We start from the raw sequence: 270,887 nt of genomic DNA, 5'->3' as shown, positions 1-270,887 counted from the left end.
GACGGATCGAAGCGATGGTCATTGACTCTGGCATTCCAGTCCACGGCAGCAACCAGGACCAGATGCTTCTGAGGAAGGTGTGAAATCCTCTTAATGGGCAATTATGGAATAATCTCCCTTCAAGGAAGCTTTTTTCCAGCACACAGAGGTGAAGTGTCTGGTTTATGCCCAAATAATGAATTTACAGGTTCTGAACAAAGTTTATCCCGCCTAATAAGAATAAGGACATCCTCCATTTTGTAAGTATTTAACCCTATTTTAAAGGCTATTACGAGCTAGTACACTCCGCATGTGCTATTAAAGTGTGGCTCTGACATGGCTGCTAAATTGCTTTAAAATTTGCTGCCTTTAATTTCACCAGCAGCTCCTTTGTTCTAGTAGCATGAGAAGGGTAGGTAGGGGTGGGAAAAAAAACCCACAAGAGCCAAGTGATGTTCTTGTAAAGTGGTGCCTGGATGAAAAGGACAATTCTGCAAAGGGTTTCTGAGCATCACTGCGATGAGACATCTCGTACCCCTCCCCGATGGGACGGAGACAAGGGACTCCCCTGGCTACAGGGGAGGGGACAGTTACGGGCTGGGAATGGGGGACAACAATACAGATCATGCTTACTGTGTAAGACGACTTGCTGGTGATCTCCAGAAGCTTCTGCTTTGCTCTCCGCTCAGACTCGCGAGCCTCCTGCAGGTCTTGCTTTAGCTGATCAGCCTCCTTCGCCCTGCGAAGAAAAAACAGCGAACGGCAAATGTCAGATCGGAACCGAGAGGAATGAGAAGATGGAGAAGCGGGATTACAGTGTCGGTGCAGAATAGGCTGAGATTTGTCCCACAACAAGACCTAAACCAGGAAATTTTGTGAGCAAGGGCAATGCCAGAGCCTCTTGTCATGTGGGATGTTTTAATTAGCACAAAAAGCCAAGCCACAGAGGACAGCTCTGACACAGGCTCTGTGAAAATCAATGAGAGAGGCTGAGGGCTGGGGAAGCGTGCTGAGATGCCAGGACAGGGAGAACAACTTCAAGAGTTAAGCTCAGACGTACAGCAGGAGGGGCAGTTTTCTGACAAGTAAGTCTCTAATAAAGATTATTTCCTGCATTCAAAGAGGAAAAAGCACCCAAGATCACACAGCTTTGCCTGCTCGCAGGGCCCCACAATTCCAGAACTAGTATTTACCCCTGAAGCCCAAGGACCTCCCACCACAAGGAGAAAGCCAAAGGTGGGAAGAAAGCTGGACTGAAATTTGAGTGGAGACTTCACAAGATAGAGACCAAGGTAAGAAGAGAAGGACAAGAGCAGCGTCTGTCCAAGCAGAAGGGCTGACACTGAGCAAGCTCTTACATGGAAAGGAGTAATCACTTGGAAGGAAACATGAATGATCTTTTACTTGCTCGCTACCAAATGCAGCTTGGGACCTGGGCTCGGGGATCAATAGGCTGGAAACACCAGTTTTAATGAGAAATAAGGGCTCCAGGAGCTAGGGAGACCTCCAGGCTAACCTGAAACAGAGACCTCACAACTGGTGAGGAGAACTGAACAACTGAGAGGTAAATAGAGGAATAAAGAGAGAACAGGGAGTGTTGATCTACCATCCAGAATAAAGGGGAAAAAAAAAAGGGTTATTAATGTTGTCAAATACTTTGGGGAATTCAGAGGGTGTTTGCAGAAATCACCCGAAACCAGAACTGGCTTTTGCTGCTGCTGTCAGGGCACAAGAGGGGTGGAGGGCAGAGCCACAAGGACCATGATACGTTCTCCCCTGCTCACTGACAGCCCGTCCCTGCCGCTCTCACCAGCCTCTCTCCCTAAAAAGGCTTTGGAGAAGGGTCTCCAGCTCCGTTCCAGGGAAAGCTCAGGGCCACCATTGCTCTACCAGCACCATTTCTCAGCTGGAGACAACCCAGCTGTGACAAACAGTGAGATGGAGAGAGAAACCAGCTGAGCCACGGGGTCGTTTGCCACTGAACACGCACGGGAGGCCGAGGGCTCAGTGCGAACCGCTGGACGGACCACGCGAGGCACGAGCTGCTCTCGGCCGAGTCAGAAAGGGGCTGGAAAGCAAAGCAGAGGCAGCTGCAAGGTTGTACCCTCTGACCTCCTCTCCGACTCCTCCGCCATTTTCAGTGCCAACATCTCTGCCTCTAGCACCTTCTGTTCCATCAGCCGCTTCTCCTCCTCCGTCCGGATGGCCGTGGCTTTGATTCGCTGCATCTCCTGTTCGGCCTCGGCCGCTTTCTGAGCCAGGAGCTTGGCCTCCTCCTCCGTGATCTGAGCCTTCTCAGCCAGCAAGTCTGCTGTCTCTTCAGACCTCATCTGAGAAATAAGGCACATTAAGCCATCGAGCGCACCGAATGCCTCCCCAAATGTGCTCCCAACCCCCGGAGCATGGCCCAGCGTCCCTCCCTTCCAGCCTTCCGCAGCCAAGACATGGATGTGCCCAGGCTCTGGCCCAAATCCTCCTCTTGTGCTGCTCCCACAGCAGGATGAAATCAAATCCATCCGGCCTCTTGATCACCATCCACAGCAGCAGTTTGAGAACAGCCATAGGACACTTAGTGTCTCCCTAAAATGCTTCAGCAGTGGAAAGACAGAGGAACAACCTCCTGGAGACTCACCAGAGCCTCGTTGGCCATCGTTGCCTCTTCCTTTAACTGCATCAACCTCCTCTCCAGCTCATCCCTCGTCCTCTCAGCCTCTTCTCTCATTTGCTTCTCTCGGGCCAGGCGCTGCCGTTCCATCTGGGAAAAAGGGACAGGGGAAAGCAAGGAGAAACAACACACATTAAGGAGGCTTTCCACAGGGTGGAAAAGGGTCAGTACGTGGGGTTAGAGCAGAGGATTGCACAGCTGCCTCCTCTCTGCTGATTAACGTGGGGAACTTCACTAAACAGGGGTGACCTGATGTGTCCAGCTCCTGCAATGACAAGAATCATTCCTGAGACAGCCCCCTGTCCTCTGATCAGGCTGTTACCCACAGCACTGCCCCACAAGCTGCCCTGCAGGTGATCATGTCCCCAGACAGTCCCTCCTATGCTGATCCAGACAAGGAGGGTCCCAAGAGCTCCAGCTGTGCCTGGAGTTATCGCAAGTTGAACAGACAGCAAGACTGGGCTTAAGGGCAGTCAGAGGGCATCTTCGAAATATCAAATAGAGTAATTTTGGTTGGAAGAGACACTCAAGATCAAGTCCAACCACAATCCACCCCTGGCACTGCCCCATGTCCCTGAGAACCTCATCTCCGTCTGTCCAACCCCTCCAGGGATGGTGACTCCACCACTGCCCTGGGCAGCCTGTTCCAATGCCCCACAGCCCTTTGGGGAAGAAATTGTTCCCCACATCCAACCTCAACCTCCCCTGGCGCAACTTGAGGCCGTTTCCTCTGGTCCTGGCGCTTGTTCCTGGGGAGCAGAGCCCGACCCCCCCTGGCTCCAAGCTCCTTTCAGGCAGGTCAGAGATCAGAAGGTCTCCCCTCAGCTCCTGTTCTCCAGCTGAACCCCCAGCTCCCTCAGCCGCTCCCATCACACTTGTGCTCCAGCCCCTCACCAGCTCCGTTCCCTTCTCTCAACTCGCTCCAGCACCCCAAGGCCTTTCTTGGCATGAGGGGCCCAAAACTGACTCTAGGATTCGAGGTTTGGCCTCCCCAGTGCCCAGCACAGGGACAGTCACTAAATAAATGCAATTCTTAGGGACATGGATTAGTGCTAGAGTTAGGTTATGGTTGGACTCGATGATCTTAAGGGTCTCTTCCAACCAAAATGATTCTATGAGTCTATGATTCTATAATATCGACACACTGCACGTCAGGAGAGTGAAGGACATGGATGGCTGTTACATCTCCCCCAGCATGCGGGAGACTTCACTTCCACTCATTTATGGGAATGGTCACAAAGAGCACGACCACCCTTATATCAGTTCCTAGACAAGCCAAACTCTCCTGCTCCAGTTCAGTGTGCAGGGAACAGCAACACTTCTCCTGGAGGAGAACAGCCCAGCAGACCCTGCCGCCCCTTCCCAGAGATGCTGAGAGCCTTGTGCAGACTGAATGTGCTCAACGACCGCCTCTCCGCTAGCCAAGTGCCCAAAGGCAGCCGTCGGGCTAATTAATTAACACACCAAGTTCAAGTGCTCCAGCAGCACAGAGATGGGTGCGTGATAAATCTCCACGCTACAGCAAGGACTCAGCACTGCACAGCCCACCCGCGGGTTTAATAAGGGAAGCGAGTGCGACACATTTCTCTGCTCCTCGGACACCAGCTGTGTTCTGCAAGCGGGACGCCCGCTGCTCTAACGGCTCTGCTTCCCTCTATTAAAGGTTCCCCTCGTTAATGATCATTACTATCTGCATCTCGCTCAGGACTTCCATTAACGAGAATTCCCGATATAAAAGGACAATCTGGAATTGGTTAACAACAGTGAATCCTGGAGCGAGCAGGCGAGACAGCATGAGGAGAAGCCTGACCTTTCCCAGAGAGCACAAGGGCTCTGGATTTGAGTGATAAGCTGCTGCTCGGTCTCAATGCCCATGGGTCACCTCCCTCACCTAAGCACAGCATCTCAGTTCTTCCTGCTGTTGTTCAAATGCAGCAAAATCTCAGAAAATTGCAAAACTTGTCCCTGAAGCCACCAGCTCTTGGACATCACGCTGCTCCTTCCAAGAAGAACCTTTTGCTCCACTAACGCCAGCTCCTCACTGAGCAGAGGAACCCCTGGGGGACACAAAAAGCCCTTTGTCCCCAAAGGAGCTGGCCTGGTCACCCTCACAGTGACTCTCATCCTCTCCTGCCACCCCATAAGCTCCGGGAAGGAGAACGGCTTCAGGAGGTGCCTGCAAGACAAACCAAATCACATCTCCAGGCCAGCCGAGCACCTCGACCCCAATGCCAGCACCACACGGACACGCTCGAGTCCATTAACTTCATCCCTGGAGCAGAAGGCCCTCCTGGTGCAAACGACTGCTTGGGTTTCTTCTGCTGCTATCTAGCGGCTTTATTGCAAAAGGGACATTGATATTCTAAGCACCAGTACTCAGATTAGCTGTGCGGGTTTCAGTGAGTAGAAAAGGTCTATGAGCAGAAAACAATGATTCATACAATCCAATTTGCTGATATATGCTCATTGGCTACACCCCGCTGCCTCCAAAGAGCCGTTTGTGCCGCCTGGGCTGACCTGTGGCAGATAAAGGAGGCCAGCACCAAATTAGCATGCAGGCTGCACGCCCCGAAACGTCGGTGTGCATTCCATCACCGCGTAATTAGAAAATGAGGCAAAGAACTACGGCAAAGCACAGCTCCCCCTCACAGCCCCTGCTTTAATTACAAGCAACTACCCCAACACGCTCCATCTTTCCGGAAACTGAGGCGGGGAAGATGCAGACGCGCTGGCGGGACACCCAGATTAGCTCTTCCCTCCTGTCCCCCCAGTTTTGCTCCTGCATGCGGGGGCTGGACTGGGGCTGCCAGGCTGCCATCAACCCCAGAGCCAAGTTAAGACACCTGGCGAGGTGGGAACGGACTACTAAAAAGAGACATTCAGCTGGACCATCCCTCAAAGCTGCTCCGTGTGCTCGGTGTCGTTCTGGAGACTGTTCCTCCCCAAGTTCATCTGCATTTTGGATTTGGGCTTACCGTCTAGCTAGAGGAGATGTCTCTCACCTGCTTCCTGGCTTTCTCTTCCCTGGCCTGCGCCTTCATCTGCTGGACCTCCAAGGAGTCTGCCTTCCTCCTCCTCATGAAGAGGTCGTGGTTTCCGATACACAGCTGAAGAATCTGTTTCAGTCAAGGGTGAAGAGCGGAGAGAAACAGCTGTACACGTGGTGACGATGAGGCAGGTTGGATTCTTGACACACAAAACCCACTAGAACTGCTTTGGTTTGGTGCTTGAAAGCACTTCCGCGCACCGATCGCAAACCCCAGGAGCTCTCAGACCCATCGGAGGGGCACGGAGCCACATCCCAGTCCAGCTCCTTGGCCAGCAGCTCTTTGCAGAGACCAATTTTCTGTTTTCTGTGCATCCAGCACAGCACGGTTCTGGCAAGGTTTCTACCAGCCCTAAAAAGGCATCAGGCTAAATAATCGAACAAAGACTTTTACAGCTCTGGCCAGTTCCCTGGTTCTCAGCGCTCCCTTTCTTTAGGTTTAAGATGAACCTTCTCCCAACTGCACATTGAAAGTATTGAGATTAAAAAGAAGATGGAAACCCACTTTTCATGCTGGATGAGACTCCACACAAACAGAAGTCTTATAAAAAACTTCCCTGGACATCCCCAGATACCTGTGCTGAAGGGTTCTGAGCACCAACGAGGTTTCCCATGGTACTCAAGGAGCAAGACAAGGCAGGTGGCAATACTAGAGGGGCAGCAAAGAGGTGGGCGCACAGAAGCGTGAAAGCTCTTCCCAGCAATAAACGCAGGTTTCTAAACTCGGATTCTTTTCTAAAGGACTGATTCACATGCCCGTCTGCTATTTCACAAGTCACGAATGACTTCTCACGTCCCTGTGGCACGTGAAGTACAGGACAGCAAAGTTCCTCTCCCTTGCTTATAAGGATGGGAAAAATATCCCTCTCTGCCTTCTGCAGGTCCCTTGTGCGACTTAACACGGTGCACAGCTGCTACAGAATTTGGATGAAAGCTCCTCTAGATATCAAATCCAGAACAGCAGTGGGTCTGTAACTCGACACTGAACAGAACAGCCCAATGTAACCCCCTCCATCCTTGTACAAGGAGAGTGTCCTCAGAGGGCATCAGCCTAGGAAAAAACCAGGACCGCGACTCTGATGAGGGTGCAGCCCAAAACAGGGAGATCTACGTCACAGAATCCACAGGAGAAATGGGATCTGGAGTAAAGATGGGAGTGACGAGAAAGTTTTACTTACTAAGAGCTTCCGCCACGCTGGTCAGCTGTATCCCCAGAGCTCGGGAAGGGAGCACAAAAACAGGAGAAGGGGAAGAGGGGCTGTGAAGGAGCTTGACTTGAGCTTCCCCCTTCTCTTCTAGAGGCCATGACCGAGCAGTAACTACTACACCAAACCACATCTAGGGCCCAGTCAGGTCAGCACATTCCCCCCGACTGCTCGAAGGAGAAGCCCCAAAAGAACATCGTCTCGTACCACTGGCACAAACCACTGCTGCAGGCAATAAAAATTATTCTGTCTGTAGACTTACCAGCTTATTCACGCGCAGCTTTGATGAATTGAATTTAAAAACATCAATCTTTTTGTCCAATGGCTTAATCGTAAACTGAAAAGGAAAAAAATACAGAGGTAGAGTTATCAGAGAGTGGTGCATTTAATAAAAACACAGCTATCAAAGTCTTACTGAAAACTTTGGCCCAGAGGTCGGCAGTGTCAGACAAACAGCCCCCATGGCTGCCAGCCAAGCAACAGAACGAATGTCAAAAGCGACCAAGGAGACAACTGTTCCTCCGGTCAGAAAGACGCGAGTGCCACATGGAAGCGATGAGAGTGCTGGCCCCCGACAGACCGCAACGCCTGAGAGCTGCTGACACCTCCACTTATAAGGGCTCCCCAAAAGGATTTTCCATGCATTTTGTCCTCCAGCAGTCAGTCGTGTCACAAGACCGCTCCACAATTCAAAATATAATATTATTCCCTCGTTCTAACTCATATATACATTCCACTTGCCCACCGAACAGCTCTAACCACGGCCTCTCCAAAGAGCTTCCCACAGTGGGTCTCTCAAAACGACACAGGTGGCATCACCAGACTCAAGAGTTTTGGTAAAACAGCCCCAGGATTGACAGAAGGACAGGATACTTGCAGAGATGGAGTGCTCTGCAACACCACATTTTTTAGGAGGCATGCACATATTCCATCACTCCCCACAAAAATAACCAGCTGGCGAGCCGGCGCTCAAGCAGACAGTCTGTGTCCATTAAAGCAGGTCTATTTGTCAATATATCGCGCTGCCTGGAAAGGGCTCGGCCCAGCTCGCCCTGGCAGTGTGTCGTTTTGTCAGTTTAAGAGCCCATCTTTTCAGACTCTCACTCAGGCAGACGTGTGTGAACGTCCCTGGACTCGGGCTCTGGCAGAACCCCCCAAGTCACTGAAAGCAAGAGCAGAAATACACCAGGAGAGGAACTGCAGTTCCTTGTAAAGTCAGGCTTTGTTAGGATGGAGTAAACCCCTCCGTGGTGCAGACGTCACTGTCATACCCAGCTACTGCGCCTGTTTACTGCCACGTCAGGTCTGCTTGTGGTCATCCTGCTGCACGGATGATTGACCTGATGGAAGGTGGCAGTTCTTCCCCCACGAGAGAGCTCTGTCACAGCCTGGTGTCAAGGTCTGGTTACAGAGGTTTCCATCCCGATTTCTGAGGCGACGCCTGCTCAGCAGTTTCCCCTGCGCTCAGAAAAGCCTTCGGCGGCCACTAAGTGCTGAGCTCTTGTGCAGAGTTGTGAAAGCGCCTCATTTTTAAGGAGTGAAACAGGCGCAGAGAATTCCTGCACGGCCTTGCTACTACTGAACTTCAGAAGACATGCGACAAATGCAGCTGATGAGAAACCTTTAGCTTTTACCCTGATCAATATCATGTTTAGACGGGAAAACAAATGTTAATTAAGAAGTTAATTTTCTTCCTTAACATGAAGGCAGCTGGTTTTCTTTGAGCAGCTCTCACAGCCTGAAAATTGAGCAGATCAATCCCCACTTCACAGCCCATTTCACGGTTATTCTCAACTCGGTTTGGTGGCCAATGATTCACAAGATTCATATTTACGCTCTGGATTTAATAAACATCTATCCAATAGTAGGCTTACATTACTCAACTTCCTAAAAAGATTCCAGCTGTTATGCCAAACCCAGCACCTTGAAAACTCAAGATGATGTAATGATACGACAAGACACAAGAGCTTTTCTCTCCAGGAATACATCTCACTATATTTCATAATACAGGATATATACACAGTAATGTATTACACTGTAATATATCCAGTAAAGTGGAGATCTCAACTTCTTAGCTTTGATATTTGGGCTGAGCACATCAGCAGTTAATTTTGGTTTTATGAAAAAATTACATTTTGAACGTACTCTAAAACCAAAGCAGAGAACAGGTCGCAGCTGACCCCGCATACGCCCACTCCTGGAAGGTTTCAGAAAGGCTTGGAATTAAGGTTTCCACTGGAGAAGTTGAGCTGCCCTTAGCTAAGCTGGCGATAGCAAGCATAGCAGACAGAGAAGCCAAGAGAAATAATTTTAAATGGCAGCTGTGTTCTCAGTGCTCTCAGGGAATATGGGAGATGCATCCATACCTCTTTATCGCTGTACGAGATATTCCGGATCTCGTTCCACGGGAAGGAGATTTTAGGGGTCAACCTGTTGTCTGGGTCATAAATGTGAAGACCCAAGGCGTCGACTCCAAGGAGCAGTTCGGTGCCCTTTTTATTCTACGGGAGGAAAGAGCAGAAAACCCCTTTATTCCACTCAGAGGGTCTGACATGAAGTATTGTTACCATCATCAAGCAGCGCTGAGCATTGACCCACCAGCATCGCACATGACAAGAGCTTCTGCCTCCCTGGCAGTGAGTGACGAAGCATGCTGCGGTGGGGACACGGTGACACTCCGCAGCCACCTCCCAGGCTCCACTCACCCCATCTCACAGCAACACAAACCACAAGGGTTAACTGAAGAGCTACGCCGGCAAGAAAACGCGACCCACAACCTGCACTCACCCTAATCGCAAAATAGTTGACTCCGTACATCTCCAAGTCCTGAGCTATCTTCAGATACTCCATCTCTGCTTCATCTCTGTCAGACACAAAAAGGCCAGCATTACGGTGTTTGGCAGCAGCTCAGCGAGGGGGACGGCGGCTCTTTCTGATCCTAAGCACACACGAGGTTTTAAAGCCTGGACTATCTCTGCCGCACAGGTCAAGTCTGTCTTTGCTGCCAGGATCAATAAAGCCCAAGAGCAAATCCCACTCTGCAGCGGCCGCTGCTGCCTGCCCAGCGAGACGCGGCACTTCGAGCCTCGCTTTGTACAGCTCCCGATCCCTTAGGCATATATAGAAAATCCCTGACTGAGAGGATGATGGTTCAGATCTGTCTGACTTTAAGCTTATCCCCCACAACGAGCATTTTACCACCTGAGGCAGCAATATGCCTCATTAGTCTGAATTCCCATTTATTTTCCTGGTCCAAAAAGCACCCTGACCTTCTGGGCACCTCTCAGTGGGTTGTCTCTTACCGAGCATCAGTCCCAAATTCTCTGGAGCACCCTGCCAGTGACCAGGGGACAGCAGGGCACATGCAGAGCGCTCAGAGAAAACCATTTGTGAGCCTGCTCCAAAGGCGTGCGGGATTAACCCCGCTGTCCCCAGAGCTCATCACTCCCCAAACCCCGGGGACTCTTCAGGCGAGGGGACCGAGCCCGACTTGCCGCTCCAGCCACACTGACCTGGCTCTGCCGCGGTGCTCCGCGTACCAGGCGGTGATCCTCTCCTCCCACATCTCCGGAGTCATCTGGTACAGGTTTATTACCTGCGATACGTGGGCAGACAGAGAACAGGTCACACTGAGGCTCTAGTCACAGTCTCCTCAGCCAGCAAACAAGCCAGAAATACCCCCAAGTCCCAAAAAAACCCTCCCCAGCCCCACGTCTGACCTCAGGACAGGCAACTCTCAGCGGGACATGCTCAGCCCTGCGATCACCCAGCTCAACCCTCCCAAAAATCTGGCACAGACCAGCCATCCCCAGGATGAAACCGTGAAAAGAAAGAAAACATTTACTTCTGGTTTTATTCAAATATGTCAGAAAGAAATTAAATTCTCCTCCCTCAATCCATCTGTTTGGATTGTTTGCCTCAGTAAGGAAAGCCAAGGAAGTCAAAGCAGGGTGCACCCCACACGGCCCCTCGCTGCAAAAGGCTCTTTTATTAATAGAATCATAGAATCATTTCAGTTGGAAGAGACCCTCAGGATCATCGAGTCCAACCATAACCTGACTCTAGTACTAAATAAAACACCTCCAGGCTTGGGAACCCGTTCCTCCGCTCAACCGAGCTCCTTACCCGCTTGGGAAGCAGCTCCTCTTGCGCCAAGAAGCCTCGCTTGTGGACGTTGGGATCGTAATCGCCGTACTGGAAAGAAGCGCAGACACCGTTAACAAGACGGGCAAGTAAAACTCTTCACCCTTACACAGCCACTCCTGGGGGAGAGAGCCACCGCAGAGTGCTCACACCCTCCCCATCGCAGCCCGAGCAGAGAACAAACACTGCTCAGTACATTCAATAACCGTATTTTGTCATTTGATTGCTAATGGAAACATCCTCCTCCTACTCACGCATCAGAGGTGGGAGCAGAACAAAACTTCCCCCCATCCGTTGACTTTCTCCATCAGTTGATGGCCCCCATCACCTAACGACCCACATCTGTCCACCAGTTGGACCTGATGATCGTTGTAGGTCCCTTCCAACTGAACAATTCTATTCTCTTCTAATTACCATGCCCAGAAAATGCTTCCTCCAATGCAGGGAAAGACTCTAGAGCTGAAAGGTCCCTGCTGTCCCAACGGTAGCGGGACAGATCAAGACATGAACAAAGACCTGTCCCCAAAAACTGATCGATACCAGTAACTTGACTGAGGCAGACGGCAGTTTCTCCGTTGCCACTCACCACCCTGACAAACAAATATAAAAAAAATTCCAGGAGCTTGACAGATTCCTCTCAGGCAGGTGTCGGCTTTTCTGCTGGAGGGTCTGTTGCTCAACTGTGTCAAGGAATGCAATTCAGATTTGTTAAGTGCCTCCAGTAATTACTGGTATTTGTTTAGATTTACATCTTTTTGAGCAGCACATAAAGTGATTGAGAAGTGAAAGTGCTTATTAACGGATTGAAAAGCCAAGTGTCCCTGCAGTGCACGTGAAAATGTATTTGCCTCCTGTACAGCTTAGGAGGGCAGGAAACAGCCAGAAAACGGCACCTCGAATGACCGAGCGAGTTCGAGAGAGGAGGCCGATGGATGTGAGGCACGGAGACGAAACGCTGCGATCTTCATTCGCCTGGCAAACAGGACTTGTGCGGTGACATTACCCAATGACACAGGACCTGACAACGTTTGCTCAAGTCGCTCATTTTGCAAGGGGGGTGGCCTTTCCCTCCCGCTTTGCTGAGGGACCTGAGCTCTGAAAGTAGAAAACGGTGACGATTCCTAAAGCCAGACCAAGACACACATGGCGGTCACGTAATAAGTCGGGAAACTTTCCATAGCGGACTCCTTTTAATACCAAAACCATCACGCTGTACACTAAAACCAGAACTTAGCATCAAAATCTACACACACGTCCTCTCCACAGCCCAGCGAGCAACGTTTCATAGACGACAAGCGGGGATTAAAGACGCAAATATTGATCTGGAGCCAATGCAGATGCGAAGGAAGCACGGAACGATCAACACTGACTTGGATTTCAATTAATAGAACAAAACTGCCACAGATTTCATGCGGTAAGGTGCTGAGTAGCGGCAAATCTCTGTCTTCCAAGGTCTACGGATGCTGGGAGCTCCTTGGAGAGGAGAAAGGGAACAGCAATAAAAACAGCAAAGGAAACAACTCCAATAACCTTGGAGAGGCACAAAATAAACAATTTTTAGGTGACGAAAATAACAGCAAATAGGATTAATGTGATTATTTTTTGTTGTGATCTACCGTGGAGATCCAAGACTAAGTACGGATTATGGGATTTTCACGTGGTGAAAAATATTGCCCCATCCCAAAGGAATATTTGTACTGAGAGTATGTATGAGAACATTAATCATTCACAAGTCAGAAATCAACAAATGGCGTAAGTATTGCAGTATACGTTGGCTCAAACAATTCGCCAAACATACTTCAAAGACCTTTTCAATTAAATCATTACTTCAAAACTGTCATGGAATTTCAGCTCCTGCTAATTGAACTACACGATTAATATTCATTGTTGCACGTGGAAGTTGCCTTTCTCATTCATGCACCCGCGTGGATAAACACAGGCATGTTCAGCTTCTAACTATTAACACCAAGTGTTGTTTGTTTTGGGAGAAAAAACCAAAAATAAAAGAGCTCTTTGCTAGTGCTAGAAGATCTGAAGAGCTGAGAGTGCAGCGATCTGCATTTAAGGGGCAAGAAATGGAAGAACCTCCTCGACATTACTATTTCATTACTATTTTCTGCCGGGACGTATTTTTCAGTAGATTCCCTGTCTCTCCCGGCTATTTAAAACCTGAACCGCCTCCAACATCTGAAAGCGGTGTGGGTGGTTTGAATGCAGGGCCGGAGGGGAAAACACAGAGTAATTCCCCAAATGAATACAACAATACAGAAATAAATAGGCTTTTATTTTTATGACCCACGGGCTTACTTTGTTATTGCAGGTAGGTGTGCAACAGCGGTACAAACCAACCTGGCTGTCAATCAAATGGCTGCAAACGCCCCGCTACGTCAGGCTATTATGCCCTTAATCATGCAAATCAGCACGTTATTAGTGAAATTACTGCATTCAGTGGCTGCTTTCTTGTCCAGGTCGGACATCATTACCCTATTTAACTGGAAGGAGATGACCTGCAACATCTTTCTTCCCAGCTCCGTACCACAGACGTGCTTTCAGCTTTCTCCTTTGCTGAAAAAAACCCAAAAAAAATCAGAAAGGGAAACCCTGCCCAGAGGGGCAGCGAGAAGTGATGTCTGATGCAGACACGAAAGCGCATTAGCAAAGATCAGAAGAGACGTTCCTCCTCCACCTTCCCACAATCTGTGTGCAGAATCAGGACGTGCAAGGTCAGAACCGCACGTCCGACCTCTTCCCGACGAGCGTCGAGCGCGTGGAGGGCAGGGAAGGGAAAGGGGACGGTGCGACCGTCCTGCGCCAAATCACAGCCTGCTCCCCAGCACAAGCTGTCAGGGCCAAGAGTTACCAGCGCTCGATATTTACCCAATGGTTTATTCATTTTGGCAGCAGGGAAAGTCATCCCCTACGTATCCTCAGCTCAGCAGGGTCAATGGAGAAAAAGCCGAGTATGTGTTTACTCGTGCACTCTTAATAAGGGTGATGAATGTTTCACACCAATAGAAACATTTCTAAAAGCAACTCGTCTTTCCCTGGCTGGTGAGTCTCTCAAATAAAACGCGGTTTCATCAGTATTCTGACTATGAGGAGAAAACATCTTTTCCTATTAATAGTAAATTCAAACACTCATCATCACAGCACACCGCTGCACGTCACCTTGTACTCACCCAAACCGCACAGGGAGTGAAGCTTTAGGAAGAAGATCATGGCCCCAAGCCTGACAATATTCAAGAAGCAATTGGCCAAGGCCCTCAGACACACGGTATAAATTTTGGGGTTGTCATATACAGGGACAGGAGTTGGACTCGATGATCCTTGTGGGTCCCTTCTAACTCAGGACATTCTATGATTCTATGATTATCGGGCAACCCAGAAAAAGTCACTGAAGCTCTGAAGCACTCTGAAGCTCAGAGGACTCTGGATTTCCAGCCGGCCTGGACCAGGACTTCAGGGGACAGAGCCACATCCCATCCTGCACTGTCACCCAGGGCGATCTCACCACCAGCAGCTGCCCCGTTTCTCAGTCGTGCTCCTCAGGGACAGAGCCAGGGCACAGCCACCTGCCCGCGGTCCCCAAATCACATCCAGAGTCAGAAGCGACCACGAGGCTCCGGCACTAACGTAGCTGCGCTGCGATCAGACCCCAGTCCCTCCTCTTCTTTCCCAAACACATTATCTTCGCACACATAAACTAGAGATTAGCAAGGAGACTTGTTAACTGAGCAGCAGCACATGTTATGTGTATACAGGGATAAATCATTTATCTCCCGCAAGAACATGCAAATTTCTGAACCTTGGGCTGCTCCCTCTGCTGCTGCACGTGTCCAAGCCTGTGTGCTCCAGCCTGGAAAGGAGTGTTCTCCGAAACAAGCCCTCAGCAAAACACATCGGCTCTGGCTCTAGAGCAGAATTCAGCCAAGCAACGAGGGGAACTTAATGACCACTGAGTTTTTCATCTGTCTAGTGAGGCCAAACACCCAAGATCAAACCCAAGATAAAGTAGAAGCCAGGAAGAGCCCTTTAATGCCGCAATAATATTTATGTGACAAGCTGCAGCACTCAAAATAGTTATTATGATGGCAAGGATTCTGGGGAAGCAGCAGAGCTGCGAGTCCCACGGCTGGTTTGCCTCTGGCTACAACGGCAAGAGCAGGGAGGAGATCCAAAAAATCCCGGGCTGGAGGAATTCACCTGCTCCAGTAAGCCACACTCGAGCAGGCGCCGCAGCTCGTGAGCCCAGCACTCGCTAAAGAGCCCTGGAAAGAGAAAGCAAAAATCCATCCAATGCCTGAAAGCAGCCAGCAACCGGCAGCGCGGAGAAGGCAATATTGTGAGCACAGTCCCCCAAATTCCAAGTTTTAACAGCTTTCCCTGCATTCCCCTTCCTCAGGAAGTGTGGCGGGTGCACTCGACCCCCCAGCCGAACCAGAGCAGCCTGGTGCAGGCTCCAGAGGAGGGAAAGGCCTGAGCCGCAGCCAGGCCAAGAACTCCTTCCAGGGACCCACGGGGAAGCACAACGGGAACGGAACCCGGTAACGTGCGGGCGCAGGGAGCCTCGTGCAGACCTTGCCCACCGTCTGCAACGTGACTACGAGTCAACCGCTTCCTTCTATAAATACGACAGCCTGGATGAGCCGCTTTGAGCTCCCCCTGCTAAATAAGTGAGCTGAGCGGCGATGGGTTTACTACTCACAGGTCAGAGGATGAGCCCAATTCGAGTTCAATATTAACCATTTAGCTTAAGTAGATGCATACTAAATGTAACGAATTATTCAGAGATATAAGGTTGTATGATTTTCAATATACTCTTTGCTTCATATTACCTGGTAAGCTGGGTTTGCTAAAATTTTAAGCTGTAAAGTTCTGCTCATATTTACCAAAGGAACTACAAACTACACCGGACACTTGCAAGATAAGGTCCAGTTTGCACTTTGCCGGGAAAAACGGAACTGACTGGGAAAACAGCGATCCAGGGCTAATTCAGAGACGTCACAGGCATCTGCAAAACGGGGCCTATTTTGCACTTCGCTGAGAAGAAAGGATTTATTCAGTCAAAACGGTATCTGCAAGGCCATGGACCATAAACAATGTCTACAGCTGAACAAAACAAAGGCCCACGTGGAATCAGAGAAGCAGATCCAATGAGAAGCAAGAAGATCCCAAAGTGAAATATTGTTATTGGACTGAATCATGGTCTGAATGGTCTGCAAAGATAGAAATGTCTGTGGTTTGCTATGCTCAGGTGGGACCTCTGCACAGGTACCAGTTTGAGCCAGCCCTCCTGCTGTTCTACTCCATTGAATTTTTTTTTTTTCCTGAGAATTTTGTCTCCTGAAAGTCTGCTCTGCATACGGGTACAGGCCTCCCCTGAGAGTTTGCCTTCGGAGCTCTAAATACAGACTCCGGAGCGAACGGTTATCAGGGAGAGAAGAATCCTGAAAGTTTGCACCGCGACGGGTACGGCCTCGTCGGAACGTTCGCTTCGTGAACGAACACGGGCTCCTGGAGAGCGGGTCAGCAGCATTCGGCTTGGCACATCTCCCCCATGCAGGAAATAACAGCGTGAACCCGCCAACAAACTCTTTAAGTCGCGCTTCTCTTTAAGAAATCTAAACATTTTTCTGCAGTAAGCGGAACCCTGAATTACTCCCCCGCGACAAGAAGCAGGTATTATACATGGCAAAACACCTCGCTCGGCAGGAGCGACGTTAAGCCAGCGTCTGCAGGCGATCCCCGGGCCTACCTTGGCTTGCACGGCGTAGGAGGCCAGCAGGACAGAGGCTTCCGGAGGACAGTAGATCTTCTCATCCAAAATCTGCTTCTTCACCTGCGCGGAGCAGCGAAGGACACAGAACACACGCGTTTAGTGGAGCGGTGCGAAGCGCGACTGTCGCGGCAGATGGCCGCAGTTTGTTTTCACTCGAGCTGTCAACCACACAGTTACCAATTTTCCTAACGCTAATTACAATTCAGGCCTGGGAAGTCTCTGGTGGCGCGGATGGGCTCAGGCTTTCACAGGCCACCTTTCTCAGACAGGTTTGTGAGAAGAGCTAAATTTATCTGTGGAAAACCACAGAGCCCGTACCCCATTGCTAAAGGCAAAGGGAGAGGAGAGGGGGAAAAGTCGTGCATGTAAATTTAATGAAATATAACAAGGGAAAATGTAGAGTCTTGCATCTGGGCAGGAACAACCCCAGGTTCCAGTGTAAGTTGGGGAATGACCTATTAGAGAGCAGTGTAGGGGAAAGGGAGCTGGGGGTCCTGGGGACAGCAGGGTGACCATGAGCCAGCACTGGGCCCTTGTGGCCAGGAAGGGCAATGGGACCTGGGGGGGATTAGAAGGGGGTGGTCAGTAGGTCAGAGAGGTTCTCCTGCCCCTCTGCTCTGCCCTGGTGAGACCTCATCTGGAATATTGTGTCCAGTTCTGGCCCCTCAGTTCCAGCAGGACAGGGAACTGCTGGAGAGAGTCCAGCGCAGCCACGAAGATGCTGGAGGGAGTGGAGCATCTCCCGTGTGAGGAAAGGCTGAGGAGCTGGGGCTCTGGAGCTGGAGAAGAGGAGACTGAGGGGTGACCTCATCAATGTTTATAAATATATAAAGGGTGGGTGTCACGAGGATGGAGCCAGGATCTTCTGGGTGACGACCAACAGTAAGACAAGGGGTAATGGGTTCAAGCTGGAACACAAGAGGTTCCACTTAAATGTGAGAAGAAACTTCTTCTCAGTGAGGGTGACAGAACACTGGAACAGGCTGCCCAGGGAGGTTGTGGATTCTCCTTCTCTGGAGACATTCAAAACCCGCCTGGACACCTTCCTGTGTAACCTCATCTGGGTGTTCCTGCCCTGGCAGGGGGATTGGACTAGATGATCTTTCGAGGTCCCTTCCAATCCCTGACATTCTGTGATTCTGTGATTCTGTAAACACAGAGATAAAACCTCTTAAGGCACAAGCTATGGGTTGATATGACATCTATACATAGCATCATATTAAAAAAGAAGCTTGCGGTGAGTCTCGGCACAAAAAGCTTTTGCTCTGGGATATTCAGTGTTATGAGTCAGTGCTCACCTGTGCCGGAGGGTAAGTCCCCCCAGTGCCGGCCGGGGCCAGCCCCCTGGCAGCGCTTTCCGCAGCAAAGCCCTGCGGAAACCCCTGGGAGAACCAACACGCAGCTCTCAAAAGCCACAGCTTTACATTTCCTGGCTGCTGTGCATTAAAAAATTAAACCTGTCATGTTCGATACCTTTTTGGTTTTGCACGCTTGATTTTCCTGAATGCAGATGGGGGAAAAAAAAAAAAAAAGCATACTGTTTCCTGGGAGACTTATATGGATTGTCACAGAGATGTAGTAACATCAATTTGAATTTGTAACATGCTTTGAGTTCTCAAAGTTGGTTACGACATAGTCACAGAAGATATTCTCCTGCATTGAGATAAAAACAAGAGAGTTCGCAAGCTTATGCGTGTTCCCGTTTCCCATAAGCATTGCAGGAGCCCGGGCTGCTCTCATCATCAGAAATCTTAGCAGAAAAGTCACAGTCTGCATTTATAAAATGCAGCTTTAACTGCTTTGCCTCCCCAATTTTCCTTTTCAAAGATGCCAACAGCACTTTTCCTCGTCAAGGATAAAGCGCATGGCAAATGGGACATTTAAAAATAGTCCTGAGGAACACAGATCTTGGAAATTAACAGCAACGTTTTGCATTTAGAGCTCCTTCAGCTCTGAAGAACAAGGATGGACTTTGGAAGAGTGAGGAGCACCAAGAAGCTGGTGAGCTGGCTTTGGTATCGATGTGAAAGGGCCGGGCACGCTGAAATCTACAGTGGTACCGCCAAGAGCATCCAAATCCGCGTTGCCCCTACTTTAGTGTAATAAGCATAATTATGAGTGTCTTTTCTAAATTTTTATAATGTATTTGTTTAGAAACTTCAAATTAACAGCCACAGAGCAGCTGAAACACCCCAAAAAGTACCTAGGGGTCTGACTAGGACTATTCTATTACTAGTATTATTATTCTAATGGTCCCTGTAACAGCAGTTGACAGAACAATTATAGGGAATAGTTTCAGAAAACTGCTCTTCCCTGAAGCAGAGCTCCTGCGAGGGCAGCTCTTCGTTACCAGCCACACAGCGCTGCTGTGGCAGCATCAGCTCCGCTGATTTCTCGGGACACCGAGTTTTGAAGCGTACTTTAAATAAAACAGAAAAAAAGCTTGAAGACGCGTTCACCGCAGTTACCAAATGCTCAACATAAGGGCACGAGTCACTGGGGCAGGTGGGACTGTCAGGTTTCCCCTTCTCCTCTGCCTTTGCTCTGCTTCTGGGATTTTCTTCTGCTCCAGTTATCTGAAGGCTGTTTTGCGGAGAGGTGGACCTTGCTGCGCAGCCTGAACATGAACAGGTTGGCTGCATTCTGTCCCGGAGGGTGAAATTCCCCCGCTTCACCTGCCGACAGGATCACGTCCAAAGGCAATCGCCGCCCTCGGCACGACTGACCCCCACACCCCGCAGAGCTGGGCTCTGCCTGTCACTCCAGCCACATCTGACAGATTCCTTGTCCCCAGCTACCACACACTAATATGACAAATCACCTCATCGTTCCCGACAGTCGCTTCACCAGGTCTGTGCGTCTGGGCATCTGTGACTGCCACAGCCAGACAAACCATCTTTGACCTATTTTAAGAAGTTGTTGTTGTTGAGGACGGCTCCCTTCAGAGAGGTGTGAACATTTGGGTGAGGACTCACACTCTGCTGACCAACTTTCTGACCCTGGAGCCTTCTGGCACTTCTGCCCATCCTGGCTCCTTCTCCCTCGGGCTGGAAGCCCGTGTACAGGGCTCCTACCTGCAGGAAGAACAAGTGCTGTGTGATCTCCTGGACCAGCTCCTCCTCTGCGTTCTCAGGATAAAATTTGGCCAGGAAGTGAAAGGTGACGGGCTCCTCTGTTGGAACATCGTGATCCAGAACCTGTGGGATACAAGAGCCATTCAGCTACGCCTTCCAGCTCCTTCGGCACTGCCTCTTGCAGCCAAGAGACCTGTTCAGATCAGCACATCCTTTGTAAAGCAGTTTAGACATCTAGAACAGACAAACCAACCTAAGTAGCTCAGAAACCAGGGTTAAAAAAAGAAAACAAACGAACGTTTCTGACACTCATAAGGATGCAAGAAAACAAACAAGGCAGAAACAAAGAGCATGCGAAATGAGCCAGCGCAGGTTGACCCTGATCTGCTGTGTGCACGTGGCCCCTTCCGAACCTCACGGAGCAATAATCCATCTTGCTATGCCACCATCTGACTTTCTCGTTGTTTCCCTGTGCTGCCGTCTCTTGTATTTCAGTGTCATTCCTTAGAATCACAGAAGGGTTTGTGTTGAAGGGCCCTTCCCAGCTCCCCCAGTGCCCCCCCTGCCATGAGCAGGGACATCTGCACCAGCTCAGGTTGCTCAGAGCCCCGTCCAGCCTGGCCTGGGATGTCTCCAGGGATGGTTCAGCCACCACCTCTCTGGCCAACCTGGGCCAGGCTCTCACCACCCTCAGGGCCAACAATTTGTTCCTCATGTCCGGCCTGAATCTCCCTCCTTTAGTTTAAAGCCATCATCCCTCGTCCTATCACAACAGGCCCTGCTCAAAAGTCTGTCCCCATCTTTCTTATCGGCCCCTTTTAAGTCCGTAAAGGCTGCACTAAGGTCTCCCCAGAGCTTCTCTTCTCCAGCTGAACAGCCCAGCTCTCTCAGCCCGTCCTCCCAGCAGAGCTGCTCCAGCCTTCCTTGCCACCTTCCTATTGTGCTGGCACTATCCAGTTCAGACTTGTCTTAGTTTAAAACCCTGGCGTGACATGCGAGACACCCAGACCTCCCTCAGTCTCAATTACCGTCTGGTTTTAGCGTAACAACCTTTGGACACAAACAGAACCACATTTCCCCCTTCTCTAACCCACCCCTCGGCCACCCGGAGGCTGCAGATTTGGGAAGCGTTTCCTCCCCCATCTCCATCTTCTTTTCATTCCTCTGGTTTTCCTCCCTCTGGCTCTTTGTACATCTCAACAACAAAAGAAGCCAAGGTGCCACTTCACTTTTCCGCTAAAGGTTTTGTCATTGAGGGACACAGAAGAGACTTTTCGGTTTCATTACAGTCACCGGGAAGCCCAACATCCCAGCACGGCTGCCTCCCAAAATCCCTCATGGGGATTCAGTGGGCAACATCTGAGGCTTCACAGCTCAGAAGGACCTGGAGTGGGCGGTGTATCTTACAGATGTCATGGGGATGAGATTTAAATACATTTCACATCAATACCACACATAACACAGCCTCGGGCATTCAAAGAAAGAGGAAAGCACGTCCTCCTTTGTCAGCCCACACGACCTCTCAAGGGAAATTTGGTTCCAACCTTCTTGTCCATTTTAAGCCAAGCCACCGTATCCTTGATCGTGTACTGGAGCCCAAAGAACCAGGTTTCTCGGAGTCCCAGTGTCCTGCACACCAGATCAAACAGGTCCTTCCCTTTCCACTTCACCTGCAGGAAAGCAAACAGAGTTATGAAGATGCATTTCAGAGCTTCATCTCCAACCAAATCTGCTCTTTTTTCACCTCACAAGGTCTTTGAGAGTGTGGAGACGGCATCTGGTAGAGATAAGAAAACATCCTCACAAAACATACTTTATATAATTCCGTCTGATCCCATCTGCAGATCACCAGCTCCTCCCTCAGCCGGAAACAGAGACGTGACGTCCCCGTCCCAAAAACGACACTGTAAACCCCCCTGTTTCTTCCTTGGGCAACCCACCGACATCCGACAGGACCTGAAGGGTCCCTTCAGGTTCCTTTTGAGCTCTGAGCCGCCTGTTTCCAGCAAGAAACAAAAAAAATCACCCTTAACGGCTTTATAGTCTCTACCTATAGCCCCAGGAAGCCCCGTGCAAACTCCAGTGCCAGCAACAGGGTTTCATAGACAACATGCTGCTGAAAATCAGAAGTGAAATGATCTACGTATGAAGTGTGTTTGTCCAGAGCTACCAATCCTGCACGGGTAAAAGAGCTCAGAAAAAAAAAAAAAAAAAAATCACTGAAGTCAGCGGTTCTCTCATGGCACATTTTGATAGAGTCAAACCGCATTTTCTGCTGAAAACGTTGGTGACAAAAGCAGCTCGGGAGCGGAGAAAATTGGTCCTGCTCAAACCACCGTGTCCTTCGAGCAATCTTGCAGCCGCACCGATGTTGTTACTGAAGTTTGCTCATAAAAACAGAAGGCGTCAGGAGGCAGAAAGGTGAAGAGGGACATAAAACAGATTAATCTAATATGCCAGAGCCACTTTGCTCTTCCATCTGCACGGTGGAAACAATTGCTGGACCGAGACATATGGCCATTACTCTGAAGCCCGAGGGCAGAAGGATCTCGGCACATTCTCTTGTCGCTACAACTCAATCTTGGTGCCACCTGGACAGCATCAATATTAATGCTCAGCGCGGCGGGGACGGTGACGACCCGCTCGCTGTCACCCACTGCCGCCTGGTGGGCACAGCCGCCCAGGACAAGCTTATTGCCGTTCCGCCGATTTGGATTAAGTGCGTATATCGCTATTTTCTCCCCCTCCCAGGGCTGGCAGCCCCAGAATAGAATAAAACCGACACTACCCTGCGAAAACCAGCGCCCCAGGACAGCTCGGCCACAATTCACATCAAGCGCCGCCAACGCCTCCAGGTCAAAAGCACCAGGAGGAGCAACTTTTGCAGCATTGTAATTATAAACCCCTAATTTCACACATGTAGCTGGCCTCCAGTCCCCGTGATGAGCTCCAGCTCGGCACAGGATGGCTCAGATCACAGATCTTTTCCGGACCATTATCGCAAGAGGGAGGTTAATTCCAGGGTTCAGACAAAACAGAGTGAGACACGTTCGAAAAGCTATTTTGTACCATTTCCGTCGGCACATAAAAAGCCACGCTGCCATCCAAGGGCTATTTCTTAACTAGGAATAAACTGCTTCGCATAAAGCATTATGGGCTTTTATTTTCTTTCTGGAGAGACCATGTTTCAGCCCATTGCTCTGGAGGAGCGACCAGTGCCTGCACCAAGCCTTCCCGGGACAGGATCCCGCACGATCCCTCCACATCCCATGGGATCGATGTGTTGAAGCTCCAGCCACACTACGGCCTGTGACCCCCCCGAGTTCCCCCAGGTAGGATTTCCCCACCAAACCCCCCTGCAGAGCATCACCCAGGCACCCAAACCTTATTCACCGCATCGCATCGGCTGGTATGACCCAAACATCTCCCCCCTAAAAAACATTTCCAAGACCAGCAGCGAGCATTAAAGCAAGAAATTTGTGTGTTCCCCTCCCCTGCAATTTTAATTTAGTGACAGGAATATTTTAAGTGATTGCTTCTGCTGCTAGATTTTATACCACTGCATATGTTATGGCAGAAATATATATTTAACATTCCTGCCTGCACGGTGCTAAAGTCTCCAACCATAACAGCGCGCAGACGTCCTCCTCGACTGTGTTGAATTGCCTTCATTAAATATATAAATGGAACAGCAGCCACGTTCCTTTCAACATACATGATTTCATTCCGCACCTCGGTACTTAAAATAACGATCTGCATTCAAGTGGCACCTTTTGACAGCTGAACTCCGACTGTTTTACAGACGCTCGGCACCTCAGCCCTCCTCGCCCTGACTCAATAGGCCTCGTGTCATTAACTGCCACATTTCCTGGCCATAAAACATAAAAAAAAGAGCCCCCCGGGCCCGGGGAGACGGAGGGGACGGGCTGGCACGTCCCCATCCCATCACACCGTTCCCTTGCTCCGCGCTCAAGTGACACCTGAAGCACAAAGTGGATTTTACAAGCCACGGCGAGCTCCCGGAAACAAACCAAAGAGGCTTAGAGCAGAAAAACCCATCTCGGCCACACGGCGCTGTAACAAAGCCCCATCTCCCAAGAAAAAGCTCCATCACGATAACCCGAACGCGACGCGCGGGACGGAGCCCGATGCCACCGTGCCGCCGCAGCGTCCTCACGGCTGCGCGTCCTCCCGTTTGCGCAACGGCAACACGGGGAATTGGAAATATTCGGTGTTAGGAATACGCGGCCAAACTGCTTTATTAAGCGCTGCAAGGCCGTTATTCTGCAAAGCCGGAATTTATGTTCTTTACTAAGTACAGAGCGCTTACAATTTATCAGCGGAGCTTTTTAAGTAAACAGCACTAAACACTTTTAAACTCAGCAGCCAGTGGCTAGAATAGAACACTTCCAGTCCGGGTTATTGGCATCATCTTTTTCTCCAGCAGAGCCGTTGCATTTGGTATCTATTAACAGGGTTTGCACTATTTATTAACCTGCATTTCCAACTAGCAGGCAACCGGACAATTTATTTCGGCGCAGAACCCTTCTGTCAAGTTTCACAACTGCTCCTTGGCTAACGAGTCGACAAATCAGCCGCAAAATCGAGCGGAAGGGTTATGAGAGCCCGTTTTCACAGGGTGACAAGGGGGGAGGTCAAACGCTATAAAAATGGGGATACGAGGGTGCGTGGAGAGGGCTGAGCAGGGGGGCTGTGGGGAAAAGTGGTTCCCAAAACCCACCGGCACGGGGTGTTGCTTTTCTTCCGGGGATGGCAAACTGAATTTCCTACAGCTATGCGGAAAGGGGGGGAAAAAAAAGACATTTTTTAACTATTTAAGATAAAGGTTCCTCACGCAAGAAGCTCTCCTGGGACAACAGGGGGGTGCCCGAACTCCAGGGGACACAACCCGGCTCTGTCTGGAGATGGAGATCTCACCTTGTCGCAAACACGAACCACCGGAGCTCCCGCCGTCCCTGGGGAATAAGGGGACAGAGAGGTGACGGGAGGGGACAAAGGCAGCGCTTACAGCCCGGACACACTGCCTCCACAGCAAACCCACCGCGCTGGCTTACAGCGCGACCTTGAAGAAACTCCTAACGCCTATAAAAGATTTTACTGCACCAATTTATCCTTAAATAATGCAGAAGATGCCTTTTCACCTTAGCGGATCATTTTATTAAGCGTTCGTTCTGCGCCAGAGATGAGGAGGGAGCACAGAGCCCCCGCTGTGATGAGATGATGGTCTAAAAAAACCCATGGAAAAGGGGAGCGAGCCCTGGGAAGAAGCGCTGGGATCCCACCAGTGATGTTATTTCCATTGAGAAGAAAGTTTTAACGCATGGATGCGACACTGAAACAGGGAGGGGGGTGGCAGAGGGACAAGCTGGGCAGAGCATCCCCCACCAACACCTGGGATACAGTCAATGGGCAGGAGACGCCCAAAAAAACCACCTGCAACACTTTACAACTCCAGCCGAGATGATTTTGAGACTGCAGACCACATTTATTTCTCCTTCTGGACCTGAGTAACAACAAGAGCGCCACAGACAACCATTTATTCGGATTTAAAGCCCATTTGGAGCAAACGGGGAATCAAATATGCCATATTCTCCCATTTTTTTAAAAATAAAGTGATGTCAAACACTTTTAATTGCCGCTTACGGAGCCACAAGCCAGGGCTGTAAAAGCTATTTTTATTTACTAATGCTACACGACAACTCGATAACGAGCTTTTAATTAAAATCTATTTCTGTTAAGCACCGAGGAGGCCAAAAAACGCACCCAGGCGTAACGACGCAGATGGTGTAGCCGAGCACATTTCATGGTGTCTGCCCGAGACGGAGACGGAACAGGGTACACAGCGGAACAAGCCGCTGCCGCTCCGGCCAAACGGCACCGAAACCAGCGGGACAGGCGTCGGGGACATCAACCGAGCGTGTCCCCAAGCCTCACCTCGCCCCACCAGCTGGGGCTGCACAATTTAAGAGTTACAGGGTCAAGCAGCAGCTCGGCGCAGGGAAAGATGCTCCAAGGGGTGGAGAGAAGGATTTAGTTCCTGCAGGGAGCTCTGGCCTTCCCGTGATGAGGGTTCACAGAGATTTACCGTGATTTACGGAGCCGGCCCCGTGCTGCCGTCGCGTGCACTTTCAATTTCCAAAACCACCCACTTGAAAGCCATTGTCTGTACAAAGGAAAAAAAAGGGGTATTAAATAGCATCCAAACCAGAGTACATACACCAAAAGAGAAAGATGCATCTGTCCCAAACACCTTCCCCGTCGCGCCAACACACGTCCTCTGGCTTAACCATGGAGAACAAGGACCAACAGCGGTTTTGAACCATCTTTGGAGGGAAGTGGATAACATAGGGTTTCATAACTGGCTTAGAAGAGGCTGCAAGGGGACACAGGGATCCAGAGAGCGTTTTGGATGCCAGGTGCAGGGAGAAGCCAGCGAGGATCTGCGCTTGTAAAAAGTCTCCTGTGCCTCGCGCACAGCTTAAGGGAACGCAGAACTGAACCGCGCCAAGCAAGACACCTCTAAAAAATTAATTCCGAAATGGCGCTGTTGCGAATCAGCAGAATTTCTGATTTTTGGCGGCCCTTCAAGACATGAAGGGAGAAAACAGCCCTTACCTGCCGCATCTTGTATTTAAAGATTTATCGGCAGCAACTGAACGGCACAGAGTCCCGAGCGCTCGCGGAGCCGACGCAGGACCGGGGCAGACGGAACCAGAACATCGACGTGACAGCTGGCATCCCAACAATTCACTGAAGATCATTCCGCAGTGGAGGGGGATTATTTCTCTCAGCTTTTTAAAATAGCTGTTACTGCCAACGGATTCATCTTTCCCAGTTAACTTCGTGCCTGCTGCAGAAGCTGAGCAGCATCGAGGGAGGTCGCTGCCCCTACCAGCACCGCTGAGCATCAAACCGGTGACAGAAGGATCTTTATAGAACCCTTTCCAAGTATTTGGCGAAGCAGAGGGAAGCTGGGGCTCCCTGGTTTATCCTCTTGCTTTTTATTTTGGTGCAGCGACTGGACAGGGCTCAAACCTTCAAATCTGCTGCACCAGCTCTTACTCAAAAACTGACTCAGCCCCAGATTTTCACCACCAAATCTCTGCTTGCTGCCGTTTCAGAGGATGAGCTTTTGCAGCTCAGCCACGCAACTCCCGACATGTGTCAGCAAAGAGACCAACGCTCGGCCGGGTGCTGCTGAAATCGGGTCTTGTCTGCTTACAAGTGAAGAGAAAAGCTTTACAGCCAACCTCGTCCAACTGGCCCTGCACCCTGCGGGCACCAGGCTAACGAGATCCCCTCCGAGCAGGGTTATTCTGATTATTCCCTGGACACCGAGGAACAGCTTCAGCATTGAAGCGGTAACAGGATACAGCGAATACATCAGCCCAAACTTGCCTCTTCTTGCTGCTCGAACACTTAAGCTGTTTCTCTAGGCTGGCCGTAAAGCTTTTCTCTTCATTTTTAACTTCAGACCCACAGAAGCTGCTGCTGTCGAAGGATTAAGGTGGGGAAGTGACTGGGCTGACAGGGATCAACATCCTTGTGGGAGCTTCAGGCCCAAGACCACAGCACGACAGAAAGGGCTAAAGAAAAACACGCCCTTCAGCAAAGGCGCTGTGGCTCCAGGGATGGAGAGCGGCCAACTCGACTGACCCACTGAGAGATGGAGAAACAGGCAAAGCCACGCATGGGACCAAAAGAAAGACCGATGGGTTCTCCTATCGACTGGGGAACTTGGTTCTTAAGAGGAAAAAAACCTGCACATCGGAGTGTGTGAGACCAACCTGGCTGTACCACCACCATCCCCCTGGAGAGACGGGGCGAATGATGCCTTGGAAGACAGCGACGCAAAAATACTGCGGGGTTTTAGAATCATCGAATGTCCTGGGTTGGAAGGACCCACACGGATCATGGAGTCCAACTCCTGTCCCTGTACAGGACACCCCACAGGTCACACCGTGTGTCTGAGGACGTTGTCCAGTCTCTTCTTGAACACTGTCAGGTTGGGGCTGTGACACCTCCCTGGGGAGCCTGTTCCAGTGTCCAGCACCTCTGGGTGAAGAACCCAGGACACAGGTCCCTCTTGGCTCCAGGGACACTGTTGGCTCATGTTCAACCAGAACCCCCAGATCCTTCTCCGCAGAGCATAACATTTTAAAATGTTATACCAGAGATAACTGGATAATGGACTACCTCATCCGGAGAGGCACCGCCAAAATCACGTTACCTTTGCCTTTAGTTTGGTGTGGGGCCACCACCAGCAGGTTGCACCACGGCAGAGGAAACCTTCGGGTATAGCGGCGTCCCGGCAGCGCGCCCCGAGCTGACACCGGCTAACACACACCCCGGCAAGCTCCGCTTTACATCGCTGCCACTTAAAAGAGCTCCCCGAGCCCCCACGTACTGCCCACCGCCGTGTTCATTGCGGAACATCAACGTTAAACAGCTTCCAACAAGAGCTCCGAGCACGGAAAGGTGAGGGACTGTTCAAGGGTGTCCTCAGGAAGGTGGGGCAGGTAGGGGCGGGTTTAACATGGGGAATTTAAGAGCTATGCAAATGTCTATCCTTCCTCAAGAGGCTATCAATTAATTAGGTACCAGGCTCAAACAGTCGCGACGGCGGTAACGAAAAGGAAGACACTCGCTTTGTGCCTTCAAGATTTCCTTAAACAAATTATGAGTCTTTAAAGCGAAACCCCAACTGTGCTTATTAAGCTTCATCACCACGTTTGAAAGATTAAGATTTCATCTCTATGAATTATTGTAGATTTAGGCTCAATTTAGGGGCATCATTTGCAGAGTAACCAGATGTGAAGCAGGTTTAATCTGTTAAAATACACAGCTGGGAATTTCTACGGGGCAGGCTGGAAAATTAACACAGAAAAGCGAGGTCTCCCCGGCCACAGTGGTGTCAGAGGGTCAGACAAAGAGGGACCTTCAGTGCAGCGCCAGCCGCTGTGTCAGTGCAGGTTACGGGTTCAGATTTTTCAGCTGCTCCACACGGTCCCCTCGAGGGCCAGGGCAGAGTGTCACCCCCTCATTGTCACCATCACCCCAGGGCTTCTGCCATTTCCAGCCTTGAGGTCTCAGGCGTCCGCTGTCACCGCTTGAGGTGAGGACGTCACCTCTGTCCTGCACAGCGGGGCTGGGCAGTCCAATCTGTGACAACACAGAGCCTCGAGAGCTCTGGAATAAAGTCAAAACACATCAATTATATTAACCCCACAAGGACAAACTGCTACAGCAAAGCGCTGATCGCTCAGACGTGTTTATCAGCAATGTGATCCATGCCCGTCCGGGAAGACACCGGTTACGCCATGCTAAAGACCAGCACAGGTAGCATCCCCAGAACATCCACGCACCCCCTGGACCGCGCACTGCCAGGTATCCAGCTTCTGAAGAAGGAAAAACACCTGGAGCAAGGCTGGGAGCGCAGAGGTAGGGGACAAAGAGGAGCTGTGGCGATTTGCAACAGGGCGGAGGGAGGACGGGGGATTCTGGAAGCAGATGGGACCGAGGGGATGACAAGAGGGCGCAGCGGGATGATAGAAATCAGGTGCTCTGCCCGGACCACAGCCGCTCCTCCCCGGGGACGTGGAGGACACGAGATGGAGCAGGAATTTCCCACCGCCCCATCCTGCTCCGAACACCCACCTCAGCTCAAGCAAACGGCGCTCCCCGGATGGCTGCCAAGCAGGCTGGGCTCCCTGGCGAGGCCATTGAGGTGGGAAACTCGGGGTGAAGCCGAGGGGTCAGCAAAATGTTCTCACAGTCCTTCCTCCACTGCGATTTTCCGTGGGGTTTGAAGCCCGAGCAGGGAGCAGGCTCCAGCACGCACAGGTACAACCATGGGACTTCCAGCCTCGCAGAGGAACTGCTGAATCCCCAGGTTGTTCCTTCGGTGGAGCCAGGAGGTGCTCGTGGTGGGAGAGCAGCGGTGGCAGAAAGGGAGGGGACAGGAGGAACCACCAGGCAGCAGCGGTTCCCCCGGCCCGGCTGGCAGGGAGCTGCATGTCCCCAGGAGCAGGTCACTGACGAGACCTCCTGCAAGTCACCAGCTCCCTGTGCGTGCAAGCAACAGGCCACAAAAACACATCTTGAGGGCCCCTCAAATAGCACGACGGCAAGATTCCCACTGCACCTTCTCCCACGGGTCCTCTAAGGAGCGTTTGTGTCGCAGAGCTCTCACCTCCGCAGCCTCTGCTCGGGTCAGCAGAGCTCCTTCCCACCCAGAGAAACCCAGCGCAGAAACGCACACACCGATACGTGGCAAACATGTCCGATGGGAGCGGCTGAGGGAGCTGGGGGTTCAGCTGGAGAACAGGAGCTGAGGGGAGACCTTCTGATCTCTGACCTGCCTGAAAGGAGCTTGGAGCCAGGGGGGGTCGGGCTCTGCTCCCCAGGAACAAGCGCCAGGACCAGAGGAAACGGCCTCAAGTTGCGCCAGGGGAGGTTGAGGTTGGATGTGGGGAATAATTTCTTCCCCAAAGGGCTGTGGGGCATTGGAACAGGCTGCCCAGGGCAGTGGTGGAGTCACCATCCCTGGAGGGGTTGGACAGACGGACATGAGGTTCTCAGGGACATGCGGCAGTGCCAGGGGTAGGTTATGATTGAACTCAATGATCCTGAGAGTCTTCTCCAACTAAAATCACTCCATGATTCTATAAGCCCTTCCCTGGGCCACCTTCCCATCCCTCACCCCAGCCCCAGCAACTCGAGGCCGTGCGGTGTGTCTGATCCATCCACAACACCAGGTGTTGGGCTTGGTGCGGCTCTGCAGAGCCAGCAAGGCAAGGAGCTCCCCCAGAGCCACACAGTGAGACAAAGACAGGGCCAAAAACCCAGCCAGGGCGCTGGACTGCATGAATAAACCTTGAAGAAAACTCACACCTCGAGCTGGGCTGCCCCGTGCTTGAATAAAACACACCTCATCTGTGCTGAGCGCGGCATGACACAGCCCCATCGCCCACCTGCATCCGAGCATCTCCCACCTGCACCCGAGCATCTCCCTCGCTCCGCGCTGCAGGACAACACCTGAATCCCCCCATGCGCCAGCTCTGAGGAGACCCAGGAGACCCGAGCAGGACCATACACACGGCTCACGAGCTCCTTCTGGCGCTTGCAGAAGGGCTGGAGAAGTTCTACCTGCAGCCACAAGCTTTTTTGGCAGGAACCTTCCCGGAATGCCATCCGAAGATGGACAAATTGCAGGGTCACATCCCACCCGAGAGCGCTGCCTTATCGCTGCACAAACACCCGAGTCCTGACATGAAACAACAAGCAGCTGCACCATTAAAAAAAAAAAAAAAAAAAGATAATTATTTAGTTTTCATCATGTGTTATTACTGGCAGCCCCGGAAAAACATGCGAGAACGGAGCCAGGACACTTCAACTCTCCTGGCAGCGCAACAGTGGGAAGCTCACACGACTACTGTCTAAAATAAATCTGGATTTCATGGGAAAGGCAGAAAGTTCTTCAGAGCTGACACCAGATTCCGAGAGCAAGACAATTCCCAACAAACACCCCTCGGCTTATAGGCACTGGAATTCCATCAAGATTTGGGTCAGATTAAGGAAATACGAAGTATTACGTTAAAAAGTTAAACTGGGTAGAGATGGCTTTCAATGTTTGCGCGTCCCGTCCTTCTAGATCGGTGGAAAACGCAGCAGCAACAAACCAGACCCCGGGGGCCTGACAGCGACCGCCCAGGGGAGAGCATTTAAGAATTACCAAGGGCCCAAAAAAGGAAAGTTTCGGAGCAAAACCAGATGCGAGGGGAGCGGGCAGCAGGACACGGCCCCAGGAACAGCCCCGGCCTCAGGAACTCCCGAAAACTTCGTCGTTTCGTGTTTGTCGAGCGCTTTGGGTCGGACCCTTGTGGATTCGACACCTGGGACGCCGCAAGCCCCGGCCTCCTCGCGACAGCTGCTGCGGCAGCGAAACAAAGTGGAATTATATATGAAATAAAGCGGAGTCATAGAGAAAAAAAAAAAAAGGTGAACTATAAGCAGAATAAAGCAGAATTATAACTACAATAAAGCGAATTACAACCGCAATAATGTGGAAATATAACCAGAAGAAAGGGAATTACAACCAGAAAAAGGTGAAATGGCACGGGCCCGCTGTCCCCCCGTGCAGCCCCCAGGGTCTCTCCGTGGCCGTGTCCCCCCCCCGGGCAGCCCGACCCCCCAGCGCCCGCCCCCGCCGCCCCCGGGCCTCGAACCCCGGTCCCCGGGGCGGCTCGGCCGCGCTGCCGGCCCCGGGGGAGCCCCGTCCCGTCCCGCCGCCGTCACCTCGCAGCTGAACTCCATCTCGGCGTCCATGGTGGCGATGCGCACGGTGAACGTCTTGGGCTGTTTCCGCTTCAGCGAGCTGAAGCTCATGCGGGACGCGATGGCCCCGGCCATGGCGGCGGAGGCGGCTCAGCGCGGCGGCAGCGCCATGGCGGCGGGGACAGCCCCGGGCCCGCCGCGCTGCGCCCGCCCCCGCCGCCACGCCATTGGTCCCGCGCCGCGCTGCTCCCGCCTCCGCCAGGCGGGTTGCGCTGTGCCGCAGCCAACGGGAAGGCCTGTGATGGAGGAGAGGGCGCGGGAGAGGCTGCGATTGGTGAAGAAGAACGCCGCTCAAGGGAAGGGGGCGTGGTGGGGCGGGGCCACGGAGGAAGGCGTGGGGCAGGGCGGTGACGCCCCCTGGCGGCGGGTGGAGCTGACGACACAGGGCGCCGTGACGTGCTCGGGGAGCCAGGCGCATGCGCGGGAGGGGGTGGGCGAGGCGGGGCTGGGCACTAGGACCCAGCAGTGCCAGAACGCTGTGGGAGCCCCCGCGCTGACGAGACGGGGCTGCCCCACGGGGTGTCCGTGACCGTGGGGTGTCCCCGGTGTCGTGGGGTGTCCGTGACCGTGGGGTGGCACCCCTGCCGTGGGCCACCCCGCAGGACGAGCTGTCCCTGGGTGCCGCGGGGACACGGGGTGCTGCCCCCGCCCGGGGTGGGTTCACTCCCGGGGGGCGGGGGTGCCCGGCCAGGGGGACCCCAGCGTTCCCGGGGGGGACCCAGGCGTCCGGGCTCGTCCCGCCCTGGGCGGGCGCTGACCGGTTCGGCGGGTGGGGGCAGAGACTGGGACCAGCGCCCGGGGCGGGGACACGGGGCGGGACCGGCGCGGGGAGAGCGGGACGGGACTGGGACAAGTACCGGGATAACGGGACAGAACTGGGACCAGCACCGGGACAGCGGAACGGGGCTGGGACCGGTACCGGGATAACAGGACCACGAGTGGTACTGGCATAACAGGACAGGACTGGGACCAGTACCGAGATACCGGGACTGTGGGACCAGGCTGCCAGAACCAGCTCTGGGTTAGCATTATGGGTCTGGGATTGAAACTGGAACTGAGATTGGAACTGGGACTAGCGCTGGATAATGGGATGGGACTGGGAGCAGATAATGGGACTGGGAGCAGACAATGGGACTGGGACCAGGGGATGGGGAGCCGCACTGGGATAGTGGGGTGGAGACTGGGACCAGCGCCAGGATAAGAGCAGAACCGGGGCTCAGATCAGCGCGGGGGTAACAGGATGGGACTGCGACCAGCACTGGGATCATGGGACAGGGACTGGGACCAGCATGGGGGTAACAGAATGGGACTGGGACCAGCACAAAGGTAACGGGACAAGGACCAGGACAAGCACAGGAATAATGGGATGGGACTGGGCTAATTGGCTAATGGGACGGAAACTGGGACCAGCTCAGGGATAACGGGATGGGACTGGGATAACGGGACAGGAACTGGGACCAGTACGGGGGAAGGGGACGGACCTGAACCCCGCCAGGACCAGGCGGAGACTGGGGACCAGCAGGAGGCAGGAAGCCCCCTCGAACCCCTCCAGCTGGCAGGTGTGCAGAGCATCCCCCCTCCTCGGGTGGACCCAGGCGTCCGGGGAGCAGCCCCCGCCTCCGCCGACTCCGTCAGCCCGGGCACCCCCGCAGCGGGAAGAACGGGCCCTCTGTCCCCGCGGGGACAATGGGGACATTGACGGGTTCCCCCCGCGCTGCCCCCGCAGGACCCCCATGGCAGACGAAGACCAGCCCCCCCGCGGGGCCCCCACCCCCGCGGGCACCCACGGCCCGGGCACCCAGGTGGGGACAGGGGGGTGGGGAGAAGGGGAGGACATATGGGGGGACCTGGGGAGGAACTGGGGGGGAGGGGCATGGGAAGATATGGGGGCCCGAAGGAGCCCGGGGGGGCGGCATGTGGAGCTATGGGGGCCATAGGGGCTGGGGGGTATGGGGAGCTAGGAAGGGGTGTGGGGGGACCAAGGGTGACCAGCGGAGCTGGAGGGGCCGTGGGGAGCTATGGGGGGCAAAAGAGACCGTGGGGGACCCAAGGGAGCTCAGGAGGGCTGGGGGGCCCACGAGGGGCAAAGGCACATGGGGGGGTTGCAAAGGAGCCCTGGGGAGTCATGGGGGCCATGGGGAGATATGAGGGACAAGGGAGGTGGCGCATGGGAGCCCCGGCAGGGGAGCCCTGGGGGGCTGGGAGGGCAACGTGGGGTGTGCCTGTGAATTGGGGTAGGGGGCTGGCAGGGGCCCCCCCAGCCGAGGGGTCGGAGGGGCCCCCCCTCGGAGCCCCCGCTCTGGGTCAAGCCCCTGCCCAGCCCTGCCGAGCCGTGCGGCGGGTCCACGCCTTCGGGAAGGGGGGGCAGGCGCTGCGCAGGGACCCCCGCGCCCCCCCCGCCATGCGGGGCTGGCTGCACAAGCAGGTGGGGCTGGGGGGGGGCTGAGGGGACTCGCGAGGGGCTGGGGTGGGGGGTCCAGGGGAGTGCATGGGGTTTGGGGGTGTCCTGAGGTAGGGGGTGCTGTTGGGAGGGTTATGGGGTTTGGGGGATCGGGGTGGGGGGTCTGGGGTGGTGGGGGTGCTGGGAGGGTATGGGGTTTGGGGGATCGGGGGTTTCTGGGGTGGTGGGTTGTGCTGGGGGATTGAGGGGTTTGAGGGGATCTGGAGTGGTGGTGGGTGCTGGGAAGTGTGGAGTTTAGGGGGGTCTGGAGTGTGGGGGTGCTGGGAGGGTTATGAGGTGTTGGGGGTCCTGAGGAATTTATGGGTTTGGGGGGATCTGAGGTGGGGAGACTCTTGGGGGAGTCTGGGGTCATGGGGTTATGGGGTTGAGAGGCTCATGGATTTGAGGGATCGGAGTTGGGGGGGTCTGGGGCAGTGCAGGGGCCTGAGGGTTGTTACAGGGTTTGGGGGTGTCTGGGATGGCAAGGGGTGCCAGAAGGGTTATGGAGTTTGGGGGATTTAGGGAAGCAGAGGGGTCTAGGGGGGTGATGGGCAGGGGGGGGTGTCTCAGCCCCCCTTCTGCTCCCCCAGGACAGCTCGGGGCTGCGGCTCTGGAAGCGCCGCTGGTTTGTGCTGGTCGATCTCTGCCTCTACTACTACCGGGGTGAGGGGGCTGGGAGGGGCAGGACACCCTGGGGCATGGGGGCCAGTAGTGGGGGGCTTGGGTCACCTGGGGCAGTTGGGGGTCCCTGGGAGGGGTCGGGGAACCCAGAAGGATGAAGGGTACCTGGGGTATTGGGGGTCCTTGGGGCAGGTCAGGGATCCCTGGGGGGAGATCGGGGGTCCGTGGGGGAGTCAGGGATCCCGGAAGATATGGGGTTCCCAGAGGGCTGGGGGTTCCTGGGGGGGCAGGAACCCCGGGGCAATCAAAGGTCCTGGGATAGTTTGGGGTCTCTAGGGGGCTGAAGGGGTCTTGAGGCAGGAGGGCTAAGGTTTTGGTGTCCCTGGGAGGTCTGGGGGAAGCTGGTGGGACTCAGAGGGGGTCCCCAACAACCCCCCAATGGTGCTGAGGGTCTTGGGGTGCCAATGGGGTCCCTGGGGGCTCTTCCTCCACCGAGACCCCTCTGCCCCCCAGACAGCAGCGAGCAGCAAGTGCGCGGGGGCCTCCCGCTGCCTGGCTACGAGATCCGCATCCTGCCCCCTGCCCCCCGCGCCCCCCGATTCCTCTTCACGGTCAGTCCCAGCCCCCTGGCTCCCCAGATCCGGGGGTGCCCTGAGTGGATGGGTGGGTAGGGGGACAGGGCCCGGACGCCTGGGTCCCCTCCACCATGGGCCCCATCATTCCCAGGCTGAGCACCCCGGGATGCGAACGTACTGCCTGGGGGCCGAGACCCCCGAGGAGCTGAACGCCTGGGTCTGTGCCCTGCGCCGGGGCGCATCTCCCCTGTCCGGGTGAGGGGGACACTGGGGCAACTGGGGCAACTGGGGGGCACAGGGAGCACCTGGGGGCTTGGGTCCCTGGGGGGTATAAGTGGCATGGGTAGTGGGGGGTAGGGGTTAATTTGGGGGATCTCGGCGGCAGGAGGTGGCTGGGAGCTTTGGAGGGGTCAGAGAGGGTTTGTGGGGTCTGGGGGACAGTTAACCCTTCAACCACTGTTTTCTGCCCCCCTCAGCTCCGCCGGCTCCCTCTCCCTGCAGACTCCCCCGCAACCCCACAGTGCGGGTCACCCCTCGCCCCTGTTGCCCACCCACCCCCCCGGCTGGTACTCCCTGTGCCCCCCCGGTGAGGAGCTGGGGGGCCCCCTCATGGCCCCTCCTCGCCGCCCCCTGGTCCCTCCACTGCCCCCCGGCAAGGAGGAGGCCCCGGCCTGGGGGGCGCCCTGCAGGACGGAGGACACCCGGGGGGAGCCCCCCGTGGGAGCCCGTGCCACCGCAGCAGGTGGGTCCCGCTCCCGGTCCCGGCCCGGGGCGCCCCCGCCCGCGGGAATCCCTGACCCCGCCCCATCCTACTCCGCCCCCATAGGGAGGAGCCCGCGGGAGCTCCGCCCCCGTGGAGCACAGACCAACGAGCAGCCCTCCTCGGATGCGGCGGAGCAAGACATCGCGGCCAATCAGACACTGACTTCTGCAACTGGCTTTTCTGATTGGCTGCTGGCATGCGAGGCCTTAGATGGGGCTCCGCCCTCCCCGGGCACCGCCTTCCCGCCGACAGCCAATGAGGCCTCGCCCTGGCGGCGGGCGAGTGGGCGGAGCTTGGAGCGAGAAGGTGTGGCCGGCCGCGGGGCGCGGCGGCCAATCAGAATCACCCTTCTCCAGGCCAGCTTCTGAGGGAAGGGCGGGGCGCCGCGCCCCTGGAGGGCGTGGCCGGACTGAGGGGCGGGGCTTGCTTGGCCCCGCCCCGCTGCGGGGAAGATGGCGGTGGCGCGGAGCGGCGGGAGCGCGGCGCTGCGGCGGCTGCGGGGCGGGACCCCCGGCGGAGCGCGGTGAGCGGGGCCGCTGGCCTCGGACAGCCCCCCGTTTGGCCACCCCCGGCCCGGCCCCCGCCCCTAATTCCCCTCCCCAGGCCCCGCTTCCCCACGCGTCCCTCCTCCCCGGTTCTCTCCAGCGAACCCACGGGCGGGCCCCGGGCCCTGGCGCGGTGCCGGGCGGGCAGCGGCCCCGCTGTTAATGCCTCACCAGCAGGGACAAAGGTCCGCCCGACAGCGGGGCCCCGGGGCGGGGGGGCCCTGTCTCCCCCGAGCCTCCCCGGGGGAGTCCCGCAGCCCCCGGCCCCCACTGGGCCGGCTGGGCCGGTGCTGTGGGGCAGCGGGTCTGCCCCACCGTGGAGAGGGCCACGACCAGCTGGAGCAGCCCCCGGGGTTGGGGGGATCCCTTGGGAGTGGGGGGGCTGGTGTTGGCTAAAAAAACGCTCCCCCCCCCCAGCCTGGGATGGGGGGAGCTGCGACCTTTGCTTTCCCCATGTACCCCTACAAAACGGGGCTAGGGGCTGCTGTGCCCCAGCTCCCCCGAGATGAACTGAATGACACCCCCGAGACGGATGATGCTCCCCAAGAGCCGGACGATGCATGCGGCTGCCTGTGGGAACCGGCAGTGTTTGGTTCCGGTTTGCCCCCCAGCCCCCTGGGCAGAGCTGCCGGTGTTTTCTCCAGCGGGGGAGTGTCGGCGGGTCCCCCCGCGCTGACCCGCTGTCCCGCAGGGGGTACTCGCGGGACGCCGAGGGCAGCTGGTTCCGCTCCCTCTTTGTGCACAAGGTGGATCCTCGCAAGGACGCCCATTCCAACCTCCTCTCCAAGAAGGAGACCAGCAACCTCTACAAGATCCAGTGTGAGTGGCCTGGTGGGGAGGATGGGGCTGGGGAGGCAGCGCAGAGGGGTGCACCCTGCTCCGTGGGGCTCCTGCCCTGGCAGCCCCTCTCTCCTCTCCCTGCAGTTCACAACGTGAAGCCAGAATGCCTGGACGCCTACAACAGCCTGACGTGAGCCCCACTGCGTGTCGTGAGGACTACCCAGTGTCCCGGTGGGGTTTTGGGGTGCTGCTCTGGAGCCAGGGGGTGGGCAGGCTTGAGCAGAGCTCCTTAGGACCCTGTGTGGGTCTGTGCCCCTGCTCCTTGCCTCAGTTTCCCTCCCTGTGAACTGAAACCCCTGCACAGGGCCACCCCAGGTGCAGTTAGGGCAGACCTGTCCATGCCCTGGGCTGGGAAGGCAAATGGGGGTATGGGGAGTGTTTTGGGGTAGCTGCTTCCCCCCCAACTGCCCCCCCATGCCCTGACAGAGAGCAGGTGCTGCCCAAGCTGCACTCGGACGCCGACTACCCCTGCGACCTGGTGGGGAACTGGAACACGTGGTACGGCGAGCAGGACCAGGCAGGTGAGGACGGGCAGGCAAAGACCTCGGCTTGTGCTGGCTCTCACGCAGGGGGAGCTGCTGGGTGAGATTTTGGGTGCTGCCCCCCCTCCCCAGCCCCAAACTCTCCTGGCAGTGCACCTCTGGCGCTTCTCGGGCGGGTACCCGGCCCTCATGGACTGCATGAACAAGCTCAAACAGAACAAGGTACCGCTGAGGTTGGGGTGAGCTGCCTGAGCTCTGCCCCTCGCCTCTGCCTGACCCCCTGACCTGGGTTGCACTCACCCCCACCTCAAAACCCTCATGTGGGGCTGTCCCCAGGAGTACCTGGAGTTCCGCGAAGAGAGGAGCCGGATGCTGCTGTCCCGCAGGAACCAGCTGCTCCTGGAGTTCAGCTTCTGGAATGAGCCTCTGCCCCGCCAGGGACCCAACATCTACGAGCTCAGGACATACAAGCTGAAGGTGAGCGGCTGTGGGGGTCAGCCCGCGCCCCGGGGTGGCCTGTGGGTCGATATACCCCTGAGGTGGGAGTTCTGTGTGTTGTGTTTGGAGGCAGCCCACCAAATTCCTTCCTCCTTGGTGAGGGAACTCCAAGCAGGAGGGAGCAGTTTGGATCTGGCTGCTCACTCTGGTTTTTTTCTCTTCTGTTTCCAGCCAGGGACCATGATCGAATGGGGCAACAACTGGTAAGTGGCTGTTTTCATAGAATCATAGAATCGTTTAGGTTGGAAGAGACCCTCAAGATCATTGAGTCCAACCATAACCCAACTCTAGCACTAGCCCATGTCCCTGAGAACCTCATATAAATGCCTTTTAAACACCTCCAGGGATGATGACTCCACCACTGCCCTGGGCAGCCTGTTCCAATGCCCCACAGCCCTTTGGGGAAGAAATTGTTCCCCAGATCCAATCTCAACCTCCCCTGGCGCAACTTGAGGCCGTTTCCTCTGGTCCTGGCGCTTGTTCCTGGGGAGCAGAGCCCGACCCCCCCTGGCTCCAAGCTCCTTTCAGGCAGGTCAGAGATCAGAAGGTCTCCCCTCAGCTCCTGTTCTCCAGCTGAACCCCCAAGGTCCCTCAGCCGCTCCCATCACACTTGTGCTCCGGCCCCTCACCAGCTTCATCGCCTCCTCTGCGCTCTCTCTGGTACCTCAATGTCCTTCTTATGATGAGAGGCCCAAAACTTTCCCGGCATGGAGGGAGCCAAGGTAGGGAAAGGTCCCCCTGTAGCAGGGGGGGCCCCTCAGGCAGGTCCCCCCACCGCATTTCTCCCACTATGTGCCAGGGCTCGCGCCATTAAGTACCGGCAGGAGAACCAGGAGGCAGTCGGCGGGTTCTTCTCGCAGATCGGGGAGCTGTACGTCGTGCACCACCTCTGGGGTGAGCCCCCCGGCCCGTGTCACCCCCTGGGTACCCCCGCCCTGGGGGCTGGGGGGTTCTGGGTGCCAGCCTTGTCCCCTCCCCGCAGCCTACAGGGACCTGCAGTCCCGGGCAGAGACGAGGAATGCGGCCTGGAGTAAGAGGGGCTGGGACGAGAACGTGTACTACACAAGTGAGTGCGGACCCCTGGCCGCTGTCAGGGACCCCCTGCCCACCCTCAGCCCCCCTGCCCTCACCTCTCTCTCGTTTCCTTTTCCAGTGCCGCTGATTCGGACCATGGAGTCGCGGATAATGATTCCCCTGAAGATCTCCCCCTTGCAGTGAGCGGGGGGCTGCGTGGGATGTCTGCCTGTGCCTGGGGGATTCCCCTCCCGCCTACACCCCTGCTGGGGAAGGGTTGGGGTCTCTGCTCCCACACAGCTCCCAGCCCTCCTTCCCCCCCCACGCTATTTTGAGGTGCCCTGTGGGGGCTGAGAGCGGGGAGGGGAAGGGCGGGAGCCCCCCTTTCTGCAGCGGGTCTCCAAATGTGGCAGAGAATGGTGCTGCCTGGGGGGCTGGGCAGGCTGTAGGGGTGGGGGGGGTGTCTTAATTATTCCTGATGGACCCAGTGGGTGCCTTTCCTGCCAATTAAATATTTAATATGCCAAAGCCTGGCCCTCTTGGGGGGTGTTGGGGGTGCTCAGGCCCCCGGCAGGGGGAGCAGACCCCCCCCCCCAAACTGGTCCTGCCCAAGGGGCCACCTTGCACCAAAAGCCCCCCACTCATGGGTGCCCTGAGCCACCAAGGTACCCCCTGTGTGCCCATAGTACCATTGGGCAGCCTATTTTGTGCCCCCCCCCGCAAGCCAATGGATCCCCCAGTGCCACTGGGGACCCCCAGCTAAGGGACCCCTCGATTCCTGCGGGTGCCCTTTGCACCAGGAGCCCCCACGCCCACGCGTGTCACCGCCGCGGGGGGGAGCCGCCCCCCAACAGGGCTGGTCAATGGGGCCGTGACCACGCTCCCCTGTACTGACCACGCCCCCCCTGCACTGACCACGCCCCCAACAGGGCTGATCAATAGGGGGTTGGCCCCGCCCCCCTGCGCTGGCTCCGCCCCCAGCACGGGTGATCAACTGAGTATTTGGCCCCGCCCCTTTGCGGAAGACACGCCCCCATCCCCGCCCTGTTGCTCGCGGTCCTCCTGTTGGTGTGTCCGCTGGGGGGCGCCTGCAGCAGTTGCTGCTCTGCTCCACTCTCTGTTGCTTCGCTGGCGTCACTTCCGGGCGGCGCCGAGGCGGGCGGTGCGGTGAGAGGCGCGGGGGGAACCGAACCGGGAGAGCCGGGGCCGAGCTGAGGTGGGGGACACGTCCCTGCGCCCCGTGTGCTGGGGATCGGGGCTCCGGGGGGGCACAGGCCCCTGGGCCTGCGAGTCTGAGTTGGCTCCGGAGGCGCCGGTGTGGTGGGGGCTGAGGGGGCTCGGAAGGGATAGAGGCCCCTGGGCCTGTCGTACTGGGGGTCTGTGGTGGGGCTGAGAGCTGGGGGGGAGGGAGGCGCAGGGGCCTGAAGAAAGGAGCCCGGGACAGCCCCCAGCCCGGGCAGCTCTGACCCCCACAGACGATGGCTTTGCATCTTGTCCCCCAGTTCTCGCCTGGCAGCGCCATGTCGTCAGAGTCCAGCAAGAAGAGGAAGCCCAAAGTGATCCGCACGGATGGGGGCCCGCAGGAGGGCAAGCGGGGCAGGGGCGATGGCGACCAGGTAGGGCCGGGGGCTGCGCGTGTGCACAGCGCTGGTGTCCTGCGTCAGAATCATAGAATCCTTTTGTTTGGAAAAGACCCTCAAGCTCATCGAATCCAAGTGTTCCCCCAGCCCTGGCACTGCCCCATGTCCCTGAGAACCTCATCTCCGTCTGCCCAACCCCTCCAGGGATGGTGACTCCACCACTGCCCTGGGCAGCCTGTTCCAGTGCCCCACAGCCCTTTGGGGAAGAAATTGTTCCCCACATCCAACCTCAACCTCCCCTGGCGCAACTTGAGGCCATTTCCTCTGGTCCTGGCGCTTGTTCCTTGGGAGCAGAGCCCGACTCCCCCTGGCTCCAACCTCCTTTCAGGCAGTTGTAGAGAGCGAGATCTCCACTCAGCCTCTTTGCTTTCCCAAGGACGGTTCTCACACCTGCTCCTTGCTGGACTTGTTCTCCCCCTCAGGAAGGTGTGAGACCATTTCCCCAGAGCCCACTCTGAATTTCTGAACCTGCTTCCATCTGCTTCAGGAAACACAGTGCTCAAGAAGCCAGATGCTCCTCTGGAGACACAGAGAGAATGAGCATGAGGCTGAAAGGTGCCCCAGGGGTTTGCAGGTTGCCTTAAAACACTCCTACAAGCAGCAGCGTAACTTGGGTTCAGCCAAAGCAGGGACAGGGATTGAAGCAGTAATTCCACTTCCCATCTTATGCTCTGTAGTCATGTAGATTCACAGATGCAGAGTGGGAACCAGTTTAAATTTATAACAGCTATGTAAAAGACAGCCTGAATTTCTCAGGCGTTTTAACGCCTGGTGGTGTTTGTGTCTGTGATTGTTAAGCGAGTCCTCTCCCGTGTGTAGAGTCTCAGGCATGGGATTAACAGACAAAGCGAGGAATCAAGACCCAGCACTTTGTGTCCCAGTGCCCCTTCCAGAGCAGGTAGAAGGAAGGAGCCTTAGAAGGTGCTTTCTGCCTTCGCAGGACATTCGGTACTACAGTGAAGAGTGCGAGGTGGATCTGCGTGACCCCATCAAAGACTACGAGCTCTATAGAGACACCTGCCAGGAGCTCCAGAGACTGATGGCAGAAATCCAGGAGCTGAAGAGCAGGGGCATCAAGGACAACGTAAGGAAAAGCCTCAGTTCTTGATTTAATGTGTTCTGTTCTTTGACATTTTCCTATTAATCTGACGGAAATGCACGCTGTCTTCTGGGGAGAGTCAGGAAAATGGAACAGCCTCCCTTAAATAAAGTAAAATACGATTTAGCCGAGGCGTTGGTCTGGAATGAACAGACATTGTGCAGACTGAGTTCTTCTAAAGCGTGTCTGGGTTCCTGACAGGTCGGGTGCTCCTGGGGGAGAACTCTCGCTGTTCCACGGAGACCCAGCAGCCGCGGCTGGGGAAGGCTTGTGCTGTCACCGCCCGCACTGTCCTTTGCACAGCAGAGTGTGCGATCAGGCTCAAACACACTAGAAAAGTCACTATAGTGAGCCTGGAAACCCCCACGGGTTATTTCCAGCGGGTGACCTGTGAGTCTGGCAGCAGAAGGCTCCCTTGGAAGCCCCGGTGACATTAATCGTGGCTCCTTAGCAAAGTGTGGAGCCCCCTTTGTGACAGGACTCGCGGGAGGTGCCTGCAGCAAGAGGAGTTTGTGGCAAGAGCCCTCTCTCCCGCTTCAAACCCCTCTCGCCTGCCACTCAGGCATCCGAGATCGACGAGCGGCGGATTCAGAGCTGCGTCCACTTCATGACCCTGAAGAAGCTGAACCGCCTGGCTCATATTCGGCTGAAGAAAGGGAGAGACCAAACCCATGAGGTGCAGAGGGGCTGGGGGGCGAGAGATGCAAGGTGGTATTTAGGCGGGTTGGAGATGGTGCCATTTCTGCCTGGTTTATGTTTGGATGTGTGAGAGGAATTAAACAGCAGCCAGGTTGTGATTTTTGAATTAGAGGTTTATCAGATACTCTACTGCGGGGCAGCAGTAGCTGTAATTATAACGAATAACGACGGAGCGGTATCTGCTTCTGTCTTGAATGTAATGGGTAGTCAGAAAGCTCCGTCTCGAGTCTGGTGTGCAGCAGGCCTGAGAAATCTGTGTAAAATTGGCCCCAAACGTAACAGAGTTCCCGGAGAGCTTTTCCCAGTTTACAAACAACATTATTTCCTTTGTACAGCTGAGGAAACTGAGGCACAGGAAGAGGAGGGGACTCAGTCCATGTGCCTCAGTAGCTCTGCCCCGTTCTGTGCCTTGTCCCCAAAATACGCTGCCTCCAGAGCAAAATCAGTTTGATATGATGAGCATTTGCTCTCCCAGCCCTTGAAAAATTCTTTTTACACCCCAAAAGTTGTTGTGTACCCTAATACCCGCCGTCACTAGCTGATGTGGTGAAGGGGGTGTTGGTGACTGTCTTGCGGGGTGTGTTTGCTGGCAGGAAGGTGACAGAGCTTCATCCCCTGCTCTGGCCATGTCGGTGTTTCAGGCAAAGCAGAAGGTTGATGCATATCACCTGCAGCTCCAGAACCTGCTCTATGAGGTGATGCACCTGCAGAAAGAGATCACCAAGTGCCTGGAGTTCAAGTGAGTTTGGGCGGGGAGAAGAGGGAGCGACGGTGTGTCTGGGATGGGGTGGAGGCCTCCAAAAACGAGAAAATTAGAAGGGCCAAAGACCAACTAGAAGCAATCTGTTTACTGCCATAAAAGACAATAAAAAAAAAGTTTCTGCAACTACACGAGCAGCAAAAAGAGAGCTAAGGAGAATCTCCATCCTTTATTGGATACAGGGAAAACATAGTGACAAAGGATGAGGAAAAGGCTGAGGTACTTAATTCCTTCTTTGCCTCAGTCTTTAATAGTAAGACCAGTTGTGCAGTTGAACTCGATGATCTTAAACATCTTTTCCAGCGTAAACAATTTATGATTCTATGACGCTTTGAAAATTTGGGATCTTTTGCCGCATCACCTGAGCCTGCTGCGGGAGGAGAGCGGCTGCTCCGGATGCCCCTGATCCTTCTGTCCTTGCAGGTCGAAACACGAGGAGATTGAGCTGGTGAGTCTGGAGGAGTTTTACAAAGAGGCCCCCCCCGAAATCAGCCGGCCTGCTGTCACCCTGGCTGAGCCCCACCAGCAGACCCTGGCCCGCCTGGACTGGGAGCTGGAACAGCGCAAGAGGTGGGTCAGCGGCGTTTCGGTTCCGTGTCAGCCTGCTGTGCCCTCCGCGGCCCCCCAGGAGCAAGCTGCACAGCTGCTGGGTGAAGCAAACGTGGCTGAAAAAGTTTTAGCAGCCTCTTGAAATAATCAGCGTGGAATAAGTGACAGATTTATTGTTTCACTGAGTCCTTGGTGTGGAGAATCATTGTGTGCGTAGAGTTGGGCTTGGTGGGATCCTTGTTTCATAGATAGGGGGTTTTAATTTGTGTGCCTGGTGAAAGAGAGTCCTGGTGAGCAGAGCAACCCCCAGACCAGCGCAAGAGAACATTGGTGCTGGCTCTTGGGTATCAAGGGAAGAAAATGAATTTTATAGCTTGATGTTTCCCCGGTGTCTGCTTGGGGGCTCCTGCAGCTAGAAACAGAGGCGCTGCTCGTCACAGGAGTGATCCTACAGGATGGGTGGTTATGGACTTCTATCCCTGCTGCTGTCTTATGAGGTTATGGGCTGTCATCTAATGGGAAGGGGCTGAGGGACCTGGGGGTTCAGCTGGAGAACAGGAGCTGAGGGGAGACCTTCTGATCTCTGACCTGCCTGAAAGGAGCTTGGAGCCAGGGGGGGTCGGGCTCTGCTCCCCAGGAACAAGCACCAGGACCAGAGGAAATGGCCTCAAGTTGCGCCAGGGGAGGTTGAGGTTGGATGTGGGGAACAATTTCTTCCCCCAAGGGCTGTGGGGCATTGGAACAGGCTGCCCAGGGCAGTGGTGGAGTCACTGTCCCTGGAGGGGTTGGGCAGATGCCGAGATGAGGTTCTCAGGGACATGGGGCGGTGCCAGGGGTGGGTCATGTTTGGACTCGATGCTCTTGAGGGGCTTTTCCAACCAAAATGATTCTGTGATCCAGAAGATGGTGTTGCAGATGTGGCACACAGGGCGAAGTGATCCCTGTTTTATCTACCGTGCTGTGGTGTGAGGAGTAAAATCATGCCTGGCTTGGGGGCACAGCCCAGTGCTGCCGTTCTGCCTGTGCTCCTCACACTCACCACGGTGAGGAGCTGCCTGCGCGGTGCTGATCTCACTGGCCTGTGATGGGCGCTGATGTCCTGGTGCTGGCAGCCACCTCAGTGCAGCTCCAGCCCCCACGGTCCCTTGGCTGGCACAGACAGGGCGGGTGGCTCAGCTGCTCCCTCTGCTCTTGCCCCATGCGAAAAGCAAACATGATGCAACATCCCTGTATTTGATAACAGCCAGTGGCTTTTTCAGCCAGGCAGCAGCCAAGATCAGCCTTCTGGAAAGATCTGCCTGCTGGTAGGTGCTGCGTGAGCAGGGCAGCGCAGCAGAGCAGATCAGCGAGAGGTGCTGCCTGGCTCCAATGCCTCTCCCAGACCCATCATGTCACACTCAGCTCCTTCTCTCCCCGTTTGTGCAGCAGCCGAGGCTCCCGGACAGCTCTGCCTGCAGCACACGCTGCAGAGGAGTATCTGACCTGGAGATCTCTTGAGAGTTCTCCTTAAAAATGGTTGTTCATTGCAAATTGCGTAGAGCGTGAAGATGAGCTAAACTGAGCCCGTCCTGCCATTGCATGTTGAATTGCTGAGAAGCATCACAATTCCCACTCCTTGCCCCACGGTATCTGGGGAACACGAAAGTTCACCTCTTGTTGCTGTCATGGTGGGAAATACCCCCTTCAGCTGCCTTGGGAGCAGATGCTGGTAGCACCTTGAGCACTTTTTGATGCTGATGGGGTTGTCAGTTCCTGTCCATAACTGTCACGCTGTGGAGTACTGGCCAGCAGGCCCAGGGCAGTGACCGTCCCTGTGCTGGGCACTGGGGAGGCCAAACCTCGAATCCTGTGTTCAATTTTGGGCTCCTCATGCTAAGAAAGGCCTTGAGGTGCTGGAGCGAGTTGAGAGAAGGGAACAGAGCTGGTGAGGGGCTGGAGCACAAGTGTGATGGGAACAGCTGAGGGAGCTGGGGGTTCAGCCTGGAGAACAGGAGCTGAGGGGAGACCTTCTGATCTCTGAACTGCCTGAAAGGAGCTTGGAGCCAGGGGGGGTCGGGCTCTGCTCCCAAGGAACAAGCGCCAGGACCAGAGGAAACGGCCTCAAGTTGCGCCAGGGGAGGTTGAGGTTGGATGTGGGGAACAATTTCTTCCCCCAAGGGCTGTGGGGCATTGGAACAGGCTGCCCAGGGCAGTGGTGGAGTCACCATCCCTGGAGGTGTTTAAAAGGCGTTTAGACGAGGTTCTCAGGGACATGGGGCAGTACTGGGGGTGGATTAACAGTTGGACTTGATGATCCTGAGGGTCTCTTCCATCTGAAGTGATTTTGTAGTTCTGATTGGCTCCTTTCTGCCTCTGCTTGCCGTTGGTCCTCAAAGCTCTTTGTGTGTCAGCATGTCTGAGCTCCCCTGGGTCCTGCAGTGACTTTTGCTGGGTCAGGAGAGCTGAGCCCGTGACCCCCGCAGGCTTTGTAGCTGTGGTGTGTGGCAGTGACTGAATTCCCACCCCTAGGCTGGCAGAGAAGTACAAGGAATGCCTGACCAGCAAGGAGAAGATCCTGAAGGAGATCGAGGTGAAGAAGGAGTATCTGAGCAGCCTCCAGCCTCGCCTCAACAGCATCATGCAGGTGCCTGAGCTCTGCAGGGAGGGGAGGTGTTTTTGGGGCCGAGTTGAGGTATTGGAGTTTTGAAACACTTGGGCTGATTCTGCTTTGGAGACATTTCACTCCCAGTGAGTGTGGACAAGGGGTAAAATCTGCCTCAGCCTCGTGCCGAGACTCCTCTGAAGTCTCCATGTTTATGCGGCAATTCCTGCAGCGCTGCGGATGGAGGAGTCATTAAACAGGCATTTCTCTGGGGAGAGATACGTACTTCCAGCCTCTTGTGATTGCCTTGGGAGGGAAGAACAGGTGAAGGAACTGGGTTAGCTTCAGATCCAGAAGTTTCCCAGCACAGGAGAGCTGCCAGCCCTTCCCAGGGGGCTTGCCGTGCCCGTGGCGGCGTTTCACCCCACACCACGGGGCTGATTTCCAGTCGCCCACCTGCCAGCTTGGGGTGAAGGAGGAGGTGTGGAGGATGAATTATCCCGTTCCTGGTGACAACCGTTCTCCCTCTTGTCCCCCCAGGCCTCCCTGCCTGTGCAGGAGTATCTCTTCATGCCTTTCGACCAGGCGCACAAGCAATATGAGACAGCCCGGCACCTCCCACCACCGCTCTACGTTCTCTTCGTTCAAGCCAGTGCCTACGGTCAGGCCTGCGGTAAGCGCAGTCCTCTGTGACTCCATGGGAGGCTGTCATTACTCGGTGCTCCTCCCGGGCCAAATTTCACTCCTGCTTGCAGAAAGCCCCGCTTTGGGGACACTTTGGGAGGTCCTTTTTGTCCTCGCTGCTCTGCTGCCGGATTCCGCTGAGTCCAGAGCAGCGGGGTGGCCTCAGGGCCAGCACAGTGAGGCAGCAGCACTTGGAAACCTTGTTTGCTCAGCTCCCTTGCTGGAAAAAAAAACTGCTTGGAAAGCTTGCTTCCCGCCTCTGCCCCCCTTCTCAAGGGTGGCAGGGACATCCCTGCGAGCTGGCTCGGTGCTGACGTGGCCTCCCGAGACCTGTCACCTGTGGGGTGGGTGCTGCGCTGTGCCACCCATGGCAGTGGTGGCTCCAGAGCAGGCAGTACCTCCGCTTGCCCTCACAGAGGCCTTTCCCTGCACCTCACCCAAAAACTTTGCAATTCCAGAGGCTTTTCGAAGCCCCTCCCGAGTCAGGAGGGATTTCCTGGTGGGGCTCAGGATCCCTGGGCTGTTTGCAGCTCCTGCATGGAGAGGCCTGTAGTGCAGGGCGAGAGCTGCAGTGCCACCTGCTCTGAAGTCGCTCTGGGAGCAGGGCAGGTAATGAGAGGGTGGAAGGACCATGCTGTGCCACTTGGCCACACGAAATCCCTGCTAATGACCTGCAGCCCTGATGCCCCAGCTCCTCACTCCCCGTTTGTGCCAGCCAGACCTCAGGTCCTCTTGACTCTTGATAAAGATTTGGCATTTACAGTTTCCAGGGCCAGTCCCTCCAAACCTAGCGTTTTCCCTCCTCTGAGCCCATCCTACACAGAGATCCAGCCCTGCGGTGCCCCCACGGAGCCTTTTGACAACCCCGCCTTCCCGCTGACCCTTCATTTGAGCCTCCTCTGCCGCGGGGCTCTGCCTCATGCGGCTGTGCAGCCGGAGTTTTCTGGGGCAGGGCTGCTTCTGACTCCTCTCCTGTACAGAAGTGGGGTTTGTAGCTTAGTTTTCATGTCTGCTCTGTAGATAAGAAGCTCATGGTGGCCATCGAGGGGAGCGTCGAGGAAGCCAAAGCACTGTACAAGCCTCCTGAGGACTCGCAGGGTGAGCTGGGGGAGCGTTGCCACTGCAGGCAGAGGAGTCAGGGGGAGAAGCGGGTGGGTTCTGGGGTGTAAATGGCACAGTGCCTGGTGTCTGCACTGCTGGTCCCCTCTGTCCCCAAGTCCCCCTTCCTGAGAGGTGTTCACAGCCTGTTGAAGTGACTCCTGGTACTGGAGGCACGTTCCTGTGTGTCTGCATCCTGCTAGGGCCCTGGTTTTGGGGGGATGGTGCTGTCTGGGGGGGCTGTGGCCTTGGGGAAGGGGCTGGTGGTCCTGCTGGGTTTGGGGAAGCTGCAGAGCCCTGGGCAGTCCCCGCTTACACCCCTCTCGTTGTGCAGATGACGAAAGTGATTCAGACGCGGAGGAGGAGCAGACCACGGTAAGGGACAATGTGGTTTTCTCCCAACGCCTTATCATTGGCAAAACGATCTATGCCTGCTAACTGGGGGAGGTGCTGGGGAAACTGGGCCTGAGTGGGTCTGGGCACTGGTCTCTCCACTCTGTGAGCCCATCTGTGGGCACACTGGAATTAAATCCAGATGTTTCTTGGGAGCAGAGAGGTGCCGTTTCCAGTTTCTGTCCCAAATGCAGTAGAACCAGAGTACAAATCTGTCCCGCTCCCATCTCACTGCACTCGCATCCGTCCCAGCTCCCCAGCTGGAGCTGTTCCACTTTGTATAAATAGCCTCGGGCTGGAGGCTGTGTCCGGTGGGGAGGGACGTTTGTCTGTCCCCCTCCCATCTGCCAAAAGCCTCAAGCTGAGCTCTGCACACGGGGCTGCTCAGTGCTCCCTTGGGGCAGCGTTTGGGCCCTACAGGTTGTACCTTTGGGTGCTGAGGAGAGGCCGTGGGTGCCAGGGAGAAGCTGTGGGTACTGGGGAGAGGCGTTAGGCACTGGCTGGCCCCAGCATCAAAGCCTGGAGAAGGTGTGTGCCACCAATCCCCACCACCCCACAGCTGCACCTGCTGTTTCAGGGTGTTGCTGTGAGGAAGGGCAAAGGGAAGGGCCTCAGGTTCTGCCCCTCGCCGTGGAGAAGCTTTTGGGAACAGCAGGTGCTTGGCCTCATCTCACAGGAGTGAGGACACTCCTGGGAGCTGAAGGAACAAAAGGAACTGGAGTGACTTTGTCCTTGCCCCTTCCCAGGGCTGCTCTGTGGTCATGGTGCTGGGGAACTGGACTGGAAGAGCGGTGGGAGGGACTGGGGGGGCTGTGTGTTGCCAAGGAACAGGAGAAGGGTCTCACCCCTCTGTTTTTCCCCCCAGAAGCGGCGCAGACCCACCCTGGGCGTGCAGCTGGATGACAAGCGGAAGGAGATGCTCAAGCGACACCCCTTGTCTGTCACCATCGACCTCAAGTGCAAGGGTAAGCAGGGCCTGGTGGCCTGTGGCAGACGTCGTGTGAGGATGAGTGACAGCAGGTCAGGGAGCAACCTGGCAGTAGCTTGGGGTCCATGGGGACAGCTTGGAGTGCGGAGAGGCTTTCCTGCCCTCAGCCCAACTGCGCTGGCAGGGAGGAGCGTGACTTCCAGGGAAGACTGAACAGCAGCTCTGGCTCCTGGAGCTCCTCTCGCCCCTGTGGGTGGGGTGACCTTGCTCTGAAGCTTCCTCCATCTACTTGGGAGCTTTTCTCTCTTCTGGTGGAATCTTGGGCCTGACAGATCCAGCCTGGCAAATGCTGGTGGGACAGTGTTAGAGGTTATAGTACATCGGTTGCCAGTTCCTCTCTGCCCCATTTGCTGTTGTCGAAACAGAGGGACGTGTATATCCCCCTCTGCAGAGAGCAGACAGCAATGTTGTCCCTCCTCTGTTGGCGCAGATGACAACGTGCTTCACCTGACCTTCTACTACCTGATGAACCTCAACGTCATGACAGTGAAAGCCAAGGTGACCACTGCCGTTGAGATGACAACGGCCATCAGCGCTGGGTGAGTAGAGACCCGTGGGCACCGAGCAGGGAGTTTGCTGGGCATCAACCCCCTGTGTGCCAGGAACACCATCCCCTGGTGTCCCACATCCTCTGCTCAGAGTGACCCGTTGGCAGAGCGATGTAGTGCCAAGGGCAGCACATGGTGGCAATGTCCCCCTGTGCCCAGTGAGCTGGGGCACTCCAGGCCCAGCTGTTGCTCCTGGTGGATGAGGTTTTAACCTCAGTTCCTCGCCGTGCTGCACCTGGGAGGCCTTAGTGCAGAGCTGCAGTGTCACAGCACTGTCCTGGCTTGTCCCTTGGTGGGTAAAGGAGACCCCGGAGAGCACAGCTCCATCTCTGTTTCTGGGAGGGCTTTACCTTGTGCATTCTCGACCCTGCAGATTCCTTCCCCTCAGCCCCAGGGCTGTGCCAGAAGCCCACCCAGGCAGCACCCTACCCCTTAGGATGAGAGGAAACGGCTTCAAGTTGCACCAGGGGAGGTTGAGGTTGGATCTGGGGAACAATTTCTTCCCCAAAGGGCTGTGGGGCATTGGAACAGGCTGCCCAGGGCAGTGGTGGAGTCACCATCCCTGGAGGGGTTGGACAGACGGAGATGAGGTTCTCAGGGACATGGGGCAGTGCCAGGGCTGGGGGAACGGTTGGACTCGATGATCTTGAGGGTCTTTTCCAACCAAAACGATTCTATGATTCCTTCTCCTCTCCCTTTGTTGTGACAAGCCAGGTGCCGGGAGGTTGGGAACCTCTCAGGGGAGTGGTCCTGGACCTGTCAGGAGCTGGGGCAGAACCTCTCCTCTTGTCACCTTCAGTGGCCAAACCGCCTCATCCCGCCCGCAGCCCATGCCTGGCAGCTCTTTTCACCTGCTCGCTCTGCAGGTCACCTTGTCCTGAGTGCTGCGGCTGCCTCTCCGTGAGCTCCCCAGAGGCCGCTGGAGCCTGGTTGATGTGAGGAATCGCTGAACTGGCAGCTGTGGGTGCCTGCCCAGGGAGCTTCCATTAGCTGCCGCCTCTCTGGTTGCAGTTCCTTAGCCACGAGAAGCTGCCTGAGGCAGAGGGAGGTGGGAGAGGCTGTGCCTGGGCTACCTGGAGGCAAGTGCTGCCTCCCAGCCTGGCCCATTTGAGGCCTCCCAGTCCCCTTGGGGTTCCCTTTTCCCCTTAGCTGTCCCAAACCCTCTGTGGGAGCAGCTGGAGTCTCCCCAGCGTTCCTGTGCAGGATGCTCCCTCCCTCCCAGCTCCCTTGGCTGCGTTTCGCCAAACTCATGAAGCTCTGGTTTGAGCCAAACCCCAAATCCTCCAGCCCTACAGCTTGATTTGGCTTGTGAGTACAGTCAGACACGAGGAATTTTATTTCATTAAGCAGAATTCCTCTGCTTAAGCTTGTTGGGTGGCACACAGCCATCAGGCCGTGTGCTGGCGATGTCCTCTCCGTCCACACCAGCAGGTTTTGGAGTTCATGTGCTGGAGTGAGCAGCGTCCTGGGAAACCAGGGAGCTGGGATTTCCATTTCTTCACAGCCAGGAAGGAGGCAGATCTCCTTTTGGAGTGTTTCTGGTCTCAAAACCCAACTCATGGAGCTAATAATCCACTTCTCTGGGCTCAGAGCCTGGTAGTGGCTGCCCCAGAGAGACATGGAGCCCATGCTGCTGATTAATTGATTAATTGATCTCCCCCCTCCTCCTGCCAGCGACCTGCTCTCCCCAGACTCCGTTCTCAACTGCCTCTATCCAGGAGACCACGGGAGGAAAACACCCAACCCAGCCAACCAGTTCCAGTTTGATAAAGTGGGGTGAGTGGGGCTGTCCCCCCACATCTGGGGTGGCTTCGTCCTTGTTGGGGAGGGCTTGGCGGCTGGGGAGCCGCTGTCCTGCCTGTCGGCAGCAGCTGGGCTCACTGGGAATGGCTTGGGGTACAGACAAAGTGCCTGCTCGCTCTGGCTGGCTGGTGGGGTGACAGGGGGACACTCTGGGGTGATGTGACCATTCTTCATTGTCCCCACAGCATCCTGACCTTGAGCGACTATGTGACAGAGCTGGGGCACCCCTACGTGTGGGTGCAGAAGCTGGGCGGCCTCCATTTCCCCAAAGATCACCCTCAGGCATGTCTCACCCCTTCCCTCTCCCCTAGATGTCGAGCTGGGGTTTGGGGAGGTTTTGGGGACAGTTGTGGCCTGTCCCATCCCCCCAGAGCTCCTGGTGGCACCAGCTACCCTCAAACCACAATGCACCCTTGGCTGCAACAGGTTCAGCTGGGATGAACCATGCAGCGGGGCCACTCCAGCTTATTTTCTCTCCCACGTGTGATAGTCTGAGCCCTGTCACGGGCACTGAGCAGCCACCAGAGCTTGTCCCTGTCCGTGTGGCTGGCTGGGGTGGCTCTGGGAGCTTGGGGTACCCAGTGAGAGCCCAGAGGCTGGTGAGATGTTGAGGATCCCTCCTACCCACAGCACGCAGTCGCTGCGGACAACGCGCTGAGTGCCAGCCACATGGAGCTGACGGTGAAGCTGCTGCGCTCGAGGCTGCAGTCCCGCCTGGCTCTGCACAAGCAGTTTACGTCGCTCGGTGAGTGCCTGGGGACGGGGGGTGCAGTGACAGGGTCCTCTGGTGCAGGAGATGACTGGTGTCACCTTTAGCAGTGCTGCAGATCTGCGGTGCCACCCACAGTGTTCCCAGTTGTTCCCTCTGTCCTCAGCAGGTGCGGGGCTGCGAGGGCTGCCCAGTTTTGGGTGGGAGGGGAAGGCTGGGCCCCCCCTGGTTGCTAGCACCCCCTTGGGAATCAATTTGGGCTGTGTTGTGAGATGAACCATACAACCATGCATGTCGTGCGCCTGTCGAGCGGGCCAGGCGTGCACTGCCAAGGCTGCAAGCTCCAATGGAATCGCAGCCGAGGCCACCGCTGCTCCTCTCTGGGCACATGATGAAGGTGTCAGGAGGATAACGATGTCCCCAGGTCCTGCTTTTGGAGCATCCCCACTCACAGGCCAGTGACAAGCTCTGTCCCCAGCTTTCCCCTTGTCCTTGGTTTCAGAGCACGGTGTTGTGCCGGTCTCCAGTGAGTGCCAGCATCTCTTCCCCACCAAGGTTGTCTCGCGCCTGGTGAAGTGGGCTGCCATCACCTATGAGGATTACGCGGTAGGTGTCGAGCGTGAGGCCGTGTCCCTTACAGCTCCCGCACGCTGCTGGCAGCTGCTCACTCCCCCTCTCATCCCTCCTGGCAGGAGCTGCCCTACACTAAAGATGTGATCGAGGCCGGCTTGGCTGAAGACACTCACCTCTACTACATGGCTCTGATTGAAAGGGGAACGGGTAGGTGTGATTCCTTCCCCTGGCAAAGGCTGATTCCCACACTGGACACCCCCAGGGCAGCTTCTGGAGGTCTTCGTGGATCATCCCTTTGTTTGGAGGCCCCATGGGCTGTGGGTGACGTTTCCCTCATGACAAGACAGACCTTGAGGTGCTGGAGCAAGTTGGGAGAAGGGAACGGAGCTGGGGAAGGGGCTGGAGCACAAGTGTGATGGGAGCAGCTGAGGGAGCTGGGGGGTTCAGCCTGGAGAACAGGAGCTGAGGGGAGACCTTCTGATCTCTGAATTGCCTGAAAGGAGCTTGGAGCCAGGGGGGGTCGGGCTCTGCTCCCAAGGAACAAGCGCCAGGACCAGAGGAAATGGCCTCAAGTTGCGCCAGGGGAGGTTGAGGTTGGATGTGGGGAACAATTTCTTCCCCAAAGGGCTGTGGGGCATTGGAACAGGCTGCCCAGGGCAGTGCTGGAGTCGCCATCCCTGGAGGGGTTGGACAGACAGAGATGAGGTTCTCAGGGACATGGGGCAGTGCCAGGGTTGGATTAACGGTTGGACTCAATGATCTTGAGGGTCTTTTCCAACCAAAACGATTCTATGATTCTCCCCGTCCCTGCTCAGCCAAGCTCCAGGCCGCCGTGGTACTCAACCCTGGTTACGCCACGCTGCCGCCCGTCTTCAGCCTGTGCCTCAACTGGAAAGGAGAGCGGAACAGCAGCAATGACGACAACATTCGGGTAACCCAGGGTACTGGGAGAGGAGGCTGGAGAACCACTGGCTTTTGGGGGTGTCCCCAGCAGTTCCGTGTCCATAATAAATGAGCCGTTGGGGTGAGCTGGTGGCCAGGCCACCTGCCAAAGGCAGCAGCGGGTCCTGGGCGGGCAGAGCAGACACCCAAACCTGCCAATTCCTCTGGCAGGCCATGGAGAGCGAGGTCAACGTCAACTACAAGGAGCTGTGGGGGCCCAAGCCAGGGTACCAGCTCCTCACCAACCAGCTGCAGCGCCTGTGCATGGTGCTGGATGTCTACCTGGAGACCGAGCCTCATGACCCCAGTGTGGAGGGGCCCAAGGAGTTTCCCCAGGAGAAGATGTGTCTGCGCCTCGTCAAGTGAGAGCCTGGGGGAACCCAGGGGCGGTGATGTGGGGTGTGAGGGTGCTGTCAGGGACCCTGGTGGCACTGCTGTCCCCTGGAACATGGCATTGCCTGGACTGGTGCCTCTTATTTAGCTGCCTGAGGGGCTCTGCCCCCCACAGCAAGGCTGCACCCCAGGACCAGGCTCTTTGTGTGGGTGCCAGGGGCTTCCTGCCCCCCAGCTCAGCCCCTCATGCCAAGAAAAGCCTTGAGGTGCTGGAGCGAGTTGGGAGAAGGGAACGGAGCTGGGGAAGGGGCTGGAGCACAAGTGTGATGGGAGCAGCTGAGGGAGCTGGGGGGTTCAGCCTGGAGAACAGGAGCTGAGGGGAGACCTTCTGATCTCTGAATTGCCTGAAAGGAGCTTGGAGCCAGGGGGGGTCGGGCTCTGCTCCCCAGGAACAAGCGCCAGGCCCAGAGGAAACGGCCTCAAGTTGCGCCAGGGGAGGTTGAGGTTGGATCTGGGGAACAATTTCTTCCCCAAAGGGCTGTGGGGCATTGGAACAGGCTGCCCAGGGCAGTGGTGGAGTCACCATCCCTGGAGGGGTTGGACAGACGTGGAGATGAGGTTCTCAGGGACACGGGGCAGTGCCAGGGGTGGGGGAATGATTGGACTCTTCATCTTGACGGTCTTTTCCAACCAAAATGAATCTGTCATTCTCCCCTTCCAGGGGCCCCATGCGCCTGAAGCCCTTCAAGTTCAACCACCCCCAGGGCTTCTTCAGCCATCGCTGAGCATCATCCTGTTTGCGTGGAGGAGTCTCCCCATCCCACCATTTCAGTTCTTTTTCTGAGGTTTTGTGTTTCATTTGAAGGTTTTGTAGCCACTTTGGCTTTGGATTAAACATTGAATTGAGGGAAAAGCCTGTGGTGCCCCATCTATGCAGGGGCTGCAATGGCAGGACAGGGCAGGACAAGCGGTGATGGTTTTAAAGTAAAGGAGGGAGATTCAGGCTGGACATGAGGAAGAAATTGTTGGCCCTGAGGGTGGGGAGAGCCTGGCCCAGGTTGGCCAGAGAGGTGGTGGATGAACCATCCCTGGAGACATCCCAGGCCAGGCTGGACGGGGCTCTGAGCAACCTGAGCTGGTGCAGATGTCCCTGCTCATGGCAGGGCTGGCACTGGGGGAGCTAGGAAGGTCCCTGCAACCCAAACCCTTCTGTGATTCTATGCCCCGGGGGGGCTGCAGCAAGCCCTGGTCCCCCTCTCCGGGCTCTGGCAGCATCTTGTTGCTGAAATGACCCCTGTCCCCTTGCCTGGGGTGCTGCTGCCTCCTGTCCACCCCCCACAGGCCCTCAGGCCTGTGGAGCTGAGGTGGCTAAAAACTGAAATAGCTAAAAACTGAAATAGCTAAAAATAGCCCCATTCCAGAGTCCGCACTGCAGCCCCAGCCCGTCCTGCCCGCGCCAGCCACTGACTCAGCACAAACCCCACAGCGAGGGGGGGACTTTGCCGCATCCTGGGCTGGCGGGGGGAGCAGGGCTGTGTCCTGTGCCAGGGTTCGAGGTTTGGCCGGGGGAACCCTGGGGGATGTGTCCCCTCCCCAGGTCCTGTCCCACAACCAGGGTGACAGAGCTGGGGCTCCATCCCCACTCTCAAAATCATCATCCCTTCTGGCTACCACCAGCTGCTTCTCCCCCAGGGGCGATTTTCTCCCTGGGGGGTTGCTGACAGTCCCGCTTGTCGGCCGTGGTGCTGCAGCTCAGGGCTGTGCCGCAGTGCTCGGGTTAATCCAGGCCCTACTGGCCCCTGGGGAGCCACGCTTATAAAGGGAAGGAAGGAAAAAAAAGCCAACCCACTAAAATTTTTTGCATTGTGGTGGAGGGGGCTGGCCCTGTTCCCAGCCCCTGTGCAGGCAGGACATGAGGAATCAGCTCCTTTGTGCCTGCCCAGTGGGCTGGAAAACCTTGTGTCACCCCCCAGCGCTGGTGACACCTCCCGGCGCCCCCTCCCCCCAGCTTTCCTGCCCACCTGCACCATCTCTCACCACCCCAGAGCAGCAGAAGCAGAACCAGGGTATCTCTGTAAGCACTTTATTTGGTTATTGCACAGAAAGCAAGTAACAGTGGGCTGAGGTTCCTGGTGCTCCATGTGCGTGAAGGTCCCCACAGCACCTGGCATCTTCCACCCAGGGTGGCTGCAGCCCAGGTCACCACTCGGGGGGACAATCGTCACCCCCAGGACCTCGCCAGCCCCCATCCCAAGCAGCTAGAGCTCTGCGGCGATCCATCGATTGCACATACGTTAAATAAATGCACTTAGAGGAGAAGGGCGCTGGGTTCCCCTGGGGGCTCTTCTCCTGGGTTAGAATTCAAGTGTTGAGGTGCGGAAATCACGTTCTGCAGGGGGAGCCGGGTTGTGGGGGCTGCGTCTCACAGACATATTGCTAAGGGAAAGCCCGGCCTGGGGGGTTGTCCCCACCCTGGGGGTACCAGACCAGCCCCCGCACCCAGAGGGGCTCCACTCACTTCTTCCCCGGCTCCGGGGCTTTGCTCTCCTTGCTGGGGGGCTCAGCCTTGGGGGACTCTTTACTGGCTTTGGGCTCATCTTTGGGTTTTGCTTTAGCTTTGGGCTCCTCCACCTTCTCCTTCTTGGGCTCCTCCACCTTCTCCTTCTTGGGTTCCTCCACCTTCTCCTTCTTGGCTTCCTCTACCTTCTTGGGCTCCTCCACCTTCTTCTTGGGCTCCTCCACCTTCTCCTCGGCTTTTGGCTTCTCAGCCTCCTTCGCAGCTGCTTTGCCAACCTCCTGCTGAGGTTTTGGTGGAGCCTCCTTCTCAGCCTTTCCTTCTTCCACAGGTTTGGGGCCTGGCTTGGTGGGCTCCTTCACCTGCGAGGCTGGAGGCTCTGGCACAGCAGCCACCTTCTCTTTGGGCTTCTCCTCCACCTTGGCCGGGACGTCCTTCTTGGGAGCTTCCTCTTTCCTGCCCTCTTCTGCCCCGGGCTTGGAGGGAGCCTTCACCTCCTTGGGCTGCTCTTCCTTCACAGGGGCTTTTGGCTCTTTTGGAGGGGAGGGGGTGGGCTCCTTGGCTGGGGCCACTTCCTTCTGCGGGGACTTGGCCTCCTCCTTCAGAGGAGATTTGACTTTCTCAGGGGACTTCACAGTTGGGGTCTTGGCCTCCTCTTTAGAGGGGGTTAGAGGTTTCTCTGGGGACTTCACAGCCGGGGTCTTGGCTTCCTCTTTAGAGGGGGTTGGGGGTTTCTCTGGGGATTTGACAGATGGAGTTTTGGCCTCCTCTTTTGAGGGGGTTGCAGGTTTCTCTGGGGACTTCACTGTTGGGGTTCTGGCCTCCTCCTTTGAGGGAGTTGGGAGCTTTTCTGGGGATTTGACAGATGGAGTCTTTGCCTCTTCTTTTGAGGGAGTTTGGGGTTTCTCTGGAGACTTTGCAGCTGGGCTCTTGGCCTCCTCCTTTGAGGGGGTTGCAGGTTTCTCTGGGGACTTCACGACCGGGGTCTTGGCCTCCTCCTTTGAGGGGGTTGCAGGTTTCTCTGGGGACTTCACAACCGGGGTCTTGGCCTCCTCCTTTGAGGGGGTTGCAGGTTTCTCTGGGGACTTCACGACTGGGGTCTTGGCCTCCTCCTTTGAGGGGGTCGGTGGCTTCTCTGGGGACTTGACAGCTGGGGTCTTGGCCTCCTCCTTTGAGGGGGACTTTGGTTTCTCTGGGGACTTGGCCTCCTCTTTTGCAGGAGACTTGGCCTCCTCTTCTTCACCCTCTGCTTCAGCTTTCTCCTCTTCTTCACCCTCTGCTTCAGCTTTCTCCTCTTCTTCCTCCACTTCAGCTTTCTCCTCTTCTTCCTCCTCTTCAGCTTTCTCCTCTTCAGCTTCTTTCTCAGCCTCATCCTCCTCTGTGACCTCCTCGGTCACCTGGATTTCCTCTGTCTGCTCCTCCACAATCACCGTCTCCTTCTCAGATTTTTCAACCACCTTGATCTTCTCCTCACTCTTCACCTTGATGTTGGTGGTGATGCTGGGAGCCTTGGGGACCACCTCAGGGAAGGAGAGCATCCCAATGCCAGTCTCAATCCGATATTCCTCCCCTTCCAAGAGCTTCCTACCAGGAAGAGACCAGAGCAGGACAGTCAATCGCTGCTTCTCACCCAGCTCTGGCCTCCTCCCATGACCAGGAGCTGCCAGCCATGCCCTGCAGCTCCATCTCCATCAAGGAGCATCCACTGAGACACCAGCACTGGGGCCTGGTTGAGACCCTCCTCCCTTCCCCTTGCTTCCCCCCTACCTATAGGCAGCAATCTCGATGTCCAGGGCCATTTTGACATTGAGCAGATCCTGGTACTCCCGGAGCTGAGCTGCCATCTCCCACTTGGTGTTCCTCAGCTCGCTGTCGAGCTGCTGGATGGTTTCCTGCAGCAAACAGAGCAACTGGCGATGTGGGGGTCCAGTCCCAAGGAGCAGAGGGACACTGAGCCACCCCTAAGTGGTCCCCTGGTCACCAGAGGAGGGACACTGTGGTGTCCTCAGAGAGGGGTCTGCAGACACAGAGGGAAGGGGACACATCCAGGGGCTGTTTCAGTGTGTCCAGTTCAGTGGGAGGACCTGCAGGAGTTCTTCAGATGAGAGCTACCCTCCTGTCAGCTGAGCTCCTTCCAGTAGGGACAAGCTGTGGAGAAGTTCTAGGACTTCAATGACTCTGGTGGCCATCAAACCTCAGCCTGAGGCAGATGAGGCATCACCCTGGGGACAGTGTTTCAGCCCCTGGCCGCCACTTGGTGCAGCAATTCCCAGCTCTGGGACACAAGCCACAGCCTGAACCCTGGGCACAGTTTGGTGGTGCTTGTGACCAACATCACGGGCAGCTCCAAGCCAGGCAGAGAGGTGGGACAGCTCCATCATGGATGTGGGACACAACAGCCCCAATGCAACCTCAGGCTCTAGGTACCTGATCACCAGGAGCAGGGGAAGGCTGAGTCTAGACACAACTCTGAGTATTTGCCACTGGTCGTCACCTCCTCTGAAGCCAAAGCACCAGCTCTGCTCCTCCCAAAGACCTGGATGGTCCCTCCCCACCAGACGATAGCTGGAGTGCTGCCCACTGCTTCATCTTACCTGGTAGGACAGGACATCTGCATGATGGCGCTCCTCCGAGTCCTGCCTCTGCCTCTCCAGTGACTCCTGTGTCCCTTTGAGGGCTTCGAGCTCGGTGGTCTTGGCCTGGAGCTGGCGCCGGTACTCGCAGATCTCCTCCTGGGCCAAGCGGATGGCATCTGTGTTCACCTTGGCAACCTCCGAGAGCTTGTCCAGCCTCACTGCAATGGGAGAGAGGAGAAGTTGCAGGGAGGGGGCAGGCTGCAGCCTCCCCTTCTTGAGGAACCTCCTGTCCTTTAAGACTGCTCATCCTGCGTGTCCTCTGCAGAGCCAGCCCCAGTGGGGGCTCCTTGGCTGCACTACCTTCACCAGCCCTCGCTCTGCCTGTGCCAGGGAGGTGAAGGTGCCCGGGCAGGAGGGGCTGGGTGGGTGTTTTCCCCATCCTGGCGTTTATCCAGTGCAAACGCACGCTGCGAACCTCCCTCTCTCCTTCAGCTCCTGCCACAACCCCCATGACCTCCAGAGCTCCCGCTCCCCCTCACACCCCGCCTTGCCACGCCCAGCTGCGGCCGGACGCACCCTCCCGAGCCGGGGGGGCGGAATTTGCCGCAGCCACCCCGGGGGGCGAGAGGGGACAGGGTGGGGACGGGGGACAAACCCCGCGGCTCTCGGCGCCCCCGGTACAGCGCAGCCGTGGGGGCGGCGCCCGGCGCTGTCCGCGGTGCTGAACCGCCGCTGTCCGCGGTGCTGAACCCCCGTGTGCTGAGCCCCGCGGGGCCGATCTCCCCTCGGTACCCTAGTGCCCCACCCAGCAGCGCAGCACGGACACTCCTGCTCCCCCCTCCCGCGTCATGGCTGCGGCACTCCCCCCTCCGCTGTACTCCCCCCACAGCGCGCCGCAAACCCTCCTGGACTCGCTGCAGTGCGGAGGGACGGGTGGGACAGCCTGAGGCGTTAGGGGGGTCCGGCACCCCGAAAAGTTGAGGGGTTCCGGGGCAGTGACCATGCCACCCTCCCCAAAACGCATTGCGGGGGGGGGGGGGACGACTCGCCAGTGCACCCAGAGACACCGGGGAGCTGGTGGCAGGGGTGTGGTTACTGAAACGTCCTCCCGGAGCACAATATGTATGGGGGGGTCCCTGCTTCCCTGCTCCCCCTGGGGCAGGATACTCTAACGCTCTCACAGAACACAGTACAGAAGGGAGGGGTCCCTGCTTCCCCCCCGGGGTGAAGTTACCCTAACGCTCTCCCAGAGCACAGTATATATGGGGGGTTCTCTGCACTCCCCGGGGCGCGGCCGCTCTAACGCCCTCCCGGAGCGCGGCAGCCCCGGGGAGGGGTGCGGGAATCTGCCGGCAGAGCCCTCTCCGGTGTGCGGGGCGGGGAGGACTCACCGCGGAACCACTCCTCGGCCTGGAGGGTGCTGCGGGCCGCCGTGCCCTCCAGCTGGGCGCGCAGGTCGCGGAGGGCGGCGGTGACACCGGGGCGCAGGGCGGCGGGGGGCTCGGCGGGGGCCTCGGGGCGGGCTCCCCGCAGCAACGCTCCCACCTCGGCCCGGTGCTGCCGCCGCAGCAGCTCCGCCTCCTCCCGCAGGGCTCGGGCTCGCTCCTCCAGCGGCCCCCGCGCCCGTTCCTCCTGCGCGGAGCGCTGGGCCAGCCCGCGGGCCGCCGCCTCCAGCTCGCTTCGCTGCCGGGCTTCCTCCTCCAGCCGCCCCCGGAGCGCGGCCACATCCTCGGCCAGGCGGGACCGCTCCAGCCGCAGCTGCCCCTTCTCGGCGCCCAGCCGCAGGACGGTCCCCCGCATGTCGCGCAGCTCCCGCGCGTACAGCTCGCCCATGGCCGAGCGTCCCGCCTGCTGCTGCCGCAGCGCCGCCGCCTCCGCCGCCAGCGCCCGGTTCTGCTGCTCCAGCGCCCGCACCCGCTCGATGTAGCCGGCGAAACGATCGTTCAGCACCTGCAGCAGCTCCTTCTCGTTCCGCGCCCGCGGTTCGCCGTTTAGCGAGTCCAGGCTCTCGGTGGAGGATGCGGCCGCGCTACCGCCGCCGCCCCCCGCGCCCCGAGCCCGCCCCACCACCGGGCCCGGCCACGAGTGGAAGCCGCTGGAGGCGGCGGAGCGCGGGGGAACGCGGCCCGGCTCCTTGCGGAGCCCCCCCGGGGGCCCCAGCAGCGTCTCCAGCATCAGGCTCATGGTGACCCCCCACCCTCGCTGCGGCACCGCAGCCGCCGCCCGCTTTATAGGGCTCGATGCGGCCGCTCCGCCCCGACACCGGCCACGGGGATGGGCACCGGTGCCGGCACCGCCCTGCGCCGCAGCCTCGGGGTGGGGGGGACCCCACGGCCACGCCCCGGGTGGGGAGCGAGGACCCGTGATGGGGAGCGGGGAACATCCGAGAAGGGAGTGGGGACCCCTCGAGAAGAGAGCGGGACCCCCGGGAATAGAAGAAGGGGACCCCCGGGAAGGGAACGGGATCCCCAGGAATAGAGAACAGGACCCCCGGGAATAGAGAAGTGGACGCCCGTGAAGGGAACGGGACCCCCGGGAAGGGAGCGAGGACCCCGGGAAGAAAGAACAGGACTCCCGGGAAGGGAACGAGAGCCTCGGGAAGAGGACGAGACCCCCGGGGAACAGAGAACGGGACCCCGGGAAGAAAGGACCGGACCCCCAGGAAAAAAGAATGGGACCCCCGGGAAGGGAACGAGACCCCTGAAGAACAGAGAACGGGACCACCCAGGGCAGAGTGGGGCTCTTCCCGGGGGGAAGGAGGGTGGGGGCCCCCCCGGGGGTGCACAGACACCCCTTGCCTGGGCGGGATGCAAGGGCAGGGACCCTGGGGGGGGGCTCAGCCCCCAGACCCCCCACTTGGTGGCCCCCCGGGGGTCGGGCACTGCCGGGGTCCCGCTGGCTGGGGGGCCTGGACACCCCGCAGGGTCCCGGGGGCTCCGGGCGGGGGGGGGGGGTCACCTCGCCCCCCCACCAGCCCTTCGCGGGGGGGGGCTCAGCCCAGCCAATCCGCGCGCACGGACCGCCCGGCCAATCAGAACTCGTAGGCAGCCTGGCCAGTCAGCACAGCTGCAGTCCAGCCAATCAGCACGCAGAGAGCTCAGCCAGTCAGCAGGTACTGAGCTCGGCAGCCAGGTACACGGAGCTCAGCCAATCGGCAGCCAGGTACGCGCGGCTCAGCCAATCAGCATGCTGCTGGCGGGGGGCCCTGCGGGGAGTTGGCCTCGGTCCCCCAGTGCGCCCCGGGGCATGCCGGGATGGAGGGGGACTCGCTGTGCCCCGGCGCCACCGCCCCGGGCCCGCCGTGGCCCCTCCAGCCCCCGCCCGTTCCCGGCCCTCGGTTCTGCCCAGGGGTTCGCAGCCCCGGGGGTTCGGGAGTGTCGGGGGCGCGGGGCCGGCCGCCCCCGAGCAGCCCTGCACCCGGGAACACCCGGCTCGGAAAGGGGGGGACGCGGCTCTGCCGGGTGACAGGGTGTGACACTGTCCCCGTGCCCTGTCCCACCCCCTCTAGTGGCCCCTGCCCCTGTTTCCATGTCTTGTGGTGTCCCCTGGGTCCCCCGTTCCATCCCCTGTCCTGTCCCATCCCCCTGTAGCATCCTCTGTCCCCGGTCCCATCCCGTGTCACCTGTCCCGTCTACCCTCCTGTCCCCATGCCCTGCGCTGTCCCCCGCACCCTCCCCTTTCTCCGTCCCGTGTCCCCACGCTCTGTCCCACCCCTGTCCCCTATCCCATCCTCTGTCCCCATGCCCCGTGGTGTCCCCTGTCCCATCTCCTGTCCTCTGTGTCTCATCCCCTGTCCCCATGCCCTGTGGTGTCCCCTGGGTCCCCTGTGTCCCATCCCCTGTGTCGCATCCCCTGTCCGCACGCCGTGTCCCCGCTCCCGTTTCCCGCCCCTCCCGCCGTAGCCCCGCCCACCCCATGGCTCCGCCCACCCCTCCATGGCTCCGCTCACTCCGCCCTGGCCCCGCCCCGGAAGCGCTCCCCCGCTCGGCACTCACTTCCGCGGGGCCGGTGGCAGCGGGCGGCGGCAGCAGCAGGTACGGGCCGGGCCGGGGGTCCCGCTGCCCCGCGGTTCCCGCTGCTCGGCTCTCCCGGCGCCGGGGGCTGCTGGCGGGCTCCGCTCCGGCCGTGCGCACCCCGGGCCGGACCCCGCGCTGGCGGGCTCGGCTCTGCTCCGGGCCGGGTAACCTCCCGGGCCTGGGCCTTCGCCCTTCCCGACCCCCCCGGCCCAGACGCGGCTCCCACCGGGAGCCCCGGGCTCTCCCCAGCCCCCGGGAATCCCCAGCACAGCCCCCGGGCCAAGGCCGCGTCCTGCCCGGGCCCTCCTGTCATTCCGTGGTTCGGCCCGGGCGGGCACACGGGGTCACCCCGAGTCCGCTCCCCCTGGGGACCGTGTGTCCCCGCCGGGCAGAGCCCCCGGGCAGCGCGGGGCTCCCTGCCTGTGGCACAGGGCACGGGGTGTCCCCTTCGCTGCTTCTTGATGTGCCAGGAGCAGAACAGCCGGAACCCCCGCATCCCAGCTGGCACTGCAGAGTCTGGGGCTCCGGGCAAGGGGGGGAAGGACAGGAGAGCTGAAGGGCACATGGAGAAAAGGGGAACCCACCCCTGCTTCCCTCCTGCTGCTGCGTTTGGGCGGAGGAGGAACCAGTTCCAGGGCTGGGGTGGCTGTGGGGACTGAAAGCTCTTGGTACCTGCGACAGATCCGTGCGAAAGGGTCAGTACCGGGCCTGCCGAGGTATGGAATAAGCTGGGAACTGGGCACAGATCAGACAGAGATGTACCTGCTCTGATATGCTGTGCTTTCTGCCTCCTTCGTGGAGGTTCTAGGGGGGAAAAAAACCCCAGACTTAATTAAAAATAGCCTGTGAAGCAACTTCAGGTTAACGAGGAGGTTAAGTAGGTGCCTGGGCTGGGCAGTTGGTTCATCTGCTTTGCTGTCCCCAGACCTGGCTGTGGATCAGGGGCTGCCGGACCCAGCGGACCTGACACTTTGGGACCCCGAGGGGCTTCCCAGCGGGGTTGGTCTCGCTGGGGTCGAGCCGGGCTGGGAGTTCTGTGGTGGTGGTGTTTGGCTTTCCCAGGAGAAGAACGTCCCCTCTGCTGCGGGAAGCTGCTGGTGGGGCTGCTGCTGCGGGACAAAGCTCGTCTGTGTGTCCTGACACCTCTGGAACAAGGTCCTCAGCCTCTCTGAGGGTGCTCAGCTGGTGTTTTGGGGACACCAGAGGTGTTGTCCCCACTCAAGGTGACGTTTGGGGCTTTGCTGCTTAAAATCCCCCTGTGTCTCCAGCTCACGATGCATGTTGGGATCCCCATGTGCCCTGTGTGCGGTGCAGGGGACACCTCAGGCCTTTCCTTTGCCTGTTTGTGGGTTTTATTCCCCAATTATTGGTTGATGGGCTGGACCATTTGCGACTCGTTTCTGTGTACGGACGCTGTTCTGCCGTCTGGGTTATTAATTAGAGGCCAGATGCCGGCGCTTCGGGGTTTCATATCACTCAAGCGGCAGCTCAGCAGTTGAATTGACCTGCCATGATTTTGAGCCCTTTGTGAAGGCCGCAGTGAGTTCGGTGAGGCTGTACCCCAGGAATTGTGAAGAGGGGGCACCTGAGCTTCTTGGTTGAGGGGACACGTACCCCCCAAGACAGCATGTGAGTGGCTCAGTGATAGGTTTGCCAGGGGATGCGCAGGTGCCGGCCCGCAGGGTTCACTGACCACTGTCTGCACTCGATGCTGCCATTAATCAGTGGCTCCTTTTCTAGAAAACGCAGAATAATTTGTGGCACTCGCCGGCTTTGGGCAGTTCCTTTGCAGGGGGCTCTGTGGGTATATTTACAACTTTAGTGGGAGCCGTGGGGTGTTGCCAGCCCTGCGGTTTGGTGGCACGGGGCAGGGTGACCGTGCTGTGACAGTGTGGGTGGGACGGTCCTGGTCCCTTCAGGGAGATGCGAAGGTTTGAGCCAAGCTGGGAATGCAAGAACCAGCTCACAGCCCCGTGTTGCTGCGAGGCTGTGTGTGAGCTAAGACTGGCTCAAATTAGACCAGTCCTTAGGAAAATATCTTCTTAGGGGGCTGGTGTGAGCCCCTGGGGCTTTGTGCCAGCTGTGTGGGGCAGAGATGGGGTTGGGCACAGAGATGGGAGCAGGATGGATACACCACAGAACCTCGCTGCTGTAAGGAGGAAAAAGAATTGGGTTTGGCACGAGGCTTTTTAGCCGCTGGCTCTCGTATCCTCAGCTGCTTGTTCTCCTCTTCCCTGTTTGGGTTTTTATCATCCTCCACTGGTGTCTGTGCCCGATCTGGGGGTTTATTCGCTGGCCGTGCGGTGCTGCTCAGAGGTGTGGGGGCCGTCATGGCCTCACGCATCTCTGACCTTTTGTGTTGGCCTCAAGTTGCTTCATATCAGCAGAGAACAGTTGTGCGAAGTCCCCACGGCTTCAGTGACCCGTCGCAATGTTTAAGGTTTTTAATCTGCCTTAATTTTTTTTAATTAGGCCAGTTTACCGGTTTTTACTGATCCACCTCAAGTGCTTTATTTGCAGCTGTGAGGGAGAGCGTTTATTGCTCATAGGAGTTTTCCTGCCCTGCTCACCTTCAGCTGACCCCCTGTTTTCTAGGCGAGCTGTTCCCTAGAAACTTGTCCTTAGAGTTCCCGCTCCTCTTCGCCTCTCCCTCCGCTTTTTTGGACTCAGTGATCTTGAGGGTCTCTTCTGCCTGAAATGATTCTATTATTTAGGTGCCAACACACACCCCCCGTGCTCAGGGGACGTGTGTTTGTGCCGGGCTGGAGCTGACGCATCTCCCTGCGTTTCCTTCCTTCCCGCCTGCCTTGTCAGCCCCTCTGAGGCCACGTGTCTGGCTGGGTAGATCCAAACTTACTGTCAGGCAGTAAGTTTCTGTTCTGGGCTGGCACAGGGTCTGTGGGAAGATCAGCAGGGCCATGGTGAACCCTTGTGCTGGAATAATCCGGGACCCGCTCGTCCTGGGCACAGTTTAAATGCTCGTGTGGTGCTTAGACGGCTCGTTCCATGGGAAGAGCGGCAGCGCTTTCCCCTCATCGCTTCCCACGTAACACGTCTGTGTTGCTGGAAGGTGAAAAACTCCCATCAGCAGCATCTCAGCTTTCAGGGAGGGAGGAACTGGCCTGAAACAGGGTGGTAAAAGTAGCTGGGGGTCACTAATGAGTTTTATTTCTGTAAGAGGAACTGAGTGGCACCAGCGATGGCTTATCGGTGTCTGCCTTGATGAGAAACACTGTGCTGCCTTTGCTGTATTGTGGGTTTAGCAGCTTCTTATTCAGGCTTGGTGGGTGATTCGGGAGCCCGCTGGCGTGGCAATGGGGAGGAAGGGGGTGTGAGATCGAGGAGGGGCCGGCACCACGTTGTGCCCACACGGACACATCACCTGCAGCTCTGGGACGTGGGAGCTCAGCCGCAGGAGCGCCGGGTCCTCCTTCAGCCCCAAATCGAAGTGCTTCGTGAGCAGCAGGAAACCAGACACTCCAGACCTTGGGGCTTCTTCCAGTAACAAGCGCCAGGACCAGAGGAAACGGCCTCAAGTTGCGCCAGGGGAGGTTGAGGTTGGATCTGGGGAACAATTTCTTCCCCAAAGGGCTGTGGGGCATTGGAACAGGCTGCCCAGGGCAGTGGTGGAGTCACCATCCCTGGAGGGGTTGGACAGACGGAGAGGAGGTTCTCAGGGACATGGGGCAGTGCCAGGGCTGGGGGAACGGTTGAACTCGATGCTCTTGAGGACTCTTCCAACCAAAATCGTTCTGTGACTCTAAGGGGAAGGTCCCAGCTCTGCTCAGCCCCTCGCTGGGACATCACCGAGTGCCGGGATGTTTTTCCCAGCCTGGAAAGGAGCTCGGTGGGAATTGCTGGAGCCGGAGGAGCAAAACTCTGTGCCTGGCTCTGCGTCGTGCTGTCACCTCCCTGTCTGCAGATGAGCTCCCGCCACCTGTTTTTGCTCACAGGGTGTAGCAAGGGCAGAATATTTGCAACTCACCATAATGACTAAACAATCGGCTCTGTCCAAACGAGATGACCATGGCTTTTGTCTCTGGGTCTGACACCCCCTGCTCCTATGTACCAGAAATCTGTTTTATTTACTGTTGGGCTGCAGCTGCGAAATGGGGACCCTGCCACATGTGCCCCGTGCCCAATTCCAGCTGCACGACAGCGCGTGGGGTAACGCCAAGCTGCTCTGCAGTCCCCAAACTGTTTCCTTCGCCCTCCTTAAAACTGGAGCCAGGCAGCGGCATTGGCTCCAGCCCAGGGACTGAGCTCGGGGAATTCACCTTCAGCAGCGCTGCCTCGTCACCCGGGGGGACAGACCCGGTGCGGGGTGCTGAGCACCCAGCTTTGGGTGTTCGGAGCCTCGCTCGTCCCCTCGTCCAAGCGCTGGGTCGCTTCAAGTCTGGTCCTGGTGCCAGAGGGGTGGAGGGGTTGGTGCGAGGAGCAAGGAGGGCCCTGAATTTTGGAGCTCAGGCTGGAGGAGGAGGCGGTAGTTTGGTTTTTGGGGGCTGCTGGCAGCTCTGCAGGGCTTAAAGGGGTGGGGGAGATGGGTGGTCACCTCCCTCTCAGAAATTCGGGGGGTTTTGGGTGGGGAAAACATGCTGCGGTACCCGGTGGCTCTGGGAAGCCGCAGAAAAGCAGCGGGGTGATTCATGTCTCCAAGCTGGCTGCAGAAATTCCCCGGTAGGGCTTTGAGTTTTGCTTTCCAGGCACTTTCTGCAGAGCCGAGCTGACTGCGCGCCAGGTCGGCGACATCGGAGGGACTGCGGTAAATGCTCCTTCCTCCCTGTCTTGCAGGCTGGGAGCTGCAGTGAGGCGCAGAGAGCTGCTGCGGCACGGCCAGGAGCTCCCGCTGTTTGCTGGAGAGCCAGGACCCCGGGGGGGGAAAAAAGCCTCTGAGTAAATCCCAGGTAACCGAGGCAGGGAGGAGCGCTGTGCTCGCACAGGCTGGTCAGGAAGCGCTTTGCCCCCTCTGTAACAGCGTCGGGACCGGCTGCCAACACCCGAAGCGAGCCCTGAACCCGTGCAAACCCTTTTTCTTTCCCTGCCTGCCAAGCCGGCTCTGGCTGTGTGCTCTGCCCGGCGGGCTCAGCCCCCACATTTTATCCAGATTTTCTTTTTATCCCCGTTGGGGATCCCTCTCCAGCCTGGCCAGGGAACAGAGGACACGGTTTCTCTGTGCTCGCAGGGGATTGCTGCATTTGGCTTTCACTGATGCTCATTTACATTTTAAAACCATTTGCAAGCTCTTTTTGTTTCTTTTTTTTTTTTTTTTTCCACTTGGCTTTGCTTCCCCTGCTCCTGCCCCTCCCAAGCAGCAAGGCCACTGCAGGATCTCAAGGACAAGCCTCTGGTTTCTTTGCTGTTGAAGGAAAAATGGGTGAAACCGCTGTAAAGACAAATCCCCACTGACCTTTAGGGACTATCTGCTGCTTGCACGGGCTTCCTCAGCCTTGCCAAGCTGTAAATCTGCCTCAAACTGCCTGAATTATATAATATTGCCCGGAGTGCTGGGCGGAAACCTTGCGCCTTTTGAATTTAAAGCCGCGCTGCTGGAGCGGGGCTGGTTTCTGGAAGAGGCTCCTTTTGATCTTGCTGGGGTGCTGGCAGTCGTGTCCCCCTCGTCCGCGCTGTCCCCTTGCTCCAGCGTTGGCCTGAGCTTTGGGTTTTGCTCGGTTCCTCTTCTCATCCCCAAGCTGTTCCCTGTGTAGGTGTGAGACAAGGCTGGGGGTGAATTTTCCCTAGAAAAGTGTTTTTTGGACAAGGAGACACAAACCCAGGAGAGTTTACTTGCTGTGGGGATGGGGTGAGCAAAGTGGCTGCTGCTGGCGAGAGAAGCAGGTTGGGGCTGGAGCCTGAGCAGGGGTGGACACTGGCGTGTTCAGCACCTTCCTCCTCCTCCTCTGCACCTTCGTTAGCGAACCAGCTGGTCGCTCCCTCATGGGCAGAGGCGCTCGCCCTCCCCGGGGGAACGGGCACCGAGGGCTTCCCTGGGCGCTTCATCTCCCTGGGACTCTTCCCGTGACATCCCAAGCTCTTTCCCACCCCTGCCCTTTCCTTCCTGAGCATTCCCTAGTGACCTCGGCGAGGGAATTATCCCCCCTCACCCTCTCTGCTCTGCCTCCCCTCCCAGGAACGTGCCGCCAGCTGGAGACCACCATGACGGACTCCAAGTACTTCACCACCACGAAGAAAGGTAAGGGGGACGCAGCTGGAGCCTCCCACTGTTTTTCCTGCTCACACTGTTTCTCCTGCTCTCTCACGGTGTTATAAGCCAGTTGGGGAGCGCTGTCCCTGCCATTGGAAGGTGGCAGAGGTGGCAATTCCCATGGGAGAGCCCTGATCCCATGCGGGATGCCGTGGCTGATGCCCTCGCTCCGACACAGCCGGGGTGGCTCCTGAGCTTGTCACCAGCCCCCTGCGCCCAACCAGGGCCGGTGGCAGCTGGGTGATCGGCTTTAGCGGCTCAGGAGCGGCTGCGGGACACGGCCCCCCACTGAGCTCCCCCATGCTGGGACAGAAGTGCTTGGGGAGTTGGACTTAAGCACTTTCCAGAGCAAGGAATTAGTGTGGAGAAAGGCCATGTGGCATCTTCCTTTTCGGTCTGTCTGCCTGGGAGCGAATAAAGAGCTCGGGGTGGCTTTGTGAGGGCAGGACTGGGGGCTGCTGTGGGCTCTGATAACCACCCCGCAGCCAAAATACCCCCTGAATAACCCCTGTGTCCTGTACTTGGAGGGTGGGGGGCTGGTGGTTGTCACCCCTGCGGTGTCTCTGGTCACTGAAGCCCCTGGGACTCTTGTGGGGCCGCAGGGTCACCCCAGCATGCTCATCTCTGCGGGTGAGAGCTGAGCCCCTCGGGAGCTCTCAGTGAGACATTTGGGAAGTTAAATCCCCTCCCTTCCAGCTCCTGGCACCCCGCAGCACCCAGCATCCCCTAACCCCTGCGCCCCCCTCTTCCCCTTCTTCCAGGGGAGATATTTGAGCTGAAAGCTGAACTGAACAGCGACAAGAAGGAGAAGAAGAAGGAGGCCGTGAAGAAGGTGATAGCGTCCATGACCGTCGGGAAGGACGTCAGGTGCGTGGTGATGCCGTGCCAGGGATCCCTGGGCCAAACCGCACCGGGAGGGTGGCTTGTGGGCTCCCGTTCTCCCCTGTTGCCTCCAAGGGGTTTTTGTGCTTGGCTTTCATCTCGGGAGAGGATGGAGCGAGCTCCTGGCTGCAGCCGTACCCCCTGCTACGGCAGGAACACGTGGGTAAGCGCGGCCGTCTGGCGGGCAGGGGCTCGCGTGGCTTTGGGAGTAATCTGGCTAAAAGAGGATTGGTCTGGCTGCCAGATAAGTTTGTTGGGATTATTGCTGCTTGTTTCAAGTGTTACTAAAACCCAGCAGAAACCCGCTCTGAGCCTTTATGGCAGAGGGCCGGTGTCTCAGCCTCGGTGTTGATCAGCCTTTTGCAGCTGCTACGGTCCAAAAGGTCAGGTGGCTGCTTTTCCCTCTTCTCCGTTATCTGGCTGAGTGAGCAGCACGTGGCCCCTCGATCCCCTCCTCCCTGCCTGGATCCATCCCCGCACACCCTTGGCATTACACACGACGTCAGCGCTTTGCTTTTCGTGGCGTGTTTAAGAGTAGATGGAGGAAAACCCTAGTCTGGGCTCTGTGTTGGGTAAACTGGTGTGTCCCCGGCTCCCAGAGCACTGGCAGCAGCGGGTCACACTCTGTCTCGGGGCCACCATGGAGGAAACGTCACTGGCCATGGCAAGGACGTGCCCGAGGCTGCTCAACCCACAGCAGAAGCTGCATCGCTTGGAAAGGAAATACTGGCTGTGGCAGCCTGTTTTTTGTTGTTTTTTTGTTTTTGTTTTTTTTTTTTTTTTTTTTTTTTAGCGCGTGCATGTTTTAGGCTGCAAGAAAGTGATTTACTGGGTTCAGCCCTCCCTGGGAGGTGCAGGAAGGCCTGGCTTAGCCTGGGGTGAGTGCAGCCGAGGTGCTGCCAGTGATGCGCAGTGCCTGGGTTTGGGGTCCCTGGGTTCAATCCTGTAAGTTATGGCTGGGTTTGTAGTGGCGGAGAAGCTTCCAGAAGCCCAGGGACACCTGTCAGGGTGGGATAACCCTTGCGTTAGCCCTCTGATCTTGATTGCTTCTCCCAAGGTGGTTTAATAATCTAATTGGTCAGTCTGTATCTTTAATTGGTGTGTCTTTATTGGCTGTGGTGGAACAGTGTCTCTGGCGTCCCGCAGCTCCACGGCGTTTAATTCTCGCTGGGAGTGTGTTGGTCTCTGCTCCGCAGGAACAAGCGCCAGGACCAGAGGAAACGCCTCAAGTTGCGCCAGGGGAGGTTGAGGTTGGATCTGGGGAACAATTTCTTCCCAGAAGGGCTGTCGGGCATTGGAACAGGTTGCCCAGGGCAGGGGTGGAGTCGCCATCCCTGGAGGGGTTGGACAGACGGAGATGAGGTTCTCAGGGACATGGGGCAGTGCCAGGGGTGGGTTATGGTTGGACTCGATGGTCTTGAGGGTCTTTTCCAATCAAAATGATTCTGTGACTCTAAGGGGAAGGTTCCAGCTCTTTGCAGGCGGCTCCGCTCTGTCCCAGCAGAGCATCGTCCTGCTGCGGGGCTCACCCTGGGGAGAGGGGATGTTCCTTACCCCCAGCCCTGCGTGTTCACTCCTCTAATGACGTGTTTCTAGCGCAGGACATGGGGCAAGCACTCGGCAGTTTGCAGCAGGACAGGTTTAACATGCGCAAAACCAGAGAGCGGTTTTGGTAGGGCTGCGCAGAAGGTGGCGGGAGAACGGCTTATCTCCCTCATCCTCTTGCAGGTTCCGGAGCCTTTTGCACCATCCCGTGAGGGCTGGGTGATGTTGCACCTTCTGCTGGGGCCGTGGGCATGCACTGGAGCTGGAATAGGGCACAGCCATGTGGGAGAGCTCAGTTTCAGTCCATTAGGGCTGGTTTGAGCTGCTGTCTATATGGATCCGTAAAGAAAAACCCACTGGGGGTGGGTGATTGGGCCACATCTGCTGCAGGGTGGGCTCAGGGCCTGTGCTCTGTGGCCAAGAAGCCAATGGTACCTGGGGTGCGTTAAGAAGACTGTGATCAGCAGGTCGAGGGAGGTTCCTCCCCCTCTGCTCTGCCCTGGTGAGGCCACACCTGGAGTCCGTGTCCAGGTCTGGGCTCCCCAGTTCAAGAAGGACAAGGAATTACTGGAGAGAGTCCAGTGCAGGGACACAAAGATGCTGAGGGGTCTGGAGCATCTTTGTGATGAGGAGAGACTGAGAGAGCTGGGGCTGTTGAGCTGGAGAAGAGAAGCTGAGAGGGATCTGATCAATGGGATCAATATCTCAGGGTGGGTGTCAGAGGATGGAGCAGACTCTGTTCAGTGGTGCCCAACGCCAGGGTGAGGGGCAACGGGCACAGACTGAAACACAGGAGGGACCATCTGAACATGAGGAGAAACTTCCTTGCTGGGAGGTGCCAGAGCCTGGACCAGGCTGCCCAGAGCGGGTGTGGAGTCTCCTTCTCTGAGACATTCAAACCCGCCTGGCCCGACCTGTGTGATCTGCTCTGGAGACCCTGCGTGAGCAGCACTGGGCTGGGGGATCTACAGAGGTCCTGCAACCCAACCAGGCTGGGATTGTGAGATCTCAGGGTCATCTGGCTCCAGGAGCGGGTTGAGCTGTGGCGAGGTGTGTCCTGCAGACTGTGACATCTCTGTCCTGCCGTCACCGAGATGCTTTGTGTTTCAGCGCTCTCTTCCCGGACGTGGTGAACTGCATGCAGACGGACAACCTGGAGCTGAAGAAGCTGGTCTACCTCTACCTGATGAACTATGCCAAGAGCCAGCCTGACATGGCCATCATGGCAGTCAACACCTTTGTGAAGGTGAGAGACGCCTTGGAGCCGCATGCTGCAGCATTCAGCCCCACGTGCATCCCTGTTTCTGTGAGGCCACCATGCGAATCTGCTGTGTACCCTGCTCCGAAGAAGGGAACGTGGGCAGGTTTCCAAATCCTCTCCCCTAGCTCTAAATAACTGAGCAAATTTGTCTGCTAATGCAGAAGAAAAACGTTTTTTCGGCAGCTGCGCTGTGCCACTTGCTCTGTCAGCAGCAGCTTCGGTTGTGGGCAGCTCCTGCGATGGAACCACCGTCATGTGAGCTTGTGCACTGAAGTCTCCGCAGCGAGAAAGCCCTTGTGATCTTCCAGTTGGAGCTGGGAGCTGAAGAGCATGTTTGTTAGGAGCCAAGATATTGTCAAAGCACTTTGTGAAAAGGCTTGGTGGGCATTAGAGAGTTTTTGCTTTTTAGAAGAAAAAAATCCACACAATAAACCTGTTAGATGCATTTCCCAGGTCAGGTGGCTGTTCTGCAGGATGGGAGCTGATTTCAGGTAGTTGGTTTAAGTGGTGAAGACATCAGGTGCCGGGAGGTGTGTTTGGGGTGAGGACTGATGCTATTAAAACTCTGTGGGTGCCAGATTGCAGAACAAGAGCTCAAACCTCTCTCTTGGGTGACTTGTTCTCCAGGGCTGAGCATTAAAACCTTTAGATGTCAGGTACCCAAAGGAGAGTGGTGGTCCCAAAGCCACCACTGACGCCTGTGATTGCAGAAGTGGCCCTGGACATGTCCCCTCCTTCTCTCATCCCCACAGGACTGCGAGGACCCAAACCCGCTGATCCGGGCTCTGGCCGTGCGCACCATGGGCTGCATCCGCGTGGACAAGATCACGGAGTATCTGTGCGAGCCCCTGCGCAAGTGCCTGAAGGACGAGGACCCGTATGTGCGCAAGACGGCAGCCGTCTGCGTGGCCAAGCTCCACGACATCAACGCCCAGCTGGTGGAGGACCAGGGCTTCCTGGACACCCTGAAGGACCTTATCTCCGACTCCAACCCCATGGTGATTATTTTTTGTCTTCTCTATCCTTTCTTCATCTGAATGACAGTAAATTCTCTTCCTTCGTCTTCACATGCTGACTCCTTTCCTCCCGTGCTCCCCTTCACTCTCTTTTTGGTGCTTATCAGACCCCTTTTGGGGACAGCTGTTTCTGAGGGCTGCAGGTTGTGCTCCTTGTCCTGTAACTGTGTCTCCATGCTGGAAAGCATCACCAGTTCCTCGGCTGTGCATTATTGGTGTGTTCCCGGTGGGGAGGAGGCTGCCCTGGCCAGCTGGGAGCAGGGGGTGGTGGCAGAAGGGAGCTGATATTGGCTCCGGTACCACGTAGCTGGTGGTTCTTAGTCTCCCTGCTTTTCTCCAGGTGTGTGTGACTTCCAAACCCACTTTCTCCAGGGTTTCTCTTCCCCCAGCTTTTGCTGCTCTTCAGGTCTTGCCCCAGGTGTCGCAGTGAGCCCGGGAGCTGCTGCAGAAAGCGCCAGGGCTCCTCAGGGCTGCCCGGGCACGGGGCCAAGGCTGACTCTGCTGAACACGTGTGAAGCGTTGGGGATGTGGCGTGGGCGGTGGGACCGCGCTGGCGGCGATTGCTCATCTCCCGAGCATCGGCTGGTGGGGAGGAGAGGCTGGTGCCCAGATGCTGCTGGGGTGGAAGACGCTGATACCGAGGGTGCAGCTCATCCGCTTGCGCCAGCTCTCCCCTGAGCTGTTGAACCACACTGGGTGTCACCTCACGCTCGCTGTCACCTAACACGCACCCTGTCCCCTCTGGCAGGTAGTGGCCAACGCAGTAGCGGCTCTCTCGGAAATAGCAGAGTCTCACCCGAGCAGTAACCTCCTGGATCTCAATCCCCAGTCCATCAACAAGCTGCTCACGGCCCTGAACGAGTGCACAGAGTGGGGCCAGATCTTCATCCTGGACTGTCTGGCCAACTACATGCCCAAGGACGACCGGGAGGCCCAGAGGTGAGGGGGTGTCTGGGTGCTGCTGGGGCAGCGATGCCTTCGGGGCACTGCAGACCAGCTGGAGAGGGGCTGGAAAAGGGGCAGGGACAGGTGGGTATGGACTGCAGGGCCTGACTCTGCCCCTGCTCCTCTGAGAAGCATCCTGGCTTGTGACAGCACTGGTGTGGCCAGCAGGCCCAGGGCAGTGACCCCACTGGGGAGGTCAAGCCTCGAATCCTGGGGTCAGTTCTGGGCCCCTCACGCCAAGAAAGGCCTTGAGGTGCTGGAGTGAGTTGAGAGAAGGGAACGGAGCTGGTGAGGGGCTGGAGCACAAGTGTGATGGGAGCGGCTGAGGGAGCTGGGGGTTCAGCTGGAGAACAGGAGCTGAGGGGAGACCTTCTGATCTCTGACCTGCCTGAAAGGAGCTTGGAGCCAGGGGGGGTCGGGCTCTGCTCCCCCGGAACAAGCGCCAGGACCAGAGGAAACGGCCTCGAGTTGCGCCAGGGGAGGTTGAGGTTGGATGTGGGGAACAATTTCTTCCCCCAAGGGCTGTGGGGCATTGGAACAGGCTGCCCAGGGCAGGGCTGGAGTCACCATCCCTGGAGGGGTTGGACAGACGGAGATGAGGTTCCCAGGGACATGGGGCAGTGCCAGGGCTGGGGGAACGGTTGGACTCGATGAGTTTGAGGGGCTTTTCCAACCAAAATGATTGTGTGATCTGGAGCCTGCCCTGGTCCCATTGCAATCCCTGTCCCCGTGCTGGCACAGGGATGGTACTTCTGGAGCTACTTCACTGTGTGGCCTCCCTGTGTGGCGAGCGAGGACGGGCAATGAGGAGCTCAGAAAGGGGGTCCCTGCTATAAGGTTTTGTGGGGTCTGGGAAATAACCATCATTAGGGCATTTCAGAGCCAGTTCAGCATCTTTTGGGAAGGTCTTACGTGCTGCTCAGCTGTCCTGCTGCAAACTCTGCTGGTGCCTTAGAGTCACAGAAGGGTTTGGGTTGAAGGGCCCTTCCCAGCTCCCCCAGTGCCACCCCTGCCATGAGCAGGGACATCTGCACCAGCTCAGGTTGCTCAGAGCCCCGTCCAGCCTGGCCTGGGATGTCTGCAGGGATGGTTCAGCCACCACCTCTCTGGCCAACCTAGGCCGGGCTCTCACCACTCTCAGGGGCAACAATTTCTTCCTCATGTCCAGCCTGAATCTCCCTCCTTTAGTATAAAACCGTCACCCCTTATCCTATGGCAACAGGCCCTGCTCAGAAGTCTGTCCCCATCTTTCTTATCGGCTCCTTTTAAGTCTGGAAAGGCCGCAATAAGGTCTCTCCAGAGCTTCTCTTCTCCAGGCTGAACACCCCAACTCTCTCTCTCAGCCTGTTCCCATCGCTACCAGCAGCAATATTTTAGCAGGACTATGGGCTGTGACCGTTTTCTTCCCCTTCTCTCACCCCCAACACCTCCAGCATCTGCGAGCGGGTGACGCCCCGGCTGTCCCACGCCAACTCCGCGGTGGTGCTCTCAGCTGTCAAGGTGCTGATGAAGTTCATGGAGATGCTGTCCAAGGACCTGGATTATTACGGCACGCTGCTGAAGAAGCTGGCCCCGCCGCTGGTCACGCTGCTCTCCGCAGAGCCCGAGCTGCAGTATGTGGCTCTCCGCAACATCAACCTCATCGTGCAGAAGAGGTGGGTCCCTCTTCCCTATGGGCGCTGCTGCCTGATGCTTCGAACCCTCCAACTGCAGCACTGTCAGAGTTTTGCCAACAGAACCCATCATATGTTTTTTTTTTTTCTTCTCTATTATTTGAAATCCAAGGGCTGGGTGCTGAGAATCAGGAGAGTTAATGAGCAGGGAACTAAGTTGGGTTCTTCAGGAGGGATTTATTTTAATTTATTGCTTATTTGGAGGTGGAAAAGATGGTAAGGCCAAAAGCTGAGACTTCGTTTGAGTCATTAAATGTCCAGTGAGGAATTTTTGTGATATCAGCTTGTTTCTATGCTGTCATTCTCTTTGAGTAAGTGCTGAGAGTCCTTTTGTCCCTTTGCTGGTGGGCAGGAGGTGGCCGCGGCCCCACACGTGTGCCTGGAGCAGAACTGGCCAGCTGGAGAGTTGGGCTCTGCAGCGACAGCCCCCGGCAGATGATTTATTGTCCTACCCATTATCGCTGTGGTTATCTGTTAAAAATAGCAGCAATTTCTGGGAGAAGTGGAAAGTAATTAATGTCCCTGGGAGCAGGAGTGTGGAAGGCAGGTTGGCTCCTTGGAGTTGGACCTGGCCTAGCTCTTTCCCAGCTTAGAGAGAGGCTGATCTGGTGAGAAAGGTCCAGCCTAGCCCTGGGCTCTGGGTTTCCATCCCTGCTGCCCCGAAGACATCCCTTCCAACCCTGGCAAGACGAACGTCCCCTGTCGCCTCGCACCTGGTCTTTGTTTGCGGCAAGGTTGTGCCCTGTCCCCTGCGCGCCAGCAAAGGGGAGCCAGCGGACAGAGTCTTGGGGGAAAAATCGCGGTATCTTGGATTTCTTGACATTGAAGAGGTCCCCAAAACCTTGTGCTTGTGGCCAAGGGGGCTCATCCTCCTGGCCCAGAGCTGCTCGCTCTCTGGGTTTCCCTGGTTTATGTCCTTGGCGTTCTCCAGCCTTCACTATCCCTTGGCCAGGGAGTGATGATTGTAACGAACAGAGTGGTGAATTTTCATGGCCTTGGGGCAGTAGCTGGTGGCTGCAGGGTCAGGCAAATGAATTTTCATCCACATCCTGAGCCAGCGTGCAACGTTCTGGGGAGGACAACTCCCTTTCTGTGCCGCTTTGCCTGGGTCAGAGGCTAGAGGTGGGAGCAGACCTCAGATCCTCCTTCTGCCACGAGAGAAATCATCTGATACTGATACCGTGTGTCCAGAAAGCTCTAGAGAAAACCACGGGTTCTGGATGATTTTGGATGTCTCTCTTCGTGAAGGAGCACGTGTCTCCCTCAATCACTGCCTCTTGTTATCCCCCAGGCCCGAGATCCTGAAGCACGAGATGAAGGTGTTCTTCGTCAAGTACAACGACCCCATCTACGTCAAACTGGAGAAGCTGGACATCATGATCCGCCTGGCTTCCCAGGCCAACATCGCTCAGGTCTGGCTCTGGGTGGCAGCAAGCGGGGTGTGCAGGGAGCTCCAGCCCTGCGGGGAGAGGATTCGCCCAAAAATTCCTCGCCCCAGCTTGGGAGGGTGCTGATGGGAGCTGCTCTGCCACCTGTCTGCTGCTGCTGGGTCACTGCCCTGCTCTTGCGGTGGCTTTTCTTGCAGCCGGGCTCTTACCGTCTTATCCCCTCCGGCAGGTGCTGGCCGAACTGAAGGAGTACGCCACGGAGGTGGATGTGGACTTTGTGAGGAAGGCGGTTCGAGCCATCGGCCGCTGCGCCATCAAGGTGGAGGTGAGAGCGGGTCACTTGGGGTCCCCGTGGCAGCTGGGACTGGGCTGGAGGTCACCTGCCCCAGGAGCTGGCACTGCCCCGAGGAGCCAGAGCCTCGCTGGGCCTGGGGATGAGCCACAGTTCTTCAGGGGGCATGTACGGGGTGTGAGGAGGATGTTTGATCCCCTGACCTGTTGCTGCTGGAGCTGTTGAGGATCCCTGCCCGCCCTGTGCTCCACTGCAGACCCAGATGTTACAGCTGTGCCTGATGTGTGAATGCAGCGGGTGATACAAGTGGATTATAGAGTCACAGAAGGGTTTGGGTTGCAGGGCCCTTCCCAGCTCCCCCAGTGCCCCCCCTGCCATGAGCAGGGACATCTGCACCAGCTCAGGTTGCTCAGAGCCCCGTCCAGCCTGGCCTGGGATGTCTCCAGGGATGGTTCAGCCACCACCTCTCTGGCCAACCTGGGCCAGGCTCTCCCCACCCCCAGGGGCAACAATTTCTTCCTTATGTCCAGCCTGAATCTCCTTCCTTTAGTTTAAAACCATCACCTCTTGTCCTATTGCAACAGGCCCTGCTCAAAAGTCTGTCTCCATCTTTCTTATCGGCCCCTTTTAAATCCAGAAAGGCCACAATGAGGTCTCTCGGAGCTTCTCTTCTCCAGCCGAACACCCCAACTCTCTCAGCCTGTCCTCCCAGCAGAGCTGTTCCAGCCTCGGATCATTTCTGTGGCTTCTCTGGGTTGTTCGGGTCTGCAGCAGTGGCTGGAGGGAGCTGATCGTTTCCCGAGGGGCCATGAGGCTTTGCTCCCCTGTGGGGCATAATTTGAAAAAGGGGATTATTAAAAACCTTGTCGTGGCTCAGGGACAGGCAGGCTCACGGGCAGGGTCGTGTAGCTTTGAGGCAGCTGATATTGCAGCGGGTTTTCTGTAGAGTGTCCTCAATCCCAGAGACAAACCGCTGGGCAGCAGCAACCAGGCAATGGGGAGGGACAGCAGGAGATGCTGGAACTGGTTTAGGTTTTGCCTCCCACTGGGAACTGAGCTGGGCTTTGCCATAGAGCCATCCCTCCCCTCCGCCAGCCTCTCTTGGAGGGTTTATCACCACGGCATTAGCTCTGGTTTTCCCTCTCTCTTAACACTGAGTGGTGTGACTGTGCGGATCCAAACTCAGGCAAGCTGCTGCTGGCCTGGAACGCGTCCCATGGGAGCAGGGAGTGAGCGACATGGGGGCTCAAGGGTTCAGGGAGCACGCAGGAGGGGTGAGGAGCAGCCAGATCCAGCTGGGAAGGAGAAACCACACATGCGCATCCCTTGTTCTGGTCTGGGTTGGGTTTGGGGAAGGTACGGAGGGGATGAGGCAGTGAGGAGGGGGTGTGGGAAGGGCAGTGGAGGCTTTGGGGTGAGCATCGCTGCCGACTGACTGTGTCCCTCCTCAGCAATCGGCCGAGCGCTGCGTCAGCACCCTGCTCGACCTCATCCAGACCAAAGTCAACTATGTGGTGCAGGAGGCCATCGTTGTCATCAAGGACATCTTCCGCAAGTACCCCAACAAGTGCGTGGCGCTGCCTGTGAGCCCTGGGGCCTCGGGTTGATGCTCCCACACCTAGGCGGGCTCCTTCTTCCCCCCTGTGCTTGGGGGTGCCCCAAAAACCCCCATGAAGCCCCAGATGTGGACACGGGCCAGGCTGCTGCTCCCTCCTGGTGGGCTGGGCAGTGGCGAAGCCCCTGGAGCCTCCATGCAGTGAAGGTGCTTTGGGATTTTTGCTAGTCGGGGTTGTGATCACTGGTGAGTGCAGCCCCAAGAGTTAAGCTGAGGGTAGGAAAGCTGTCCCCAGCCCAGGGAACATCCCCAGCAATCCCAGATCCAGACACCCAAAGGGACAGGAGTTGATAGAAACTTTGAGGTCCCTCACATCAGCATAAACCATCTCTGGCTCTTGCTTCGGCGAGCGAGGGCAGTGGGAGGAGGGGAGCGTTCCAGCTGAGCCGGGATGAATAGGCAGCTCCGTGATCAGGAAGTCGTGTACTAATAGTGGTAATAAATGCTAATGAACTGAATTAGTAACGAGCGGGAGCTCTGCAGCTCAGGGCTGCGGCAGAGAGGACAGAGCCCGGAGGAGCGGGGCGGAGAAGTTGATTCAGCAGTGGGGCTGGTGAGCAGGGAAGCACGCTTTGGGGGCAGTGAGGGGTCAGCGTGGGCGGCATCTGGCTGTACCACAGCCCAGGGGACAGGGGACAGCCCCAGGCAGGTGGCAGGGGCTCTTGCTGGTGCCCTCGGTGATGTCCTGGTACTGCTGAGGCTGATGGGACGCAGTTTGGAATGAGAGTGGAACTGGGACTCGGTTTCTTGCTGTCGCTGAACACGTGTCCCCTCTCGGGAAGGTACGAGAGCGTGATTGCCACCCTTTGCGAGAACCTTGACTCCCTGGATGAGCCCGAGGCCCGCGCTGCCATGATCTGGATCGTGGGCGAGTACGCCGAGCGGATCGACAACGCTGACGAGCTGCTAGAGAGCTTCCTGGAGGGCTTCCATGATGAGAGCACACAGGTGCACTGGGACGTGGGGACAGCACCCCAGGCCATGGGGTGGTTTGGCCACCAGCAGGACCGGCTGGTTGAGGGGGGACACTGTGACAAAGCTGGTGCTAATCGGGGTGTAACGAAGCAAATTGCTCTAGCAGGGTGGTGAGGGTGTTTTCCTTGCAGGAGCTCAGGGCAGTGGTGTCCTACAGTGGCTTTGGGGGAATGTGGCCCATGAAATGCCACCACAGTGGTGTCCCAGGCACCTTCCCTCCTTAATAGTGGGGAGGGACCAGGTTGTCGCCTGGTCTGTCCTCTGTGCCAGGGCAGGATCAGCTCTTTGGAGCTGGAAAACCGAGTCAGACGCTGAAACGAGCAGAGGGATGTGTCCACCCTATCTGCCAGGGCAGCTGAGGCTGGTGGTTTCGCCTGTGGAAATTCTGGGGGGTTTCCATCTGTGGAAACTTCCTACCCTGTGCAAACACCATGAAACTAAGTCACGGTGAACAAGGGCAAGTCTATAAATGCAAAATAGCAAAGCCAGTGATCCTGGCCACCCTGTCTCTGGTCTGAAAGGACCATCAGAGGTGAATCGTTGCTGCTTGTCCTTGTAAAAGTCGGAGGATGCTCTGGCCTTCACCTTCGTGGGACCGTGTAACCCGGTCCCAGCTCTTGCCCAGTAACCTCTTTGTCACCCTGTGGGGCTGAGGGTGCGGGGAGCAGCTTGAAATTGGGTGCAGACCCAGTGGGAGCCATGCAGGGTGTGCTGACATGTCACCGCCACTTCCACGGTCACCGTGTGTTTGGTCCCTTGAAAGGCAGGTTGGGGTTACATCCCAGCAGCACGTAAGGGAAAAATTCATGTGTTTTTGCACAAAAAAATGGTGAGCTGTCTGTGAGTCTCTCCCTAAGGCTGTTTGCCTACAGGTGCAGCTGCAGCTGCTGACAGCCATTGTGAAGCTGTTCCTGAAGAAGCCCACGGAGACGCAGGAGCTGGTGCAGCAGGTGCTGAGTTTGGCCACGCAGGTGGGTACCAGCTTCTCTGGCCTTCACCATCCACCCCCGGCAGCGGGAACGGCTTGGGAATGCTGCACCTGTGACAGGAGGCAGATAATTAGAGGTTAATTCTGGAAAAGCTGGCAGTTAAAGTCCTGGAGAGCGAGGACGCTGTCTCCTGTAGCACAGGAGGCATCTGATGCTGTTTCCCTGCTATGGCTGGTGTAGCAGAGCAGTGTAGCCTCTGCACACCAGAGGTGTGACGCAAATAGCTTTAACTTCTATCCCGTGGCCCCTCTTGAGCAGCAATACTTAGAATCACAGAATCATAAAGGGGTTTGGGTTGAAGGACCCTTCCCAGCTCCCCCAGTGCCCCCCCTGCCATGAGCAGGGACATCTGCACCAGCTCAGGTTGCTCAGAGCCCCGTCCAGCCTGGCCTGGGATGTCTCCAGGGGTGGTTCATCCACCACCTCTCTGGCCAACCTGGGCCAGGCTCTCACCACCCTCACTGTAAAAAAAATTTCTTCCTCATGTCATTAGATGGGGCCAAGGTGCTCTGAGCTGCTGTGTAGTAGCTGCAGCTTCCCCTGCCCTGTGGTTTGGGCACTAACCCCTGTGTTTCCCAAAGGATTCCGACAACCCCGACCTGCGGGACCGTGGCTACATCTACTGGCGCCTGCTCTCCACCGACCCCGTGGCCGCCAAGGAGGTGGTGCTAGCGGAGAAACCGCTCATCTCCGAGGAGACAGATCTGATCGAGCCGACGCTCCTGGATGAGCTGATCTGCTACATTGGGACGTTGGCCTCTGTCTATCACAAACCTCCCAGCGCCTTCGTGGAGGGGAGCAGAGGGGTTGTGCACAAGAGTTTACCCCCACGAACGGGCTCGTGAGTATCTCAGTGTCCCTGGGGTGACTCCCCGACCTGTGCTGGGACTTCCAGGGCTGCATCCATGTGCTGGGCAGGTCAGATGCTGAGCTGAGTGGCTGCTGGGCTGCTGCGGCCACACACAGCCCCGTGCAGAGCTGCTGTGTCCCCTGCACTCGGAGCTGAGCCCCCTTTCCCAAGGGGGGTTCCATGTAGGAGCCAGGCTGTATGGGGAGGGTGCACCTCAAATCCTAGGGTCAGTTTTGAGCCCCTCACACCAAGAAAGCCCTTGAGGTGCTGGAGCGGATTGAGAGAAGGGAACGGAGCTGGTGAGGGGCTGGAGCACAAGTGTGATGAGAGCGGCTGAGGGAGCTGGGGGTTCAGCTGGAGAACAGGAGCTGAGGGGAGACCTTCTGATCTCTGACCTGCCTGAAAGGAGCTTGGAGCCAGGGGGGGTCGGGCTCTGCTCCCCAGGAACAAGCGCCAGGAGCAGAGGAAACGGCCTCAAGTTGCGCCAGGGGAGGTTGAGGTTGGATGTGGGGAACAATTTCTTCCCCAAAGGGCTGTGGGGCATTGGAACAGGCTGCCCAGGGCAGTGGTGGAGTCACCATCCCTGGAGGGGTTGGACAGACGGAGATGAGGTTCTCAGGACATGGGGCAGTGCCAGGAGTGGGTTATGGTTGGACTCGATGGTCTTGAGGGTCTTTTCCAACCAAAATGATTCTATGGATTCCATACTGTCCTTACAAGGCTACAGGAGTGACCTCAGGCCTAAATGGAAGGTGATCTCGATGAGGTGTTGAAGTGTTGGGGGCCACGTTGGGACTTCTCTTTGAACGCTTGCTGGGTGAACTGGTGTCTGCAGTGGGACCTGTGGGCTCAGCTGGAGCTGCTGAGGGTCCCGCATCTCTCCCTCACCCTTCCTTTAGGAGTGAAAGCGCTGAGAGCCCTGACGCAGCCCCATCGGGGGTGCAGGCGGCGGAGCAGCCGGCCGTCATCCCCACCCAGGGTGACCTGCTGGGCGACCTGTTGAACCTGGATCTGGGCCCACCGGTGAGCGGGCCACCCATGGCCACCTCTGCCGTGCAGATGGGCGCCGTGGACCTCCTGGGAGGCGGCTTGGATAGCCTGGTACGTCACAGCCCTGGCAGCGTTGTGCTGGGTTTGATGGTGGCTCCTGTCTGAGCTCCTGGGGATGGGATGGGCTTGTCTGCCCAGGGACATCTGGGCTGGTCCTGCCCTGTTGCAGCTGGGGAAGACAGAGGGGCACTGCACCCAAATTTCATAGAATCATAGAGGCGTTTGGGTTGAAGGACCCTCCCCAGCTCCCCCAGTGCCCCCCCTGCCATGAGCAGGGACATCTGCACCAGCTCAGGTTGCTCAGAGCCCCGTCCAGCCTGGCCTGGGATGTCTCCAGGGATGGTTCAGCCACCACCTCTCTGGCCAACCTGGGCCAGGCTCTCACCACCCTCAGGGCCAACAATTTCTTCCTCATGTTCGGCCTGAATCTCCCCTCTTTTAATTTTAATTTAATTTATCTTGTCCTCATCAGATGGCTGAGGGGTTAGTGCTCCCATGTGCCTTTTCTCTCGATACTTGTAGATGCTCCCACTGTCCATGCTGTGCTGCGGGGGTGACTCCTCTTCCCGAGTCCCTCTCTGAACCCCAGTTAATCCCCAGAGACACCCATTAAACCACCCTGTAGGGTTGAGATGTGCCTGGTCCCAGCCCATGGGGTGCTTTAATGGGTGTCTCCTGTCCTGGGAGCTCTGGAGGTGACAACTTGTCCTCCTGGGATCACAAACCGTGCAGCAATGATCCAGGCTCCCCGAAGGAAAAGGGTCTGGAGTTTTCTCCGCTGCTTGTGGAAGCGGCAGAGATCCCAAGAGGAAGCAGCGATGCTGTCTCGTCGCCTGGTCCCTCATCCCCCAAGTCCACCCTGGCTCTCTGGGGGCTTCAGGGTTTGGTAACAGGCCAGTACCGAGCATGGGGACAAGAGACCCCGGTTGTGCTCTGCCCCCGGGCTCCAGGGCAGCCGCAGACAGACAGGTTAGGGCACAGCAGGACTAACCTCTCTTCCCTCCTCTCCTCCTCTTCTCTCTGTGTTTTTCTCTTCTCTCCTGGCTTGTCTCTGCATGTGGCTGGCTCTTCTCTCCGCCTCGCCCGCTTCTGCTTGGAGATGGGGGACGAGTCGGAAGGGGTATGGACCAGCCCTGTTCTTGGCCCTCTAGACCACGCGCAGCGCCCATGCCCCCCTCGCCATGCCTGCTCCCCCCGCGCAGCCACAGCCCCCGTGTTGGGTTCCCCTGTGACACCTCCCTCCCCTCTGGGGACAGCCAGGTCCCCAAACAGCTCCCTCCCGACCCTGGGCCCTCGCCAGCCCACACCGATGCTGTTAGAGCCCCCTTGATGGGGCGTTTTGTGGGACCCCCGGCCCTGTGGCGCGCTGCCTCCCAGCCCTGCTGACACCCCTTTCTTGTCTCTTGCAGCTGCGAAGTGATGTGGGAGGCAGCCCTGGCGTGAGTGTCCCCTCGTGCCCCAGCACCTCTCACCCTCTGCATCCTCCTCTTCCTCCTCCTCCTCCTCGTCTTCTCCCCGCCCTGCGGTGCCCACTGTAACCCACTCCCTTTTCCCCGCAGATGGGTGGCGGCAGCGGCAGCTTCGCACCAGCACCCAACACTGCGATGCCCCCGAACCTGGGGGCACCCCTGGGCAGTGGCCTGGGAGACCTCTTTGATCTCACAGGTGGGGTGGGGACCCTGTCGGGATCCTACGTGGCACCCAAAACGGTGAGTGGGGCTGTTCGGGGGGCAGAGACACCCCTGTACCTTGCTCCTTGCTGCGGGGTGTCCCGGGAGGGTGGAAGACGAACCTTCTTTTCATGACATGGAGCAAGGCAAGCAATGGGAGTTGGTCTGCAGATGGAGAGGATGTTCAGCGCTTGCCCAGGTTTTGGGTTGCACAGCACAGGGGGTCTTCGTGTTCCCTGGGGGATGCAGAGCCCTGACCAGAGAGGACAGCTGGGATCTGTCGGGTCACAGCTCTGATTTTTGGGGCTTTGCTGTTTCATGTATGTGTGGTGAGGTTTAGAATCATAGAATCACAGAAGGGTTTGGGTTGCAGGGCCCTTCCCAGCTCCCCCAGTGCCCCCCTGCCATGAGCAGGGACATCTGCACCAGCTCAGGTTGCTCAGAGCCCCGTCCAGCCTCGCCTGGGATGTCTGCAGGGATGGTTCAGCCACCACCTCTCTGGCCAACCTGGGCCAGGCTCTCCCCACCTTCAGGGGCAACAATTTTTTCCTCGCGTCCAGCCTGAATCTCTCTCCTTTAATTTAAAACCATCATCCCTCGTCCTATCACAACAGGCCCTGCTCAAAACTCCCCATCTTTCTTATCAGCTCTTAAGTCCGGAAAGGTTGCAATAAGGTCTCCCCGGAGCTTCTCTTCTCCAGGCTGAACACCCCAACTCTCGCAGCTCTCCCTTCTCTCCAGAGGGGACACCTGGGATCTGTCAGGTCATGGCTCTGATTTTAGGGCCATCTGGGTGTCAGTAGCTGTGAAATGTCCCTGGTTTACAGACAAACACCCTGTGCGACTGTGCCGGGTTGGAGAGCACCAAAGGGTTCACTTTGGGTAAAACCCCAAGGGTTTCTTGTCTCCTTCCCCCAGGTCTGGCTCCCTGCCATGAAAGCCAAGGGGCTGGAGATCTCCGGTACCTTCAGCCGGCAGGTGGGCTCCATCGCCATGGATCTGGTGCTCACGAACAAGGCTCTGCAGGTCATGTCTGACTTCGCCATCCAGTTTAACCGTAACAGGTGAGATCAGGTCCTTCCTGGGCTGTGTGACACTGCCAAGCTCACCCCTGGAGTGGAGAAGGGTGGGAGGAAGGAGTTGCGAGCGCTGGGAACAGCCTCACGTGATGACCTTCTCTCTCTGATGGCTGTGGTGGTGATGAGCATCAACCCAAAGCCTCTAAGAAGTTGACTGAAGAGGCTGTTCCCCGGGCTCTGACCACATCCCATTACTTGTCCTCATGCTGAACCAATGTTTCCTTTTCCCTCAAAGGGACAGAACAAGGGATGGGCCTCAGGGAATGGTGCAGGAAGGTTAAAAATGGGTGGGGGTCTGTGTAGGAGGAAGGGGTAAGATTTTTGGGGCTCCATATTATTGGCCCAGCCTGGTGCTGGTCTGTGCAGCGGCAGCACGATGAGCTGGGGTGTCCTGGGGTCTGGGTGGAGGAAAGCAGGGAACCCCAGGGTTGTCCCTTCTGCCATTGCCCGCTGTCCCCCACCCTGAGCCCCTGCCCTGCTCGGGTGTCCCCACAGCTTCGGCCTGGCCCCGGCAGCTCCTCTCCAGGTCCACGCGCCTCTCGCCCCCAACCAGTCCGTGGAGATCTCTCTGCCGCTCAACACCGTCGGCTCCGTCATGAAAATGGACCCGCTGAACAACCTCCAGGTGGGGAACCTCAGGGGTGTCCCCTCCCGGGGGCTGGGGATGGGGCAGGGCTGTCCCGGGGTGAGCGTGCTCCCTTGGAGGAGGTGAGAAAGCAGGAATTGGGTGAGAAGAAACTCTCGCCTCATCATCTCTGCTGTCAGAGCTCAGTCTGGCTCTGATTTGACATCCAGCTCAGGCTGCGTCCTGCGCGGGGGAAGATTCTGGCTGACAGTGGCAGAGCTGAGACTGGGCTGAGCATCTGCTTGGTGTCCCAGTGTGGGGGGCGTGTGGAGCTGTGGTTCCCATGGCAGAGTGGGCAAAGGGGGCACAGCCCTGGCACAAGTGTGATGGGAGCGGCTGAGGGAGCTGGGGGTTCAGCTGGAGAACAGGAGCTGAGGGGAGACCTTCTGATCTCTGACCTGCCTGAAAGGAGCTTGGAGCCAGGGGGGGTCGGGCTCTGCTCCCCAGGAACAAGCGCCAGGAGCAGAGGAAACGGCCTCAAGTTGCGCCAGGGGAGGTTGAGGTTGGATGTGGGGAACAATTTCTTCCCCCAAGGGCTGTCGGGCACTGGAACAGGCTGCCCAGGGCAGTGGTGGAGTCACCATCCCTGGAGGGGTTGGACAGACGGAGATGAGGTTCTCAGGGACATGGGTCAGTGCCAGGGCTGGGGGAACGGTTGGACTTGATGGTCTTGAGGGTCTTTTCCAACCAAAATGATTCTGTGATCTCCCCTGTACACTGGAGACGGTGGCACACCTGGGAGCGCACTGGCCTGCAGGATGGGGATGCTGGCAGCTCCAGCTCCCATCTGGCAGCTGCCAGGCTCTTGCCTGCGATGTCACCCTTGCTGGGTGACACCTGGCTCAGGAAGGGTTGGTGGGATGGAATGAGATGCTTGCCACTCAGAGGTTTTCAGGTCCCCATGTCCTTCCATCCTAGGTTGCAGTAAAAAACAACATCGACGTCTTCTACTTCAGCACCCTGTACCCGCTGCACATCCTCTTCGTGGAGGACGGGAAGATGGGTGAGTCGGAGCACGGGTGGCTGTGCCTCCTGCAAGATGTCCTTGTGCTGCCTGTCTGGAGGTGCCACCCCAGCCCCTGAAATCCTCCCGGCCATGTTCCCAGCCCTGAGGACGGAGTGGGGAGCCGTGGGGAGCCAGATGCCCCTGGCAGTTGCAGATGGGGATGCTGCCACGCCAGCATGACTGCCTGAGATGGCCTGAGCCACCTTCTAACTCCCCACTGCCAGGAAGAGCTTCACTCACTGCTTATTTTCCCTTCCCTGGCGCTCACCAGCCCCTTCCCCAAGCCAGCACAGCTTGCTGACCCCCCAAAACGGGCGGCCCTCCTGCGGCTGGGTCAGACTGCCATGGGGAAGCTGCTGGCGGGGTTGGCAGTGTGACATCTCGGTGACATGGCAGCGTGCGGCCCGTGTTGTAGCCCCTTTGGGAGGTGGAGGGGATGGCTGGTCCTGGAGCTTCACCGGTGGTTTCACTCCTCGCTGCAGAGCGGCAGATGTTCCTGGCCACTTGGAAGGACATTCCTAACGAGAATGAGGTGCAGTTCCAGATCAAAGACTGTTCTCTCAGCGCAGGTGGGTCCCAACCCTGCAGAAGGACCCGGCTCAGCTCACAGCTGGTGACCAGTTCACCCCAGTTATCGCAGCCCAGGCTGCGGGGAGGCGGGAGCTCCTTTCCCACTGTGCCCACTCCGTATCTCCAAGAGGGAGCTGCTGCTTTCCTTGATATTCTCTGGAGCTGCCAAGTTTCTACAACCAGTTGTTCTCTACCCACTGGGGATGTCCCCGCTGCCAGGGACAGTTGCTGTGCCCCCCCATGGCACCAGTCTGGGGCAGAGAAGCTGAACTGGCTCACTGGCAGCGTGGGCAGGAGCCAGGGCCGGGCTCCCTGGCGCCTCTTCACACCCCCAGCTCCTTCTCCGGGAGATTTGTTGCCAAGTGGGACGTGCACACCCGGGATGGGGACAGCCAAGTCCTTTCAGTCCCGCTGGCAGTGGTGAGCTGAGCTTTGTGGAGCGATAGAGCTCGGGGCTGTTATCTGCCCTCCCCGGGGAGACCCGGGCTGAATAGAGCCCTTCTCGCTGTGCAGGGACGGCGGGTTTTGGATGTGGGGAGAGGAAAGGGAGGAGAAGATGGGGCAGGAGCACATCCAAAGGGTGTTCAGCCCCTGGCAGCAGCTCTCTCCTCCCGCACAGATGCTGTCAGCAACAAGCTCCAAGGCAGCAACATCTTCACCATCGCCAAGAGGAACGTGGAGGGTCAAGACATGCTCTACCAGTCCCTGAAGCTCACCAACGGCATCTGGGTGCTGGCAGAGCTCCGGATCCAGCCCAGCAATCCCAGCTTCACGGTATGGCCTGTCCCCTGCCCCCTGCCTCCGAAACAGCCCTGAGCCGAGGCTGCTGCCCACCTGCTCTCTGCTCAGAGCCCGGGTCGGGCTGGGTGATCCTGCAGCAGGTCTGTGGTGGCAGGAACCCCCCAGCTGCTGTCACAGAATCACAGAACAGCTTGGGTTGCAGGGACCTCCCCAGCTCCCCCAGTGCCCCCCCTGCCACGAGCAGGGACATCTGCACCAGCTCAGGTTGCTCAGAGCCCCGTCCAGCCTGGCCTGGGATGTCTCCAGGGATGGTTCATCCACCACCTCTCTGGCCAACCTGGGCCAGGCTCTCCCCACCCTCAGGGCCAACAATTTCTTCCTCATGTCCAGCCTGAATCTCCCTCCTTTACTTTAAAACCATCACACCTTGTCCTATTGCAACAGCCCCTGTGGTAAACTCTGTCCCCATCCCTCTGACAGGCACTGTTGGTGCCAGTCCCAGTGTCCATCTCACATGGGGAGGTGACATGGTCTGTGCTCTGCAGGAGGGCTCAGTGTCCCCTGGGCCACCCTCCTGGCACCGGGGAGCACAGTGGTGGCAGCAGAAGGAAGGAGAAATGTCCCAGCTCACCCACACATCTGTTAAAATAAAAACCCCAACCCTGGCCCTTTCTGGGGGCATCCTCGGCTGCAAACAGCCTTGGAGCAGAGTTCCGTCCTTGTCTCAGGCACAAGCCCCGTGTCCCGTGTTCCCTGCCCTGTCCCCTCCCCACCTTCCTCGCAGCCTTTTTCCTTTGGGCTGGGACACACCGTGTCGCCTTGACTCACCTCTCTCTGTATCTCCATCCCTGCTGCCCTCCTGCCCTTGCCGCCTGCCCGCTCTTGCAGGATTTGGAGGTTAGCAGACTGGTTTTTACTGGGTAGCAGACTGTTTTTTGCCCCGGCTTCGTGCTCTCTCTGGCTGCTGCCTGATTATTTCCCCCCCCCGATGTTTCCACCCGCCTGCGCTGTCCTGCCAGCCTCGGAGCTTTGTCGGAGGTGAATGTTTTGAGAGTCAGGGTGTTCCCACCACCCTCCTGGGTTCCCTTGGGCTGAGGAAACCTGCAACTCCTCATCCAGGAGGATTCCCTGCTCAGCCCTGCTGTGCTGAGCCCTCCCCGCTGGCCCGTGGGCTGAGTCACTGGAGTTTGAAGTAGTTTAATATTTAATGCTTGAGCAAATAAGCGAAGGGGGCTTAGGAGAGGACGATGCCTTTGGGGGAACAGCTCGCCCCCAAGCTCTAGGCGGTGAATCACACCCCAAGCGCTGATGTGTGTCTGTGCCTCTGCCTGTTGTGCCCTCCCTGCCTGCGCTGCATGTGGATGTCTCTGCTCCTCGACCGGCCCAGGGGAGCAGCGTTTGGGGTGTTTATCTTGCTTTTATCCGTCCGAACTAAGGAGCTGGGGCCACCCCCTGCCCCGTGCGGGGGGCTGCTGCAGCATGCAGGGCTTTGTGCTTCAGGGCTGGTGGCTTCACAATGTAGAAGGTGCCATGACCCCCCCACCTCTCCTCCTCTCTCCCTGCAGTTGTCCCTGAAATGCCGAGCGCCTGAGGTGTCCCAGTACGTGTACCAAGCCTACGAGACCATCCTGAAGAACTGAGGTGCTGCCACAGCCCGTCCTCCTCCTCCTCCTCTCCCTTTCCTGCCCGAGGACGTGGGGCAGGACCCGTGTGCATGTCTCCTCTCCATCCTGCCGAGGAACCAGCCCTGGGGCCCCAAAAACGGAGCCCCTGCTCCCACCTCTGGGGGGCTGGGGAGGGCAGGGGTGTCCCCCTGTCCCTGCATCCCTGTGCAAATCTGTGTGAGTGACGCCGTGTCCTTCTCGCTGATGTTGCCCCACCAAGAGCCCTGTTTCACTCTCCAGATCCTGGTGCCTGTTTTTGGACAGGTGGGGGCCACTCTCCTCCTCCCCTTCGTGTCCCCCACCCTGCAGAAATCCCTCTCCCTGCTGGTGTCTGCCCAGGGTGGGGTCCGGGAAAAGGTTCAGCACTTCTCAGCCCTGGGAAGAGCCTGTTCGGTGCATGTTGGCCCCCAAAGTCTCCTAGGGTTGGGGCTTCATCCTCCCCCTACGGCAGCTCCTGCCTGTCCCCGGTTCAGGAGAGCCCTGGGTGACCCCCCCCCCATCCCTCTGGGGGGGTCTCCCCCCATGGGAGCTGTTCCCAAAGGTCCTAGAAGGGCTCAAGGATCTCAAATTTGAGCCTGTACTTAAAAGTGCAGTAAAAAAAGGGCTTTTCCAGCCCCCGCAGGGGGGCCAGGAGGGTTCTGAGCATCAAATCATGCTGCCCTCACCCCTCTCCAGCCCCACAGCTCCCTCTGCTCCCCGCTGTCACCCATGGGTGCCGGAGAGGATGTGCCACCTTCCCCTGTGGTGACACTGCTCCTTTCCCCCCCTCAAATAAAGCCATGGGTTACCCCTAACTAGAAGCATTCAGTGCAGGAAATCTCTAATATATAAAATACAAACATATTGTGTGTTCACTCATTTTAAGCAAACAGTGAATAAAGGTGACATCTGCCCATGGAGCTGCTGTTGGGGCGGGGGGGGGGGGGTGTTATCCTGAGCTTAGTGACCCCCAGGGACACTGTGAGCTCCCTCCCAGCAGTGTCCTGCCCTGGGGTTGGGGACAAGACTGAGGTTCCCCAGGAGGTGACAGCCCTGTCCCCAGCTCTGCTCCAGGACACCCAATGGGGCACTGCCACCACCAGCCCTGTTCCCGGGGGAGGTAAGTGGTGGGTACTATAGGGGACACCCCACTTTGTGAATCCCCGATGTCACAGCGGGATGGCCACCACCAGCAGGTCTGGAGCCCACGGTGACCCACCACCTGCCCAGCCGTGGGCAGTGGCTCAGGTCCTGTGTCCCCCCGTGCCCCCAGGACAGATGACAGGACGTGGTGGGTTCAGCTCTGTTGGTCTTTACTGGCTTGGGGTGCACACAGGGGAGGGGGCCTCGGTGGCCTGGGCAGGGGCCTCCATGCACAGCCCTGTCCCGCCTTGGGGACATCAACATGCTATGGACAACCCAACCGACTAGGGCTGTTGGGTGCTGGAGAGGAAGAAGAGACTCCCCCCCGCCCCCCCGAAAGAGAGGTTGTTACATCAAGTTGCATGTCCCCAAGTCATCTCGGATGAAGAGGAGACAGTAGGCAGCCAAACATGATATGAAGAGAAGGCAGCCATGAAAAGAATGTGAAGGAAGACGGGAAGAGACGATCACATGAAAAGATGACCGGAAGGCCAAAAAGGAGGAGAAGGATGAGGAGCAAATGACATGAAGGTATCAAGAGGAGGAGAAGGCCAAGAAGCGAGGATGACAGAAAAGATCAAGAAGAGATGAAAAGAGCTGGTTGCTCTCCAGCCTTATTCCCAAGTGTTTGGGACACAACTTTCTGCTCCGGCCACCATCACCATGCCCATGTCATGACCACTATCCATGGAGCTGCTCTCCATGGGGACCGGGGTGCGCCCTGGGTGCTCTGCACCCCCCTGGGGCTGGGGGCTCCTGGCAGAGCCCAACCACCTGCCAACAGTCACCAAGAGGAGTCCTGACTCCCCGGCCACCGTGGTCCATGGCCCGGCCGGGGCCTCTCCATGCAGGTGCCACCAGCAGCAGCAGCTCCATGATGGGGACCTTCTCCCCATCCTCCCACCCATGGCCACCAAGCCGGGCGTCTCACGGCCAGTTGTCCTCGTCCAGCGCCCCATGCTCCTGGGGACCCCAGGAGAGGACGCTCTGCAGAGCCCCCCAGGGCTGGGGGTGGCCGGGAGGGGCTTGGGGGGGAGCTGCCCCATAGCCCCGTGGGGTGGGGATCCTGGACGGCTTCTTGTGGGGCTGCGTGTCCAGCCGGGGCTTGGCCCGGGGGTGCGGGGACATGGCGGGCAGGGAAGGCAGCGGGGGGGCGTCCGCCAGGGCGGGGGGGGCCTCCTCCAGCTCGTCCTCCCCCGCCGCCCACTCGGTGTCGGACTCGGGCCCCCCCCGGCTGTTCCAGGCGGCCGGGAAGCAGCTGCTCTCGTCGGAGGAGCTGGAGAGGACGCTCCGCAGCCCCGTGTCCCCCGGCGAGGGGGTCGGCGCGGGGGGGCCGCCCCCGTTGCCGCTCCGCCGGGTGTCCTCGCCGGGGGGGCCCTGCTTGCCGAACACGCTGAGCGAGGACGAGGAAGAGCTGGACGAGCAATAAGCCGAGTCGGCGGGTGCCGCGGGGAGCAGCGGGGGGGTCTCCCCGAGCTCCAGCTCCGCCATGAGCCGCGTGTTGGCCAAAAACTCCTCCTCCAGCCGCCGGAACAGCCGCTGCTCCTGCCCGGGCTCCAGCGGCGCCCGCAGCCGCCGGCCCAGCTCCTCCAGCTCCCGCTGCAGCTCCTCCCCGGGACCCCCGTCCCCGGGGCCCCCCCCCAGCGAGCAGCGGCGCCGGGGGGCGGCGGGCCGGGCCGGGGGGCGGCTGCGGGGGGGGCTGGCGGGCCGGGGGGGCTCTGCCCGCGCCCACGAGTGCTGCCCGTCCCGCCGGCGGCTGATGAGCAGCAGCGGCTGCGGCCCGGGGGGGCCGCCGGGGGGGCCGTGGCTGCGGGCCCGGGGGGGAGCTCGGCCGGGGCCGTTGGGGACCCGGGAACGGCCGCGCTCCTCCGGACCCGCTCGGGGAGGCTGCGGGGGGCCCCCCCGGGAGGGGTCTCGGCGGCGCGGGGGGGCCCCGTCCCGCGGGCCCGGGGGGGCGCTCTGCGCGGAGGACGCGGAGGAGTCGCTGTCGCCCGAGCAGCGGCGGGAGCGGGCGGGGTCCCGGGGCCTGGGGGGGAGAAGGAGGGATGGGGGGGCAGTGCGACCCCCCCACATTGCACACCCGGCATTGTAACCCCCGTTACAGACTCACTGAACACCCCGCTGCCCCCCCATTGCATCCCCCCCACCTTGCACCCAGCATTGCGAACCCCGTTACACACCCCCTTGTAGCCCCCCCCATTGCCTCCCACTTGCTCCCCCGTTGTCCCCCATTGCACACCCATTGTAACCCTCACTTGCCCCCCCACCCCCCCGCAGACCCCATTGCCACCCCACTGCGCCCCCATTGCCCCCTCCCCATTGCCTATTTGCCCCCCGCATTGTGCCCCTTTGCACCCTGTTGTGTCCCATTTGCACCCCCCCCCCATTGTCACCCCATTGCATCCCCATCGTCCACATTTGCCCCCCCCACTTTTCCCCATTGCACACCTATTGTACCCCCCATTGCACACTCATTGTCCCTCACTGTCCCCATTGCAGCCCCCCCCATTGCAGACCCCATTAACCCCATTGCCCACCACTTTTCCCCATTGCCCCCATTATCCCTACTGTAGCCCCTCCCATTGCACACCCATTGTACCCCCCATCTGACCCCCACTGCCACCCCATTGTCACCCATTGCCCTCATTTGCCCCCCCACTTTTCCCCATTGCCCCCCATCGTCCCTATTGCACACCCATTGTCCCCATTTATCACCATTGTCCCCATTGCACCCTCCATCGCAGACCCCATTGCCCCCCACTATGCTCCCATTGCCCCCTCATTGCACACCCATTGCCTCCCCATTGCACACCCATTGTACCTCCTCATTTGCCCCCCCATTTCCACCCTGTTGTCTCCCATTTGCTCCCCATTGTCCCCATTTGCCCCTCACTTTTCCCCATTGCACACCCATTATCTCCCCATTGCCACTCCATTGTCCCAATTGCCCCATTTCCCCCCCCCCACTTTTCCCCATTGCACACCTATTGTACCCCCCATTGCACCATTGCCCCCACTATCCCCATTGCAGCCACCCTATTGCACACTCATTGTCCCCCACTGTCCCCATTGCAGCCCCCATTGCCCCCAACCCATGGCCATCCATTCCACCCCCCCATTGCCCCCCAATTTGCCCCTCCATTCCACCCCCCCATCACACTCGCCATTACCCCCCATTATCCCTATTGCGGCCCCCCCATCGTCCCTCCTGGTCCCCATTTATCATCATTGTCCCCATTGCACCCCCATTGCCTCCCCATCGCCACCCCATTGTCCCACTTGCCCCACCCCCACTTTCCCCATTGCATCATCGCCTCCCATCATCCCCATTGCAGCCAACCCATTGCCACCCATTCCACCCCCATTGCAGAACCCATTGCACCCCAATTTGCCCCTCCATTCCACCCTCCCCATTGCACTCTCCATTACCCCCAATTCTTGCTATTTCAGTGCCCCATTGTCCCCCATTATCGCCACTGCAGCCCCTCATTGCACACTCATTGTCCCCATTTATCACCATTGTCCCCATTGCACCCCATTGCCCCAATTGCCCCCATACCCCCCCCTTTTCCCCATTGCACACCCATTGTACCCCCCATTATCCCCATTGCAGCCAACCCATGGCCACCCATTCCGCCCCCCCATTGCAGACCCCATTGCCCCCCAATTTGCACCTCCATTCCACCCCCCTATTGCACTCTCCATTACCGCCCATTCTCCCTATTGCAGCCCCCCATTGTCCCCCATTATCCCCATTGCAGCCTCCCATTGCACACCCATTGTCCCCATTTATTACTATTGTCCCCATTGCACCTCCACTGCCCCAATTGCCCCCATTCCCCTCCCTTTTCCCCATTGCACACCATTGTACCCCCCATTATTCCCATTGCACCCCCCATTATTCCCATTGCACCCCCCATCACCTCCCATTATCCCCATTGCAGCCAACCCATGGCCACCCATTCTGCCCCACCATTGCAGACCCCATTGCCCCCCAATTTGCCCCTCCATTCCACCCCCCCATTGCACTCTCCATTACCCGCCATTGTCCCCATTGCAGCCCCCCATTATCCCCATTGCAGCCCCCCATTGCACACCCATTGTCCCCAATTGCCCCCATTCCCTCCATTGCACACCATTGTACCCCCCATTATCCCCATTGACCCCCATCGCCTCCCATTATCCCCATTGCAGCCAACCCATGGCCACCCATTCTGCCCCCCATTGCAGACCCCTTTGCCCCCCAATTTGCCCCTCCATTCCACCCCCCCGCCTTGCACTCTCCATTACCCCCGATTCTCCCTATTGCAGTGTCCCCATTGTCCCCCATTATCCCCATTGCAGCCCCCCATTGCACACCCATTGTCCCCCTTGCACCCCCATTGCCCCCATTCCCCATTGCACACCCATCGTACCCCCCATTATCCCCATTGCAGCCAACCCATGGCCACCCATTCTGCCCCCCATTGCAGACCCCATTGCCCCCCCAATTTGCACCTCCTTTCCACCCCCCCATTGCACTCTCCATTACCGCCCATTCTCCCCATTGCAACCCCCCATTGACCCCCTTATCCCCATTCATCACCATTGTCCCCATTGCCTCCCTTTGTCCCCATTACCCCCAACTCCCCTCCAGCTCCTTCCCACCACCCCATGGCCGTGACCCCCCACTACGAGGAAAAAGGACTCAGCCCCACGGCAGGCACCAGCCCCACGGCGGGGCGAACGCCCCGCCGTGGGGCTGGAGCCTGCCGTGGGGCTGAGCAGCTGTGGGTTCCCCTACTGCGCTTCCATCCCCTGTCCCCTGCCATTGTCCCCCCCCAGCACCCATGGGTGCCCTACCTGATCCCCCCGGCCACCCGCGGCTCCATGGGGCTCCTCGAAGGGCTGGCAGACCCAGATGGGGGTCCCAGACCCCCTCCCCTTGGGGGCAACCCATCCTGCTTGGCACCGGCCGCTGGCTTTGGGATGTCCCCAAGGACCCTCTGTTGGTGGCCACCTCGCTCCGTCCTGCTGTCCCCAACGCGGGGCCGGCGGGGGGTGCTGGGGCTGGGGGAGAAGCTGCGGGGAGCTGCTTTTTGGGGGGAGAAGACGGGGGTGCGGGGCTGGGGCAGGCGGTGAGCTGGAAATGGAGATGTGGTGGGTCAGCGGGGGGTGGAAAAAAAAAAATCTCTTGTCACCCACCCACCTTTTCCACCCTGGGGTTTGCCAGGTTAATCAATTTGGCCGAAAACCCGCTTTTCCTCACCCACTGATTTGTTTCCCCTATCAGCCGGATCAGCGGCCCAGCCCAGTGAAACATGGTGAGGTGGGGGTGACAGGCTGGAGAGTTGGGCAGGGAAAATTTAATGAAATAGAACAAGGGCAAGTGTAGAGTCTTGCATCTGGGCAGGAACAACCCCAGGTTCCAGTGTAAGTTGGGGAATGACCTGTTGGAGAGCAGAGTAGGGGAAAGGGACCTGGGGGTCCTGGGGACAGCAGGGTGACCATGAGCCAGCACTGGGCCCTTGTGGCCAGGAAGGCCAGTGGGACCTGGGGGGGATTAGAAGGGGGTGGTCAGTAGGTCAGAGAGGTTCTCCTGCCCCTCTGCTCTGCCCTGGTGAGACCTCATCTGGAATATTGTGTCCAGTTCTGGGCCCCTCAGCTCCAGCAGGACAGGGAACTGCTGGAGAGAGTCCAGCGCAGCCACGAAGATGCTGCAGGGAGTGGAGCATCTCCCGTGTGAGGGAAGGCTGAGGAGCTGGGGCTCTGAGCTGGAGAAGAGGAGACTGAGGGGCGACTCATTCATGGGGATCAATATGGAAAGGGGGAGTGTCAGGAGGATGGAGCCAGGCTCTTCTGGGTGACAACCAATGACAGGACAAGGGGCAATGGGTGCAAACTGGAGCACAGGAGGTTCCACTTAAATATGAGAAGAAACTTGTTCCTGGTGAGGGTGCCAGAGCCTGGCCCAGGCTGCCCAGGGAGGCTGTGGAGTCTCCTTCTCTGCAGACATTCCAACCCGCCTGGACACCTTCTGTGTAACCTCATCTGGGTGTTCCTGCTCCGGCGGGGGGGTTGCACTGGATGAGCTTCCGAGGTTCCTTCCAGTCCCTGACATTCTGGGATTCTGTGGCACCGGCCATGGGGGGTTCCCTGGGGACACTCACCGAGGGAGGAGCAGCGACACGGGTCGTGCTTGTCCAGGTAATGTTCCAGTGTGTCCCAGCCGCCGCCAACACGCACCATCACGTGGCTCCTCAGCACCTGGGGACAGCCCTGCCCGTCACCCTGCCCGGCCCCCATTGCACACCCATTGCACCTCCTCATTTGCCCCCCCGTTGCCCCCCATTTCCACTCTGTTGTCTCCCATTCCCCCCCCCATTCTGCCCGTTTGCCCCCCACTTTTCCCCATTGCAGCCCCCATTATCCCCATTGCAGCCCCTCACTGCACACCCATTGTCCCCACTTATCACTATTGTCCCCATTGCATCCCCCCACTGCAAACCCCATTGCCCCCATTGCCTATTTGCCCCCGCATTGTGCCCCATTGCACTCCCATTGCACCTCCTCATTTGCCCCCCCCGTTGCCCCCCATTTCCACCCCATTGTCTCCCATTCCCCCCCCATTGTCACCCCATTGCTCCCCATTTACCCCTCACTTTTCCCACTGCACGCCCCCATTATCCCCATTGCAGCCCCTCATTGCACATCCATTGTCCCCATTTATCACCATTGTCCCCACTGCACCCCATTGATTTCCCATTTGCCCCCCATTGCACACCCTTTGTATCCCCCCATCTCCTCCCCACTTTTCCCCATTGTACACCCATTGACCCCATCATTTGACGCCCCCATTGCTTCCCCATTGCTCCCCCCCCCGCTTTTCCCCATCGTACCCCCATTGCACCATCGCCCCCCATTATCCCCATTGCCTGTCCCCCTGCCTGGCCCTCAGGATGCGAACAACCCCCCCGACCCCTGGGGGTGCAGCTACACGCACTGGCCATGAACACCCCCCAGGTCCCCAACATGGGGCAGCTTATGGAGCAAATTCAGCCGGGGACCCACCCACCCGGCTCTTACCCGGACGAAGATGAGGGTGCTGGAGTCGCCCACTTTGTATTTGCCCTCGGAGACTTTGACCATGGGGAACTGGGAGGGGCAGGAGCAGCAGCCCAGGATCTCCCGCACCTGTGGCACAGAGCTGGGGGGTTGGCGGGGTGCGGACCCCCAGCTATAGGGGCCCCGGGAGGGGCTTCCCGCAGACACCCGCCCCCCGAGCAGGCTGAGAACTGGCACAACTCACTTCATCTGCTGCCAGCACCGCTGCGTGGAGCCCACCCACTGCAGGACCCCCGGCTGTGGGGGGCTCAGAGCTGCCCCAAAACTGGGGAGGAGGAGCCCTGCTAATCCAGCCTCCCTGGGAATTTGCCCCCCCCCAGCACCCCGCTATGGGGCAGGGACCCCCAGCTGCACCCCACAGGCATCAACAGCAAAGGGGTAAAGTCCGTTTCTGTTGGTTTTGTTTTTTTTTTTTTTTCCCCAAAAAACTTTAACATCTGGCACCACTGAAAAACCAAAGGGAGGGTTTGGGGGGCCATGCGGGGGACCCCCCATCGCCGTGGGGCTGCAGGACTGTGCTGCCCGTGCCCTGCCTGCCCGCGGCGCGCCCGGCGGGGCTGACGTCAGGGATTAGGCCGGTTGCCACGGGGGGACGCGGGGACGCGGCTGCATCCTGCCCGGGGATGGGGAGAGCGAGGGGGGGTTGGGTTTTGTTTTTAATAATTTTTTGTTTTCTTTCAGTTCTGCTTTTCTGCCCGTCGCAGGGTCCAGCCAGGGCAGGATCCGGCCACTCCTGCTCCCATCCGGGGTAGCAGCCGGGCGACAAGGTCAGCGCTAACCGGGGAAACCGAGGCACGGGGCGGGGGGGCTCCTGACCCTGCTGCCATCCCGGGGGGGCGCAGGGACCAGCCGGGCCGGATCCGGCACCGTCAGGCTCCTCCCCGGCTCCAGCGCTGCCCATAAAAGCCGATGGCGAGGAATTACGCAGCCCGGAAAAATGCAGCCGTGCTTGGCAGCACCCGGCTGGGGGGCTGGGGGGGGCTTGGGGGGGCAGCAGCGGAGGGGGGGCCCCCCCTTTGCAGTGCACTGGGTGTGTGGGGGGTGCAGGACGCTCCCCCCGCTTCCCGAGTATGGCGGCTGCGACTTAATGAGGAATCGGGGTTTCAATTAAAAAACGGCTTTGAGCTTAGGGAGTCAGGGGAGGGCAGACCCCCCCCGCCCCCCCCGTGTGTGTCCCCCCCCCGGGTCACCCCTCCCATCCCTGTATTAATCCGCTGCCTCGTGCGCGGGCCGGATCCTGCACCCAGCGTGGCTTTAATCCCTCCTGAGCCTCCCGGCGTGGGGGGGTCCCTGCGCCCCCGCTCGTGGAGGGGACACCCCCCCACACCCCGAATGGTGGCCGTGAGCAGCCGGGTGTCCCATGTCCCTCTGTCTGTCCCGGGGACACCAGCCCGGGGTGCTGGGAGGAGAAGGGCCGGATCGGGCAGGAGCAGGTTCACTTGTGGATTGGAAGCGGTGGGGTGGAGGTGACACCCGTGTCCCCCCTGTGATGATGGTCATGGCCACCAGGATAACCTGTAGGAGGCTCCACGGGGCACCGGGGCCTGGCTGGGCAGCCAAGGACCTCCCACGGGCCATGGAGAGCCTGGTGGGTGGAGAAGGACATCCCATGGGTTGGGCAGAGAGGATGGACCATAGAGACAGACAGGACCTCCTACGGACCATAGAGCACCCACTGGGTGGACAGACAGGACCTCCTAGGGACCACAGAGCACCTGTTGGGTGGACAGACAGGACCTCCCATGGAGCATAGAGCACCCGTTGGGTGGACAGACAGGACCTCCTACAGACCACAGAGCACCCGTTGGGTGGACAGACAGGACCTCCTACAGACCACAGAGCACCTGTTGGGTGGACAGACAGGACCTCCCATGGAGCATAAAGCACCATGTTGGGTGGACAGAAAGGACCTCCTATGGACCATAGAGACATACAGGCCCTCCCATGGACCATAGAGCACCCACTGGGTGGACAGACAGGACCTCCTATGGACCATAGAGCACCCACTGGGTGGACAGACAGGACCTCCCATGGGCCACAGAGCACCATGTTGGGTGGACAGACAGGATCTCCCATGGACCACAGAGCCCCTATTGAGTGGACAGACAGGCCCCAAGGCTCCCAGGGGAGCGTGTCTCACCAGCTCATCCAGGTTCTTCAGGTCGCAGAGGGCGATGGGCCGGGCCCGGCCGGGGTAGGGTGGTGCCTGGTGGTCCCGGATCTCCTGGCGCGTGCCCAGCACGCCGAAGGTCATTTGGTCCCTCATCTCCTCCTCAATCTCCTCTTCCATCTGGATCAGCATGGGGGCCAGCATGCCAAACTTGGAGCCCCTCCTGGCCACCTCCAACAAGCAGAGGACAAAGTTCTTCTCATTCTTCTTCAGCACCAAGTCGTTGGTCTCGAACATGAGGACGTCCTGGATGCCGAGGTCCTGCCGGCACCACTGGATGAAGTTGGAGACGTTATCCCGGGCGACGAAGGAACCAGGCGCCACGTTCTTGGCTTGGAAGACGACCTCGTTCTGGGGGACGCGCATGCGGGCGGCCACCTCGGGGTGCCGCTGCTGGAAGTCCAGGGCGGTGCGGTTGACGTTGTTGGCGTGGCGGCAGAGGTGACAGCCCGTCTCCAGGCTCTCCAGGAAGGTGTCCACCTGGATGTCCAGGTCGTAGAGGGTGTTGAACCACTCGGCCAGGTCCTCCTTCATGGCCTCCAGGTACTCCTCGCTGGAGCGGAAGGGACGGATGCTCTTGGAGGCGGCCGACTGGATGTGGCTGGGGTCGGCCATGGTGAGATCCCTGCGGGGGGGCGGGCAACGGGCACCATTATGGGTAGGCAGCACCCCCCCAGCTTGTCTCCAAACAGTTTGGCCACCTGGTGTCCATCCCCCAGCCCTGGTGGCCCCTGTGTGCCTCAGTTTCCCCCACCCCTTACCTGTGGGCAGGAGGGTCACCACCCTCTCCTGAACCTGCCTGGTCCCAGCCAGGACCTGCAGCACCTGTGTCCCCCCCCACACCCTGTGTCCCCCCCCACCCTGTGTCCCCCCCGCCCTGTGTCCCCACACCCCGTGTCCCCCCTGCCCTGTTTACCCGCACCCTGTGTCCCCCCACCTATGTCCCCAACCCCGTGTCCCCCCCAGCCCACATCCCCTCCACCCCTTGTCCTCCCCACTCCACGTGCTCCCCATCCCGTGTCCCCCCCCCGCCCCGAGTTAATGAGTCACTTGTCATCAATCCCCCCCCAGCTCCTGCTGTGGGACTGCGGCAGAGCAGCCCCCCCCGCCCCCAAAAGCTGCCCAGTCATGGTGGGTGTCACCACCCCGGTGTCACCATGGTGGGAGCAGGTGACACCCCCAGGGACCGCGGCTGCCCCGGGGGGTCGTTGGCCCCCAGCGCCCAGCAATGATGGGGGGTTGGGTGCAGCCGGGGGGGTCCCTGCCCTCCCCAGTCGGGGGGGGGGGGTAAAGAACTGGTGACCCCCCCGTGCTGGGGGGAGCCCAGTGACCTCCCGCTGCTGCCCCCCCGCCCTGGGGGGTCCTTGTCCGTGGGGGTGTCACTGCGGCCGGGGGGGGCTCTGCTGGGGGGGTGTATCTATACCCGGCGGTCCCCCTTCCCTTAGCGGGGGTGTCTCTTTCTCGGGGGGGTCCTCTCTGCCGGGGGGGTCTCCTGTGCGGGGGGGGCCTTCCCCGGCGGGGGGGGGAGGAGGACGCCCTGGAATGGGGGGGGGTGGGGGGCAGCACCTGCGCGGCAGATGCCGCCGACTTATGCGGGAGACACGCGGGGCGGGGGGGACGGCCGCGGGGGTGCACAGAGACAGGGACCCCCCCAAAGCCCATCCCACCCCCCCGCACTCACCGCCGGCTCCGCGCTCCGCTACCGCCGGGCCGGGCCGCGCCGCCCGCCCGCTCCGCGCTCCGGGCCGGGCTGCGGCTCTGAGCGCCGGGGGGGCCCCGCCGCCCGGCCCCGCGCTGCCCCCGCCGCCATCCGGAGGGGCCGGGACCGGGAGCGCGACCGGGAGCCGAGCGGAGCGGAGCGGAGAGCGGCCGCCGCCCGCCCGCAGCCCCGCGCTGCCGCCGCCGCCGCGCCCCGGCCGGGAAGTTGGAGGCGGCCCAGAAAGGGCCGGGACGGGAGCGGCGGGCGGGGGGGGCGGGGACGGGCGCACACGCGGGACACGGACACGGCGGGGGGGGGCACGTACAGCGACACACAGACACGGCGACACACAGACACGGCGACACCCCGGCAGCCCCCACAGCCCGGGTGGGGTTCGACACGGGGAGGTCACACACCCCGCAGTTGGAGCTGCCCCCTCCCGCAGGATCGGGCCCTTCCCACAGCTCCCACTGGGGAAACTGAGGCACGGAGTGAGGGGGGTGACACGGGACGGGGTTCCCGTGTCAGGGACGCTCTCAAGAGAGGCCAGCAGTGGTGCGGTTATAAACAGCGGGAATTTTTATTTTAAAAAAATCATCACAACCGTTAACAGCGTTACAGTTCATCGCCGCCTCCCGGGGGGGTGCGCACAGCATGCTCACGAGGGGGTCGCGCGGGTTTAGTTTTCATTAAACAACCGGTTTTAAAAGGGGGGGGGCGGGGGGGTTAAAAAAAAAAGAAAAAAAAGAAAAAAACTCGGCACGCTACCGTTGAACTTGGTTTTAATGTTTCTCCACAAACGGTGAAAAATACTAAAGTACAGACAAGGAATAATCATAATGTTGTGGCCAACATTATAAATACGGAATTATAAATTTAAAACATTTTTCTGGTTTAAAAAATAAATCTGGTAGTAAATGCAGCTCTGCGGGTCCGTCTCAGTAGGGCCGGTCTCTGCGCTCCTGGCGGTGCTCGCCCCTGCGGGGGGACAGGGCGGGTGAGTTGCGGCGTCCCACCTGTGGAGGGGTCCCCACCTGCTTCCCCCCGCCGCCCCAACCCAACCTGGGTGACAGGGGAAGGAGTGGGGCCCCAGTGCCATCTTGTCACCCTGCCCCGAGGTGCCCCAATGCGACCCTGTCCCCATGTCTTGCGCATCAGGGTTTGCCCCCTCCCCTGAGGACCGCAGCCCCCCACCCGCTCTCCGTGCCCCCCCGGCCGTACTTGTCCATCTTCCCTGGTCCTCCACGCCGTCCACCTCGGCCTCCACCGCCCATCTGCTCCATCAGGGGTCCGGGGGGCCCCCCAGGGCCACCACCTCCTCCTCCTCGCCGGCCGCCTCCTCCGTAGCCACCTCGATCCATTCCCCGGCCGCCTCGGAATCCACCTCTGTCACCACCGCGGCCACCTCTGAACATGCCCCCGGGTCCCCCGCGGTCCATGAGGCCACCTCCTCGCCCGCCGCGCATCCCCCCAGGGCCGCCTCTGCCACGGTCCCCGCCTGGGAGAGAGAAAACCCTCAGCACGCCCCGAGGGCTGAGCCACCCGCTCCACCCCTGCCCAAAAAACAGAACATCCATAGATCACAGAATCATTTTGGTTGGAAAAGCCCCTCAACATGATCGAGTCCAGCCATTCCCCCAGCCCTGGCACTGCCCCATGCCCCTGAGAACCTCATCTCCGTCTGTCCAACCCCTCCAGGGACGGTGACTCCACCACTGCCCTGGGCAGCCTGTTCCAATGCCCAACGGCCCTTTGGGGAAGAAATTGTTCCCCAGATCCAACCTCAACCTCCCCTGGCACAACTTGAGGCCAAGCTGTTGGGAACCCCAAGAGCAACCAATGCTGCAGGGGAGCGCAGCTCACCCAGCGTCTCCTCCAGAGGCTCGTTAAGAAGATGCTAGTGAGGTGACACAGGTGCTTTAGGGAAGCCAAGTGCTGCAGAGAGCCCCAAGGAAGAGCCTGGGTGGCTCACAAGCGCTAGAACACACAGGGGGACAGCGGGCAGAGCTGTCCCAGGCTCCAGGTCACAGCCCAAGGATGGGTGAAGACCCAGTAGCTTTGACCCCGGAGGAGCCGCTCCCAGGAGCCCCAGCCCGGGGAGGCGGGCGTCTGCAGAGCCGGAGGCAGCGGGCGTGCAGGGCGCTGGGAAGACGTACCTGGAGGGGGGAATGGGGGCGGGAGAAACCCTTCTGGTTTGGGAGCCTTGCACTGGTTACACTCTGTTCTCCAGGAGAAGTTCTGGTTTCCGCAGCCCCTGGGTAAAAACACTGGTTAGCAACGACGGGGGAGGTGTTCCTGGCTGGATAACGCTCTGAAGTGCTGCTTGGCCGTCGGGCGGGAGCGCGGTGTCCCAGCGCAGAGAGGGAAAAGCTGCTCAGCAGGACCTGGAGCGAGTCCACCAGCCCCTCAGGGGTGACGCCAGCCCTGAACTTCCTGGGAAGGCCCAGCACGTTATTTTGGGAAAGGCCCACTTATCCCAGGCAGCATCTCAGACTACAAGCCCCTCCTTGGTGCTCTGAGACAAGGGATGGCTGTTGTCACCAGGCAGGAGTGACCACAGTGGTGCCAGGCCAAGGTGGAGCTGCGGTGATGTTGGGAGCAGGGGCAGCAGGGACACTTACGGGTTGGGGCACTGCCAGTCGCCAGCGCGGTGCTGGACGCTCCCGCCGGAGGGGTTTCCCCGGGATCCCCGCGGTCCTCGCGAGGAGAAGCCTCCCCGCTCTCCACCTCTGCCTCCCATCCGGCCCATGGGGCCGCTGGGGCCACCGGGCCCCCCTGGGCCACCGGGCCCCCCAGGACCTGTAAGGAAGGCTTTGTGAATCCCTGGAGGCACCGGCCACGGCGGGAGGATGGGGCGCAGCGGCTGTGCCTTTCGGAGGGCTGACGTTACCTCCGCGGAGTGGGGGGGGCATTCCCCGTGGCTCCCGGGGGGGCATCCCGCCCCGCATGCTGTTCATCGGGCCCTTCTTGCGTGCCAGGCTGACCTTGAGCTTGTTCCCCTGGAAATCCTTCCCTAGGAGGAGTAAACGGCAAGAGCATCACTTTGTGCTGTGAGTTCCCACTGCTCACCAGACCCCGGTGCCACACGAGTGCACTGAGATGTTAATCACACCGAAAATTCTACCAAAAGGGTAAATCCCACCCGTGGGACTGAGACAAACTCCCGCTGCAGGAGGTGACACGGGACAGAAGCCTGGGCAGCTAAGGACAACCACAACCAAGCACCACGCTTATCTGTTCTAGTTAAAACCAGGAACTTCTTAGGCAAAAGCTCAACCTAGAGCCAGCCTGAAATGACAATGATCCTCCACGCACTAAGGACAGAAACACTCACTTTGGTTGGACAAAAATTTAGTTCTGAAATCAAGAACAAAGTGATTCGAGCTCAAAACACACCCCATGTACTTACCATCAAACCATTCGACGGCTGTTTTGGCGGTAGACGGGTCATCGTAAGATACCATGGCGTCACCTTTCGGTTTGCCAGTCTCTTTGTTGATGTAGAGGTTTATCATCGGCTGCCCAGTCCTCTTGTTCATCTAGCGGGACAACGAAGTGTCATCTCAAGTCACATCTCCCCAAAAGCCAAGCAGGAGTTTAGTTGCCTCTCTTCTGCTTTTGAGACAACGGAGTCTCATTTTGGCGACCCCATGACAGAAGAAAGGGCCCCTCTGGCTTTACCACAGGTGGCAGCTGCTGCCCAGACACCCCGAAACACGCAGGAACGGGCCCAGAATGGCGCTGCTGGATCCCAGTGGCCGCTGCCATGTGCACGAACGCAGCTGCAGCCTCCCCACGTCCTCCTCTGCACTCCCACCACCCCGACCCTCCGCACACATCCCACCATGGCTGCAAGCACTTTCACAAGCCTAATCACACTTCTGAGGCACAAACTCTGCAAAGGTGCTTTGGGAACGCTTGAGCTACAGCTCAGCACCCGGCTGTGTGCATCCAACCACCCAGAGACCCACCAGCTCCTGGAGATGATGGGCTGAAGGAAGACGAGGAAGGTGTGGGCAGGAGGAGGTGGGCAACTCCTCTCCCCCGCATTCCCTCTCACCTTGACAACACCGCACTGCTTGAAGAAATCTGCCAGATCCTCCAGGGTCACATTGTCATTGAGTCCCTGCACATACACGGAACTGTTGTCCGAGTCCTCGTCTGGGTCCATAGGTGGGCCTAGGAGATAATTCAGGGTGTCACCACAGGGCGAGGAAAGGCAGTGATACAACATCACGCACGACATTTCATCATGTCACCCCCTCGGCCAGCTGCAGCTTCACTCTCAATGACTGTATTTACGAAGTGAGATGAAAACTCAGGCGATGAGCTCGTCCGCACAGGCGGGGCCGCGCTGCGCCCTGCTGCCGAGCCGGCCTGCCTCCCGCAGACAGACAGACACCCGCCCAGCATGGAGAATTGCGTGTTTAAACCACTTGGTTGTAATGGGAGACACCGTCCTTGGGGCTCCCCGACCCCCCTTTTCCGCAGCACCATGCGATACTGCGAGGCTGATGTGGAACTTCCAGCCACCCCTGCAGGACGGGACGGGAAGAGCCGCGTGGTGAGAGGCACAAGAACAGGCTACCGGACCAGTGCATACAAACTCTGGGCTAATTCTGCCTGAAAAGAGCTTTGTGCTGACCCACACAGCCACAGAGCTCCCCAAAACTCCCCCAACTCCTGCAGAGAAGGGCGAGCGTCTCACAAACACGTGTGGTTTTCCACCAGTTCGGCTGTTCTAACGAACCGGGAATCAAGATATAAATAAAATGGCCAGAAAGCGACTGCAAATGGTGGAGGAGCCTCATACTCTTGCAGACGGGCACGGGGCTCCAGGAACGGGCACGGAGCTCTCGGTTTCATGAGCCTGGGAGAGAATCTGAGCAGATCTTGGTAATTACCTAAATCAAGGTCTGGTCCTTCCTCCATGTGTCCTGCCAGTCGGGAAAGAATCATAAGAAGGTGTGTTAGTGCAGGCCCTGCGGGCTGAAGAACCGACACACACAAAACTATCTACTTACAACCGCCGTTCGATGGCACTGGTTAAACTCAAATTGACCCGCATTGCCCAAACATCAGCAATGCACCTTTACTTGGTGATCGGTTTTGCTATTTTTAGCAGCTTTTCAAACCATTAACCACTATTACGCCTTTTTTTTTTTAATGTTTTACCAGGCCAATTGGTTTTACGTTCATTAATCAAAAGTTACTTTACGAAAAAAAATTATTATATCCAAACCATTTATTTTCCCCAAATTACAGAAGTGGTTGCTCAATTCTTCCACGTTACCCTGTGTCCTGTAACCGCGTACCCCTAGGCATCGCCGGCAGTACCCATTACAGTCTTGTTGCATATGTCATTTTAAGCACTTAAAACGAATACAAAATTACACTTTGTTCTAAAAACTGACTGCAATTTTTTTTTTTTTTTTTTTTTAACACTATCCATTGTAATGCTCAAAAACTTACCACCAGGCTTATTGAAGCCACCTCGCTCTCCAGCGCTGCTGGGGGGATAAACGAAGAAATGAAGGCCTTTCCCTTTACAAAGCCAGTACCGCTCGGAGCCGCTGCGGCTCACTGGGAAGAAGGGCACTGGCTAAAAACATCTCCAAACAATGCATCTGTCTCTCTCTCTCTCATCTCGGCACTATGCCTTTCTTCAGGGCAGCTTGCTCAAATTTCCTTTACATATACGCAACCTCGCTTGTCTGGTTTGAGACACCACTTTGTCGGTACCCTTGCATTAGTTGTATGGGTATTATCAGTGCAATACTTGGCAAAAAAAATGGGATTTGGTGGTTTTGAATTGGGTTTTTGCTTCAGAGGAATCATGGGGTCGGTCGCTGGTCAACTCCCTCCCCTCTGTGTGTACATAAAGATGCACCCTCAGCCTCTCGCAGCACCGGAGCGAAACGAGCCCGCAGGTCCCTGACATTAACAGTTCAAAAGGGAGGAGACAAACCATAACGCGATAACCTACAACACAGTTCAGATGACATTTCCGCTAAAAACCTCGGTTATAAAGCCATACATTCAGGTTGCTAATGAATTTAACAAGTCTCTGTGGAGGGAGAACTTACAGAATACAGCAGGGGCTCGAAGGCCGGGGGTGCAGCTTTGTGGACACAGAGCAGAACGGGAAGATTTCGGCATGTGCCGATGCAAACTGGCAGCCGCAGCTTTCCTCAGAAGCTTTGGCTGAAGCGTTCGGCTAAAAGTGCTTCCGAGCGCCAGTTAATTAGGAAAACGCCACCCGAAAAGGATTTTTGACGCTTCTCACTCTTTTTGGAGAGACAAGAAGCCGTTTGGAAGGAGACGAGCAGAGGAGGGAGCGCACCGCTAATTTTCTAGCAAGTATTGCACCTCTAATACTGGATAAAATAAAAGTCGTCAATACAAAGTTTCAAGCTGTTGCATGCAGCTTTGCCTCCTTTTCTTAAAGTACACACCATTTACGTAATGTCTCTCTTTTTAAACATATATGTTTACACTTTTTAACGTTACACAATTCTAAAGTAGTATACCTCCTCTGGTTTTATTACCAAACAACAAGTAGGCAGTTACCAAAGTTACAGAAGGATTCCATTTATACAATGAACACATTTGGTTAAAAATATTCTATGTATATTTTTCCTCTCCATATGGACACCGTGTCTAGTCCCACTTTTCATTATGCTGCCGGCTGAGTACTGAGTACGGGTACTTTTTAAGTACTGAAGTGTATACAAGGCTCTCACTTTGTAACCTGTAGCATATAAATGCGACAAAGCATGTTAAAAAGTTTCCATGTTTAACAGCCAATGAAAATATCAAATAATTGAGGCAATGAAAAAGGGCACGTTAATAACATCGAGCTCCTTACCTGCCGGAGACACTGAAATCCATCACCACAGCATGATAAGAAGGGCCGAGTTCCCCTACCCGCCCCTGGGGCTCCTTGGGATGTCCACCTTGGCTATGGACGGCAGCAAGTCTACGTCCATAAAGCAGGGGACCCTTTGTAAAGCTCTAGTCAGGTGGAAATGGCTACGTACGCAATTTAAGCTCGGATTAGGGGGGTGAAATCAGAGAGAGATGACAAATCTTTGGCATGAGAAGCTCCGGAGGGGCTAGAAATTTGAAGATGTGATGATAGACATTTCAAGTGTCTACATCTACTTTAAACCATTAGAGATAAATACATCATGGGTGAAATCTTTATGCAGAACCGTGGAACTCTCGTTCCACTCGAGCCAATTCAAGCCAGACGTGTTCCAACACAAGCCAGTCATTTTATTCTCTTTCCACACACCAGTAGTTGTATTTCTCCGATAAAGATTTCATGCCACTTCAATTCATTTCGCCAGAGCTATGCAGAATGGGACTATCGATTGCCAAACTCTGGTTGCCACCAGGTTGTCAAACACCTCGAGAAGTTGCCTACGGAGGGGCAGCTGCGATTCGGGCTGCCCTGCCAAGGAGGGGGGGTCGGCACTGTGCATCCCACACCACGCGTGCGCCTGGGGACACTCTGCATAGCTCTGAGCGACAGTGGGAAGGGATGGAACACACACAAAGCCACGGCTGCCTTCTTGTGAGGAACCTTTGGGGTGAGTCCTCCTTCCTCGTCACTACCGAAACAAACATCCCGGCCAGACACAGCGCTGAAGGTGCAGGTTTACCAAACCAGATTTTGCCATCAGTTAAAATGGCCAAACTGGTTTAGACGACCTGAAAGCTCCAAGGGGAGCAGTCCCGGGAGCCAAACCTCATCTCTTTTACCTTCTCGGGGTCTTTCTTCATGCTCCAACCAAGCTCTAAGTGTTCTGGCCACTCAGAGTCGTGGTTTGACAGCAGAAATCGGCCCTGGGCGTACACTTAGGGACGTAGCTCCGTGTGCTACTGCTAAGGTGGAGAGGCCAGCGGCAGAACACGGGGCTGAGCAGAGCCGCCGGCCTTGTACGTACCTGACCTGATAAAATCCGACTAGTGAGGCACAGTGAGTGACTCCTGGCTTGTGTGTGTTCGATCCAGAGTTACTGTTAAACCCCACAGAGGATTTCACCTCTGAGCGACCATGAAGGGAGCTGAAAGTTCCAGGGTTAGCAAATCCCCTAATTCCCCCCACCCAGGGCCCAACCCACTGCAGGATAAAAAAAAAATAGATCCTGCTCTTATTTCCCCTAGGATAATATTTCCATGGATTAGAAACAATGCTATTACAGAGATGTTCCCCATGGAAGTACCGTTGGGAATGTCAACCTTTCAGTCCCTTCTTTCCGTTTCAAATCCTATGGGTAAACCAGAATTAGGTAAAAGGAGAAAAGATTTGCTCTTACCCCATTCCACCGCGTCCTCCTCCCCGCCCACCTCTGCTCATGCCTCCGCGATCATATCCCCCTCTTCCCCTGCCCCGGTTATCAGGGCCGCTCATATTCCGGTTCTCTCCTGAGCCTGAAAAGCCTCCGGAATCCTGTCCGTACACGTTCATGCTGCTGGGATGGTCCTGACGGAATGAGCCTGAGGAAATTTGTAACAAAAATGTCAGGGAGCTGCAGACAAGAGTGGGTTGAAGCTGCCTGTCCCCTTTTTAAGCCCTTTGACCTGCCTTCAGCACCAGAATGTAATCACGACAATAATTTGTTACAGTGCTTACAGCAACAGTGTTAATTTAAGGATGTGCCGCTTTCCGACTCTTGTCCAAAACAGTATTTTGTGTTTGTGTTTTCCACCCACCTGTGCACCTCTGCAACACCGAGGGGGAGCATTGTGACTTGCCACCACACCAGGCGAGCCGATTTTCAGCGAGAAAAGGCAAAACCCAGCTATGGCGCGCTCTCCCTTCAACACAGCTACAAGCTTTAGACCCCAAATAACGCCAAACCTCCTTCAGAAACAGCCCGCCCTGCAAGGACGAGGGAGAACAACCCTTTTCCCCGGCGTGGCGCGGCTCTGCGGAGCACACTCACTCTGCTGGCCGTAACTGCTGCTCTGCTGGCTGTACTGGCTCGGAGCCTGGCTGTAGGATCCCGTCGGGGGCGGGTAACTGGTCGGCGGGGGCTGCTGCCCGTAGCTGCTTTGTTGGCCATAACTCGTCTGTTGTCCGTAGGTGCTCTGCTGCCCGTAGGTGCTCTGCTGGGAGTAAGTGCTCTGATCGTAACTGCTTGGCTGGCTGGAGGAATAGCTGGGAACAGAAAAGCGTTGAAAAGGTGGGAAGATGAGCCAATTCACCATCGTTGTGCATTAGGCTGCAGAAGCGGCTCACGCCAGAAGGTAATGCAATTATGAGCCATATGTGCTGTTGTAAACCGTTTTAAAAGGTGAAGTCATCCTATGGAGGCTAGTTCACTGGCAGGAGACAAAATAAATCTGGTAGATCGCTAAAAGCAAAATCCACGCAGCTGTTCGCAATTTATTCATACCTCTAGAAAGAGGCAGAAGTGGCAAAAATCAGCAGCAATGCAAGTAACAGTCTCCCATTCTGCCTCGGCACTGAAATATTGTCACCCGATGAATAATAGAATAGCCCCGCCTCGTGCACCTCAGGCTTTGGGCATTTCAAAACATACACTTTAGAAGTCAGCATCAGCATTTTAAAGACACTTGAGGGGAAGAGGTGAGCCTCTTGTCAAAGCCATGTGTAAGGAGGTAGTAAAAGGTCACTGTAACACACTCCGTATCTAGGAAATTTCTTAAAAAGATTTGTAATCATTACAGGTGCACGCACAGAGACGCTCAATGATAGCTTCTTCTTCCCTACCACAAGAAGTACACCAACAAGAACCACACGTCCCTCTTCCCAGGACACCAAATCTTCTTTTTCATTTAAAATCCTTTGAGAAAACCCTTTTTGCCCAAGCGAACCTGAGTTTGCAGGAGGCTGAGCCTGCGGGGACGTTACCTGGTCGGTGGGTAGGAGGGCGGCGCGGTGACGGGCTGCATGGGGTAGCTGGCAGGCACCTGGGGGTAGCTGTAGTTGCTCTGGCCGTAGCCCAGGCTGGGCTGGCTGTAGCCCGTCGTACTCGACTGCGGCTGGCTGGTCTCTGCTGGTTTGCTGCCATCCTGGGGTCTGCGGAGCGATACGGGACAAGAAGGAATCGTTGGAGCAAAGCCTCACCTCTGGGAGCAGCAAAAGGGCTCAGATTTCCCCAGGACAATGGCAATACCTGTTTCTTTGGGTAGCGCGACAAGCTGGCACCGTATCGGTGTCAGGCACTTTGGCAGCAGCTAATACAGGCTCATTAAACACTAAATATTTTAGCACTTGCTGACTGAGTACTAACACACTCCCCTGCCATCAGGAAAGGCCCAGGCAGCCCCCTGAACAGAGAGCAGAGGGTTCAGACTATGGCTTTAGAATTGAGACGAGGGTGTGAAACGTCCAAGAAAATGGTCAGGAGCTCCAGCTGGTTTTGCACAACGCTTGGAAATGATGAGCTCAAAAGCAGTCAGTTAAATGCACCATTGTTTGGTTTGGAATCCAGAGTGAGCAGATATTGCCCCATATACATTACCCGATGAAAGGGAAAGGACGTTGGGGGTTGGACTAGACGACCTTTAAAGGTCTCTTCCAGCCCAAACTGTTCTGTGACTCTACGTTTAGTATTAACTCTCAAGGTCTGAAAAGAAAGGGAACCCTTTGCACGTGTTCCCTTCTTTTTTATTTGTCCCATACTGTTTATAATCTCTTATAAATACTTAGTTTATCAGAGCGGAGTAAAAAGAGTTAAGCTACTTTTGTCGTACAAGCTGGGAAAAAATGATTTTACATGATGTCAGGATTCATACTTAAAGTGTAATGTGACAGACACAGAACTGTGCCAAGTGCCGCCTTTCCTCACTGGAGCGGTTGCTACAAACACCAGGTAAACAAATAAAGCAGTTTTTCTGACTACTAAACAAGTTTCCATTATGTATGCTAAATCTTTCATATCCTGAGCAAACAATTAAACTAAATATACCATTGCAGTGCCCAGACACAAAAGATTTAAAAAGGAAATTGCCTGCTCCGTGTACATCCACCCAAGAAGTCACAGTACGTAACGGTATCCTGCCCGACCCTTTGACTCAAGATTGGTCAGACTGGTCCATTTTCTGTTCTACATCGTGAGTCAAGAGCCCGTTTTTGCTGCTCGGTCGCTCTCCTCGTCTCTCAGTAACGGCGCTGACTCACTGCGCCAGAGCACAACCTTCCCACGCAGCTTCCCCCAGCCCCGCCACGCGCCGGGATCGCAAGACCAAAGCTCAAGCGCGACGGGCGGAAAAAAGGCGTTGAGCAAAACCAGTGGCTCCCAGTTGCGCTGAGAGGAGTCGAGGTTACCTTGCGGGAGCGGGAGCGGCCGGCTGCTGCCCGTAGGCCGGGTAGGCAGGCTGGGTGCCGTAAGCGGAGGGTGCGGCATAGGAAGCCTGGGTGGTGGTAACCGTGGCAGTGTTGGTGTCGTAGGCGGCGGTGCCGTAGCCCTGGACTGGCTGGCTGTATGCCGGGGGGGCGGTCGGGGCGGTGTAACCTACAACAGACCACATCAGATTCAGTTCGGCAAGCTTTCGGTGCTAACATTTCACATTATTGAGCTGCTGGAGATGGTTTATCAGCCCGCAGGTACGGCACCGGTTTTACCACTGCAAAAACATCGCGGATAACTCGAAAATGATGAATTAACCCTTCACCTTCCTTGGAGAAACCCCCTGTCCTGGGAAGCCTCAGCCTACAGCCCCAGCTCTACCCTCGCCATTTGAAAACCCTGCTCCGAGGAGCTTTCTGGAAACCAGCCTTCCATCAGCATCCAAAGTGGTTTGTTTATGGCTCCCGGAGCTCCCGGTTAGTGTAACAATGCAAACACGGGGCAAGCTGAGGCACGCAGCATCTTCTCAACGCAGGAAGGCTAAACAAAGCTCCTGTTAGCCCTACGGTAAAAGAAATCCAATTGATTTAAGAAGTCCGGTCCCATCCTTTCAGCTTTTTTGACAAATCAGAGCAGAAAACAGCAGCAGGCTGATGTGAGAAGTCTTTCTGAGCCATTTGTGAAGTCCTAGTTTAAATCAGTAATTCTGGAAACAAAACAAAAGCAACTTTACATTTGCTTTGACTTAAGAGAAAGGTCAAAAAAGACAAAGTAGCTCCTGATGTTTTATGTACCTTTACTTTTCTTAGAATTTCAGTTTGGTTTAGGTAAAACCCTTACAGCTCGCACATTTATTTCTAAACCATTTTACAAGAATATCCATGACCCTGAAACAGCTACATTTAAATGAGTCTTTCCAGCAGCTGCCGCTGTATAATTTAGTCGACTATGTGGCTCGTCATAAAGGCAAATCATAAACCCGGCATTAACATGGAAGCTTTTTTAGTTTGAGAACCTTGAGAGCAGGTTTTCAAATTATGAAACAGAGACTTATATAAAAAAAAAGATCAATTAAAAACTTTGTTAGCAGAAGGTGACCTACTAAAAATATAAAACATCAATTGCCAAAGAGCAGCCAACTGACCTCAGTCTTACTGATGTGATCTTAATTGCATCAATTAAGGTAACAGCTTCTCCATCGCTTCTTATTTTTAATAAACACAGGACACTTGTGACATACTCTTCCTTCTAACTATACAGCATTTTAGGCAAATTGTGCTGTAGCTTTTTATTTTGATTCCCTCATTTACAAAACAAATGTAGTTCCATCAGAACACAGCGTGTCCTCCTGAAGCACCACAGAACTTTCACATCTCGCTGACCCTGCGACAAAATCGGGACCTTTCCCAAAGCCTCTCTGAACTGGCGAGGAAAGAGGAAGAGGAGCGAGAGGAGGAAGTTTGCACAGCGCTTTAGTTTAAAAAATAAACTTCGGTTTTCTGTCCTGTGCGACGCTCTTGGACTTGCTGGTTAGTCTGAGGATCCTGATGAAGGGGACACTCGTGTCACCTGCCCCTGCCCGCTTGCACAAGCCTCAATCCTCCTGCCCTGGGTCTCCCCTCCTACCAAACGCCTCCGCGCCGCAGCTCTGCCAACCTGGAAAGATGAAAGCGAGAGAATAAGCTCGTCTCCCATCAGGAAATAATCGGCACAAATCACTAGTAAACCAGTTGTCACGGTCACTGTTTCTTTTTGGTAAGAAGTTCTCTGAAAAGCAAAGTCCTGTTCCGCGTGTTGCTCAGCAGGGTGAAGGGGATGACACCCAATGGGATAAAATGAGGATGATTTTTAGAGCGTCGGACAAATTTAGACAGTCCAAACCACTGAAATGTCAGCCACGAGAGCATTTCCACAGAGAGCACCGACACCAGAAGTGAAAGGGGTCCTTAAGTGGCCAAAGCCTGACCGCTCACTATAAAAAAACGGCTGTTTGCATAAGCACCGTCTGCAGTAAGTGCCGCTAAAACCACGGCCCTGCCCTCCCACATCGAGCAAGGGAGCAGGTTTGCTCACACCTGGCTCTGCACAGCCAATGGAACAAATGGGAGGAAAAAAAAATCTTGAATTTTAATGCATCGGCTGGAGATGGAGCATTTCCCTTGTGTAAGTGCGCGCGGCAGGAAGGGTTTGTACCAAAGAAAGGAAAGGCAGCGATTTAACATCCCACTGGCCTCAATTTTCATTTCAACAGCTTAGTTTAGGTACTCTGAAAATCCTCAAGAGCTGGATTGTTGTTCACATTACTTCTCTGTCCTCCCCCCACCAGTCAGTAAGAGAAATGGCAAATCTCCAGGACAGATACTGTAAGAAAAAGGTAACAGAAGAACTTCGATAACCTTTGATTTCTTCTCAAAGTATCCAAGCCTACAAGGAAAACCGTAATTCGAGTCTAGGAATTCTTCAGATGGAGGGGAACCTTGCAGGATTTGCTCCTCAGAGAAAACCAACCGAAAACACTGGATTCAAAGAGATTTATTCTGAAATAAGCAGGCTTCACATCAGCTAGCAGCAGTTTTTGAAGGCTCCTCTCTGACACAAGCAGAATTAAAAGCTACCCAGGGGGGTATGTGTGCCCAAAGAGACCTGAACCCAGTTTGGCACCGCAAGCTTCTACCAGTGAGGCAGGCAAGACAGCTATGGGTGTATTCAACTGCTAAATACATTAGAAACTTAAAACATACCTAACCCTGAATTTCACAGGGAGAAAAAAGAAAAGGAAGTCGGGGCCGGCTGTCTCTAATTTAGAGAGTAATTCCCATTTAGCGACTTGAAGGAGATTCATACTTGAACATCTGAAATGTTTTTGCCCCCAAACGACACTCTCAGAAATCCAATAACCCTGAGGGATGTGGGTCTTTATTTTACTCTTGAATTCATGCTTTTACACCACAGTGATTAAAGCACAAACGACCACAGATCCGATGCTGCCAATTAATCCCCTAATCCAGTTGGCGTCCGGGGGGCCACAGAGGAGCCCGCAGGTCCCCAAACCTCTTTTGGCCGTAAGAAAATCAACAGGAGGACCTCAAGATGCCTTTTCCTACAGCCCTGGGGAAGGAAGAAGCACAACCTGGGTGGTGACTGTCACCTCGGGTGGCCCAGCAGCTGGTATAAGGCTGGATGGCGGAGAGTTTGGGACAGAAAAGTCCCCGGGCAGGCGAAAATATCCCTTATCTGGGGCTCTGGGGCACGTGGAGGGATCCTCTCTGCCATTCCTGCAGCATAGCTGCACAGGATTTGAATTTCCCTGACCACAAGAGCATCTTACCCCCCCCAAAATAAGCTGTTAGGACAAAAAAAGGCACTTTGCTTTGAAGTAATTGCAGACATCCCTCTGCTACAAGGCACTGCCCAGGAAAAATAAATGGAGATTCAACTGCAAAAATTGGAGGTCTCTTAGGGCGTAAAGATGCCCCAGGCAACACCCCGGGCTTTATTTAGTGCAAAAGGCAGAGACGGGCTTTAAGCACCATCAGTCTCGTTTGCACAGCGCTGGCTCCTCACGGAGAGGCAGGTGTAGGGAGAATAAATCCAACCTGGCACTTTGCCTGGAGAACATCGCCCGTACCACCCTGCGCCGGCGTGGATTGAGGCAAATCCCACTCCAAGGTCTGACAGGATCCTTTGCTTGAGCGCTTCTCCAGTTTGCTTTTGCCTTTTTGATGAAAAGAAGCTTTTTGCCTTAAAAAAATAAAGCAGCTGTGTAGAAAAGGTGACTAATATTATTCTTTCTCCAACAAATATACTCTTAAGGAACAAGCAAAAACAGAGACAGCGCAGCTTCCTGTGGCATCTGTGGGAATGGAGTCTGTAGTAAGGACTAAAGGACTCAAACATTTCTAATAAAGGACTTTTGGAAGTCCACAAATCCTTTTTGTTGCAAATTTATGTCCATATACTTTTAAATGAAAGGAAAAAAACCTGTAGATAACCTGCAGCAACAGTGGCTAAAGGGTGCTGGCTCTCATTCTGCAGGACACGTGCTAACTGCCAGGCAGAAATACTTCTTACCTGTGTAAAATATTCAATATTTTAAGTGCTGTATAACTGGATAGACTATAGGTTAACATTTTCTCTCCTGGTGAAGCATTCCTCAATTTCTGTGGCCAGACACCCCACTGCCTGTCTGTCCTGGCATTCCCTGGCGTTGGGAAGTATTTAAGGAAGCCCCTGCTCTAATAAATGTTTATAATGTGTCTCAAAGCAAAGGACGAACCTGCAGAAAACGGCACCCAAGGCCTTACTTGGAGGAAAATTTACTTTCTTTTTCAAAGTCTCCTGAATATTCAGTCCAAATACACCAGAACTGAACAATATCTCAGTAGTTTCTTTCAGACATTAAGACACTTGCACATACAAAACTTCCATTCGAAGAGCACATGTTGGAATAATTGACAGCGTGTTAATGAACATGTGATGTATGTATCTGCACTGGGAATCCAAAGACACCATGGAACATGCACAGGTGGTGGTGTGGACGGCTGGACGTGTCTAACCGCGCTGTTCACCCTTTAGGAAACGGTCGGATAACGGGGTTAGATTCACCCGAAACGTCTCGGCACGGCTGTCATTAGTTTTATCCATAAATTACGCCACTCAGAATCTTTAGAGAGAAGTGGAGATGGCAAACAGCACCGCAGCCCAGCAAATTCTTACTGACATTGTGTGTGCTCTGATGCTGGATGTTTTTAGCGCTAAAACCAAGGGACACCTAAAGGGTTAACACCACAAGTTCAGACGGGATGAGATGGTGTTTTCCATGCAAGAGCGAGCAGGATAGTCAAACCTGTACTGGTCCCTTCTACTGTGGGAAGCACAAGACAAAAAGTAGAGGGTACAACTATCAGAACAGGCACATGTCACTTCCACCTGTTTGATTTTCAGGCAAACGAGGTGCTGAGGTTGTGAGAGCAACCCGAGCGCAGGCTCGCGGGGAGCGCGCCCGGCCTGGGCTTTGCTCTGCAGCCACACTTAGCTCCGCAGCGTGAACCAGCACCCAAAACACTCCCTGAAAAATTAAACAGGCATATTTATTTACTCCTCAGCCCACCCGCAGCTTCGCATCGCTTTAAACTGCCCTTCGCTCAAGGAAGGCTCTCGAAGAAGGAGCTGTTTCCACATCGGAGCTGCCCACAGTAATTCAGAGCTCCCCAAGGTTGACTTGAGCTTAACTCTCGCCCCAGGATAAGTCAGGTCTTGCAGGCACGGGGGTCTTACCGGTGGGAGGCTGCCCGTAGGACGTTGCGTACGCAGTCTGCCCGTACGTCGCGGTCGTCTGGGGCTGTGTGTAGCTGACGTCGGTGGGTTGTCCGTAGGTTCCGTAACTCTGTTGCCCATACGTCTGCTCCAAACATGACACAAATTTAATTTATGAATAGAAGTGACTCACAGGCGATGCAGAGAGACACACAGAGGCTGTTTTGGTGCTGTGCACAGATGGGGGGTCTATGTTACCTGATGTACTGAAAGCAATCAGAGTGAAGCCAAGGCTACTGTGAAAGTTTGGGCAATGCTGCAAATTTCAGTGCAGGCCTGTAATGACGTTACAAACTCCATTTTTCAATGCCAGGACCAGAGGGGCAGCCTCTTTCACAACACACCTCTGCTCTACGTAAAGCAAAACATAAAAGCAGCCAGCTCCTCATAATTACCTGAGCACCCATCAATGCTCACAGGTACCTCTCGAGGGCTCCATGAGGAGTGGGACTACTCAGAGGGCAAAGTAAAACAAGCCAGTTACTTCAACACAAAACTGCATTAGCACTCCCTAGAAGAAGCCTATTTAAGCTTGCCATTAAGTTATTTTGAAAATTCTTCATGTGCACCAGCCAACAGTTTGAAAAACAGGAGCTTATGCAGGTATCCGAGGATGGGATCAGCAGGACCACCCAAGGCTTTGCCATCACCAAACGGTCCCAGTGCCTCTGCGTTCAGCAGCTCACCTCTCAGCTCACACTGTCCCTGCAGCTCATTTTCCAGTCTGGACCACCCCTAAAGCACCATGTCTGCCCATTGTCTAGCTCAATCGTGAAGACAGCACCACAAAGCAACTCCTCAAACGCCAGGCAACAGCTTTGTGCCATCAGCAGCTCGGTTGAGGATAAAACTCTAGTTACAGCTCAAGATGCGATGTGAAGACAGTTTTAACATCGAGATTCTCAATGAACAGCCTGAATCTCCCTCCTTTAGTTTAAAACCATCACCCCTTGCCCTGTCGCAATAGGCCCTGCTGAAAACTCTGTCTCCATCCTTCTTTTAAGCACAGAAAGGCTGCACTAAGGTCTCCCCAGAGTTTCTCTTCTCCAGCTGAACAACCCAACTGTCTCAGTCTGTCCTCCCAGCAGAGCTGCTCCAGCCTCAGACCATTTTTGTGGCTCCTCTGGCCCCTCTCCAGCAGGTCCGTGCTACATCAGGAGGCAGAAAACGCTGCAAACCTCCCATGGCTATTTGCCCACAGCTGAGTTTCGTTGGTTCATTTAGTTGGTTTTAGTCTCACATTAGAGGCTGTTGTCACTGCCTCATGTTCTTACACGTGTCCTTCCATGTCACCTGCACCTCTGGTAGCCAAGCTGTTGCCACAACCAGAATTAGCCCATTAAAAGCTGCTCGGTAATGCTCCAACTCAACAATGTGATGGTTTTTATCTCCATAATACAGATACACTCCCAGGTGGCAGGATCTTCCCTTCAGAAACCTCTCTGGAGAGGCAGGGGAAAATAAACCTAGGCCACAAGTTTACCTGGGAAAACACAGTCGCTGTGTGTGTACAAATGTGGTTTTAGTAATTTGGATTCTACAGATTAAAAATAAACATGGTTTAACTACTCACTCAAAAATCAGCATCATTTTGCAGTCTAGCCAACTGAGAGTATTAATAGTTTTACCAACAATACCTCCGTGAAAATATCTATTTCTTCCTTCTTTGTCCAACCGCCGCGATTTCAAAAACGGCAATTTCTCCCCCTCTCTTTTTTTTAGGTTTTTCTCTCCTACATCACTGAGTAAAACACCCACTGACATGGTGGTGTCAAACATATACCCAGAATTAGGTTTTTATAATCCTCTCGACAACAACCACCTTAATCTCGGATATATCACCAAAGAAGGGGACTGTTGAGGCTCCTGGACATTTGGGTTGTTTTCATTTTAAACAAGCTGTTTGGGCTGGGTGGGAAGCTCCAAGACAACTTTTAATGACAGATTTTGATGTTGCCGCAGCGTTTTTCGTGGCTGGCAGAGCGCCGTTGAAGTTTACTGGAAGATTATGCGATTCAGCAGCAACTATAAAACCGTCCCGTGTTTTACCTGGGTGGTCTGTGCATATCCTTGAGCTGGCTGAGGTGCGTACGCGCTGTAGCTGTAAAAACGAATTTAAAGACATTTATAATGCATCCCTGTATTTCTGACTCGTGCAAAACATGTATCACAAGACAATTTGCACGTATCCAAACGTTTTCTGCTCAAATACTATGGCAATGCAAAATCTAAAAGCTAAAGGAAAACCATAGGATTTACAAACATACCCGAGTTAAGGCTAAACCCCAATTATTATATACTTATATTACATCTTTTTAAAACAGAGAGGATAAGACCGTAATTCTACTCACCCCTGCTGAGCTGCAGCTTGGCTATAGGTACTATAATCTACAAGAAAAGGAAAAAAAAGACACAAACGTTGACAAAGGCTTAACAAAATTAACAGTGTAAGAGCACAGCAGCTGGAATTTCCTCCTGCAGCTTGAAAGAACCGCTATAAACCACTGGAAATCCAGTTTCAAAAGAGTGGAAGGTAAATGCACTTTTTCAGTGTTTTGGAAGGAAACAAAAATCACTCTTCCCTCCATTGTTAGTGCTGTTTGCAGCAGCAACTTTGATCTCAAATGACCCTGCTTTAATTTAACTGCCACCTTGGATGACACCCAAGGGGGCTGGCAGGAGGGTGTTTTGTTTGGGAACAAAGGAAACACTGGGGCTGACACTGAAAAACCCACCCCCCTGCTTTCAAAGGGGCAGGTTGCGAGCTCTGTGGTGTGCAGAAACCACCACACTTCGCTCTATTTAAATTTCCAGGACGCAAACGAATGGCTGGAAAGTTTTAAGACAGTAATTCCCTCCCCAAAGCCCAAATCCACGCCAATATTCTGATTTAGAGGAGAACTGAAATCCTGAAAATCCAAGTAGAAAAGTCTGCGCTGGAGTGGTTTGCTGGCGGGGACGGAAAATGCATCCGCACGGCAATTCCGAGGCTATATTTAAGATGATTACAGCTCCTAAAAGTTCGTTTTCCCTCCAAGGTAACTCCAGTTTCCATTCAAACTTCCAGAGCAAACAATGAATTCGTGGCTTAGGCCAGACTTTCCCAGGTAGATTCCAGCTTTGCTGGGAGCAGAGATCAGGAACCTGCTGCTGGACGTTAGCGGAGCTTTTCGCAGGCAGAGCCACATAGTTGTGTGTGGGACGAGGTTTCAGTGTTTCTATCGCAATTGCACCTTTGGGCACCAGGAATCATTTTAAAAATACTCCTTTCATACACCAGAACCTCCTGCATCTTAAGGCTGCGGATTCACCCCTAATTAAACTGTACTCTGCTCCTCCCCAGCTTATGGCTTTTCCTCCTTTGCACTTCCCTGCGTTGATGCCAGAGCTCAGACCCTGGGGCACGTATTGACAGACAGGAAAGGAAATGTCGTGACTCCAGCAGAGATTTTTCACAGATATCAATTATTTCGAGCTTGCACCAGAGCGCAGGAATCGGTGTGAGGACACAAGGAAGACAACAGAAATACCGTGCATTATAATAAACTGCGGAACTGCCATCCAAGGGTTTCCCCGCTCCTGGGACACGCCACAAAAGCTGTTAAACTGCTCTGGCACCGCTCCTGCTTTCCCTACAGGTTGTCAGGCTTAATACTGAAAAATCTAGATTGTTAAATACAGGGTCGCTGCTCTTTTTTTCCAGTCTGCATGTGGCTCTATGCTCTGCTAAATCCTGAGTGGTAAAAACCATTAATGCCCATTCCCCCTCGTCCACCTTCCCCTGTGTCCTCCAGACACCCCCTCCTCTTTTCCAAACCCCCTCACCCTCCAGCCACCCAAACCTCCAGACTCACAGAATCATTTTGGTTGGAAAAGCCCCTCAAGATCAAGAGTCCAACCATTGCCCCAGCCCTGGCACTGTCCCATGTCCCTGAGAACCTCATCGCCACGTCTGTCCAACCCCTCCAGGGATGGTGACTCCACCACTGCCCTGGGCAGCCTGTTCCAATGCCCCACAGCCCTTGGGGGAAGAAATTGTTCCCCAGATCCAACCTCAACCTCCCCTGGCGCAACTTGAGGCCGTTTCCTCTGGTCCTGGCGCTTGTTCCTGGGGAGCAGAGCCCGACCCCCCCTGGCTCCAAGCTCCTTTCAGGCAGGTCAGAGATCAGGTGGTCTCCCCTCAGCTCCTGTTCTCCAGCTGAACCCCCCAGCTCCCTCAGCCGCTCATTTTCTGCACCCTGTTGAGTTACCACAGTCTACGCACACGGGCTTCAATTAAACACTCATCACACACCCCGTCTTCCAGCTCCTCCAGTCCGACCTCAACATGACACTTTCCCCTTTCTAGGATTGAAATCCAGGTGTTGAATGTGAAATTTGCCTCCAGTAATCCCTCTCTTTGACTTTGCTCGAATTTAGATTAATGCAAAACATTACGAAAAAAAAAATATTATGGTTCATTTAGCTAAAACCATCTCTGAGCCTTTATTTCCAGGGGGAAATTAATCTTCATCCTTCTGTTTCACAAGGCTCAAGAGCACAATAGCGCAGCCGAAAATAGCAGCTCCCACGGAAGAACATTTCCATGCATTAAGTGGAAAGACAGCTGTATTTTTAAACCCCATTTTGACAATTCCACGGGCACGTGTCTCTTTAGTAATGTTGTTTGGTTTTTTTTTTAACCTCTCCAAGGTGATTTTAGTCACATTCCCCCACACTCTGTGATGTCTCCCTGTGCGGTGAGGTCCAACCTTTGGCTGCCGGGCTTTAAAACTACTTTAAATCTGATCCTGGCGTGGTTGAGAACCCTCAATTTCCACCTATTCGCATCCAGCTGGAAACACGCTTTTGTGTGAGGGTCCTTCTGTGATGCTTCACCGGTTTTACTCACCAAAAAAAATTACATTTGCACCAGAAACCGTCCTGAACAACCACCAGAAAGGCAGAAGGCACAGTAAAAGCTTTTAGTAAGGACAGTGATCTCCTGAGAGAGCGGAACTCAACGAATCTACTGGGGCTGGAGCGCCAAGGACCCACTAATGTAAATAATCCTTTAATAAATACAAAGGAGGGACAATCTGGGCGCTGCGACCCCCGGGAGGCACCGGAGGGGCCCGGGACAGCGGCGCTGGGGACGCGCGGGCTGGGTAGGGGCCGGGAAACCCGCGGCCCAGGCGGGAAGAGCCGGAGCGCCCAGCGCGGGGGCCCCGGGGCCTCTCCCCGCCGTGACAGGCCCGCGGCCCGGCCCCCGCCCCGCGCCCCCCGGCCCCGCCGCCGGCCGCGGCCCCCGCCTCAGCCCGTCCTGGCGGCCGCCGCTTCGGCTCCAGCCGCTCCCGCCCAGACGGTCCCCGCGGAGGCCCCGGGCCGGCCCGCCCCCCCCCCGGCCCCGCTCACCCGTCGACGCCATTTTCTCGCCTTCCTCCTCCGCGCTCCCAACGTCCGGCCGCCGCCGCCGCCCCGCGCTGCGCATGCGCCGCCCGGCCCCGGCGGGACGGACCACGGCGGCGGCGGGGGGAGACCGCGGGCGGCCGCGCACCGGCGGTTCGCCTCGCCTCGCTCCGCCGCCCTCTCGGGGTCTCCGCTCTGCACAGACAACCGAGACCCACCCCGCGCCACAGCGGCCGCCGCTCGGGAGAGCAGTTCTCCCGCGGCTCTGGGAGCTCCTCCCCCGCCGGGCCGATAGATGGTACGCCCCACGGCCGTTAGGGACCGTCGCGCAAGAGCCGTTTGTGCCGGGAGGCGGAGCAGGGGGGCGCGGGGGGCGGGGCGACGGCGCCACCGTGTCGTGCGCGAGGTCGCCGCTGACGTCACATCTAGCAAGTGACATCACACTACAGCAAGTGACGTCATACTACAGCACACCTGCACACTCCTGCCCACGGGCACCCGGCCTCCCATGCCCCAGCGGGGGCAGCGGCATGTCCTGCAACACCTGCATGACATGAGCGGCTGTCCCTGGGGTGGCCTGGAGCGGGGGGGTGTCCCGTGGGTGCTGTGACACGGGTGGGTGGGTGTCCCGTGGGTGGCATTACACAGGTGGGGGCAGCCTGGGCCAGGCTCTGGCACCTTCACCAGGAACAAGTTTCTTCTCATCTTTAAGTGGAACCTCCTGTGTTCCAGTTTGCACCCATTGCCCCTTGTCCTGTCACTGGTTGTCACCCAGAAGAGCCTGGCTGCATCCTCCTGACACTCCCCCTTTCCATATTGATCCCCATGAATGAGTCGCCCCTCAGTCTCCTCTTCTCCAGCTCCAGAGCCCCAGCTCCTCAGCCTTCCCTCACATGGGAGATGCTCCACTCCCTCCAGCATCTTCGTGGCTGCGCTGGACTCTCTCCAGCAGTTCCCTGTCCTGCTGGACCTGAGGGCCCAGAACTGGACACAATATTCCAGATGAGGTCTCACCAGGGCAGAGCAGAGGGGCAGGAGAACCTCTCTGACCTACTGACCACCCCCCTTCTAACCCACCCCAGGTCCCATTGCCCTTCCTGGCCACAAGGGCCCAGTGCTGGCTCATGGTCACCCTGCTGTCCCCAGGACCCCCAGGTCCCTTTCCCCTACACTGCTCTCTAATAGGTCATTCCCCAATCTGTACTGGAACCTGGGGTTGTTCCTGCCCAGATGCAAGACTCTACACTTGCCCTTGTTCTATTTCATTAAATTTCTCCCCACCCAACTCTCCAGCCTGTCCAGGTCTCTGGATGGCAGCACAGCCTCCCAGTGTCAGCCACCCCTCCCAGTTTGGTGCCACCAGCAAACCTGCTGACAGTCACTCCATTCCCTCATCCAAGTCCTTGATGAATATATCGAATAATACTGGTCCCAGTACTGACCCTTGAGGCACTCCACTAGACACAGGCCTCCAGCCGCACTCTGCCCCATTGACCACGACTCCCTGGCTTCTTTCCCTCAGCCAGTTCCCAGTCCCAGTGTCCCGTGGATGGTGTGACACGGGTGGGTCTCCCATGGGTGGTGTGACACGGGGGTGTCCCACGGTGGCACACTGTGGGTGGCTGGCACGGCCCAGCCATGTGTCCCCTGGGTCCCACCTCCCCATGGCCCCGTCCCACCCCAGCCCCAGGGACACCCTGTGACACCCACTAGTGTCCCCAGGCCACCCCCTGTGGGCAGAAGGGACCCACTCCCACCACGCACGTCCCCGTGGCAGCACCCGTGGGTGCCCGTGTCACCCGAGGGGACCCCAAGGCGCTGAGTGACGCCACAGGACAGGGCTTCAGGAGGCGTTTAATGACCTCGAGGGTCCCCAAGCAGCGGGACGAAGCGCGCGGCACAGGGGGGTCCCCGCTGGGGGGGTCCCCACTGCCACCCCCCCCGAGCCCCTTCCCCAGCGTGGGGGGGCTGCGGGAGTGGGGAAGAGATGAAGCACCCCCAGAGCTGCACCAGGGGTGGGGGCAGAAAAGGGGCAGGGGGGGCCCTGGCACCCCTTTGCCCCCCCCCCGAAAGGGGGTTCAAGCGGCAGCGACGGGGGGCAAATCGCAGGGGGGCTGGTGCCGTGCCACCAGCTAGCACCAAGTGCCCTGTGGGGCCAGGGGAAAGGGGGGGGTGACCCCCATCCTGCCCCCCCCGGGACGATGCTCCTGCCCAAATCAGCACGGTGGTGGGCATGGGGTGGGGGGCAACAGAGGGTGACCCCCCCAGGCTCCATCACTGCTTGCCGGGAGGCTGCCGGGGGGGGACCACGATGCGGTAGGGGGGGTGGCCGCTGCCACGCTTGCCACGGGGGGGCCCGGGTGTCACCGTGCCGGGGGGGCCGCTGCCCGAGCCGGGCTCTGGTTCTGCGGGGAGGGAAGGAGAGAGGGGTCAGTGGTGGGAGGTGAGGGGGTGACAGACACATCCCTCTCCCCCACAAAGTCACCCTGGCATCGGGTGCCATGGGTGGGGTCCCCTGCCCCACAGAAATGGCTCTGGCTGCCCCCAGGGACCCCATGCTGGGAGGGGCACACTGAGACCCGCAGGGACACATACACACGAGGACCCCCCCCGGCTGGCACCCCTGCCTGGCACCCCCCGCCAGCACCCCGAGAGCCGGCGTCCCCCCTGCAGGAAAGCACAGCTGGAAGGTGGAGGCGCAGGACGGGGGGAAAGAGGAGGCGGGGCACCCGCCACCCCCCTGCTGGGCACTCTGGCGCTGGGGGCTCCTTGGGCCAAGGGGGTTCCAGGGGCTCCCTCCCTCCCTGGGGAGCTCCAGGACCCTCTAAGGGGTCCAGGGTCTCCTCTGGGCCAAGGGGGCTCCAGGGGATCGCTGGGTTCAAGAGCAGCTCCAAGAGGAATATAATGGTTGCCCTTGGTCCAAGGAGCCCCAGGGCTTCCCTTGTTCCAAGAGGTTCTCCATGGTCATCCTTCTCAATCCAAGAGGTTCTCCATGGTCTCCCTTGGCTTGAGGGACTCCAAGGAGCTCCTTTGGTCCAAAGAGCTTCAAGGTCTCCCTCAATCCAAGAGAGTCTCCATGGTCTCACTTAGTCCTTGGAGAACTCCATGGGCTTCCTTGGCCAAAGGAGCTCCAGAGTTTCCCTTGATCATAAAGGGTATCCATAGGTCTCCCTTGGTTTGAGAAGGGCTCCATGGTCTCCTCCCTTGAATCTTGGGGAGCTCCAGGGTCTCTCTTGGTTTGAGAGGGTCTCCATGGTTGTGTCTCTCAATCCAAGAGGATGTCCATGGTCTCCCTTGGTTCAAGAGGGGCTCCATGGTTTCCCTTGGTCCAAGGAGCTCCAGGGTTTCTCCTGGTCCAAGAGGCTTTCCATGATCTCCCTTGGTCCAAGAGGGGCTCCAGGGTCTCCCTCGGTTTGAGAAGGGCTCCATGTTTTTCTTTGAACCCTGGGGAGGTCCAGGCTCTCCCTTGGCCCAAGAGGGTCTCCGTGATCTCCCTTGGTTCAAGATGGGCTCCCTTGGTCCAAGGAGGTTTTCTCTTTCTCCAGGGTTTCTCTTGGCCAAAGAGGATCTCCATGGTCATCACTCTCAATCCAAGAGGGTCTCCATGATCTCCCTTCGATCTGGGGAGTTCCAGGGGCTCCCTTGGTCCAAGAGTGTCTCCATGGGCCTCCCTTGGTTTGAGAGGGGCTACAGGGACTCCCTTGATCCTCAGGGAGCTCCAGGGTTCCCCTGTGCCCAAGAGGGTCTCGATGGTCGCCTCTCTCAATCCAAGAGGGTTTCTATGGTCTCCATTGGTTTGAAAGGGTCTCTACAGCTTCCTTTGGTCCAAGGAGCTCCAGAGCTTCCCTTGGTCCAAAAGGGTCCCCATGGGCCTCAGTTTGAGAAGGGCTCCATGGTTTCCCCTGAACCCTGGGGAGCTCCAGGCTCTCCCTTGGCTCAAGAGGGCCTCCGTGGTCTCCCTTGGTTCAAGAGGGGGTCCCTGGTCTCCTTTGGTTTGAGAAGGACTTCAGGGGCTCCCTTGATCCCCAGGGAGCTCCAAGGTCTCCCTTGGCCTGAGAGGGTCTCCATGGTCATTCTTCTCAATCCAAGAGGGTTCCCACGGTCTCCCTTGGTTCAAGAGGGTCTCCGCGGTCTCCCTTGGTTCAAGAGGGTCTCCATGGTCTCCCTTGGCCCTGGGGGACTCCAGGGACCTGCTCCCAGGGGCTCCAGCCCCCCGTGCTCCATGCCCGCTCCCAGGGGGGCTATAGCATGCCCAGCTCATGCGGGGAGGGGAGGAGGGACGGTGGCACGGTTACCTGGCCAGATGATGGCTTCCAGCAAGGTGACCCTTCTAGCCAGGACCTCCAGCCGGGCCTGCTGCCGCAGGAGGGTTTGGAAGCTACTGGCCTGGGGGAGAGTGAGAGAGCAGAGCAGAGCGCGCGTTGGCCCCGCCACGGGCACGGCACGCGTGACAGGGCATGGGTGACACAGCGTGGCATAGCACGGGTGGCATGGGACGGGCAGCGTAGCACGGCATGGGTGGCATAGTGCGGGTGCAGCCCCGGCCGGGGGGGTGCCGGTGCAATGGGTGGGGGGTGCCAGCTTTCCCAAGAGGTGCCCGTGGCCCCAGGGGGATGCTCCCCCATCCCTGTGGGCCCAGGGGTCCCTTGCTGTCCCTTGATGTCCCCAGCAGCACCCCAAGGGGGACACAGCTGTCCTCTGCCCAGGGGTGCTCCCTCTGCCACCCTCTAGCACGCTGAGCCCTTGGACACGTGAGAGGACATGTCCCCAACCTGTCCAGAGGGTCACCTGCTTGTCCCCAAGGTGGAGACTGTCACGGGTGTCCCTGCCCAAAGGGGGAACCCTGGGGGGGGTCCCTGGGGGGCCAGCGCTGGGTGCAGGCAGGGGGTGCCCCCGACCCTCCGAGCGGTCCCCAGTGATGGCACAGTGTGGGTGATGACATCACTCACGGCTGATGACATCACACCGCAGCCAAGGCCGACATGTCACCCCAGTGCCCAGCGCCGGAGGGAAGAGGGTGCCAAGGGACCCCCCCAGCAGCGCCATGGTGTCACCAAGCCAAGGGCCACCGTGACATCATGGGGGCCTGGTGACGTGCTGGTGGGGATGGGGGCCACCCCATGGAGCAGGGGCCACCTTGGGGGTCCCTGTCCCCTCCCGTGGCCTGGGCTGGCCCCCCCACCCTACTCACCGTAGAGCCCAATCATTGTTTCCAAGATTAAAACCCTCTCCGCTAAAATCTTCAGCGCCTCGCGGAGCTGGTGCAAACCCTCCCCCTGGGGAGAAGAGAGGGATGGGGGTGAGGGGGGGGCAGGTCCCCGCATGGCCACCACCCCTGGCGGGGACACGGAGGGGACACGGGTACCCCCACCTCCCAGCACACCTTGACTCACCGTGACACTGGGAGAAGGAGTGGGGGTCCCCGGGGTGGGCACCGGCCCCCAGCTCTGCCCCTGGCGGGTCTGAGCCCTCCCTGTGCCCCCTCTGCGTGGGGGGGGCCGGCTCTGCACCCCAACATTGGGGCATCCAGCATTTGGGGGAGACACAAGCACAGCCAGGGACCCCCGTTCCATCAGCAGGGTCCCAGGGGTGGGACATGGGCAGTGGGGACAGCTGGGGACCCCCGTGTCACTGTTGGGGTCCTGGGGACAAGATGTGGGGTGGGGACCCCCATGCCCAGGGACAAGACACGGGAGAGAGCAGGGTCCCCCCACACCCATCACCGCCCCCCCAGCACTCGCAGGTGGCTGACGCCCATCAGGCCATGTGTCCCCACCCGTGTCCCCGGTGCCACCCCAGTGCCACTCACCCAAGTGCCCTTGTCGCCCGGCTCGCCCCTGGGCCCCGGCTCGCCCTGAAACACAGAGAGGAGAGGGCCTGCCAGGGGGGGGCACGGGGGGCTGCGGCCCGGGGGGGCCTGACCCAGCAACGTACCTGTGCCCCGTCCTGGCCACGGCTGCCTGGGGGGCCCTGGGGACCCTGGCGGGATAGAGAGAACCCGTCAGCACTTTGGCACAGCCAGCCCCCCCAGTGTCAGAGATGCTGGCAGCCCCCTCCCCAGCTGAGACCTCACCAACTCATGTCACGAGGGGACTCACCCTGTCTCCCTTCTCCCCGGGGGGGCCGGCAACTCCGGGGGTCCCAGCTCTACCCTGCGCAAGGACAAGGTGGGCGCCATCAGCCCTGGGGGGGTCTGGGGGGGCTCAGCCCACCCTGTGCCCCCCCCACCCTGGTGCTCCCAACACTTACGTCAGGTCCTGGGGGGCCGGGTGGCCCAATGGGACCTGGGGGGCCAGGGGGACCTGCAAGGAGAGAGGGGGCTCAGCTCAGCCCTGCCAGGGGCACCCCCAAAGTGCTGGGGGGGGGCAGAGAGAACGCGGCGCGGGGGAACTCACCCATCGGCCCCACAGGTCCGGGGGGTCCAGCGGGACCCACGATGCCCCCAGTGGCTTCAGGGAAGGTGTTGGAGAGGAGGGGGTCCCCTGGAGAACAGCAAGGGGGTGGGTGGGGGCCAGACCCCCCCACCAGGGGCTCCCAGACCCCCTCAGGGCTCCCAGCACCACCCGGCCACACCACCCCCAGTCTGGGCAATGCCCCCCCAGACCCTGCAGCCCCATCGCAGGGATGCTCTGGCACCGTACAAACCCCTGCTCCATCCTTGGGGTCAGCCTGGGGAGGAGACCCCCACCCCAGTTCCCGCCCCCCCAACCCCCTCCTTACTGGGCTCAGCTAGATGGGGTATCACTGGCCCCACTGGGGCGGGGGGTCCTGGGGGGCCAGGGGGGCCAGGTAACCCCTTCTCTCCAGGGAGCCCCCTGGCTCCGTCCCGGCCGGGGGGTCCTGGGGGACCGGGGGGGCCTGTGGGGAGGAAGAGGAGGGTGAGGTTTGTGCCCTTCCCAGCCCCAAAACCACTGCACAAACCCCCCAGATCTGCCTGGCAGGAGGGGGTCCTGGGCCAGAGCTGGGCACTGAACTGGGACCCCCCCAACCAGAGCACCCGTCCCCCCTTACCTGGTGGCCCCGTTGGACCCTTCACCCCTGGAGCGCCTGATGGTCCTCGTCCTCCCGCGTCTCCCTTGGGGCCGGGGGGGCCCCGCCAACCGGGTCTCCCTGCAGCCAAGCAGCACCCTCAGGGCAGCACACAGGGGCCCCCCCTTGGAGGGTGCCCCCCACCCACACCCCGTCCCCACGTTGTACCCGGGCACAGGTCCCCACTGCAACCCTGGGGAGCATCAGTTCTGGGGGGCTGCCCCAAACCAAAGCATGGTGGGGGGAAGCCCTGCAACCCCCTCCTCTCTGGAGCTGGCCTGGTCCCCATGTGTGGCTCGATGTCACCACCATCCCCTCGGGACAGCGGGGGTGGGATGGAGGCCACCCCAATGTGCATTCCTTCAGGGCGAGGGGTGCCCCCCCCAAATCCTGATAACACCCGGGTGCTTTTCCCAGGCGATGCTGCTGGGTGCCACTGCCACCACTGCCACCACTGCAGGGTGTGGGTGGCTGGAGGGGATGGGGGGCACACTGCTGTCCTTACCGTCATCTCCGGGGCTCCCACGGGCGGCTGGGGACCCCCAGAGCTGCCCAGTCTTGGGTCCCCTCCCCAGGGGGCTGCCTTGGGGTGCCGGGGAGGGGGGTGGTTCAGCCACCGCCAGCTGGGCCACCTGGCAACGAGATAGGAGAGCTGAGTGCCACAGCGCAGCAGGGGGCATAAGGTGACACCCCACCAGGTTCCTGCAGCCCCCGAGGGGTGGCACTGCATGGTGGGGGTCAGTAGCACCTCGGGGGTCTCACCTGCGCCTCGAGGGTGGCCAGCCGGGCTGTCAGCTCCCCGACACGGCTGCAGTTCAGGCACCCTGCGGGGGGACAACGAGGGGCATGGGTGGTTGGGTGGGGGGCACCCACCACTCTTTGCCCACACCAGCATTTGGGGGGGACACCCACCTGAGAAAGCCGTGGGGCGCAGCGGGGGCCGGCGTGGGGCAGCGCTGGGGCGCCCGGCGTCACGCACGGCGAGGAAGGTGTGAGGCTCTGCCGAGGGAAGGGGGGGTCAGGAAGGGGGGACCCCCTCCCAGGGCATCACCTCTGGTGGGAGACCCCCCGAAAGGGCCATGGAGGAGACTGCTGCTCCTCACCCCAAAAAGTGGGTGGGGGTTTGGAGAGGCTCCCACGGCTTCTGCCCTGTCCTTGTTTCTGGGGAGCCCTGGAACCCCAAACCCACACATGACCACAGGGCAAATCTCCCCCAAACCCACCCACATCCAAAGGCAGGTCCCCCCAAACTCACCCACAGCCCCTGGGAAGATGCCCCCCAAACTCGCCCATGTCCTCAAGCCAGATCCCCCTTGAACCCATGTGTGACCGGCCAGACCCCCCAAATCCTATCCATGGTCTTGAAACAGACCCCCCCCACGCCTCCCCATGGCCAAAAACCAGATCTCCCGAAACCCATCCCATAACCCTCAGCCAGAACCCCCCAAACCCACCCACGACCACATACCAGATCCCCCCCAAACCCAGTCATGGTCCCAAATCAGACCCCACCCAAACCCCACCATGACCACACAACAGCTCCCCCACATCCACCCCATAACCTCAAGCCAAACCTCCCCAAAGCCCCCCCACAGTCCTGAACTCCATCCCCACCAGTCCCAGCTCAGGGATGGCTTTGGAGGGGGGGCACATTCCTGGGGACACTGCCCACATCCACCACCCATTGTGGGGTCCCAGAGCCCTGTTCCCACCGAGGGACCCTGGGGACAGTGGCTCGGGGCCACCCAGCGTGGCAGGAAAGGGGTGACTGGAGCAGAGCCTGTGGCATTGTGCCCCCCCGCGTGGCCACCCCACCCCGGCACGGCCACTGCCATGCTACAGGGGACAGCCAGCGCCACCCTAAGCGGGCCCAGATGTGGGGCACCCGGCCAAGCACGCACAGAGCAGGAGGAGGAGGAGGAGGAAGAGGCCCCCGCCTCCCCCCGCGCTGCTGCCACCCAGCTGGCTCCGGAGCCCCTTGTGCCAACCACTGTCCTGCACGCCCTCGGTGTCACCCCACTGTCGCCAGGGTGCCCCCACCCCTGGGTGCCACCTTGGAGCCTCCCATGCCCCACAGAGCCGGGGCTGAGCTGGGGACCCACAGCTGGATCCTGGGGAAGACGGAGGGAGGGAGATGCGGGTGATGATGGGGACAAAGAACTTCCCCCCAGGCTGGGTGGGCCCATCCCACCACGCATGGCACAGCCTTGCACCCATTCATCTGCCTGCACGTAGGCAGCTGCCCACCCGCCAGCCAGGCACAGGCAGGGACCGTGGGCAGGGACAGCGGGCAGAGACAGCGGGCAGAGACAGCGGGCAGGCATCCCCTCCAGGCACAGCCACACACCCACCCAGACAGGAATGTCCGTGTTTCGCCCCATTCGTCCGTCCATCCATCCGCACCCCATCCATCTACTGACCTTCCCAGTTATCCACCCGCAGGCACATCCAGCCAAGCACCCATCTGTGCACCCACCCCACACCTACCCACGCAGCCAGGCCGCCTGTCCATCCGCTCACCCACCCGCCTGCAGGAACCCCTCTCCATCCATCCATCCACCCACGGGACAGGACACCCACCCACCCATGGACACGACACCCACCCGCCCATGGACACAGAACAACCCCCCAGCCATCTATCCACTTATCCATTCATCCATCCATGGACACAGCAAGCCACCCAGCCACAGGTACACCCATCCATCCACTTACCCACTCGGGGAACATCCATTCACCCATCTACAGGAACATCCATCCATGCCTTCATCCATCCACCCATGCAGAAGAGCACCCACCTATCCCTCCATCTATCCACACAGAAGAACATCCATCCACACAGAACATACATCCCTCCAGAAGAACATACATCCTTCTACCCATCCACACAGAACATCCATCCATCTCTCCACCCATCCACCCATCCATCCATCCACCCACCCATCCATCCACCCACCCATCCATCCATGCATTCCCCCACCCACACATGGGTCCATCTCCCTATCCTGCCCTCACCTCCCCACCCTTCCCATCCCCACTAGCAATGCCAATGTCTGGGGACACATCCCAGGAGTGACACCCCCCCCCAGCCATGGAGAGGACCAGGAGCCCAGCGCCGGGGCAGGATGAGGCCCTTCCTATGGCTCCCACCTTCCTCGCAGTTGGCCCCGGCGTGCCCAGGGCAGCACCTCCACTCCAGTGCCGTCACCGTCTTGTAGCTCACCCTGTAGATGGGCCGGACGATGGCGCGGTAGCTGCTGGCGCAGAGCAGGACATTGTGTTCAGACCACCCCCCAGGGCAGTGGGGCACCCCAGGGTGCTGGGGCGGGATGCGGGGTCTCAGGGGATGCTGGTGACACCGCTCACCTGCCCCCACTGCAGGCCAGGGGCCAGCGGCAGCCCTGGAAGACCCGCTGGAGGAAGGTGCCGTTCTGGACGTGGCATGACACCGTCCGTGTCACCGTGTAGGAGCACCAGTTGCTGGAAGGGAAACCACCGCTCAGCCCTGCCTGGGGGACACTGTGCGGCTGGCAGAGGTGGCAGTGTCACCCAGGGTGCATCCCCCCCATCCCAGGGGGTCTTGCCCCACACATTACCCCAGGAGGTGCCCCCCTCCAGTTTTCGGGGTGCCAACGGGGGACGGGGGCTGCCCTGGTATGCTGGGGGGGGCTGGGGCCCCACATTCCTGCTGCATTCCCGGCCCGGCACGGCGCTGGCGCCGGCTGGCCTGGAGCGGGGCCCGGAGCCCCCCCCGCGCCCCCAGCCCACCCCGCACAAAGGCTCCTTTCTTCAGACGCCTGCCAGCCCCACGCCGGCTCCTCATGCCAGGCTCTGCCCACCCCGGGCATCCCCCCCCGGGCCTCAGTTTCCCTCTGCAGAGGAGGGGACACAACACCCAGTGCCCCCATCCCCATGGCAGGCAGGACTCGCTGTACCCTCGGCAACTCCAAACACCGAGGCTGTGCAATTTGGGTCCAAAACCCAAGCTTTTTGGGACTGCTGCTGCACCACACAGCCCCTGTGAGCAGGGAGGCGGTGGCAGTGGGGACAATTGTCTGGGAGGTGCCGGGGGGGGACACACAGCAGGGTGGCACAGGGCTTTCCGGCTGGGCAGCGTCCCAGGCGGGCGCCGTGCCAGGACCACGAACGCGCCAAGCCTGCCGGGGCTGTCTGCACGCTCCTGCTGCCGCCCACCGTGCCAAGCGGGGTCCCGGGAGGCAGCGGCACCTCCGGTCCCCCTATCCAGGGTGACAGCCCTTGGCAGGGTCCCCCCACCCGGGGGGGGCATCCATTTCCCAGGCGCTGCTCCCCATGCACGGGTGCTGCGGCGGGATGCGGCTGCGCCGTCTCAGGGCGAGGATGCAGCGGTGGTGCCAGCCAGAGCTGCGCTGGGCGCCCGCGGGGATGGGGATGGGTCCTGGCCTGTTTCAGCTCCCGCCTGGCAGAGGGAGCTGTGGAGGAATGTCCCCCCCCGGGAATGGGGCAGGAGCTGGCGGGCATTGGTGTGCGAGGGCTCGCACGGCCTGGCGTGACCCGGCCCACCCGCTGCCGGGCTGGCACTTGTGCACCGAGTGGGCCCGGGCTCTGCTGCCGGGGCAGGAGCACACCTGGGGCAAAGCCCACATGGGGCTGGCTCCAAATCCCACCCCCCCTTCCCAAAACCAGCCTGTTGGCTTCGTGCCCCCATGCTTGGGCATGTGGGACCCCAGCAATGTGTTAGCCTGATGGAAGAGATGGGGTGGGTGCTCGTGGGTTCTCCAATGCCAACAGCAAAGTGGTGGGTGCTGGATTGTGTGCTGGGGGGATCCGGGGCGAGGGACACATGGTAAGGGGCTGCCAAGACGCCGGGGGCTTCCTGGGCTTGGCCGGGAGGGGAAGGGGAAATGAGGCAGCTTCTGCCCGTCGCCTCGCCGACCCGAGCGGAACCGGGAGGTCCCGGCAATCCGGTGCCGGAGACACGGCCAGAGCCAAAGATTTCCTGTAAACAACCCCCCCCGCCACCCCGTCTGCTGCTCCACCAGGGTGGGACAGTGGGGACAGGGACCATAGCCCGCAGAACTGGGCAACACCAGCCCCCGTCACCTCCCAGGGATGAGCAGGACCCTGGGGCCAGGGCCGCTCACCCTGCACCAGCCCCAGCAGTCCCAGTGTACCCAGGTAGCCCCAGTAGCCTTAGCAGTCCCAGTATGGCCAGGCAGCCCAGCAGTCCCAGTAGCCCCAGCGCCCTGCTAGCTCTGGTAGCTCTGATAACCCCAGCAGTGATGCCAGAGCCATTAAGTCCTGCTAGCCCCAGTAATCCCCCTAGTAGATCCCAGAAAGCCTTGCTAGCTCCAGTAACCCCCAGCCCTAGTAAGTCTGGTTAGCCCCACTATCCCCCAGTAAGTCCCAGTCCCAGTAGCCCCCGCAGCGTGGACCAAGCAGCCTCTCCCCGTCAGTCCCCAGCACCCAGTCCCCCCGGGGACCGATGTCCCCCAGTTCCCGGTACCTTCAGCCCGCCGGCACCTTCATCTCCATCGCCATGATCCCCCCTACGCTCTGTGCCCGGTGCCCCCCATTCCCAGTACAGACCCCCCGGTATCTGATGCCCCCCGAGCCCAGTGCCCACACCCCCATCTCCCCAACCCCGCTCCGCGCTCCCTCCACGGTGCCCCCCGTTCCCGGACTCCCCCACCCGGTGTCTCCGCTCCATCTCCCCGGTGCTCCCCGCCCCGGTGCCGGTACCTGCGGGCGGCGGGCTGCAGCACGGCCGGGCTCCAGGAGCCGGCGGCGGGCGGCAGCAGCAGGCAGCAGAGGCACAGGCAGAGCCCCACGGGTGCAGGCAGGGGTGCGGGCAGCGCTGCGGGCAGGGGCCGGCAGCGGTGCGGGCAGGGCCCCCGGGCACGGCCCGCCATGCCGCTCCGCTGGGCTCGGGCACCGGCACCGGCACCGAGCGGGGCGGCGGGAGGGGGAGGGGAGGAGGAGGAGGAGGGATGAAGGAGGAGAAGGAGGAGGAGGAGAAGGAGGGACCCCCCGCCCCCCCCCCGCCTCCCGCCCCGCCGGCCCGGGGGTCCCGCTGGCGGCGCCGCTGTCCCGGCACGGACACGGAGAGGGACATAATTGCGAGGGGAGGGACACAATTTGGGGAAGGGGGACACTGGCTCGGGCGGGGGGGCTCGGTGGAGGCACGGCCTGAGAAGCCGGGGTGGGGGGTGGAGGGCCGGGGTGGGGGGCTCAGCGCAAGGACGGGACACGATGCGGGGGGGCTGGTCCCAGATGCGAGACCCTGGTCCCCGTGGGAGCGAGGGTGTCCGGGTGTGAGCCCCGCCGTGGCCACCTGCGTGGGGACACGCGTGTGTGCATGGGCGCACACGTATGTGTGTGTCCCTGTGTGTGCATGGGAGCACATGCGTGTGTGCATCTGCATGTGCATGGGTGCATACACACGTGTGCTTCTCTGCGTGCACAGGTGCACACGTGTGTGCTGCTGCGTGTGCTTGGGTACACACACGTGCATGTGCTGTGTGTGTGCACAGCTGCACGTGTGTGCATCGGCATGTGCATGGGTGAACACGTGTGTGTGTTTGAGTCCCTGTGTATGCTTCTGTGTGTGCTTGGGTGCACACGTGTGTGTGTCCCTGTGTGTGCACGGGTGCACACGAGTGCGTGCATCTGTGTGTGCATGGGTACACATGGGTGCGTGCATCCCTGTGTATACACATGTGCGCACAGGTACCCACATGTGTGTGTGTGCACAGGTAGCCACATGTGTGTGTGCATGGGTACGTACACGTGTGTGCATGAGTATGTCTGTGTGCATATGCATGTGCGTGAGCGCACACGCACATGTGCTTCTGCATTTGCATGGGTGCACATGTGTGTGCATGTCCCTGCGTGTGCACAAGTGTGTGTGTGTGTCCATGGGTTCACATGTCTGTGTGCTTCTGGGTGTTCATGCATGCACACACATGTGTGCATGGGTACACAGATGTGTGTGCAGCTGCGTGTGCTGCGCACACTGTGTGTGTGGACATCTGCACGTCCTCGCGCCCACACCCCTGTGCCCACCTGCCCGTCCGTGTGTGATGTGCTGCGGGTCCATGCGTGTCACTGTGCACACACGGTGCGTGTGTGTCTGCGTGTGTGTACAGGTGTGTGTACATCCGTGTATGCACATCCGCCTGTCTGTCTGTCTCCGGCTGTTCTTCCGGCTGCCTCTTCCATGCGTGTGTGTGTGTGGTCCCTGTGTTGGGGCATGCAAGGAGGCTGCATGTGTGCATGGGCGTGCGTGGGTGGTCCCTGCCGGGGGTGTCAATGGGGGGCTGTGGGGGCCCTAAAGGCAGCGTGTGTCTGTCTGTCTGTGTCTGGGGACAAATTCCCACACCGGCAGCACCCCAGAACCCCCACCCCTCTGTGCTGTGTGTGCGGGTGGGGGCTTCAGCCCCGGTCAAGGCTGTCAGCACCCACCCATCCACCCTTCCTGCACAGGGAACCCAGGCGTCCGGCCACTCGCCGGGAGCTCATCTGCAAACCAGCTGCATCCCTTCCCATGGAGACAGTGGGGAACGCAGGTGTCTGGGCTCTCTATGGGGTGAGGGTGTGCAAGGGGGGGCTGCGCTCTGCCTGCCCCCCACTCCAGCATGGGGGGAGCCCTGGAAGGCCTGGAGCTGGGCTTGGGGCAGGGGGGCAAGCAGGGCAGGAGGACTCTGTGCTGGAAGAGATGAAGGAGTGCTCCCACCAGGCCCCCCCACCCATGGGTGCCACCCTCTTCTGGACAGGGTGGTAAGTTGATAGGGGGGGAGGCCACACCCCCAAAACACACACCCACACCCGGGGGGACCCATCACCCCAACTCATCAAGGGGATCTCTGCTGGCACCCCAGCTGGCAGTCACCCCGTTGGTGGTTAGAACACAGAGGTGTCCCCAAACCCCTCCCTGTCCCCCCCGCAGCGCCACTGGCAGCCTGGCCCCCAGCGTGTCCTTGTCGCAGGGCCCGGACATGCTGTTTACCCTCGTGGGTGCTCGGTGGAGCTGAAGGTCACCCGCGCTCCTCCTCAGACTAAACAAGGCTGCGCTCAGGCGCCCAGGGTCTGGTGGGGGCAGATGGGTATCGCGCCGGGTGATGCACATGTCCCCCCCCAGGTGTGGGTGCTGTGAGGGCTCAGCACTGGCTGGACAGATCCTGCTTGGCTTGGGCACGCTCCCTCCAACAGCCTGGGGCTTTGGGGGGCTGCAGGCACTGGGGTGACCCATCTTGTCCCGCAAAGTGGGGCAGCCCCACTCTCGCTGCTCCCTGATGGCTGTCCCAGGCTGTCCCCAGCCCAGAGCTGAGCAGGCAGGGCCCAGCCTCAGGCTGCACAGGACCTTGTCCCCAAGGCTCCCCTGAGTGACCCACACCCGGCCCTGGGGTCCCGTCACCCATGTTCACCCCCTGCTTGGTGACTTGGACTCCTGCAGGGCTCCTCAGGTGCATTTCAGCTTGGTGTCAGGTCCCTGTGCCATGTCCTTGTCCCAGGTCCCTTTCCTGAGTCCATGTCCCCATATCCTGGCCCAGCTCCAGGTCCCCATGACATGAGCCTGTCCCAGGTCCAGGTCCCCATGCCATGGCCCAGCTCCCAGTCCCCATTCCATGTCCCTAACTTGCTCCAGGTCCTCGTGCCACGTCCCCATCGCAGCTCTGTGTCCCCATCCCATGTCCCAGTTCCCTGCCCCGGTTCCATGTCCCCATGCCATGTCCATGTCCCAGCTCCAGGTCCCCGTGCCAAGGCGCAGGCAGGGATCAGAGCTCAGAGCTGAGCTTAAATGAGGCTCCTAGGCCAGGGGAGAACTGGTGGGAGGAGCGGGGCGGGAGGGCAGGTGGGGCTTGTCAGGGCAATTATGGCCTATCAGTGCCCACAGTGAGCCGTGCCATCGGGTGCCAGCCCCCAGCCCCATTTGCCCGTGGCCGGTTCCCGCGCTGAGACCGAGCTGCAGCTTATTGCAGGGATGGAGCAGCATGTGGCTCCTGCCCATGTGGGCTGACACAGAGTCCAATCTCCAACGTGGGGATAGGAACAGGGACAAGGGGGATGCCTGGGACAGGGACCAAGCTGGGGCTTGGTGCCCGGGTCAGCTGGGACCCCCGCGGTGCCACCTCGGGCTGCCATGCCACGTGGCCGAAGCCACCAGGTGGCACTGCGAGTGTCCCCTGCCTGGTGTGGGGGTGATGTGGCCAGAGATCTGTCCCCAGATCTGTCCCAAATCTGTCCCTCCCAGGGGCATGGCCACAGAGGCAACCTCTGTCCCCAGATCTGCCCTCTCCATGGGTGCAGCCAGAGCAAAAAACCCTCTGCCCCAAATCTGCCTCCAAATGCATGGGCACAACCAGAGTGACAGCTTCCTGTCCCCTCTGCAAGCATGGTCAGAGCAACAGTCCCTCTGTCCCCAGATCTGTCCCCAAATCTGTCACTCTGCAGGCAGAACACAAGTGACAACCCCCCATCCCCAAATCTGTCTCTTGGCAGGCAGAGCCGAGAGCCCTTGGGCTGGGGGGGGTGTTGATGGGGGCGAGCAGGGCAGACACTGAGGTGTCTCTGCGACTCAGGGCCTCCTGCCACCTCCTGTGCCTCAGTTTCCCTGTGGTGCTGTGGGAGCCACATGCCCTAAGAGGGACAATGTCCCCCTCCAGGTCAATTTGGGGCGCAGCGCCCCATAGGGACACCTCTGGGTGCCACTGCCTGGTCGTGCACTGAGTGCAGGCTCTTGCTGTGGGTGCCTGGCATTGGTGGGGGGCCCCGATGTGGATCCCAAATGTCGGTGTGGGTCTTGGTCTTGTGCCTGGTGTGGGTGCACATGTGGCTGGGGCACCTGGTCCCAGGGGTGGATGCCCACAGCAGATGGGGTTCCCCAGTGCGGGTGCTTGTCTCCAGTGTGGGTTCCCAACGCAAGGCAGCCATGTGTGTCCCCAGTGTGTGTCCCTGGTGTGGGTGCTTGGCCCTGGTGTGGGTGCCCAGTCCTGGTACAGGTCTCTGGTGCAGATATCTGGTCCCTATGTGTCCCCACTGCAGATGCCTAGTCCTCTATGTGTCCCCAGTGTGTGTGCCCAGTCCCCTGTGTGTGTCCGTGGTGAAGATGCCAAATCCCTGGTGCGTGTCCCTGGTGTGGATGCTCGGCCCTGGTGTGGGTGGCCAGTCCTGGTACAGGTCCCTGGTGTGGGTGCCCAGTCCTCTCTGTGTCCCCAGTGCAGATATCCAACCCCTGGTGCACGTCCTTGGTGCAGGTGCCCAGTCCCTTGTGTGTGTCCCCAGTGCGGGTGCCCAGTCCCCTGTGTATGTTCCCAGTGCATGTGCCTGGTCATGGTGTGTTGTCCCTAATGCGGATGCCTGGTCCTGGTGCGTGTCCCCAGTGCAGATGCCCAGTACCCTGTGCAGGTCCCCAGTGTGGTGCCCAGTCCCCTATGTGTCCCCAGTGCATGTGCCCGGTCCCGGTGTGTGTCCCCGGTGCAGGTGCCCGATCTTGGTGTGGGTCCCTAGTGCCAGTGCCTAATCCCTGGTGCATGTCCCCAGTGCCAGTGCCCAATCCCCCGTGCGGGTGCCCAGTCCCCTACGTGTCCCCAATGCAGATGCCCAGTCCCCTATGTGTCCCCAGTGCCAGTGCCCAATCCCCGGTGTGGGTGCCCGGTCCCCTACGTGTCCCCAGTGCAGATGCCCAGACCCCGCTGCGTGTCCCCAATGTAGATGCCCAGTCCCCTATGTGTCCCCAGTGCCAGTGCCCAATCCCCGGTGTGGGTGCCCGGTCCCCTACGTGTCCCCAGTGCAGATGCCCAGACCCCGCTGCGTGTCCCCAGTGTGGATGCCCAGTCCCCTATGTGTCCCCAGTGCCAGTGCCCAATCCCCGGTGCGGATGCCCAGTCCCCTACATGTCCCCAGTGCGGGTGCCCGGTCCCCTACGTGTCCCCAGTGCGGGTGCCCGGTCCCCTACGTGTCCCCAGTGCGGATGCCCAGTCCCCTATGAGTCCCCGGTGCGGGTGCCCGGTCCCGGTGCGTGTCCCCGGTGTGTGTGCCCGGTCCCCTATGTGTCCCCAGTGCCAGTGCCCAATCCCCGGTGCGGATGCCGAGTCCCCTACGTGTCCCCGGTGCGTGTGCCCGGTCCCCTACGTGTCCCCAGTGCGGATGCCCAGTCCCCTACGAGTCCCCGGTGCGGGTGCCCGGTCCCGGTGCGTGTCCCCGGTGCGGGTGCCCGCGCGGCCGTGCGCGCCGCCGCCGGTGCCCGTGCTGCCTGGCGCTGCCGGAGCGCTGCTGCTGCTGCCGCCGCCCGGCCCCGCGCCCGCCGCCGCCGCCGCCGCTGCTCCCGGTGCGGCTGCGGGTCCCGCTGCGGCTGTGGCTGCCGGAGGTAGCGGCGGGGGGCGCGGGCGATCCGGGCGGCGGCCATGGCGGGGCGGGGGCTGCCGGCTCCGGGACCGTGTACCGGGGGGGACCGTGCTCCGGGGGGTTGTCGTGTACCGGGGGGGAGCGTGCACCGAGGGTGCCGTGCAGCGGGGGTGCGGGGGGCTGCCGGTTACCGGGGATATCGTGCACCGGGGGGGACCGCGCACCGGGGGTCGGGCCTGGCCTTGCCACCCCTTCAGAGCAGCCGGGCCCCGGGGCGGGGGGGGCACTGGGGCTTGTCCCCATCGCACGGTCCCGGGGAGGGGCCAGGGTTGGGGTGAGGCTCCCCCCGGCCCCGGCGGTGCTCGGGCTCACGGCAGCTGCTGGGTGAGCGGGAGGGTGCACACGCGTGTGGAGGTGTGAGGGTGCACGGCTGCACGCCTGGGTGTGCGTGTGTGTGTCTCTGGCTGGGGGGGGTGTTGTTGTGCTGCTGACGGTGCCCGTGTCTGTCCGTCTGTCTCGGTCCCGCTGTCTGTGTCACCGACTGTGTGTGTGCCAGCGCGTGTGCCCGTGCGTGCGTCTCCGTGTCAGTGTGTCTGTGTGTGCCTGGCCGTGTCCGTGCGTCTGTCTGCCTACGGTGGCTGTGCAGCAAGCCCCCCCACTCCAGCCCCCCACCCACTGCCATGGGGCTGGGGGCTGCTGTGGGTGGCTGAGGGGCCGTGCTGGGGAGCGGGGGGCCGGGGCAGGCGGCCCGGGATCCCCCCCAGCCCGATGCCTGCAGTGCAGATCATAAATCAGCGGTGGCTGGAGCGGGCTCGAGGGGCCGCAGGCTCCCTGGCACCCAGACTGCCTGGGCAGGGAGCAATGGGGCTCCCTGGCCTTGTGGGGTCCCTGCCAGCCCCCCAGGGCTGTGAGTGGGGTTGCCTGTCCCCCCCGTCCCCCTTGTCCCCCTTGTCACGTTGGAGGCCGGCAGCCGGGCAGGGCTGGCAGGCAGCCCGTGCTGCCAGGGCTGCGGGCACAGCGGCCTTGCTGCCTGGCGGCTCCATGGGGACAATGGGGACAGTCCCCCAGCCGCCACCCAAGTGGCAATACTCAGAGCGACCAGCGCTGTGGCCCTGTTTTGCAGGTGACACCGCTGTCATTTGCCACCGGGACAGTTGTGGAGCCACCGAGGATGTAGGCTGAGTGGCGGGACGCGAGGAGGAAGAGGACAAGGAGGTGTCTTGGGGACAGCACCGGGCTTGTGTGTCCCCAGCACCATTCGCAGCCACTCTTGAGCTGACACAGCCCAGGGGCTTCCCGGTGGCTTTTTGGAGCCCGAGCCAGCGCCGCGGGGAGGAGGAAGGGCCGAGGAAGCCGTGCCGGGTGATGGATGGCCCCAGCCCGGTGCGGCAGTCCCGGAGGAGCAGGACGGGGCGGCTGGGGCACGGCGGAGACCTGGCTGGCAGCACCCGCCCCTGCAGAGCCCCACAGCGTTTGCTCCGGGTGATCCCCGCGTGGGGCTGAGCCGCTGTCCCCTGGCATGGCACGGCAGGGCGCGGGGGCCATGCTGGCCTCCAGTGGCCTGGGCTTCCCACCCCAAAATCTGGCCCGGGTAGTGGTGTGGGAGTGGCTGAACGAGCACGGGCGCTGGCGGCCCTACTCAGCCGCTGTCTGCCACCACATTGAGAACGTGCTGAAGGAGGACGCCCGCGGCAGTGTGGTGCTGGGGCAGGTCGACGTCCAGCTGGCACCGTACATCATTGACCTCCAGTCCATGCATCAGTTCCGGCAGGACACGGGTAAGGGGCTGGCGCTGAGCCGGGAACACCATTCGCCCACCTGTCCTTCCATCCATCCTTCCATCCATCTGTCCATCCATCCCTCATCCTTCCATCCTTCAATCACCTCATCCCTCCTTCCATCCATCCCTCCATCCATCCCTCCTTCCATCCATCCCTCCTTCCATCTATCCATCCATCCATCCATCCATCCATCCACCCATCCATCCATCCACCCACCCACCCATCCCAATGTGTATCTATTTATCTGCCTGTTGTTCCATTCATCCATCTGTCCATCTGTCCATTTATCTGTGCATCTATCTCACTGCATATCTGTTTGCCTGTCATTCCATCCTTCCACCAATCCACCATCCTTCCATCCCTCCATCCTTCCATCCATCCCAATTTATCTCTACCTCTCTGTCACTTCATTTCTGCATCTGTCCGTCCGTCCATCCATCCATCCGCCCGTCCATCTGTCCCTCCATCCCATTGCACGCCTCCTCCCCTCTATCCATCTGTCCCTTCCATTCCTTCTCTTCTCCCTTCACCCTGCTTGGCTCTGCTCCCCCTCCACCATGGACCCCAGCCCTGGAGGGATGCGTCCCAAAGTCCCTCCATCCCCGCTTCCTCCCTGTGGGGTGCTGTGGTGGGTGCTGTGTCCCACTGGCCACCCATCTGCCCCACAAAGAGACTCCATCTAGGGTCCCCAAGGAACAGGGGAGGCCCGAGTTTGTGCACTGGGAGCTGTGGTGGGCACTGGGCTGGTTGCAGCCGTGGTGTTTGGTGCCTGCCGTGCTGCGGCACGCATCCAGGCCACGCGTCCTCGGGGGAAATCAAAGCCGGTCCCACGCCGCCACTGAGCCCAGCCCCATTAAATGTGTCCCCGTCATGGTGTGACCCATTAAACCGGCACGTGCCAGCTGTGCCACAGGGGACTTGCCAGTTCGGGTGCCATCCTGGCCACCCCTGCATGCCTGTCTGCTGGGAAGCGCGGGGCTGCCGAGGGCAGGGGACCTGCCACACACTGGGTGACACCCCCGGACTTGCTGAGGACACACAGGGGCCATCCCAGAGCAGGACCGTCATGTCTGTGCCCCGCTACCTGGCCACCAGTGCCACCGTTCCCAGTCGCCGGTGATGGGAAATGACCCTGCGTGGGGATGTGGCTCCTGTGATGGGCTGGAAACCGAGATGGGGACTGAGCCAGGGACCTGCCACCCTTCTTCTGCCATCAAACCTGTCTCTGCATTGGTCTTCAGCCAGTCACAGGCTTGGCAAGGGGCAACTTGGCACCCGCAGCCCTGAGTCAGCATGGCCACGGCCACCGGCACGACCCCACCGGGCAGCAGCTGCACTGACTCAGGGCTGCGGGTGCCACCGGGACACCCTGGCTGTCCCCATGCCAGCTGCTGCCAGCTTTGGCCAGGACCTGTCCTCTGACAGCAGGGACCTGGCATTGCATGCCATGGTCAGGGTGCTGGGTGTTCCTGGGGGACACGTGCCCTGGTGGGGGACACAGCTGGGTTTGGAGGTGACATATCTCTGCTGAGAGCAAAACGGCTTTTCCTGGGACCTTGCTGTCTCCAGGGATGTCACCAGAGGGGATGTGGCCATCTGTTTGACCCCATCCCATAGATCATCTTCAGAATCGTCATCTCTGTGTGTCCCATCCCTGTATCTGCCTCTGTTCATCATCTCTGCCCTGTGGCCTGGGGACAGCTGGGTTTGGGGGCTGCCAAATGTCTCTGGGGTCCCACTGTGCTTGGGAACATGAGGGTCACCTGTGATGAGGGGGGTCCTGGTGCCCGCTGTGGCCTGGGACACGGATGGTGGGCAGGAGGCTGGGGCGATGAGGGACTTGGCCTGTGCCATGCCCAGGGAGGGAGAAACCTGAGCCAAAGCAGCGATGTGCAAAATGAGGTGACCCCATTCTGAGAAGTGGGGACAGATGTCCCCTCCTTTTGGCCCTGGGGATGCTGGCTCTGGCCCACAGCTCCAGTGTTGCTGGCGGAGGGGACAGGGGCTGTGGGGCTGGGGGCAGCTGGTGGCCCTTGGTGACCCAGAGCTGCGTGTGGGGTGTCCTCCCCTCATCCTCCTCTGCTCTGCGGCAGTGGCATGGGGCTGTGAGGGGGCAGGGGGATGCGGGCTGGGGATGTGAGTGGGCAGGGGGATGCAGGATGCAGCTGCAAGGGGGCAGCAGGGCACGGGCTGCAGTTGCAAGGACCAGAGGGATGCGGGATGCAGTTGCAAGGACCAGAGGGATGCAGGATGCAGTTGCAAGGACCGGAGGGATGCGGGATGCAGACGCAAGGGCCAGAGGGATGCAGGATGCAGTTGCAAGGACCGGAGGGATGCAGGATGCAGTCGCAAGGACCGGAGGGATGCGGGATGCAGCTGCAAGGACAAGAGGGATGCGGGATGCAGACCCAAGGACCAGAGGGATGCAGGATGGAGATGCAAGGCCTGGCAGGTGCGGGATGTGGATGTTAGCAGGATGCGGGATGTGGGCAGCTGGATGGGGGACACGGACGTGAGCAGGCAGGGATGTGAGCACAAACAGGACGCAGAGCACGGGGTGAGCGGGCCATGGGCAGGAGCAGGCAGCCGGGTGTGGGTAGGAACCCTCAGTGGGGCTGTGGATGAGGCAGGGGCAGTGGTGCCAAGCGGTTCTGGGGGGTGAGCAGCTCCTCTGCCTCCCCCGCTTCCCGCGAGGCCGCCGGCAGAGCTGCCTCAGCACCAGCCAGCAGCTGGGGCCGAGCTCTGCTGCCTGCGATGATTAATGACCGTTATTAGCGTCGTTAATCGGGCTGGGCAAACGGTGCTGGCGAGGGGATAGAAAAGCACCACGCTGCAGGGGCACTGCCAGGACCACAGCTCAAGGGGGGGCTGCGATGCCTCCCCACCAGAGCTTCAGAGGGGGCTGTAGCATCCAGCTTGGTCACAAACAAGCGTGAGGGGTCAGGATTTGGCTGTGCACGGGGGACAACGCCTGGCTCCCATGACTGTCAGCGCTGGCCAGAACTGCAGCAGCTGTCAGGAAACCCTCCTGACCTGGAAACGTCCCCCCCGCCCCAGGGATGGTGAGGGGGCCCAAGCCAGGGGGGTGGAGATGAGCCTGGAGCAGAGTGATGGAAAAAGGTACTGGGGGCCGAGAGCAGCATCGCCCTTCCCACGGCAGCCGGGGCTGTGATCCCAGAGCTGTGATCCCGGTCGGTGGCCAAGCCGCCACCGCTGACGGAGGCTTGTTGAGCCGCATGAGTCCCCGGGGAGGCGCAGCCCTGCAGACACGATCGATCCATCGCACGCTGTGTCTGCGGCTGCTCGGCACGGGGAGGCGGGTGCTGATGTTGGGGTCTGATGGCCGTCACTCCTCCTGCACCCCAGGGTGCTTTGGGGAGGGTTAGAGCAGCTGCTTGCACCCCAAAATGCCTATGCACCCCCATCCCTGAGGTGTGGATGTCGCATCCGCCACAGTGGGTCACAGAATGGCTTGGGTTGCAGGGCCCTCCCCAGCTCTCCCAGTGCCCCCCCTGCCATGAGCAGGGACATCTGCACCAGCTCAGGTTGCTCAGAGCCCCGTCCAGCCTGGCCTGGGATGTCTCCAGGGATGGTTCAGCCACCACCTCTCTGGCCAACCTGGGCCAGGCTCTCACCACCCTCAGTGTGAAAAAACGGGCTGGGAAAAAGGACATGCACACGTACATACAGGCACGAGTCTCTCTGCTGGCACCTCGGGGTACTGGACCCCATGGGTGCTCACCCCCCTGTCTCCCCAGGAACCATGCGCCCCGTCCGGAGGAACTTCTATGACCCGTCCTCAGCCCCGGGAAAGGGCATCGTGTGGGAGTGGGAGAACGACAACAGCTCCTGGACGCCCTACGACATGGACATCTGCATCACCATCCAGAATGCCTACGAGAAGCAGCACCCCTGGCTGGACCTCTCCTCCCTGGGCTTCTGCTACCTCATCTACTTCAGCAGCATGTCCCAAATGAACCGGCAAACCCAGCGCAAGCGCCGGCTCCGGCGCCGCATGGACCTGGCGTATCCCCTCACCATGGGCTCCATCCCCAAATCGCAGTCGTGGCCGGTGGGGACCAGCACGGGGACACCCTGCTCCTGTCCCCAGTGCCTGCTGGTCAACAGCACCCGCGCCGCCTCCAATGCCATCCTGGCATCCCAGCGCCGAAAGCTCTACCCGGGGGCCGTGCGCCAGAGCAGCACCTTTGCCGGGGCGGCTCTGTGGCCAGCGGGGACGGGGACGGTGGCGGTGGCGGGTGGCACGGCCAAGGGCGAGGGACTGCGGGTGCCCGGTGGGGCGTTCGCCCCCAACCAGAGCGTCCCTGGTGCGGCACCACTGCCCGGGCTCAACAACCTCAACCGGCCCGGCACGCAGCGGGGGGGTGGACTGAGCACCCGTGCCACCGTCCCCCCAGGGTAAGCTGGCTGGGGGGTGGCCAGGGGAAGGGGACAGCTGTGGTGTCACCGGGGCTGTGGGCACACAGAGCGGGGGGGGAAAGGGAGGTGGAGGCACCTTGTCCCCTGCTGTCACCTTGCACAAGCAGCCACAGCCCTTCCCAGTGCTGTGTCACCTCCAGTCCCAGGCACCTCACCCTGGGGACATGGTGGCAGGGGGGACATCCTCAGCAGCTGGCTTGTCCTGGAGGGGCTGCAGTGATTTGTGCAGCGTGGCGTGCTGTGCCGTGCCAGCTGGAGGATATGCAGTGCCTGCTCCCAGGGGACCTGTGTCCCCACTGGCCAGCATGGGGTGTGTGACACCAGCTCATGGCCCGGTGCCACCAGGCAGGTCTCCGGCTGTGTCCGCCACATGGATGGGAATAACTCACCAAGGGGATGTGGGCGGCTGAGCAGGGATGAGCAGTTCTGGCACCCACGTCCCCTCGGTGGGTCACCTCTGGAGCTCTCTGCACCAGGCTGGCACTGGCTGGAAAGCCCCAGTGCTGCTCACTCAGCCCAGATCCAGCTCTGGGGTGCTCAGTTGGGGCTGCCCTGGAGGGGACTAAGCAGTCACAGTGGACAGGGGACAGCCTGTCCCATCCCTCCCAGCTCTGTGCCAGGGGGAAGGATCTGACCCCGGTTTGGGTGCAGGGGGGGCAGGTTTGCTGAGCCCCCGGACAGTCCCAGCGCGTTTCCTTCCCCTGCTGACGTGCTGCTTTCGCTTCCGCGTGCCGGGCGCTGGGCCAAGCCGTCCCTGTCCCCATCACCGTCCCTGTCCCCATCCCAGCACACAGGCCACATCCTGCACATCCCCATGGACAGGTAGGAGTGGACCAAGAAGGTGCTGGGTGGGTCGGGGGGACCCTCCGCCACTGTCCCCACCTTGGCGTGGGTTTGGGCAGCTTTGGGCATGCGAGGGAGACACCCACAGCCCCGGCTCATGAGAGGCTGAGCGCTGCCAAAATCACCGTGATGGATGTGCGCAGGGGAGGTTTGGAGTCGGGGAGGGGATGACATGGCTGGCGGGGGCTGCTGTCCAGATTGCTAAACTGGGGCAGCCCCCCAGGTCAGGAGAGTGCTCGGGCACTGTGCAGGGCTCCTCTGTGGGGCTTGCGTCCTTGTCTTCTGTCCCAGTGCGTGCCCCGTTCCTTCCATCCATCTGTCCGGCTGTTCATCCATCCTTTCTTCCATCCATCTATCATCCATCTGTCCGTCCATCCATTCTTCCTTTCCTTTCCATCCATCCATCCTTTCTTCCATCCATCCTTTCTTCCTTCCATCCATCCATCCATCTTTTCTTCCATCCATTCATCCATCCATCATCCATCCATCCATCCATCCATCCACCCACTTGCCTGGACACACATCTGTCCATCCCCCTCTCCCTCCACCCCTCTCCCCACCCATCCCTCCTTCTTTCCATCTGTCCACCCCACCCGTGGGCACAGCCACGTCCATACCTGTGCGTACAAACCTCCAGCTCCCACCCACATCTGCCTGCAGAGCCAGCTGTGCCCCCAGCCTTGCACGCGTGGGTGCACACCCAACACCATGCACACATGGGTGCACACACCCAGCGGCGTGCATACACCACTGCACACACCACTGCACACACACGTGCACACCCGGCCATGGCTGCACACGTACATGGGAGATGCCCTGGGTCATCAGGCACGAGCGGGCAGGGGGACACTGTGCCACCACCCTAAGGGTCTTGGTGCTGGCAGCCCTGGAGGGTGGGGGAGTAGAAGTGATGGCCAAGGTGATGGGTGAGGTGACAAGGCACAGGGACAGTCCCTGTGGGGGATGCAGGACGCAGGATATGGCTGTCAGGATGCCCCGCTGGGCCACCCGCCCTGGGTCAAGGAGGACAAGGTGCTCCCAGTACCATTGGGTCCCCAGGGATGGACACATGGCACTGGGTGACAGCCCCACGAGACAGGACAGGAACCCCCGTGGCTGGTAAGGGGACACCCTGGCCCATGTCCCATGAAGAGGACCCTGCCCTGGGGACATGCCATGCACAGCGGGGGACAGTGCCAGCCCTGCCAGCCCCTCTGAGCCCCCTCCCATCTCTGCACAGGGTCCCGGCCCTCCCGGTCAAGAACCTGAATGGCACCGGCCCCGTCCACCCCGCCCTCGCAGGTAAGGGGGTGACACTGGGTGTCACCATCAGATGATGTCCTGGGGCTGAGGGGTTGGAGGGGCAGGGCACAGCGGTGGGGCATGGCCAGGAGGCGGGAAGGATGGACAGACATTGGGTGGACAGACAGACAGCACCTCTCCCCCGGCGCAGGGATGACGGGCATCCTGATGTGTGCTGCCGGGCTGCCTGTCTGCCTGACCCGCGCCCCCAAGCCCATCCTGCACCCGCCGCCCGTCAGCAAGAGCGACATCAAGCCTGTGCCCGGTGTCAATGGCATCTGCAGGAAAACCAAGAAGAAGCATCTCAAAAAGAGTAAGGACCCACCGGTGGCCCCGTGTGCACCCTTGGCCATGCTGGAGGGGAAACTGAGGCACGGGCGCTGGTGCCACTTGTGGGGGTGGGACTCCCAAGAGGTTTGCCTGAGTGTTTTGGGGTGATGCCTACTGCTCCTCCGTACCATGTGCTGGCACCCCCTCCTCCTTGTGCTGTCCCCATCCCGGTGGCGGGGCTGGCAGGGGTTTGGGGACACCGTGGGCAGGCTCTGATGGCGTCACCCTCTCTGCCCGCGGCAGGCAAGGCCCCTGAGGATGTGGTGCGGCGCTACATCCAGAAGGTGAAGAACCCCCCGGATGAGGTGAGTGGGGGCTCAGGGGCTGCTGGAGGTTCATGGGGCTCCGGGGACGGTCAGAGAGCTGGGGGTGATGTCCCCATCCCACCCTGTGCCCCCCAGGACTGCACCATCTGCATGGAGCGGCTGGTCACCTCCTCCGGCTACGAGGGCGTCCTCAGCCAGCGCGGCATCAAGCCGGAGCTGGTGGGCAAGCTGGGCAAGTGCGGGCACATGTACCACCTGCTCTGCCTCCTGGCCATGTACAACAACGGCAACAAGGTCAGCTGGGACCCCCCTGGGGGACACCCTCCCCGCGGTCACGCGTGCCCTGGGTGGGTGCTGGGGGCCTGGGTGCTGCCCCTGATGTCCCCCCGGTGCCGGTGCAGGATGGCAGCCTGCAGTGCCCCACCTGTAAGGCCATTTATGGGGAGAAGACGGGGACACAGCCCCCCGGGAAGATGGAGTTTCACCTCATCCCCCACTCCCTGCCGGGCTACACTGACTCCAAAACCATCCGGATTGTCTACGACATCCCCACCGGTATCCAGGTGAGGAACCTGTGCCTGCCGCCCCGCGGACCCCCTGCTGGGGTGGGTGTCCCCACCCGGTGCCACCCGCTCACCCCACTGCCCTCCCACCCAGGGCCCGGAGCACCCCAATCCCGGCAAGAAGTTCACGGCACGTGGCTTCCCACGGCACTGCTACCTGCCCGACAACGAGAAGGGCAGGAAGGTGAGTGGAGTGTCCCTGGTGGCACCGGGGTGAGGTGGGGTGGGATGGGATGGGAAGAGAGGAGAAGAAGAAGAAGAAGGAGAAGAGGGGAAGGGAAGGGAAGGGAAGGGAAGGGAAGGGAAGGGAAGGGAAGGGAAGGGAAGGGAAGGGAAGGGAAGGGAAGGGAAGGGAAGGGAAGGGAAGGGAAGGGAAGGGAAGGGAAGGGAGGGAAGGGAAGGGAAAAGAGAAGAGAAGAGGAGAAGAAAGAAGAGGAAGAGAAGAGGAGAGGAGAGGAGAAAAGAGAAGAGAAGAGAAGAGAAGAGAAGAGAAGAGAAGAGAAGAGAAGAGAAGAGAAGAGAAGAGAAGAGAAGAGGAGAAGAGAAAAAAGAAAAGAAAAGGAAAGGAAAGGAAAGAAAAGAAAAGAAAAGAAAAGGAAAGAAAAGAAAAGAATAGAAAAGAAAAAAGAAAAGAAAAGAAAAGAAAAGAAAAGAAAAGAGAAAAGAGGGAGAGGAGAGATAGAATGAGACGGGATAGATGGGATGGGATGATGAGATAGATGGGATTGGGTGAGGAGTAGAAGAGATGGGGTGGGAAGGGATGGGATGGGAAAGGCGTAGCAATGCCAGTGTGGGGCTGGGATGTACCACAGGGAAGGGTGGCACGATACAGGCACTGTGCCAGGGCTGAACCCCACACCCTGGGGTGCTGGGGGCCATGCCGTGCCAGGCGGGAGGAGGGTTGGGGATGCCAGGTGGGCAAGCGATGGCTGTGCCCACCCGCCGCAGGTGCTGAAGCTGCTGATCGTGGCCTGGGACCGGCGGCTCATCTTCACCATCGGCACCTCCAACACCACGGGGGAGTCGGACACAGTGGTGTGGAACGAGATCCACCACAAGACCGAGTTTGGGTCCAACCTGACGGGCCATGGCTACCCCGACCCCAACTACCTGGACAACGTCCTGGCCGAGCTGCTGGCCCAGGGTGTCTCCGAGGCCACCCTGAAGGACTGAGGCAAGGGTGAGGGGCTCCCCACCACCTTCTCGCCCCCGCGTCCCCTCCTGTGCCACCGCCGCCCGCGCCGCTTCGCTGCCGATGCTGCAGCCCTGCCGGGTGGGCTCATCCCCCATCCCGGGCCACCCGGTGCCACTTGCCACGTGTCCCCGTGTCCCCCCCGCCACTGCCCCGGTTTACCCCGCTCCCGTGGCAATAGCATCGTGGGCTGGTGCTTTTCTTTTTCTACCCATGGCCTCTTTGCGCGTCAGCCGCCCGTGCCGCCCGCCGCTGCCCCACGGAGCCGCGTACAGCTGGTGCCGTGTGTACATCTCTGTGTTACAGAATACACCCCGCGCCGGGCCAGTGTCCCCGTGTCCCCACCGTGTCCCCACTCGGCTCCCTGCACCTCCTGCCTTCCCGGGGTGCTGGGCGGCGTCGCCCCAGGATCGGTCCCAAGGGTGGGTGTTGGTCCCTCCCTGCGGGGATGCTGGGTTGGGGGGGGGGCGGGACTTGGGGCACCCCCGTGGACAGAGGAGCGTGTGTGTGTGTGTGTGTTGTGCTGGGGGGGTTCAGTCTCGCTGTCCCCGCACATGGGTCCTGGGTGGGATGAAGGGGGAAGCGGGGGGCGGCGGGAGGGCGGGGGGCAGAGCTGTAGTCCCAGCCGCGGCCTCCGGTGTACAAATGGCAGGCGGCGGGGCGACGGGATGACTCGGGGCCGTTGGGGGGCTCGGGGGCAGCCCCGGGGCGCCCTCCCGGCGGGCGAAGGTGTCGTGGGCGATGTCCAGGTCCCGCAGCACCGCCTGCAGCCGTCCCGCGACGGGCTCGCCTGCGCCCCCCGGCAGGGTCAGCGCCAGCCCCGGCACCCACCCCTGGTACCCACCCCCAGCACCCACCCATGACACCCATCTCCAGCACCCACTCCCGGACCACCCGCTACGTCCCTCTATGTCCCCACCATGTCCCCCCATCCCAGCCCGTCCCACGGCCCCTCATCCATCCCCCACCCCCAGCACCCCACGACATGGACAGACACTGCTGGGGGTGCTTGTGTGCGTGGGGTTCGTGGGGATGGGGGGGTGTTTATGGGTGGGTGGACGTTTTTGTGGGTGTTGGGTGTATTCCGGCCGTTCCGTGGCACCCGGGTGGGTGCCAGTGTGTCCCTGTGTGCGTGTGCACCCACGCATGCACCCGCATGTGCGTCAGCGTGTGCACAGCTGTGCGCGGGGCTGAGTCTGAGCGTGTGCATCCAGCTCAGCCTGTGTCCATCCCTGTGTCCCTGTGTCCATCCCTGTGCCCCTGGCTGCATGTATTTGCTGTCCCCTGCTGGAGGGAACCAGTGGAATGCTGGCCGTGGGTGTGGGGTGTGTGTCGGGGGGTGTGCATGCCTGTGCATGTGTGTACATGCATGTGTGTGCGTGTGCATGCCTGTGCAAGTCCGTGCGCGTGTGTGTGCATGTGTGTGCATGCAAGTGCAAATGTGTGCATACATGTGTAAGTACGTGCAAGTACATGCCTGGCTGTGCATGCAAATGTGGACACGTGCGTGTGTCTGTGTGAGTGTGCGTGCATGCATGTTGCAAGTGTGTGCATGCCTGTGCATGTGTGTGCTGCCTGTGTGAGTGTGTTCATGTCTGTGCAAGTGTGCCTGCGTGTGCAACTGCGTGCATGTGTGCTTGTGTGCGCGTGCAAGCGTGGGCACGTGTGCATCTGTGCATGCATGTGCAAGTATGTGCATGCATGTGCAAGTGTGTGCACGCATGTTCAAGCATGTTCATGCATACGCAAGCGTGCATTGGTGTGTCCCCAAGCAGGGGCTGCCCCAGCAAGCACGCCGGGGTGCAGATTCCCCATCACCCCCGCAGGGCTGCCCGTACCTGCCTGCCCTGGGCCGGGGGGCTCATCCTTCACGCTGTCCTCAGGACCCTCAGCCGCCCTGCAGGAGAGGGACCCTCAGCACGCTCCCCCCTGCCCGCAGGCACCCCCCAGGGTCCCCCCCAACCTCACCGCAGCCGGGCCCCTGCCTGCCGGAGGTGCCGGTAGAGGGTCTGAGCCGCCGCCGCGGGGTCCAGGGGGTCCCTCCACTCGCCCAGCGCCACGGTGCTGTGGGTCCGACTGCACCCGGGTGCTGCCAATGAGAGCCACAGCGGGGGTGTCGGGAACCCCCGCACGCCCTGCCTGGGGGAACCCCCACCCTGCCGGCCTTACCGGTGCAAGCAGGCTGCAGGCAGCAGGTCCAGCGCCCGGCGCGGAAGGTGCCTGGGTGGCAGGTGGGCAGCATGGCCTCGTTGGCACTGCTGGCCCGTCGCAGCGCCCAGAGCCACTGCCACAGCTCCTGGGCACTCTGCGGGGACAGGGAGGGAGGATGGCGCCGCGCCAGGCACCCGTGGGCACCCTGCACTGGGAGTCACTGGCGGGGAGGAGGAGGAGGGCGGAGGTGGGGATGGACGATGCTGATGGGGCCCCTGGCAGGGATGGGCACCAGGGCCAGGTGACAGGGAGTGACAGTTTGATGGCAAAGCTGCCCAGCTAGGACCTGGTGGGGAGATGGCACCGTGGGAGCCAGGGTACCCCAGTGACCCCAGTGTAAATGGGGCTGGGACCCCAGCTATCCCAGTATAGACAGGGCTGGTATCCCAGAGACCCCAGAACAGATCCAGCTGGATACACTGACCCCAGTACCCCAGAGCTGGTATCCCAGTGACCCCAGTACAGATGTGGCTGGATATCCCACTGATCCCAGTACCCCAGAGCTGGTATCCCAGTGACCCCAGTACAGATGTGGCTGGATACCCCAGGGATCCCAGTACCCCAGAGCTGGTATCCCAGTGACCTCAGTAAAGCCAGAGTAGGATACCCCAATTTTCCCAGTACAGCCAGGGCCCAGACACCCCCTTGACCCCAGTACAGCTGGGGTTGGCCACCCCAGTGTTCCCAGTACAGCTCATGCCTGGGTAGAGCTGGATTAGTGACCAGGACCATTCCCATTGTCCCCACAGGACCGTGGGGTGCCCCATAGCTGGGTGCTGGGGAGGGGGCTCCCGGGGCACTGGGGTGGGGGGGTTCCTGGGGTGCTCGGGGCAGGGCTGGGGGGCACCCACCTTGCACTGGATGTAGGTGGTGTGGAGCTCCCCAGTGCCGTCCTGCGCCACGATCTGCATGACGTGCGGGTGCTGGAAGGTGCCCTCGTCAACCCTCTCCACCGCCCGCATCTGCGGCACTGGGATGGAGCAGCGCTCCTGGGGAACCCAAAACACTGTCACTCACTGCACCCACATCCCTGGGACACCCCACACAGGGTGGGCATCACAGGCAGCACCCACCTGCCACTCGGGGGACTTGGAGTAGGTGAGGGCCTCGCTGCTGAGCCAGAAGTACCTTTTCTTGAAGGCGAAGCGGGGCAGCAGCATGGCCCCCCGCACCGTGCGGGTGTGCAGGTACCCCTCCTTGAGGGTGGCCGAGGGCTGGAAAAGTGCTGGTGGCATCGGCTCCTCACCCGCTGTGGCCATGGCACAGAGGCAGTGCTGTCACCCCATGTGCCACCACTTCCCCCAGCCCGAGGATGCCCATCCTTGGCCATCCTGGCAGCATCCGCACATCACCGAGCGTGTCCCCCTCCCCGGGGATGCTGCCAGGGGGCAGCACAGATGATGCCACCCCTCTGTGTTGGGTGTTGGGACAGTGTGCCCGCTCACCCTCGGTGCTCTCCACCGCGACCAGGCTGTCCAGGAAGGCGGTGACACGGGTGACGCTGGGCAGCAGGACGGCGTGCAGCGGGGCCATCCACGGCTCCTTGCCCTGCCCCAGCTGCAGCCCCAGGTTGCCGATGCTCTGCAGAGCCTGCCCCACACCGGGAAGAGCTCATGCTGCCGTACCCCGCCGTGGTGTGGGGACTGCGGGGGGGGATGCCACTCTGGCTGCTCCTCTGCAGCTCTGTGCTGTGCCCAAGGCGCGGTGGCACGGCCTGGGGATGGGCAGGGCTGGCCCCGAGTGGTGTGGGAAGAAGCGTGTGGCATGGGGACAGGAATGACACTGCCCTCCTTGGGGTCCCCATCATTCCCTGGGGTCCACGTCCCTCCCCTGGGTCCCCATCTTTTCCAAGAGGTTTCCATTCCCCGCTGGGGTCTCCACCCCTCCCTTGGGCTCCCCATCCCTCCCCAGTGTCCCCATCCTTCCACAGTGTCCTCATCCCTCCCCAGAATCTCTGTCCCTCTCCAGTGTCCCCAGCCCTCCCCAAGGTCCCTGTCCCTCCCTGAGGTCCCTGTCCCTCCCCGGGCCCCCCATCCTTCCCCAGGGCTCCCATCCCTCCCTTGGGTCCTTATCCGTCCCCAAGGTCCCCATCCCTCCCCAGGCTCCCCATCCTTCCCTAGTGTCTCCATCACTCCCTGGGGTCCCCATCCCTCCCAGGGGTCTCCATCCTTCTACAGTGTCCTCATCTCTCCCCAGAGTCCCCGTCCCTTCCAGTGTCCCCATCCCTCCCCACACCTTGGCGAGCAGCAGGAGCGTGCGGCCGGTGCGGGGGTCCGCGTGCTGCTCCCGGAGGCTGAAGAGCTTCGGGGTGAGGACAGCGGGAGCGAAGAAGCGGAGGAAGAGGAACCCACTGATGGCGAAGTACCGCACCTCCTGGCCGGGGACGGGGACAACTCAGGGCTCAGGGTGGGGGTCCTGGCGGTACACGGACTCCTGGCCCCCCCACGTGTCCCACCTCATGCTGCTCCGAGGGGAAGCGCTCCTCCACCCGCCTGCGGAGCTGCTTGAATGCCACCCTCATGAGGAGGGGACACTTGTCCACCGAGCCCACGATGGCATCGACGATGTCCCCCAGGTAGCCCTTGAGCAGCTCCAGGCTGCTCTCCCGCACCTGCGCCTCTGACAAGGACCCCTTGAAGGAGATCCTCCTGTGGGGATGCCACCAGGTCAAAAGCCACCAAGGTGACCCATGGGTTCAGCAGCAATGGGAGACACTGGGCCAGGCACCATGTCCCCTCAAACCGTCCCCCCGCACTCGCCTGCCGCGGCTCAGCTCCATCTTGCCGGGGTCCAGCTCCACGTACTTCTTCTCCTCGAAGATGCGGTTCACCACGGGCTTCAGGACCTCGTGCAGGTAGGGCAGCCCCACCACCTGCAAGGGGTGGGAAGTCGCCGGCGTTGTCCCCAGACTGTTCCCACACACCCTGCCTGGCTCTGTGCCCTGGCGCCATCACGGGATGGCACAGCGGGGACATGGCCAGTGTAACCTCCCGTACTCACCTTCATGAACTGCTCCATGGACTTGGAGGCCAGCGAGTTGGAGCGGAACAGGGTGTTGGGGTCCGCTGAAAGGGCACAGAGGCTGTGGTGAGATGGGCATGGGGCGATGTCCCAGCTGGCCCCATTGTGCCAGACCTTGGGGACATGTGGCACCTTTCCTGCCTCCCCTTTGGTGGCCCCACTCTTCTCCCTATGGGGGACCCTGGTACCCCAGTTTCCCAGCTGGGGGGGGTGCAGGTGGTGCCCCCAGCCCTGGCACTCACTGGTCCTGGCCAGCTCGCGAGTGACAAGATAGTCCAGGAGGGGCACGGCCAGTCCCTGTCCCAAGAAGATCTTCACCAGCTTGGTGGCCACGTCCTGCCGGCTGTCCCCTGAGGTCACCTCCTCCAGGATGGCCAGGGCCATGCCAGCGGGGGGCTGCGGGGAGGGCAGGGTGGGCACAGGGCGGGTCCCACACCGCGGTGGTTCCCACCTGCCCCACGAGGGTCCCCCCACCCTGTAGCACCCACCTGGCCAGGGCAGAGGACGGGCTCGGTGAGGAGTTGGATGAGGGGCTGGTAGTACGGGGGGGGCAGGACCGTGTCCTCCTCCAGCCGCACCGCCAGCCGCAGGGCCCCCAGCTGTCCCCTGCAACAACACGGCGGGGGGCTCGGCTGCATCCCGCGCCCCCGGATCCTTCCCAGGGGGAACGCAATTTCCCATGCATTATAAACGAAAACCGTTTCTGAAGCTGGCTAAACCTTTCCATTCAAAGACACATTTTCAGGTTTCTTACAATTTTGCAAACCTTAAAGCTCAGTTTAAGGATGACATTTTCTAGGCCAATAATCCTCATCCCTATTAAGCCAGGAATACAAACACTTTTGCCTTAGCAGGACCCTCATCCATGGCTGTTTCTGGCTATTGTTGGCCCCATCATTTAATAATATTCTATGCTCATTTTCCCGGCTTTTTGTCTTGCAGCACACTCCCATGCATTTTGAAAGGGCACAAACAAGATAGTGTTCATTAAAGAGGGGAAAAACCTGAATTTTTTAAAGTGTTTGTGCTTTGCAAGTTGAAAACAAAATACTTTGAATAGTTCATGCTTCTAATGAAATATATAGAGCCTGGGGAGGAGCTGGTGCTGCCTGCGCTCACCCGCGGTCCCTGGCGCCGCTGGGGAAGGGCAGGAGCTGGAACCAGCCCTTGGTGGGCTCCATGCAGATGGTGTCCAGGGGGAACTCGACCTGGGGGGACAGAGGTCTGATTGGCGGGGACACATGTGCCAGCACCCCATGTTGTACCCCGCTTCCCCCTGCCAGTGGGGATCCCTTCTCAGGGGAGCCCAGCACCCGCAGGGGGTCTGGATGCGGCACTGGCGGGTGCACATACCCCTGTTCCCATCCCTGTGGTCACCCAGACCCCGACACAGGGAGGGGATGGGTGCGGAGGTGTCCGCGGGGTCCTCACCCGTCCCAAGAAGTCATTCTTGCCCACGATGTCCCAGTCCCACAGCTCCACGCTCAGCACGGCCTCCCGCGGCTCGCCCTCCGCCAGCTCGAACTCCAGCACCTCGTCCCAGCGCGGGAAACGGGTTTTCTTAATCACCTGCTGGGGACAGGGATGGGTGGCCATGGGGGACAAGGTGCCTGAGCCTCTGGGTCCCAGCACCCAGCACCCCGACTCACGGCTGTCTCCAACGTGTGTCCACAGCACAACACCCGGGCGAAGGGGTCCGAGGTGCCCGAGGGGTCCCGGGGGGCCAGGTCCCTGTGGGGAGGTGGGGGTCAGCTGGGGTGCAGTGGGCAGGAGACCCATCCCCGCCAGCACGGTCCCTGTACCCCAGTGTCTCCTGTTTCCTCTGGCTTGCTTGGGCACAGCAGGCACCCGTGGGGCACCCATGGGACACGCTGGGGCGATGCTGGTGAGAGTGGTTCCCCATTCCCCAGCACTCCTCCCCAAACCCCCTCCTCCCCTGGTCCCTGGGGGCCACATGGCACAGTGTGTGGGGGCTCTGCTGTCCCTCTTGCCTGTCCCCATGGCCATCCCGTTGCCTTGGTATCCGCTTTGGTTGCCATGGCAGCGGGATGCTGCTGCCTCTGCTGCCTGCTCTGCTGCCAGCAGCCTGCCCAGCTGGCACAACGTGTGTGAGCACATACGTGTGCACACGCACATACACACGCACAAGCACGCAGACACATGTGTGCACACCCCCCGCCCCGAGCAAAGTAGAAGGGCAGGCTGCACTGTGCCTCAGTTTCCCCAAATTTTGAAGCCAAAGGGGAGAAACCTGGTGCAAGAGCCAGCTGGTCTGATGGGGACTGTCCCCAGGTACTCCAGGGCCCTCTGGGCCACCCATCTATGCCCCTTGTCCCTGTCCCTGAGCAGAGCTGGCAGTGTCCAAAGCAGCTCATTCCCCACTGAGGCCCCATGGCATCATGACACATGTTGGCATCATCGGCGTCCCCAAGCAGGAGACAGTGAGGGCCTTTCTTGGTGACAAGCGGGAAGGATGAGCCCTGTGCCACCACCGTCCCCATCCCCTCCCCTCCTCCCACTGCCCAGACCCCACCAGCCCAAAATAAGACCCTGAGGGTGGCTGTGCCCCCATTGTGCCCCGCCAGCCCCCCCCCCCGACCTGGCCTCAATGAGGTGGCAGCGCAGCACCCGCGGGTGACCCTGCTCGGGGACCCTCAGCTCCAGGTGGATCTCGCCCTGCACCTCCTCATCGGGGTCCACAGGCACCAGGCTCAGCCAGCTGTCAACACCTGCCGGGGGGGGACAGGGTGGGCAGCCCATGGTGCCACGTTGGACCCCCAGCCCCCCGCTGTGCCCCCCACTCACCCCGCGGCTCAGCCGAGATCTGCTGGCGGCTGAGCGAGACTTTGCCGATAACGTCGTCCTGCCTGCCAGCGCAGAGACACGGCGGGCGCTGAGGCCACCGGTGGGGACATGCCACCCCTCGGGGGGTCCCCGGTGCCTACCCCCGTTGTCCCCCTTACCCGATGGTGTCTTCATCCAGCACGTAGACGGCAAGGCTGCGGAAGCCATGGGGCAGGCGTAGGGTGTATTCCTCCCCCCAAAAAGGGTTCAGGCTCTTCCACACTGTGGCTGTCCTGTGGTGGCAGAGGTGGCTGCACCCCTCAGGGACAGCACCTGTCCCCCCGCTGATGTGTCCCCTCCCCAGGGTGGCAGGGTGTCCCCCGTACCTGGCCACCACCTCGTTGTCCACCTTGACCACACAGTAGGGATCGCTGGAGCCAGACCTGGGGAGGGGGATGGGGGTGCTGCAGGGGTCAGCTCCCCACCTGGGGTCCCACCCATACCTGGGGGTCCCACCCATCCTCTGGGGTCCCACCCGACCTGGAGGCTGCTGCTGCGGGGGCTCAGGGGGCCGGATCTGAGCAGCACTTTAAACCCCAGCCCCGGGAGGTGAGAGGAGTTGCCAGGTCTCAGCCCAGCCCCGCAGCTGACACGGGGATGGGGACAACACCTTGTCCCAGCCCCCGCTGCCCAAGCCACCGCCCTGCGCCCCCCCCGTGTCCCCCACACGTGGGTACCGTGTCCCGCCAGCGGCACAGCCAAGCCCCAGTTTCTGTGGCAACCCCCAGTGTCAGGCTGACACTGGCCTGGCCCAGAGCCCTTCCCAGGCTTAACCCCTTCCGTGGGGGAGGACGGGCTGTAGGGGACAAGGGACAGATCCAGGGCTTTCCCCTGCAAAGCCCCCTCCCTGCTCATTTACAGCACCGGGGGCTGCCCCCGACGCGGGATGCCGGAGCCCCGAATCCCGAGCTGCTGGAGGCAGGGGATGGCGGGGGGCGAGGGAGGGGACCCCAGCCCACGTCCCAGCCGCGGGCGGGGGACAGACGGGAGGGTCCCGGCCGTGGGTGCAGGGGGCGATGTGGCTGGTTAATGAACGGCGTTAAGCAGCAGGGGTACCCCAACACCCCCCCGGCAAGCAAAGCCCACGGTCCGGCCGCTCTGCCAGGGACAGGCAGGAAAAGCTGGGGGGTGACAGCTCCCGACCCCCCCCGGACGAGAGCGGGTCACCCCGAGCCTCTCTGCAGCCCCAAGCTGGGTTTGGCGTGGCACCGGGCAGCTCATCCCTGTGCTGGTGGGTCCGGATGGCCCCGCCGTGCCCCGACCCCCCGAATGGGGCACCCAGCGCAGCACCTGCCGGGTGGGGAAACTGAGGCAGGGGCGGCCCCGCTGCCCGGCGCTGGCAGCCGCCGCGGTGCCAGGCTGGCACATCCGGAGCAACCGGCGCTGCCCGCTCCGCCGGGGCGGATCTGTGGGCAGGAGCAGGCAGGGGGGCTCCCTGCACCCCCCCGGCTCAGTGCCCCTCCCTTCCAACGGCACGGATGCCCAGCAGGTATGTGGGGGTGCGGGGGGCTGTGTGCCCCCAAGTGCTACCCCCGCCCTGCTGGGGGGGATGTTTAAGGGGTTGGGGGGCTCATACCTTTCAGTGAGGGGGGGACTGAGGGGGCTGGCAGTCCCCTGTCACCCCCAGACCCTCTCCGATTTGGAGTACTGGGTCCCTGCCAGCATGGGTGCAAGCAGGGACCCCCAAAACCTCAGGGAGAGCTGAGCACCCAGGGCTCCCAGCCCTCTCACCCCCCCGCCACATCTCCCAGGGTGGGGGGCCAGGGGAAATTTGGGGGGTGAGACCCCCCCGAGCCACTCACACGTCCTTGGCGGGCAGGTCCTTCCCCTCCACCACCCGGCAGTGCAGGGAGGTGGTTTTGGCCATGCCGGCGAACTTCGGCGTGGGCACCTAGGAGTCCATGGGGGGGGACACAATGGGTGTGCTCCGACCCCCCCACACCCCCGCTGGGGCTGCCAGCACCGGCCTTCTCCTCCTCCCCAACCGCTTCTTGCTCTCGCTTCTTCCTTTTTCCTCTTCTCGATTGTTTTTCTCGCCGCTTCGCTCCCACCTGCGCCCGAGCACAAAGGCAGCTGGAGCGCGGGCACGCAGCAGCGGGCGAGCTGGGGGGCCTGGCCGTGTGCCACCAGCTCAGGGGACATGTGGCGACCTGCCGGTGGCCACAGGTTGCCACTCAATGGGGGCCTTTCCCCCCCGGGTACTGGTGACCACCAGTGTGGGTAAAGTCTCTCGTGTCGTAGCAATGGGGAAACTGAGGCACGGGGCCATGGTGGGGTGTCAGCCACTGGAGGGTGGTGGCTTGTGTCCTGTCACAGCTGAGTGGCTCAAGGGACGGTCCCCAGGGTGGGGGGGCTCTGTCTGTACCCCAACGGGGTGGTGGGTGCCACGGGGAGCCTGATGTGAGCCTCGGGGTGGGGATGCAGCGGAGGATGCAGCCAGCTTGGAGGGCTGCTGGCACAGCACCCCTGAGACCCCCGTTAGATGTGTCCCCCATCCTGGGTGTCCCCCCCTTTGCAGGGGACACCTTGAGCCAGACACCGGCAGATCCTGGGTTATTTTCAGGTGCAGCACCACAATGCTCCCCGCGTCCCCACGCTCCCCATATCCCGGCTTTTTGCACTGGGGACCCCAAACTGGGATTGGGGGATGATCAGTGGGGGGGACGTCCCCTCTGTCCCCACTGCCCTGTTGGTGTGTGCCCCCCACCCCCGCCAGGCATAGCGGTGACAGTCGGGGGGCTGGAGGGATGCGGAATTCGGGGGGAGGTGGGGGCGGGCTGGCCAGCTGTCTGCTGCGGTGACTCATGGTGGGGACTGCCAGGGCCGGCGTCACCAGTGGGTGCTGGGGCCTTGGGGTGCTGCTGCCGGGGGGGTCACTGCTGGGGGGGTCACTGTGTGGGTGCCGGGTCCCTTTGGGGTGTCAGTACCAGGGTGGGTGTCACCAGTGGATGCTGGGGCTTTGGGGTGCTGCTGCCGGGGGTGTCACGGTGTGGCTGCTGGGTCCCAGGGAGGGTCACTGCTGGGGGGGGTGTCACTGCTGGGGGGGGGTCACTGTGTGGGTGCTGGGTCCCTTGGAGGGGTCACTGCCAGGGGGTGTCACCATGTGGGTGCTGGGTCCATGGGGGTGTCACCATGTGGGTGCTGGGTCCCTGGAGGTGCCATTGCCAGGGGGTGTCACCATGTGGGTGCGGGGTCCGTGGGGGTGTCACCATGTGGGTGCTGGGTCCATGGGGGAGTCACCATGTGGGTGCGGGGTCCGTGGGGGTGTCACCATGTGGGTACGGGGTCCCTGGAGGTGCCATTGCCAGGGGGTGTCACCATGTGGGTGCGGGGTCCGTGGGGGTGTCACCATGTGGGTGCGGGGTCCCTGGAGGTGCCATTGCCAGGGGGAGTCACCATGTGGGTGCAGGGTCCCTTGGGGGGTCACTGCCAGGGGGGGTCACGGCGTGGGTGCTGGGTCGCTGCGGTTCCCCTGGGGTGTCGCCCCCCCTGCACCCGCATCCCGAGAACAGCCCCCGCTGCGCCAGCCCCGCGCCCGGGGGGGTGTCAGGGGAGCCGGGTGTCCCGGGCGGGGCGACCCTTGGCGGGCTGGTGCTTTGTTTGCCGCCCGACCTGCTCCCCGGGTGCCTCGTGTCCCACGCCCGGGCCGGGGAGCGGCAGCGCGGGGCGGGGGGGGAACCCGTGCCCGGGGCTCCGTGCCGCCCCCGGGCCCGCCCCCGGGAACCGCCGGCCGGGGGGCGGTGGCGGCGGGTCCCTCCCCGCTCCCCCAGGCGGGCGGTGCCGGAGGAGCGGTGACCGGGCTTCCCTCCCCTCCCCGCGCCGCCGCCGCCCTGGGCCTGCGCCCGGGCCTGGGCCCGGCCCGGCGGGGCCTTGCCGGGGCCGGGCCGGGCGGGCCGCGGAGCCGCCATGAAGCCGAGCGGAGGTGAGAGGGGGCGGTGAGCGGGCTCCGCGGTGGCCGGGGCCGGCCGGCTGGGAACCCCGCGTCCCCATGGGGAGGGCGGGCGGAGCGGGGCCAGGCCCAGGCCGGGGGGTAACGTGGCGGTTCTCCCCGGGCAGAGGAGCCGGCGCTGCTGGCCGAGCTGAAGCCGGGCCGGCCCCAGCGCTACGACTGGAAATCCAGCTGCGAGACCTGGAGCGTGGCCTTCTCCCCCGACGGCAGCTGGTTCGCCTGGTCGCAGGGACACTGCGTGGTGAAGCTGATCCCCTGGCCCCTGGAGGAGGCCGAGCTGTGAGCGGGGGGCGCTGGCTGGAGAAGGGGGTTCGTGGAGCTGTGGGGTGGGATTCTGGGGGGAACTGGTTGCCTGGGGGGCAACACGCTCGTCTTGCTGGAGGGGCAACTTAAAGGCTGAACGCCGGCTGGTTGAAACCTTCAGGACTTCAAAAATAGAGTTAATTTTAGTAAAGGGAAAAGGTGATGTATGCTGAGGCTTGTTTTGAAAATATACATGTAACTGTGAAGGGGCTGGAGCACAAGTGTGATGGGAGCGGCTGAGGGAGCTGGGGGTTCAGCTGGAGAACAGGAGCTGAGGGGAGACCTTCTGATCTCTGACCTGCCTGAAAGGAGCTTGGAGCCAGGGGGGGTCGGGCTCTGCTCCCCAGGAACAAGCGCCAGGACCAGAGGAAACGGCCTCAAGTTGCGCCAGGGGAGGTTGAGGTTGGATGTGGGGAACAATTTCTTCCCCAAAGGGCTGTGGGGCATTGGAACAGGCTGCCCAGGGCAGTGCTGGAGTCACCATCCCTGGAGGGGTTGGACAGACGGAGATGAGGTTCCCAGGGACATGGGGCAGTGCCAGGGCTGGGGGAACGATTGGACTCGATGATCTTGAGCATCTTTTCCAGCCAAAATGATTCTATGATTCTATGCCTCTCTATTTTCCCCCAGCAGCTGCAAAACCTCGGAGCGCAAGAGCCGTGGCAGCAAAGCTGAGGTCAGGAGCCGAGGGGGTGCCAAGGAGAAGACGTTGGAGTGTGGCCAGATCGTGTGGGGCTTGGCCTTCAGCACCTGGCCGGCGGCAGAGGCACGGGAGACTGACCCTGCCTGCGCCGTGGGTCTTCCCTGCCTGATTCTGGCCACCGGGCTCAACGATGGGCAGATCAAGGTCTGGGAGGTGCAGACAGGTGAGTGGTCCTCGTTGACAGCAGGAGCAGTCATGGCCTCAGGCTGGTTTTTCTCCCCTTGTTCCCCCTTGGGAGGTGATTCCCTCACGCCATGAAAGCCCTTGAAGTGCCGGAGTGAGTTGAGAGAAGGGAATGGAGCTGGGGAAGGGGCTGGAGCACAAGTGTGATGGGAGCGGCTGAGGGAGCTGGGGGTTCAGCTGGAGAACAGGAGCTGAGGGGAGACCTTCTGATCTCTGACCTGCCTGAAAGGAGCTTGGAGCCAGGGGGGGTCGGGCTCTGCTCCCCAGGAACAAGCGCCAGGACCAGAGGAAACGGCCTCAAGTTGCGCCAGGGGAGGTTGAGGTTGGATGTGGGGAACAATTTCTTCCCCAAAGGGCTGTGGGGCATTGGAACAGGCTGCCCAGGGCAGTGCTGGAGTCACCATCCCTGGAGGGGTTGGACAGACGGAGAGGAGGTTCTCAGGGACATGGGTCAGTGCCAGGCGTGGGGGAACAGTTGGACTCGATGATCTTGAGGGTCTTTTCCAACCAAAATGATTAACGTTTCTATGATTAATCGTTGCCCAAACACTTTCTTGGGTTGATCAGGAGCCCCTGCCCTGTCCCAAGCGTGGGTGCCTGTGCCTGAGGGGCACGGCCTCGTTCCCCGTGGCAGGACAGTGCTCAGCACGTCCCTTCTCCACAGGTCACCTCCTCTTCAGCCTCTTGGGGCACCAGGACGTGGTCAGAGACCTCAGCTTCACTCCCAACGGAAGCCTCATCCTTGTGTCGGCCTCGCGGGACAAGACCTTGCGTGTCTGGGACCTGAGCAGAGATGGTAGGGGCGTCCTACGTGCTCCATCTTGGGAAAGGTGTGGGGAGAGCAGGTCCCAGCGCTGCCTCTTGTGCTCCCCTCTTGTGACCCGCGTGTCTGCTGTCCCCAGGGCGGCAGGTCCAGGTGCTGTCAGGCCACGTGCAGTGGGTCTATTGCTGCTCCATCTCCCCAGACTGCAGAATGCTCTGCTCCGCGGCCGGAGAGAAGTCGGTGAGTCTCACTGGGCGGGAGCTGTGAATCCAGTGCTCTCCTCAGCCTTCTGTGTCCCCACCCAGTGCAAAAACCTTCTGTGAGAAGGGGCCAGGCCAGAGCCACCCTCGCTTCTCAGCCTTCCAGGCTCTCCGTGGAGGAGCTGGGAGCAAATTCCCTGCAGCTTAAACCCCGAGGTGCTTCTCCTCGGCACCCGCCCCGGGGATGCTCGAAGGCTCAGCCCCTGGCCGTGTCCCGCAGGCGCTGCTGTGGAGCATGCGGTCCTACACCCTCATCCGGCGGCTGGAGGGCCACCAGAGCAGCGTGGTCTCCTGTGACTTCTCGCCGGACTCGGCGCTCCTCGTCACCGCTTCGTATGACGCCTGCGTCATCATGTGGGACCCCTACACCGGGGAGCAGCTGAGGACGCTGCGGTACGGAGCCGGGGGTGGTGGGGGACCGTGGAAGGGGGACAGAGAGGCTGAACATGGCCTTTCCTTCTAGTTGGGCACAGCCACCACCTCTCCTGTCTCCAGGGGCTGAAAAGGGGCTCTGACTTGACAAATTTGGCCCCTCTGCCATCCCTGGAGCACTGGGGATGTGGCTTTTAGCAGCCTGGGTCTGATGCTGGGCTCGTTCTCCCACCCCGCAGCCACGTCCCCCTGCACTCTGCGCTGGATTACAGCAGTGAGGTCCACACCAGCTCCCTGCGCTCCGTCTGCTTCTCCCCTGAGGGGCTCTACCTGGCCACGGTGGCCGACGACAGGTGAGTGACCCCCCTTGGGGACCTCCAGCAGGAAGAGGGTCCCAGGAGCTCAGGACGTGCCAGGGGGGAGCAGACCTCGCATGCCAGGTCCCCACAAATGCCCGGTGTGAAGGGAAAGCGCGGGCAGCCTGGGACACTGCGGCTTGGCTGTGGCAAAGGGTAGCAAGGTCAGGGCGCTGTCACCTGTCGGAGCGATGAGCCGTGTCTTCCGTACCGTGCCACCCTCGCTGTGCCCCTCGGCACCATCACCAGCTCTGTCTGCACGCAGGGGACGGTGCCTCCCACCTTGCTGGGACACTCGTGGGATGCTCTAAGCCCACAAGATGAAAATCCTTTCCCAGAGAGGGATCTCGAGAGGCTTCACTTCAGCAGCAGGCGCTGTGGGGTGTGGGTCTGCCATCGTGTCCCCTCCCTCTGTCCACAGGCTCCTGAGGATCTGGGCATTGGAGATGCGGTCTCCGGTCGCGTTTGCTCCCATGACCAACGGCCTGTGCTGCGCGTACTTCCCGCACGGCGGTTTCATCGCCACGGGGTGCGTATGCGGGAGAGGCGAGCGGAGAAGGACGTGGCTGCTCCCTCCTCTTGCAGCTCTGGGGCTGCTCAGCAAATTCAGGGTTTCCCTGGGGGGGTGCAGGCTGGTTTCCTGGGCTGGGGAACGTGTGGTTGCTGCAAGCCTGGGATATTTGGGGGCGATCGAGCTTTCTTGAGTCTCTGCCCTGCGCTCATGGCTTTTTTGGGTCCCGTTGCAGGACCAGAGATGGCCACGTCCAATTCTGGACCGCTCCGAGGGTCCTCTCGTCACTAAAGCACTTGTGTCGCAAAGCTCTGCGCACCTTCCTGACAACGTACCAGGTCCTGGCGCTCCCCATTCCCAGGAAGCTGAAGGAATTCCTCACTTACCGGACTTTTTAAGGCCGTGGGGAAAGCGGAGGTGCAGAGGCGAGAGCCTTCTGCCCACCGACACGGCTCGGCCTGGGTCAGAGGAGGCACAGCAGCAACATCTGGCTGATTTGTGAGCTGCGGGGCAGGAGGATTGCTATTCCCCTTGTTTTGGGGCTGTGTCTGTGAACGTGGAGGGATTTTTTTGTGTAATAATACTAGAACCCAGCAAAAATGCACGCAGAGGGCGAGGGGCACAGCTGCGGTGGCCCCGCAGGGGACGCGGGTCCCCCTGTCCCCCTGCTGTCTGCAAGTTTTGGGTCAGGTGCTTTTGCTTCCAAGTGCAATGTTGTGGGGTGAAGGTGAGCAGAGCTTTTGTTGTCCCCCAAAAAAAGACCCTCGCTGGGACTGGCTCGTGCTGTAGCTCCGTTCCCAGGGGCATGTGGGCTCTGCTGCTCTCCTGGGCTGGGCGTGAGCTGGACAAACCTGAGCAGGGCTCTGCGGATGGCAGTGATGACAGAATAAAACATGGTTCATCACCTTTTTCCTTGTGGTTCGTAGAAGTGACCTGGGGGTACCTGGCAGGGCAGGCTCCTGCTGCGGCTGTCGGGGCGGCAGCGAGTCCTCGCTGGGCTCTGAAGTGCTGCAGAGCAGTGAGTGTTCAGTGGTGGGACTGGCTGGAGGGGGCCAGAAATGATCTGAGACTGGAACAGCTCTGCTGGAGGACGGGCTGAGAGAGTTGGGGTGTTCAGCTGGAAAAGAGAAGCTCCAGGGAGACCTCATTGCAGCCTTTCTGTACTTAAAGGTGGCCGATAAGAAAGATGGGGACAGACTTTTCAGCAGGGCCTGTTGCGACAGGACAAGGGGTGATGGTTTTAAAGTAAAGGAGGGAGATTGAGGCCGGACATGAGGAAGAAATTGTGGCCCCTGAGGGTGGTGAGAGCCTGGCCCGGGTTGGCCAGAGAGGTGGTGGCTGAACCATCCCTGGAGACATCCCAGGCCAGGCTGGACGGGGCTCTGAGCAACCTGAGCTGGTGCAGATGTCCCTGCTCATGGCAGGGGGGGCACTGGGGGAGCTGGGGAGGGCCCTTCAACACAAACCCTTCTGTGATTCTATGGAAGGTGGTGGAGCCCATCACAGCCCGACCTCCAGCCACGTCTCTCCTGACAACACAAGGAGCCCAGAGTGTTGACTCCCAACTTCGATGCTCCGAACGAGCTGAGGTGGCTGAGAAACACCATTGTACTGAAGGAAACAAAAGCCACATAGGGTTGTTTTTTCAAGACAGAGCACTGCAGCCCTGTCCCCACGGCTCCCACACTGCAGGGTAGGGATGTTTTGCAGGCAGGTGACATCAGTGGGACTTCAGCCTCTGTGGGTGTGACAGCTTTGCAATGGGTGAACCTCGACCCTTTGGGCCGTGCTGTACAGGAGGGGAAAAAAAAAAAGACAAATGCAACCTGGTGGGTTTTGGAGACATCTCTATTTCCCGGTGAAGCTTAGAAACAATATTGCCCAGCTCTCACACCCAGGCTGCGGGCTCCAGGCTTGCAAAAAGGAAACCGAAAGCTGCAGGGAGCAGCTCCGGGTCTGGCACTGATGATCCCTGACTGTTGTGCCAGATCTCACAGACACATGGATTGACCCAGCAGGACTCAGGCTTCGGCCACGATCAGGTCCCTGGTGACTTGGAAAGCCGCGATGAGGGAGCTCAGCTGAATCTTTTCGCTGGTCCCCGCAGCCAGCCGGTACCTGCAGCAGGGGGCAAGGGCAGGGTTGGTTGTTCGCACCAGCGTCCACGTCCCCACAAAGTGGCAGCCCTGGCTGGGATGGTGCAAGCCGAGCACAGTGCGGGCGGGATTACGTAGTGGGGAGGGATGTGCAGGGGCTGCCGGACCCCGCCAGGGTGTTTTGGGGCAAGGAGAGGGGGTGAGCGGACACTTACTCGATGTCCGCCAGTTTGATCAGCAGCTGGATGCGGATCGAGGGCGGGAAATCAACTGCAGGGAGAAGGAGATGGGGGCACGTCAGTGCCGGCTGGGGGGGACGGTTTGCCCCGCCAGGGTCAGGCCCTACCCCTGTGCATGAAGAGGTGGATCTCGGTGAGGATGTCCTGCAGGGCCAAGCCCTTCAGCGTCTTCAGCTCTGTGATTTCTGAGATGTGAGCGAGTGAAGGGCTTGCTTCCAGGCTTTTCCCTGTGAAATCCCGCTCCCCGTCCCTGTGACAACCCCAGGGACCCTCCCCAGCGAGCAGCACCCAGCCCAGCTGGAGCAGGAGGTGATGGAAGGACCCAGTGAAGAGGAGGATTTAGAGCAGCGGGGATTAAACCCCAGGGCTAGCGGAGGCACAAGGATACTGCGGTAGGCGGTGGAAAAGTCCTGGTTCAGCATCCAGTCGAGGATGTTGGCGATGTCGGACTTGAGGGGGTGTCCCGTGCAGGTGTAGACGTTCTCCTCTGTCACCTTCCCGAAGGCCATGGTGGTGCTCTGAGGAAGAGGAGGGTGGAGGGAGGATGAGGAGCTCAGCCCTTCCTCCACTGACCCCCCTCCAGGCCAGAGGAGAGAGTGGCTGTGGCCATAGAATCACAGAATTGTTTTGGTTCGAAAAGCTCCTCACGATGATCAAGTTCATCCATTCCCCACCCCTGGCACTGCCCCATGTCCCTGAGAACCTCATCTCCGTCTGTCCAACCCCTCCAGGGATGGTGACTCCACCACTGCCCTGGGCAGCCTGTTCCAATGCCCCACAGCCCTTTGGGGAAGAAATTGTTCCCCAGGTCCAACCTCAACCTCCCCTGGTGCAACTTGAGGCCGTTTCCTCTGGTCCTGGTCCTTGTTCGTGGGGAGCAGAGCCCGACCCCCCCTGGCTCCAAGCTCCTTTCAGGCAGTCCAGAGAGTGATAAGGTGGTCCGTACCTGCAAGATATTGAGGGCTCTGCGCATGTCACCGCTTGAGAGGGTCACCAGAGCCTTCATTCCATCCTCGGTCACGTCCACCCTGGAAAACAAGACCTGGGGCTGCAGAGGGAGCCAGCGCTGCCAGAGGGAAACGCAACCGTGGAAAACCAAGCGCGCTGCTCCTCCTCGTGTAGAGGAATGGGGACAAAGGGGGTGTGGAGAATGCTGTGGGGCCCCCCACATCCCCTGGCTCACCCCTCCTCCTGAATGACATGCTGCAGCCGGGGCACCATCAGCTCCGGGGTGAGGGGGCCGAATCGGAAGCGCGTGCAGCGGGACTGCAGGGCCGGGATGATCTTGGAGAGGTAGTTGCAGATGAGGCAAAAGCGGGTGTTTTCTGTGAACTTCTCGATCACTGCGGAGAGGCGGGAGGAGAGGCTGGTCCTTGTCTGCCGCCTCGTCTGGGCTGTCGCCCCGCGCCGGGCTGGGAAAGGCTCGAGGGGTGCCAATGGCAGGGGGTCCCCGGTGCCCCTCACCTCGCCTCAGGGCGTTCTGAGCATCCTGGGTCATGGCGTCAGCTTCATCCAGGATGACGAGCTTGAAGCCTTTCCTTAAATCGGGATAAAAAAGGGGTGGTTTTGGTCCTGGGTGCAGGACAAAGGGGAGCGGGGGACACTTATTCCCAGCCTGACCCCATGGACAGTCCCAGGGAGCCCTCCTGTCTGCTCTGGACCACCATCCTCATCACTCATCCTCACCATCCTCATACTCCCAGCTCCCGGCTCCTTCCCACCCGCTCCAGCACACTGGCCACCCCATGGAGCCCCCCCAAACCCACCTCCCAAGCCAAGCACCAGGTCAGGCTGTGTCGGTGGCACGGGGCAAAGGGCAGGGAGCTTTGGGAAGCACAGACTTACTTAAAGATGGTCCTGGTGCTGGCGAAGCTCAGGATGGGCCCTCGGACGATGTCGATACCCCGGTCATCAGAGGCGTTGAGCTGGAGGGAGACAACGTGGGTCTGCATCCCTGCCTGAGGATGCACCCGGGGCGGGGGGGACCCCACCGTCACCCCCCCGTCCCGTCCCATCCCCACTTACCTCCAGCACCATGGAGCCGAACTCCCGCTCCCGGTAGAGCTGCCTGGCGCAGGCGAGGATGGTCGAGGTCTTCCCGGTACCGGGGGGGCCATAGAGGAGGAGATGCGGCAGCCGATCCTCGCTGATGAACCGCTGCACTGGAGAGGGGGTAACGGCCTGGGGGGGGCCCGGCACCCCGGGGGTTTTTGGGGGGTGCTTTCTGGAGGGGGGGGTTATTTCCCAGGGGGGTTACTTCCTGGGAGGGGGGTTATTTACCAGGAGGGGTTACTTACCAGGGGGGTGTTACTTACTGGGAGGGGGATTACCTACTGGGGGGGGTACTTACTGGGGGGGAGTTACTTACTGGGGAGAGGGGTTACTTGCTGGGGGGGATGTTACTTAATGGGAAGAGGTTACTTTGCCAGGGGAGGAGTGTTACTTACTGGGGGGGGTCTTATTTAGGGTGAAGGGGGGTTACTTACTGGGGGCGTGTGTTACTTACAGGGAAAGGGGGGTTACTTACCGGAGGGGGTATTACTTACCGAGAGGGTGTGACTTAGCGGGGAGGCGGTCAGTTACCGGGAGCGGGGGTTACTTACCGGTGCTGAGAATATCCTGGTGCGACACCAGCTCCGACAGCGCCTGCGGCCGGTACTTCTCCACCCTGCACCGGGAGCGGGGGGGTCAGCCCGGGGGGGTCAGCCCGGCGGGGTCAGCCCGGGGGGGTCAGCCCGGGGCAGCGCCGCCGCCTCCCGACCCCCCGTCCCGTCCGGTCCCGTCCGGTCCCGTCCCGTCCCGTCCCGCTCGTACCACGGCAGGTTCCCGCCACCGGCTCGCGCCATGACCCGCGGTCTCGCGAGAGCGGGGGGGGCGGGGACACGGGAGGGGCCGGGCGGGGACACCCCCGGGCCGGGGGCGGAGCGCGGGGCTGGGGCGGCTGGAGCCGCGGGGACCCCGGCGGCAGCAGCTGCTGAAGCAAAGAGGTGGGGATGGGTCTGGGGAGAGCGCAGTGTCGGGACTGACCCAAGCGAGGTCGCGTCTGGTGAGGGAATGGAGTGACTGTCAGCAGGTTTGCTGGTGGCACCAGGCTGGGAGGGGTGGCTGACACTGGGAGGCTGTGCTGCCATCCAGAGACCTGGACAGGCTGGAGAGTTGGGTGGGGAGAAATTTAATGAAATAGAACAAGGGCAAGTGTAGAGTCTTGCATCTGGGCAGGAACAACCCCAGGTTCCAGTACAGATTGGGGAATGACCTATTGGAGAGCAGTGTAGGGGAAAGGGAGCTGGGGGTCCTGGGGACAGCAGGGTGACCATGAGCCAGCACTGGGCCCTTGTGGCCAGGAAGGCCAGTGGGACCTGGGGGGGATTAGAAGGGGGTGGTCAGTAGGTCAGAGAGGTTCTCCTGCCCCTCTGCTCTGCCCTGGTGAGACCTCATCTGGAATATTGTGTCCAGTTCTGGGCCCCTCAGCTCCAGCAGGACAGGGAACTGCTGGAGAGAGTCCAGCGCAGCCACGAAGATGCTGAAGGGAGTGGAGCATCTCCCGTGTGAGAAAAGGCTGAGGAGCTGGGGCTCTGGAGCTGGAGAAGAGGAGACTGAGGGGCGACTCATTCATGGGCATCAATATGGAAAGGGGGAGTGTCAGGAGGATGCAGCCAGGCTCTTCTGGGTGACAGCCAGTGACAGGACAAGGGGCAATGGGTGCAAACTGGAACACAGGAGGTTCCACTTAAAGATGAGAAGAAACTTGTTCCTGGTGAGGGTGCCAGAGCCTGGCCCAGGCTGCCCAGGGAGGTTGTGGAGTCTCCTTCTCTGCAGACATTCCAACCCGCCTGGACACCTTCTGTGTAACCTCATCTGGGTGTTCCTGCTCCGGCGGGGGGATTGCACTGGATGAGCTTTCGAGGTCCCTTCCAACCCCTGACATTCTGGGATTCTGTGAGAGCACCGCACTGGGAATTGCTACAGCAAGGAGGTGGGGATGGATGTGGGGAGAGCGCAGTGTCAGGACTGACCCAAGCAAGGTCATGTCTGCGCTTTTGGGGAGATCCCAGTATCAGGAATTGTTAAAGTGAGGTTGTGAACATGGTTTTGGGGAGAGCATGGCACCGGGAATTGCTAAAGCAAGGTTATAGACATGCTATTGGGGAGAGCACGGTGCTGGGAGTTGCTAAAGTGAGGTCATTGGCAGGGTTTTGGGGGGATCATAGTACCAGGACTTGCTAAAGCAAGGGGGTGGGGATGGTTTTGGGGAGAGCACAGTGTCAGGACTGACCCAAGCAAGGTCACGTTTGTTGTTTTGGGGAGATTCCGGTACCAGGAATTGCTAAAATGAGGTTGTGAACATGGTTTAGGGGAGAGCACGGCACTGGGAATTGCTACAGCGAGGGGGTGGGGATGGATGTGGGGAGAGCGCAGTGTCGGGACTGACCCAAGCAAGGTCATGTCTGCGCTTTTGGGAAGATCCAGGTACCAGGAGTTCCTAAGAAGAGGTTGTGGGCATGATTTTGGGAAGAGTGAGGTGCTGGACGTTGCTAAAATAAGGTAATGTCCATGATTTTGGAGAGATCCCGGTACCAGGAATTGCTAAAGCGAGGTTATGGGCATGCTTTTGGGGAGAGCGTGGTGCTGGCACTCACCAAAGTCAAGTCACACCTGTGTTCTGGGGGACAGCACGACACCAGGAATGGCCACAGCAAGTTCTGACCATGCTTTTGGGGGACACCGTGATGACCCTGCCCCAAGATTTGCAGGTCTTTTTTTTTTTTTCTTTTTTCCTGGTTGACTCACTTGAAAAATCAGCTCCGTCTTCTGTTCCTGGTGCTGCCAAAGCGCTTGGCTGCATAACAGGTGTCTCTGCCAGGGGTCGGGTGGCTCCCGGCTCTTTCTGGAGGTGCTGGATGTGGCCTGTTCTCTCTAGAGTTGGAAGGGACCTCCCCAGCCCCCCAGTGCCCCCCCTGCCATGAGCAGGGACATCTGCACCAGCTCAGGTTGCTCAGAGCCCCGTCCAGCCTGGCCTGGGATGTCTCCAGGGATGGTTCAGCCACCACCTCTCTGGCCAACCTGGGCCAGGCTCTCACCACCCTCAGGGCCAACAATTTCTTCCTCATGTCCAGCCTGAATCTCCCTCCTTTAGTTTAAAACCATCACCCCTAATGGAGAGAAGATGGGAAGTGACCCATTGGGGAGCAGAGGTGATGGGGAGTGTAGCAGGGTGGTGAAAAAAATCATGGGGAAATTCTATTGCTGGCAAGGGGAGGGCAAACATCAAGAGTTCCAGGTCAAATCCTACAGCAACCCCAAATCAGCCAGAGGGCAGCCACTTCCCTATTTTTCTTCTTTTTTTTTTTTTTTTTCTTAAATTTTTTAATCCTATTCCCCCGCCCCATCCCCGTAAGGGAAAGCGGGAGCTGGCAGCCGAGCTCAGCCGTTCCTCGTGGCGTGTGACAGTGGTGACAGATGGCCCTGCCGGTGGTCGGTGAGGAGCCCTGAGGTCCTTCCCAAACTCCTGGGAACCGGCGGGGAGCTGCGAGGGGCTTCTCCCCTCCGAGCTGCTGTTCCCTCCTCACATCTGCCTTCACCTGCGGCAGGCTCTTGTCCTTCAAAATTGATTTTTTCCAGGCATTTTTTTTCCCCCTCCGTGCCATTAAAAAATCTTGAGCAAGATCTTTGGAGGAGACAGGAAAAGGCTTCAGGTGATTTCACCTTTTTCTTGGCCAGATTGCTTCAGAGATTATTATTTATTTTATTGGTTGTTGTTTAACATTGTTAATATTGACGGGTGCATCCCCAACAATGATTCTGCATCATTAGGACCAGCTGAATTATTAACCAGTGTCTGAGCTGCCTGTCTTTACTTATTTACCTGTTGTACCTCATGGACAGGGGACCGGCAGGTCACATCAGGCTTGATAAACGGCCCTGTAAATTTATAGCACAATCGATAGGTTCATTTACAGCCCTGAGGTGTCAGGCGCATCCCTTCGGGAGAGGATGAGGGAATTCCGGGTAGCTGGGGGCAGAGACAGTGGGGACGGAGGTGATGGGAATGGAGATGGTGGGGACGGAGATGGTGGGGATGGAGATGGTGGGAATGGAGGTGGTGGGGACGGAGATGGTGGGGATGGAGATGGTGGAGATGGAGATGGTGGGAACGGAGATGGTGGGGATGGAGATGGTGGGGAAGAGATGGTGGGGATGGAGATGGTGGAGATGGAGATGGTGGGAATGAAGGTGGTGGGAATGGAGGTGGTGGGGATGGAGATGGTGGGGATGGAGGTGGTGGGAATGGAGATGGTGGGGATGGAGATGATGGGAATGGAGGTGGTGGGGATGGAGATGGTGGGGACGGAGATGGTGGGGACGGAGATGGTGGGGATGGAGATGGTGGAGGTGGAGATGGTGGGGATGGAGATGGTGGGAATGGAGGTGGTGGGAATGGAGATGGTGGGAATGGAGATGGTGGGGATGGAGATGGTGGGGATGGAGATGGTGGGAATGGAGGTGGTGGGAATGGAGGTGGTGGGGATGGAGATGGTGGGGATGGAGGTGGTGGGAATGGAGATGGTGGGGACGGAGATGGTGGGGACGGAGATGGTGGGGACGGAGATGGTGGGGATGGAGATGGCGGAGGTGGAGATGATGGGGATGGAGATGGTGGGAATGGAGGTGGTGGGAATGGAGATGGTGGGGATGGAGATGGTGGGGATGGAGATGGTGGGAATGGAGGTGGTGGGAATGGAGGTGGTGGGGATGGAGATGGTGGGGATGGAGGTGGTGGGAATGGAGATGGTGGGGATGGAGATGATGGGAATGGAGGTGGTGGGGATGGAGATGGTGGGGACGGAGATGGTGGGGACGGAGATGGTGGGGATGGAGATGGTGGAGGTGGAGATGGTGGGGATGGAGATGGTGGGAATGGAGGTGGTGGGAATGGAGATGGTGGGAATGGAGATGGTGGGGATGGAGATGGTGGGGATGGAGATGGTGGGAATGGAGGTGGTGGGAATGGAGGTGGTGGGGATGGAGATGGTGGGGATGGAGGTGGTGGGAATGGAGATGGTGGGGACGGAGATGGTGGGGACGGAGATGGTGGGGACGGAGATGGTGGGGATGGAGATGGCGGAGGTGGAGATGATGGGGATGGAGATGGTGGGAATGGAGGTGGTGGGAATGGAGATGGTGGGGATGGAGATGATGGGAATGGAGGTGGTGGGAACGGAGATGGTGGGGACAGAGATGGTGGGGACGGAGATGGTGGGGACGGAGATGGTGGGGATGGAGGTGGTGGGGACGGAGGTGGTGGGGACGGAGATGGTGGGGACGAGATGGTGGGGACGGAGATGGTGGGGACGGAGATGGTGGGGAAGAGATGGTGGGGAAGAGATGGTGGGGATGGAGATGATGGGGATGGAGATGGTGGGAATGGAGATGGTGGGAACAGAGATGGTGTGGATGGAGATGGTGGGGAAGAGATGGTGGGAATGGAGATGGTGGGGATGGAGATGGTGGGGAAGAGATGGTGGGGAAGAGATGGTGGGGAAGAGATGGTGGGGAAGAGATGGTGGGGATGGAGATGGTGGGGATGGAGATGGTGGGGATGGAGATGGTGGGGAAGAGATGGTGGGGATGGAGATGGTGGGGATGGAGATGGTGGGGATGGAGATGGTGGGGATGAGATGGTGGGGACAGAGATGGTGGGGATGGAGATGGTGGGGATGAGATGGTGGTGGTAGCAACGGTGGTGGTAGCAACAGTCACGGCAGAGGTGGTGGCGGCAGAGGTGGTGGTGACAGAGATAGTGGCGGCAGAGATAGTGGTGACATATGGTGGGGACAGAGATGGTGGTGGTGACAGAGATGATGATGACAGAGATGATGATGGCAGAGATGGCGGTGATAGAGATACTGGGGGCTGAGATGCTTTTTCACAGGGAAGAGAAATGAGGGCTCCTTGAGAGAAGAAGTCCCAAGGATGGACCCATCCACCATGGAGGTGCTGATAGTGCTCAGCATGTTAAAGAAATAAAAATGCTGATATCAGAAAGGCTCCTTGCACATGGAGCAGCACCAGTTTTTAAGACAAACTGAGACAACCCTGAATTCAAGGTGTCAGCAACAAGCCAGAGCAATGCTTCAGCACTCGTAGCCGATGGTTGACGACATGTAAAAGCCTCCAAGGGTGGTTTTGTGTGGAGTTTGGTGGGAAAAGCCTGGTGTGAGGCTGCGGGGAGGCTCCGGCCAGCAGAGGGTGGGTGTCCCAGGCGGGTTTGGATGGGATGCGATGGGCGGCCGTGCCGGGGATCCCCGGCAGAGCATCCTCCTCGCCATGGGAACATCAACCCGATTTCAGAGACTCTCGTAGCTCCGACCTCACGGATGTGCAAGAAAACCAAGATTGGTGAATTATGTCATTGCAAGATATGTTTTATATAAACTGATTGCGCCAAGTCCAGCTTGTGTTTCAGAAGTGAAGCAGTTTATGGTGCCGGGTGACGACGCACACAGGCTTAGTGCGGAACTTGGTGCTGATAACGAAGTAGATGGATAATTCAAGCTGGCCAAGGCTGTAGAATAGAAAAGTACAGTTTTTTAAATTTCAGGCCTGTTCCTGCTGTCTCTAGCATGCATCTGCCTTTTGCACCATGGGCCAGCCCAGCTCCGAGCACGTGAGTTGTGCCACTGACTGCAATGGGGATTTTTGGGGAGCGTGAGGTTCAGCGGATGCCCCAAATCACTGGAGGGCTTGTGCTGACGGGGGTTTGGGGCTGGATGTTTCTTTCCCAGTTGGGTCTCCCTGATTTTATTTATTTTATTTTGTTTTGTTTTGTTTGATTTGTTTTGTTTCACTTTATTTTGTTTCACTTTATTTGGATATTAGGAAAAAATTCTTCCCCCAAGGGCTGTGGGGCATTGGAACAGGCTGCCCAGGGCAGTGCTGGAGTCACCTTCCCTGGAGGGGTTGGACAGACGGAGATGAGGTTCTCAGGGACATGGGGCAGTGCCAGGGCTGGGGTATGGTTGGACTTGATGATCTTGAGGGGCTTTTCCAGCCAAAATGATTCTGTGATTTTATTTCACTTTCTTTTATTCCACTTTATTTTGCTTTACTATTTCAATTTCTTTCACTTTATATCAGTTTGTTTTACTTTATTTTACTTATTTATTTTGAAGGACAGATACTGGGATTGTGGGAATTTTTTGTTTGTCCTGGAAGCTGTTGGATCTCGGGTCAGGGGAGCAGCGTTGTGGGCGAAGGGATCCAAGGGAATCCACTTGCTCCCCGGAACGCTGATTTTGAGCCGGGGCTCTCAGCGTCCTCTCCCCACCAGGTACCAGCCCATCCTTCCTTTCTCGTGATCGCTTTTAGGGAAAAAAAATAACCTGTTGTTTTTGCAAATGTGCTGAGTACAGAGAGTGCCTTGGCCTCTTATCTCCGGCTTGGTCATTGAAACACTCGATTAACCACAGAAGCCATCAGGACAGAAAATTTCCAGCACAGTGGGTTTTTCAATTTTTGTTTTATTTCTTCTTTTTTCTTTTTTTCTTTTTTTCTTCTTTCCCTTCTTTTTCTTTTCCTTTTCCTTCTCCTTTTCCTTTTCCTTTCCTTTTTCTTGTTTTCCTTTTTCTTTTCCTCCTCCTTTTTCTTTTCCTTCTCTTTTTTCTTCTCCTCCTCCTTTTTCTTCTCCTCCTCCTTCTTTTCCTCCTTCTTTTCCTCCTTTTTCTTTTCCTTCTTCTCCTTTTTCTTTTCCTTCTTTTTCTTTTCCTCCTTCTTTTTCTTCTCCTCCTTCTTTTCCTTTCCTTTCCTTTCCTTTCCTTTCCTTTCCTTTCCTTTCCTTTCCTTTTTCCTTTTTCCTTTTTCCTTTTTCCTTTTCATCCTTTTTCTCTCCCCTGTGCTCCAGTCAATGCCAGGAGTCACCTCCCGTTTCCAGCACGGGCAGTCATTGCGTATAACAGTTACACCCCAGCTGCTGTCGTGCTGCTCCCTCCCACCCACCCCAGCTAAAACACCCCGTCGAAACACACAAATGTATACATGCACCTATAAACCTGGATGTGAAATTAAGAATAAAACGGAGAGTGCAGCCTGGCTAAAAAGGAACTCCCTGCACTATGGAATCGCGGGAGGTTTTTCACCCCGGCCGAGTGAGTCCCAGCCTGAGCCCAATGTGCCGGGCAGGAGGTGACGGCTCCTGCGGTTCAGTCTGGCGTCCCCTCTTGTGTTAATTATGTTATTTTATATTATATTCTGTTATGTTATATTCTTATTCTGTGCAGTTTGGGTATGGCAGTCTGGCATCATTCCATTCCATTCCATTCCATTCCATTCCATTCCATTCTTCTTTACAGTGTGAGAATGATAGTCTGGCATTCCCTTTTTGATTATTATATATTACATTATATTTTGTTATATTACATTATATTATGTTATATTACAGTCCATTCTATTCTTTACAGCTTGGGAATGATAGTCTGGCATCCCCTTTTTGATTATTATATGATATGATGTTTTATTACATTATATTATATGGCATTATGTTATATTAATTCTATTCTATTAATTCCATTCCATTCTATTCCATTTTGTTCCATTCTCTTCTTTACAGTTTGGGAATGATAGTCTGGCATCTCCTTTTTGATTATGATATGATACTATATTACATTATATTTCATTATATTACATTATTATCTGATATTATGTTAATTCTATTATCTTCATATCATATTACCTTCTCCTTTCTCAGGAAACCGGACATGTGTGCTCATCCCAACACGGGGGCAAGCCTGGAAATTCAAACATCTGATGAAAAAAAGGCAAAACCCAGCCAGTTTCAAACTTTTTTAGCCACATCCTTCCTCAGAGCGAGATGACCACTGCAAGTGTGGCTGGTTTAATTTGATGGATAAAGCCATTGGGGGTTTGGGTTGTGTTCTCCATGGTGTTGATAAGGAGCAGGATGGGGACGTGAACTGGGAATAAAGTCAAATATCCGAAGCCGAGGAGGTCCCGGGGGGGCAGGAGCTTCGCTCGGGGGGAACGGGACCGGTGGAGTTTCTTGTAGCATCATTCTGGCTCCATCTCTCCTGAATAACTGCGGAGCTTGTTGGCCAGGCTTGGCCATCCTTGACTGCCTCCAGGCATCCTTTATATATATATAATATATATAATAAGTATACAACAATAAACACATAAATATACAAGTATTTAAGTATATTTAAAAATATATGAAATTGTATAAAATATATAAATTATAAAAATAAATATATGTAGATGCATGTATAATATGTATATAAAATATTTTATATAGATATGGAAAGCTCCTGTAAAGCTTCTTGAGGACGGCAGAAGGAAAGGCTCCTATCCGAGGGAAGGGCTTCAGCATTGGGGGGGTCAGTGTGTGCCACCTGCACCCCCTTTCCTCTGCCACTGCCTGGGGCTGGGAATTTGGGGAGAGGGGAGTTTGGGGAGAGGGGAGATGAGGCAAAGGGGAGAGGCACGCTGTGGTGCAGCATCTTGATTTTTATTTGGTTTTTCTCCCTTTCAGGGGTGAATCCCATCCCTAGGGCAGGGCCCCCCCCTCCTCGGCTTCCTCCAGGTCCTGCTGCAGATTTCCATCCCTGGGCCCCCCCCATTCCCCCTTTCCGTGTGACTCCTGGGGTCCATGGGGTGAGGCAGGATTTGGCCTGGCCTTGAGCAGCAGCATCATCCTCCCGCTGCCCCTCCTGCCCCGCAGTGATGGGAATCCTCCCCCTGCTGCACCCCAATATGGCTTTATTAGGCCTTTGGGGGTGCACGTCCCCTGTACCCCCACAGCTGCTCCCCCCTGCAGTGACACACACACAGCCGGGCTGCTCTGCACCAGGAGCTCCCCATTGCAGCTGCACCCTGAATGCACCAGGGACCCCCATTGCAGCAACCCCCCCCCCCCAAAATTCAGTAGGGCCCCCCCATTGCAGCAGGGTCCCCCCCATTACACCAGTGTCCCCATTGCAGCTGGGCCCCCATTGCCCCACAGGTCCCCATGGCACCAGCCCCCCACCATTGCCTCAGAGACCCCCGTTGCACCAGGGCCCCCATATTGCCCAGGAATGCCCATTGCAGTTGTCCCCGCATTACACCAGGGTCCCCCATTGCACCTGCTCCCCGCCTTGCACCTGCCCCACATTGCATAAGGGCCCCTGCATTGCACCAGTGCCCCCATTGCACCAGACACCCCCTCATTTCAGCAGGGCCCCCATTATACCAGGCCTTCCATGTTACACCAGCCCCCCGCTTGCCGCAGCCCCCCCCATTGCCCCAGGGCCTCCCCATTGCACTAGTTTCCTCCATTCCACCTGCCCCCTCCCATTGCACCAGTCTCTCCGTTGCACCTGCCCCCCCCCATTTCAGCAGAGCCCCCTGTTGCCCCAGGCCCCCCATATTGCTCCAGAAGCCCCCATTGCACCTGCCCCCCCTTGCACCTGCCCCGCCTTGCACAAGGCCCCCGCCATTGCACCACTCCCTCCATTGCACCTGCCCCCCCCTCATTTCAGCGAGGCCCTCCGTTGTCCCAGGCCCCCTATATTGCTCCAGAAGCCCCCCTTGCACCTGCCCCCCATTGCACAAGGCCCCCCTGCATTGCACCAGTCCCTCCATTGCACCAGACCCCCCCCGCATTGCCCCAGGCCCCCCATATTTCCCAGGAAACCCCATTGCACCTGCCCCCCATTACAGCAGGACCCCTCCATTGCCCCAGAGGTCCCCATTGCACCAGCCCCCCCCCCTTGCACCAGTGCCCCCATTGCACCAGACACCCCCTCATTTCAGCAGGGCCCCTGTTACACCAGGCCTCCCACCTTCCCCCAGCCCCCCCATTGCCCCAGGCCCCCCCGTTGCCCCAGGCCCCCCATATTGCTCCAGGAATCCCCATTGCACCTGCCCCCCTATTGCACTAGTCGCATCGCTGCACCAGGAACCCCCATTGCACCTGCCCTCCCCATTGCACCAGTCCCTCCGTTGCCCCTGCCCCCCCTCATTTCAGCAGGCGCCCCGTATTGCCCAGGAACCCCCATTGCACCTGCCCCCCCATTGCACCTGCTTCCCCCCCCCCGCTCCATCGCACCTGCTTCCCCCCCCGCACCCCCATACCCCTTTCCCCCGGGGCTCCCCACGGCGGGGGCGGGTGGCGGGGGGCTGGCGCGGGGGTGTGCACACATGTGCGTGTGTTTTGGTGGGGGGGTGGTTCCCGCGCCGAGCGGCGCGCGGCGAGCGCGGCCCCGCGCTGCCGGAGCGCGCCGCCCCCGCCCCCGCCCCGCCGCGCCCGGTTGGTGGGGGGGGAGGCGGCGGCGCCGCGCTGACGGCTCGGTGGGCACCGCGGGGCCGCGATGCTGCGGGCCGCGGCGGAGCGGGGCTGAGCGGCGCGGGGGGGGGCGGGCAGGGGAGGGGAGGGGACGGGGGGGGCCCCGCGGAGGGTGGAGGGGAGGGAGGAGGAGGGTTCGGCGCGGGAGGGGAGGGGGGGGGGGCGCGGCGAGCGATGGATGAGGACAACATGACGAGGAGCGAGGAGCAGCAGCTGAGTCTGCAGAAGGCGCTGCAGCAGTGCGAGCTGGTCCAGAACATGATCGACATCAGCATCTCCAACCTGGAGGGGCTCCGCACCAAGTGCGCCGCCTCCAACGACCTCACGCAGAAGGAGATCCGCACCCTGGAGGTAGGGGCCCACCGACCCCCCACCCCCAACACCCCCCCGTATGTAATCCACCCCCCGCCCCGGGCCGCGCCGGGCTCCCCCGCGGCGCTGCGGTGCGCCCGAGTGAGGCTGCGCGCTCTGCAGGTGGGTCCGGCACCGCCAAACCCTCCTGCCGGTGCTGGCCGAGGGGGCCCGGCCCCGGTTTCAGCCCCCCCGGTACCCCCCTGGCCCTACAGAATCCTCCCGGCTCGGCCACATCCCTCCCACCGGGCTCCTGCCTCCCCATCAGGCTGCATCCCCCCGCACGGGGCTGCGTCCCCCCCGGGCCCACCTGCATCCCCCCCCGCCCCAGGCTGCATCCCCCTGGCCTGGCCTCAGCCATGGGCTCCTGCTTCTGCCAGGCTGCATCCCCTTGGCCCAGCTGCACCCTTTCCATGGGCTCCCGCCTCCTCAGCAGGCAGCATCCCCTCCAGCCCACCTGCATCCCTTCCACCGGGCTGCATCCCCCAGGCCCAGCCGCATCCCTTCCATGGCCCCTTACCTCCCCATCAGGCTGCATCCTCTTGGCCCACCTGCATCCCCCTGGCCCAGCCGCATCCTTCCCACCGGGCTGCATCCCCCTGGCCTGGCCGCATCCCTTCCATAGGCTCCTACCCCCTCACCGGGCTGCATCCCCCCAGCCCACCTGCATCCCCTCCAGCCCGCAGCATCCCCTCAGCCTGGCTGCATCCTTCCCGCTGTGCTCCTACCTCCCCATCAGGCTGTATCCCCTTGGCCGGGCTCCAGCCCCTCGCCGGGAGGAAGGCCAGCATCCTCACTCCCGGTTCTTCCACCACGGCGAGCTCAAACCCTCCCCGGCAGCAGAGAGAGCCCCGGCGGGAAGGGGCTTTGCCAAACTGGGGCCTCTATACCACCGGGGCTGAAGGCAGCCAGGCCATGCCAAGGGGAGCACCGACTGGATCTATTTATGTCTCATAGATGGGAAAAATACATATATGTAAAAGCTGCCTCCCCCATCTGTTGTAGCCTCATAGGAAGAGGTTCCCCCTGGAGTGTGCCGGGACCCAGCTGGGGATGGATTTGGGGTTCAACAGGAGGTTGGTGGGCCGGGATGGGCAGGGAAGGTCAGGCAGGCTGGGATGCTCGGGGATGAGCTGGACCCTGCAGCCGGTGGCAGAGTGAGGAGAAGTGTGGCCGAGATGGTGCCGTGACCCCGGGGAGATGCCGGCGGGGCCGTGGTGCTGCGGAGGGGGCTGCTGTGGAGCTGGGGCTGTGGGCGGGGGGGATTTTGGAGCCCTGCACTGCTCGGGCCTTTTGGCTGGTGCTTTCTAACCCAGCTGCTCTCACCGAGAACCCAAACGTGGTGGCACAGCGGTTTCTGTGCTGCCGGGGTCCTGCAGCCCCTCTGCAGGGCGGCTTTGAGCTCCGGACCATGACTGAAACTCCCCGTCGTGCTTCTTTCGCTCCCGAAGGTCTGGAGTGTCGTGGGAGTGAGTGGGGCATCACCATGACGCTGCTTGTTGTGGGGACCCTGAGGCTGGGGTGCAGCTCCCCACTCTGCATCCCAGGCACCAACTTGCGCCGTGTTCCCGCACCGATCCTGCCGTCACCTCTCTTTGATCGCTCTCCCATCCCACCTCTCCACGCAAGGGGCTGAGGGCTCAGCGTGCAGCTGTTGGGCCACACGTGGCCCCGGGGCAACCTTGCAGGAGAGAAAGGGATATGGGGATGAAGCAGCAGCTGTTTTGGGGTGTGTGGGAGACTTTGCAGGGGGCAGGCAGGCTCACAGACCTCCCTGAAGGGCTGATGCAGGACTATAAAAGTTTATCCCACGTGGAGTGATGGCGTTGTTAGGGTCAGCATGGCCGATGAGTTACTGCCTTCCTCCCGCGGATGGGACCGAGGGGAGCTGAGGAGCGTTGGTGAAGCCGTTCTGCTGGGATGCTCCTTCCTGGCATCCCGTGACGGTGCACGGGTGAAGCAGCATCCCGGTGTTGCTGGGGCAGCCCAGCCCGGCTGGCTGGAGGGTTTGGAGGCGGCCGGGACAAAGCCGTCGCGCAGACCCCTTGTGCTCGCACTCCAGCCCCTCTGGATCGTGCTGTGTCTGCCATGAGTAGCTCCGTCATCGCCTTCCCTAAAGCATTCCCGAACCAGGGTGCCGACTGTGTCTTAGCCATGGGCATCCCTGCTGACGCTCACCCCTTGCTTTTCAGCACAGAAACAGGGTGATTCCCATGAAGGGAGCGACAAGGGATGAATTCAGGGCCAGATTCCCGATGCTGGCAGGTCGGTGTAGGTCTGGACTGGCTCCACAGGAGCCCGTGGCTCCTGGCAGTGATGTCCTGGGTTGCCGCCAGCGTAAGCAGGAGCCGAGCTTGGCCCTGAGTCCCTGCTGCCACCGCCGCGTCCCAAGGCCGTGACGCAGACACGGAGGCTCCGTTCGGTGCTTCTTCCCTTCCCATCTGGCGGCAGCAGGGCCAGGCCAGGCACCGGCAAGGGGAAGGGGACAGTGGCTGCGAGGGCATCTCGCCCCCAGTGACACTGCACGGCCCTCGTGTCAGCGTGAGCCTGGAATAAAGTGGGTGAATCCATGTTATTTGGTTAATCCTCATATGCTAAACCCTGATTTTGCTGGATTAATAGAAGTTCTCCCATTCTTTTTTTTGGTTGTTTTTTTTTAAACCACCTTAAGGTACACACTAGTCCCCATCCTTCTCGTTGTGTGGTTGTGCGGGAGCTGGTAACTGCATCCCGCGATGCAGCATCCTTTGGGATGTGTACCACTGGCTGCAGCCCGGCTTTGGTCACAGCCTTTGGCTTTTAGGTCTTGCTTGCACCTCGGGACAGGCTCCAGCAGAAACCAAGGCAGCAGCTGGGACCAAAACGCCGCCCGGGGTGGCAGTCGGCGTGGGTTTGCTCCCCGCGGGGCGGCAGCAGACCTGGGCTGAGCATCGTCGGAGCAGCTGCCCCCGTTAGCTCTGCCTGGTCCTGTGTGGGTTGTGGGGCTTTATTCCCCGTCTGAGTGTGGCAGTCCGGCTTTGCAGCTCTAAATTTGGGGTTTGGGGTATAAATATGGAAGAGGGGTGCTGCCGCCCCGTGTTTGCCTGAGGTCTGGGGGCAGTAGGTGGTAAAAGCGAGAAGGAAAAGGTGCTGGGTGATTTTTCCGCCTGTCCTGCGGTGTGTTGCTCCCTGTGCTGGGGTTACTTTCAAAGTGGGGGTCAGGGCTCCCAGAAACCCGGGAGCGACTCCAAGGACAACGCTGGGATCAGTGGTTCCCCCTCCCTGGGCTGCTGTGGAAGGGAGAACCCTCCCGGGTGCTTTCGGCCGCTGCGTGAATGTGCAGGTGAGGATGGGAAGAGGCAGCTGGGGAAGAGCTGTGGCCGTTACCAAACTTGCATGGGTTATGATCAAAGGAGATGCTGCCCCAGTGCTGGGATTTTCACCTCCTGAGCCTGTGGATTCTCTGGTGTCTAATACCATGGCTGAGCACAGCACGTTTATCCCCGCTCTGTGTCCTCCCGGAGAGTTGGGCATCACCAGGATGCTGGGCTGAGCCATTTCGGCCCCTGTACTCCCGGAGAGAGCCCCAGGGACCGTTTAGCAGCGCTTGAAATAAATGATGTGCAGAGCTGGAGATGGCACGTGAGCCTGGAAAGAGCCCTGAGAGGGCAAATATAACCCTGGTGAGGTATTCCCCAGCCCCAGGGCACTCCAGATGTCCCAAGAATAACGAGCCCCTTGGTAGGAGTTGGGGAAGAATCACTCCGGTTGCGGTTATGCGCTGTGCCGAGCTGGACGGGCATCCCGGCGAGTGCGGGTTCTCCCTCGATGGCTCATCGGCCCCCGGCCCAGCCCATAGGAGGTTAATTAACTTTCACCTCGTGCTCCCGCAGGTGGATTTTCCGCCGCCTCTCCCCGGTCTCCAGGCAAGGGCTGGGTGCCTGACGTCAGGGCGGGCGCAGGGTGCTGGGTGCTGTGCCCGGGGGTGCAGCCACCCTCCTGCTCCCCGGAGACCATTGGCTTCGCACCCCGAGCCTGGTGCCTGCTTGGGGGGGGACAGTCACCATGCCCTGTTTTGGGGTGAGCACCCGCCAAGTGGAAACCCTGCTCAGGGTGACAGGAGGAGGCTGGAAACCCACATTGGGGTGCGGAGGGGGAGAAGCGGGTAGGGGTGGCATGATGAGGCATGGGGCTCCAGCCCCGCAGCCCCTCGCCTTGCTGGGGTCACCCAGGGTCCCAGGGAGTGATGGGGAGCGGGGACATCCCTCCTGTGCCCGCACCCATCCCTGCGGGGCAGCAGGGATCTGCCTGGGTCTTGTTTTTCAGCAGAGATGGGGGGGGACACAGGAGCTGCCGGCCCCTCGCCATGGCCAAGGGGCTGCGTGTGGCTTTACCCCCTTTTGTGGGAGCATCGCACCCTCCCCACCCCTCGCAGTGCTGGAGCGGGGAGAGGTGCTTGAAAGGGCATGAAAACCGAACCCTGGCTCCAGAGGAAGGTGTATGTGCCCACCCCCACAGCCCTGGTCCCCCCAACAGCATCCCCAGTTGGGCCAGTAGTGTATCCCCCAAACAGCGAGCACCCCCCACACTGCCAGGTCTCCAACCCCTCTGCTTGCACACCCATGGTGCCATTTCCCAGATGGGTAAACTGAGGCACGGCAAAGCCGTGGGGAGTTGCGCTATGGCAGGTCTGGCCTTTGCAGCAGAGCAGCATTTAGCACGTTTGCAAAACCCTCATCCCGCGCGGGGAGGGCTGAGCAGAACATCCCCGCAGCCGCGGGACGGGGCTTTCCCCGCAGCGCGGGGCCGTCTCGGTCGCTTCCCTTCCCAGCCCCGTCACCGAAGCTCTCAGCAAAACAAGAAGCGCTTTTAGACTTGGCAGAGCTTTGCTGGGCTTGTTTTCCCCCCGGCTTGTGCAGACCCATGGGTCAGAGCATCAGCACACGCCTGGGCCCTCGTTAGCGCTAACGATGGCCCCTCTGGTCTCTGGGTGGGGTCAGTTTCCCACACCTGGAGCCTGGAAATTAAAGTTTCTCCCTCCACTTCCCCTGCTCTTGCTCTGTTCCCTGCTGTTCTCTGTGTGATGGTGGCTGTGGCTGCCTGGTCCCCAGCTCTGTCCCCATCCCAGGACCCTGATTTCAGGTCTGGAGAGGCTGTTGTGTTTCTGGGGCCTCTTTGGATCCCCCTGGGGAGGGGACAGAGGAGTGGATGCAGAGCAGGCTGGTGAGGATGGAGGTGAGGTTTTTGGGAAGGCTTTTGCTGGTGTTTTGCTCTGGCATTGAGTGGGGAAGAGGCTTTTTTGGGGTGCATTTAGGATGCTGCTCTTTCCCCTCCAAGGGCCTGAGGTGTATTTAGGATGTGTGATGGGGGCCGACCCTGAAAACTTTCCATGGTCTGTGTTTGGAGAGGCATTTTTGTTAAAAACCAGACCCGGCAGCTGGTCAGGGTGCTGCTGAGCCCAGCCAGCTCCACGGGATTCATAGAGTCACAGAAGGGTTTGGGTTGAAGGGACCTCCCCAGCTCCCCCAGTGCCCCCCCTGCCATGAGCAGGGACATCTGCACCAGCTCAGGTTGCTCAGAGCCCCGTCCAGCCTGGCCTGGGATGTCTCCAGGGATGGTTCAGCCACCACCTCTCTGGCCAACCTGGGCCAGGCTCTCACCACCCTCAGGGGCAACAATTCCCTGTGGCCTCCCTGGCCATTTGTTTTGCCAGCCCTGGCTTTCCTTTGGGTATTAATTTTTGGTAACTAGTCTCCATGGCTGTTAGGGAGGTTGGGAGAAGCTGCCTGGTTGGGGCGTCTGGCTACTGGCAGAGCTGTCACCCGCCCAGGCGATGCTGGTGACAATACTGGTAGGACATCGTGGTGGGGACTTGCTGTTTGCAAGCGGGTGGGGACCACCAGCCTTTCTCGTGCTTGTGCTGTCTGTCCCCCTCAAGTAGCTGCTTTTACCTCTTTTACACCTCCCTGGGTGCACCCAGCTCACCCCAACCACAGTGGGTGAGCCCAGGGGGGCTGTTTCCCCGCACACCCACTCATCGTGACCATCACCACTGGGTACCCCCATAGAAAGGGACTGGGAGAGACTGGGAAGCTCTCCCGAACCCTGCAATGCTGTGATGGGGTTTCTCTCCTCCCCTCTCTATTCCAAACCGTTGCATATTTTGCTCATCTATTTTTGGGGTGCGCGGGGGCTGGCGGCGGGTAGGGGCACAGCACCATCTAGCGCTGCCGGCAGCGGGGAATCACCCAGCTGGAAAAACGGGAAATCCCAGCGGGTTTCCAGCGAGCTGGGCTCTGCTCTATATTTCTGCGAAAGGAGGCCAGGCGCTCCGTGTCTTTATTTTGGGAGCTCTCGGGCTGCGGTTGCTCACTTGGTGTCTTTGGCCTTTGCGGGGGACGGTCAGGCCGTGGCTGAGCAAAGCGGGGTCGGTGGCTCTGGTTGTGATGATGAGGAGCAGCGGGAGGAAGGAGGGCTGGGGGGGTCGTGGGCTGGTGGGGGGATGATAAGGAGCAAACACCCATGTGCCAGCCCTGGCACTGTGTGACACTGCTGTGTCCCCAAATGGGGGATGCTCAAGGGGGTCCCTTTGCACCGAGCCTGGGTGTAAGAGAGGGGAGCTTGTCCTTAGGGGGCTCGTGTTTGTGTTGGTATGTGGGAGGGGTGATGGCCCTGCGTCCCCTGTCCTCTCTCCATGGGGTGGCAGGGGTGATGGCCCTGTGTCCCCTGTCCTCTCTCCATGGGGTGGCAGTGGTGATGGCCCTGCGTCCCCTGTCCTCTCTCCATGGGGTGGCAGGGGTGATGGCCCTGCGTCCCCTGTCCTCTCTCCATGGAGTGATGGGGTTGATGTCCCTGTGTCCCCTGTCCTCTCCCTGTGGGGTCCTTGCGGTGGCAGGGGTGATGGCCCTATGTCCCCTGTCCTCTCTCCATGGGGTGGCAGTGGTGATGGCCCTGCGTCCCCTGTCCTCGCCCTGTGGGGTCCTTGCGGTGGCAGGGGTGATGGCCCTATGTCCCCTGTCCTCTCTCCTCATCCACCCACCATGGGGTGACAGGACTGACGTCTGTCCATCCACCGAGAAAGATGCCAGAGCAGAAGCCCACAGGGTTTATCCCCATAAAGGAGCTGAGAAAGGGCTTTTTTTGGAGGGAGGGGGAATGCCTTTGCACACCCAGCTCGATGCCAAATGAGCACAGAAGCTCAGCAACAGGTAAGGGGGGGGTAGTGTTTTTTGGGGGCAGGGGGAGCTGCGGGTGCCCTGGGGATTTGGGGTGTGCGGGGTGGGGGGGTGATGACAGGGAGGTCCCACGGGGCTTTCGTCTTCTCTTCCAGAGCAAACTGGTCAAGTACTTCAGCCGGCAGCTGTCCTGCAAGAGGAAGGTGGCCTTGCAGGAGCGCAACGCCAAGCTGGAGGGTTTTCCCCAGCTCCTGCACTGGTTCCGCATCGTTGACATGCGCAAGGAGGTGATGGAGGTGAGGGCTGGGAGTCGGCTGTGCGGGTACGGGACAGGCCGAATGTCCTTGGTAGTGTTTTGCCCAGAGTTTTGTGGGATCTTTGAGCAAAATTAGGTAAGGGGGCAGTTTTTTTTGAGATGGAGACTGGCTTGAAGCTGTGTGTTTGGTTGTGGGGAATGGGGTGGGTGATCAGAGCAGAGGGACCATCCCTGGAGACATCCAAGGCCAGGCTGCCTGTGGCAAAAGTTAGCCCTGATGCTGCTGCCAGCTCTGGTTTTGGGGGGCTTGGGTGGGGGTCCTGTATCTGGAGACTCTTAAGGAATAAAACTTCCCTACCAGAGGTGCACGGGGAAGGCATAAAGGTAAAACACTGTCCCAGGTTGGCCAGAGAGGTGGTGGCTGAACCATCCCTGGAGACATCCCAGGCCAGGCTGGACGGGGCTCTGAGCAACCTGAGCTGGTGCAGATGTCCCTGCTCATGGCAGGGGGGGCACTGGGGGAGCTGGGAACGTCCCTTCAACACAAACCATCTGTGATTCTATGACCAGGTTGTTTCACCAGATGGAAAGATGCTGCAAGCCTGTGGTGTGACATCCTGGCCAGGCTCACCCCCCAGCTATCCCCCACCCACTAGTGAGGACACGCCATTGCCATTGCCAGTGAAGGACATGGGTGCTGTCCCTCACGGCGGGGGTTCCCCATGTCCCTGTCACAGCATGGTGGTGTCACAGCAGGTCCCTCTGCCACGTCCTGGGCTCCTGCAGATGATGGGTGCAGCAGGGGGTGGCACCCTGAGGTGCCCCCGTAACCGCCCTCTGGGGAAGAGGAAAGGCTGTGCCAAAGCTGCGGGTCCCCCTGTGTCCTCAGAGCAGCGACAGGTTCTGGTGATGCTCCCACATGTCCCAGAGCTGGGTCTGGATCTTGGGAACAATTTCTTCCCCAAAGGGCTGTGGGGCACTGGAACAGGCTGCCCAGGGCAGTGCTGGAGTCACCATCCCTGGAGGGGTTGGACAGACGGACATGAGGTTCTCAGGGACATGGGGCAGTGCCAGGGCTGGGGAACGGTTGGACTCTTGATCTTGAGGGGCTTTTCCAACCAAAATGATTCTATGCCCGAGACTGTGCAAAATCTTGTGATAAAGCCAAGGTTTTGGTTATGCCCTCTGGGTTTTCATGTGCATTTGGATGGAAAATGAATGCTTTTGGGTCTGTGACCCAAATGGGGCAGCAAGAGGGGACAGATTCTCACGTGTGCCCTGAAGTGCTGGTTTAGGGGACGCTCCAGGATGATTTTCTTCCTGCCCCCATCAGGAAATCACCCCCGGGCAGCTGAGCCTGGAGGAGCTGCTGGACATGACCGATGACCAAGTCTGTGCCACCGTGGAGAAGTTTGGGGCCAACAGCGAGGAGTGTGCCCGCCTGAACGCCTCCCTCTCCTGCCTCCGCAGCGTCCACAAGTCCGGTGAGTTGGGCAGCCTTGTCCCCACCAGCCAGGTCCCCTTGGGTGGCGCAGTCCTGCTGTGGTGACACTGGCAGCGTGGCTCTAATGCATTGGGGGCATTTGCAAAGTCTTCTCTGTGGGTTGCAGAGCTCCTGCATCCCTGGGTGATGAGTGGGTACCTGCTGCTCATGGGGGCAGCTTGGCTCTGGTGCATCCCTGTGGTTTGGGAGCATGTAAGGAGCTCGCTTCTCTGGGCTGTGATGAGCTGTTAGTTCTCTGCTTCTCTGGGCTGTGATGAGCTGTTAGTTCTCTGCAGAGAGGCTTTACCTGAGGAGGGGGCAGCATTTCTCACAGAGTCCCCCAAACCCCGCTTTGCTCCCTCCCAGCAGATTTGGGGGGAAGAAAAGCCCCAAGACTCAGCGTGACTTCCCACCTGGCTGCACCCCCATCCCCTAAACCCCAGGGTGTGCACAAGCCCTGCTCCCCCTTTCCCTGGCGGTGGGGCTATGAGTGCCAGCCCGGGGGATGCTGGTGGCCCCGGGGATGCTGGTGGCCCCGGGTGCTGGGCGGTTGGGTCCCCGGGCGGTGGCAGCAGAGCTCCGCGCTGCAGAGGCAGCTGCACGAAGCGGAAGATGTTCTGCCTGGATCTGCACTTGCAGCCCGGAACGGGGCTGGGGGGGGCTCAGGGAAGGGGGGAGCAACGCAGCGGGTGGCTGTGCAGGATCCGGCTCTCCTGGTGGCACCTTGTCCCAGCCCAGCTGAGCCTTGCTGGGTGCTGTGTCCTGGGACTGGGGGCTCCTTCCCATGGCTGCTGTTGGTCCAAGAGTTGGGGGGCTCTTCTCTATGCGTTCCTGCCCCCAAGGAGAGGCCCAGCATGTCCCCACATGCGATAGGGACCGTAGCCCCCCGGCATGGCTCTTCCCCATGGATGGCATTGCTGAACCGGTGTGTTGGTGCACAGGGGTGCAGCAGCAAGGTGGGGGGGTCATTCCCTTTCAGAGCAGTTTTGAGGGGACAGTGAAATGCCCCTCACAATCTAAACCACTCGCTGTCCTGTTCCCAAGGGGTCCCTTCCTGGTCCTGCCCTGTGGGGATGGTAGAGCACTGGTTTAGCCATGGTCTGTACTGGGAGCACTGGTCAGGCAGGATCCTGCTCTAGGAGGACCCCAGTCCTGCCAGACACTGGGGTTTGGGGACCCCAGGCTCCTGTCCCCTCTGAAGGGGCTCCTTTAATGTAGCTGCATGCCAGGAGTGGGAGAAATGGGGGTGCACCCTGCTGGGATGTAGCTGCTGGGTTTTTGGCTGGGTCCAGAGCAGCCCTGGGGAAGGGCTGGCAGTGAGGAGGGTGCTGTGACGTGGTTTCAACGAGTGGCAGCTTTTGGGGACTGGCAGTGTCCCTGCATTACTGTTGCTTGATGTGCTACGGATCAGGCTGGGGGTCCCAGGCTCCTGCCCTGGGGGCGGGTCTCACCCTCATCCACCCATTGTGGTCACTGTGGCTTCTCTGGGCTTCCCACGTGGTGCGACACGGTGTGGTGACGGCAGCCGGTGGCAGAGGGTCCCCACCACTGTGTGCAGCCGCCAGGCTGGATGCAGCAGCAAGGGGGGGCAGCTGAACCCCACTTGACATTTCCCACAGAGCACAACTCCCCCGTGCTCTTTAACTCCCGAAATCCAGCTCCTGCCTGTGCTCCTGCCCTCCTTACCTTTGGCATTTTCACTAAGTCTCTCCGCTATTTGAGGAAGGATGGCGCTGCCTCCCCCGGAGCCCAGGGAAGGCTCTCGACCTGCTCTTTGTTTAAACACCTTTGACTTTTAAAGCCAGCTGCAAACAAATGCTGCTTTACTGGTTGTGTTGGCTCAGCCCGGCCCCTGCATCGCCCTCAGCCCTCTGCTCGCTCAGCCGAGGGAATTCCCCTGCGCCCCGGTGGGATTTGTACTTTGGAAAAATCCACATGAGCCTTTGGCTCAGCAGCTGCAGTGAAGATGCTGTAACATCTTCTGCTCCTCCGGTGGTTTCTGGCTGGCAGAGATGGGGGAGTACCCGGGGGGGAAGCAGGATGCTCGCTGCTCGATTTGCTTTTTAATGAGGCAGGTGATGGGGCTGCCAGCCCTCCTGCGGGGTGGGACTCGGTGGCCCGTTGGGTCCCCGTGGCGGGGAGTTTGCTGCTAGCCGGGTGCTGTGTGCGTTTGCCTTCCCCCGTGCTCCATCTCACTCCATCCATCATCGTGTTGCTGCTGGGGGGGCTGTGGGCTGGACTGTGCGGCGGGGGCTGCTGTTTCATCCTTCTGGTGTTGCAGAGATGCTGCAGTGGCCGTTCCTGCTCCGCCAGGGCTGGATACTTGGGCTCTGCATTGCAACAGTCCCTGGTGTTGCCAACCGGCACACGTCCCTTCTGTGCCTGCACTGTCCGTGTGTGCTGCTGGAGAAACCCCAGGCACATCATCTGATGGACGGCACAAACACTGGGGACAGTGGACAGCCAGCTTGGGGCACGGCGGAGCCCCTGCCAGACCAGAGGGATTCAGGAGCTCCCCGGGCAGTGGAGAAGACCAAATCCCCCTGAATTTCCAAAGGACTGGGGTGCAGAAAGCTCCATGCAGGCTGGTCCCCTTGTCTCCTGCCTCTGCGCTTGGCAGAGCCTTTGCCAGGTCAAATGGCCCTGTCTCAGCAGTTTTCTCCCTTTTTGGCCCCTGGGAGAGGCGGGGCGCAGCCCCCGCCCCTCTGCTGTGGGGGGGACACCAGCAGTGGTACCTCTGGGTCAGGATGAGATGCTTGTTGGCTGCCCTGGGCTGCGGTTGGGAGGTGGAAGCAGATGATCTGAAAGGCACCATGGTCCAGATGGCGTTTTGGTGGGGTGTGGGGATGGTGAACTGGCAGAACAGCATTCTGAGTACGTTGGCAACGTCCTTCTGTGTGTTGGGGACAGGTGAGACTGAGCAGTGGTGGGGCTGGAGCTCTCCCATCTGGAGTGTGCTAAGGCAATGCTGTCCTCCATCCCTCCATCCCTCCATCCCTCCATCCCTCCATCCCTCCATCCCTCCATCCCTCCATCCCTCCATCCCTCCATCCCTCCATCCCTCCATCCCTCCATCCCTCCATCCCTCCATCCCTCCATCCCTCCATCCCTCCAGATCCTGAGCCGCTGGTTGGCTCCACATCTCAGCGACCGGCCACCAGCCTTCCCATCCATGCAAGCTTGGACGAGGAAGGTCTACATGGGCTTTGAGAGCTGACCTGGCTCATGTCAAACCTGGTGTGTGTCCCCTCCATGTCCCCTTGTCCTCTGTGGCTCTGTTGGACACATCACCAACCCTCCATTGAGGGTTTTTGGAATTACCTACCAGTTTTGTTGCCTTGGTCCTTGCAGCCCCCAGGAGCCACGTTCCACCTGGGTGGTGGGTCCAGGAGGTTTATACCACCCCGAGGAGCTGGCTGGGTGCTGGGAAGCATCCTGGCATGGCAGCGATGCTCCCTTGGGATGCGGTGCTGGGATCTTGAGTCCGTTGGGTTGTCCACTGGGTTGTCCTTCCCTCCAGAAGGAACCCCAGCTGTACTACGCTGCGATGGACGTGGCTTTTTATTTCCGTTTTATCTCCTTTATAATAAACCAAGAGATGGTCTGAGTCTGAAACTTAATTAATGGACAAGTTGCTGCCTCTTTAAAACATCATGTAATTTCTTTGCGAGTGCAATAGTGGTCGATTTCTAGAAGCCAAGATTAGTATTAATAAAGCAGGAATGAGGTACAGTATTAACCTTTTCCATCAATCTTTATTTATTGAGTTGTTAATTAGAGACATCTAATTTCCCAGGCCAATTCTGCCTGGGCATGGGGACTGGGGAGGAAGCAAGATGCTGTTTCATCGCTTAAATGGTGATGGATTTTACCAGGAAGGAGGTTTGGTGGGGAAGGAGCCCCTTCCCAAACCGAGCATTCAGGGAAAGCCTCGGAGCATCTTATAAACCAAAACCATATTATATTTATCAAATCTAGTGGCAACCCTCTATTAAACCCCTGCTTTATTGTGTTAACAAGTCTGTATTGGATTTTTCTGGGCTGTGAAACCTCACACTTGGCAGCAGTATTTTATTAGCAGCCAAGGTGTCAGTTTGGAACTCGAAGTGGGATTAATTTAATATTAAGTAAGAGCTGAGCGTGGCCGCTGTGGATTGAGGAGTTGATGGTGTGTGACTAGTGAGTTATGCGGGAGGTTATTAGCTGTCCTGCGGGAGAAAAATGATCTGGAGCTGAATATTTATGAGTCGTCCTGGCCCTGGGAGGCTGCGGGGGCTCAGGGACGCTGCGGGGTCAGGCAGGGGGATGAGAAACCAAAAAGAAGAGTGGTGACCATCCTCATTTGGCACAAATTTAAAAGTTGCTCTAGCATAAGGGTTCGTGGAGTTGGTCCCTCCCGGTGACCGGTGTCCCCATCCAATTTGTTTTAGGAAATCAAAGCAAAACTTGCGATTTGTCTTTTGGAAGAGGGGGGAAAAAACAGCTTTTCTGGTGACATTATCCCATCCCTCTGCATCTATTTATGAGCTGCATCCCGATGGCGGGCACTCTTCTCATTCTCCTCCCAGGAGTTGGTTTTCTTGTTGATTTTAATGGAGTAGTTGAGAAAGAGGTTTTTTCCCTAATAAAGTATGGTGGGGTGAGGGAGGCTGAGCTGAGCGGGGAGGCAGCGGCAGCACTAGGGGGATTAATAAAACCAAATTTGGCCAAGGGGAGCATCTCCCCTTTGTCCAGCCAGGAGGGGAGAGGTGGCTCCTGGGGTCGGAGGGGGCTTGATGCTTGTAGCAACATGCAATTAATAATTGATAGCAAAACAAAACAAACAGGCTTTTAGGAGCGAACAGGCAGCCTTGCAGCACCGTCGAGGCAGGGGGAGCTTGGGGAAAACCGTGCAAAGGGGACTTTGCTGTTGTGCAAGATCTTCCTTTGCTTTTCCACCCGGGAATCGGCTCTGGCGGAGCGGCAGCACCCGCGGAGCCCCGGGAGGGACCGGAATCCAAAAGCGTTTAACACGCTTTGCAGAAAGAAGAGCTTGGGGATTTTTCTTTGTTATTTTTTTTTTCCTTTCAAGCGCATTCTTGGTTGAAGCGTATCTCATCAAGCAGAGTGCCCACTACCTGCAGCCGCGTGTTGAAAATACGTTTCCCTGGCTTCTCCAGGGTATTTTTAGCCCTGACGCGCCCACCGGCCCCAGGACGGGTTATTTTTACTCTCCGGTGCTCTCTCGGCCGCGTTAGGACGCAGCCCAGCGTCGATGGGGACGTGGCAACCGCGACGCTGCAGGTCGTGGGCAGCAGCCTTGGCTCTTCTTCTTCGTTAACTCCCGCTAATTACTGCAGGGGTGGGAGCATGGGGATGCTACCGGCCGCGCAGCATCCGGGCGCTTTTGAGTTATGTAAATCTATGCGCGCCGAGCAACCAACGGGGGAGCGCCTTGATTTGCACACGTGCACGTTGATTTGCAAATCCCCAGGTGTGGGTTAATTAACCGGAGGGGTCGGTGGCTTGTGGGAGGGTTTGATTTGTGGCGTTGTCCCCTGTCACCTCTGCCTGTCCCCTCAGACCAGTGTGTGACACCGAGTGCCAGCAGCTGCGGTGGCCTTGGGGACGGGTGGCAGCAGGAGGTGGCCCAGCACTGGGCTGAGCCCCTGCCCTGTCACCTCCTGCAGATGGGGTGGCCTTGCTGGAGGTGGCGCGTCCCCGTGCAGGGCTGTGTTTTGGGTGGGGGTGACACCTGGCGACACGCTCCAATCTGTCACCTGCCGTGTCCCCGCTTGGGTTGGGCTGTTTTGGGCAGGTGGGGGCTTGTGCGGTGACTTTGGAGACGTAGCAGCATCCTGGTGGCTTCAGCCAGGAGAGGCTTTCCTGCAGCAGGACTCTTTTCCTTAATTAAAATATGAGGAAGAGCGTTCACTTTTTATGAGCTTCTTGCTGGCCTGAAGGCCCTTTTGTGGCAGCTGAGAAGCCGCTCTAAAAGCAGTTGAATAGGACTTGATGTTTTTTTAATGTTGTTTTAATATATTTTTTTTAATTTTTAACTTCATTTTTATTTTCTGCTTTGGGAGAACGATTCAAGACAACTCCTCATCTCCCTTTCCCCCTGATCTTTTTTTTTTTTCCTCAATCCAATCCTACAGCTTTCATTTCCAAAGCCCTTTCCTCCTTTGCTTTTCCTCTGGAGCTTGAAATAAAACGTTCCCCTTGAAAAGTCTGAGGAAGAGAAGGGGCCAGGCAATTAATAATCAAAATATGGATGGAGGAGGCTTTTTAAAATAACGATATTGTGATTTAATGTTGTTATTCTTAGTGGAGGTGATCAAAAGGAGTTGGTGAAGGGACCTGGAATCGGGTCCATCACTTGGGTGCTCTGCAGTTGCTGCTGACAGCCCTTTGCTGGTGGACATGGATAATTAGAAGCGGAGAGGAGTCCTGCTTAATTACAGCCCCTCGCCTTCATGCACCTGGCAAAGCGCTCGCTTGGCTTTGCACGTGCATAATCTGCCTGGTGAGAAAGGCCCTGGGGGTGTTGGTGACAGCGGCTGAACGTGAGCCAGCGTGTGGCCAAGAGGCCACCAGCGTCCTGGCTGGTACCAGCACTGGTGTGGCCAGCAGGCCCAGGGCAGTGACCGGCCTGTGCTGGGCTCTGGGGAGGAAAAACCGCGAATCCTGGGGGCAGTTTTGGGCCCCTCATGCCAAGAAAGGCCTTGAGGTGCTGGAGCGAGTTCAGAGAAGGGAACGGAGCTGGTGAGGGGCTGGAGCACAAGTGTGATGGGAGCGGCTGAGGGAGCTGGGGGTTCAGCTGGAGAACAGGAGCTGAGGGGAGACCTTCTGATCTCTGACCTGCCTGAAAGGAGCTTGGAGCCAGGGGGGGTCGGGCTCTGCTCCCCAGGAACAAGCGCCAGGACCAGAGGAAACGGCCTCAGGTTGCGCCAGGGGAGGTTGAGGTTGGATGTGGGGAACAATTTCTTCCCCAAAGGGCTGTGGGGCATTGGAACAGGCTGCCCAGGGCAGTGCTGGAGTCACCATCCCTGGAGGGGTTGGACAGACGGACATGAGGTTCTCAGGGACATGGGGCAGTGCCAGGGCTGGGGGAATGGTTGGACTCGATGATCTTGAGGGGCTTTTCCAACCAAAACAATTCTGTGATTCTATAATGCCGAGAAGCTCCTTGCTGGCATTTCAGGTGGGGATGCGGTGCTGGGTGGGCACCACGTGCCTTCTGCCACACCACATGGCCGTGTCTGTGTCCTCTGTCACAGGTGGGAGCCTCTCCAAGCAGGACTGGATCATCCAGTGGCCCACGGCGGAGCCGGGGAAGGAGAACAGCCCTGGGTGCCAGGTGGAGCCGGGGCCGTGGGGCAGGATGCACCCCTCGCAGAGCCCCAGGCTCCAGCCCAAGTGTGGGGGACAGCATCACTGCCACGCGGGCTCGCCCCACGGACCCATGTACACCCACGTGGACCGGCTGACCGTGGAGGGCCACCCAGGACTGTGCCCGCCCGTGGAGTCCGGCCACCGCTCCCTGCCACCCTCCCCGCGCCAGCGACACGCCGCCCACACCCCTCCGCGTACCCCCAACATCGTGACCACGATGACACCCCCCGGCACGCCGCCGGTACGACGGAGGAATAAACTGAAGCCCCCCGGGACGCCGCCGCCCTCGTCGCGAAAACTGATCCACCTCATCCCCGGTTTCACCGCGCTGCACCGCAGCAAATCCCACGAGTTCCAGCTGGGTCACCGCGTGGACGAGGCGCACACCCCCAAGTAAGTGGGTGCCCCGGGATGCCGGTGATGAACCCCATCCCAGCTCCTTCGGAAAAGTGCTTTGGTCCCTATATGTCAGGGCGCCGTGTCTATTTTTTTCGAGCTCTGAGGTAGCAAAGCCCTTTGCGGCTCTAGCAGGCAGCTGGGATGGTGTGTGCTTTGCAGCCCTGGGACCTCATTTTGGGAGTGTGGGGTGGGTGGGGAGCACCGAGGGGCGCTGGGGCTGCTGATGGCAAAGCCGCCACATACTGGATTGTGGCACGGGTGGGCTGGGTGGTGGGATTTTGCAGCTGGAGAATGGGGATGCACAACCCAGAGGAGCCATAAAAATGCTCTGAGGCTGGAACAGCTCTGCTGGGAGGACAGGCTGAGAGAGTTGGGGTGTTCAGCTGGAGAAGAGAAGCTCTGGGGAGACCTTATTGTGGCATTTCTGTACTTAAAAGGGGCCCATAAGAAAGATGGGGACAGACTTTTGAGCAGGGCCTGTTGTGATAGGGCAAAGGGTGATGGTTTTAAACTAAAGGAGGGAGATTCAGGCTGGACACGAGGAAGAAATTGTTGGTTCTGAGGGTGGTGAGAGCCTGGCCCAGGTACCCAGAGAGGTGGTGGCTGAACCATCCCTGGAGACATCCCAGGCCAGGCTGGACGGGGCTCTGAGCAACCTGAGCTGGTGCAGATGTCCCTGCTCGTGGCAGGGGGGGCACTGGGGGAGCCGGGAAGGGCCCTTCAACCCAAACCCTTCTGTGGTAAGAGCTGCGTGTGGGTGTGAGTGCATGCAAGAGTGAGTAGGAAAGAATCATCTTTGGCTGAAATATGGATATATCGATATATAAAGCCTTAGGGATAAACCACTTCATGTTCTGGAGACCTCCCCAATATCTTTTTCATCTTTGCTGGTGTTTGCAGAAGGTTTTTCAGTCCCTGGTTGTGCCTCGGCTCCTTCCCGCTGCTCTTGCTCTGCGGCTGTGGTGCCGGCAGAGGCTGCTGCTGTGCAGGGAACAGGTTCCCGGCAACAAAATCCTCCCTCTCCACATCCTTTGGGCCCCTTTGGTGGCCATGCTCAAAAAACCAGTCTGCTGCTTCGGCGTGGGGTGGCAGAGGGGACCGTGGCCACCTTGGGGCATCATCTCTTCCCAAGGATGCATCGGGATGGAGCACGGCTGGTCCGTGCCAGGGTCTGAAACAGCAGCCCCAGGACAAACTGCACTGCTTGTCCTCAAGTTTGGGGTTCTTTGGAAATCAGGTCATGCCAGGAGCCCGGGCAGAGTCCCCTGAGGGATGTGGTGGGAGCAGGGGACCACTGGGTACTGCGGCACGGTGGCACAGACCCTCCTGCCTGGCCCCGTGATGCTCCGGCAGCTCCGGCTGGGGCACATGCGGGGTTAAAATCCACTGCTTGCACCGGGTGCTCCTGCCTGCCAGACCCTGCTGTCCCCTTGTTTGGGCAGGAGGGGACCAGAGGGGGTTTGGGGTGGCAGAGGTATCTGTGGCCACTGCATCGCGGTGTCAGTTTTTTCCCCCTTGTGTCCCCAACGCTGCGGCAGCCGCGGAGCTGCAGTCGTTACATGAACTGAGAGTGGTGGTTGTTCTCCCTTGGGCTGAGAGCTTTCACTCTCTAAAGGTTTTTAGCTTTTGGAAATTAATTTATTTCAGCTGGACGATGATTCCTCTAAGGCCACCCTCCCCCTCGTGCTTCGGCACAGGAAAGTCATATTTACAGTGGTCCATCCCCAGTGAACATCACCACGTCTGCAGGAGCAAAACAAGGAGCCCGGCTCCTCTTGCACTTTTATTTGCATTTCAGCAGCTGATCCAAGCTGGATCCACAGCTTATGGAGCAGGTCTCGCTGAGGGCAAAGCCCACCTGTGGTTCCCTCAAGCCATTTGATCCCCAATGTGGTCATCCCATGTTCCAGGTCACCCTGACACCGGGATGAGGTTTGGACACAGGTGTCTGGACCCAAATCCAGAAAACCCTTTGGCCAGTGATTCTGGGGACAGGACGCCTCGACTTTCCTGCACAGGGAATGAGCAGGGAAGGGTGGGGAAGGAAATCACAAACAGGGTTTGCATGAACGATCACGTTCCCTCTTCCTCCATCGCCCTCTGCCTTCCTTCAGTCCCTGCCCAACCACATCCAGTTTGCCCAGCATCTCTGGTTCTCCCCATCCTGGCGGTGCTGAGCAACTTTAATTCGTGATTAGTGAATTACTAGAGAAAAGAAAGAGCCGATTTAACAGGGCTCTGTTGTGCTAGCGCCCTACCGGGGTTCATCGTGCCGATGCAGAAGGATCCAGGCTCCCGAAAGCCGATCGGAGAACTGGGGAGGTTAATTTTCTCTAATGGCACTTAATGATTTTTCAGGAGGCAACCAATAAATCCTGCTTGCTAATCCCATTAGTGTTTCGGGATAGTAATTAGTACATTAAAGAGGCAGCTTCCTCTTTTTTCCTCTCTTTTTCTAGCAGAGGCGTGTTGAAGTTTTAGCTGTTTATTAGCCTGGATGAGGTGGCAAATGCTTTGCCTGGCATGGAGAAAAAGTGGCTTTTCGGGGCTGTTATCAGCTAATTCTTATTTTATGGCCATGTCCATGCAATGCTCATGTATTGTAGGGTTTTGGTATTTTTTTTCCTAGTGTTGTAACTTCTGCAGTGTCTGAGTCCCCTGTGCTCTCTGCAGGAGGGAGGTTTCCTCTTAACCATGGCATGGTGCTCATCCCCGAAAAATTATTTCGAGCCTTCTCTGGTCATCCCCTTTTGGTTTTAGATGTGCCAGGGGGCTCTTGGTTTGCTTTGAATCATGGCTTTCTGTTCCCTGTTTTGCATCCCAGTGTGGCAAGACGTGCTAGACCTGGAGAGCCAATAGTTTGGGGACACCGCTGGGGACACCAAGTGCTGGCTGGGATCTCCTGGGTCAATTTTTGGGTCGAGATTTACCCCCATACTGCCTCTTCGCAGACTACTCTTTGGTGGGACCCGTTCAAAATCTTCCCAATGTGGTGTCCCTTGGGCTGATTTATCTCCTCACCTGCAGTTTCCCATCTCTGGATGGGTGGAATGTGCTCTGGGGAGCCGAGGATGCCCTTGGCAAAAGCAAAAAAACCTCTCTCCTCATGAGCTGCGGGTCAGGATTGATGGAGGGAAGATGTTGGGGTGCTGCAGGGCTGCCCCCACATATTTTTCCCATCTCAGTGCAGGCGCAAAAATAAAACACCATCATATATTTAGGAGAGCAGTAGCAGTGACCGGGTCCTCTCTGGAGCAAGGCCACCGCCTACCACTTGGCTCTTGATGACAGCCCGTAAGTTTGCTTGCGTTTTATGTTTTGGAGCTTATTTCTAGGGCTTAATCCATTGTTTTTTGTATGCCAAGACCTTCTGAAGCGGGGGTTAAATTTTTTGAGCTTACAGCCTCAGAATTTCCTGCATGGAGCCTCCAGCTACTGACCGTAACTCTGGGGTACGGAACATTACTCCTAAAAAGATCCCCTGGCTTCCATAAATCCACAATCCATAAACATCTCATGAATGGTCCTGAAACGGAAACAAAACATTTAGAGTGGCTGATAATATAATGCCCATTTAATACCTCATGAATTCCACGGGCCATTTGAATCTTTCATGGATAGTTAATGATTATTCATCAGCAAGAAGTCAGGGAAAAAAAACAAACTCTACGTGAAAGGTCTTAAAAATACATTAGTTGGGGAACAAAAGTCAAGCTAGTTAAGAGGGAGCTCAACTCTGGGTTAACCCTTGGAAGAGCGTGTATGAAATAGTTCTCCAGAAGCAAGATCTGCCTTGGGGTGTCCTTCCCCAAAGCGATGGTTGGGTGGTCTTCATCCTTAGACCCATGTAAAGGGGAGCGGAGCCCAAAACCTCATCCGCTTCCCAGTTGTGATTCCTTTTTGCCCCTCCAGTGTCTGGCCAAATTTGCGAACTCCATGGCCTTCAGAGAATAACCTCCGGCAAGCAGCTGGGGAGGGAGGATCAGAGCGTGGCGATGGTGGATTAAGGCAGCGTGACCTGATGGAGCTGAGCCCCGAGGAAATGCTGAAATCTCCCGAGGGCTGATGTGAAGCAGCTGCTGGAGAGGTTTTTGTGGTGTGCCTAGGTCAGATCTGGGCTGGGAGGAGGCTTCTCCAGCTCAAAGCAGCTTTATTTTGGGTAAGTTTTTGTTGAAATCTCCTTTTCCAGTATCGTTACAATTACATTCGAGGCTTGGATGCAGATAGGGTTAGGTGTTCTGGTAGAAAGGGCTGGTTATCCAAAGCTTCACCTTCCTTGCCTTTGGCCTAGTTGAGGTTGTTTTTTGGTGCTGTTTTTCAAAATCGGGAGGAGGATATCCTGCACAGATGAAGTCAGGTGTGAAGTTCACATCTGATCTGGCGATAGGGCACGTAGCCGTTTTCTCCTTTTCCCTTATTTCCAACTCTGAAGCAACTCAAACTTGATACTTTCTCTGTTGTGGGGTTGTTTTTTTCCATCCCACGTAACAGAGAAACCCCTGAGAACAGGGTATCTCCTGCGACACTTGACCAAGTCTAGTGTAGGACCCTACTTGGGGCATCTAGGCAGTGGAACAGCGAATGAATCATAGACTTGCAGAAATGTAGGACCACAGGTCTTCTCCATTGACCCCGCCACACCGAGCAGCCTGTGGCTAGGCTGTCCATCAGAGTTAGTAATCTAAGCTGGTCTTAAATGCTACTGAGTGATAGATCATTTATTCTGCTGCTCTGCAACCTTTATGATAACGATGTTTTCCCTTGTATCAATTCCAATCAACACTTCTACCAGGTAGATCAATTATCTGATATTCCGCATGGGCCAGATTCGAAAGAGTGACCTCAAGGTGGCTCTTGTGTCTGGTGTGTCTCTGACATTTCCCAGGCTTGGAAAGGCAGGTGGGCTCTTGGCATTGGGGATCAGCAAGAGATTGATGTTTGCAGAGCAGGTGGATGCAGCAGGACACTACCAACGTGTGCAAATAATCCATCTGCAGTGTTGTGTTGTTCATCCTGTATGGTGGCTGAAAATGTAGAGACCAGCCCGGTCCTTCTGCAAGGGGGAGAGCGTTGAAGTGTGGGGATTTGGAGAGCAAAATGAACAGCATCTCCCCCTGTGCTTCCAAATAATCTTTCTGATTAATCTTGGTGCCTTTGGTGGTGAGTCAGGGCTGTGGAGTTTTGCGCAGGTCCTGGATTGTCTCCATTTCTCTCAAAGTATGGACTGCACGCCGTGTCTTGACAGTGATGGGTTGCCTCCGTAACAAACTGGCTCTCTGCTGCAATTATCCCAGTGCTCTGGGCTGCGGTTCTCCTTAGGTATGTCATTAATGTTAATTACTGCTGTGGTATTCCATCAAGAGGAGCAGGAGCTTTAACATGCTTGGAGGAGAAACTTCTCACCGTGTCCTTTAATGAGAAGTTGAGCCTCCTTGCGCCACTTTGGAAACCAAGAGCGTGATGATGAATTTAGATAAGGATTAATGGCTCGGGGCGGGGGGTGAGAGGTGGCAGAGCTCTTCTGCTGCTGGCACCTCTGCCTGATGTGCTGCCTCCATGGTGTCCACGTGGGAAGGAAGGGCACGGCAAGGGCAACATCCCACGGTGGTGACCAGGAGATGGATTAACCACTGTTGGTCATGATACAAGCAGGGGGACATGCGTGAGCTCTTCTCATTGCTCTCGTCCAGCTGTAGCTTTACAGCAAAGACATGAGGCAGCTCCTCTGTCCTCTTCTTTGTGGCCCACGAGGTTGGTGAGCACCTTCCATCACCATTCTGCAAGCCTACACTGACCCACTGCTGTGGCCAGCCCAGTGCCCAAGCGGGTGATGGGTTGGCCAAGCAGGTGATGGGTTGGCCAAGCGGTCTGGTGGCTTCCTTAGCAATACCAAAATGAAAACCAACAAGGCAGGGAGGGCAGGCTTCCCAAAAAGTCATGAGGCTGCTCTGGATTCTCCTTGTCAATTCAAGAGCTGCCCAAGCCCACCATGCATCAGCATCCTCAGATGCAGGGGCAGCCACAGAGAGAAATTGTCCCAAGTCTCTTCGGAGCGGACAGGTTTGCAGAGCTGTAATTAGGGTAATGAACCTTCTCCACAGGGCTTTCCGGCCATAGGCTGTCCATGCTTTTCCCTCTGGTGGTGTAATTTTTTGAGAATTGTCTCCCAAAACCAGGTCTGGATGTGGTCACAGGTGCTTGGGCCATGCTGTGTGCTGCTCTTCTCGTGTTAATGCAAGCGGTGTAGGAAGGTGCTCGAGCTGATTACATCCCTTTTCTTAGTTGGGTTTTGCAAGCATGGAGGTGATGGTGGCTGGGAACTGGGGTCTTACAGCAATGGAAAGCTCTGTGGTCTTCAGCACACACATTCCTCTGCTGGGAGGACAGGCTGAGAGAGTTGGGCTGTTCAGCTGGAGAAGAGAAGGTTCTGGGGAGACCTTAGTGTGGCCTTGCTGTACTTAAAGGCTGATAAGAAAGATGGGGACAGACTTTTGAGCAGGGCCTGTTGTGATAGGACAAGGGGTGATGGTTTTATACTAAAGGAGGGAGATTGAGGATGGACATGAGGAAGAAATTGCTGCCCCTGAGGGTGGGGAGAGCCTGTCCCAGGTTGGCCAGAGAGGTGGTGGCTGAACCATCCCTGGAGACATCCCAGGCCAGGCTGGACGGGGCTCTGAGCAACCTGAGCTGGTGCAGATGTCCCTGCTCGTGGCAGGGGGGGCACTGGGGGAGCTGGGGAGGGCCCTGCAACACAAACCCTTCTGTGACTCTCTGATTTGGTGGAGGAAAAAAACCCCTGGAGTTGGCCGGCCCGGCTGAGATTGTATCACCTGGAGTTGGAGAAACCCACTCGTCTGGGTGCAAACAAGGGACACCCCAGGTCTGAACCCCTGTGGAAGGGGCTCCGAAAAAGGGACACTCAACCTCACCATGGCTGGTTGGCCACAGCTGGTGGTGCTCATCTCCGCCTGCCCTTGTGTGTCCCTCAAAGAAATGTCACGGTGGAAACGAAGAAAACAGAAGAGGTTTAATGAGAAACAGGACCTGCTTCAGGATCCTGGCAATTAGCTCCTCCAGCTCCTTGCAGGCAGCCTGTGTCCGCTCCAGCATCGTCCCTGCTGCCCTCCCGCTGCCCCAGCTCCTCGGTGCGCGAGTCCCGGGAAGAGAAAAAAACCCCAACCTCTTTGGCTCCAGCTCCCTTCAAAGAATTTCCTAGCTTTATAATTTGCAGCTGTAATAAAAAGTTACGCTTTGTGCTGTGAAAAGGGAATAATAGATCAGTAAGACTTGAACCTTAAAATTCAGCCATCCAGGGAAGTGGGGACAGGCACTTGGATAAATATTTAACTGTCGAGGCTTTGATATGAAGAACCTGCTTTTCCTCTGGCTGGGGGAGGGAGGGGTTTGTTGCCTCTTACAGTAATGAGGAGGATAAATGCAACAGCTGGTGGATATTCTCTATATTTTCTTTTAATATCGAGCTAGTATTGCATAGAGCTTGGGTGCATAATGAAGAAATTTCATCTGTTCAGACAAGTTCAAATAATCCACTGGCTTTACCTGGGTGTTTGCCTCGAACCCTGAGAACGCTAAAGCAGCCGGTGCCGTCCTTGCCCCATGGGGAGGTACATGCGGTGGCAGTGAGTGTGGATGCTGTACGTTCATTTTCGGGCATTAAAGGTGACCTGGTGCCTCCTTTTCTGGCTGGGATGGCTCCAGCTGCAGTGGTTTTGGTCCAGACTCCCCAAGGCTGTTGGTTCGGGGGTGCTCGTTCTGCTTGGCTGGGGATGTCAGCTGGATTTTTATGGGGTTTTTTCTGGTAGAAGTGTTGGGAAACCCAGCAGGAAAGGAGGAGAACTGGCAGCTTTTAATGCCTTAAAAATGTAAAGGAAATATATGGGGTTTGCCCCCTTTTTTTGTCATTTCACATGGATGCTGCTTGCTCAGGATGGAGGCGACTGCCCGGACTCGCAGGCTGCCAAGACGTGGGGGAAGCGCTTCACCTTCTCCTTCCTCTGATTTAATACAGAATATCGTGCAATTAAGCCAGTCAAAAGGCCATAAATCTTCTGGGCTGAATCCCGGCCGAGGCTGTGCGCTTCAGGCCAGGCAGCAGCGATGTTTAATCCTTTGCAGAGAGCGAACTGAAATACTGATGAGAGGATTTTTACTTTTTTTTTCCACCCTATTTCCCTTCCTTTAAAAGAAACGCTTGCGTTGAAATTGGAGTGTACTGGAGAGGAGCAAAGTGGTGAATAAAACATAGTCTGGTGCAGTCAGCTGCGGGGTCAGCTCACCTGTTTTGGCTAAATTTTAAATTTAAACCTTATTTTTATTATTTTTTTATTTTACCTGTTTCCTTTTCTTGCCCTCCTTCCTTTTCTTGCCCTCCTTCCTTCTTTTTCTTTTATTTCAATTTTTTTACTACAATAGTATTGGCAAGCGAGACCAAATGCCTTCAGGACAGAGTTATTTACCCGATTTCCACCTTTTCTTTAAGCAGTGGGCATCTCTACTCCCTGTCACACGCAGGTCCCCTCGTACCCATCCTCATATTCCCACTTCTGCTCCTCCCACTCGCTTTCCCAACACATCCCACTCTTCCATCCTGGAAATCACCCAGGGACATCCCAGATATTTCATCCTTTTGTGCAGCAAAGCTCCGTGCATCCTCGTTGGGTGCCTTTCTCTCGGGTACCCTATAGCATCCATACCATCCCTGCATCCCATGCCACAAGCCCCCATCAATCCTCCCGCATGTGGAGCCTCGCTGGGGCTGAAAGGAGTGACAAGCCCTTTGTCCTGGGTGTCTGCTCCTGTTTTTCACTGCCTGTTGAAACCCTCTATTTTTTTTTTTCCTGAAGCAGGTGATAAGCGTTTGACTGATTCCACCGAGCAGGCAGGGATGAGCCATTCAGGCTCAATTGACACCTAAAGGAATTTGCATTAAGCACTTTGAACTAGCCGGGCTATATTTTTTATTTTATTTGAAAACCATCATCATCTGTTTAGCGAATTCTTGCATGAAATTATGTCCCTAATAGTTGGCATTATCCTATCTGTGTGTGGAATCGCTCCTAGTGAGCGGTGCTGATTTTTCCGAGCATCTGTGTTGTCTTGTGGCAGAAATTAGCCCTGATACTGCTGCTAACTCTGGTTTTGGGGGGCTTGGATTGGGGGGGTCCTGTATTTGGAGATTCTTAGGGAACAAAACTTCCCTACTAGATGCACGGGGAAGGCATAAAGGTTAAAACACTGGCCCAGGTTGGCCAGAGAGCTGGTGGCTGAACCATCCCTGGAGACATCCCAGGCCAGGCTGGACGGGGCTCTGAGCAACCTGAGCTGGTGCAGATGTCCCTGCTCATGGCAGGGGGGGCACTGGGGGAGCTGGGGAGGGTCCTTCAACCCAAACCATCTGTGATTCTATGATAAGGGTAAAAATGAGCTTTTTGGGCCATACAGGGGGTTAGGGGATGGTGAGAGGTGACGGAGCAGAGCAGGGTGTTGGGGGGATGCTGGATCTGCAAAGGCTGAGAATTTGTGACTTTGGAAAGGATTTGGGGTCTGTCTCCATCTTGCTGGTGGGGAGCCTGGCACCCCTGTGGTGAGGGGGACTTGGTGCTTGCAGAGCCCCCGGCTGCCTTTTGCAATGGGGACAGGGCTGGGATGAGGATGGAGAAGGGACCTGAGGCTCCCAGAGTGGCAAAAAAAAGATCGCTGGGGTGTTCAGACTTGGGGACCTGCTCCAAATCTGTTGGGAAAGGAGCCCTTGTCCCTGCAGTGATGCTTTTCCTGCCATCCCTGGGGCTTGCTGTAGCCACCCCAGGCTGTCTCCCAGGTTTTGGGGGGCTCCTAGAGAAGGGCTGCGTGTGGTCCCCTTTGCTCCCCACAAATCCTTTAAAGCCAGAATCAAAAATAACCGGTACGTAACCAGCTCCCCGTTCCCCCCACCCGGCTCTTCGCAGCCTCCCCCGGCGCAGGCTGGAGGTTCATTTCGGTGCTTGTCCAGCTGTGACTGGAGGAAAATGCTCCTTCCCGGGGCCGGGAGGTATCGGCACCATCTAAATAGCCCCTTCTGCAGCTTCGCAGAGCTGCGCTGTGAATTCCCTTCCACTGCCTTTGCTTCTCCATCAGCGTTTCTGTATCATCACCAGGACGTTTTAAGGGGAATGTTTGCTTTTTCCACCCCCTCAGCCAAGTAGCCGAGAATTTGCCGGCTTCTGGAGAGGTCTGAACTGGTGTTTAATGGGAGGATGAGCAAGGCCAACCCCCCTGAGCATCGAAGCGAGTCCAGCTTGTGTCGTGCGCTGGACTTCGGTTCTTCCCAATCCAGCCTGACCCCCATCCAGGAGGGGGGTTCTGCTGCTGTCTGGGGGCTTTCTCCATATGAAAATGGAATTAAGCTCGTGTTCTTCCTTGAATTTTTTTATTTTTAATTTTTTTTTTTTTTAAATATCCCCTTTTTTGCTTCCGCTGTTCTCGCTGGGTCTGGGAGCCTGGCAGGGGGGTGATGCCCAGCAGAGCATGGGGCTCCTCCTGCCCCCCAGGTGTGAGGTCTGGGGGCTCCAGGTTGTGCTGGGGGCGTTTAGGTTGTGAGGGCCACGATGCATTTCCAGCACACGCTGTTTAACCCCTTGTATGATGCTGGCGTGGGTAAAATAAGGAAAAATGGAAATGTGTGCCAGAGATGAGTGAAACTGCTCCCAGGAATTGGAAGGTGAGGCTGGGGATGGTCAGGAGGTGTAGCCCCCTCTGGCCATGGGATTTACACCTTTATCTCCACTTATTGCTTGAAAAGTGAGAGACCTTTCACCCTGGGGTGCTGCAGTGCAAATGTGTGGATGCAGGAGGTCAGTGAGGAGGGATCTGTGACCCCCCCATGGCAGCAAGTACCTTATGTGGTTCCTCATCCTGCACCCCTGCTCTGAAGCCCATGCAGCAAGGGTGGCATTTGACCCTCTTTTTGCATGAGCAGCCCCAAACGAGGCTTGTTTTACATGGCAGGTTTGCTCTATGCCCCACTGGCACCCCAGGTACCTTGTCCCCAAATTGGTGGCTGGGGCCACTTTGGAGTGGCCAAGAGAAGATCACAGAGAAGCACCGTGTCACCTCTTGGGATGTCTTTGCAGCTCATTATTTGTGCCCTCTGCTGCTTTCAGGACTTGTCCTTTTCCAGATTTTGGGTTATTTAGTGTTTTTACCTTTTTCCTGTTGCCTTTGCTGGAGGATGGGGTAGAGATTTGCTCCCTGAGTGCACCACCCAACTGTCTGTGGTGCTGGTTGTCCCCAACACTCTGCCGGTTGGGGACAAAACCATGGGGAAGCCAGCAAGGGGACAGCCGTGTCCTCTACGACCCAGCCACATCTGCCCCTGCAGCTCCCCCTGGGCTCCCATGGGTGCTGTGGCCTCATCCTGCCCCCGTGCTGGTCACCCACGGAGGGACAAGCTGCCGTCTCAGTCTGTTTGAGCAGGACCCAAAGCCTGGGGGCACCAAGTGCTTGTCACACCCAGAGAGGTGAAGGTGCAGGTTTGCTCTCAGCACCCCAGGGACACCTCGGGGGTCCCTAACAGCTGGGACACTGCTGTCCCCAATGTTGGGGTGCTTGCAGCAGGATACCTTGTCCCTGCGATGCCCCTGTGGCAGAGGACTTGCCAGGGCAGAGGATGCTCCTGCTGCAGCATCCCACTCCTCTCCTTTGCGTTGGGGAGGCTTCAGTCCCTCCTCCCCCCACTTTGGGACATGGAAAGGGGTCAAGGCCATGGCCAAACAGACAGCCGACCCTCGCTGGTCACCCAGTTGGCTCATGGTGTTGGTGTGTATTTATTATTTTTTTTTTTTCTCCTGAAAAAACAAGGAGAGAAAAAAATATCTCTCTGTCCAAAATCACTCATCCTTCCTCATAATGAGAGCTGTCACCAGCCCTGCTTGGCAAGGAAATGATGCTCGCGGTAAATATTTGGTCTGGAACTGATTTATGGGTGGAAAAAAATGAAATTAGTGGCTAATCATTGCGTTGCAGGAAGCATTTTGGGCCGAGCGCCGGGGCTGAGCAAGCGGGGAGCTGGGGCTGTGCCCGTGCTGGGGCTTCGGCAGGGATGCTGCGGTTGTGCCGCCGGGTTGGGATCGAGCGGCAGTGATGGAAGGCTCGGACCAGCTTCGGAGGATTCTCCTCACCTTGGTGCTTGGCAGATTTGCTTTAGGGACGTTAGGGACAGCTCAAATTCCCCCTGGCAAGGCGTGACATGGTGACCATCACCCGCAGGGCTGCTGCTGCACCGGACCCCCATGGGCTCAGAGCAAGGACGGTTCTTTCATTGGACCTGGCTGGAGGCATCACCCACCCCAGCACACCCAAAAAAGTCATTACAGCCACCCTAAAGGCAGCAGCAGCTTTTCCTGTGCGAGGAAACAATTAGCTTATTAATTTTCTCCTGCTCAGGCGGGCTGGGGTGCGCAGCACGATCATTTCCTATCGCCTGGCGCGGCCAGATGCCCGGGGCGGTGGGAGATGTGCGGCCCTGGGGAGGATGCTCCGCGGTCCCCAGCGCATATCTGAGCTCGGGTGCATCTCCGGTTGACATTACTGGAGCAATGACAAGAGAGCGGAACCTGCTGCCCATGGACAAGTGTGTAGGTGTTTGCAGGAAAGCAGCTGCTGGATGCAAAGAAAGTTTTGAGAGTGAGCAGTACCAGGGTTTGTACTTTCCTGATTTCCACTGCATCGGCATTGCCCAGCTCTGGTTTGATTTTGGGGCTCTGGGTTTCTCTCCTGGGCTCAGCTGCGGTGGTTGTGGAGGTGCCGGGATTTGCTCCCTTCCCCCTCTGCTCCCACGTTGTGTTTTTTGCCTGATTATAACCATATAAGCAGATACCGAAGGCAGCAAGTTAAGTTAAAGTCTGTAATTCAGTCACGCATCAATGCTGACGGTGTCACCTCCGAGAAAACCATCTCCAGCTGTTTATGAGCTGTGAGCAGGAGCGTCCTTGATGACCATGAGCTCTCACGTTGTCCACTCCATGCTCGTATGGGTCTCTGCCCCAAATCCTCCAAATCTCCAAAAATCCTGAGCTGCCTTTCCCTGAGGCTGCTTTGGGGCAGGGCAGAGGATGCTCCTCTCCACTTCGTGATGTTGCAACGTGGCCCTTTTCAGCCAGGTTTTGCAGGAGGAAGAGCTCCCAAATGCAATGTGCTCCTTAATGAAAACTGTCACTTTTGGTGATGGGGAAGAACTGGAAGTTCTTGTAGGTAAACGGGTGTAGTTCTCACATCAGCTCATGGGGCAGCACAGTATTTCCCTGGGTGAGCAGCTTTCCCCACCGTGCCACCGGTCCCTCGGTACATCACTCCTCCCTCCCTGCCTGCAAGCAAATCCCCCCTAGATTTCTTGCCCTTCACTTTTCTCTCATTTTTTTTTTCTCTCCTTCTTCCTCCCAGAGTCAAGAAGAAGAACAAGCCCTTGAACCTCAAGATCAACAACAGCGTGGGAAGCTGTGAGAACATCCCAGCGCAGCGCTCCCCGCTCCTCTCCGAGCGCTCCCTCCGCTCCTTCTTCGTGGGGTACCCACCTTTTCTCCCCTCCACACCCCCTGTCCACACCGAAGCCACCTTCTCAGCAAGTAAGTCCCAATGCCACCCCCCAGGTCCCCTTTCCATGGGGTGGGTGATGGTTGATGCCTGAGCATTGATAGTCTGGAGGGTGTTGGTCTCTTCTCCCCAGGAACAAGCACCAGGACCAGACAAAACGGCCTCAAGTTGCACCAGGGGAGGTTGAGGTTGGATCTGGGGAACAATTTCTTCCCCAAAGGGCTGTGGGGCATTGGAACAGGCTGCCCAGGGCAGTGGTGGAGTCACCATCCCTGGAGGGGTTGGGCAGATGCGGAGATGAGGTTCTCAGGGTTAGTGCTAGAGTTAGATTATGGTTGGACTTGATGATCTTGAGGGTCTCTTCCAACCAAAATCATTCTATGATTCTATGAAATATGAGCTTGGAAAATTGAATATGTCTGTCTGTATGTATATAAAACCACTGTCATATTGAATATTGATTTATACAAACTGATATGCTCCAGTATCGCAATAACAGGGGTGCAGGAGGGTGGCTGCAGTTGCTTGGAAAAGCCACAAGCCTTCCCGTGCTGCCTGGGTTGGTGACACCAGCTGGTTGTCACTTGAGAGTGACTTTTCCAAGGGCTCCTTTGTGAAACCAGCCGTGGCTTTTTGGACCTCTCCTGCTCGCAGGGTTTTCAGCCGGGTGTCGTGGGTGACGCCGGCCCCGATGCCAACAGGTCTGGTGACCCCAGCAGCTGGGTCCTGTCCTGCCTGGGGCCATTTGTCCTCCTGCAGGAGATGCTGGTGGTGGGACACGATGGGTTTGGGCTGTTGAGATCACCCAGGCTGTTGGGAGAAGCAGCATTTTCCCAGTCTCGGACCATGTGCCCTGATTAATTCTGCAGGAATTGAAGCTTTTACAAGCCAGGCGTGACTCTCAACCTAAACAAAACCCTCCCAGAAAATGTGTGGCAGCTGTTGGGAGTGATTTACATGCCAAGAGCTGTTGCGGAGAGGCTGAGCTCCCTTTGCCTCTCGTTACTCAGCTAAAAACTTCCTCTGACTCCATATGCTGGCTTATTTTCTGCCACCTTCCCCTCCCCAGACTTCTCCCTTCTCTTTACTTACCCAAACCATGGTCTTTCCGGCTCGTTTTGGGTTCTTCTAGTCATTCTTACCGCTGGGCTCCTGGCTGAAGAAGGGGTTTGCGGGCAGCCCCCCTCCCTGCCCACCCAGCCCCCCGGCACCGCCACGTTCTTCTCCTCGCCACGGGAAGTGGCACCGAGACGGATTCACCAGCCGAGCACCAGTTTGTGGGTACCGGTGTGATGGGGAAGATCCTTTGCCCTGCTTTCATCCCTCTCCCATTCCTCTGAAAGGCAAAAAAAAAAAAAAATCACAATTCCTGTCTTTACTTTTTTTATACCAATCATCTGCTGTTTAGGATTGTTGATTGTCATCGAGCCATTTCTTGGCATTTTTTTGCTCCCCTTCCATTGGCTTTGAGGACAGTGGGACCTGGCAGGAGGTGTTATTTCTAGAGATGTCCAACTACTCGACCCTGGCAGAGCCAGATTTGCCTGGAACGAGGGGTATTTTTGCATCACTCTTCCCTGCCCTGGCAACAGCTGAGTTCAGCTTGCAGCCCGAAACGATGGGGACCAGCGGACCAGAAACTAAGAAATAAGACCCGTTCTCAGCAAACCCCCGCCATGTCTCATTGCATTAGGTTCTCCTCACGCGTCAGCCTTGGATTACATCCCGTGGTGTGATAACCTGATGTAATGTGGCATCACAGGAGCGCGATGCGATGAGAAGTGATGGGCCATCAAGTGACTAACGCTGCTGGAGAGGCATCTCTTCTCATTTTCCCTCGGCCCTCCAACTTTCTTGGCTGCTGCGAATGTTTTTTGCTGGGCTTGGTGTGATCTGTGGAGAGAGGGGCTTGCTTGCACCGGATCCCTGTTGAGAGGTTTTAGCGTCAGCGAAATCATTTGGTCCTTGCAGGCTCAGCATCTGTGCACTGAGCGACCCTCGCTCTTGGGAAACCCTGTGGAAAATTTGATGCGAGGCAAAAAAGTCCCACTAGATCATACTGTTTCTGTCTCTCTTGTTTTTCTGCATCATTTCTGTACTGGTGGCCTTGTCCTTGAGCTGCATTCTGGATTTCTGTCATGTTCCACGTTTGCTTTTCTGGTTTGTGACACTGTGGGACGAGCGGCCGCATCCTGCATGTGGCTGAGCCCTGTGGGGAGAGGGATGGGGTTAATGGAGCTTGATGCCGGCTTCATTACCTTGTGGGGAGAAGATGAGTTATGCCGAGTGGTGCAGAGGAATGTTTATTTGTGTGATGGAGTAGATGTCTCTACAGCTTTCCCTGTGCCTGGCATTGGTGTTGTGGGACCTGGGTGGCTTCTCACAGCTCCAACATATGGTGCTTCACATGTTTTTGGGTCCCCTGCTCTCATCTTGCTGCAGTTCTTGCTGGTCCAAAGTACCAGGGCTTGGTGTTATGAGAAACGCTGGTCATGGTTTGGGGTTCCCATGTCCTGGGGTGCCACTGTTTCTCGTTGCCTTCTAAGTGTGATGGATTCCTGTGTGCTACTGGATGAGCTCCATGGGGCTCACCGTGCCCACCTGCATCCCAGGGACCTCCCTGTCCCCATCCCCATCCTCGAGGCACAAATGTGGTTTGGCAGCCAAGTCTCTTCTCCCAAGGAACAAGCGCCAGGACCAGAGGAAACGGCCTCAAGTTGCGCCAGGGGAGGTTGAGGTTGGATGTGGGGAACAATTTCTTCCCCAAAGGGCTGTGGGGCATTGGAACAGGCTGCCCAGGGCAGTGGTGGAGTCACCATCCCTGGAGGGGTTGGACAGACGGAGATGAGGTTCTCAGGGACATGGGACAGTGCCAGGGCTGGGGAACGGTTGGACTCAATGATCTTGAGCATCTTTTCCAACTAAAATAATTCTGTGATTCCAAGTTCTCCCCAATATCCCACCTCTATGACTGCAAGTACCTAAACTTTTATGACCAAAAATGCTTCTTCCCTTTTTCTTAGTACTGCAGCACCTGGTACGCTCTAGATTGATGTGGAATTACATCCCTGAGCACCGAAACAACAAAATGTTGTTGTTGTCAGCTTGAGATGCAGGAGCAGAGCCTGGTGAGCCCTCGGCCACCCCCCTCTCTCCCCGCTGTCTCTCCGTGATCTCTTCTCAACAGCCAGCGCGTCTTGCTGCTTGTGGCAGGAGCGTGTCCCCATCTGTGTCACCTCTGGTCCTGATCGGATGCGGGTTTGGATGCTTCTCTCTTATTTTTAACAGCCCGATTGCCCTGATGGGAATAGATTTTCACAGACGTGAAGCGAGAGCGCCCGGGCTGGCAGTGAGCTGCAGAAGGAGCCTCTTTCTCCTGCAGCACAGATCTTGCTGGAGGGGTAAAATTCCCTTCACGCAGGGCCAGGATCCCCGTGAATTTTGGTTTTGAATGGAATTTTTTCCTTAGCAGCCCCTTGAGGGGAAGCAGAACGGGGGAAATGAGGACTTCTGGGGTGCCCTTGAAGTCTGAAATAGCCCAGCCTTATGGTTGAGGGACAGAAAATGGTTTGTCTGGCTCCATACAGGACCCTCTCACGGTGCATCTGGTCCCTCCTGGTGAACCAGTGACCACCAGAGATGTATTGTTACTTTGAAATAGGATTTGGAACTCAACAGCCCATGAGTTAATGGTTGTACTTGATGATCTTGAAGGTCTCTTCCAACCAAAATGATTCTATGATTCTATGACTTGGCTACAAGCACCCAGAAATCAAGTTGGATCTTCTCCTTTTTATTGTCCAGGCTTATGGTCTAGTAGGTCCTGTTTGTGTCTTGGTTATCCGGGTGTCCTGGTGGCATCTGGCATTGCTCCTGGGCTGTGCCTTCTGCCTGTCCTCTCCCTCTTGCAAGGCCAGCCAAGGCACTGTCACCCTGTACGTCCAGATCAGGTCACCTGCTCCAGGATGGGCCAACAATGTTGTTTCCATCCTGGACTATTGAAAACCAAAGTGGGTAGAAGGAAGGACAGAAGAGTCCATGCATGACTTTGCTAGGACAGAAAAATGAGCACCCGGGCACATGGCTGTGCAGGGAATGTCCTCGCCGCTGCCCGTCCTCCAGCTGGTGTCCAGCCCTGCAGAAGAAAAGGAGCAGCCAACGCAACCCAACCCAAGACCTTGTGTGTACCAGGAGAGAAAAACCCATCACCTGTTCTCAGTGGTCCATGAACTGAAGGTCTGTTGGAGGCTTCGTTGTGCGAGGACATCGCTGAACACCTTTGTGCAGCACACAGCGGGGAGGCTCTTGCTGTGGCCTGAGAGCGAGACAGGAGCCATGGAGCATCCCTTGGTACATGGGGATGTGAACAGTGACCTCTCAGAGCTTTTGTTTTGTCCCTCGAGAGCCCATCACAGCTGTTTTAATGTGGTCTCTGGTGATGCCCACCTCCCCTCTCCAGTCCCATACGTCAGCTCTGTCCTACGGTTGCCTTTGGTGCTTCTCTGGCCACGTCCCTGGTGGGTCACATCTCCTGGATCCCAGTCCTGGCTCTGCCTCTTTGTGACCAAGGAATTTGCAGTTTATGGCATGGTCTTTCTACCCTAAACAGCAGCCTGGCTATGCCTACCTGGGCCTTGCGTGGTGAACCGGTGATGGCCAAGCAAGTGGCAAGTGCTGAGGTGCCACCAGAGCTCCTCGTGTTTCTTCAGCCCCTGAGCATCTGTGAAAGAGCCCTCAGAAGGGCTGGCACTGGGTAAGTACGGCTGGAGAAGAGGTGTTCAGGGTAACATCCAGTGGATCAAGGAATCCAGGAGCCCTAAATCCAGGATGAGGCAGGACTTGAGAGCACGATGCCAGTGTTCAGGGTGCCAGGGTGCACGTACCATTCCTGTCCCCCATGCTGGGGGTGGCTTCATAGGGCGGAGACTTCTCTTAAACACTCTCCCAGCTCAAACCACCTTCAGCAGGGGACTTCCCAATTGGGACATCATTTTTTTGGTGACCATGAGTGGGTTTTTTCTTCCTGCAACCTTCCCTGCTACCAACACAAGCCATGGTATGACACTCCAAAGCTGTGTTGGCAACCCAGATGGGAGCTTCCCACAGCCACATCTGGCCACAGCTGGCTGCCTCACTATCGGCAGCGGAGGGTTCCCCACCCTGGCAGTGCTGTGCGGAGCCGGAGAGCACAGCTTTGTCTGGGTAAAGCCTAATGGAGCCTGCAAGGCTGTGAATTGGGGAAAAAAAAAAAAATCACAATGCGAGTATTTAAGCCAGCGAAGTGACTGAACGTGACATTTCGACTGGATAAATAGGACTGTCACGCTGCAAAGAGGAACTGCCAGGATTATAAAGTGACTCTCTTTTCTTACTAGAGAGACGCTCTGAGAAGAGCTCAGCCTCGTTCGGCTGCTCTGGATGATCCCCTTGGCAAGGGCTGAGGTTTCCTTTCGACCTGCCCGATTGTCCTTCTACCCACAGCAGGGACACTGTGGGGATGTTGCTGGATTTGGATCTGGCTGTGATTTTCGTGCAGAGTATTTGCCATGCACATTAATGGAGGGGGCAGGTTGACCCTCTTTTTAGCTTGAATCTTGCATGGATTTTATATCCTGAGGAGGGAAAGCTGCTGGTGCTGCTGCTCCAAGCATTGATGCAGCTCTATTTGGGGATCTCTCCCATCCTATTTTGGCCCTAAAACCAGCCAGAGCGAGGACCAAGGTGTCTCATGGAGGGACTTTGCACCCTTGGTGCACCTTTTGCTGCAGAGCAGCTCCTCGGTGTGCTTGGCTCTCCAGTTGGAACTGTGTGGGCAGGAACCTCTGTCAGCATCCCCCATCACCATCATGATATGTCAGGTTGGCCAGAGAGGTGGTGGCTGAACCATCCCTGGAGACATCCCAGGCCAGGCTGGACGGGGCTCTGAGCAACCTGAGCTGGTGCAGATGTCCCTGCTCATGGCAGGGGGGGCACTGGGGGAGCTGGGGAGGGCCCTTCCCACCCAAACCCTTCTGTGATTCTGTGGTATGGTCCCTGGGTTGTGATTTTTGCCTGGGGATGGGCTGATAGAGATACACCCGATGCTGGACCTGTCATGGTTGTCTTCTAGGTGGTTGTTGAACTGTTTTGGGAGGAGGCTGCACCCTAGCGTCTCCCCATAATCTCCCCAGGGGACTCAACTGTCCCTGGGCCAGTGCAGGGGTTGTTTTGGTGGCTGCTCGGGGCAGACCTGGGTCTGTAGGATGTCTACAGACAAGTGCAAAGTCTCCTGGCCCTTCCTGAGCTTCACGGTGATTCATCCCAGGACGCTTTCCAAGTTCACTTCCATCGATTTGATCCACCCCATTCATAATGCGAACATTGCCTGGCGCTGTTTCTTGTAGTAGGAGGAGGAGGGTTTGTTTATCAGGCTGTTGCCGTGATGGATAATGTGTTCACACCAATTCGCTGGGCATCCAGAAAGGTGCCAGGAGATGAATAAAGGGGGATAATGTGCCAAAACACGGTTCCTATCAATGCAGTTCAGCTCGGTGAGGGTGCTGGGGCTTGCTGAGGGCATCGCTGCCCTCCTGTCTGCCCCCAGGGAGGGCAGAACCCCAAAATAAATGAAATAAGGGAGCTCTGGCTGCTCCTCTCCAAGCAGGAGATGCCCAGACATCCCATCTCCTGGCTGGGGAGCAATGGACAAACATCCGCACCGGCAGCCGAGAGACACCGAGACATGTCGGGATGGCAGCGGGGGCCAGGAGGGCGTCACGGCCGAGGCAGCATCCCGGTCCCCGTCACCTCCGAGGTGCGCGGGTGTCACTCAGGGCCCAGCGGCGGCTGTCACAGCTGCCTGTCAGCGCCGGGGCGCGGGCGGCAGGGCTCCGCTCCCGTGTCGCCTGTCAGGGACGCGCCGGAGGCGGCTGTCACCCCCCGCCCGGGCGGTGTCCCCCCGGCCTCGCTCTCCTCCCGGCACATCTGATCCCGTCAAACGGCAGGTGTTGACTCGAGGATAAGCTGTGCCGCGGAGCAGGAGCCACGACCTTTACCGGCAGCGAGGGAGAGCACGGAGGTTTTGGGGTGTCCAGGTGGAGGGGGATGTCCCCCAGCATTGCGGGGGGGTCTGTGCTGCTCTGCGAGGATTGATGTGCTGGGTGGTATTTAACAATATCATGATATTAGGGAGGAGGGTTTAGGCTTTTGGGCGCTGCTCCAGGTGATGGGGAGACAGGAAAGTGATGGGGGCTTGGCTGGGGGGTCCCCACTGGGCTGCTTGGTGGGTACCAGCTGCATCCTGCCCTGGGAAATCACACCCATGCCCATTAACCACCACCTCAGGGGAGGAGACGGGGGGAAAAATAATCCTAAAACTGCCCTCACGCACTTGTGTGGAGGGAATGATGGCTGAGAGTGCTGTGATTTTTAAGCCAGAAAGGAGATTGTTGGTGATAAATGTATAAGTAATGACTGACACCCGGGCAGGGGGGGTCGGGAGACATCAATCGTTGTGGGGCAGCTCGGGGTCGGCAGCAGAGGGATGGAAAGAGGGATGGAGTTCGGGGGGAAGCGGCTGTTGTGTTCCAAAGCTCGAGAGGGGTCAACCCGTCCCGTCTACAAGGTGTTTATATACACACACACACACACATATATATATATATTTTTTTTTTTTGCAATTACCTCTAATTGTGACGATTTGGGGTTTTGGATGAGAATATTCCTTCTGGGATGCTGCATATCCACCTTCCCTTTGGGCATCACCCCATTTAATATTGCACAGGAAAAAACAGCTTTTCCTCTGGGTGGGCATCTCATGCGTGCAGGTTAAAGGGGAGAATCCCCAATTAACTCCAAAGCCCCCCAAACCCTTGGGGCTGTTCCCCATGGCGGTGGGGGGGCCTTTCCCTGCCCTCCTGCCCCGCTTTGCTTGTTTTCCCTCCCGCAAACAGCAGTTCTATTGTTAAACACCATGATCCTTCACGTCTCTCTCTCTCTAATGAACATAATTAGCCGTGAATCACGTAGGTCTCATTTTTGTTAGGAGGTTAAAATTCCCCGATACACTTTAATACATTTTTGCAGCGAGCACATTTAGAAAGTAATTAAAAGGCTCAGCCGGCTTTGCCTACATCCCCTCTCCCCCTCCCCAGGATGGATTTAATTGAGGCCAGCTGAAAGTTAGTGGAAATAAATTGTGGCTGATAAAGCAGAGGTTGTGATTGAATTCTGCACGAGGAGCTTGTTCTTGCCCGTGTGTTGAGTTCATCAAGGAGCGGTGTTGAGGGGTGGGGGGGAATTTATTAGTGTGATGTGATTTACTGATGAGAAAATTATGTTTAGGGAGGAATAGTGCTTGCGTGTGAGGGTCCCACTCATCAGAGCATCATCTGTGGGGCTTGGGGACATCTCTGGGTGGCTGCAGATGTTGGGGCAGTGGGAAGGATGCTGGTCCGGGAGCCTGGGGTGGGTTATCTCAAGGACTGGTGAGAAACGAGTGTCAAATGTATTGGCACGGTGTTGGTGTAAAACAGCCAACCTGGAGCTGGGGGCAGCAATTACCTTAATTGGCTTTGTAGCCCATCAACATCTGAATTGCTGGCTGTGCCTGGGGGGTGCTCAGGACCGAGGTGGTGGAGTAAGAGAAGGAGTCAGAGCAGCTGTGGGCGGGGGGTGTTGGAGATGGATGTTTTTTCAGATGCTCCCAAGACTTCTAAGAACCACCGAGCCGCCCCGGCGCTGGGGCATGTAAATGTAACCTTCAGAAAGAGCGTGCAATTAAAGCGCCCTGCCGCCCGCTATATTAAACCGGGATATTAAAGCAAACAACGGTTCTCCCTGCTTGCAGGGATTGTATCGAGAGCTTGTTTGGCCAGGGATTTGCTGGCGTTGGGAGCAAACGGCCGGGCTGGCAGCTGGGGCTGAGTCCTTGTGCCTGGGAAACCTCTTGAATTGAAAATGCAGTGTTTGAACCCCCGGGCTGAGCATCCCAGGGGCAGGACCTGTCCCATGACGGGAGGAGGATGAGGGTCCCTGCCCTTGCTGAGGCTGAAGGGGGACGTGCAGTCCAAGCACAGCACTGGCATGGCTGTGCTGCTAATTACCTGCCTGCTCCAGCCGGCACTAATTAACTTACCTCTTTTTCCTTGGCCGGCCAAGGTCCCGTTACCCTCTCTCCTTTTACCTCAGAAGGAGAGTGTCCAGGCTACTTTTTACTCTGCTCTTGTATTTCAATACGAGTTAAATTGCCTTCCCAGCGGGTGCCACTTGGCTTTTTGTTCAGCCGCAACCGCAAGACATGATGTCTTATTAATAAATGATGCAGTTGCTGTTTCGGCTGCGCTTTGCCTTTCTTGTTTGGACATCGCGATAGCTTTGCAATCCCGCCCTATGCGTGGATGGGTGTAGCACCCGTGGGGTGGCTGCAGCACCTCCCACCCTGGCCCAAACTGGGTGCTGGGGGGTGTGATGCGGGGGGCAGGAGACCTGGGTTCCCTACAAAGCCAGAGGCCTCTTGCTTTCCAGAAAGGGAGCCCAGAAGAGCATCTCTACAGGGAAATATTAGGCAAATCCTATTTTTTTGTGTGTGTGTGCGCGCATCCTTTGCTCCCCTCCCCAAAAGCCTGAACCTTCGCTCTTGCTTTTATTACACCCGATGGTTTTCCCCGTCTCTCCTCTCCCCACAGATACGCTGTCAGTGCCTCGCTGGTCCCCGCAGATCCCCCGCCGAGATCTGGGAAACTCAATAAAACACAGGTACGCTGAACCCTCCCTGCTGCTGGGGATGAGCATCTCCCTCTGCATCTCCAGTCCAGGACGGGGGGCTCGGGACCGCTCCCCCTGTTTCCCATGCTGGGCTGTGCTGTCCCACAATCCCATTTAAATTCCATTTCGGTTCAGATTTGGTTTAGATAAGGCTTGAGCTGCTATCAATGAAAGCTCTATCTAATCCGTGACCCTGGCAACCTTCAGCAAATTGCCCGTCTCTGGATTATTGCCCTTCCGTATCTCCCACCAAAAGAAGCACTAGAAATGTCTTCGGTGCTGCTATTCCATGGGGCAGCTGCTCCTCTGATGGGCTGGAAACTTGAGTCCCCAGAGCAGGGAGATGTTTTGGGGGTTCTGGCCGCAGCCTGGGGTAGGTAAAACCAGGGGGCCACAGCGAGCTGGTGGCTAATGCCCATCTGGGATGGCTTGGAGCAGGCTTTGCCCTTCTGGATAACTCAGATTTGCGCTTTGGCATCCCTAGAAGATGCCTTGACACCTGCCACAACGTTTGAGGGCAGCAAGGAAAGGAAAAGTGGGAGCTGCGTAGATAAGTGTGGCTGGGGAGATATTTCTGCAGGAGCAGGGGATGGGGCAGAGCAGCTTCTTCTATTCCCAGCCGCTCTCTGTGATTCTTTCCGCAGGTTTTCCACCAAGTACTGGATGTCTCAGACCTGCACCGTCTGCGGGAAAGGAATGTTGTTCGGCTTAAAATGCAAAAACTGCAAGTACGTCGCAATGCCGGAGCGGTTTGTGTCGCTCCTTAATGTCGCGAGGGGGATAATGAGGAGAGCCGAGCTCGGGCACGGGGAGATGAACCAGCCTCTCGCCAGCTCAGCCTCGCAGGAAGCTTTAATGAGATGTGAAATTGGGCGAAGAACATCACAAAACAGGGCTGAGCTTGGGGCTGCGTGCTGGGGATGGGAGCGGGGTCCTCGGGGAGGATCCTGCTGGCACCAGAGCTGCTGATCAGACGCCCTCAGCCCCCCGCTCGCTGCCCCCCTGCAGATGCCCATGTTGAAGGGTTCCATGTGGAATTATCTGTGGGAGATGGGGATGGATGCGCTGGGCCGGGGGCTGAGCAGCTGGGATGAGAGCATTGCCTGCCAGCGGGGTGTCCAGGCAGCCGATGGGTTTTTTTTCCCCAGCTTTGGGCTATATCCTCTATTTTTTGCATGAGCAAAAGTCTCGTGCCTCTCGATTTCCGGGCAATGTTGTGGCACCGAGAAGCCAACTCACCCCTCACTGCAATGAAGCTGCGATGCAAAGGAGAGGGGCTGTGCTGGCCGTAAAATTGGGCAGAACTGGGAAAAGATAGCGAGGCAGAGGCTGGGGCCACTCATCCTGCTTTAAATCCGGCGCAGTCCCAGCTCTTGCACCGTAGCGTGCAGCCATCAGCACTTAATGAAGTTGCTTCTGGAGGCACGATTGCCTTTCCAAGGGATGGGTGCTGGGAATATACCGATCAGCTGCCGGTAACCGCGTTAGCCAGAGCTATCGAGTGATAACGATCGCTGTTGCCGTTGATTAAATGCTGATGAGTTAGCAAATTGGGATTTAAACCTGGACGAGAAACGCCTGGCTACTGCGCAATTGGTGGTGGTTTTCTGGAAGTGCTGTTATCAAATATATATATTTTTTTAAAGCAGCAATTCATGTTGCGTTAAATGCTCAAGCAACTGGAGGCTTTGCTGCCCGTGATCCCTGCCTGGGGCTGGTCCCCGAGAGGGAGGAGGGATGTGATACTGGGACCTGCGATGCTCCGGCTGTGTCGGTCCTGCTGCTGTAGTCGCTCAGAAAAGAGCAAATAAATCCCCCAGTTGTAAAAAGTTCCGGTGAACGCAGAGTATTTATGTTTGCCGGCTTTGCCGTAGCTGCCGGTCCCGGCGCTGCTTTCCCCAGGAACAGGAGGAGAACGGGCAGATAAAACAAACCGACCCCTGATCCCTCCAAGCCTTGAATACCAAATTAATCTCTGCCTTCCCCTCTAGGAACGGCTTTGTAATAAAAGCAAACACGCGCGGCTCCCGAATTTTCATTATTCAGCTCATTGACTTGTAGCTGCCGTCATCTTCTTTTTTTTTTTTCATCCTTTTACCCTTGTTTTTTAAAATCCTTTCCTCTCCTTTGCGTTTCCCCCTCTTGGGTCTCCCTGTTCTGCTGGGGCGTGAGCTGGTGACTTGTTTCCATCCCTAATTAAGAAGGAACGGGAACGTTTTGGGGCGTGGGAGCCTCCTTATGCCTATATGCATGACCCGGGGGTGAAGCCCAACACAGACTCCTGCCCTGGCTCCGCGAAAACAGGCAAAGCTCTGCAGAATATTCACCATAGCTGTAAATGCTCTCATTTATTTTTTGTTAAATGTCCTGGTAATAAAGCCAGGAGGGAAAGGCATAGGGGCAGAGATTCATCGGGAGCCAAAGGGGCCGGTGCAGCCACTGCCCCCAAGTTTAATTAGGTATAAAACTGCGTTAGTGCTGGATGGTGGTTATGGGGAAGTGGCTTTCCCCTGAGTGTGGGTGTCTGCTCCTTTTATTGCATTTTATTTTAGAGAGTGCAGAGAAGGGAAGGGAGCTGGGGAAGGGGCTGGAGCACAAGTGTGATGGGAGCGGCTGAGGGAGCTGGGGGTTCAGCTGGAGAACAGGAGCTGAGGGGAGACCTTCTGATCTCTGACCTGCCTGAAAGGAGCTTGGAGCCAGGGGGGGTCGGGCTCTGCTCCCCAGGAACAAGCGCCAGGACCAGAGGAAACGGCCTCAAGTTGCGCCAGGGGAGGTTGAGGTTGGATGTGGGGAACAATTTCTTCCCCCAAGGGCTGTGGGGCATTGGAACAGGCTGCCCAGGGCAGTGGTGGAGTCACCATCCCTGGAGGGGTTGGACAGACGGAGATGAGGTTCTCAGGGCCATGGGGCAGTGCCAGGGGTGGGGAATGGTTGGACTCAATGATCTTGAGCATCTTTTCCAACCAAAATGATTATATGATTCTATGTCAGCTGAAGTTGGCAGAAATTACAATTTTGGACATTCTCAAGCTGGCTGGTGGGTGCCTGGTCCCCCACAGCTGGTGGAGAAAGGGGGAGCTGGGCAGCTCCCCTTGGTTTGGGGGTTCCCACACCCCTCCATGGGAACAGATGAAGGACCTGCAGCCCCTGGGTCCTCCCAGCCACCCGTCCTGATCCTCTGGGACGTGCCTCCTCACAGATCCCACCTGGAAAGATGCTCCTTATCTTCCTCATCCCTGTACTCACAGCCTGGGTGGGTTGGGAACTGAGGAGCTTCCCAAGCACAAACTGCAGAACCGCAGGGATCCGTGACAACCAAAATCATACATCAAGTCACCTTCCTGGGTGGAAAAAGGGTCCCTGGTCCTCAGCGATGCTCCCTGCCCTGAGCTGCATCCCTCCGCCGTACCGCGATGCTCTGCGTCCCCTTCGGCCTCGCTCCTCACCCCTTGTTTCTCTGCTCCTTGCCAGGCTCAAGTGCCACAACAAATGCACCAAAGAGGCCCCTCCGTGTCACCTGCTGATCATCCACCGCGGAGGTAAGGGCCTTTCTTCCCCCTTCTGCCTCCGTGGACGTTGCCACCAGGTAAAACTTTCAGCAGCCCCCCGGGGCGATTCGGGAGCCTGAACCCCTCGCTGGCGCGACCAGAGGCTCCCGAACCGCTTTTGGGCGCTCGGTGAAAATTTTACCCACCCGTTTTTTCCGCTTGTAGGGAGACGAACTGTTCGGGGCGAGGCAGATTTGCATTGCAAACCACTTCCACCCACCCTTCCCCTGCCTCCTTTTCTTTTCAGATTCCCCACCGCACGGGGTAAGTGCTACAGGTTTTAGCCTTTTGCTACCGTCCGAGAGCCAAATCTCGACCCGAAATCTCCCGTGTTGCTGTCGGTGCATGGGGGTCCCCGCCACGGGGATGCGGCCGTACCCCTGCGGATGCTCCTGGTCCTTTTGGAGCCGCCTTATCCCGCTCTCCTCCCGGGAGAGCCCATCCTAAAATCCACAGAGGAGGGAGAACTTTGCACCAGGACCACAGGCGTCGCTTCCCACCTCTTTTCTTCCAGATTTTGGCCAAGTGCTCCCCGTCGGCCAGAGGACTGTGACTGCCTAAGGGAAATGCTTCCAATCACCATTGCCTTGAATTTTGAGCTCTTAAGGCCATTACTCTGTGTTAAATACCACCAAAAACATACTCAGCGGTTTAATCCCGGGGAAATGCATTGCGCTGGTGGCATCTCACAGAGATGCTGTGGCTCGGAGGGGGACAATTTTACAGCCCTCGCACTGCCCCCCATGCCCTTGCTTGCCGCAGATTTGGGTGGAAAGGGCTAAAGATCCCCCCGTCGTGCTCTGAGCTGCTGCAAACCCCAAGCAAGAGGCAGGGAAAGCAGCATCCTGCACTGCTGGGGCTCCCAGGATGGGCAGAAATTGGGGTTTATGGCCGAGGTCTGTGACGTTGCAGGACACGGAGCTGCCCGCTGTGTAATTTAGCAGGGGAGCAAGGAGCGGTGCGGCTTTGGGGTGGCCTCAGCATCCGTGAAAGGGGCCCCGCCGCCAAAAGAAAAAAAAGCTCTTAAATCCACTGCCTTGCAGCTGGCCTGTTCCTGCAGGCTGGTTTTCCCCCCCCCAAAAATCTCCCCACCAAAAGCAGGATGCTCTGAGCTGACTCCTTCCTCTCACCCCAAAAAACTGCAGCAAGGAAGAGGACGGTGTCTCCTCCTGATGCGGCTGAGTCCCCCTGGTTCGTGGGGTGGCCACGGTGGCTGCTGAGCCTCCCCAAATTGCAGCCCTTTGGCCGGGGGGGTTTGCATCCCACCACAGGGGGCTTTAAGCCCCCCAACATCCCTGGGGGGTTTGGCTGTAGCCTGGGTGCAAGGGGGAGCCCCAAATCTCGCTGCAGGAGCCAGGTGGCTGGAGGTACCAGGGGATTTATTTGGAGAGCGATTCCAGAGTGGTTTGCAAGTGCAGGGTGACCCCAAATGCTCCTTCCAAGCTTTGACGTCTCTCCATCTCTCTCCCCCCACCCTCCATCCCCTTTTTTCCCCCACTCCTTTCCCTTCTTACTCCAGCAAGGTTAGTCCGGACAGAGTCGGTGCCCTGCGATATCAACAACCCCTTGCGGAAACCCCCCCGGTATTCAGACCTGCACGTCAGTCAGACGCTCCCCAAAACCAACAAACTCAACAAGGTGAGCGGCTCCCTCAGCCCTGGACACCCTCTTCGCACCCACCCCCTGCCCCGCATCGCCATAATATCTGCGGCTTTTGCTGGTTCTTTGCATGAAGCTGCTCTTTTTATGGACGCTGGGGGCAAAGCTGGTGGCGTTTTCAAATGTCACCCAAGTCGGGTCACTTGAGCTGCCCCTGGTTTCCACATGGAGATGCTCCTTGCAGCAGCTTTCCCAGGGCACATCCTTTGGGAGCATCAATCCCGTTTTCTGGGTGGAGAGTAATTTCGTAATAAAATAAGGAATTTAAAAGCAAAAGGGGCTGTGCCCTGACCTTGTGTTTGGAGCAGGAGAGCACCGATGGGTTGTCCCCAGGATGTGGCATCTCCCAGCCCCTCACCTCGCAGGTGTCCCCATGGGTCTCCAGGCTTTGTGGCTGATGCTTGTATCACTGTGTGGGTAGGAGCTGCTTAAAAACCTGCTTGGGGGCTTAAATTAAAAAAATAATCTTGTGGACCGGTGCTAGTTCAAGGAGCAGAGTGAGGGCGAGCTTGTGGGATGAGATGCTCTGCAAAACCTTCACCACTTGGGTTTCACAGCATGGGTTGCATCCTCCGAGGTTATTTCTTTTAAAAAATAAAATGGGATCAGCGCTTGCAAAATACCCCATGTCCCACCGCTCTTGCTCCGTCGTGGCCTCTCAGTCTCCAGATCTAAGCTGAATCTGTGGTGGTTTGAGGTCTCTGCTACCACCTGAGGCTTCCGTAAATAGTAAGTTTATCGTTACAAATAAAACAAGCCCAGAATTTGATTGTGTCGCTGACAAAGCTGGTCAAGCCAGACCCAACGGTGCACCTGGCTGCCTTGCTGCTGCCTGGCATTAATAGCAATAAAATGGCAAGGAATTATTTGTGATGGAATTTAGAGCTGGTTGCCTTCAGTGGAAAATTTCTCGCAGGTGCCTGGAGCTGGTGCAGGGCATATATATATCTATATATCTATATATCTATATATTTGGCTTTGACCTGAGCATTCCCGTTCTAGTTAAACTTTCCTCTATAAATGTGCTTTATGCAACAGGGCCCACTTCTTACTTTGATGTTTCTACAAGCACTTCTTTAGAGATACCTTGTTCTCTGTGAATACCATTGAAATCTTATTGTTGGCGGCCTTCAGTGTTGGTTTAAAAAAGAATTTACCTAGCCAAGATTGCCATGTGTGTCAGGATGACCTATAGATAGTAAAATGTATGTGGGTTTCCTGGAAAGCCCAAATCATTTAAAAATTAATCAGTTTGGACAAAATGATCTGCTGGGGGAGGCTCATGCAGATTTTTCTAACCTGGGAGGGAAATGCCATGAGTGCAGCTGTCTGGAGATGGGAGAGCTCGGTGCTGCTGAGGGTCAGACCCTGTTAAGGGCCTGGGAAGGCTCTGGGGAGACCTTATTGCGGCCTCTCCAGACTTAAAAGGGGCCCATAAGAAAGATGGGGACAGACTTTTGAGCAGGGCCTGTTGTGATAGGACAAGGGGCGATGGTTTTAAACTAAAGGAGGGAGATTCAGGCTGGACATGAGGAAGGAATTGTTGGCCCTGAGGGTGGTGAGAGCCTGGCCCAGGTTGGCCAGAGAGGTGGTGGCTGAACCATCCCTGGAGACATCCCAGGCCAGGCTGGACGGGGCTCTGAGCAACCTGAGCTGGTGCAGATGTCCCTGCTCATGGCAGGGGGGGCACTGGGGGAGCTGGGAAGGGCCCTGCAACCCAAACTGTTCTATGATTCTATGGAAATGTGGAACTGGGATGACCTGTGTAGCTCCTGCTTGTCACCCAGGGTCCTCTGCACTGGAGCACCTTGGGGTGGCACTGGCCATCACTGCTCTCACCAGCTCCTCTCTTCTTCTCCCCTTCCCCACGTCTTGCAGGACCACATCCCGGTGCCCTACCAGCCAGACTCCAGCAGCAACCCCTCCTCCACCACCTCCTCCACCCCATCCTCGCCGGCCCCGCCGCTGCCGCCCAGCGCGACGCCCCCGTCCCCCCTGCACCCGTCCCCGCAGTGCCCGCGCCAGCAGAAGCAGTTCAACTTGCCAGGTACCGTCAGCTCCCCACCCACCCCCGCGTCTGCCCGGTGAGAGGGGCACGTGCCCTGCGGCGTCCTCAGGGTGAGGATCTGCTCCTTCTGCTTGCCTGCCTGGATTTACACTGGGATGGGGAAAAGCTAGAAGCAGAGATGAGCAGCAAGGATGAGTTTAGGATGGATCAGGTTGGGAGGGAGCTTGGGAGTCTCTAGTCCTGCTTGAAGCAGGGTTAGAGCTCAAGGCTTGATCCAGTTTGGTCTCAAACCTCTGAGGGTGGAGCCAGCACAAGCCCTGTAGGCAACCTGCTGTGCTTGAGGCTACAAAAGCTTTCCAGGCATGACTTCTCCATGGCGTGTGCCCACAGTGTTGCCTCGATGGCCAACGAGAAACAAGGTCTTACCCCTCCACAAGGGTAACTTGAGTTGACTTCACTGTCTTTGGGGTAATGGGCCTCCAACAAGCTTTTTGGCAGCACTTGTGGGGTGGCAGTGGGGAGTAAGTGACGCTGGGGGTATCTGATGTAGCTTGTCCCACTGGGTCTTGTCTGGGTCCCTGGGCCCCACCTGCTCCTGGAGCTCAGTCTCTTCAGTGATGGTGGAAGAGGCAATTTGGTCGCAGTGGCTGCAGGACGCAGGAGTTACATTAAACGGCCAAAAAAGCTCCTCCTGGCCTGAGGACATGCCGATGCCTTTGGGTTGTCCATGGGGCCGTGCTGCTGCTCCAGGGAAGGTCCTTTCCTGGAGATGAACATCTCAGCATCATTCTTTGGAACACTGAGGAGCTCAACTGTTTGGTCGGTGGCCTTGAGTCTCTTTGATGGGGCAGCAGCCGGGAGATTGGGTCCCTCCTGCATCTCAGCACCCTCAGGGTTAATGAACTTGTCCAGGTAGGGAGGAGGGCTGGGATTGCTTCTCCAGAGAAACCAGGTGGCACCTTTGTGCTCTGCTGGTCCTGCCACGTCGTGGTGATCCCTCCCTTCTGTCTTGACAAGCCTTCAGCTAGAGAGGAGGAGGAGGACGAGGGACACGAGGGGGAATTTGACTGACAGGATCCATCGCCACAATAACAAACATTTCCAAAAGCTGGGGAAAAAAAAGACCACCACAAACCCGAACAACATGTGTCCTCATGTGCCCGGAGAAGCTGCAGCCACTCACAAGTCTCGCTTGCTGGAGTAGCTGCGGTTCAGCCGAGACGTTGGAGGTGTGAGAAAGACAGCGGAGGAGCTGCGAGGAAGCACTGAACATTGCATGGGTTGTTGTTTCCGTGCCAGTATCACCAAATTCATGGTGGTCCAGCCAGAGCCGAAGCATCCTGACATCTCAGCAGTGTGATACGTGGGCTCACAGCAATTAACATCCCCAAAATGCTCACTGGGCAAGCCTGGACCCTGTAAAGGGACAGAGGGTCCAGAGTTTGGTGACCTCGTCATGGATCAGTTCTGGAGCAGAGACCTCCTTGCAGGTCTTCTGAGATGTTATCTCATGTTGTTTAAAGCAGAAACCACAGAAGTAACCCCTGTAGTGGGCAGCATCATCTCCTTATGGGGACCTGGACCTGCTGTCACTGTCACCACAGCTCCTGGAGCCCCTGGCACGCTTGCCCGGCTGCCAGGGAAGGAGCGGGGCAGGATCAGGCCCTGGCGGCTCTGAGGGGGTGGTTGCTCCCTGTGTTCATGAGCAGAGTCCCATGGCAAGCAGGAGCCGCTCTGACACAAAGCAGGACTTAGCTGTGCTTTCATCTTCCCTCGCGGGAAGTTCTCCATGGTTCATCTCATCAAGATGGTCATCTCGGGGATTAGGATTTGAGCTTGGAAACTGCAACACGGTGACCTTTTTTCTGCCAGAATTAGCTTTGAGTCTCCTTTGATCTCGGCTCAGGGGTACTCGGGTCCCACTGCAGAGCTGAGGTCGGTCTGTGGGGTCTCGAAGCTGGAGAGGAAAAGCTGAGGGATGGTCTTTGGCACCTTGAAGCTTAAGGAAGAGGTGCCTTCTGAGCTGGTGCCAAGTTCTGGTGGCCTCAGCAGCTCTGTCTTACTTCACCCCCACAACCTGCCTGCCCAACGTGAGTCGAATCAGCCCTTGGGCTTTGCCTGCTGGTGATGGGGATCCAATGGATGGTGTCACCGCCCAGAGCCCTTCCACAGCGCTGGCTTTGGGTGACAGCTCCTCTCAGTGCTCCGGGAGGCAGGCAGGGAGCCCAGGAAGGACACGTCTCCAAAACATGGCAAAAATGCACGGTTAGATGGGCTGGACTGGACAAAAATGAGCAACAGCTGCAAATCTATCGCTTGGTGTCTCCATGATGCCGGTCAGGGGCTGAGCACTCAAACCCTTTGGGCCTTTGCTGGCCACCAGGTGTCCAGATCCCTCCAGTGATGTTGCAGGTGACATCAACACTCTCCAAATGGTATAGAGCCATAGATGGTGGTGGCAAAAATTAAGTTATAATCCAGCCAGACAGTTAGAGGGTTAAGGTCTTAATGGTGCCCTACGTGCCATCGTGGGTGACATCCACGGAGAGGCGGAGGTGAGAGAGGTTGGGTCATATGGGGACGGTGTTTTTTGGTGCAGGCTGGAGTCTCTCCAGCTCTGCAGGTCAGTGTTTAACCCCCTTTTCTCTTTTCCAGCTTCCCATTACTATAAGTACAAGCAGCAGTTCATTTTCCCAGGTAAGTCCCTTCGACAGTCTCTCCTGTAACATGGGGAGGTGAGAGATCCTTTGGTGGGGTGGGTGCATGGCTGTGCAGGGGAGATTGTGCTGGGGTGGGATTTCTCCCCCCAAACCAGCACACTGTTGCGGGACTGGGCACTCCTGAGATGCTGCAGGGCTGGGTGGCCATAAGTTATTCCCAGCTAGAGCTGAGTGTGGAATTAAACCATAGCTGGGGATGGAGGGAGGTTTTCATAGAATCACAGAAGGGTCTGGGTTGAAGGACCTTCCCAGCTCCCCCAGTGCCCCCCCTGCCATGAGCAGGGACATCTGCACCAGCTCAGGTTGCTCAGAGCCCCGTCCAGCCTGGCCTGGGATGTCTCCAGGGATGGTTCAGCCACCACCTCTCTGGCCAACCTGGGCCAGGCTCTCACCACCCTCAGGGCCAACAATTCCTTCCTCATGTCCATCCTGAAGCTCCCCTCAATCACTCTTCTCTCTTCTCCCCAGACGTGGTGCCCGAGACGCCGACCCGAGCTCCTCAGGTTGTCCTCCACCCCGTCAACTCCAACCCCATGTGAGTGCCTCCTCCTCCCAGAAAGCTTCACCTTCCCCCCTCAGCAGCACATCCTTCGCACCCCACCTTCTCCCAGCACCCATAGGTGCTCCCCTGGCTCTGCAGAACCAGTCTGGGGCTTGGGGATGCCTTTTGGGGCGGCTGGTTGATGTGAACCCCTTGTGCTTCTGCTGCCCTAACACAGCTCAGGGCTCTGGCTCATATCTCAGGGAGGAGAAAGGTTGAGCAGGCAGGAATTGATTTATAACCCACAACGATGCACCTGCCCAGCGCTTCGCCATCAGAAAAAAAATGACTTTCAGTTGCAGAAGCCAAAGCCCAAGCGATTAATCTTTTACTAAACTATAAGCAGAGAACCGGGGTCTTTGAGATTGTTTTAATAAAGGTGGTTCTTGCAGCTGCACCTGTAATATTTTTAAGGCAAATAAGCTGAAATTAGTTTTGAAATGCAGTATCTAATTGTTGTTAGGAACAGTGGGTTGGGTCCAAGCTACTCTGCCGAATCCAGCATTTGCTGAGGTCCTCGTGTCTGTGATGCTGCGTTTCAGGGTTGCTTGTGACCCTTTTTATAAATGCCATTTTTGAAGGATTTTACGAGCTGGGAGTTGAACAGATAGAGTCTGGCTCTGGGTTTGTGTCCGGCTCTCCCACGCTCTCCAAACCGCATCGGCAGCTGCCGGGGGGTCCAGCAGATCTCACCTCTGGGGGAGGTGATGGGAGGGCTGGGGCCAGGGCCATCATTCCTTCTGGTGGCTGGGAAATTGATGGCAAAGTCGTGAAGTCGGTGCCTTTTTTTTTTTTTTTTTTCCCTTCCCTGCTTAAAACAAGGTATCAGGTGTAGTGCTGGCAGGCTTGTGTGGGAAAACAGCTTTCAATATGCAAAATCTGTGATGCTCCTTGTGCTCAGCCCACTGAAAATAATCTGCGGGAGTTTATCTTGGGGTTGGCTGGGTTAAACTGCAGACTGCTTCAGATACTGGGAAAACGGGTTATTTGGATACCGGGGAGATGGGTATTCATGCTGGGTCAAAGATCAGGCAGGAGGAGGCTGCTGCTCCTGCAAATGGCTGGTGCAGAACGATCTGCATCTATCTGGGTTTTCTGTACTGCGTAAAATATCAGGGTTGACTCCTTTTGTAAATGCAACTGGGATTTATAGCTCTTTAGTGGCAATTGAATGAGGTGGGAAGTTCAGGACCACTGTGTCCGAGTGGCTTGGGGGGTGTTATGCCTCTCCTGTGATCCTCACTGCCTTTGGGAGGGGATGCTGTTATTTATCTTATTGCTAATAATAATTTTTTATATATATATATATGATGTTTAAAACCATCCGAGCTGCTCCAGCTGATCTTCCCCATGGAATTTCCCTAATTCCCGGTTAACTATTGGGTGCAGCGAGACCCTGGTTGTGGACCTGGTGGTGGGAGGTGTTGTGTAAGCGGAGAAGAAAAAGAGGAGCTGCTGACCCAGGGAGCAGGGAAACGAGACAAATTCGGGTGCTTTTACTGCGGGGAGGGTCTTTGAAACCTCCACCTCTCAAAAATAATTGAAAAACCCGTTTTCTTCTCTCCTGGCCGCTAATCAGCCGCGCTTGTTGCTTTGGCTGGTGTTTGTTGGGAAGGTAGTTTTGATTTTAGAAACCACCTAAAAATGCTGTGAGCCTGTACCTCGATACGGTGACAAGCTGTGAGGGTGTAAATGTGTCCCTCAGCCAGGGGCGATGCTGGGTGATGGTGTATCCTCCGCACCATGTGCTTTAGGTGATGGGATGGAGACCTGGTCGTGTGCTCCCACAGTATCAAGTCCATCCTGGAACTTCATGCATCCAATATTAATGAATGTCATAATTAATATTGCTCATCCCTGCTATCCTTCCCCCTCCCGTGTGAGCACCCAGGGATAGGGGCAGCCAGGGCGTGGGTGGGAAGGGGCTGTTCTTCCCAAAGTAGCAGCGAGCTTGGTATTTCTCTTCCCTGATCCCTTTAGCCCTGGTGCAGAGTGATGCTGTGGGATGCAGGACCTGGTGCCTGCGTGTGCTCCCTACCTCGCCGTGTTTTTACCCCGTGGTAATTCAATAATTCTTTTAACAGCCTGGAAGGAAACCCATTGCTTCAAATTGAAGTGGAGCCCACCTCGGAGGTGAGATGTCTGGGCTCGCTCCTCTGCTTAATGGGCCTTTAGTTTACACACATCTTGGGGCACATTTCACAGGAACCAGAGACGTTTAGCATCTGTGCAGTGAAATTGCTGATAATTAAATTAATGGCCAGGCCAGATCCTGCCCAGGCATCCGTGTCCCCACCCCATGACGAGGGACCCTGATGGGCTTCATGTCTGCCCTCAAGTTTATAATTCAATGAGCTTTTCTGAGGTGCATCAAAAATGTGACGGAGGGCAAGAGGTGAAGGGTGAGGGTGGGGATGCAGCTTTTAATGGGGGTTGTAAATCCTGCAGAAATTACATACGAGGATCAGGGGAAAAGTCGGATCCATCCCAGAGGGCTGGGGGCTGCAGACCGGAGGGTGCCGGGGTGGGAGCGGTCAGGATTAGCAGAGCACAGCTTGGCCAGGGTACGACGAAATACAGAGAAATGAATGAAATACCTCAGTGTGTCACTCTCTTATATTTAAATCTGGGGTAAATAAAGACCCCACCTTGTAAAACCTGGGTTTCTGCCAGCTTTGCATAAAATGCAAAAGCCTTTGGAAGGTACCTGTTCGGGTTCTCTAGGTCTAAGGGAGCAGCCGGTGGGTTTGTGGGGCTTTGTCCACATTATCTTCCTTGGCCACAGATTTTTTTACCCCTTCGCCCCCCACTGCAGAATGAGGAAGGCACTGAGGAGGCTCAGGAATCTGAGGACGACTTTGAAGAGATGAACCTCTCGCTCCTCTCCGCCCGCAACTTCCCCCGCAAGGCCAGCCAGACCAGCATCTTCCTCCAGGAGTGGGACATCCCCTTCGAGCAGCTGGAGATCGGCGAGCTCATCGGCAAGGGCCGCTTCGGGCAGGTCTTTCACGGCCGCTGGCACGGGGAGGTGGCCATCCGCCTCATCGACATCGAGAGGGACAACGAGGACCAGCTGAAGGCCTTCAAGAGGGAGGTGATGGCGTACCGGCAGACGCGGCACGAGAACGTGGTGCTCTTCATGGGAGCTTGCATGAGCCCTCCCCACCTCGCCATCATCACCAGGTAAGCCCCGGTGTCTCGTGCTCAACTGGAAATCAATTTTTTTTCTTTCCAAAACACATTCCTGAGATCAAATGTTACCGGGAGGAAAGGCTGGCCGTGCCTCCCTGTCCTAGCAAAGGGATGTTCTCCATCTGCTGTGATTTATGCTGTGGAGCAGATACCAAACCCATCTAAGTGGGTCTGGGCAGGCTCATCTCCGGTAGAAGTAGAACTTGAGATAGGAATGGTTTGTTTTATCCAGGGACAGGAAGGACTTGGTTTAGAATCATACAATATTTTGGGTTGAAGGGCCCTTTCCAGCTCCCCCAGTGCCCCCCCTGCCATGAGCAGGGACATCTGCACCAGCTCAGGTTACTCAGAGCCCCGTCCAGCCTGGCCTGGGATGTCTCCAGGGATGGGGCATCCAGGACCAGGTTTTAACCAGAACAGGTGTAACCTGGTGGGATCAGCAGCTTCTGTTCCAGGTTATTTTTTTTTTTGCGTGGGCCCTGATCAGGTCCCTGGATGGGTGGTGGGGTCTGGACCCTGCTCGAGCACTACCGCAGACATTGCATAGAACAGACAGCCCTGCCAAACGTCAGGTTCCACGGGTAACTCAGTGCTGGAAAACAGCTCTGGGATTTGGGATCTCCCAAACCATCTCAAACACCTCCAGAGCTGCCTCGCTCCTAAGGAATTGTTCTGTACCCGCTGTCACCCCCGTGCCTGGTGCAGAACGCAGCACTGAGCATCCCAGCGTGCTCCTTGCACGGGTGGGCAGTCACAAAATCCACACTGGCCTCGAGGTGGGGAGGCTGCAGCTGCTCCCGGGGCGGCTGTTGTCATGAGAAATACATTTATTCCTGACTATTCAGGTATTTCGCTCACCTCTAGACCATGCACTCAGCTGCAGGGCTTGGGGCGGTGCCGCTTCGCATCCCGCCACAGGGTCCCTTCTCGCGGAGAAGTTTCCCCAAGGTGAGGTTGAATTTCCAGCCTCCTCCTGGCAGCGTTTCAAAAAGCCTGCGCTGAGATGGCAACGCTTCTGACAGCCATTAATGATGAAATATTGCATCATCCCTTCCTAATGTCACCTGGAAAGTGGCACCTCGTGGTCTCCTGGTCCCAGCTGGGGTGGCTCTGTGGGTACCAGAGTGAGTGGCTTGCTCTGCTTCCCCTATTGCTCAGCAGAAAAGGATTTCAACCCAAATTTGTGGCTCTTCATGCCATCACTTGCTCCCTGCCCTAGTGGGTTCATATTCCATGTTTGGCTCACGAGTTGCATCCTCCAGAGACGAGGTGACTCCAAACAGGGGCTGGTTCTCCCCAGCTGGGGACTGGAAAAAAAAATGCTTTTTATTTTGGACCAAAAAAAGAAAAAAAAAAAAAAGGCATCTGGGAGAATTCAGCAGCATTTCAGATCTCCATCTGTGAGCCAGCTTCAGGCCAAAAGCTTTTTGAAAAGTGTGCAAACACAGGTATTGATCGATGCATCAGAAACCCCAACTGTGTGTTACATCGGGCGGCGTTGCCGCCTCTACCCAGAGGAAAATGCAGATTCTCCATCCTGCTCCGCGATCCCTTTGCAGCCCCTATTTGCTCAGCTTTTCAATCCTATTCAATATCAAAACCTGGCAAATATACTCTTTTTTTTTTTTTTTTTTTAGCTACAAAGTGTTTTCTATTCTAATGCCTCTTTATATAAAACTGTAAAGGTGCCACTTTTGACAGTTTGACAAAATAAATATGTGCACCGCAGCAGCTTGATGCATTAATATGAGGTCTGCGAAGCGCGCTGCTCGCTTTGCTTTTCCTCCCAGCTGCGCTCGGTCCCTTTTTTTAAGGTCAAAGTACAGCTTTATTGGATTGCCCTAAATATAACCTGTGCTTGCAACGTCCCTGAGCGTCGCCTGCTCTTTGCCTACAACCGGCAATGAACTTTTATATGTAATTCTTCGAAGGCTGAATCAACGTCGTGGTAGTTTTTCGGTTGCATTTGGGAACCCGTTTGGTTTTTCCTGTTGGGATTTCTGGGGCTCATGGCTGGTGATGGCCATGAGGATGGAGAAGAAACATGGGGGATGCTGGAAGGGCGCTCGGAGCTCAGTCTCGGGGAATTTTTGGGAAGGCCGGGACTGCAGGAGCGCACAACCCTTAGCCCTGAGGTAATTTCCAGACATAATTTATTCCCTTTTGAGGCTTTCCATGGGTCTCTGTTTTGCTGGTGCTTCCTGGGACTCTCGGGCCAGAACATCCCTTGAATTTCCCAGAGGGATGGCACAGGGATGCTCTTGTGCCTTCCATCCTTGCCTGATCTATCCTTGGTTAAACAATTGTTTGGGGGCTTCTTGGGACATCTCTGATCATCTCCTGTGGGGAAAAAGCCTTCTCACCATCATGGTGATCTCCATCCCACCCACCTTTCCTTACCTGTTGGAATAGGCAGGTGTATCCTAAGGGATACGACATCCCTGGAGCTGCTGCTCGGTGTTGTAGGGAGTGAATATTGGAAGAGGACAATGTGGACTGGCAATGGTCCAGGATACTGGCAATGGTCCAGGATACTGGGAATGGTCCAGGAAGTGGCACTGGGGGAGGAGGGAGGATGGTGACCCCGCGCAGGGGACAGCATCGCTCTTCAAATGGGATTTTTCTGAAGGGACTCACATTCTCCCTCTGGGTTTATGGGAATAACTTAAAACCAGGCTTTGCTTGGAGCAGCAGAGAATCAATCGCAGGTGTCTGATGGGGCTAATTATGGATACAAACCCAGAATGTCCAAATTTCCTTGCCCGCTCCTCCCCGCACACGTCCCCGGGGCTGAACTGGTTTTGTGCAGAAGTTGCCCCTTCTGGGTGCCCAGAAGTTGTCGCTCAAGGACTCTTTTTCCACCAAGAAAAAAAAAAAAAGAGCAATTTCTTGTAGCTGTTAAAGAAATCTCCATTTTCCTGCCAGCACGCTGGAAACAGCTGCCGGTCCCTGGAAGGGGCTTCACCACGCCGTGCCGCCCGGTGCTGCCGGAGGGGAGTTATTTATAGATGGGTTTATTTTTACTTTTTCACGTCCCTACATTTTCCTTCCTGCCCGCTTGTGTTATTCAAGGATCCTCTCATTAGCAAAAAGAAATCTCCCCCTCCAAATCATGGTCCACAGGGAAAAGCTGGGAGGGCTGTGAGCGCCTGGTGAGGGGAAATTGAGGCAACGACTTGCTGATGGCTCTGATTTTCTGATCTGGCCAGATGATTTGGATCAGTACTGTTTAATGCCTTCATCAGTGACGTAAACCGTGGGATGGAGTGCAAGTTCGTGGATGATACTGAGCAGACATGAGGAAGGAATTGTTGGCCCTGAGGGTGGGGAGAGCCTGGCCCAGGTTGGCCAGAGAGGTGGTGGATGAACCATCCCTGGAGACATCCCAGGCCAGGCTGGACGGGGCTCTGAGCAACCTGAGCTGGTGCAGATGTCCCTGCTCATGGCAGGGGGGGCACTGGGGGAGCTGGGAAGGTGCTTCCAACCCAAACTGTTCCGTGATTCCTGAGTTGTCTCTTAATGCTGCCATCTGGGTTGGAAACAAAGAAATTCAGCATCTTTTGGCCATGGGAGGTGGTGACTCCAAAGAGCGCTTCCATCAGAGCTGCTAATAGATTTTCTCTTGGGGAATGAGTGGTGGGGACAGTTAACATTCATCTTAATTAGTCTTGAGCAAGAGTGAATGCGAGCCTTGGTGCTTTGAGCGCTGCATAATGAATAGCACGAAACGGCATCAAAGTCCTCAGCCCGGTGGAAATGAAAGGACTGAAAAAAATACCGTGTTTGCTGCATAAAGGCAAATGACAAGTTGTTTTTGCTGGTGTTGAATGAGACAAAGCCGGGCTTGGGTAAGCTCACGTTAGCTCTTTTGGGGTTCCTGGTCCCGGCCCCCGTTGGCAGCAGGATGGGGAGGGGAGGTAAAGCCTCAACCACCCGGGAGGTCCTTCAAAGGACAAAGCCTGACAGTTTTTTGAAATGCTATTAAAATGGCTCAAGCCACCCACAAAGGTAGCAGAAACTACCAGGTTTTAGGATTCTCGGGGAGGGGGGGAAAAAGGAGGATTTTAATGCTTATTGATCCTTCCCAAGGCTCCTGTGTCTCTTTGAGTCTAGGGTGAAAGTGGGGATGAGGATCAGCATGTTTGGTGCAGCTTTCTGGGCGGCATCAGTGGCTCTTTTTGGGTGGGAATGTTGTTTTTAAGAAGGGAGTGAGGTTGGCAGATGGGAAAGGTGGGAGAGAGGAGGTTTGGGCTGGATCCTGCCCATGCTCCGAGCTCCCGCTGCCTTGCGTGGGGGACTTAGTGCAGCTTTTCTAAGAAGATTCTTCGGTTTTTAGTGAAAGACTCAAACGTGGCGATTAGGATCCCATGCAAAGACCCTGGGGTTTGCACCCTGAGATGCTTCTGGCTGGTTTTGACCCCTATTTTGTCATGATGTGATGCAGGAGTGACTCCGGATTAACAGGGCGCAACCGGAGCCCACTCGGTGGCTGCTGGCACTCGCACCTGCGGCTGCGTGGCCGTGATTTATAGCTCTGGTGTGATGTGTCAGGAAGACCAAGGAGAATGCTGAAGAACATTGGGGAATTAAGCTTGACCATGGCAGGACTGTATAAAGAGAATTAATTTGGTGAAGGTGCCTTTCAGCAGAGGAACTTGGAGTGTTTCTGCTGGAGAGGGAGCGTCTCGCGGAGTCTGGGGATAAGAGTGCTGAGGACGAACAGAAACCTCTTCTCATGTGAGATACCAAAGAGGAAAAGAGAGTTTTTTTTCTTTTTTCCTCCATGGCAAAGCAAACTGGCTTTAATAACAAGGAACACGTTACCCAGCATGAATTGATAGGGAAGGTGTGAGAGTGAGGGATGGGAAGATGGGAGATGCTACGGCTGTATCTTATGGGATAAATTTCTTGTGCCGCATGAGCTAAATTTTAGGGCTTATTTTGATTTTATAATTGATTTCTATGCTGGCTTTTGACAATGTCTAATGCTTGGCTCCGCTGCTGGGTGGAACAAACCCGGCTCCTTGCAGGGGATCCTCTCCCATCCCAGACCCTGATCCCTGCCCAGAACTTTAGGCAAAGCTCGGCTTTAAGCTCTCAGCTCTTCCAAGCCTCTCCCTGTGCCAAACCTCCTGACATTTACAGCGTCCCGGCTCAGCTGTGAAGGATTTGGGGCTTGTATAGCTTAATGCTTAGGGAGCTGGAGGCCGAGTGGATATTTAATGTAATCTGAAGGACAGGAGAAAGGGGAAGAGTTTAAACCATCACACTGAAGACAAAACAGGTTGGGGCTGTGTGGTTTTTCACCCATGGGGCAGGATGGGCTGTGCAAGTTTGCAGCCATCCCGTCCTTCTCTCCAGGGAACAACATTGGCCATTTGGGCTTTGATGAGCAACAAGTTGGCTTTTTCTTCTCCTTGCAATCCAATGATATCAAAATGCACCCTATCAGCCTTTTTCCCCTGTGCAGAAATTTAAGCAGGAGCTCTAAATCCTGCTCAACAGGAGGGAAATTGAGGCACGGAGCTGCCACCCATCCCAGAGCTGGACATTTAAAAGGTGTATAGATGAGGCTCTTAGGGACATGGTTTAGTGCTAGAGTTAGGTTATGGTTGGACTCAATGATCCTGAGGGTCTCTTCCAACTGAAATGATTCTATTTCTGAGCTGCCTTTTAGGTCTCCCCACTCATGGGTGTCTTTTGGGAGCAAAAGCCATGAAGTCCTGTCTCCCCCAAGCCTCCCCCTGTCTGAGCACCCACTTTGGGGACCCAAAGCATCCTGTCTTGCCTCTCGGTAGTTTTCCCTCCTCTTATTTTCTGCCGCGTTTCCCCTTTCCCAGCAGTTAAAGTAATGGGGCTCGTAGATCATATAATAAATAGGTATCGACTTCATGCCACAGGCTGGATCAGAATTGATTGACCGGTGGGAATACACTCCTGCGCAATCAATAAGAGGCCATCAGGCTGGATAAATCTTGATAACGACTGACAACAGGAAAGTCAATATGTGTATTAATATATACGTTAAGAGAGCATATATCTTCCGTCTGGAGACAGCGTTGCTTTAGGCAGCTTGTGGAGCGGGGTGGGTTGGAGGGGAGACCGAAATATCCCGAGCAAAGAAGACGGTGAGGCTGGGGAAAGGCAGCAGTTTGATCCTCTGCGAGGGTGTTTGGTGTTGAAATAAGAGCTGGTTCGGTGCTGGCTGAGCTGCTCAAATCCCCACCGGCCGGTGTTCGTTAGCGCCGCCTTAACGTGCTGCTCTGGCGGGGGATGCTCCCAGAGAAAGTTCTCCTTTGTATTTCAAAAATACCATGGAAATATTTCTATTTTGGCTGTGGCTTCTTGAGGAAAGTACTTACCGCAGCGGGACTGAAGCACTTTACTGGAGAGGAAGGGATTTAAGCGAGTGGTTAAGGGAAAGCCTGGGATTAAGTGCCCCACTGAGGGATGGTCCCACCACATCTTTCTACTTGTCCCAGCTCTTCCCCTCGCTATTGAGTGACATCTCAGCATGACTCCTTATTTTTTCTGAGCATCCTCAATGCTGGGGATCCTCTTTGGGATCAAGGACAGCTGTTTGCTGGACAGGCTGGGGGGATCCATGCGCTGGCGCCCTCCTGCCTTGACAAATGGGAGGCTGCCCAGGGAAATAGATCCCTCTTGTCACAACATTATTCATTTTTTATTAATAATTAGTATTATTACTCTTCCAAAGCGGAACCGGGTTCTAGTGAAGCAGCTCTCTTGATCAAAAGACTTGCTTCTTCCCTCTCTTCAAAAGAAGTTTTTTCTTTTTTTTTTTTTCTAAATTTCTTTTCCTTCCTGAAGTTCAAAATAGCAGGAGGATCACTGCGCAGGGAATATATTCATCTCCTTCAAAGGCAAGGAGAGGTCAAAGCGCCTTCTCACACCCCCGTACACCCCGCCAGCCCTCTCGGAGCCGATTCCGAGCGCACCTTTCCAAAAGGCAGCAAGTGCCACCCGAAGCAGCAAGTGTTTTCGGATGACTTGTTTGCAACCAGGGCTTTAGATAAGCCCCTGGGGCTGCTTTGCATTCACCTGTCTCTGAGCTCTTTTCCCTGCAGCTGGAGAACAGCTCGTCTCCTCTGGCACTATCTCCTTCAAATGAAAATGCATGGAGTTTGCTTTTTCTAAATAACTTGATTTTTTTTCCGAAGCTGTGATGGAGTTGGAGGTACTTTTGGGGGAGGCTGATCCCCCTCCTCCTCCTCCTCCAGCCCTCGCCGTTTGCCTGTGCTGGCTGTAGTTATCTCCCGTGCCAGCTGCTGGGAGGACAATTTTGTTGCTTAAGTGTAATATCCATCAAAGGACGGTGCTTCCATCGGGCAGAGATAGTGAGTGAGGGATGAGGGGAGCACCATCTCTTCGGGACGTTTCTATTTCCCCACGGTGATTTTGCTCTGTGCCAAGCGGGAACCGGGTTGCTGTGAGCTCTGAGTTGAGGATCTGAGCTTTGCTGTGGCCAAAAACCTCCTGGCAGGTGATGAATTCCCTGCCTGCCCATGGGGTTGCTTTGGGAGACTTGTGTAAGGGTTTAATTTGGAGGTAGAGTTCGATGAGGAAAGTGTTTTCGCCCCTGAGCGATGCACTCAAAGGGCTGGGCTCTGGTGGATGCTGATGGTTCCTGGTCCAGCATCTCATGGCCCTGTGATGCTGCGAAGGTTTTGGCTGCTGCTTTCTCACCTGGTCATGGTCCAGCAAGGACGGATGGGGTTTCTCCGGGCCTTGGGGAGGAAGGAACCCACCTGAGCAAAGGAGAAAGCAGTTCCTGCAAAGAGAAGGGAAGTGAAATAAAAGTTGTAGATCCTGGGGCTGAAACGTTTCCATGATGAATCTCGGGGCGCTGCGTATGTTGGCTCAGAAAAGAGCTGCTTCACTTCATGGGGAAGTTTTGAGGAGGGTAAATCCCATTTAAACCAGTCCTGAGCATCCCTCGGCAGGGCTGGGAGGACCCGTGTCCCCGCTAGCACTGGGTGCTGCTGGCATCCCAGCAGGGACAACTGGCCCAGGAACCAGTCGAGCTTTTTTATCGCCCCTCTAAGCTTTTCATTAAAAAGTATATATATAGATGTGTGGTCCAACACATGCCAGCTTTCTCCTTAAACTGAGACCTAACGCGCTCATTGCAGCTCATGGAGGTGTGACCCTGGCTGTCCCCGCTGTCCTCGGGGTGGCTTGGGGACATCGAGCTGGACGGTGCCACCGCTCCGCTTCCCCCACGCCGGCGTAGCAGGGCGAGCGTGCAGCAAAGGTGCGAGATTTCCCATTGATTTTGAGGAAGACAAAGGCTAGGGATAAAAATTCACCCAAACCTCTCCCTTTGTTGGCCTCCCAGCCTTGTTTAATTTTCCCTTTTGGGGCTGTTTCATTTCAAAAGCACAGTAGCCAGATGTTGGTAAAAGAGGAAAACAAGCCAATAGGTGGAAACAGCTTGAAAAGTTCCCGAATAACTTGGGCACGTGCAGGCAGGTGCATTGCTTGGTTATCCCCTCCCTGCCGTGGTTAGTCCTGCTCAAACGAAATCAAATAAGTCCCAGCTCAGTGGCTCTGCTTGCTGTGGCTGTATCTTTCTTAATATTCCCCAAAGATTTATTTTTCTCCGTGAAACAGTAAAAATCTGTAAACCGATGGGGAAAGTGGAAGCATCTAGACAGGCTCTCCTTTGCTCTGGCTTTCTTGAAGTGCAGATGTAACCTGCTAGTAGAGGTATTTTTATTTTAAAGTACTTATTATTAATTCCCCTTCTCTCCTTCTGTGTCTCCCGTGGGTTTATAGTGCTGGCTATCACCATGGCGTCTGAGCTGCTTCCCCATAAATCAATATATGAGCAAGTAATGAGCTTCCTGGGGTCTGGCATTTATCACTATGGGGTGCTCAAATGATCCTATTTAATTTAATGGGCATTTCTGTGGATGGTTGGGCAGAGGGAAGAAAAGCACAAAACACCGGTAAGTAACGGCATTGCAACTTGCATGTAACCATCAGCTCAGAAGTTATTCTTGCTCCTGAGCAAAAGCCAGGCTTCGGGCTTCAAGCCTGTGGAGGTGATGGCCACCAATGTAGAGGTGATGGCCATTGACATAGACGTGATGGCAATTAACATAGAGGTGATGGCCATCAATGTAGGGGTGATGGCCATTGACATAGACATGATGGCAATTAACATAGAGGTGATGGCCATCAATGTAGGGGTGATGGTCATCAATATTGCAGGAAGGGGGAAAAAAAAAACCCATGGAAAGGGGATGGATGAGGTTGTTTTCCCATCGCATGGCAAAAAATATCAAGAGGCTCCAGCTCTTCCTTGCTTAACCCCCCCCCCAAACTGTTCCTCTGCAAGTTGCTTTGGCTTTGCTCCCATTGCTGATGTCTTCAGCCCACGCTGGTGAAATGCAGAGTGTTTATAAAGCAATTTGGGATTTGGCTTGCTTGGCTGAACACTTCAAAAACTCATTTTGAATAGAGATTTGCATCTGCAGCGGGATGGGGCTGCAGGGCCAGGACTTTTGAAGGGGCTAGTCTGCGGGGATGGTTGGGAGCTGAGGTTGTGCCGGGGGTTGAGGTGCACCCCTGAGTGCTGGGGACCCGGGATGGACCTCTGCATGTCCCCGAGCTGCCCGTCCTGGCTGTCCCTGCTGCCCCTTGGCTCTGTCTGGGCTTTGGCCACCACGGCATGCGTCACCAACCTCCTTGCTCTGCCGCCGGGTGGGATGGAGAGGTCTAAGAGGAGAAGACAAGTATTTGGTGATGAATACGTACTTCAGTGCTGAATAAGCTGGGATCTAGCTGAAGATGCAAATCGTCCGCCTTTGTTTCTGGCGTCAAGCGTAGGCGTCTCCGGCCGTGTGATCCGCGGCATCGCTCGCTCGCAGCCGCCCGGGTACCTCAATGCCGTGGCTCAGCGTCGACCTCTTGAGTGGGAAGGCAGAAGCTGATGTGCGTGCCCCGGGAGCCGCGCTTTGTGTGCCCGAACGGGGAACGATTGACGGCAGAGGAGGAACGCGAAGAAGCCAAATTGTTGAGCTCTAGCCGTGAAAAGGTTGTGCAGGTGGTGGCTGAATGGGCTCAGGTGCTGCATAAATAGGTATCAACCGGGCTTTATCTCTGCGTTGGCAGCTCCTTATCCAGCAAGAAAACTCGAACAAATACTGACGTGGCTGTCACTAGTTGAATTCATTTGGAGGAATTATTCATGGAGGGGAGGAGAGAGGCACCTGGGCTGCCTTGGGGTCTGGGGAGCAGTGGTGGCACGTCCCATGCCCATGGTCCTTCACCATGTGCTGATGCCACCACCCCAGGGCCGAGTGGTGGCTGCTGTCCCTGTGCCGGGGCTGGCGCCGGGTGCACCCGCTGCCTCCTTTAATGTGATGTTCCTCTGGAAATGAAATGGAGAGATGGGCATCTCGCCAGGAAGGGGCAGGCGGGCTCCGCTCCTGGGCTTATCTCTGCATTTCAGATAGGCAGAAATCGGAGGGTTTTTTTCTCAAACTACCCTTTTTCCTGGAAAACAGCTGATCTTAACTCACTTTAGGGCTGAAATCAAACTCCTTTCCCTCGCTAATCTATTCATCGCATTTGTAAAGTCAGTTCCCGACTAATGCAGACCACAAGGAACTTTCTGCAAGAGTTTTCTCTGGGGGAAAACAGGCGTATGCTGGGGACCGGGGGGGCTGGGGACTCCTTCGTGCACGGACAGGTCATGGAAGGTGACAGAAAGCCTTTTGCATCATGGAGCTTGAAGCTTTACAGCTCTATTTGGCAAATTAGTGCAAAAAAACCATACTGGGAAGATGGTCTGTCATTATTTTGCACCCTTTAATTCCAGTTGCAGAAACCCAAGGGTTGTCTTTATCACTTATTTCCAAGCAGCGGTTTGAGTGCTTAGATCCTAATCTTGAGAAAAACTCATATTTCGCCATGACTGCAGCCAAATGATGGCAGGAGATAGGAATCGGCTGCTTTAGAGGGAGATGGTGTTTGTAATCATGGGTACCTGGGGTTTCCAGTCCAGCCGGGGTGCTCAGGGACATGCCGAGACACCCCAGCAAGGAAAAGTGTTACCGAGGAGGCACTTGAAGGGTACAAAGATGCTCTGAACTCCCTGCTGGGCCTTGCTTGTGTCCGGCAAGGTTATTCCCAACGCAAGCCCTGATAAAGTGCTTTGAATGATAGAATAATTTTGGTTGGAAGAGACCTTTAACATCATCGAGTCCAACCATAACCTAAATCTAGCACTAAACCATGTCTCTAAGAGCCTCGTCTATGCTGTGGTCTTTTCAAAATCCATGAGATGTTGGGTCAGTCCCATTCCTCCTTGACCTGAAAATTGTGCTCTCTGCCCATGGAGTTTTTGGCATAGGAACAGGAGGGTCTTTTGTATCCATGAACTTCTGGAGGAGCAAGCAAGGTTTGTTCCCAATAAGCGTTCTCCTCACTTTCTGGATCACATTTTAATCCTTATTTGCACCCAGGTGATGGCCTTGGCCAGGGGATGTGCGGTAAGGATGGGGGAACGGTGATAGCCTGTGGTTTTTGGGGATTGTTGTTGCTGTTTTCAGTGTCCCCACAGCGCAGCCTCCTGGGGGTTTTGCCTTATTCTGCACTGAGCCACCATGGGGTCAAAGATAAAAGAGGGACTTTATCACGGTGTCGTATTCCTGATTTCTCTGCTGCTCACCTGTCCAAGGGGCTGTGCTGAGCATCGCTGCCCTTCATCCCTTGGTTTGCCTCTTCTTCCTTGCCCAAGCTGGAGGTCCGAACTGTCCCCTCACCCGCTCTGAGCATCATGGTACCCAGGTAAACCCAGAGTGACTCGGTGTGATGCTCCTCAGCCCTTCTAACAGCTCGGGCTGGTTATTTCCACCCAAAAAGGGCAAAACCCGTTATCTCCCCAAGGACAAATCCAGACTGGTCCATACTGGCGTCCCCAGTGTTGGAGGAAAGGGGTGAGGGGAAAGCGGTGGAGCCGCGTGAGGATGCAGGAATTCGATCCTGTAACTTATTTGTTAACTAGAACAGGATCAAATTAACATCTGCGGTTGCCGAAGCCTCTTTACCGATGTATGTATCGGGTGCTTTATTTTCTGGGCACAGGTATCCAGTCTCATCTTTCTAAAGTTGCCTGTAATGAGTGTGGGTGGATATAGAAAAGCAAAAAAGCCCTTTTTTTTGTGGGCGGGAGTCGACGCAGCATCCACCCACGTCCTCCATTATGATATTCAAATGTCAATATATTTTTAATTGGTTTATATCCCCCCCCTCCCCCTCCAGCTGCCTTTGGTAATTAAGGCTCTGTAAATAGATTTTACTGTAATTGGTACGAGAAGGAAAATTGGAGGACATTGTACAGTGCATTGGGATTTGTTGGTGGTGTTTTTTTTTTTTTCCTCCCTGTTTTTCCTCTTTTGACTCATGTTACATCTGCGAGTATTGTATCCCCTTGAGAGAAGAGGCACAAAAAGTCTGAAGCGACAGGACCAGATGGTTTTGCTCATGGCTGGGACATGGGGAACCCCAGGTCACCCCTTACGGGGCTCGACGCCACGGTGATGGCACCAGCACACACTGGGGAGCAGCACCAGCTCCTCCCAGTGCCAAACTGGGGACAGCCCCCAGTTTCCCTCATGGAATCTTCAGTCTGCCTTGAGATGTAGCTAAAGCTCTTGTGGTTATTTAAAATTCCCTGCCACAGCCGCTGCCTTTGTAATTTGGGGATGTTTCTTGGCGGGGCTTTATAAACCGTGTTTTTATCTTCTCCCTTCTCCTGTTCTTTCAGCCTGTGCAAAGGACGGACTCTCTACTCGGTGGTGAGAGATGCCAAAATTGTCCTGGATGTCAACAAGACGAGGCAGATAGCACAAGAAATTGTGAAGGTACGTCGTGGTGGGGGGACAGCTGGGCACCCATGAGGGTCCAGATCCACTTGAGAGCCCAGCCAAGCTGCTCCATGGAGCAGGAGTGAAGAAATCAAAGAGGCTGGGTGGGATAGCACCTCAGCTTTAAAATCCAGGTCTCTTAGACCTCCCTCACCCACTTTGAGCTGAGCTGGGGTGGCACCGAGGCTTCCCATGAGCTCCCCGTGCAGCTTGGGGCTCATCCTGGCCACAGCTTCTCTTCCGCCTTCAAAGTGCCAGTATTTGAGTCCAGCTTTGCTACCGTGAGCAAGTTGCTAGTTGGATGTTCCTCCGCTTTTGGAAAAAAAATAAGAATCTGCAGTTGGTCTGAGGTTTCCCCGCGGTTGAGGAGCCGGTGCCGCGGTGCTCGTGGCGAGGAGCTGTGCGTGCCACGAGACTGAGCACACGGATGTTTTTCAGAGCTAAAAAAGCTTTTCCTTTCACTGAGACGACTCAAAGTGCGTGTTCAGCACTCCAGATGTGACCATATAAATAGATGCTGGGAAGGATCCTCATGTGGCCGGGAAGTTGGGTCCTGAGCCATCAAAGCTTCCCAGTGAGTGTCCGTGATGGCTCGTTTTCCTGAGAGGTGTTGAGTTGTCTACCAATGGAGGGTTGTGCTGTGATTGCAGACATATTCAGCACCAAATGATACCAAAAGTATCTGGCACGTGTCCCACCGTGGGTGCTGTGACATTGACCATGTGCCCTGCTCAATGTCAACCAGCATCTCTCTGGCCCCCAGCAAGGCCACATCATCTGGCGCTGAGCTCATGTTTAATGTCTGTCTTTGTGGGAAACAAAAGAAAAAAAAAATAGTTGTCTTTCTGGCAGATCTTAAACCCCCTTAAATATCTAAATCTTTGTTATAAACCAGAATGTGTTCTGCAATATAAACTGAATGGTGCCATTTCCCTGCCCGTGCTTACGCTGTCTCTCGTTAGATTTCCTATTTTGTGTTTGTTTACACCCAGATTTAGCGAAGTGCATGCCGTTTTTAAAGGAAATTCCTTAAATTCCCCCAAAGTCTCTGGGGTCCAGGCAGGAGCTGATGGTTGAGCAGAAGCTTAACCACATTTGTGAACCGCCCCTGTCTGTACGGGCGCTGCAAGGGGCATCTTGGAGCGCTGACTTGGCCAAGCCTCATGTTGGGGTGACGGGGGAAGCCACAGGAGATGAACCCTGAGTCTTTGTTGTGCTGTCCTGAGGCACCCAGCAGGTCTGCCTGCCCCAGGGATGCTCCTGGGCCCGTTGGGTGATGCTGTCAGGGCTATAGGATGCCTCAAAAGCCAGGTGGCGGCACCTTCTTGCAATCTCTGGCTTGTAAGTTGGGGTGTCGGAGGCAGCCAAGGGCCTCTCTGCTTCATTTCTATTTGTAATCTGTATTTTCCACTTTTTAAAGATGGATTTTCCCCCTGAGCAAACATCTCCAGCATCACGTAGGTTTGTCTCATATCTTTTTTTCCCTGACTACCGCCACTCTTGTGCTCAGGGTTCTTGCCTCCCAGATGTTCCCAGCGGGAGGCGATGGCTCGGTTCAGCCCCTTGCTCTGTGCGGGTTGTATCGCTCCGTGTGGGTTGGAGTTTTGAGGGTGAGACAATGAGATCACTGTCTTCTGCAGCTGCATGTGCGTTGGGAAGAGGTTGGAAACCTCAAATTCTTCGTGGTGTTGCGAGGTGTCCTTAGCGCTGGGGAAACATCACTGGATATGTGAGATGAAAGCATCATCATGAAGAACATCACCCATGAGATCTGCTGGAGCAAATCAGCATGAATGCCCGTGGAGCTGGTGGTTACCCCAGGAGTTGGGTGATCCTGTCACAACCCACTGCAGGGCAGAAGGACTTTGGGTCCAACCTGGGTCCCCGTAGGGATGAGCAGAGGTCCCAAGGCAAAGCTGTGCCGCATGGGTGCTCAGCGCAGGCTCTTCCTGCTCACCGGAGGGATTTTAAGACAACAGCTCCTGCTTGCAGGATAGATCCATCATCCTCCTGTCTCAGCCCCCCAAACGCATGGCTCATTGCTGGTGTGCACCAGGAGGAGCAGCTTCTCTGCCTAGGTCAGACATGAGGAAGAAATTGTTGGCCATGAGCGTGGTGAGAGCCTGGCCCAGGTTGGCCAGAGAGGTGGTGGCTGAACCATCCCTGGAGACATCCCAGGCCAGGCTGGACGGGGCTCTGAGCAACCTGAGCTGGTGCAGATGTCCCTGCTCATGGCAGGGGGGGCACTGGGGGAGCCGGGAAGGTCCCTTCAACCCAAACTATGATTCTATGATTCTCTGCTTTCCCACCTTTCCATGTCAGCCATCAGCAGATGTTACGGATGTTTTGATGGACTTGGAGGTGTCTGGCTTGGAGAAATGAAGAAAAACCTTGACATGTTGGTTTGGTTGGGCTTGGGGCAGCATCACCCAGAGGAGCTGGAGGCAGGACCAGGTGGAGGCTTTGGCTGCCCTACCCGGTCACGACAGTTGTTTGCCTTTATCTTTTGCGTCCCCGTTTGCGATAGGAGAAGCCGTTGCGTTTATCAGATTAGCGGATGCAAGGGCTCTCTTTATGCCGCGATCCTCTGGAGGCGAAAGTTAATTTATTTAAGAAGCAAAGCCGGCAGAGGGAGCTGGCTTTTCACACACGCTGGGCAGCCCAGCAAGTTAAGGCATTACTGGGCAGAGAGTGTTTTCTCACAGATCATCCTGCAGGCGAAGGCGGCAAGGCTGGAATTTGCAATGGGATCTGTGCGATACCCCACGGATCGAGGTGAGGGATTTGGCTTTGCCCAGAGCTCCTTGAGAAACACCTTCAGCGAAGGCTTGGCTGCCTTCGATTGCACGGGAGATGCGTTCCCATCCATTACATGGGTGCAAAGTCCCTGATGCCACCTCTGAGCTCCTGTCACCCTGGGGTGCTGAGGGGGGGCTGTGGAACGTCCCCATGGTGCTGGGTCCTGCCCCGTGAGTGCACCTTGCAGGAGGAACAGGCTCACGGCATCAAAATGTCGTTCCTGGCACAACCCCGGCGCTTTGTGAAGGTGACAGTGACATTTCAAAGCAGATTTTTAAACCTCATCATTATTTCATGTGCTGGGACGTGGAGCCCCATAATTAATCCCGGTGCCTGGAATGGTCCCGGCATCCAGCTGTGGCATCTCGAGACCCCAAATCCTTTCCTTCCTCCAGCGTCCTTTAGCAGAGGCTCTTTGGGATGTGGCCCCCGTGACGTGCTGGGTTGAAGTGTTTGCTCTCCCCAGCAGCACGCTGTCCCTGGCTGTCCCCAGCCTGTCCTGCTGCCCCTGGAGCGGAGCCCTGCAGGTCTGTGCTGCCGCTGAGTCCTCGGTACCTTCAGGGTTTCTCTCTTATCCTTGCATTTGAGGATCTGGGGGGTTTTCAGGTTGCTTTCCCAGTTTTTACAGATAGTTTCTAAATGTGGATCATGCCTCCCAGCTCCACGTCAGCTGCAAACTTAAAGCTATATTCTTGTTCCACTGCGTGCGTGGTTAATGATGATAAAAGTGAAAAGATCACACCTAGGATGGACCCCCACGGAAAGCCAGTTAATAAATCCTCCCAGGTCATAGAGTCATAGAACAGTTTGGGTTGGAAAAGACCTTCCCAGCTCCTCCAGTGCCCCCCCTGCCATGAGCAGGGACATCTGCAGCAGCTCAGGTTGCTCAGAGCCCCGTCCAGCCTGGCCTGGGATGTCTCCAGGGATGGTTCAGCCACCACCTCTCTGGCCAACCTGGGCCAGGCTCTCACCACCCTCAGGGCCAACAATTTCTTCCTCATGTCCAGCCTGAATCTCCCTCCTTTAGTTTAAAACCATCACCCCTTGTCCTATCCCAACAGGCCTTGATAAAAAGTCTGTCCCCACCTTTCTTATCGGTCTCTTTCGAGTTGTCAATCACTTGTTGGTGATGGACAACTGATATTTGCTCTAAAACAACAGTTTGCTGACCTGTTTGGCATTTATTCTTTGGTACCTTCCTCTAAACCAAGTTCTTCTAGTCTGCTTATGAGAATGAAAATCGAGACAGCATCAGAAGCCCTACTGATCTCAGGATAAATGGCTTTTATCGCCTTCCCCGTTCCCAGAGCCCATTATCCCATTGAGCTGAGCGTCCGTCACACGGAGCTGTCGGCAATCTGCTTGATTTGCCGATCCTAACGAGCCTGGTGCAGGGGAATTTGGATTTCCCACCCATGGCGCTTTTTTTTTTTTTTTTTTTTTTTTCCATCATTAGCCATAATTTTAATTAACCACCAAGTAGTTTTTCCCAGGGGAAAAGAATGAAGGCAGGACTCCTGCGCGGTGCTTGTTTCCCGACTAATGGTACTGGCGGGCACGTGGGCAGCACTTACGGCTCAGTCAGGGTATGGGGATGGAGAGCTTTGACTTATTACCCCTCCGCTCCCAGCCGCCAAAGAGAACCAAGGTGAAATCATCATCATCATCAGTTTCTCAGCAGAGGATTTCAGGAAAGCAATTGGCAGTTTGGTTTGCTGCTAATTTTTCTTGCATAACCTATTAATCAGGAAGATGAGCAGGTGCTGTCACAGACGTACTGTGATGCCATCGCGCTCTGCAAGCACCATCTGACAGCCGTCCCAAACCAGGGACCTCCCTGGACACTTGCCCTTTCTGCAGGGACTTTTGGGGACGTGCCGCCTTTGCCTGTGGCCCAGATGTGGTTTGGGCTTGTGGATGTGCCACCGCGGCACAGGGATGCTGGCAGCCGGGCTCTCCCCATCCCGGCAATCATGGGGCTGCCCCTGTGCTGAGATTATCCCATCTGTTAGTGCTGCTTTTTCAATTTTGGGGTATTTTTTTTCTCTCTTCCATCCTAGGGAATGGGTTACCTGCACGCCAAGGGGATTCTTCACAAGGACCTCAAATCGAAAAATGTTTTCTATGACAATGGGAAGGTGGTGATCACGGACTTCGGCCTCTTCAGCATCTCGGGAGTTCTCCAAGCGGGCAGGTACGACATGGCGTGGTGGAAATAACGATGTTCCTCCCCATGCCCTAGAGCTCCCCGTTGAGCTGGGAACACAGGGAAGGAGTCCGAAAACCTCCCCTGCAAGTGCCTTTCTGGCTCTGCAGCCTCAGACATGAGGACAAGGTGCCTTTGAGTGTCCTGGGATTTCTCCAACTCATCTCCTGGGATTTTGCTTTTAAGGAGGCTTGTTTTGGGAAAATATGTGTAACCCATGCAGAAACCCCTTGTTTGATTTGATTTGGTTTAGTTTCTTTTTTAAAACCTGGCATCAGAGAACAGGAGCTGAGACCTTCTGACCTCTGACCTGCCTGAAAGGAGCTTGGAGCCAGGGGGGGTCGGGCTCTGCTCCCCAGGAACAAGCGCCAGGAGCAGAGGAAACGGCCTCAAGTTGCGCCAGGGGAGGTTGAGGTTGGATGTGGGGAACAATTTCTTCCCCAAAGGGCTGTGGGGCATTGGAACAGGCTGCCCAGGGCAGTGCTGGAGTCACCATCCCTGGAGGGGTTGGACAGACGGAGATGAGGTTCTCAGGGCCATGGGGCAGTGCCAGGGGTGGGGTATGGTTGGACCCGATGATCTTGAGGGTCTCTTCCATCCAAAATGATTCTCTGATGCTATGATCAGGAAGGCAGAGTTGCTTTCGATGGGTAGGAAGGAGCGCGATGCTGCGTGCAGGTCTCCAGCTGTTTGGTTCAGAGAGACAGGACCTGGCCCTGGGCAGGGTCTCTTGTACCCAACCTCTTCCCATGGGATACATCATTTCCATGGCCAAAACACCCTGCTGCCATCCAGGACATGCTCCTTGGGCTGGCAAAGCTGGCTCATTCCTTGGCCTTTCCCCAACACCATTATAAATCCCCCGCATCTGCTTCATGTCCTGCCTCTGGGCTGATGAAGCGACAGGCCAGGTCGAGCGGTGCCATCCCCGTGGTTGTCCCCCAGCTGCTCTGGTGACCTTTTGGGTGCTGCAGACATCTGGCTGTGGTGTCAATGCCAAGCCAGGGCATGGAGGAAGACGCAGAGAAAATGAGAGCCAAGCTCAGGACCTTTACAGCATTGTGACATTTTGGGTCTCTTTGGATTTGGAATTAAGTCCATTTGGTAAATGTTCCTTATTAAATGTTTGGTTGTGGTATTTTTTTTTTTTCCCCAGTCCTTTGGGAGATTTTCAAGCTCCGGCCACGGCAGGAGAAAGACTTTCAGCAGCCGTGGAAAGGAAGAAAAGCAAAGCTGGGGGGGAGGGAAAGGAAACAGAAGAGGGGGGAAAAGAACAAAGGTCATGTTTTTATTTTTTGTTAAAACGAATAAAAAGAGTGTCGCTGACTTTTCCCAGGGGGAGAGTGCCTTTTCGCTAAACTCTTTGTGTCAGAAGAAGGTTGGGCCAAGCGCGGAGTTATCGGCACCGGCAGCTCGAGCAGGTTTCCTCCGGTAGTGTGGTACCCACCTCCTGGTCCTTTTGGTCTCCATCACCCCATGTGATGCGGCTTGTTGCTGGAGAGGTTGTCGTGGCTGATCATCGCTTTATGGCGAAGATGCTCAAGAGATAAAATGCTCTTTGGAAACTATATATATATATTTTTTAATAATTTCTGTGTGATGAGGTTAAAGGATTAGAGGAAAAGGCGACGAGCGCCTCTCTCCATCCCACGCCTCTCGTGGCGAGCCGGGCAGCCAGCCTCTCCGTTTTGCTTGTATAAATATCATCTGGTCTTAGCACAAAGTTAGCGAAAAGCTCAGGAAGCCCAAAAAAGTCCAGCAGCAGAGAAGTGGGGTTTGGCTCTGGTTTAGCAGCTGGGCAGGGGGTTTGGGACTTGGGTCCTGCCAGGATGAGGTTGCAACTCATTCCGTTGAAAGGATTTGGGCAAAAATGGCTCAGTTTTGCCAGGGACCTTTGCTGTGACCTTTACAGATGCTCTCGTGATAAAATGAGAGGTGATGCTGGGGAAACGGGGTATGCGATGGGGGAGACCAACGTGTGGCCATCTCTGCTCAATATCCAAGTGTCACCTGGGGGTTAAAGTCCAGAAGATTGCCCAGGAGAGGAAGGATGGTCAGAAATGCAAGGCTGGGCAGAAATGAGGAGTGTTTTGCTAGAAAAATTGAGAAAATAAGGAAATTCCTGTCCTGAGGTGTGGCTGCCATGGACTGCTGGTGGCACACGTGTCTTCTGCCGGTGGAGAGCTGAGAGAAGGTTTTGGGGATCCACAGTTATCAGTCACCATGAATTTTGAAGCAGCATCTGCAGGTCTAATTTTCCCTTCTCAGGGTGTCGTATTGTTGTTTTCTGGTTGGTTTTGGTTTGGTTGGTTTTCTTGCTGTTCATGGTTTTCTCAGATGGAGAAGAATGATAAAGCCCAGGTTTGGGTCCTTGGAGGCTTGCGTGGCTGCAGGACAAGCATGTATGGAGAAGGGAGCAAATTTTTACAGGTCAAGTTAAGGACGGTGATGTTGCTTCAGGTGTGAACGAGAACTACAAACTGGCCTGTTTTCACGGGGGTTAAAAAAAGCCATGGCTTAAAAATCCTCCTTGTCCTCCTAGAGCAGGGTCACCTTCAGTTCGTGGAAGCACCAGGCACAAGTTTGCAGTGTCCGTCCGTTCCGTGACGCGCTTCTCCTGCTGAAAAACGAGACGGCTGTCGCAACTAAAATACCTTCTGCAGAGACTTCATAATCCGGCATCTTATTTTGATGAAATCGAATTTATTTCTTCCTTATTTAAACATTGTTTGGCTTGGTAGGGCTGCTTTGTAATTAGGAGGAGCATGGGGTGGGTCTTGAGTAGTCTGAGCATTTCTGCTCTTGCTTTTGCCTTGGGGCTGGCTCGTCCTTGGGTGGGTTTGCCAGACGCTTGGCCGGTTGTGCTGCTTTCTGCTGGTGGAAGCGGCCGGATCAGTTATGAAGTCAGGCAAACTGTCGTCACGAAACCTCAAATTGCTGCAATTGAGCCACGTTTGGGATTGCGCTAAAGCTCAGCCTTTGTTGCTGGAAGCTCGTAAACCCGTAGCTGCGTGTTCGGGTGTACGTGAGCTTTGCTGAGGGACGGGACTGGGCTCGTAGGGGAGCTGCGGAGCCAAATCCCATCCCTGGAGCATCCCTGCATGCCGCTGCTGGGATGTCTCAGCACTTGAGTGAGCAAAAATAAAAGCCGCAGGTGGAATCCTGGCCGTGCTGAGGGCGGTGGAGCAGATCTGAGCGCTGCCCACCACGTCCTGCCCCCCGCTGCCCGCCCGAGGGTGGACACCGCAGACACAGAGTGAGCTCCTCTGTGTCTCTCTAATTGCCCCGATGCTTAATGCCGGCTTGTAATTAAGAGCCGTGCAGGGCTGGAGGGGGTGGCGGCAGCCAGCTGGGGAGCTGAAAGCCTCCCCCCTGTGCCGAAGTGCTCTCGGCCCCAGCTCCTGGTGACCGCAGGGTCCATGTCTGGCCAGAGCTGCTGATTGCGGCGGTGGCTCCGGCGCAGTGGGGTGACGAGGAGCCATTGAGTCCCCGGAGGGTGTTACGGAGGCTCAATCAGTGATTCCCTGGACAGGCAGTGTCCTTCCCTAGGGAGGGGGTTCCTCCGCTGGGGGTGATGCTGGGGGGCAGGGGCGGTTTTATGGCTGGGGTGATCCAGACTGCATGATCTTGGGATTGTACCCATTGTGTGCACGCAGCCCCAGGAGCAAAATCCATCCAGCTGTTTGTGGTGGGAGCTTGTCATCCTGCCTCGGGGTGGATGGAGATGCCGGTGCCTGGATGGTGTTCCCTGGGCCCTGGGATTTTGGCCCCAGGCTGAAGTTCAGGGCACAGGTGACCTCCCAGCCATCCCTTCCCCCTGTGCATCACCACCTTTGGGAGGTCATCAAAGCATAAACAGGGAGAAATTCCTTGGTACAAGTCAGTGGGCTTATCCTTCTCTAGCCCGACATGACATGGGACAGTTTTCGTTACTTCCTGCAAAACTATGCTGCTGAATTTGGGCTCAGACACACGATCAAGCTGCTTAATGTGTTACCACCATCGGTGGTCCCTGCCTGGGGACCCTTTTTATGCCAGTGGTGCATCCTGGGTGCCTGCTGGAGGATGGGAAGGATGTAGAAGCAACTGGCATCATCCTCAGCTCTTGGCCAAAGGAGCCTCATGTGTTTGTACCAAGCAGAGGGACCTTGAGGATGAAAAAAACACAGCTGAGGTTAGCTGAGGGGCTGGTGAGTGCCATTAAAGACGAAGTGAAGTATTTGGGTGGCAGCCTGAGATTTAATAGCAACGTCACAGCGAGATTGGCCACGACATATCGTGGGGTGGGTGATTGTGACAAAGCCAGGCTGCTCCTGCGGGTGATGGGATGGGAGGCTTGGACACCAAGGTGGGCTGGAGGGGCTGTTTGGGGTGAAACACCTGAAAACACTGATTTCCAGGTGATTATTATAGGGTGGGTTTGGTCAGAAGAGATCCTCAGAGATTCCCAGTCCTGCCTCCTGCTCACAGCAGTTCAGGTGCCAGCACTGGTGGGACTTACCCCTTGCTCTTTGAAGGTGTTTTGGTGTGATGGTCACAGCGAGGACCCCGGCAGATCCTGTGTCCCCTGTGTCCCACCAGCCTGGCAGAGCCAAAGCTCCCCCTCACCACCGTCCTGTGCCCAAATTGTGCCCTGTCGCCTGGCAGGGACAGGCACAAAGCCACCCTGCTGGCATTTCTCAGAGCAGGGTTAAAACTCAGCTTTGCAAGGATGCTGTAGGGAAAACCAGGCTTAAATGTCCTGGGGAGAGGGTGGGAAGGCTGGGAGCTGCTCACTGGTGGCATGGTGGTGATGTCCCCTGCTGTGTCACCCACAGCTTTGGCTCCATGTTTTGGCAGGCGAGAGAACAAGCTGCGGATCCAGAACGGCTGGTTGTGCCACCTCGCCCCGGAGATCATCCGCCAGCTCTCCCCAGACACCGAGGAGGACAAGCTGCCCTTCTCCAAGCACTCGGATGTCTTTGCCCTGGGGTGAGTCCCTGTGGCAGGGCAGGCGGATGGGTGGCAGAGAACCAGCGCGGTTGTGTCATGTGTGAGCTGCTCTGAGCAGCTGGGAGGGGACAGGGACACTGTTCGCTTGCTGCAATGCCAAGGGGGTGCTGCCCATGGGAATCCCCGTCGCTAGGCTTGGAGCACTTTCCTGTTTTGAGAAATTTTGAGTTAAATTCCGCTAAATCACCAAATCCTCCTGTTGTAGCTAGAAGGGAACGGAGCTGGGGAAGGGGCTGGAGCACAAGTGTGATGGGAGCGGCTGAGGGAGCTGGGGGTTCAGCTGGAGAACAGGAGCTGAGGGGAGACCTTCTGATCTCTGACCTGCCTGAAAGGAGCTTGGAGCCAGGGGGGGTCGGGCTCTGCTCCCCAGGAACAAGCGCCAGGACCAGAGGAAACGGCCTCAAGTTGCACCAGGGGAGGTTGAGGTTGGATGTGGGGAACAATTTCTTCCCCAAAGGGCTGTGGGGCATTGGAACAGGCTGCCCAGGGCAGTGCTGGAGTCACCATCCCTGGAGGGGTTGGACAGACGGAGAGGAGGTTCTCAGGGACATGGGGCAGTGCCAGGGGTGGATAATGGTTGGACTTGATGATCTTGAGCATCTTTTCCAACCAAAATGATTCTATGATTCTGTGGACTAGGGTGTCTCCAGGCAGCAGGTTCCACAGCATCCTGGGGATGCAGCCTGGCAGAATCTCTCCCCTGCATCCTCCTGGGGTGGGTACCAATGCAAAGATGCTCTGGATGCAGATGTTGGCGATGCAGAGGGTCTTGGACACAGGTCTGGGAGCCCCCAAACACCCTGATTCTCCCCTGCAGCCGGTTGCAGGGGCTGGCAGTGGTGGGAGGAGATGCCAAAAGGCTGAGAAGAGAATTGATGAGTCTCTTTCAGTGATCCGGCTCACCGCTCCTGCCGGTTATCTGAACACAAACCTCTCGTACAGCAGGAGCCCAATCGCCCCGATCAAACCTTTCTGGAGGCAGACGTAGGGCTGTGAGTTCTACCCAGCAGATTAATTTTCTCATGGACACCTTAAAGGCTGCGAGGATTAGTGCACGTGGGGCTGTTATCGGAGGCAATATTTCTGTCAAAACCGCAGTAATTAAAGCCGAAATGGTCTCGCTTTTTTCCCCCCCTTCCCTGAGGTATAACTTTAGCACGAAAATAGAGAAGTAATTAAGGGATTGTATTGAACAAAGTGAGAGTCAGTTACTTAGACTCAGTTTTTCCTTTTTTTTCAAGTGTAAGCTCTGCCCTTACGTAAAGCATGAGTTTCCTTAAAAGATTAAAAGATTTTCCCACATTTTTTCCCCTTTCTTGTTTCTGCTGCCCTTAGCTGAGCCCGGGAGGCTCAGGGATGATCTTGAGGGTTATTGCCATCACTGCTTCCCCTTAGGGATTTGAGGATCAGCAACAGCAAGAGGAAAAGATCTTTTAAAGACTCTAGAAGACGGCAGAAATGTTAAATTAAAGTGTGTGTGAGGGCGGTGGAGAGTGGGGGGCTGAGGCTGGTGATGTGTGCTTGCTGAAGCCTGAGAGATCGCAGCAATAATTAAAATTATAATAGACGTGTGGTCTTCTCATGCAAAAGGAGATGGAGCAGCAGACCCCTCTCCGTCGCACCATCCATACCCCAGGAAACGCAGCCCAAAGATTTTGGATGCACCCCAAAGTGGGAAGGTGAAAAATCAAGTCCCAAACTTCCAACTAGAAACTCGAATTGAGCTGCATTGGGTGCACTGAGGCACCTTCAACTCCTGCTGGAGCATCGTGTCCTGTGCCCTCAGGACCTGCCCCTCTCCAGCCCCTGATTCCTCCACACCTGCAGCACCAGCAGGCATCTCACATTATTCACATTTTTTCAGATTTACAGCCAAAATGTGCATATTTTTCCCAAACCATGAAAGCTGATTTCCAGCATCAGGGACCCCCCCTATCCAAGAGTGATCCTTCATTTATCAGACCCCCTCCATCAGATTTTTCCACCCTAATGCCATTTCAACCCCATGTCTTGCTGCTTCAACCAGCTGTGATGCCATCCCTGGAAGGGAAAAGCAGCTCCAGGGAATTTGCCTTGGAAGTCGGGGCCAGCGCTGTGGGAGTCGGGGCTCATCCAGCTCCAGGTGCCAGAAAATGAGGATGCAGAACTCCCAGGCGGTAGCGGGGGTGGAGAACCGCGGGGGCGGCCAGAAATCGGCCGGAGATGCCTTCGTTTTGGGATATTCCTTTGGATTTGGGTGTCCTTCTAGAAAGGAGGGGTTGGCTTAGTGCTAAGAGCGGTGCAGCAGCAGATGGCCGCAGGTTCACATGTGCCATCATCCGGTGAGGGCACCGGGGATGGTTCATGCCATGGCTTGGATGGCTTTTTTGCATCTTGGAGAGCTTTTTTGCAGAAGAAAAAAGGAAAAGTCAGAGCGAAAGCAAATGCTCAGGCTTGTCCTTCCCTGACGCTTGGTTGACAGCCTCAGTTTCCCCATTGGGAAAACGGGAGAGGTGCTATCTCTATAACGAGGGCTGAGCACCTCTGGGGTCACATCAGGTGTGAAGCATCTTGTGGATGTCGGTGATTTTGGAGCAGACAGAGGTGGCGGATGTGGATGCAATGGCCAGATGTCCCTGTCCCACCCCCTGTGGGGTGCCTCCCCATCCCCTGACTCCACTGTCTCCCCACAGCACCATCTGGTATGAGCTGCACGCGCGGGAATGGCCCTTCAAGACGCAGCCGGCGGAGGCGATAATCTGGCAAGTGGGAAGAGGGATGAAGCCCAACCTCAGCCAGATCGGGATGGGCAAGGAGATCTCGGTAGGTGGGGGTGCAGGTGCTGGAGCCCTGTGGGTGTCTGTGTGTGGGGAGGGGGAATGTGCCCTGGGTGGAGGGTTCTCTTGGAAAAACACTCTACTGCCCACGATCTGTCCCTCTGTCCCCAGCCAGTGTGGCTCAATCCTGCTCCAAGTACCTTCCTGCTTTGAGAAATTTTGAGTTAAATTCCCCTAAATCACCAAATCTTCCTGTTGTGGCTAGAAGGGAACGGAGCTGGTGAGGGGCTGGAGCACAAGTGTGATGGGAGCGGCTGAGGGAGCTGGGGGTTCAGCTGGAGAACAGGAGCTGAGGGGAGACCTTCTGATCTCTGACCTGCCTGAAAGGAGCTTGGAGCCAGGGGGGGTCGGGCTCTGCTCCCCAGGAACAAGCGCCAGGACCAGAGGAAACGGCCTCAAGTTGCTCCAGGGAAGGTTGAGGTTGGATGTGGGGAACAATTTCTTCCCCCAAGGGCTGTGGGGCATTGGAACAGGCTGCCCAGGGCAGTGCTGGAGTCACCATCCCTGGAGGGGTTGGACAGACGGAGATGAGGTTCTCAGGGACATGGGTCAGTGCCAGGGCTGGGGTAATGGTTGGACTTGATGATCTTGAGCATCTTTTCCAACCAAAATGATTCTATGATTCTATGCCGCTGTGACACCAGCATCAGCTCAGCTTGCAGATCCCCTCCGCTCAAGGATGTGGGGTCCTCGCAGGGTGGTCATTGGGTGTGGGGGTCATGGTAGGATGGGGACTGGCCAGGTCTGCTCACCTGCTCGCCCCTGTGGCTGCAGGACATCCTCCTCTTCTGCTGGGCCTACGAGCAAGAGGAGAGACCCACCTTCACCAAGCTCATGGACATGCTGGAGAAACTGCCAAAGCGCAACCGTCGCCTTTCCCACCCCGGGCACTTCTGGAAGTCGGCAGAGTAAGTCCCTGTCCCTCTGCCCGCACTCCCAAGACCCCAACGTCGTGGCTGGGGGAGCACGAGAACAAGCTGTGGGTACATTTGATGCCACCCGGGTGGGTGGGAAGGGTGGTAACAGAGTGCTGTACCCATGCCACTTTGTCACCGCAATGCTGGCTGTCCCTGTTGGGGTGAAAAAGCCAGTGACAGTAGCTGGAGAGGATGAGGAGGAGTGTGGAAATGTGCTCCACCAATGCCAGGAGGAAGAAGCAGAGTAGACCGAGGGGTTGGCTGGAGCCAGGACCTTGGGGACATCTGCTTTGGGGACATCAGCCAGGGCTCCAGTGCCTGCCTGTGTACAACACTCACAGCAGTTTTCCCTCCTGGAAAGATGGTTTTTCCTTCTTTTGCCCAGATTAGTCGCTAGGGGGGATGCCTTGATCGGGGTCCCTCCCCAGACCCACAGCCTGTGTCAGCCATCGCAGCCTCCAGCGGTGGGAGAAGAAGAACGTGGTCTCTTCTTCCCTGGAAAGAGCTCATGGCCAAGTCCTGCTCCGTTTCATTGCGTTGGCTTAGTCACATCCCCCTGCTGCAGCAAATGCAGCGTAAATAGGTCCCCGGTCAGGGCTTTGGGATCCGGCCTGGTGGTAACAGCAGGCAAAACGCTGGAAAATCACTTAGAAACTCATTTTCTTCTCTTGAATTCATCATAGTGTGACAAACAGGACCAAAAACCTAACCCACGCGGAGGCTGCATTCATGGGGGGGATTTTTCCTTCTCCTGGTGTGCATCCCCAGAGTGTGGAGGCTGGAAATGGGGATGGAGGGAGGGAAGAAAAGGGAGGGAAGTGGGAATGCTTCGGGCTGCTTCAAGCATCCCTTTTGGACCCGGGAGATGCCAAGTTTTCCTCCTGTATCTGATAACCGAACTTCCTCAATTCCTCATCTGTGCAGCCCCAAGGTTACAGGCACAATGAAAGATGCTGGAGTGTCCCCTGTGCCACCTCCTATCCCGGTGTGCTTGGGGCTCTGGGGAACAGCACAAAGTCAGGGTCAGGTGGACCCCAAATCACCTGGAACATCAGCCGTTAATCAGGAGGGAAGTTAATTACCAATCCGTGCTCCGAGCAGGCACCAGGGTGTCTCTGGCAGCTGGGCAAGGGACCTGCAGGTTGATGAACCCCGAAGCTTGGCTGGGCTGGGGAAGGTTTTTGCAATCACTGAGCCACGCTCTGCCTGCCACCGGCTTGGGCTGCCCCATGGCTTCCCCGTAATTACCGGCCCCTTCTTTGCTGAGCGTGAGAGGAGTGAGGATGCTCCAGCTCGGCACTCGCTTCCCATCCCAGCTGCCTCCTTCCTCGGGGACTCGGCTCCAGCCTCTTATTCCTGGCATTCCTGTGTTAGTTCCTGGCATTCTGCTTGCCCAGGTGTCCCGACTGTGGCACCGAGGGCTCTGCTGTCCCTGCTTGAAGGAGACGGGTAAAAACCCTCTGGGGTCCTGATGCTGGAAGAGCCTGGAAGGGCAATGGAGCTGGGGAAGGGGCTGGAGCACAAGTGTGATGGGACTGGTTGAGGGAGCTGGGGGTTCAGCTGGAGAACAGGAGCTGAGGGGAGACCTTCTGATCTCTGACCTGCGTGAAAGGAGCTTGGAGCCAGGGGGGGTCGGGCTCGGAGTGGTCAGTAGGTCAGAGAGGTTCTCCTGCCCCTCTGCTCTGCCCTGGTGAGACCTCATCTGGAATATTGTGTCCAGTTCTGGGCCCCTCAGTTCCAGAAGGACAGGGAACTGCTGGAGAGAGTCCAGCGCAGCCACGAATATGCTGAAGGGAGTGGAGCATCTCCCGTGTGAGGAAAGGCTGAGGAGCTGGGGCTCTGGAGCTGGAGAAGAGGAGACTGAGGGGTGACCTCATCAATGTTGATAAATATATAAAGGGCGGGTGTCACGAGGATGGAGCCAGGCTCTTCTCGGTGACAACCAACAGTAAGACAAGGGGTAATGGGTTCAAGCTGGAACACAAGAGGTTCCACTTAAATTTGAGAAGAAACTTCTTCTCAGTGAGGGTGACGGAACACTGGAACAGGCTGCCCAGGGAGGTTGTGGATTCTCCTTCTCTGGAGACGTTCAAAACTCGCCTGGACGCCTTCCTGTGTAACCTCATCTGGGTGTTCCTGCTCCGGCAGGGGGATTAGACTAGATGATCTTTCGAGGTCCCTTCCAATCCCTGACATTCTGTGTTTCTGTGATTCTGTGATCTTGAGGGTCTCTTCCAACCAAAATGATTCTGTGATTCCATGATTCTGTTCTATGGCGATGAGGTTTGCGGTGCCTAGCAAGCACTTTTCCCCTCTAGACAATGCTAAACCTAAGAGCTGCCAGCACCAGGAAAACCGAACCAGGCTGGTGAGGAGGTGCACGGCTTTGTTGGGGGCCACCCCGTGGCAGAGCCGTTCAGGGAGGCTTTTTGCCATGGGCTGCCCTGCACAATCCCCCAGTGCGGTGGCACAAAGCACCCAGCACTGACTCTGGTGTTGTGTGTCCCTTCCAGGCTGTGACAGGAGGAGTTAAAGGACGGTGCCTTCCTCCCCCTGCGGTTCTCCTCTTCCTCTCTACTTCTCAACCCCACGCTATGGAGGAGCAGTGGACGCCGCGGGCCGATGGCAGGACGAGGACAACGGCGCGACGTTTCACCCTGCGGAGCCTCTGCAAGGAGCCGAGCCGGTGGCCAAGCCCCCGGGACCCGCGGTGGGGTGGGGACAGCGGGCAGTTTCACATGAACACGGGGTCAGGTCTTGGGCCGATTCCCCCCAAGTAGGGGTGGCCCATGGCTTCAGTGTCACCCCAAGGCTCCTCTGATCCCCATCAGCACGGTCAGTGCGCCTGATGCTCACTTGGGGAGGGGTCATTTTTTGATTCTCGGTGGGTTTATTTTATTTCCTTTATTACTATTATTATTATTTTTAATGAAAAAAGGGGGAAATGTTGCTGATTCATGAGTTTAGCACTGGAGCCCGCTGGAGGCCAGGGAGTGCCGCTGCTATTAGCTGCCACCCGCGGGGAAATGCATCTGCAGAGCCGGAGCTGGAGGAGTCCAGCTCCCCCGGTGCCTCGGCAGCCCCGTCACGGGCAGCGCTGACCTTTCACAAGTGGCTTCTCTACCTCCCAGCCATACCCACTTATGTCCCCTCCCGGGTCTCCCTCTCGCCAGGGCGCATCTCTACATTCCTGTTAATTTAGCGCAGCTAATCAGCGAGCTGTTCCCTCTCGCTCCCCCGTGGCGCGGCGTTGCTCTTGGCTTTGACCCTCGCTCCCGAAGGCAATGCCGAAGCCCTGGTTTGGGGATGCTCTGGGGCCAGGAAGAGC

At 57.4% G+C, this 270,887-nt stretch overlaps 14 protein-coding genes and 1 non-coding gene across 26 annotated transcripts in view; 8 read left to right on the top strand and 7 right to left on the bottom strand.

Annotated features, from left to right (window-relative positions):
* NF2 (NF2, moesin-ezrin-radixin like (MERLIN) tumor suppressor) overlaps positions 1 to 32,381 on the bottom strand; it is a 50,578-nt gene extending 18,197 nt beyond the window's left edge. For all 4 annotated transcript variants that reach the window (XM_065646078.1, XM_065646077.1, XM_065646076.1 and 1 more), the window contains exons 1-13: positions 32,210 to 32,381; positions 21,436 to 21,561; positions 19,892 to 20,014; positions 16,794 to 16,877; positions 11,021 to 11,089; positions 10,408 to 10,490; positions 9,683 to 9,758; positions 9,262 to 9,396; positions 7,158 to 7,232; positions 5,647 to 5,760; positions 2,612 to 2,734; positions 2,092 to 2,309; positions 613 to 718 (exon numbers count right to left, since the gene is read on the bottom strand). In XM_065646078.1, the coding sequence (XP_065502150.1) occupies positions 613 to 718; positions 2,092 to 2,309; positions 2,612 to 2,734; positions 5,647 to 5,760; positions 7,158 to 7,232; positions 9,262 to 9,396; positions 9,683 to 9,758; positions 10,408 to 10,490; positions 11,021 to 11,089; positions 16,794 to 16,877; positions 19,892 to 20,014; positions 21,436 to 21,561; positions 32,210 to 32,323 (1,446 nt within the window). In that variant the 5' untranslated portion in view covers positions 32,324 to 32,381. The remainder of the gene's footprint in view (positions 1 to 612; positions 719 to 2,091; positions 2,310 to 2,611; positions 2,735 to 5,646; positions 5,761 to 7,157; positions 7,233 to 9,261; positions 9,397 to 9,682; positions 9,759 to 10,407; positions 10,491 to 11,020; positions 11,090 to 16,793; positions 16,878 to 19,891; positions 20,015 to 21,435; positions 21,562 to 32,209) is intronic.
* Positions 32,382 to 33,733: 1,352 nt separating this feature from the next.
* LOC135995191 (pleckstrin homology domain-containing family A member 4-like) lies at positions 33,734 to 37,017 on the top strand. The gene is made up of 8 exons (XM_065646316.1): positions 33,734 to 33,807; positions 33,975 to 34,050; positions 34,569 to 34,673; positions 35,279 to 35,351; positions 35,823 to 35,920; positions 36,036 to 36,139; positions 36,361 to 36,626; positions 36,711 to 37,017. The coding sequence occupies exons 2-8, from the start codon at positions 33,982 to 33,984 to the stop codon at positions 37,013 to 37,015; spliced, it is 1,020 nt and encodes a 339-aa protein (XP_065502388.1). The 5' UTR covers positions 33,734 to 33,807; positions 33,975 to 33,981; the 3' UTR covers positions 37,016 to 37,017.
* Positions 37,018 to 37,063: 46 nt separating this feature from the next.
* On the top strand, positions 37,064 to 40,505 carry NIPSNAP1 (nipsnap homolog 1). Of its 2 annotated transcripts, XM_065646318.1 has the most exons (10): positions 37,064 to 37,170; positions 37,884 to 38,011; positions 38,117 to 38,162; positions 38,459 to 38,553; positions 38,666 to 38,736; positions 38,851 to 38,991; positions 39,184 to 39,215; positions 39,812 to 39,906; positions 39,995 to 40,078; positions 40,166 to 40,494. In XM_065646318.1, exons 1-10 carry the CDS (start codon positions 37,100 to 37,102, stop codon positions 40,228 to 40,230), a joined length of 828 nt encoding a protein of 275 aa, XP_065502390.1. In that variant the 5' UTR covers positions 37,064 to 37,099; the 3' UTR covers positions 40,231 to 40,494. The 2 variants fall into 2 exon arrangements, with proteins under 2 accessions (XP_065502390.1, XP_065502389.1); XM_065646317.1 differs by lacking the exon at positions 37,064 to 37,170 and having other exon boundaries at positions 37,197 to 38,011; positions 40,166 to 40,505.
* A 661-nt stretch (positions 40,506 to 41,166) lies between these two features.
* On the top strand, positions 41,167 to 56,327 carry THOC5 (THO complex subunit 5). Its single transcript, XM_065646278.1, has 20 exons — positions 41,167 to 41,242; positions 41,529 to 41,642; positions 42,607 to 42,750; positions 43,328 to 43,441; positions 44,106 to 44,203; positions 44,648 to 44,794; positions 47,282 to 47,396; positions 47,895 to 48,027; positions 49,059 to 49,136; positions 49,471 to 49,511; positions 50,395 to 50,494; positions 50,948 to 51,056; positions 52,740 to 52,841; positions 53,054 to 53,150; positions 53,499 to 53,613; positions 54,080 to 54,183; positions 54,270 to 54,357; positions 54,966 to 55,081; positions 55,264 to 55,454; positions 56,147 to 56,327. The coding sequence occupies exons 2-20, from the start codon at positions 41,547 to 41,549 to the stop codon at positions 56,208 to 56,210; spliced, it is 2,052 nt and encodes a 683-aa protein (XP_065502350.1). The 5' UTR covers positions 41,167 to 41,242; positions 41,529 to 41,546; the 3' UTR covers positions 56,211 to 56,327.
* A 1,612-nt stretch (positions 56,328 to 57,939) lies between these two features.
* On the bottom strand, positions 57,940 to 62,700 carry NEFH (neurofilament heavy chain). The gene is made up of 4 exons (XM_065646399.1): positions 61,908 to 62,700; positions 60,535 to 60,734; positions 59,708 to 59,832; positions 57,940 to 59,524 (listed from the first exon to the last, which is right to left on the bottom strand). The coding sequence occupies exons 1-4, from the start codon at positions 62,698 to 62,700 to the stop codon at positions 57,940 to 57,942; spliced, it is 2,703 nt and encodes a 900-aa protein (XP_065502471.1).
* A 1,791-nt stretch (positions 62,701 to 64,491) lies between these two features.
* AP1B1 (adaptor related protein complex 1 subunit beta 1) lies at positions 64,492 to 93,451 on the top strand. Of its 3 annotated transcripts, XM_065646301.1 has the most exons (24): positions 64,492 to 64,550; positions 69,324 to 69,436; positions 70,660 to 70,722; positions 71,496 to 71,601; positions 74,272 to 74,407; positions 75,175 to 75,420; positions 76,187 to 76,377; positions 77,817 to 78,038; positions 79,348 to 79,468; positions 79,674 to 79,769; positions 81,188 to 81,303; positions 82,134 to 82,299; positions 83,199 to 83,297; positions 83,897 to 84,156; positions 85,065 to 85,266; positions 86,315 to 86,335; positions 86,625 to 86,654; positions 86,775 to 86,924; positions 87,804 to 87,949; positions 88,460 to 88,589; positions 89,508 to 89,592; positions 90,078 to 90,164; positions 90,785 to 90,939; positions 92,472 to 93,451. In XM_065646301.1, exons 3-24 carry the CDS (start codon positions 70,686 to 70,688, stop codon positions 92,544 to 92,546), a joined length of 2,877 nt encoding a protein of 958 aa, XP_065502373.1. In that variant the 5' UTR covers positions 64,492 to 64,550; positions 69,324 to 69,436; positions 70,660 to 70,685; the 3' UTR covers positions 92,547 to 93,451. The 3 variants fall into 3 exon arrangements, with proteins under 3 accessions (XP_065502373.1, XP_065502374.1, XP_065502375.1); XM_065646302.1 differs by lacking the exon at positions 86,315 to 86,335; XM_065646303.1 differs by lacking the exons at positions 86,315 to 86,335; positions 86,625 to 86,654.
* Positions 88,034 to 88,137, top strand: LOC135995471 (small nucleolar RNA SNORD125). Its single transcript, XR_010607124.1, has one exon. It is a non-coding gene; the product is annotated as a small nucleolar RNA SNORD125 (small nucleolar RNA).
* Positions 93,452 to 93,618: 167 nt separating the features above from the next.
* GAS2L1 (growth arrest specific 2 like 1) lies at positions 93,619 to 104,804 on the bottom strand. Its single transcript, XM_065646338.1, has 6 exons — positions 104,648 to 104,804; positions 102,937 to 103,591; positions 100,758 to 100,865; positions 99,842 to 99,938; positions 98,535 to 98,814; positions 93,619 to 95,718 (listed from the first exon to the last, which is right to left on the bottom strand). Exons 2-6 carry the CDS (start codon positions 103,579 to 103,581, stop codon positions 94,620 to 94,622), a joined length of 2,229 nt encoding a protein of 742 aa, XP_065502410.1. The 5' UTR covers positions 103,582 to 103,591; positions 104,648 to 104,804; the 3' UTR covers positions 93,619 to 94,619.
* Positions 104,805 to 105,266: 462 nt separating this feature from the next.
* Positions 105,267 to 126,770, bottom strand: EWSR1 (EWS RNA binding protein 1). 3 transcript variants are annotated; one of them, XM_065646268.1, is made up of 17 exons: positions 126,703 to 126,770; positions 123,660 to 123,696; positions 123,358 to 123,409; positions 121,270 to 121,393; positions 115,971 to 116,157; positions 114,552 to 114,719; positions 113,620 to 113,834; positions 112,990 to 113,170; positions 110,138 to 110,175; positions 109,570 to 109,602; positions 108,726 to 108,844; positions 108,075 to 108,204; positions 107,556 to 107,678; positions 107,287 to 107,464; positions 106,822 to 106,919; positions 105,887 to 106,163; positions 105,267 to 105,643 (listed from the first exon to the last, which is right to left on the bottom strand). In XM_065646268.1, exons 1-17 carry the CDS (start codon positions 126,713 to 126,715, stop codon positions 105,604 to 105,606), a joined length of 2,013 nt encoding a protein of 670 aa, XP_065502340.1. In that variant the 5' UTR covers positions 126,716 to 126,770; the 3' UTR covers positions 105,267 to 105,603. The 3 variants fall into 3 exon arrangements, with proteins under 3 accessions (XP_065502340.1, XP_065502341.1, XP_065502342.1); XM_065646269.1 differs by having other exon boundaries at positions 110,138 to 110,172; positions 126,703 to 126,769; XM_065646270.1 differs by lacking the exons at positions 105,267 to 105,643; positions 105,887 to 106,163; positions 106,822 to 106,919; ... (3 more) ...; positions 108,726 to 108,844; positions 109,570 to 109,602 and having other exon boundaries at positions 110,142 to 111,416.
* Positions 126,771 to 128,532: 1,762 nt separating this feature from the next.
* On the bottom strand, positions 128,533 to 139,632 carry EMID1 (EMI domain containing 1). Of its 3 annotated transcripts, XR_010607119.1 has the most exons (16): positions 139,444 to 139,632; positions 137,089 to 137,202; positions 136,873 to 136,979; positions 134,638 to 134,724; positions 134,488 to 134,549; positions 134,231 to 134,357; positions 133,708 to 133,806; positions 133,417 to 133,554; positions 133,092 to 133,178; positions 132,946 to 132,998; positions 132,795 to 132,848; positions 132,631 to 132,675; positions 132,506 to 132,550; positions 131,888 to 131,972; positions 130,992 to 131,082; positions 129,383 to 130,832 (listed from the first exon to the last, which is right to left on the bottom strand). XR_010607119.1 is itself a non-coding variant. In XM_065646795.1 (15 exons), exons 1-15 carry the CDS (start codon positions 139,611 to 139,613, stop codon positions 128,971 to 128,973), a joined length of 1,404 nt encoding a protein of 467 aa, XP_065502867.1. In that variant the 5' UTR covers positions 139,614 to 139,632; the 3' UTR covers positions 128,533 to 128,970. The 3 variants fall into 3 exon arrangements, 2 of the variants coding, with proteins under 2 accessions (XP_065502867.1, XP_065502868.1); XM_065646795.1 differs by lacking the exons at positions 129,383 to 130,832; positions 130,992 to 131,082 and adding an exon at positions 128,533 to 129,101; XM_065646796.1 differs by lacking the exons at positions 129,383 to 130,832; positions 130,992 to 131,082 and adding an exon at positions 128,533 to 129,101 and having other exon boundaries at positions 136,873 to 136,976.
* Positions 139,633 to 146,566: 6,934 nt separating this feature from the next.
* DTX1 (deltex E3 ubiquitin ligase 1) lies at positions 146,567 to 155,745 on the top strand. The gene is made up of 9 exons (XM_065646794.1): positions 146,567 to 146,825; positions 150,587 to 151,247; positions 153,352 to 153,413; positions 153,565 to 153,726; positions 153,987 to 154,048; positions 154,145 to 154,303; positions 154,411 to 154,572; positions 154,667 to 154,756; positions 155,521 to 155,745. The coding sequence occupies exons 1-9, from the start codon at positions 146,567 to 146,569 to the stop codon at positions 155,743 to 155,745; spliced, it is 1,842 nt and encodes a 613-aa protein (XP_065502866.1).
* A 552-nt stretch (positions 155,746 to 156,297) lies between these two features.
* On the bottom strand, positions 156,298 to 165,707 carry RASAL1 (RAS protein activator like 1). Its single transcript, XM_065646677.1, has 21 exons — positions 165,643 to 165,707; positions 164,167 to 164,223; positions 163,960 to 164,073; positions 163,802 to 163,863; positions 163,596 to 163,725; positions 162,646 to 162,727; positions 162,428 to 162,565; positions 162,116 to 162,204; positions 161,485 to 161,602; positions 161,239 to 161,392; positions 160,976 to 161,040; positions 160,735 to 160,847; positions 160,431 to 160,623; positions 160,211 to 160,348; positions 159,421 to 159,565; positions 159,049 to 159,224; positions 158,827 to 158,961; positions 157,934 to 158,069; positions 157,733 to 157,853; positions 157,603 to 157,661; positions 156,298 to 156,554 (listed from the first exon to the last, which is right to left on the bottom strand). Exons 1-21 carry the CDS (start codon positions 165,705 to 165,707, stop codon positions 156,298 to 156,300), a joined length of 2,547 nt encoding a protein of 848 aa, XP_065502749.1.
* Positions 165,708 to 167,563: 1,856 nt separating this feature from the next.
* Positions 167,564 to 171,961, top strand: WSB2 (WD repeat and SOCS box containing 2). Of its 2 annotated transcripts, none has more exons than XM_065646799.1 (9): positions 167,564 to 167,762; positions 167,897 to 168,068; positions 168,726 to 168,958; positions 169,643 to 169,774; positions 169,881 to 169,981; positions 170,222 to 170,394; positions 170,613 to 170,726; positions 171,151 to 171,258; positions 171,476 to 171,961. In XM_065646799.1, the coding sequence occupies exons 1-9, from the start codon at positions 167,747 to 167,749 to the stop codon at positions 171,636 to 171,638; spliced, it is 1,212 nt and encodes a 403-aa protein (XP_065502871.1). In that variant the 5' UTR covers positions 167,564 to 167,746; the 3' UTR covers positions 171,639 to 171,961. The 2 variants fall into 2 exon arrangements, with proteins under 2 accessions (XP_065502871.1, XP_065502869.1); XM_065646797.1 differs by having other exon boundaries at positions 167,566 to 167,762; positions 168,723 to 168,958.
* Positions 171,962 to 173,090: 1,129 nt separating this feature from the next.
* Positions 173,091 to 176,436, bottom strand: RFC5 (replication factor C subunit 5). Its single transcript, XM_065646444.1, has 11 exons — positions 176,390 to 176,436; positions 176,179 to 176,243; positions 175,601 to 175,737; positions 175,421 to 175,500; positions 175,040 to 175,113; positions 174,759 to 174,918; positions 174,522 to 174,603; positions 173,964 to 174,093; positions 173,683 to 173,760; positions 173,552 to 173,606; positions 173,091 to 173,358 (listed from the first exon to the last, which is right to left on the bottom strand). Exons 1-11 carry the CDS (start codon positions 176,419 to 176,421, stop codon positions 173,262 to 173,264), a joined length of 990 nt encoding a protein of 329 aa, XP_065502516.1. The 5' UTR covers positions 176,422 to 176,436; the 3' UTR covers positions 173,091 to 173,261.
* Positions 176,437 to 187,088: 10,652 nt separating this feature from the next.
* KSR2 (kinase suppressor of ras 2) lies at positions 187,089 to 267,554 on the top strand. The gene is made up of 19 exons (XM_065646495.1): positions 187,089 to 187,265; positions 194,575 to 194,715; positions 196,009 to 196,159; positions 203,418 to 203,925; positions 217,369 to 217,550; positions 227,184 to 227,253; positions 227,907 to 227,990; positions 230,734 to 230,807; positions 232,330 to 232,448; positions 234,348 to 234,516; positions 237,133 to 237,174; positions 237,666 to 237,732; positions 239,823 to 239,871; positions 240,554 to 240,921; positions 253,730 to 253,826; positions 258,689 to 258,822; positions 263,674 to 263,805; positions 266,499 to 266,628; positions 267,417 to 267,554. The coding sequence occupies exons 1-19, from the start codon at positions 187,089 to 187,091 to the stop codon at positions 267,552 to 267,554; spliced, it is 2,832 nt and encodes a 943-aa protein (XP_065502567.1).
* The last annotated feature ends 3,333 nt before the right edge of the window (positions 267,555 to 270,887 follow it).

The sequence above is a fragment of the Caloenas nicobarica genome, chromosome 16 (assembly GCF_036013445.1).
Source record: "Caloenas nicobarica isolate bCalNic1 chromosome 16, bCalNic1.hap1, whole genome shotgun sequence".
Taxonomy (NCBI): Eukaryota; Metazoa; Chordata; class Aves; order Columbiformes; family Columbidae; genus Caloenas; species Caloenas nicobarica.
This window is presented reverse-complemented; position numbering and strand designations above follow the sequence as displayed.

Excerpts from the sequence above, each read along its gene's own strand:
- LOC135995191 (XM_065646316.1), top strand. The coding sequence starts at position 33,982 with ATGGCAGACGAAGACCAGCCCCCCCGCGGGGCCCCCACCCCCGCGGGC. Across the intron at positions 34,051-34,568 it reads CCCACGGCCCGGGCACCCAG|CCCTGCCGAGCCGTGCGGCG; the intron begins GTGGGGACAGGG and ends GCCCCTGCCCAG. Across the intron at positions 34,674-35,278 it reads GGGGCTGGCTGCACAAGCAG|GACAGCTCGGGGCTGCGGCT; the intron begins GTGGGGCTGGGG and ends CTGCTCCCCCAG.
- NIPSNAP1 (XM_065646317.1), top strand. The coding sequence starts at position 37,753 with ATGCGGCTGCCTGTGGGAACCGGCAGTGTTTGGTTCCGGTTTGCCCCC. Across the intron at positions 38,737-38,850 it reads ACAAGCTCAAACAGAACAAG|GAGTACCTGGAGTTCCGCGA; the intron begins GTACCGCTGAGG and ends GGCTGTCCCCAG. Across the intron at positions 39,907-39,994 it reads CGTCGTGCACCACCTCTGGG|CCTACAGGGACCTGCAGTCC; the intron begins GTGAGCCCCCCG and ends CCCTCCCCGCAG.
- THOC5 (XM_065646278.1), top strand. The coding sequence starts at position 41,547 with ATGTCGTCAGAGTCCAGCAAGAAGAGGAAGCCCAAAGTGATCCGCACG. Across the intron at positions 44,204-44,647 it reads ACCAAGTGCCTGGAGTTCAA|GTCGAAACACGAGGAGATTG; the intron begins GTGAGTTTGGGC and ends CTGTCCTTGCAG. Across the intron at positions 53,151-53,498 it reads TCCCCAAAGATCACCCTCAG|CACGCAGTCGCTGCGGACAA; the intron begins GCATGTCTCACC and ends TCCTACCCACAG.
- NEFH (XM_065646399.1), bottom strand. The coding sequence starts at position 62,700 with ATGAGCCTGATGCTGGAGACGCTGCTGGGGCCCCCGGGGGGGCTCCGC. Across the intron at positions 60,735-61,907 it reads GGCCGAGGAGTGGTTCCGCG|TGAGGCTGGACAAGCTCTCG; the intron begins GTGAGTCCTCCC and ends CTCCCATTGCAG. Across the intron at positions 59,525-59,707 it reads ATCGAGATTGCTGCCTATAG|GAAGCTCTTGGAAGGGGAGG; the intron begins GTAGGGGGGAAG and ends TCTTCCTGGTAG.
- AP1B1 (XM_065646301.1), top strand. The coding sequence starts at position 70,686 with ATGACGGACTCCAAGTACTTCACCACCACGAAGAAAG. Across the intron at positions 84,157-85,064 it reads TTACCCCCACGAACGGGCTC|GAGTGAAAGCGCTGAGAGCC; the intron begins GTGAGTATCTCA and ends CCCTTCCTTTAG. Across the intron at positions 86,655-86,774 it reads ATGTGGGAGGCAGCCCTGGC|ATGGGTGGCGGCAGCGGCAG; the intron begins GTGAGTGTCCCC and ends TTTTCCCCGCAG.
- GAS2L1 (XM_065646338.1), bottom strand. The coding sequence starts at position 103,581 with ATGGCCGACCCCAGCCACATCCAGTCGGCCGCCTCCAAGAGCATCCGT. Across the intron at positions 100,866-102,936 it reads TGAAGAACCTGGATGAGCTG|GTGCGGGAGATCCTGGGCTG; the intron begins GTGAGACACGCT and ends TCTGTGCCACAG. Across the intron at positions 95,719-98,534 it reads CGGGTGGCCGGGGGGATCAG|GCCCCGGGACCCCGCCCGCT; the intron begins GTAGGGCACCCA and ends TCTCCCCCCCAG.
- EWSR1 (XM_065646268.1), bottom strand. Across the intron at positions 108,205-108,725 it reads AGCAGTGCGGTGTTGTCAAG|ATGAACAAGAGGACTGGGCA; the intron begins GTGAGAGGGAAT and ends TTGTCCCGCTAG. Across the intron at positions 106,920-107,286 it reads GACTGGCAGTGCCCCAACCC|GGGCTGCGGAAACCAGAACT; the intron begins GTAAGTGTCCCT and ends GTTTTTACCCAG.
- EMID1 (XM_065646795.1), bottom strand. The coding sequence starts at position 139,613 with ATGGCGGGCCGTGCCCGGGGGCCCTGCCCGCACCGCTGCCGGCCCCTG. Across the intron at positions 134,358-134,487 it reads TGGCCACCCTCGAGGCGCAG|GTGGCCCAGCTGGCGGTGGC; the intron begins GTGAGACCCCCG and ends TCTCGTTGCCAG. Across the intron at positions 132,676-132,794 it reads CCGGGGAGAAGGGAGACAGG|GGTCCCCAGGGCCCCCCAGG; the intron begins GTGAGTCCCCTC and ends CTATCCCGCCAG.
- DTX1 (XM_065646794.1), top strand. The coding sequence starts at position 146,567 with ATGGCACGGCAGGGCGCGGGGGCCATGCTGGCCTCCAGTGGCCTGGGC. Across the intron at positions 153,727-153,986 it reads GAAGAAGCATCTCAAAAAGA|GCAAGGCCCCTGAGGATGTG; the intron begins GTAAGGACCCAC and ends TGCCCGCGGCAG. Across the intron at positions 154,304-154,410 it reads TGTACAACAACGGCAACAAG|GATGGCAGCCTGCAGTGCCC; the intron begins GTCAGCTGGGAC and ends GTGCCGGTGCAG.
- RASAL1 (XM_065646677.1), bottom strand. The coding sequence starts at position 165,707 with ATGGCCAAAACCACCTCCCTGCACTGCCGGGTGGTGGAGGGGAAGGAC. Across the intron at positions 163,726-163,801 it reads GATCTCGGCTGAGCCGCGGG|GTGTTGACAGCTGGCTGAGC; the intron begins GTGAGTGGGGGG and ends CCCCCCCGGCAG. Across the intron at positions 156,555-157,602 it reads CCCCGGCCCAGGGCAGGCAG|GCGAGCCCGTCGCGGGACGG; the intron begins GTACGGGCAGCC and ends CGGGGGGCGCAG.
- WSB2 (XM_065646797.1), top strand. Across the intron at positions 169,982-170,221 it reads CCGCGGCCGGAGAGAAGTCG|GCGCTGCTGTGGAGCATGCG; the intron begins GTGAGTCTCACT and ends CGTGTCCCGCAG. Across the intron at positions 170,395-170,612 it reads GAGCAGCTGAGGACGCTGCG|CCACGTCCCCCTGCACTCTG; the intron begins GTACGGAGCCGG and ends CCCACCCCGCAG.
- RFC5 (XM_065646444.1), bottom strand. The coding sequence starts at position 176,421 with ATGGCGCGAGCCGGTGGCGGGAACCTGCCGTG. Across the intron at positions 175,738-176,178 it reads CCAGGATATTCTCAGCACCG|TGCAGCGGTTCATCAGCGAG; the intron begins GTAAGTAACCCC and ends CCCCCTCTCCAG. Across the intron at positions 173,607-173,682 it reads CCACCTCTTCATGCACAGGG|TTGATTTCCCGCCCTCGATC; the intron begins GTAGGGCCTGAC and ends TTCTCCCTGCAG.
- KSR2 (XM_065646495.1), top strand. The coding sequence starts at position 187,089 with ATGGATGAGGACAACATGACGAGGAGCGAGGAGCAGCAGCTGAGTCTG. Across the intron at positions 237,733-239,822 it reads CCCGTCAACTCCAACCCCAT|CCTGGAAGGAAACCCATTGC; the intron begins GTGAGTGCCTCC and ends TTCTTTTAACAG. Across the intron at positions 253,827-258,688 it reads TAGCACAAGAAATTGTGAAG|GGAATGGGTTACCTGCACGC; the intron begins GTACGTCGTGGT and ends CTTCCATCCTAG.